This window comes from Bactrocera oleae, chromosome 3, assembly GCF_042242935.1.
Source record: "Bactrocera oleae isolate idBacOlea1 chromosome 3, idBacOlea1, whole genome shotgun sequence".
Lineage (NCBI taxonomy): Eukaryota > Metazoa > Arthropoda > Insecta > Diptera > Tephritidae > Bactrocera > Bactrocera oleae.
The window spans coordinates 89,918,921-90,207,278 of record NC_091537.1 but is presented as its reverse complement, the minus strand read 5'-3'; the positions used below and the strand labels follow the sequence as shown (position 1 = coordinate 90,207,278).

The 288,358-nt window shown below is 36.0% G+C and overlaps 3 protein-coding genes and 2 non-coding genes across 7 annotated transcripts; 1 reads left to right on the top strand and 4 right to left on the bottom strand.

Moving 5' to 3' along the window:
* Positions 1 to 29,112: 29,112 nt before the first annotated feature.
* Positions 29,113 to 29,184, bottom strand: TRNAT-UGU (transfer RNA threonine (anticodon UGU)). The gene has a single exon. It is a non-coding gene; the product is annotated as a tRNA-Thr (tRNA).
* A 4,178-nt stretch (positions 29,185 to 33,362) lies between these two features.
* Positions 33,363 to 33,434, bottom strand: TRNAT-UGU (transfer RNA threonine (anticodon UGU)). The gene has a single exon. It is a non-coding gene; the product is annotated as a tRNA-Thr (tRNA).
* Positions 33,435 to 55,769: 22,335 nt separating this feature from the next.
* Positions 55,770 to 56,842, bottom strand: LOC106614769 (uncharacterized). The gene is made up of 3 exons (XM_014230673.3): positions 56,651 to 56,842; positions 55,999 to 56,578; positions 55,770 to 55,937 (listed from the first exon to the last, which is right to left on the bottom strand). Exons 1-3 carry the CDS (start codon positions 56,826 to 56,828, stop codon positions 55,856 to 55,858), a joined length of 840 nt encoding a protein of 279 aa, XP_014086148.3. The 5' UTR covers positions 56,829 to 56,842; the 3' UTR covers positions 55,770 to 55,855.
* Positions 56,843 to 90,232: 33,390 nt separating this feature from the next.
* LOC106615241 (solute carrier family 25 member 35) lies at positions 90,233 to 91,795 on the bottom strand. The gene is made up of 4 exons (XM_014231382.3): positions 91,574 to 91,795; positions 91,339 to 91,514; positions 91,048 to 91,183; positions 90,233 to 90,815 (listed from the first exon to the last, which is right to left on the bottom strand). The coding sequence occupies exons 1-4, from the start codon at positions 91,643 to 91,645 to the stop codon at positions 90,285 to 90,287; spliced, it is 915 nt and encodes a 304-aa protein (XP_014086857.2). The 5' UTR covers positions 91,646 to 91,795; the 3' UTR covers positions 90,233 to 90,284.
* A 4,646-nt stretch (positions 91,796 to 96,441) lies between these two features.
* On the top strand, positions 96,442 to 286,015 carry wb (wing blister). Of its 3 annotated transcripts, XM_070107196.1 has the most exons (19): positions 96,444 to 97,505; positions 138,674 to 139,008; positions 162,430 to 164,366; positions 164,608 to 164,946; positions 165,015 to 165,382; positions 274,621 to 275,980; positions 276,239 to 276,494; positions 276,559 to 276,955; positions 277,020 to 278,049; positions 278,175 to 278,371; positions 278,432 to 278,892; positions 278,955 to 279,713; positions 279,783 to 280,065; positions 280,133 to 280,283; positions 280,359 to 281,010; positions 284,070 to 284,688; positions 284,814 to 284,947; positions 285,014 to 285,245; positions 285,309 to 286,015. In XM_070107196.1, exons 1-19 carry the CDS (start codon positions 96,623 to 96,625, stop codon positions 285,461 to 285,463), a joined length of 10,548 nt encoding a protein of 3,515 aa, XP_069963297.1. In that variant the 5' UTR covers positions 96,444 to 96,622; the 3' UTR covers positions 285,464 to 286,015. The 3 variants fall into 3 exon arrangements, with proteins under 3 accessions (XP_069963298.1, XP_069963297.1, XP_036215848.2); XM_070107197.1 differs by lacking the exons at positions 284,070 to 284,688; positions 284,814 to 284,947; positions 285,014 to 285,245; positions 285,309 to 286,015 and adding an exon at positions 282,797 to 283,436 and having other exon boundaries at positions 96,442 to 97,505; XM_036359955.2 differs by lacking the exons at positions 96,444 to 97,505; positions 138,674 to 139,008; positions 162,430 to 164,366; positions 164,608 to 164,946; positions 165,015 to 165,382 and adding an exon at positions 230,071 to 231,699 and having other exon boundaries at positions 285,309 to 286,012.
* The last annotated feature ends 2,343 nt before the right edge of the window (positions 286,016 to 288,358 follow it).

The window sequence follows — 288,358 nt, the reverse complement described above, 5'->3', positions numbered from 1 at the left end:
ATTTTTATGCATCACTATCGGTACCAAGCGCTGTTGGGCTATTTCGCGCAGCGTTGTGCCCCAACACTTGGGCTTATGTTACGACATATTCATACAGACATACATACATATACACAGGCTGACATATTTATACATGTCCATATGTTGCACAGTGAATGTGCGCTCCTCTTGTAACTTTAAACGTTTACGCTTGTCATGCGGCAGCAATAACAACAGCAAAAATTAAAACTTCGCGAATTGCACAACGACCTGGTGGAGTGGGACCCACGCCGCTAATGTGCTGGAGCTAATAGCGCTACAGCGTCTGCTGAAAAAGTGCTAAAAGAAAATAGCTAAACTGTCAGTTAATCAGTCAATTGCACTTGGCTGTCCTGCGTGGCGACCAACTGCATAAACAACTCGGCCCTAAATGTAATAATGAAGTGGCAAAGTGAATCTTGTAAATTCACATGTAGAGATTTGCACAAAGTACGGGTATATGCCGAGAAAAATACAAAATTTTTTGACTTGCGAAAGTAAAAAACTGAATTAGCAGTGAGACTTCAGTATTTACCTTCTTTTTCCTGCTTTTTAAATTAGCATTTATTGTTAACATCCAACGATTTTGGTTAAGTCCATTAAGACGAGGCAGCTGTTGTCGCAATTTTACAAGCAATAGTCGATTCTAAACCTGGATTTGATGTCCCTCTCATCTTTATCTCTTCACTGTAGAGGTAGCGCTGCATAAAACTCTTTCGGAGCTGGAAATTCTTGGTACAATCGGACGACATAGCCATCGTAAAGGTAGTGTAACATTACGCTGTTTCAAAGCTGAAGAGCCTAGGTCAGCAAAGGCGATATTTACTAACACCAACAGTCGCTGTTGTGAATCGATTAGCCACGCCCATCGCAGTATAGAGTTCACATAACTATATTTTTCTTGTTTCACAGTAATCAACCTTATAAACGCATCATATTTTACTACCCTTTCTTGAACATCCAGACAGCCACCTTATTTGTTTCTATAATGATGTATCTATCTCCTCACTAATGTGTTACCATTTTCAACAACAGGCGAACTGTCTACATCGTAGCTGAATTTCAGTGCAGAATTATTAACAGACGAAAGTGTATACCACTACGAAGTTCTATCGTTGGAGCTAGACCAAATCGTCAATCTCAGATCGAATATTCTGTTCTTTCACATTCTTCGTAAAGACAAATTTCGGAAAGGAAGCTTTATGTACTCATAAAAGCGTCAACGTTTGACATACTATTACATAAATCTAAATCGACTCACGGCCTTACTTTTATAATGGCTACTCATTCAGAGACCATTATGTTCATAAGAAAAATAGGAGATGATCACAGAACCTTCTTCAACGAAATGCTAAGACTGCTTTTACGTGCTACTCATTCAGAGACCATTATGTTCATAAGAAAAATAGGAGATGGTCACAGAACCTTCTTCAACGAAATACTAAGACTGCTTTTAGGTGCTACTCATTCAGAGACCATTATGTTCATAAGAAAAATAGGAGATGATCACAGAACCTTCTTCAACGAAGTACTAAGACTGTTTTTACGTGCGATCGACCCTTGTACCGCATTTTGAACTACTTGTAGCACTCCGGAGTCTCAAAATCTGTAAGTCTATCCACACAACAAATAAAATGAAAAGTTTGGTCAAGCATCTAACACTGATACCGACGCAGTCAAGCAAAAATGTAGGAATTTTTAAGCCTCCATCTAGTCGAATATTCATTAAGAAAGTGATCTCACCTCAGAATACTGTTGTTGTTATCATTTACGTATACTCTGTCTAGTTGGGTTGTGTTTCTTTGAATATGTGTATATGTCTGAGGCATAATTATTTTCTACTAGAAAAATTCATAATGGATTTGATTGCGGCAAGACTTGGAAATTGCAGTTGCAAAATCAATCTTTGAACTTTGATATGGTCGATGCTTTGAGCTGGAGTCCATTGGCACTTTTCAAGTTTCATGTAGCTATTAGCAAAGATCAGCGGCGCTTTCGGGTAGTGATAATACCTGAATTTAGAGATGAGGGCTCCCCGCGGAAATTTTCAAATCGAATAACAATATATTTATCAAAAAATTAGTATTCCTAGCATGTGAGTATATATAAACATATACAAATACCCACTGTTCAAATTTGAACCGGACTGACATTAATACAATATACACTTTCAAGTAGTTTAATACAAATCTGTACTATAATCTTCCTAATAAGTTCAGAGTAAGCTTGCCTACGCTTACAGATGACCTTCAACGAATTTTGGTTTTGTCGGTTTCGGCTCATTTTGAAGCGCCATTCACTAGATCGTGTGTGTAATTGTGTGTGTGAATGTAGGGTCCTCAGCTACGTTTTCAAGCATCGCTTTTGCGATCTCTACTTGACATCGTTTTTACAAAATATTCAGTTCTTTTAGTACGAAGTATTTTTATATTCACAACATTAACCAAAATGTGTTCTGATTCGCTTTCGAGATCTCTTATTTTCAAACACTGTTTCTTAAACTTTTTCGATGTTATCGTCGTTATTAGCGGACGACTTGTATGACTACACGAACTTCACTGAATACTTTGTACCACTCGAATACTTGGGTTCGTGATAAAGTAGACTCCCCAAAACACTTCTGCTTCAAATGAATCTGGGTCTAGTTTGATCAGATGGTATGCCATGTGCTAGTAATATTTGAGATTGTAGCATGAGAGTCTAGAGAAGTTATGATATTCGAATTTACTTTAATTGTAACTTTACAGTCTTTATGGACTAATCCATCATGTGTATATAAGTACATAGTTAATGCAACTCTGATCACTTTGTGCCTTCAATATTCTTTCATTACACTTTTTAGACAAATAATTTAACTTTCGAATTTCGAAAATACCTACAAAATTCAGACTAGGCCTTGATATTCTGCCAAAAAGTATATTCAAATAAGACGGTATTTACATATAAACAGTTATGTATTTGTTTTCATTGCCGTCGTCGGCGCTTTGTTTCAAAACAACTCCAGCAAACTACTTCCTGCAATCGCCACTACGCTCGTTCACTCGTAGAACATCCCGAACTTTTCAATCCACAGCCTCCTCTGCGCTTCCCTCCACTATAGTTGAGGCTTTTCTTTTATTTTCCGTTTGCCGGATTTTTCTCGTTTCTGTCGCCTGTGAGAACTGCAACTGGCTGCGAGTGTGTGTGCAGCCTGCAGGCCATTTTCGTTATTTTATAAGAAAAGTCGAAAAAATGGCGCTGATGGATTTCTTCCTGTCATTAAGTGTTGTAGTGTTGTTGCATCTTCTGAGTTGGCCGAGTCCACCGCATCCCGTCGCGCGGTCGCCTGCTTGTCTTCTGTTGTTACAAAAAGTTGTGCAAAGTTATCGCTGCTGTTTTTGTTGTTGCTCATTTGCACTGAGGGCGTTGCGTTCCATTGCATTGCCAGCCTGTTTCTTTGGTATTTCATTTTTTTTTTTTTAATATTTTATTTCCGTAGTTTGTATTTTTGTTTTCATTCTTGCACTTGACGCTGTTTGCTGTTTTTTGTTGGCATTTTACTTCTGGATATACATGTGTGTTTACTTGCTGTTCTGCAGCTTACCATTTGCTGTTTGTTGACAACATCTGCACAGCTGTTTTCCTCCAGCTATTTGCCGTAGCCAATAAGTAAATTTCAAATGGTTTAGCGCTTTGCTGCTTGTTAGGAAATTCCCACAAGTGTTCTTCTGACGAAAGTTGTTGTGCCTGCGTCTTTATGCGGATTTAATGTGTATTTCTATGGCACTTACTTAAGTGACTTTGGAAAGGCATGGATTGGCTTGTGAGTGAAGTAGGATTAAACAGCTAATGCCATTGGCTTTACAGACACGTGTGCATGTGTTTGTGTGTGTATTCCTCCTTAAACGAAAATTTCCGTTTTATGATTCTTTCACTAAAAGCTTTTTGGGTCAACTTCTAAATAAACTGTGTAGAAATATCCAAAATATTAGACACTTTCAGGCAAACGTACGTATGTACTCGTATATATAGAGAAAGCTATGGGATTTAGAAACCAATATTGTTTTTATTACTAACTTTGCTTAGGTCGATAATGTCGGAACTAAAGAAGAATGCAATCGGAGCTAACCCGAAATCCTAAAATATTAAAATTTGTTCTATTATATATACTTTTAACCATAAAATATGATGTAGTTCCTCCAGTGATTCCGGCCTTCTCCTTTAAAAGAGTAACCTACTTGAAACAAAATTTTATTTTATTTTTAACCCAAATTTTTAACCCAATTACTTAGAATGACCTATGAGCAATATTTGTGTTGCTTACAGTAACTTAAAATATTCATTTCGACCAAAAAATGGAATTAAATCGCAAACATTTTTGCGTGATTATTTTTACAACAGTGCATCGATGAACTAAATTAAATATTTAGCAATGCAGCTCCATCCTGGTCTAGTACTTATCGATGGCATGGTAAATTCAATCGAGATTGTAGATCGCTGCAGCTCCAAGAAACTATTGATAATATACACAAACTGATATTGAAAGATCGCCATGTAACCTATCGGAAGATTGAGACAACTATAGGCATCTGTGAGCCCAGTAAACATTAAAATAACATAAGAAACAGAAGGTGAATCTCCGAAAGACTTCTCTTTCTTCTCGTACGTAAAAAATAAGCTAAGCGGCCAACGTTTTGGCAACCCGAAGAGCCGGTAAATACGTTCAGAGTGACAAAAATGCTTCAACATTATGTTCAAACCCATGCAGCAGTGTATAAATCTTAATAAAGAATATTTTGAAAAACACTTTAGCGATTTTCGGTAATAATAATATTTGTTTCTGTGTTCTAATCACGAAATATGAAAGGTGACCCTCGTAATCACTCAAGCACATTTGAAAAAGGTAGTTTTGAGAGCATTTCAACATAAACTGATGAAGCTGCTTGAACTGATTGAGCGGCAACTTTAAGAAAGCTGTAACTCCAAAATTATATGAGATATCGATTTAAAATTTCAGTAAGTTATTTTTAAAAGGAAAACCTATCAAAATATGAAATATCGATTTTAATTTTAAAATTTCGCACTAGGCATGCTTTTATACAAGTTGTACACCAAAAAATTACAGCCACAAGTTTAATAAAAAAATATATTCCGAAAGCTGGCAGTCCAACCAAATTTGATCAATAAATTTTTAACAAAAAATTTTAAATTAATATTAAATTTAAATTGATACTAATTTTTTAATTTTTAAACTAATATTTATTTTTTTAAACCAAATAGAATGCAAATAAGAAATAGTACGAATAGAGTTACCAAATTTTAATTAAAAAATATATTATATTATTCGGCAAAAATAATATTTATTATTTTATGTTATTGGTAACCAATCATAATTGGTATATATTATTTTTGGCAATCCTACATCACATTTCGAAAAACTTGAAAAAATTTTTCTTTAAAACACAAACTTTTGTGTTATACTACTCAATTAAAATGTAGAAGAAGCAGTAAGGTATTTCTCTCAGTGCCATATATTGTTCAAAACTAGATATTTTTGTTCAAATTAATTTATTTTCATAATTTTGAAACCGTGTCTCGTTGGCAACCATACCCAAGATATTATATACAACAAGTTCAATAAAAGTTAAAGTAAATAAATTGGTCCTTAAAATATTTTACTTGAAATTTGCATTAAGATACGCTCGACATATGCATATATGGCAACCCTACAATATAAACACTAAGAGTCTTAGTTTTATGGTTGCAGTTAGTAATGCATCTTATTTTATTTTTCATTTCCTTAAAATTCATTTTAGTTATACGTCTCATAAATATAGCTGGCAACCCTAGACATTTTTTAGAAAAAATAAATATATACATTTCAAAAGTTCTACAAATTTACGTCAAATATCTTTCTTAAAAATAAAAGCATCTTTGACAAATTTTTTCACTTAGAACGTTGGCAACTCTAGCAGTTAGATATTTTATTTTATAATTTATTTTTGTGTTTTTCGTTTAACTGTAATTTTGCTACAAATTTATATGCTTATTAGTTTATGAGACTTTTTGACTGGGTTTTTAATATTTTTTAAGTATAGTAACTTTTCCGTAAAAATTAATTTCTTTGTTGAAGTTACAGTAAGCAGATTTGCTATTAGAGAAACTTGAATCCAATTGGAATAAGCCGATTTACATTTTATAAAAAAAATACATTAGTTTTGAGCACATTATCTCACATCCGAGTGAACTCCAAATAAAATTTTTTTTTTATGTTTAATTACTTCCAAACATGCATCTCTAACTGATGCACTGATTTTGATTGCCAACTAATTTCGAGTATGTTGTTAATTGACTTTTTGATTGACTTGGCGGCAGAACTCATACATATTTGTGAAAAAAAACAGTTATTTACACACTTAGACAATAGTGAAAAATGGGAGAACCACATCAACTCCAAAGCTCACATACAGTTAAGCCTCAACGGAGCGTGTGAAGGCGCCCGACCAACCACTCCTTCGCGCCGAGACACTTGGGCTTAGGCCGTCAACCCTGCTTTCGTTCTTTCTTTGAGTTATCAATGCAGTCCATCATCGAGTCATCCATCAATGATTCTACAACTGCCGCAATACGTATTTGTATATGTTTGTGTGTGTGTGTGAAACTTTATACGTGTATCTGAGTTTTAATTACCTAATTTTTTAAGTACGCTATGTATGAAAGTATAGCAAACAGTCCGATAACCCAGTCGTGAATTATTTGGGTGATTAGTACGAGTGTATCAAAGAGATTGAAGATATATCACACGGAGTTACTTAGAATACTGGAGATGAAATAGAGAAAGAGTTTAAGAGGCCTTATATAGGGTCCATACCATTAGATAGGAAAATTTGATAACTGCCTCGATAATTATATTTATATATGTATACTTGTATAAGCAAAGTAATTATCTGCTATAGAATTAAAAGTAGTCATTCTTGATGACGAAACTGATCAGTAAAAAAAATTTGCAACAGTACTCGTATGTTTCGAAAATAGTTCTTTGGGACATACATATGTAGTTGCTATTTTCAAAATCCCACCAAATGCAGAGCATTACCTTAAAGTTATGGATATTCGATACTCTCCCGTTGATTTGGCTGGTTAGCCAGTTTTCACATATGATTTTTGGAATTGTGATGGATCCATTTTTCATCACCAGTTACAATCCGATGTAAAAACGACTTCTTTTTTAAGTGTTCAAGCAGAATTTGTGGCATGCAAAACTGTCTTTCAACGTCTCTTAGTTTCAATTCATATGATACCCAATTCCCTGCTTTCGAAAATATCCGACTGCTAAACGTTTCGAAATGGCTGCTTGACTGACTTCCACAGGTTCTATGAGCTCTTCTTGTGTTTTGTAACACAGAAGAACTCCCCGCAAAAGCACTTTTTCAGGCACAAAGTTCGACATATGTATTTGAGTGAAAAACAAGAAAAAAGGTTAACTTCAACTGCTTCGGAGCTGAAATAACCTTCACGGATGAATTTTTTTATAGCATAGAAAGGTATAAAAATCTGTTAATCTTGATTTTTATCAGTCAGTTTGTATGTCAGTTATACAGTATTGTAATCCGATCTGAATATTTTGTTCGGAGGTTGTAACCCTGTCATGTACAACAATCCATGCAAAATTTCTCGACAATATCTTGTCAAATAAAAAAATTTTCCATACAAAAACTTGAATTTAATAGGACAGTTTGTATGACTGCTACATGCTACAGTTATTCATTATAGGCGGTTCGGATAAATGAGCACCTTTTTTGTGAGAGAAAGACGTGTGCAAAATTTTTGATCGATATCTCAAAAACTGGCTAGTAGTAGTTGCGAATATAGAGACGGACAGACGAACAGACAGGCAGATATGGCTAAATCGACTTAGCTCGTCACTCATATAATATATATATATATGGTATATATTTTAAAGGGTCTCAAATGGTCTCAGAAATCGTTGCAAGCTTACATATACTCTATTCATAGTATAATAAATTATTGTTGTTTACGCTCAAATTAATGACATATGTATACTGAAGCAGACGCCCAATGACAGTGAGTGACTTTCCAAAGCATTTTCAGAATATTGGAACAGTATTTAAGTTACGCAATTTGATGACAAACCACATATATATTATTATATATAATTTGGGGTTGCCACCTGCCATAATTGCTCTTAATTCCATTATTTTCTGATTACTTTCAAATCTCAATCTCCATGCCTGTCTACTGGGTTAAAAATGCATTTGTGTTGTACACCAAAATTCTTGAATCCACTCTCATGCACCCAACGACCTGCAACCTCAACTCAAATGATCAATTAAAATTTTAAGTTTTCTTACGCTTGACCTCCATAAACCTACTTTTATAGCAGTACAAACAAATGTGTAATTAAGTAAATTATTTTCACTATTTTTTCCACCAAAAATCTCATTTCGACTTTTCAGTTTTTATTTATTTGTTATCGCCACTATTGCTTAACATTTATCTACATTTTCCTTGTATGTGTTTTATTTTTATTATTTTCAACTACGTTGTAATTAAAACGGTTTGTAGTGAGCTCATTGCATGACTGACCACTACCACTGATCACCGATCAGCACAATGTCTTTGTCAGTGTCTGTCGCCGATTCTGATTCTGACTCCGATGCTTTTTGTTCTGTCCATCTGCTTACGGCTGAACTTAGGAGTTTGTATGTTTATTTTGAAATTAATTTAATTTATGCGTCCATTCACCGCCGCATTCGTGGAAGTCTGGCACAACAGACTGTTATGGTGATAACTACGTACACACACACATACATACACAAGCACAGAAGTGACATTCGGAAGGCGAGTTTAACGGTCTTCGCGTCATTGAAGACGTTACTGTTGTTGTTGCTGGTTTCGAAGTTTAATTTCTGTGCGAGTTTGGTTAGCCTTAGTCATAAACCCTTCCCTGTTTGCTTTCGTGTATTACCAAATACGTTTAAATACATATTTACACAAGGTGTGTTTGTGTTTTTTTATCAGTGCATGGTTAGTTCAATATTATTAATATACTTTTGTTTTAAGTATTTTCATTTAAATTATGCACGCCCACCCATTACTTAACTTTTTTTTTAGTCACCATTTTCCATTGTCATAGGTTATTGACACGCTGTAGTGACATGTGAACATGCAAAGTCTTGCTTCTGTTTGCATGTGTGTTGTAATCGCAATAACTAACGGGTGCATTGCTGAAGAAAAAATTAATTTTCTAGTGATGTTTATTGTTTCTTTGACACTAAAACCAAGGCTGTCTAAATTAACAAGTACATTTAATTATATTATATTATGAACGCTTTTTCAAAGGTTACTCTCGTAATTTAATCTATATGACACTATACTTTGTGATTAAAAAGTAAGGTGACGTAACTATCATGGTGTGGTGCACCATGAAATTCTTACCAGAGGCCAAACTATCAACAAGTATGGTTATTTGAGTGTTATGCGTCTTTTGCACACATTTGGTTCCTTCATCACTATATTGTACCAAGTCATACTAAATTTGTTTTTCGCGTTGGCAAAAGTCTACCGGTACAACTGGTATTTAGACATATCATAGTGAAACGATCTGTTGCTTTTCTCTTGCCTTAATTTTTCCTTACTCCATGCCTTGAGCTAGAATTATAATAGTGCAAAACTTAAGCTTGCCCATCGCTTTCGTTCGTCATGTTTCAATATAAATTTTGAGAGTTCTTGTTCCCATTCAGTGATTTTGCCGAATATATAATAATTTCGAAAAATTATTGTTATATGCCTTCAAACAAGAATAGACAAATGTTGAAAAAATTTCCATATCTTCTAGGTAGTCATTACGTATAGCACTAACTAGGAACAAAACGAGGGACTTGCTTTTTTCGAATCACTCTCCACTCTAAGACCTCTAAGCAAGAACACAAAAAATAATGAGCTTTGGAAGACATACTGCTGGTGATGTGAGATTGCCGGTATATTATTTGTGCCTGAATTAACTTGAGGTAGTAGAATTCCCGCGATAGGTATAAACACAAAGCGGGAGCTTATTTGGAACTACCGTCCTTTGATCACAAAGTAGTAGTAGAGTTCCTAGAAGTTTGTGCACGATACTGTTATCTCACTCGGAGCTAATCCTGCTGTGCCTACGACAAAAGGCTATCAAATCATGTGGTGGTTAGCATGAATGATTATTGAATAGCATAAAACTAAACGACATGTCTTTAGAGGGATCATAGGCACTCAGGATTTATGAGGCCTTCAGTGCAATCCCAAACTTCTTTGAGAGTCTCCTCCTCTAGACACTAAACGCTTTCGAGACTGCTTATTATTTATTCGCAGCTGAACCTTATATCTTAAGGCATTTGACTATCCGTAACCTGTGATATGTCTACAACTCAACATTCGCAGATTACCCAAAATTCGCGACCGGATTCATAGCTTGCTAAAGGAAAATTTTCCACTATTAATCGAAAAGATCATGCAGCAATTTTGTTTTTAACTTATCCTTAATTTATGGTTTCGTAAGTTTACCGATAAGAATTTCAATCACTGTCTATTACACACTTTCATCATTTACATATTATTTGCCTTTAGGGTTTTGAAATTTCTTTAATTAAAATCAATATTTAGTTTTATTCTGCAATTTTTGAGGTTATGTGGATAGAAATAAGGTTAGATGAGCATTATCGAAGGTCTTATGATTTGAATTTTGTAGAGGGAGTTTACTTGAAATGATATATAACAATATATCATGTGATCTGAAAAATTCTGAATTGAAAGACTTAGATTTGAGAGGCGGTTAATATCAATTCCGGCTATTTGGCCAGGTTCGCCGAAGATATGACTGCCGAGTTGTTCCAACCGCAGTTTTTGCAAAATCTGGACAATGAAGGAAAAAGTGCCTGGATGTTTTCATCTCACCTTACTCCGTACAACTTTGACGGTTTAACAAAATTTTCAGAGGATTTTCTCTCACAGTCGCACAGATGCTAGCTGTTGTCCAGCGCCGCTTAAGCTTAGACGAAATCCAGCGATTCAGTGCTAGGACGTAAGAAGACAACGGAGACCTAACTCGTTCCCAATCCGATTAAATAGCGACAAGCTTTCGACTGACTTTGACAGCGCAATGAGCGAGCTCAGCCAGCCACCTCTGTTTAAAACACACTAGAGTGATTCGGTAGCCCAAAACTATCATTGAGGAAAAGCTTCTTACAGGAAACTCACCCTCCAAACTTCCTTCTGAGTTTCGACTATGAAAAAGCTCACTGTGGCTTTTAAACAGCGGCATCGTTTCATCCACATATCCCTCGTCGGTATGTGAGCAGAGAAAATGCTGAAATTATTTGTATTAAAATTTTGTTCTATTTTCATTCTGCTTCAAATTGAAATACCAATTTGGCTTCAAATTCCAACAAATTCCAAGAAATCTGCGCTGCCAACGTTTTACTAACTTGACTTCTTGTGGCCCCTCTGAAAATTCGCATAACTTCAATTAACATCGATTACAATTATTTTCCCGCAAACAAACATATTAATCAACCGTTATTAAATCTGTTAAATACTATTAACAAAGTGCAAAAATGCAGCTATAATTCATTGAGCGCGCCCACACGCCGCAGTCTGCAAGCCCACACAATTCGCACAGCTCCACAGACATTTATTTTATTTCCATTTTTATTTATTTATTTGCAAACTTTTTTTGCATTTTTTTCTTTCTATGCATTTTTTATTTTTTGTATTTTTTTTTTTTTTAATTTTGAAATAGTCATAAAACGCATTTAACTTCATCTGCTGGCATTTCTTTGCCTTGTGGGCAGTGGAGCACGTCAAATTGTTCGCAAGCGAATGCGAGTTTAAGGATGAGGCACAAAAGGCATGGAAAAGATATGCAACAGAATGCAGATCTACGCTTTGCTAACTATTCTTGCTTCACTCTATCTCGCCCTCTTACCACCGTCGTTGATTCTGCCGCACACCCAGGCTCGAAAGCGCAATCATTGTCTGAGCTTGGGAGTTCAACGCGGTTCAACTAGGGGGAAATCTTATCTGTGGCTGCGAAGCGTCTGCTGAGGCTCGTATAAAGGAGAAATAAAATTTAAAGAAAACAAAATAAAATCAAAATCAAGACTAAACGTTAACTGCGGTTGCACCGAAACTAGAATACCCTTCACAAATAAGAAGTTTTCCATATGCGCTTAGTTTGTATGGCACCTACATATTTTATATACTATAGTGATCCGATCTGAAAAAAATTTGTAGATTGTAGCATTGCCGTCGATAATAATCCATGCCAAATTTCGTGAAGATATCTCGTCAAATAAAAAGTTTTCCATATAAGCACTTGATTTTTATCTAAACAATTTGTTCAGAAATTGTACCGTTGCCTTGGAAAATAATCCACGCCAAATTCCGTGAAGATATCTTGTGAATTATAAAAGTTTTCTATACAAGGGTTTAAGTTTGATTGGTCAGTTTATATGACAGCTATATCCTATAGTGATTTGATCTGAACAATTTGTTCCAAAAAGGCGCCGCTGCGTTGGACAATAATTTGGGCCGAATTTCGCGAAGAAATCTTGTAAAATAAAAAAGTTCTCCCTATAAGGACTCGTTCGGTTGGTATGACAGCTATATAAATATGTGCTATAGTTGACCGATACTTCAGGTATATACAGACAGACAGATGGACATAGGACATAGCTAAATGGATCTAGCTCGGGGCGCTGATCATATATAATATGTATATATTTTATAGAGTTTTCGACTTCTTTTTGTGGATTTTCCAATTTTCGTGGCAAACTGTTAAGGGTATAAAAATAAAAAAGCACTAACAAGAAGATAGTTGTAAGCCTGTGCATGGGTTGCGCTTATATCACATTTATACATACATGCATATACGTACACATATAGGATGATATACATACAAAGACACTGCACTCTAAAGGCCTCTACTTGATCTCTTTTGCTTTGGTAAATATGTGTTTTGAGTTTTTTTTTTTTGCTCACTTCAAAACCAGCTGTTGCAGCTGATTTGTGCTTGCAACACTATCGCCAGCGCCTTTTATGTATTGCGGTATGTAAGTGTCAGCGTTACTGTCACTAGCCAGTAACCAGTTGCAAAATCAGACACACATACGCTTACAAATCCACACATGCACATGTGCTTTAGCTGCTCATGTTTCAAAACTGACTGTTTGTCAGTTGCCGTATTTTAAATATATTGCACTTCTCTGTCACAATTTTTTTTTTCATTTAAACTCTTTCTCTCCTATCTGCTCTTTGTATGTTTCGCTTTTTTTTAATTTTTCACTGTCGCATGTCATTCCACTTTGCACTTTTATGCTACATTTTAATGGCATTTTATAACCGCGTGCCACACACACACATATATATTTACCACACATACATATTCACATATGCAGTCACTCGAACTCTTTTTTCTTTGTTCTTCGACCCCACCCCGCTGGCAGCCCACAATCAACACTGCGCAGTCAACTGACAGTCAGTGAGCCAGTTAACCAAAGCCTTCTTGTCTGGTTTGCCGTCGCTTCACGAGCATGTGCGTACTTGTCTCGGCTCGAATTGCAACAAATTGCCAGCATCAAGTTCATTTTCTTGCCTTATTGACGCTGTCACTTCACTGCGCCGCGTTTCGCCCACCTCTGTGCCATGCTGCTTGATTAGTTTAATTTGCATGTCGTTGTTGCAAGTACGCATGATATGCAGTCATATGCACAACCACACATATATCTCTGCTTTTCTTTAATTTCTTTCTGCATTCAATTGCTTTGCGCCGATTTGTTACGCTTTCGTTTGCTTTCGCATTTCATGCGCCAGTTAACGGCACTTTTATCACTTGTTTGATTTACTTAAATGGAGAAACGAAATTATTGGCTTACCTCTCTTCGTTTTATAGCCACTTAAGCGATTTTGACTGGGTCCATGAAAGGCGACGTCTCTATATATTTTGCAAAAGTCCTTTCATCCTCAGACTTTTCAATTTAGAACACACTTTTAACGTTGCTGTTCTAGGTTATACCATCCAGTTCTATGAGTTTTATGGCGCCTTCTAGATATCTCTAGAGTTTTTCTATGTGAGGAATAAACTTATATATGCATATATATACATATATAAATATATATATATTTGCGCCCATGGCTCTCTGACTTGGAAGTTCAGCATATAAGTGGTGTTAATACGCGTTTCTTTAGGTTTGCCAATGTTAATTCTGAGACTTACTTTCTTGTATGAAAATGTATGCGTCATAAACCATACGTACTTCTCAAAAGTTTCGAAGATTGCAGTTAGGATGACGATTCTAAGAAGGATCACACTTGAACAGATTAAACGCCGGTCCGTTGTAGTACCTAAAACTCCTGGATCAAAAGACCCTTACACGTTGACAAAGCGCTTTGTGCTTATAACAAGCTTGTTGAGACGGAAGATATCCATTTTGGCTAAGTCTTCTGGCCAGCCTAGCAAAAGCTGAACAGTGGAGCAGAAAGAACGAGAATGTTTTCACCTCGGGGTATCTTCTCTTCTCGACCTCGCGGTCACACAGAAGTTAGTCGTCGACCAGCGTCTGCTGAATACGCGCAAGATCCAATGGTCCAGAGCTAGAACGCAAGCCGTTCATGCAGATCCAACTTGATCCCATTCCACTGTGAGCGGGGCAAAGGTGCCACCTCTGGCTAGCTCATCGGCTTTGCAGTTGCCAACGATTACGCTGTGATCAAACGAGCCTGATGTTGGAGTAGCTAGTTTCTAGTGAAGACAGACACTCCTTGACTAGCTTTAAATGTACGGTTCGCGCGCTCAGAGCTAGTATTGCCGCCCTACTGTCGGAGTGGATGCTTACTTCTCTAAGCGAGGCTGCACTACTTAGCAGTACTTCTACCGCCACCTCGATAGCAGCCACCTACTCCTGAAAATTACTACAGTGGTCCGGTAGCCTGAAGCTAAGATGGTCGAAGAGCTTCTTACAGAAAGCCCCCCTTCCGAATTTCCCTCCTAGCTTCGACCCATCCGTGAAAAAGCTCACCGCGCCTCTTGTGGCACTAAATAATAGAATAAATCGATTAACAATTTTTTTCATGTTACAAATAAGCCCAGAGAAATTTTACGACAATAGCTCTTGATTGATTTAAAGCCGACTACAACGCAGAAGATCAACCTCGAAAGACTACTATAACTGTAAAACTTTAAACCTCCGCAATATCTTTTGTGTCTCTTCTATTTGTTAACGAAGCAAGCATTCCGCGTTGATTTTGAGACATAAAGGCTTTATACCTAGATAATATTAAGACTTACTTTAGGGAAGACTTAAGTAGTAGATGCGTAGCCTATTACTTAAGTGTTCGTTGCAACTCTAAGATCTTGTTAAGTGTATTGCTGAATGGAACACGATTTTATTGAGTCACAAATAACCAGAACTTGTCGTTCCGCTCGTTTTTACACCAATCGCTTTGTCAACACCGCCCACTTCCGTCTAAAGCAGCTTATTCTGATATAATCAAACCCTACGTGCATTTGAAGTAGAGAAAATATTTGCATTTCTTTCACATTTCAATCACTTTTACCCTCGTTACGCGCATCATCACGACTCATCGCCGACTCAACTTAGCTTTTGCAACTCATGTCGCCTGTCACGCGAGAACACGCTACAGCTCTGAGCTCTGCACAATTGTTGCACTTCATCACTTAAGTTGTGTGAGCCGAAAAAAAACTGCCAACCTTCTATTGCGGTCGCTACTTGTCTGTCGAGAAGCTGCAAAGTCTTACATCCACCATATCGATGTCATTATTCAATCCTTCGACGCAATGCTGTTGATATTTTTTTATATTTTTATACCATTTTTTATCGCTTTGTTCTACAAGTATTATGGTCATGTTTGTGCTTATGTTGTGGTGTTTTGTTGAGTTTTTCGTTTTTTTATTGGCGTTATTGCGTTGCGCGCCTTGACTTGGCACCCAGTTGTCGTCGGCAGATCTCCTGCGGCGAATGAATTGCGACTTGTTTTTTAAACAGCTTACCTACATTTGTTGTTGCTTCGTTGTTATTTGAATGCTTTTTTTGTTGTTGTTACTATACTTATACATATATTTTCATACTTCTTTTCAGCTGTTTTGCTGACGAACTCGGTGATGTGACAATCTTTCGTAAGCTCAGAGGTTTGCGTAAAACGTCCGAAGGTAAGTTACGACAAATAGCTTACATTATCAGCAGATTACAGTGGCTGGAGTGACGATAGAACTTTATGTAAATTGAAATAAAAATTCGAAGAAGAGGTTATAAGAACTTTGGATACACAAACATACAGCAAAAACTTTCTGAAATGACAGTGAAGTTGACGAGTATTTGGAGGAAAGTGGAACTTTTAGTTTAACCAATATATTATATAACTTATTTTCTTGATGTGCCAAGCCAATGTCGGAGAAGAAGCTGGGATTAAGTAAGGTCAAGCGGGGTAAGGAGAGTTAGAAATCAAGTGAGTTTATGAAAGCTCAAGTTATAGAAAAAAGGAAGTTAACCTGGAGTGCAAGCAAAGAGCCAGTAAGCTAATACACTAAGGTCTGATGCTGCGAATTAAGTAAGATTAAGATATGTCAAGTTAAGGATCAAACTAGGGGTCAAAATTGCTAGGAATCAAGGAATTTCACGGTAGGGGTCAAGTTAGCGGCCAAGTTAACTTCGCGGAGTCGAGCGGAGTCAAGCAAGTAGTCAAGGCAAAGGTCAGCAAGCAAATAACCAGAATGCTTATGTACTGCGAACCTCATATTAGTCATGTGGAACTCGAAAATATATGATATGGTATAGACAGATTGATAGCTGGAAGCGGATATGACTCACGACCATATGTCTATTGTACCCTCTGATTATTTCACATTATTTCGTTGAATCCTAAAGCCCTTAGAAATCTAGGTTGCTTAAGGGATTGATTGATTTAACGCAACTTTGACTAGATGCGTCAGTCTACTTCATAGATGCCACAGCATTGCATTTCAACAATATGAGCACTGGTGTATTGGATTTTAACTCACAGAAGTGCTAAATTTCGTCAGAGCTTATTCCTATTTTGTGCATATGTTTGCGAGTCTGCAGTGTCCTGTAAAAAATCCTGTTAATATTAGGTTTGTAGTCCGGATGTCTGACGACGCACCTGTGCCTTGAGGAGACCCATTGCGAAACTCTGGGAATAAAATTCCCTTACTCTATTATATCCTGTCTGAACCATCCTATGCTCATGATGACGTTCATCAATTTATTCCCAGTATACTGGCATGTCTGCCAAATAAGCAGTCAACTGTTAGCACTCCTACTCGTCATTCCTTCTGATTTTAATAGTAGGCATGTGCGGCCAATATTCCATTCATGCCATGTTTGCCTGCTTGTTGAGTAAGTTAATGATTAACTCCACTGAGACTCAGCTCCACGATCATTTTTATCTATTAAATACCTTTCAGTAGCCAGAGGTATATATATTCCCTCTTTATCGGAGTTTTGTTGTAGGCTGGTGCCTGCTCGGGCTAGTGTATCGGTTTTTCAGTTACCAGGAAAATCAATATATCCTGGAATCCATTGCAGGTTTATCGTGAAGTAGAATGTTAATTAAACTAAGAGAAACTTTAGCAGATTTTGATAGATATCTAGTTTGGACCCAACCGTATGGATACCGATTAGTATTCTTAAGTTATTTTTACTAAATAAAATACTATTTTGAAATATTCTGCTGTTGTAGCTATCTACTAGTTGCTTCGATCATCTTATTTCGTCACTAACGTGACATTGCCTGTCTTTTATTTTCTCATCGGTAAGAAAGGCTGTGGTCCCGTCGGGTTATTGGGTTTTCTCAAATGTTTACACCACCGATGTAATATTTTTAATACCAGAAGTTTTGATATGCCTTTATTGGCTAATATTTAGAAAATATATCATGAGAATTAAACGGTTTTTCTTTTGATTTTTAGTTAACATAATTCTGGAACTACCTTACGTTAGTGTCTGTATGGCTACGATCTAGTTCTCGGCAAGAAAGTGAGGTTAGTTAGTTCTAAAAGATAAGAAATCGAATATGATTGCTTTTTCCAACTGATCTAAATACTTTCTCGAAGATTTGGGGTAGACTTCATAGCTTATACAGCAGGTTTTCAAGGATGAAGAATCACTGAATCTAGTATAAACCCTGAGTAATGCTTGTGGAACGGTTCATTTGGTAAGAGCCAGCCGGTTTTAAAAAGTTTTCGGTTTAACAGGGTTTTAGGCATATTTTCTGCCGCTTGATCTTAACTAATAGTAAAATTTTACTTTCTTCGACTTCTATTCTTTAAAAAGAAATTTAATGTGTGTATATACATAGCTATTTTGTGATATCATAGACACTCATATTCTATAAATAAAATGAGGAACAAGCATGTATGCCTTCTAAACTCCTTCTACGTTGCTTTACCGATGCTTCAATGAGGTAAGCCTATGAGTATGTTCTAAAAATGTGTTGCCGTTGTTGTTGTTCATTGAGGTAAACAAATATGACTGGCGCTTGCACCGGAGAATGCAAATGAAACTGAAATTGCACACAAGCGAGCACCTATAAATTTAGAGAAACATCTGTATATATACATACATATGCAGCGCAAATATTCTTATTGCAAAAACAGAAAAACAAAGAAAACACATCTGAGGCGCAACGCCGGTGTGCCGGAATTTCTAACAGCAAACAAAAATGCAATTAAATTTCCGTAAAAAGTTTGTATATTTATACAATTATGACGCGAGAAACCGTTGCCCCAGCCGCAATGAGCTGGAAGTAATAATTTTGCATTCATTGCAACCAGCTGTGGCAAGTGGGCTCCCACACATGCGTTTGAATGTATGTATGTGAATTAGAGGCGTTGAAATTTACATAAGTGAATTGTAAGCGTTTAGGTTTCTTTTCTAATGAAGCTGCTTGGACGTTTGCTTTAATAGCCATTTGATATGCTTTTGTGTTTACTTCAAAGAAGGGGCATAAACAGACACACTTGCAAATATATACTAATACTCTTATACATACGTAGCGGTATACACATATATGCACGGTTGTGCAAGTGCCTTAAGCGCACATTGTGCGGGTCTACTGAAATTGATTGCCAAACAATGCCGGTTTTCCATTTGCGGCCGATGTGGGTGCACGCTGCATGCGGCTTGCGGCTTGCAGCACTGACATATTCATCATATTCACTGTTATATTTTAATTGAATTTGAGTGATTGCAATGACAAATTATGTTAATAGTTATATTTTTAAGTTTATTGTCCGCATTTCAAATGAGAATTAAATTTTAGCCTCAGCACCCTGTACACCCACCCCTGTTAAAAAAATTGTTATGGTAGAGGAAACGGTATATGTTTATTACCAAACTAGTAGTTAATTTGTGATATGTACAAGAATGCTCCTCAATTGCTAGAGCAATGTTTGCATACTTGAAATTTTCAGTTAGCGAATTCGGGATCCCGAAAAGTTTCGGGATTTCTCGTAATATCAGTAAAATAAGTGATCTTTGTAATTTCAAAATTCACAAATTAAATTAGCAAAATCGGGATCCGGAAGAGTATCACATAGGATAGTCTACAATTTCGGGATTAGTAAATTTACAATATAAAATATTTTATGGATTTTATCTAGCCATCAATTTTATAACTCATATCTGTGGTTTCGGGATTAGCAAATTGTGTGTTGTCAAATTCACGATAACAAAAGTTTTCGGGATTTTTGCGAAACGTCAACCAAAATATCTATTAATTCGAAATTCACTAATTTGTTAAATGATGTCTAAAGCATCGGTATTAGCAAATTGCAAAATACAAAATTCGGGATTCCAAAAATTTTGAGAATTTTTTCGAAACATCAATGGATCAAGTGATGCCAATAATTTTTTAATTTACATATTCGATTTGTTAATAGCGAATTTAGAATCCCGAAAAGTTTCGTTTAATTTCTAGATAAGTAAATTCGTAATTTGGACATTAGTAAATTTGGTATTGACAATGTAACAATGAATAAAAGATATTTAAGATATCGGGATTAGAAAATTTAGTAATAGAAAATTCAGAATCCCGAAAACTTTTTTGATTAAGTGTGACGATCTATACTTTAATTGAATTAGAGCAGTCTGTAATTTCAAAATTTACTTTTAAAATATGGTACTACCAAATTCGGGATTGCAAAAAGTTTGGAATAAGCGATGTTTTTCATTTCGGAATCAGTAAATTGGTAATAAAAGAAAATTTCGAATTTAATTCGAAACATCAATCGAATTACATTGGTAGGTAATTTCGTTATGTGCAAATTCGCTATCGGAAAAATCACAATTACAAAAATTTTTCCGAAACAACAATCCAATATCTGTAATATCGGGATTCACAAATTTGGTTCAATCAAAAAACAAACCATAGAATAAGTGATGTCTCAAACATCGGTATTAGCAATTTTCTTAAAAGAAAATTCGGGATCCGAAAAAAATTTCGAATAAGCGAGGTTTATAGTCACGGGATTAGTAAGTTTGCAATACTAAATTTGTTCGCGATACTTCCGAAATATTGATTGAATAATTGATATTTGGTACTATAAGTTAGCAAACTTGGGATCCCGAAAATGTTCACAAATTTAAACTGGCTCAACAATGTCTAATAAGCAGTGAAAACGTTTTTTAAACACTTTCCTTTCATTTTTATGTGGTATAAATGTTGTACAGAAAGAATCCCGAAAATTTTCGAGATCCCGAATTTGCTAGATAAAATTACCGAAATTGCATACATCACTTACTTGACCAAATATGCTGCCGATTCGGTTGCCTTACGAAGAAAAACGTTTTTACACCTATGCAGTGAAGCTGTCTCTGGCATTTGAATAAAAAATATGCATATCTATATATTTCTTCTCGACATTCTATCAACTGTTTTCAAAGGTAATATGTATATATCATAACTGCATATGAATGAAAAGTGCCTTCGGAAATTTTTTCAATCCCTTTCGCCTGCCAGTGGTCTACCTTTGCAACTATTAAAAAGAATTATAATAATTCTTACCAAAAATCCAATGCAGTAAGTACACCCACGATTCAGCAGTTATAGCTGCCAAATTTTGCATACACACATATGCATGTGAACAAATCATTTTACGCTAATGTTTCAGCCACTCTTTTACATTTTAACTCATCGTCTGTCAAGCTGTGGGCGGCTAAAATAAATGATATATTTTACATACACACAGACACATTTACCTCTTTGAATAGTACACTCGCCCTCTTTGTTGTGGCCAAAAGCTGTCAGCCTCATGAGGGCGCCAAAAGGTATTGTACATATACATACTTATATGCATGTGTAAGTGTAGATATATATGTGTGTGTCTGGCCACACGTGCAATAAGTCGCCAGTCTGCCATCAATGCAACCATGTATGTGCATGTGCACGTAAGCGCCAAGGCACTACCTGAATTTATATTTTTTCTTGCCACATTGGTGCAACAGCCGCAATCATAGCGTTGGCCAAGTCATTGGGCGATGCTTTTAATCCCAAAACACGAATGGGCCTTGAACTTTTTACAAATCGCCATACACATACATAAGCAAGTGTTTGTATGGGTTGCACATTTATACACAGCCACTTGCATAGGAGATGGCCTTGTGGAGCCTGTGTTCTATGCTTTTTTGCGCCGAGCTGCGCTGTGTTGTGTTGTGCAGCTGCCTGCAGGCCTTTTTTCGTTTGTATGTATTTTCATTTTCATTCTTGTCTCGTCAATGGTTGTAGTTGTATACACTCGGCATTCTTGTTGTTGTTGTTGTTGTAATCTTTTTTGCTGTGGCCATTGCATAGCTCATTGTTGCCTCGCTGACTGCTGACTGCTGCTGTTGCCGCTCTAGGTGTTTGATACTGAGTTATATGGCAACTTGCTGCAACATGCAACGTACAACGCCACGTAAAATGCAAATAAAAATATTGTAAATTTTGTTGTTTACTGTCAACTGCCAGCTTTTCGTTCGTTGTTCAACAACATCGGGCTTTGTTATGTTTTGTTTACGGTTGAGTATTCGCTGCACAATTGTTTTGTTGTTGCTTGTTTTCTGCTGATGTTGGTGAAAATGAAATGTAACTGTAAAACATTGCAATGAATTTTAGGTGTTTCAATTTTGGTTTATTTTCTGATTTTCTGTATAAAAAAGGAAAGTAATCAGAAATGTCATTTTCATATATTTTCTATATTTTCCATATTCTTATATATTATATTAACGGAAGCAAACTTAACATACTCTGTTCAAGGTACTAAAAGATAATTTTAGAAATTTGAAATTAGACTTAAAGCTAAATTAACAGTTGGTACCTCAAACTTCTAGGGAAGATACTCTTTCAGGTCAGTTCTGACATAAAATGTCAAAAAAGGGATACATATTCGTGCTATTTGTTCGAATAGGTAATGTCTGATGTTTCGGTAACAAATTTGGGATCCCGAAAATTTTCAGAATGTTGTGCAAGCAACACTACATACATATAAATGGCAGTGGTAAAAAGTTTTTAAGAAACGCTTTCGAAAAAAGTCCGAAGTTTTTTGTGTAGGGAACTTGCTAATCCCGAAATAATAGGCATCACTTATTTGAAAATTTTCGGGATCTCGAATTTTCTACAATTCAATTTGTAAAACTTGATCTTTTTTTGAATACCTGGTATCCTGGACTGGTTCAAGTTAAAGAAACAGTGCTTGAAAATAGTAGTGTCAAAGAGATAACAGAGAATCTCAACATCTCTTATGCATCGGCCCAACCATTTTGGTTAATGTTTTTAGTATGAATCGAATAGAGGTCACAAACGGGATGCTAGTCAACGTAGCGCAGGGCCCCACATACATCAAAGTCATTACTGCTGGTGACGAGATGTGTGCCTATGAATGTGACGGCGAACTGTGCGAATCTGCTTATTCGATTTTTACCTGATGCTTGTTTGTTTCATCACTGTCCAAAGTTTGACCGCTAATCTAGCTTTAGCTTGACAACATCTCCCTCTTTTATTTACACTACATAGACTTATAAAAAAATCGCTATATGCCCTCTGTCAGTCATTTTACGATAAGTTTGCCGATCTGCACTCAAAGCAGCTCCTCTCGCCGATTGTGCGAACTACTTTAGCTTAAGCAGACCTCGTTCAAGGCCTAGAAGAATGGTCACATAAAAACGGAGAAGTTCTAATTAAACACAAACGGTGGATCGCGTATGCTTCCGATAACCAAAAAACAGCACTTTTACTGTTATTTATACTGGGTCTGGCCGTTATTCTTCCAGATGTTTAATTTTATTGAATTTTCTTTTTGTAAAATCTTCCATTTATATATTTACTTGCATACTGACCCGCATTTTCACTTTCCACACAGGTTTGAAAACCATTTCGCTAATAATAAAGTAAACACGCATCAAGACTTCAACAACTTACACAAACAATATCAACACATTTACCCTCCCGCGGGTTCCTACTGTCCGCACTTTCCGCTTTCGCATTTTCTTGCATGAATTCGCTACAGTTTTATTATCTTTAACTCTTTTAACAGTTAATTTGGGTAATTGGCGCTTTAATGTCAGTTTTTATGAATGGAAGAGTGAATGAGCGAGTGCGAAGTACAGCAATTGCATGGAGGTGCAAAGTACTACTTGTGCATATGAACGATAATTACATATATACCCAAATACAGACATACACACACATGATAGATTTGTGTCTGTTTATTTAAGTATCTAACTATCCAAACTCATTCAGGTGGGGTTATGGTACGAATACATGACCCAATAAGAAAATTGATGGTCAAAACATTAAATTGACGATCTTTTTATAATATTATAAATGTTTCAATATTCATATAATGAAACGATATCGATAATATTAAAACGATTTAGAAATTACCTTTGTAATGTATGTAATAGACTGGTAGCGCAAATCGAAGAATTTTATACTTTTGGTTTGTAAAAGTCAATTCAAAACGTGAAGTAGTGGGTTGCGGTCTAAACCGAATATCTCCAATTATTTTCTATTTCTTATTATAGTGCAAAAGCACTGAATAAAATTCCGAAAGTGAAATTTTTCAATCCCGAAAATTCGGGATTCTGATAATTCGGGATTCTGAAAATACTTGCCTTGATTAATTTTGCGTATATTTTATGCTTGTGAGAAAAATTTCCGAAGTGTTCAAAAATATTTCGGTATTCCGAATGTGTTTTTATACAATCCAGACAATTCGGGATTCTTAAAACGCTCTAGACATGCTTGTTTTCTACTATTTTACATACATTTGTGTTTATTAGAGAAGAATACGTAAATGTTAATACTTTAAAGTTTTTGGAATCCCGAAAGTGTTATTATTCATTCATATTATTACAGCTCATTCTTTATCTTTCTACGCGATTTTCACTGAAACCACTTTTTTCAGTAATTAAGAAGCATAATATGAATTTTCACTTTTCAGCTTACAAAGCTTCGTCTTGGTTAGAAGTTCTAGTAGATCGTTTCTGTGTAAAGCTAAGAATCTTAATTTCCAACTACCGAAGTATGCGGTTTGGTTTTCAATACTGTTACTTAAACTTTTTTTAAGTAATAAGATTTTAGTTGCATAACTCACTTCTCGGCCACAGAGAGGTTATTTACGTTAGTCAGTTCGATTTCCTTAGAAGTGAAATTCAATTTGATAATATGGCTCTTGATTCATTACAGTATTGTTTGGCGACCCATATCGCTCTAGATCTTACTATAGACTCCGATTAGCGTGAGGTGTATATTTCGCGGGTATGACTTTAAATGATACAAGCAACGTTCGACATTCACTGTAAAATCCACGTAGTTCTCACATAGCCATTGACTACGCCAATCTTTAGATTAATTAAACCCAAAGAGGAGTCCATTAATACCAAAATTACGATATCGGAAGTGAGCTAAGAGCTATCATCGAAAGGAACTTACTATCTTTAGTTATTCATATTGAAGTGAGCTGTCGATTTGCAGTTATCTCAACCAATATAATTAAGCGCTTTGATATAAGATACTTTGAATATTGACGTTTGAAGGCAATAAATTTTTACTCTCCTAACAAACTCTACACTAACAAATTGGCGTAAAAAATAAAATCATAAAATTCGAACTACAAACTTTGTGTTCCAAAAATTTTCCTACTGGCCATGTTGGTAGTCGAAGGTACATTTTTAAATTCGTCTGACCCAAATTACTTCTGTTAAGTTTTAATTAACGTAACAACGGCAATTTAAGAAGTGAGCATGAAAAAACAATAAAAACGGCAGGAAATAAATAGCCACAAAAAGGTATCTGCAGAGAAGTTTAAACAAAAAATCAGCAACAAAACAATAACAACGATGTACCATATAAGCAGCAAGTTGCCCATGAGCGAGCGCTTTAATTGAACTGCGCTGCTGTTGATTTTTCCTCTTTGTCACTGTTGGGTTTACTTTTTGTTGTAAATTTTCTTTTATTTGCATTTTGTTGTTGTTAATATTTTTCGCATCTTTTACACACTTGCGCGCAGTTCATCAAAAGTTCGCTTAATTTCCAAATTGAATTTGCGGAAAAGAAATATGATTAAGTATTTAACAGTTGTTTTACCCGAAAAGGCGCGGAGTAATGACCAAAACAAAAGCGAAAAAAGCAAAAAAAAAAAAATACCAACGCAATGCAAAAATAAAAAGAAATCTGACACAAAAATTACCTCAAACAATGAAATCTGAATTCCATGACTCAATCCACACACGCGCGTGGGAGCCCAGGTGAATCTCGTGCGTTCACAGCGAGTTCGCGTGTCCGCCAAAAATTTCACTTCACCATTTTCGTGGCTAATAAAAGCACACAAATTTGTCATCATTAAATGTGTATTTAATTTTATAAACAGACATTTACTACAAACATATATACATTAATGAAATAAAATGTACATATTAAGCAACAGACATGACATTAAAAAGCTGACAATTATTGCTGAGAACAAAGCGAAAATTGCAAGCGAAAAAATTAAGTGAAAACTGCTTCTTCGGAAATATTTAAGTTTTCACCGCCGATTTATTCTTTGTTTCCACGACACACGAACGATTCTTGCGAAATTTGAGAGTTTCCCCGCAAGTTTCGTCATAATGCGCGTTGACGTTGACAAATGACAAATGGCTGTGACGGAAATGCGGGTGGAAAATAAATATTGCGCGCTCGAAGGTGCACATTCACCTGCAAATATGTATATGTGTCGCAAGGAGCGATGCAAATTAAAAGCTTATTAATAAATTGAGTAATGGTTTCTGTAGGCGCTTTGTCCGTAGTTGGTGTGAAACATATTTTCGATGAAAGCACCAAGTGATTTATAGCGCTTTAAAGTTCTATGAAAGCTTACAATATGTGCTTTAACAAGTATTTTGCTGTATACTGCTTAAGATTTCTGATGTGAATTGAATTTTCGGTGAAAGCTTCAAGTTACTTATAATATTTTTACATCTACTAGAAGCTTACGATATGTGCTTCAACAAGTATTCTGCTGTATTCTGTAACTAAAGCTTAAGGTTACCTACCTTGTATTTATCTAGTATTGGTACAGCCAAGTTTCCGAAAAACCCATACATTTTCATCAAAAATATTAAACAGAAGAACTTTTTATTGACCAATAATTCTTTGAAACTTTTTTGTACTATCCTTTATTAAAATTTTCAGCAAAGTTGTTTGGTTGATATTAACCATATGCAATTATCATTCATTCAGGATCATAGTATAAGTACAAAAATTTTTATGGCATACGTTTCTATTAGACTGTTTTGAATTTTGACGAGTTCCAATGATATTACTTCTTTGAGATCATTGAAAACATTGAAAACTTTTAGGTAATGTTATACGAGTATATTAGAGAAGTATATTTCAGACACGTTTCGGCTTAGGAAATGCCTCCGAAAAAGAGATCATTCCTAAAAAAATATATTTTATATATTTTCATTTAACTCGTGTTTCTTTTCATCGCATAAAGTGAAATTTATCTTAAGTTAGAGGGCAGGTTAGATAGTGAGTATATTTATCAAGGCGGCGGTCCTGCTCGGATATTTATAGCCCAGTAATTTGTGGAAAAAAAAACTCCTGATTATGGATATAAATCCATATGAATTAGGTAAGCTTCTGCTAAGGCGAATAGTTTTGATTAAATAAAAATTTTTCATGAAGTATTTCGATGTAATAAATAATGGGCTTAGCACTCGTGAACTAGTATCGAGCGCTTTATCAGTATCAGAATGAAAGTTCACCTTTTGGTAAGAGCTGAAATTCAGACCAGGATATCTACTGCTACGTTAATGGCAACGATATCTTCTAAAAGTCTGAAACTAGAGCTCATAGCTTCCAGTTTTTCCAGTAGCAACTTTGTTAGCATAGAGTCTTCCTATCAAGTATGAGTCAGAGGTACTAAAGATTAGGTTAGCTTAAAGTATTTTAGGTACTTTATTTCCATTTCCACGATTTCATCTGGAAGTATAATAGAAATCCGAGATATTTTAGTATTTATTTCGCAAAGACGCGACATTCGAGTAGGAGGTGTTGAGATGATGCTATCTCAACCTCTTCTCAGCAGCTTATGAAGCTGTTATCCGGTCAAATTTTTAATTTCAACGCATGAATGCCGATCAGCTGCTCATATAACTGAAAACTCTAACGATTTACCCTGGGCCAGAAAGACCTTGCGATCGCACAGTTGCTGGTATCTAACCAGCACTTGCTGAGCTCACCTGAGGTCCAACCATACAGTAGTGAACCGCAAGATGCAGTAGAGCTTCTACCCGTTCCCATTTTGTTGCTAGCGAGACAGGAGTACCTGACCTAGCTAGCTCATTAGCTTCGCAGTTTCCTGAAATTACCTCAGCCACCATAATCAGTCTAATCATGAAGTAACCCGATACTAGAGCTAAGAAGTCGAGACATCCCTTTACTAGTCTCGAACTTAAGGCTAGTATCGCCGTTCTACTATTGAAGTGGGAAATACCTTAACAATGATCTAATCTTTCTAAGTTATATATAAATATGTATACACATTAAATTAAAGGTAAGATTCTGACATTTTGCAATTCATATACCTACTAGTATTTTTAGTTACTGTTTACACCTGCCTGCCTACTTTTATATCAGGTTTTTAAATTGTATATAAACGCACTGAAACTCAGTAAATGTTTGCACTGCAAACCATAAATCTATATTTTGCACAGTTTCGCAAATAAAAACGAAATAATTACAAATTTTAATTAGAGATTTCTATCAGCGAACGTGTAGTCATTCTGCGACCGGCAAATAATAAGCCAATTGGTCAATGAACTCACATGCTCACACGAAAGCGTAAATGTGGTATATGGCCAATCATAATGCAAAATAAATCAAAACAAAACGCTCATAGTTTATGAAGTATTAATATAAAAGAAGTAACAATATTTTTATGATTTTTGTTTATAATTTTCAAAGCAAACTTGATTTACTTGTAGTTAACTCAGTGGTATATAATCTGAACTCTAAAAAATATGTAAGCAGTAATGTATCATCATCTGAGAATGTTTTTCTTTTTCATATTTTGACTTTAAAAATATTTTTTGCCAAATATTTGTTTATCGAAGCTCAATAATGCTATAAGAAACACTCCTTTGCACTCCGGACACGTTGGAGTATAGAATACTCTACAAAGCTCAGCTATGAAATCTTTTTATATGTTTCTCCAGCCTCCATATACATATGTACAAGTATGTAACTAAAATAATGATTTTAGAACCTTTGCTGGGCTTTATGCCACAAAACTGTGCTACAATAGGCCTAGACCCCATAGATATTTGAAGGGTTTTGACTCTTTTCCTGGCTTTATATCGCACTTAACAAGAAAAGATAAAATCGTTCCAAATCTTAAAATAGATCTGTAAAATAAATCCCTCTCAAAATAGCTAGGAAACTAATTGTGTAAAAACTCTTCAAAATATCTCAAAAATTATCCAGACATACAGTTTCAAAAAACGGTACCGTGAATATACGAAATGCTGGTTAGTAATATTCAAAAAATTTCACCGTTAGCTGTGCCTTCTGTGAGGATTGAACTCACGACCCCTGGTTTACAAGACCAGTGCTCTACCACTGAGCTAAAGAGGCGCTTAAAAAGTTAACCAGACTTGAAACAAGGGTTGATGATGTGAAAGATAGTAACCTAATTGATGAAATAATAGATAACTGATAAATTGATAAGAGATACACAAGTCAGTGATAAGCATCGGTGTATTTGGAAAGCTGAGAAACGTATATTTCAGAATTCGCATATTTCTTACGATCATATATAATAACGCTTCCATTTATATACCTCATGTTCATAAATATACTCAACAATTTTTTAGAATAATTTTTAAAACAAGATTAGAAAATAGAAATTGCTATTATTTTCAAAAAAATGGTACACAATTTTTTTTTTAATTTTGAAATATCTTTTTTTAATTATCAAATATGATTATATGTTATATAAAATATAATATTTTTAAAACTTTTTTTACATGTACTTTAGTAAAAATTTTATTTGTACCACCTTTTTGATTGCTAATATCCAAGCCTTTATAGCGGCGCTGAAATAAGTTTATTGACTCCGCCATTGATTAACCGAAGCTTTAAACTATTAACATTTTAATAATGAAATTAGAAAATATTTATACTGGTTTACATATCTATACATACGCGCAACTAAATCTTCATTATGCAAATCTCTAAAACAAATAAAACATCAAAATTTCCAAACCAAAACACACACGAGAACCATAACAATCGAAATTATAACGGTCAACACTTGAAATGTATTAACTGAAAATGTTAAAAAAATCAGCAAAAACATTTAAAATTTAAAATGTACTTTTAGCTGTTGATGTGCGGAATACGCTGCAAAATAAATAATTGACAGTGGCACAAATTGTATGATAAGTAGATAAAGATTTAGATAACTCTTTCAAAATGCAAAATAATGGCAAATAATATACGGAGGTTTGTAGAATTTCTGCCAAAATTTTCTCCCAAAACAAATAAGTATTTCAAAAATAAATTAGCTTTATTTTTTTTATCAATTGGTAATATTCTAAAATTCTAAAACCACGTGTATCGAGTTTGTGAATATCATTCAAAAATCATAATTTTGAAAGATGGTCGCGCCTGTGCCTAAAACTTTTATAAAACACTGTTTGGGTCTCAGAATTTAAAATTTCTGTTTTTGCGAATCAAACGAGCTGTCTAAAAATTCCCACACCGATTTGAATATCTTTAAAATCTGCCTGCCAGCATAAAGCTAGTTTTGATTCAACATTCGCAAGACGATTCTATATAAGTTGAAGTTTGGGTAGAAGCTTTCAGTAGAGAATAAGTATTTATAATAGGTGTTATTATGGAAGACAAAGGGAGTATAATGAGTCGAAACCTAATAATTTCGGCTCCTAACAAGTGCTCCACGAATTGTAGACAGCAAAGTAAGCAAATTTTTGGTGGCCAAAGCTGATGTTAGCGCTTTTTTATCCAAATTTGGAAATGCAGCAGCTTTCCTCACTCAATGGAACTCCAAAAAAATATATTTATTCAAAATAGCATGTGATCTTTCCAGTAAAAAAAAGTAATTAGATAATATCGCGTTCAATCTTATTGGCTGGAAAGGTTCATATCAGTGGTTGGAGACTGTAAGAAACTCTAAGAAAAATATTTACAGTAGTTTCCAGCCTAATTATTTGTTTTACAGAAAAGTCTAGTAGGCGAAAGAATTAAACGTGGTAGTAAATGTTTTCTAAAGTTTTTTTCTAAAAGCAGAAAACATTTTAAATAATTGCACGCAAATGCAAAGATTGTAAAATTTAAAAAATTTTTCCACATTTTTACACACTCTTTTGCAAATGTATATTACATAAATTAAATAATATATATATACGTAGGTTGCCTTTCATCTTTCAGGATTTGGTTACTCTAGTGTTGCAATCTGGCAACTCACAACTTTAACGTAAAGTTTGACATTTTTGATGTTATACATACTCAGCACGTTTTGACATACGAGCGCTATTTGCGTTGTTTACAGTAACTTATAATATTCATCTCGGCCAAAGAATTTAATTAAATCGCGAACAAAAAATGTTGCGCGATTATTATTTTACAACTTTCGACGTGGCTTAACTCAGCAAGAGTGCATCGAAGAACTTAATTCAGTGTTTTAAGATAAAGCTTTACCAAATACGAGTGTTTATCGATTGTATGCTGAATTCAATCGAGGTCGTAGATAACTACAAGACTAATTTGGTGAAGGTCGTCCAAAATCTGTTGTTGTTTCGGAGACTAAGTTTTGAAGTGAAAGTTTTTCGACACCTGAAAAGCGGTTAACACGTTCAGAACGCATCTTTGGAGTTATCCCAATCAGAGTGGCAAGAGTAATCTAATCCCAAAGTATAAAAGGCCACCCTCGTATCTTTACATATGCTGAGTAATAGCTAGTCACTGTGGTTTCTAGCAGCAACGCGTACGCGCTGATCATTGACCGTCACGCTTCAAGCGACCAATTCAAATACCTATTTTCCTGAACTTGCTCACGCGTACTCGTACGAAGCAGCGCCGTAGCAGAGCACGCGATTAAAATGAAGCAACAACGAAAACAATTTAAAACAACTAAAAAGTATCAAAAATCATGCTAGCAACATAAACAGCAGCAACAACAACCAACATGTGTGGCTAGCAAGAAAAAACGCAAAGGGAGGTGGGGCTGTCGGCCAAGGCGTATGAGCAACATGGATTTTGTGCGCGTTTTAAAAAAGTGCTTGTACATATGTTTCTATAATTAAATGTATATATGTGTGTATATGTATGTGTATTTATGTGCTTTTAATCATCACAACTCAACGCCAGTTTAGGAATGAGCGCGCAAGGCGCCGATTAGCCCACAACTAGCCGGCTGTCCGTTGCCATTTAATTGCCGCAACTTGCATGCTCACAAGCACACACACACACAGGCGCTATTTAATTCATATAAACTTAGTAGCTACTTTGTAAATTATTTACAAGCAATGCATGTGTTAAAACACAATAGGAATGTTGCCGTGTTAGCATGTGGCATGTGGCAAGCAGCATTGTTGGCGAAATTGTTGCACATACAAATTTATGCTGGCTGCTATAGGCGTAGATATGTATAAAAAATATGTGTTTATACATAGAGACGGAAAACACGCCAAATATGTGACTACACGCCTGTAAATCGTTCAAACGTTTGTGCTTCTGTATTTTTTCATTTTTTTTTTTTTTTTTGCAAATGCGGACATGCTTTCTCGCATGCAACCAAATAATATCAGATGCTTATATGTGTATGTATGTACGCAGGTATATGCTCAGACAGTGCTAATGTTATGCGGTGCCAACTCAAGGTATTTTATGCTATGTCACATAATTGGTGGTCCGTGCAGTGTTTGAACCTTTTTTTCAATTCAGGCGATTTACCATTACCATTTCATTCAGAAACTGCTATATTTAAAATAATTTTACCTTATCAATAGACACACTATTACGCCTCGAATACTCACTTTTTTTTAATTTCATTCAATTTCTTTGTAAAGTGTAAATTTTTTCAGAGAAATAAACTTTTTTTGTGGGAAGCCGCGTTTTGTCAAAAACTAAACTTTTGACTAGTCCCTCCATTACTACTTGCATTTATTTATTGTAATATTAAATTTTTTGGTTTTTGTATTTGAAAGAACTTTAAGCAAAAAAAAATTCTCACCGCCAAAAATTTTTTTCGCTGGTGCTCCTGGAGATCGGCTACGGGAATAAAGAAACACAAAATTTTTCAAAGAGAATAGCTGATACTAAATGCTGCTTAATTCAACACTGATTAAATTATTGTGTACACATTTGAAATGACCGTGAAATGTTTAGTAGTCAGCTGAACTTTTGGAATACCGTATAGCTTTGCTGATTTGCAACATATATGATAACTCGTATAGCATAGTGATATACTGTATATATCTCTTTTCACTACAATTCGCAATTTTTCGTTTTCGAATCAAAGATCTCTTAACTGCAAACTACATTACCGCAGCGCATATTTCGTAACCCAATATCATTAAGCCAGATAGCTCAGAAGTCTTCGTATTTGGTTCACACAGATGGCCAAATGAAATTGTATAAAATCCAAACAAATTTAAACCCATTCTACGAATATAATATAATAACGAAAGCTAGAAGAAGAAACTAGTAGAAGTATATATTGTATATAATTTTATAAATGCATGTAAATCAAATTCCATATTTTTTCAAAAAAATTTGAGCGTTAGCTGTGCCTCCCGTGAGGATTGAACTCACGACCCCCGGTTTACAAGACCAGTGCTCTGTCACTGAGCTAAAGAGGCGTTTGTAGTTATCGAGCTCGCATAAATTTTAGAAAAAAGCATCTTGAAAGCATAAAAACATTATGATAAAACGTAGGAAGTGATAAGAGCGTGAGCAGTTTAATAGTGTTGATAAGATGAACACACGACGCTGATAAAAACTGACTTTGTTCGATTGTTTAGAAATGCTGCATTCTACAAGAAAGAGATGTTGCGGGGTAAGCTTCGAAAATGATTTGGTTTTGGAGTAGAGTGAAAGAAATGTTGGAAAATACTAGACAGAGAGGGGAGATTATTTTTCTTCTTTTTTCACTGAATTTTCTGCACTTAAAATAACAAATTGTTTCAAAAATTCATTTTTAAATGGTTTATCGACTTTAATTCGAAATTTTCTTACCTATAAGTTGATTGAAATACAGTGGGTTCGATCGAATTACTGTAGCCGCAAAAGTACGCGCTTACGTCTGCAGTAAACTCATAGCGCTTCTTCCCTTTAGGTATTTAGCTGCCTGACTTGAGAATTTCTAATATTGAGAGGAGTTATTATATTGACAAGTATTAAGTTCTTATTGTCTACAAGAAAGTTCTAAGGAACAATGAACTTTTGAAACACAAATTTGCAAAAAAAATGTTAACGACTTTTACTACTATAGATTGAAATTTGAGATGCTGTAAAAGAATCATCACTCATTCTCTGACAGCAGCCGTGCTGCATACATAAATACTATTTAGATGCCCTCCATGTCAGAAGAAGCACTTATTTTTTGTAAGTATTCATATTAAATATACTCTCACTATTTAAGCACAACACACATTGTTCATGTTACCATTAAGTGTGGATATTTGAAGTGTATAGACATAACATATTTACGCATTAGCGCAATTATAGTATCAAATTACCAACTAGGATATTTCTTACCGTAACGACTACAACCTTTTTATCAGACAAGCTTCTAAGTCATAATTATTGTCATATCGCTAAATTGACAATTGATGTACGATGAATTTTATGTAAATAGCTGGCGATGAGTCATCAACAGCAATGTGGCAGACAGCAACCGCAGTGACTCTTCCTATGCTTTGTCTACAATTCTATAAATTTCATACAATGAGAGCTTCGTTTAGGATAAGTTAATCGCACATAAAGATTTTCTTAGTAAATATATATATTTTTATGTTTACGCAGCGTTTATCTCCTACATTTATTCGCAACATCCTTCACGCAAGGGCATCAAAGCGGAAGTGATAGTCGAAGGACGTTGACGAATCGCACGTGTGAAAAATGTTGGAGCAAATATTGTTGTTATGTTGAAACGCACACACATATAATAGTGTTTAACAGAACCGTAAAATCTCAAATGGCTACTAAAACAAAATGAACCGTTAACATAAGATGCGTAAACATTTCCGTTAAATTAAGCGTAACAGCTTGGCTATTAGAGCGCTTTAAGGACTGCACACAAACATCACAAGGTTGTCAACATTGATAGAGCGATACAACAACAAGTGCAACTTCGAAATAGCATAGCTCAACACTAAGCTGCGGAAATGACTGAGACACCAGCGAAGGCGGCACGACTGTGACAAATCCTTAATCCAACCGTCAATCTGAATATACACCCACACCGACGAGCTTACATCAATACTGTCCCATCGATTTGTTTTTTTTTTTTACATTCTGTTGCTGATTGTCAGCAGTCTTTCTTTTTGCTTTTTACTTTACTTTTTTTTTGGCTTATTTAATTTTTTTTCTTTTTCACACTTTCCGTTTTCTGTCCATCGTTATAAATTTTTTCTTCCTTTGCCTCTATGCCATGTTGTAGCTACAAATATTGTTGTTGTGCTGGTCAAGGAGTGCAGTAAATGGTTGAGAGCGCGCCAGTCTGTTGTCATGACAACAGCATAAATGCGACCAGAAGTGATTTCATGGTCCCAACCCCGGTAATGGTCAGTAAATCCAGTACATATGTACAGTTTCCATGAATATATGAGTGCGTAGCTTAATGAAGTTGTAAATGAATTTTGAACCCAGTAGGAAAAATATTAAAAAGGGTAAGGGTAAGCTAACAGTTGGGTTATCTATTGGAGACATATTCGTTCTCTGCAAAGGTGACCTCCCTGTTTTCCACATTGACTACGAACATTTAAAGTAAGGAACCGAAGTTTGTCCAATAGATGACCCCAATCAAACTAAATCTATAATCTCAAAATCTTTTAGTAAGAGCAAGAATTTGGATTCTGAATCTATCTCAAAAAGATATTAACCAGCAAAACCTCTTCAAAGCTTGTCAGCGCTCTAATTTGAATGAGCTCGACTTTGACTCACCTACTTTTTACCACACTTAGTTGACTAAGTCTTCCTAAATTTTTTAAATTGTTGTATGGTGAAAAGTGAAGATGAAAAATTATTATAATAAACTTTTTAGGAACCAACTGGATTCGTCTGCAAAAATTATTAACATACTCATATTTTGGACTCACCCACATTTTCGAGCAATAAATGCTACAAAAAAGCCTCGAAACCCATATCCAAATATGTGCGATATTTTCCGATGTGGTCTTTATTTAGGTATTATCATGCTGGGAGCTGAAATAATACGTATATTTTAGTAGAGAGCGGAATATTATGGAGGATACGAGTTAAGCGACAATTCTTAGATGCTTTGGCCTCTCCTAACTGTTCCTCAAGCTCACCTACCTCATCGTAGTTAATCTATATCTCTATCTATCTCTATAACCTCCATCTTTCCTACAATTCCTCGTCGGGTCTGCAGAACTGTTGCTTTCGCTTCCTTATTATTAGACTCCCTTATTGGAGCAACGGGTATGTGTAGACATGTATACGCTAAAAGTAAGTGGTACGCGTTGCTGACCTGTCGACTGTTTGAAAAAGAAGACCAAAATATACCCGAAAAAGCGCAAGGCTAGTGACAATGACAAACTGGGTACTACAACAATGATTATATGGGAGAGAAACATTCATGAAAGGCAGTTAGAGTAGGTAACCTCGGGGAAAGTTGAGTTCAAGGATATTTTTGAGCGGCCTTTCATTGTCAAATACAACAACTAATAGCTATAACGGTGCCTGCTGTACATAAAATCACACAGCATAAATATGTATTAGGTGGGAGAAGGAGAGCGCATAGTATATATTTTTAGAAAATATGGCAATATTGTGTAAGAATACTTTGCACTCATACCATGGACAAAAAAGATAATTATATACATACAACAGAAGCAACAAAGTAAGTCCATAGGTGCGTAGCTGTGCTAAAACGAAGGTACAAGAGAGAAAGAGGGAGAGAGATAAATGCTAGCGTGTATCAAGTGTGAGTGAGCAGCTATTACGAGGTGCCGCTGCAGCATCCTTTATGAGAGCGCCAAAATTTATTATTCTTTGCAGCATGAAATCTATGCTCTCAATCTCTCTCTCATGCATGCACTCTCTGAGCATACAATTTTCTGCAAGAACAGCTCAATTAGCCTCGAGTTGCGCATTAAATTGCTGAGCATCGTAGCTGCACGCTCGCACTCCCGAAAGTATACCACGAATGTTATGTCACTTTATGTTGCTGTCGTCAAATGTTGTATAACTCTATCATAAAATGTTATGTTAATTCCCGTGTTCACTCAAGCATGCGGTTATTTCGATTCAACGCACTCGCTCGCACTTCTGTGACGTCATTTGTGGCATAGCAAGTGCATATCCGAGTGTACTCACCACATGTCACGTGCAGCATTTACACATTTTCAACACAATGACGTCAAAGTGTTGGCCCTGAATGGCTATGAAGTATGAGGGCTCATTTAATAAGCTGATTTATGCAGTTAAATATGACGTCATGGTTGATTTAAAGAAAGCTGGCATGTGAGTAACTCATTTGAGAGCATTGAAGTAGCGTTGATTAAGACATTTATGGCAAATTTAAATGTTTTTCTATACTAAAGACAACTCAGTAATATAGCTTAGACCCCAACCTTGACGGTTGTTTTAGAAGACTTTAACTTGCCTAAAACCTTGGAAACCTCACAAAGTTCAAATAATTAGTCGGTGTATCTTTTCCAAATACCAATTTTTGAAATCCGTTTAAAAAAATACTGAAACTATACACGGATGCCAAAAATAGTGTTGATGATCTTAGCAAGAGGCCAGTTAAAATTGTTCTCTTTGCCGAAATGTTAGTAACACTTCATATTTATATGATTTCGTGTCTTCAAATTGGGAGGGGTTTGTGAAACATTTTTAGAAGGATTACACTACTTCAGAATTTACTCAATTAGGATTTATGTTTCAGTGGAAAGGCGCAAGTTAGTTGTCATCGAAATCACTTAATGAACCGTGCGGTTTCATTGAGTTCGGACCATAGGGAAAGCTGTCGTCTTAGGTGAGTTTGTTTCATGGGACATGCAAAGAGGTGATTTAGAGTCGTGCGAGAACCTATTGCATGCAGAACATATGTTTGGTATATGGGATCGATTCTAGATAAGAAAAAATTTGACCAGCTGCGCGAGAGTTACTTTGGATTCACTCGAGCTTTTTTTATGTAATGGGTGTTGGCTGAACTCCAAAGACACCATTCACTAGAAGGAAGTCAGTAAAGGTGTTAATAGCTCCACTCTGTATGGCGTTCGGTATTTGTGTGAAGCTTTCTTTATGTTTCTCTTTATGTTCCTTAATTGAAAGTATATGGGCCTTGCAGTGTAGGCTTTCGATGAGACACATCAAGAATCAACTTGTTATTGAGCGGAGTTCAGTATTCTAACAAATCTGGATATTCTTCATCTGCATCCTACTGCTTCCAGGTGAACGTACTGCTGTTACATTGTTGATGACCGGCCGGTCGGTAGTGTTGTCAAATATGTTTCTTTGTCTCTTTTCCAAGTGCTGCCAGACAGCGACTTCCGAATTATATTATAGCTCTGTACTTTGGTATAATAGCAGTCTTTTGTGGCGTGAAGTGGTACAGGCTGTCGAGCGTAGCACCTAAAATGTTAGAATTTATTGTCGTGGGCTAAAATGTTAGGGTTCAGTCGAAAGAGTACCGAATCTATTTCGTTCCAGTTCATGAATATGGTCGCTGTATGGTATGGTAAGCGAAAATGTTATGCTCCTTACAGAAAAGAAGCAAGAAAGGTCGTGGATTATATTATACTTATTCGTCTTTTTATTTGTCTCCTCAGACCTCACGTTTTGTAATAGATTCCGGGATATGAACTACCGAAGAGTCGTGTAGTAGTCACACTCAATATTTTGCAACGCGCTACACTCATTTGCAACACGGAAATATTGTAATTTTCACTTTCTACTCGGCGCTGACATAAATTCGCCACAAAATGCGAGTACTCAGTGCCTTCTGCCATATATTAGCGGCTGTTGCGACCGCATTGCCATGTAAGAGCGTCAACACCGCTGAAGGTTTTCAGGTCTGGGTCGGCTGTGCGCGCTGACAGCGAACACAACTTGCAACGGCACGTAGTGACTTGCCAGAGTTTAACGGTAAAATCAGTTTATTTATCAATTTTATGCGTCGTCTGTCTGTGCATGACTATTCCCGGCTATTTATGTGCGCTTATGCGCGTGTCGGTGGCTTTGTATGGTATGTGTGTGTGTGTGTCTTGCGGAGAAATGAAGAAGAGTGAAAGTGTTGATGGCGGAATTGTGCCAGTGCCAGTGAAAATGTATGGTGTATGCTACAAAAATATGTTTACTAGCAAGTGTATCACAGCCACATCAGCAACAACAACAATAACAACCAGCAGCCGCCAGTCAGCAATCAGCCAACAAGAGCCGTCAGCATTTTCTGTGCGTCAACTTGCCATATAGGCGATTTGTTATTGTTTTAGTTGCCTCAAGCATGCGCTTGTGCTTGCTGCTGTTGTTGTTGTTTTTGCTATTTTGCTATTGCACGCATTTACAACAACATACAACTCGTGCATGCGTTCAAGCGCGTGTGCAAGTGAAATTTTCCATACGCCACGGTGTTTATAAACAACAACAAACACAAAACAACAACAATGTTCAACTTGCAACATTTGGGTGGCTGTATATTATGCTGCAACAGCAACAACAACAACAAGTTAATGCGTACATATGTTGGTATAGTTTTCCGCTTTCCTAGCCTATGATGTTTTCAGAGATTAACAACAACAACAACAATAACACAAATAGCTATAAAATCATTTGAAGAGCAGCAACTAAAAGCAAAGCAACACTTTCCATATAAATTATATTTTCTTCTTCCAAGCTTTTTTCCTTCCAAGTATGTGCAAAGTTGTTGTTGTTGCTATGTTGTCATTGCTGCTGTTACACCACATACTAAATCACTGTTTACCGTTGTTTACAATGCAATGCGCTTAACTGTTGCAAGCCACTTGCCACTGCCTGCCTCTTCGTTCACCCGAGGCGCGCTCACCGCTTGACTCTTGGCGCGTCTCGCCGGCTATTTCGGTTTGTTTATGTTGTGTTGCTACCATTTATTTGCCACTACGTTGGCGCATTTTATTCCGGTATATTTGAAAATAAATTTCTTGTTGTTGTAAACAAAACTAACAAGTTTATACCCTAAGCAAAGTATATTGAATTTGTAACGCCCAGAAAGAAAGGTCGAAGACCCTATTAGGCACATATAAACAAACTTATATTGAATATACTTGTACGACATGAAAAGCCTGACGAGATGAGTCGATTATGTCATATTCGTCTCTCTGTATATACGCGCACTAGTCTCTCATTTTTTGAGTTATCATTCTAAAATTTTGCACACGTTTTTTGCTCCTCAAGCAGCTGCTCATCTGTTGGAACCGCCGATATCGGACCACTATAGGTTATAGCTGCCATACAAACCGAACGTTTGGCTTCCAGTCCTTGTATAGGAAAGATTTTTATTTGACGCGATATCTTTACGAAATTTCCTTAAAATAACTCTAACAATTTCTGAAGAAATCTTTGTGATAGAACCACTATAACATGTAGCTGCTATACAAACTGATCGATTAATATCAAGTTTTGGCATGGATTATTATCCAAAGGAGCGCTACAATATCCAAAAATATTATTCAGATCGAACCACTATAGCATATCGCTGTCATACAAACTGACCGCTCAAGATCAAGATAAATTTCTGTAAATGCTATATAAATACCCTTTTATGCTATAAGAAATGCGCTTGTGAAGGGTATTATAGCTACGTTGCCGCCGAAGTTAAAATTTTTTCTTGTTTTTGTTTTTATTAATTTTTCGTAAATATTTCTTGAGTGCGTAAGTACGCATGACAGCGCACAGCCACATGCGGCAGGTTGCGTCTGGACGCTGGCGGGCGGGAAGCGATGCGCGAAATAATGTAATTACCCTCCACTACATATTGCATTACACATTACACGCGTGCGTCTTTTAAGTAATTACATTTTCTTTTTTTCTATTTAAAAGCTTTGTTATGTTATTTTGGTTATGTTATTATTTCCTCGCTGCTGGCCGCGTATGAGGAAAGTGTTGCATTGCGTCTTGCTTCGACGATTGGGTAATTTATAAATTACCTACTCACACACAGGTGTATTTAGAAATACTTACACACACCTAAAACTATATTATTTTTATTATATGCAGTTGCTACTGTTGCTCGCAAGCGCACTACACTCCCAACTCTCGCCAACATTGTTACGCTGGCAAAATGCAAGTACTTGTAAAATGTAATCGCCGCTGAAAATAGTAAGTAATAATCGTAATAGCGAAGAAGTGAAACCGAGCTGCTCAAATGAGGAAGTTTTATGCGCTGAAATTGAAAATCGTTAACGAACGGTAAAGATAAAAAATCAAGCAAATAACTTTTAGGTGAAATTGAGCGAAACGTAGAGATGAGCATGAAGTTTCAGTTGCAAAATTTGAGTATATTTATTTGGAAGTGTGAGAAACGATTTTCAGGGATTCATAAAAAATTGATTGACCTTGATATTAGGCTGAATTTCCTAGTCCATTTGACTTAATATCCACACATCTAAAAGTCTAGTTCAACAGTAAGTCATTCCACTATATCCACAAGAATGATCGTTTAACATCAATTCCAGGTTATTTTAGCGATCATAAAATAATTTTGTAATATTTTTAATCTTACAAGTATTCACTTACATATTTCTTATTCCTAAGCTATATGTGATGCAAATATCTATGTATATATATCAATCTAAATCTTTCTGGGTACACCAATTACTAATATAGCAGAACGAGACTAGTCGTCTTTAGAAGATATCTGCAAAATTACTTTTTTCTTTGTGTTTAGATTTCCTAGAAGTCTTAGCTTGAACCCTTGAACCATCTAATTATACATAGGATGCATTAATATGCTAAACTACGCTGGTGCAAACTCTCTGAAGACCTTTGTAAAACCACTGAAAAGCTGTATGCTATTGAACGCTTCAAGCATTGATTCAAAACCAGTTAGAATAATGTTGTTCCTTTCCTGAGCGAAAGTACAATACAATCAACATTAAAAAAATCATGGGTAGATTAATAGATTACGTCGTGGACAATTGCGGCTGACATGCGTTGAAACCTACGGTAATATAGTTTACTATGTATTTTGGTACCGCCGACTTCATTCTATGTAGACTCCATTTAGAGCCTTCGATGTACGGTATATTTATATGAAAAGATAATATATGGCACGTAGATATACCACGGGTATAGAATATTTCTGTCTATTTTCCTAGAGCCTCTCCAATTACGAATACAAGGTGCTCATTGCTTTCATTATAATCAAGGCTTCAAAATACTTACATTTTCTAACTCATACCACTCGTTTAAACATATGACTCTGTTAATCATTGCTGGCTCTTTTTCTCCAGAACTTAATGTACTAATCACGTGCTGTTTCAGCTTAGGTATCTTCATTTATGTTTGTCTCATATAATTTTGAATAGTTCCGTTTGATTTTCTTTATATTTCTATTTGTTAGTAATTTTTGGTTTCTGTACCCAAGTCAGTTCTCCGGTTAAGTTCAGGTCAGCTTAGGTTAGGTAAATAGGCCGATTTTTCGAGAGGCAACAAATAATACTACTTGGGCAGCTAGAGACGCCTGTCCGTTGTGATGCCCAGAAAGCGCTTAGAACCTGTCACAAATTTATTGAGACGGCTAATATCAAATCTAGCCAATACGCCTTGTTCCTAGAAAGTAGGTCACCGGAATCAATCGATAGGTAAGCAGTTGAGGAGAAAACGTCTAGATATTTCCAACTTATATTCTTATTATCCGCGTGAGTGCCAAGGGGACAATGTACACTTTGTACACTTATCATTGTGGCGATGTGAATCTTGTTAAGAGCTAGCAGTTCAAAGCACCTTTTACATTCCACTCTGGGCCAGAAAGCTTGCGCTTTATATCCGTTTCTCTTCTAATGCCGTTACCAGTCGCTGAATCCCTGTCACTTACTTCTTGTTAGTTCAATAACGATGTTATAGCATGGTGAATTTCAAGTAAGTCATGTTGGCTTATTTATTTCAAGGAATACGACTTAGTTTTATAATATCTGAAAGGTAACCCTGTGGAAAGTCTGTTCGATCTGTACATCTCAGAATATTGCAAACATGTTACTAATCATTTCCTATGAAGACACTTTAGTGAATCCTTATTCCCTTTTATATTTTATGTTTTATTCTTTAATCAAGTTTCATTCTCTGAACATAAAATGCTTAAAAATAAAGAACCCAGTTCATCACTCATTCTTTCGTTGATCGCATATGGGCAGCAGACATTTTCAAGTCATCAGTAAGCCTGCTTCATCAATCTCCCTCTAACAATCAATCTACCAGTTAATTGCCTCTAAACTGAACTATTAAGACGAAATTTTTACTGGTAACTCTTTTCAACAATCATTAACCAGAAAAGAAATTAATTTAGAAGGAAGTGTTGAAAATTTACGACCATCCTCTAGGTAATGAACTTTTAAGGGGGTTCCCACTGCGCACTGGGAGTCAATTATAACACTGATTTGATAATAAATTGGTCGGACAATTGGACAAATGTGACAGACTGAGATTGAAATTTCACAAATGGACGCTTTTAGAGTCGCAGTAACGCTCATTTTGCTTCGTTTAAAATTGTTTAACAAGCACTTTCTCCAATATACATACATATATACATATACTTACATATATATATAATATAATTATTAATGTATTTTCATTGCTAATTGCCAGTTATATGTGCTGACAGTCTGTGCAGTCATAAAATCAGCCGCTCGACATTGATTAGCCATAGTTGGCACCTGTTAACGCTGCTTTATTGCACGTACAATGGGAACTACGGCTGAAACGATTTCAACGAAGAGAGCGAAAAACGCGTTAAATGACGAAATGCAACGAAATGCTTTGTAAAGCGATACAGTGACTATCAATTACCGTGATATGTACGTATATACATATGAAAGCGTGCCGTGAATCATTTTAAAATGCACAAAACATAATTTTCATGGTTACTTGTTAAAAAGTAAATAAATAAAATAAAATTTTGTTGTCACTTTTTATAAAGCTTTTTTTTTTTGAGCTGCTGTGGGAAAACAACAACCAGCTGAATTACAAAAAAAAAAAAAAAAACAAGGAAATTGTTTTGTTGTTTTTGTTAATTTAATTTTTTTTTTAGGTTTATACCCTTAACAAGGTATATTTGCCACCAAATCTGTTGCACTCAGAAGGAAATGTCGGAGATAGTGAGATATCAATCTGAAATTTTGCACACGTCCTTTTCTCTTCAAGAAACTATACACTTGCAGGAGCTGCCGATATTTAACCATTATAGCATATAGTTGTCATACAAATCGATAGATCAAAATCAAGTTTTCGAACAAATTGTTAAGATCCGATACTTCTAGCATATAGCTTCCATACAAATTGACCGCTCAAACTGAAGTTTCTGTATGGCAAACTTTTTTTACTTGACAAGATATCTTCCCGAAATTCGGCATAGATTACTGTCCAAAGCAGCGCTACAATCCTCGTAAAAATTCTGCAGATCGGACCACTATTACATATAGCTGCCATATAAGCTGACCAATCAAAGTCAGGAAAAATATCTTTTAACAGCTATAAAAAATGCACATGTGAAGGGTATTATAGCTTCGGTGCAACAAATGCTTATATATTTTCTTTTTTGTTTTTGCTTTTACTTCAATTTTTTCCTCATCCGTATTTTGTGCTGCTTTAATTAATGCTTGTTCGCAGTGTAATCCTCATGATCGCCTCCCATACACATACATACATACATATATGCAACGCACGCTATATACAAACAAATATGCATGCGAATCTGTATGTATGTACATATGTATGCACTTGTTTTTCGTGCACGCTTGACTAAGCGCTTTTCTTTGTATTTGCGCGCTGTCCGCCTGTTCGCCTCGAGCGGACACTTGCATCGCAGCTACGCACTAATTTGGCTGCAACAGGAAGTCTGCAGTTAATCCAGTGTCAGCCAAGCAGCCAATTGTGCTTGCTGCTTTGTTTTTACACATTTTTTGCTGCTACTTTTTCATGCCACGGACTCCAATCGTCACTGCGCCAACCGTCAATTAAAACATGTAAATTATTTTTATTTCTTTATTTTGTTGTTTTTGCTATTTTTAGTAGCACATTTTTCTTTATTTTCATTTTCATTGCGAATTTCTCAATGTAAACATTGCAAGTATGTGTCGGCTGTGTGTGAAAATGTGCAAGCCTGTGTACAGTTATATACTTAGTTTAGAGCATCTGAAGCGCCATAACTCATCAAAATTATTATACTTAAAGAGGCGAATATTTGTGCGAATATTTGTGCAATGTATTGGTGTATTTCCGTTTGTTGTATAAGGAAATTGTTATTGCACGAGGGATGCTCTTCCGGCCGTTGGCAAACTAAGGCTGCACATGATCACACGCTAACCTTGATTGTTTTAGCATAGCACTGAATTTCCATTTCATATTACAAGGTTTCATCCTTCTGCGTTATATTAAAGAGCTGTGACATTCTCTTGATGCTTAGGCCAATGCATCGGGAACCTTCGACGGGCAGTTTCTTCACACACACCTGCGAGGGATTTATGGGCGGTGCGAAGCCTCTGGAGTTGAGGTGCAGTGAGCTTTTTCACGGCTTTCAGAGAGGCGTGAATATTCTCCGATAACAGAACTGCAATTCTGTTGTTCGAGAGTGTTTGACCTCTTTATCATCAGCATAATGCTACTATGTTATATGTCTTGTTTTAAAGTCGCATAACACCGGAATTAAGGACGCCTTTATCAACTATATATGTATATATATATATCTATGCACCTCCCATGAGTTTGGCAAGCGCTGAATAACAACTGCTGTATGGAAGAAGGCGAGGCCGAATCAACTAGACACTTTCTCAACTGTCCAGCTTTTGCCAGATCGAGATTGAAACATCTCGGTAGTCACACTTTCGGCGAAGCTGGCAAAATCACTGTTATTGTTATTAGCTGCCTTAAAATCTGATGATCCATGTCTATCAATCTATAGCAATATCGGTCATTCATTCGATTCTTTTTTTTTGGAAGGGAAATCGCGCAGTGCATTTAAAGAGCCTTTGGATGATGTATACGGAAACACTAATCACGCCAGAGAGCAAAAAACAATCGAAACAGTGGACTTCATCCGGCGAACCTTCTGCGCAGAAGGCGAATACTGTCCTCTTGGTCGGAAAGGCGATGCCCAAGTGGATAAGCGAGCCGTGATCTACAATCATTACTTCGAGAAAGGCAAAACGATCACAGGGCTCTAATATGCCGAATTATTGAATCGATTCGACACATAACTGCCAAAAATGGCGAAAAAAAAGTACGGCTACAACATGACAAGTCACCCGTTCGCACTTTCACTGTCGACAAAGCCAAATTTTTCGACGATTTTGATTTTAAATTTGAACTTATTTTTCAGACAGTTCAAAGAAGTAGGAGCGTCGTTTTGTCAAGTGTACCTAACTAAATGACTTTTTTAAAAATATTTTTGAGCTGCACTAATCGCTTGGAATTCGTATGTGATATATAATATTTGCTAGGAAACAATTGTGTGGGTGGTACTGCTAAAAATTGCTCATTCAGTACTAAGTACCACCCTAAACCATAAGCATATAAGCCTAATATAACAATCGTGTTATTGAAACAGCCTACTAATAGCGTCAATGTCAAGGCGTTGTATCAAAACCGCGACACGTTCCAGCGCGATGAATGTCAAATAATCAAAAAACTTGAACTTTTAATTCACACCAGCTAATGCTTTATATGGTCATACATATCTACATATTCATAAGCGGCATTTGCACTCTCACTACCAGCGTGATTTCCGCTTTAACGCTTTAACGGTGTTTTCAAGCGCAGCTGTGACGTTGAAATTTGGTAACTGTTACTGTTACTGTTATAGTTGTGTTTTGTTTTGTTTCTGTGCTTTGTTTTGTTTAATTTTCATTTTCTCACTTTACGCTTTTCGTTAGCAATTTGCACGCGATTTTTTTCACTGCCATTTCACTTGCTATCCGTGCGATTTCCGGTGTTTTATTTTCGTCAAAGCGAGCGACGATGTTTGGCTGTCAAAATGTCAGTTGTTGTTTGCTTTAAATTGTTGCATGTTGTTGTTTTGTTAGCTTTGTGTGATTTATTGTTTATTTAACTTATGATTTACACGTTGTGAACAATTTGATTTCATGTAATTTTTTTTTACCCATTTCCTACTTTTTCTGTGATTTTCACACACTGACCTGAATTGTGGGTTTGCAAAATGCAAGAAATTGTGCATAATATTTGTTTTGCTTGCAATAATAATATATTATATACATATAATAATAAATTCAGAAATAATTCTCAGCAGCCAGTTTTAGGTGAGTGCATGAAATGAAAGTTAAATTTAATTGCAATAAAAATTAACACATTAAAAAATTTCCAAAAATCACTTAAACCAAAATTATAAATATTTACGGTATTAAGATGTCGAAGAATAACGGAAATTTTATTGTATGCATGTATAAGTACAGATATTCACCCACAGATCTCAATTTCATCTTCACTGTACTGGCTTTCAATAATAAATATTTGTCTGCAAAAACAGCATCTGTTACCGTTACCTTTTTTGTACAAATTTCCATCGCATTGACATAAATAATTAGCTGTGTGCCATTGAATTATCAAACTTTTTGTTGATAAATATGTATGTAGGCGTGCAAGTGCCAAGGTTGCAATTTCAAGATTACCCATTTTGGGAACAAGGTCGGCTTTGCACATGTTTTTGCCAATGTTACAATACATACATATGGTGAGATTAATCACTTATTGAAATTGTAAATAAATATTAGTACTTTCAATTATTAACAATTGTATAGCAAATATACTTTTTTAAATGCATTATAATGTTTATAAATTTTGACCATAATGAAACTAACGTTAAGAATTATATGGCATTCCTTCGATCTGATCGCACAGAGGGCGCTCGTTAAGCTCTAAATTAATAAACTATAAACAGAACTCTCACAGCAGCCTCTCCATAACATCAAAAGCAGTTGTGATGAAGAAAATAGTTCAACCAACCCTTATTCTAATTTCTCGATAAAAATACCTGACTCATGCCACAATATCGTAATAGTAGTTCTGGTAAAATATTGAATCAGTATAAGTAAGAAACTCAAAAAAATTAAAAAATAACAATATTATGGCTACATGTCTATTTCGGAAAAAATTCTACGCTTGTCTTAGATTTAAACAATAAGATTATAATTTATTAAATTTTCGAGTATATTTCATGCTTACAAAATCTCTATTCAATAATCCATGAGAGGTTTAAAAGCAAAAAAAAAACATATTTACCAAATAAAATCAGAAACTAATGCGCAGTTTCTTAGAAATATTAGAAATTACTACAATATATAATTATATTATATTTTTTCTGACTATAGCGTCTCAATCCTTTTCCTATTTTAAAAATTGAGAAAAGACTTGTCTCAATTAATTTATTTACACCAAAAAGTAGGCCACAATGATTTTCGACCAGTTTTTAGGTCAAAAGCAAATTGTCGCCCACATTTATGGAGCAAAATAAAATTATAGCCAAGTCTCACACCTAAATTTTTTTTTACAAATACTAGGTTTAGTAAAAATAAATCCATTAGTTTTCTAGATTATATTCAAATTTGAGGAATGCACTGCGACCTGTGGTCTATTGCTCCCTCTCCTGTTATTACAGCACTTCGTTTAACCTCACCTCATAGAGGCTTAGTAAAGTTCCTGGGTTACTGGTTCTGATATATTCTCTCACCGAATTTAATTGTCCGATTGTCTGACACCTTCTTCTTGCGATTGTGGGTAAATGCAGGAGTATGTGCTCCGAGGTCTCCGCTTTATGGTCGCAAAAGCATTGATTCGTGAAACATTACTTAAATCTGTTCAGATGACACCGCTGCTTGCAGTGATCTCTAAAAAATCGAACAAGCTACCTTAATTTGTCTCTGGGAAGAGCGTTTAGTTTCTTGAACCGTTCTGTATTATACTCTCCCAGAAACATCATTACCTGTCGAAGTCCAATCACTTGTTGTCAGTGGTCCTATTCGCTCTTTCCTCTTTGCGTAACTCCTCTCTTAATGTGTGGAGTCCCACAGCGAAGAAAGGTTTCGGTTTTATCGGAATGGTTGCCGCACCTTTTTTCGTCATTCTCAATATAGTTATTTTCTAGTATGATTTCAGCGCACCTACTAATGGCGTAAGCGTCAGCTTAAAAAACCTGACAGTTTGCTACGTGGTTTCACTACATCAGCTCAATTCCATCTGCCGTTTTCGAGCCGTCTGTGTACCATTGCATTGTACTACTACGAAGGTACTTCTCAATGATGGAGTCCTCCCATTTACTTTTGCTGCTCAGTGAGACTTTGAAACCAAGGAAAAAAGGAGTATCAATGGTAGACTCTTATTACTTTGTTCTTACCATGCCCTGATGACAGACTTAGTTTTCTAAGGGACGGCTTTAGTAATCTGTATCTTGCGTTGTAAACATAAGATCGGTTTACGCTTAAGGCATTAGAAAGAACAGATTTTGTATTAAAAAAAACTTCTCAGATAATTTTGTGATTGCTTAAACTATGCTTTATTGATCAAAAAGTATCCCATATTTTTATTTTAGCGAGTGCATGTCTGCTTTGCACATCTGGTTTACATGTTACTTATATTCAAGTGCTTTTCAGGTCCAAAACAAAGTATTGCCTACATTTAGGGTGAATTTATAAGATTTCAGTCAAGTTTCATACCCGAATTAATTTCTACAAATATTTCAATAATTTAGGATCGTGAAATCTACCCATTTTTATTAAATTTTATTTATATAAATTACAACAAAACAAAATTTAAATATAATATATTACATTAGTTTGCAATTGAAATAAAAGCGTCATTAACGTTGAGCTTGGTTTTGTACAACAATAACTATGCTTCCTTGTTCTCTATTGTATTATACATATATATCTATCATCTATAAGAGGCCACACATTACAGCCAGACAAAAGTCTATTCATAATTATTGTCACAAAAGACTTGAGCAATCACAACAACATGTATGCTAGTCGTGTGGGTGTGTCCACGGTAGCGCCTTGTAAACTCACGCTTCCACACAAAAGCTGCACACACAAACTCACATACAAACATATCGGTATATAAATAAGTACATATAAATATAAAGCAAAGCGTTTTGCCGCGCCAATCATCGTCAGCGTGTTTATTAGCTTTAGCGACAGCTACTTAACTGACAAGTGTCACGCTCCATACGCCAGCTAGTGTGCGACAGACAGCATGATCTATACGCAAATGTTTATATGTAAATATGTACTTGCTTACACATATGTATATATGTATGTGTGCAGGTGAGTGTGTATTATTTACTGCATACCAACAAAAGACAGTTGTGCGCTTTTTTTCTATCGAATGTAATTGTTTATGACAATGCAACGGAATGCAAGCAAAGAATCTTCGAGTTGCAACACAGTGCACACACTGTTTATAACAAAGAAAGCAGAAAGATATAGAAATGATGAGCAACAATGGAAAATATTATAGATGCATACTTCATACAAAAATACGAGACTGATTCATAAGTTAATAAAGAAAAACAGGACAAGTGGCAAACTGTTAATATAAATAGCGAAATGGAAATATTTTGCTGCTAAGGTGTCTTCAAAAACAGTTCATTGTGAACCAATCTCGATCACATAGTGGTAAATTAATATGAACACCTTCTAACTAAACTAAAAGAGTCGTTCGACATGTTGTTCCAATTAGCTGAAACTTCAATGATTGCCATCCATTCAAATGTAAAAAGACTTTTGATGCGTCCGTTTTACATAAATATAAAAGTGCTCAAAGTATATAAAAGTCCCTCGTAGAATCTAAATAATTTGTTTTGTCAATGGATAAATCTTAAAAATGCCAAAACTAATAAAAAAAAGATCGGATATATCAAATATACTTTTATTACTCATATTTGGAGTTCTTGATGAAATGATTATGTCTTCATCGCCCACAGTTTGAAGTACCACTATCTGATATAGACTATAATTTCTAAGACTGCCAATAATGTCGTCTAAAGTTAGGTTTCGTTAGGTTATACTGGCCGGCTGACACGCCATACATAGAACTAATGGTCCTTAGTAACGGCAGATGAAGGTACAGTTTAATTTTAGCTGAAGTATTCGTCATACAGGACGTCAACGGTTTTTTCGAACCTTAAGAGCGCTTTGCTGTCCGTTCCCATGACAGTTGGGTCTAAGTAACTGGAACGACGCGAATTTTTATACGCCCAACAGCGACGGCATGTACAATTTTGATACTTCATCTAGTCCCTTGAACTGAGAAGATGCTAAAAATCTAAGCTGATTTCTACATAATGTTGGACAGTAGCATAGGTGGTGTTCCTGCATCGATCTCATGCCTACTTTACAGCACTTTCTGCATTTATCATCATTACTTATGTCCATCCAGCACGCATGTGATGTCAATAGGTTGTGAGCTGTCATTAAGCCAACAACCGTCCTGCAGTCTTTTCGAAACCACATGAGTAAAAAGCAAGCGTGTTTTCTTTCGGGGATCTTACACATAGTCTTGGCGATCCTGCATTATCCTTATCCCCTAACCCTGGTCCGTCTGTCAGCCCTTTCGGAAATTTCATTGTATATCGTTTTTAGTTACTTCCGTATTTTCTGTACTGATAGATAGCCAGACGAATGGCACTTTTAAAAATCTCATTAGCTATTTAATTTCCCGGAATTCCTTTGTGGCTTAGAACCCAGTACATATGCAGCAGCTTTCCGGCACCCACTACGTCTATTGCCTCCCTGCTTCTAAAGACATTTTCTTACGTCGAAAGTTAAGCATTAAGAACACTCAGACGAGATATGTTTGCAAATGTAAGCTCCTCTAATTTCTTTAAGAAAATTAAAATCAATACATTGCTTCCCTCCAAAATATGGTATCACAGACACTGGTCCATACAATCCAAATTATCGTACAAGTAAAGAATTTTACAAAATTTCTCTAAGTCTACACAAAGTTCGATGTAGATTAAATGCAATTACTACTTTAGGCTAGGAACATAGTACACATAGAACACAAGGTGACAATATATCAATAATCAATTGAGTAATTCGACAGCATATTCATAAACCCTCGTCTTGTCACAAGTAATCATACGTTCAATGAACAGTCTTCAGCTACATTGTCGAGCATCACTTTTGCGACCTCTACTCGATGTTATTTTTGAAAAAGATTCAGGTATTTTGGTACAAGTCTACCATTGACATTCGCTGCTATCTTTCTGATAGCAACACGAATATTTTTTCGAGGTCGATCGTCATTAACAGAGGTGGGTGGACAACTCACATGTGGCAAGTTTTCGATGACTTCACGACCTTCTCTGAATGCTTTATGCCACTCAAATACATACTTGCATGTTCATGATAAAGTAAACTCGTCAAAATACTTCTGCCAGATTTTTAAGGTTTCCATAGCCGTGATACCATTGAAAACAAAAAGTTTCTTCAAACTTATAGGCATAGTAATAATGAAAGTTTTGCAGGCTTTTTCGTAATCATTTTAAAAGTGTCTAAAGAACTATAAATTACGTGCTATTAGTAATTTTTTTATCTAAAGAAAAAAGTTCCTGATCTACCCAAAAATATAGCTTAAATTGTAATCACAACGAACTTTCGCCAAGTTATTGGTTGCTGGGGTAAGATGGGCGAATTAAACAGTCTCGACCATCATAGAAATAAATCAATTCAGACTTCAACGGCAGTCGGGTAGTCGTTAACTTTTTAGAAGGACCCGAAATTATATTTTGCTCATAAATTTCGTTCCAAAAAAAACAGCAATTTTGAAGAATGTAAACAGTAGTTTCCGGCTCAAAATTTAATTTGTTGAAATGTAACATTACCAGCACACAAAAGATGAGATCCACCCAAAGCAGCTGATGCTTTTACCGCATTCAAGTGCTACTTGCTCCACCGCTTCTCAAATCTAACTTTCATAATTTGTCAATTTAGTTCACCTATCAAACAATTTGTACAACTAAAAATGCCAACACTACACAAACGGCAATAAATTCCTTGTCAATCCAAGTTATACGCATGACAGCTCACTTCAAAACATAATGTCATTATTACAAGCTTACATGTACCAACGTCTGTGTTTGTATGTGTAACTATGGCGGCAGTTGGTTGTCGTACACGTGAGGCTTGTGACTTGAAAGCCAGCGCAGCTTAAAGAAACGTTAAACATTAAAAGTACCGCAACAGCCAACAAAAGATAACAACAATAACAACAACAACTAACTAAAGGTATGCATTTCAAGTGATCGAATTCCTAAACTCAAACGTCAAGTGTGACAGTCGCACACCCCTTTTTTAGAAGCGCGATTGCAATAATATACGCACTATTGCTACATTTAGCACTCACACACACACTCACATACATACACACATTATATATATATACCTGCGGTGCATTGATGTCTTCGCTTTTTGCAATGTTCTTTTGGCGACCCACTAGGCGCGCCGCTTAAGAGCGTTGCCAGACTAAACTCGTAGGTGCTAAGTCTAAAATTAAATTATCTGCAGTTCGGCCACACCCGCTCGTCCTTCTTACCCACCACCCGCTTTGCCAGTCACATTTGCTTGGCTTCTTCATGGCTCATTATTTGTCATTGTTATTATTTTTGCATAGTTGCTGTTGTTGTTGTTGTTGTTTTGCTTGCCTACACTATCGCTATCGTCATCATATCGTTTCGCCACCAATGCAATGCGCTGCTGACGCTTTGTTTATTGGCTTGTTTAGCTGCTCATTTGCCTCAAGTATTGATTTTCACGTCGTCATTGTCAGCACCTTGTGGCAGACAACAACTTCCGCAGCTGTCGGTGCTCGACGCGCACGTTTCCCTATCGCATGTCACGAGCGTGTGTAGACACATACTACTATTTATACTCTTATTGCATTGTCTTCAGTGTTTTCTTTAATGTTTAATTCTGTAAAGAGTGTTTAATTGAATTCCATTGAATTGTGTAGACAAAACGCCAATAAACACCTGCAATCCTAATTGCATGAGATTCATGATTGTGTTTGTTTATTTTCAAGCTTTTAACCTTAACTTTGGCATTTCACTCCAACTGTAAGGAAGATATTTGCGAGCCATATTAGCGCGTAGCATTCGAAGTGAGATTTTTTTTTAGCGATTAATATTTATTTGGCTTTGACCTTGAGAGTGAGCTGCTACTTCCAGTGCTAGTGTATATTCCCAGCAGATTAACTGCCTCCGTGATCACGCAGCACAACTCTCTACTACTTACAGTTCATACAAGTTTCCAGTCTAAAGTACTTAACTAAATAAAAGCATGTAACCGCCAAGAATTTAATTATACTTTTCTTGAAATTTGAAATCCTTCTGATATTGAACTCTCCGATCCGTTCCAGCTCAAAAGTTATCCACTTCGTATATATTCGCCAAGTCTCGAGATTTGTTTGCGCCTTTTTATTCAATTTCACTTTATACAATATATTACAATATATAGTATTATATCTTACCTCGTACAATTAGCTCTCTTTAAATGCCATAAATATTTTATTTAACTTACACCCTACATCTAATTTTAAATTAATCGTCTGAAGGCGTAATATTTACTTGCAAGTCAGTAAAACGCATTACGATATCTTTTTACTAGGCATAGATGCTATCTGAGTTTCATTACCTCACTCAAAATATGGAACCGATATTTTCCATTTCAGACAACACGACATATTATTTCCAGGAAACGACAACATCATTGGCTTTCAATTTATATACCTCAAAGTTAATTATACGAAATTTTAAATTATGTTATATGGTAAATAGGCATGGCTATAGCCCGATTTCGCCCATTTTACAAAAAAAAAAAAAAAAAAATTGTACCATGTTCAGAATTTGATTGAAATTGGTGAGATAGTTTCTGAGATATACGATTTCAGATGGAGAGTGCCACGTTCAATATGACGCCGGCTCCAATGGAGCGCTTTTGTGCTATCTTGTATATAAAATTTTATATCTCTGAAACATTAACTTATTGAATTATCGCACTTTTAGTAGTTTTCAACATAACCGTTATATAGAGAGCGGGCGTGATTACCAACTGAATGAACCGATTTTCACAGTAAAGAAAGAAGTTTTCAAACGATTTTCTTTTAGCAAGTTGACTTGAAATAGTATAAGTAGTTTCTGAGTTGTGCTCTATAAACCATAAACTATAAGCGCAGAACCAAATCCTCTTTTTAAAAATTTTCAACCCACAGATGCACCTTTTATACTACGATACCTTGTACCAAATAACGGTTTTGTATATTATATATATTTTCGTTTAACAGCAATTTGTGGGTGTGGCAAAGTACCGATTCCGACCATGTGCAATACCGAACCCACTGGGGTGCCAAGGAACATGTGTACTAAGTTTCATCAAGATATCTTGATATTTACTCAATTTATTGCTTGTACGGAGTGAGAGAAGGTCAGACGGAGAAACATACAGACAATCGGAATTTCAATCGTTTTGTCAACCTAATCATTTATATATAATATATATACAATAAATATAACTATATATCTATCTCGAAAACTATAATATTTTCTAGCAATATATAAAGCTAAACTACAAAAATGGCATCTCAAATAAACGCTATAAAAGGTGTATCATCGTAAATGCTCCATATTTCGTAAGATGACTCCTTAATACACTACTTTCTGCTAGCAAGCTTCGATCTTATCTTGCAGCTTGTTCGAGTTTTTCCATCGCCACTTTAAGATCTATTTTGAGCTAGCTATTTTTGTAAAGTAGATTTCTAAACTTTTAATATATAATTAAATATTAATAATAAAAATATTTTCACACTTTCTCTCTGCAACTTGGCAAATTGCAATTCACACCTCCATCAATTGAAATGCGCTGCCGAATGGTCGAATGTAGAGTTCCAAAGAGCCACGAAATGATAACGGTAATTTGCTGGAAAAGGAAAACCTCTTATACCATTAAACATATTTATAAATGAGTAACCACAACTCACCAGAACATATTTGCACCACCCCACCAGCCCTGCAATGCCAACATCGGACAACGATCTTCATAGCGTTGCTTCTCCTCAGCATCGCTCACATTAAACTCCACATAAGCTTTATCCAAATAAGCGCTCAACCAATTTTCGGTATTACCCACGAACATGCCCAAATTCTTAATGCGATACGCCTCCGTTACGTTCCCCATTGCGAAATCGTCATATAACGCATAACGCAGATATTGCGCATCAACTTCGTCGCGAAACAGAGCCAATAGCTTGACGCCTTGTAGATTAAGAATAAACTGCAATAACTCCAAGCCAATGAAATATTGTCCGCTACACTCGAAACCTTCTACGTGCTGCTCCCAAGTTTGTGGCTTTGTTTCAGTTGTAGTGCGCAGCAAAAAGACGCGCAGCCAAGGCTGATAGTCGTCAAGACCCTCGAAGACCTCATAATATGGAAAGGTAACAAGCTCAGAGTGTGGATGCTCAATTATGTGTCCAAAAACGTTGTAACTCAAGGCGATGTAGCCGCCAGCGCCTGTCAAGAAATGACGCACCATAATGATGGACTGCTCGTAGGAGGGGGCTGTAGGTTAAAAATTTATAATATTTTGATTTTTTTTTTAAGAATTCTGTGTTATATTTTTGTTGAGTTAACCTTTTTGTATTTTAATCTGCGGTGTTTCAATTTCATTTGAAAGCTCTTCTAAAACAGCTGTTTTCATTGAATTATCAGTATTAAACATAAGTCTCGTTACTACAATCCATACCGTTATTTGCACTGCCACTATGAAAAATAGAAGATATTTTATGAACTTTTCGCACATTTTTTTCATAATAAAATTTTGATTATTTTATTAAAATTAACCAGCAATAATTTTATAAGTATCACGAAGAGACCTTTTTTGAACTACACTTAAGCTGGTACTGTGCATATTGGTGAGATTTGCATTATTTACCATACAAATTAATTTACCATATAAATTAAAATTTCAAGGTATTTAGTTCTGAAAAGAAAAACAACAATTATACAGGGTAGTAAGTTAGATATCATCGAAAATTTAGAAATATTTCGTCAAAACTGGACCGGCTCTAACAAATCATGAACACTCAAGTTTAGCAAAGGAGCTTTAAGCTACTGACCATTAAGGAGATTACCTGACTTTTTTTTTTGCAAATTTCAGAAATCTGCTGGATTTAAATTAAATTTTATAATTACTCTTCCTGCGATCTAAAAAATTCATTTTCCACTGTTGAAATACCAAATATCATTGGAAACATCCGGTATTAATAAATACCATCCAGAAAATTTTTAGTGCCATATTGAAAACCCACTGTGCTTAGGGGTCGGAATGACAACATTTCGTTCTTCTTCTCAGTTGAGGTGCATTTCTGGCTTAATGGCTTCGTAAACAAAAAAAATTGTCGCTATTGCGGTGAGTGAAATCCTCGATTGGTTCAGGAAACGCAATTGCATCCCAAAAAGTATACCGTTTGGTGCGGATTGTGACAACATTCAGCACACTATAGCCGAAATGAGAACCCATTTTTACCAAATTTTCATAAAACAATGAATTAAATTTCATTTTTGTGAAATGTTTTGTGAAAATGTTGTATTTCTTGTCTGTACACATTTATTGTAATATTGCCGGTAGAATAATTTTCTTTCATATTTAATATATGTAATCAAATAACGCGATCGAATCAGAACTGTAAGTCTTCAAAGTCTCAATCGAATTGTTTTCAGATTTATTAAGTGTTAGAAGAATTTACTAAAAAAGCTTTTTAAATGCGCACAGAGTTAATTGATTTTAAATAATTTTTAAATTAATAATTAAATTATTTTAAAATCAAAGTATTTATTTTTACATTTGTTTAAATACTTTACAGAGATTTTGACATGCTAATGTTGGACATTTTATTTCCAGTTACTAAATTAAAAAAAAAAATTTTGGTTTTGAAATTCGTATTTCGAGTGCTTCCGACTATGCTAAATAAGCCAGTGGCTCTCCAATCGCTTATACGTATTTAGGTACGCCACTGCCTAAAAGTATGCAACGACTGATGGCTATTGCGTTTAAGTGATGGGAACAGTTTAGTATATTGCACTGTGTGACTAAGAATGGAAAACATCAACGAAATAGTGAAATTGTCAAAATAAAAAAAACAATAGTATAAAAGCATTTCATAATATTTATAAACAAAAGTATATTTATTTGCAAGTTAACTTGATCTAAAAAACTTTTGTTATAGTTTATTATTATAATTATTTCTGAAAGCAAAAATTTTACTGTTATTTTAGAAAAATTAGGTATTGAAACTGTGCGTAAACAGCATTTATTTCTATATTAAGACAGTTATTAAGGCCTAGGGGTAGGAATTTAATATGTGGATTTTGGAAAAAAAAATGGAAAAACAAATTTTTTTAAATTTTTACATTTACAAGTCATAAAAAACGCCTTTTATCATTTTTAGCATATATATTTTTTTTTTTTTTGAAGAATCATTTTAAAAAATTTAGGATTTCCTCGAAAAAAGATGTATGGTGGTGAACAAGATTTTGCCGCTTTGTACTACAAAACCTAAAATTCAAAAACCAAAAAAATTTATTATCAGTAAAAAAGAATACAGGTAATGATCTAAGAACTAGTCAAAATTTGATTATTGAGAAAATGGCGGCTTCCCAAAGAAAAAGTTTGTTTTTATTTTGTGAAAAGATGTGCATTTCATCGCAAATATTGTCAAAAATCTTATTCTTTTCTTCATTACCTGACAAATATATATATAATATATATGGAGGTCGTATGAAAAGTCGATCGATCCAGCCGTTTATGAGAAATTAGCTTCACCTACTTCCATCAGCACCTAATTTTTATTTTAAAAATAGAATTAAGATACATACGTTTTAACGCTTAAATAGCATCCACAAAAGGTTTTTGGGTTTTTTATTTTATTTTTGGAAGTTTTTTGAAATTTTGTTATTCTTTAAAACCTTTAAAAATTTGTTTTCCAAATTTTGTTATGCGAAAATCTACTTTAAAACACAAAAATTCAAATAAGTATTACTAAAAAAACTTCTAAAGCCTCTTAAATTAAACAAAGTAATCAGCTTAAGGTCATCAGATCAATTGCCACCGTTGTGGGAGCGCAAACATTTAAATGGCGTTTATGAGCTCATATCACTGCAGACACATGCAACTTAGCATTCAACCAAATTGGTCAAAATGTCGCACACACATACATATACCAATGAGTGTGTGCAAAGATACGCCGAAAAATATTCCAGCGATCGGTGGAGCTAGCGAACTCCCAGCAATGCCCAAAAGCATCTTAACGACTTTAACATGCAGTTACTTAAGAGATACTTATCAGTTGTGTAACAACAAAGTTAGTAATATCATTGCCACATACAAGCACACACATCCCCACACTCCAAGTAAAGCAATTTGGGAGCATACCGCTTTCAAGTGATTTCCATAAAATGCCTGTTGAAGGAACACTGTGTGTTAGATCATGTGTTGCAAGGCGCTACTCACATTTTTACCCGCTTTAAGAGGCTCATGAGCATGCGAGTTCACTTGGTATAATTCTGTTGATTCAACCACTTCGGCTGCGGTCTCGTTGAAAGCGTGCAGCATTCAAGTGCTTTCTTCTGCGGTTTTGTTGTGATTTTGTTTCTTCATCAACACTTGTTATCTGCTTGTCATTGATATTTTCGTTATATAGACCAGCTACTAGCGCTACCGATTCGCTAAAGCGTGTGTATGTCAAAGGTAATATGATAGTTTTGGGTTGAGCGGCATTAAAATTAGCTCTTAGTTTTTGGAATTGTTGTTGTATAAGATTTTGGTTAGTGTTGAGTGGTCAGAAGAGAAGATGATTTTGAGGATCGATTTTTTCTGCGAATTTCGTTTGTTGATGAAAATTAGAGATAGAGAAAATAAATAAGCGAAATAATAAATAAGCTTAAAGCTTGAAAGCTCTCCTGTACTAACTTATAGAGAATATAATTGGAGCTTACACTGTCGATCATATATTATTTTCGCCTAAATACTTTGTCCGCATATTGTCATCTTTGAACAAATAGAGATTCTTAAAAGCTGTCAGGCACCGCCGAACGGAAAGTATATTTTGAACAAAATAGCTGAATCTGAATATTTTTTTCGTTTGTTTTAGATTCTTAATTTTTTAAGTAAACGAAACAAAAGATGTCCTTAAAGCTTGAAAGCTCTCTAGTACTAATTAAATACATAACTTTATAAGGAATTTAATTTAACCTTATATTTTGACTAAAACCGTAGGCGACCAGTTTCCCTTATATAATATATAATATTTAGCCCGAATATTTTGAACAAATGCATGTTTCTAAAAGCTTTCAACCACCACTGAGCGGCAAGTATATTTGATATTAATATTTTCTGAAGATTACTTTCGTTTGTTTTGGATAATTTACTCTTTTCTTCTATAAAAAAATCTCAAGAAGAATGATCTAGGCATGAAAACTTCCCTCTTGAATAGAGACCTATATATTTCTTAGAATACAAAATGTCACACGAAAACATCTAATTCCCGTGACCTTCGTCGAATTTAAACAAATTAAACCAATGTATGTAAATTAATTCATCATAGAGACATAATATCATTCAATCAGCTTAATCATACATCACTTACGCCCAAACATTATTTACTTGGCGCCGCCATTTAGTTAAAATACTTTAACCTCAATCTAAGCATTTGTTGTCGACACATCCTACGCGTTCATTTGCACTTCTAATGGGACAATTAAGCGAAAAAAACGAAAAACGTATTTATCTTCGCGTTTAATAGCTGCAGTGGCCAAAAATTGTAGTGTTGGCAGCACACGCTTTGCTACAATGTTCAGTGCGGCAGTTGGGGTATTTAACGGCCCCCTCAAGGCTTTTTATTAACAAAATGACAGTTATCAGCACGCTAGTGCCGCTATGCGCACCTTTTGCCAAATAACTATATGCAAGGATACAAATATATACGTTAATGCACATACATAGTTGGCAACACTTGTTAAAATTTGGCGACAATTTTTTCGAGGTTGCATACAAATATTGGTTAATTTTTACCCACCTATATTCATTCATAGTTTGCGGTGCCGATTACTTTTTGTTGAAGAAGAAAATGTTCAACGAGAGATACATCTATATTGAAGCAACCTTGTCTTTTGAAAAGCCAAGGACTGCACACCTTACTGGAACTCCAAAATTTTTACCTGCCATGCATAAAGTCAAGCTAAAATAGGTGGAGAGTTTAGCCGACCAAATCTAGTAGAGTGGCTAATACCTATGCACTCTCTCAACCGAGTTTTGGTTCATACTCGTGATACCCGGCTGTTATGCAAATACACTACTTTTTATACTCTGAACAGGGTATATTAAGTTTACCACGAAGTTTGTAATACCCAGAAGGAAACGTCAGAGACTCTATAAATTATATACACTACATAAATGATCAACATGATGAGTTGAGTTGATTTAGCCATGTCCGTTTGTCTGTCCGTCTGTCTATATATATACAAACTAGTCCCTTCAGTTTTTAAGCTATCGATCAGAAATTTTGCACCTGTGTTTTTCTCACTAATATGCTCATCACACTCACTAACATGCCCACTATAGCATATAGCTGCCATACAAACTGAACAATTAGAATCAAGTGCTTGTATGGGAAACTTTTTTATTTGACAAAGTATCTTCACGGAATTTGGCATAAATTATTATTTAAGGCAATAATCAAATCTCCGAAGATATTGTATAGATCCTACATATCACAACCTTCAAATTTAAAATTTACTTTCCTATACCGTTCCGGATGTTTCATCTCCGTGGTAGGTATTCTTTCGTCAAAATTCAGAAGTTATTATCGAAGTTTTATTGATTGCTTTATGTGAATTGTTTATGAAACTGGAGGGGGCGTCCCTCTCTCTTGTCACTTTCAACTTTAATGAGTACTTCATAGAATCAGCTAAGAATATTTTTTGAAAGGAGAAAAGGGGGTTATGTTGTTGACTCGTTTCCTGGTATAGAAGTTTCGCCGATGGATAGGTACAATTAAGCGCCTTGTTATGCAGCTTAATTCAGTGCATAGAGTATTTCAAGCCAAAATATCAACTTACGCCATATACCGAATTTCGAAAAGACTTAGCTGGCTCTTGCCGCAGGTCTGTTTTATTGCGAGAAGATTCCTAGCGTTGATCCGATGCGGTTGCGGCTCTCTCGTCTCGTCTGTTGAAAGTCTCAAGCTTAGCGCGTCGCCACTTAAACTTGTATATTCAATTTTAAGCGACTTTTGGTTAAAAAACTGGGTAAGCCAGATTATTAAATCAAAAGCAAACCAATACCTGAGTCTATCTATATCAAGAATATATTACATTTCATAATGCCGGCACAAATTTTGGAATTACAGAAAACCTTTTTTTTTTTTGTTTCAGAATGATGAAGGTCAAAGCTTATCTAGTTGAAGATTTCAAATTCATAAAAGTAACATTCAAAGAATTAGGACCCTCCATTTATAGGGTTATATACAGTAAGAAGGCCGAAAACAAGTAAATTTTTCAGAAGTTTTTCTGAGAAAAATTTTAAATTTATTGATCCAAAAATTTGAACACATATTACGGTATCTTTCAACTATATTTTAAGACTTAGTACTAGTAAAAATACTTCTTTCGCCAAGAGCTACAGCTGATCTCCGGGAGCTGCTCTCAAAAAAGACGTTTTGCGGTTATCTATACTCTGAAGTGGATCAACTTCAATTAAAAAAACCAAACAGATTGAAGTAATTTTAAATCTAGTAATTAATCGAAGGAATAAGCAAACTAAAATTTTTAGACAAAATGGCGGTTTCTCAAAAAAAAATCGATTTCACACCGAAATTTCGGCTTTACATTGTGTATAAAAAAAAAATATTTGTCGGAGAGAAAAAATTAATAATTATAAAATATATTTAAGAAGTTAGCCATGTTAAAATTTGAGACTAACCGGTTTAGCCTTTTTCGAGTAATGTTGGTCACCGACTTTGAAAACACCATTCTGAGAAAAACGCGTCTAACCGAACATTTTAAACTCTTGCAACTTGCAAAGATCAAAGTAGGGAAAATACATTCAGATATAGCAAAACTTTATATTAAACTAGAAAAATGTTTCAGCTGCACCGAAGCACTAACACCCTTCCCAGGGTATCTTTTTGTTTACATTTAACCAATTCTCTAATCTTTGTTTACATTTGGGATGAGGTCAATGACCCCTTTGTTTACATTATGGGGTCAATGATCTTATTGTTTACATTTTCCGAAGTCCACAACCTATTTTAGATTTAGCGAAGTCAACAACCATTTTTTTCATTTAGCGAAGTCAACAACCTTTGTTTACATTTAGGTTCCGTGACCCTTTTGTTTACATTTTATGGGGTCAATGACCCTTTTGTTTACAATTTGAGGTCAATGACCTTATTATTTACGCTTTTTAGGTCAATGACATTTTATGAGGTTAATGAACCTTTTGTTTACATTTAGCCAAGTCCACAACCTATTTTAGATTTAGCGAAGTCAACAACCTTTGTTAACAATTGGGTCCAATTACCCTTTTGTTTACATTTTACGGAGTCAATGACATCTTTGTAAATTGATCAAATCGGACTCTGTTGCATATAGTTGTTAGTTTGTATGGCAGCTATATGCTATAGTGGTCCGATCTGAATAATTTCTTCAGAGATTGCAGCAAAATCAAAATCGAGAATGGATTGCAGTTATGACGATTATTGGCGTTGTGTGGGCATGGCAGTGGTGGGGTTACGCCCATTTACAAAAATGAACTTCTTATGGTTCCAAAAAACAATCGGATTTCAACACGTCTCATCAGCCTGATCCTTTATATATATATATATATATATAACTCTACATCTAACTCGATTAGTATTAGCTGACAGAAACAACCGTTAGATGAACAAAAATATTATACTCTGTAGCAACATGTTGCAAGAGTATAAAAATCGATTTTTTGAAAATTTTTACTGTATGTAACCCCTTATAGCATATCATCTTCAAATAGGAGAAAAGTCTCGACCAACTATTTAAATATCATACATACATATCTGCACTACATATTAAGCGTCAATCTCATAAACCGGTATATTTTCTTTTCTCTCTTTTACTCGCCGAGACCGTTTGTTGGTTGAGCCTAGCCAAATCCATTTTATAATTGAAATTGGCAATGCACGCCACAGCGGCAACACAAAGCCACCGAAAACTTAAAATCATTAATAATACCCACCAACAATAACAACAACAGCAACAACCGCTGAACGATAAAACTCTGAAGTGTGTCCACTTTAATAGTTCTTGTCGTCAACGTTGGCTTTCACACTGTTGTGGCACCTTCGCGCCTTCAGCATACCGCCTCTGCATGCAACAACTCGTAACAATTTAACAGCTACGCTCCGCACAAGCGCCACAGAGGCAGGCATATTTTCCATCGCCATGCCGCATGTTGCCGTTATTGATGCAATTTCATGTTAATATGTTCGATATGCGCATGCGCAACACTTTGCCACAGCTATGCGCATACATATGTTTGCATGCTTGTATATACCTATTTATATCAATGTGTAAAATTTCTTGTTGTTGTCTCACATTGATCTATGCTGGCAGCATAGCGATTGCGCTGTGCTGGGCATTTGCGTGGGTAGTCAATTAACTGTCATTTGCCAGCTGTTTACTATTGATTGTTGTTATTGCCATTAATGGTGTATTGATGTGATTCATGTTGTTGTGTTTGTTGTTGGTGTTGTTGCTTTCGCTGTTTATGGTGTTTAGTTAAATGGTTGTTAATAGTGATAAAACACGCCTTATCAGCCGGTACATGATTACATGAGCAGCACTCAGGAATACCATACGTGTTTGTATGTATGTGTGGTATATAAGTGCATATAAAATAGATTTATATATTACTGTATATACATATACTGCTATATATGGACAAATGTGTTTGCAGACTGCGAAGAAAGTTGGTTAAGCACTTGCGGAAACTCCGATTGACGAATAATGACAAATTTCTGCAACTGATTACTGTAGTATTGATATTGGTAATTGAAAAATGCATTATTTGATTACTCGGTACGAGTTTTACATGCTTTAATCTTTTCTTTGGAATTCTATGATTCGTATAGTTTTGAATTGCTTGACGCAAATATGTAGTTTGACTAAGTTTAACCCGCCAATGACACTGATACACATTGACCAGAAAGTTTTTATACTCGAATATATAAGAAAAATGTCAATCACTATTTAATTTAAAAACAGAATTAAATTATAATTACGCTTATTTCAATAATTTGAAAATTATATAAATTGTGCTTTTTGATCAAATTTGACCCGGACTGGTCCATTTTAACTGCGCACGCAACTAAATCCTTAAAATTGTTTTCCTAACTTAGCACAACCTTTTTTTGTTCGTTTGACATTTCGTCTCCATTTCCCGCTACTATTTCAACGATGCGAAAATATTGCAGACGTGTTTTGGGTAGCCGACTTTATCGCGAACGCAAAGCGATACAAAGCATTCAGTGAAGATCGTGATGTCATCGAAAACTTGCTTCATGCGAGTTGTCCACCCAGCTCTGTTAATAACGATAACATCAAAAAAGTAAAAAAAAAGTGCTAAAAATCGTCGTGTTAGCTTCAGAGAAATATTAGGCTAACTCAACATCTCTTATGGACCGACTCCCGATCGATTTTGGTAAATGTTTTGGGTATGAAAAGTAGAGATGCTTGATATTTTAGCTGCGCACCTTTCATTCATCAAACGTTATATTACTAGTCTAATTTGGGTTTATGACTATGACGTCGAGTGCTCTAAATATACTGCTCTAAAAATTGGGCAAAATCGAAAAAATCAAAGTTACCTGTGAACTCACTGAAGGCTATCCGAGCCAGCTTATAGAGTGTGAATCAAAAATTGAATTGAGTGAAGGCATGCTTGTATTGGCTTAAGGACCTATTTTGAATAATTTAAAAATTGTATTAAAATATTTGAAAATTTAGGATTTTTTGCTCAGTTTTTGTTTGGTGCTACATTCCTAAACTTAACAAAAGCATTTAAAAAAAAAATGGTAGAAGCTTCTACTTCATTAGCGTATCACATATTGAAGTAATTTGCACTTAGTGTACGGTTTCTTGTCTCCACCATCTAGATGATATTTTTTCTATAAACTAAATTCAAATTTATAGATTTCCGTTATTTCAGATTTGATTCAGGCAAAACTGCTGATAAGTTTTCGATTTCCATTCTGTTTCCCTGTTTTCGAACATAAGCAATATTCAAAATACGTTGGAGTCAAACACCTCTTTTAAGGTTGTTCGTTACATTTTATCAAGGTCTAACATTTTATCTAAGGTCAAGCTAAGTGTGCAACACGACTGTCAACTCTAAGAAAACAGACCTTGACGCTCAGCAAAGACTTCTACCTTTTTTTAATTTGAAATAAAAATAGTATCCGATAAACACACCACTTCCTTAATTTTCGTAGTTTGTAGGATAGTAATATTTAGATATACAGAAAAGGTCACAAATAAGCTGGCGTTTGTCATATGTAAAACAGGAAAGTTATGCTTTTTTTTTTGTGAGACTTAACTCCCAATGTATTTATATATTATGTCGTTATAAATGTATTTTCAATAGCAACTTTCCATCATATTTTGTAACTCGATGCATTTAATACGATTGTGTGGCTCATTTACATTCGGGCGAACTCGGCTCGAGGTGAACGGTGTTGGGCTGTTTTGCTACTTCGAATGCAGCAGGTGATTTATAGAATTACCGAGAATTGAATGCAAGGAGAAACGTGTAATGGAAAACAAAAGCATAATTAATACTCTACAGTTTACAAATCTGATTTTAATTAAGTTTTTTTTTTATTTTGTTTCATGGAAATGGTACTACCACTTGCAACAGTAGAAAGAAAGAGAAGTTAGAAAGCAAATATTATGCATATTTATAAATAATGAATGGAGCAAGTAGTTTAGAAAGGTTGTGGAGAAAGGCAAGAAATATAAATTACTTAATTAAAGTTTTCCATTTGCATATAGAGATACAATTATATGGTATATATATGTGAGGATATATGAAGTTTATTAACAACCTAACCATAATAGAATGATTTTCCGAGAACGAAATTTATTATACAAAGTCCAGCGTCGCTCTGTACATTTGTATGTAAATATATTATGTAAATAACTAAACGCATATGTATGCGAAACATAACCTCAAACAAACTGCTCGAACTTCACTTGAATTAACAAAAACAAGAACGTCATAAAATCAATGAAAAATTAAATAAAGGTTAAATAACCCTTAAGCGCTATAAGTGATAGCCAAAAAAAAAAAATGCGTCCCGTGTATTCTACTCTATTAAATTGTTTGCGTCACGCCTTCAATGTCTACAGAACAAAAAAAAAATTATATATATATATACATATTACATAACCTTAATTGTTCACATGCCTCCAGTGTGGGTTCTTCTCCTCCAACGCCTTTTTCCGTCTATTTGCTGTGCATTCTGCATACCAAAGTGTGCCGTCGACGCCGATCGCTATGAATTTCAAGTGGACCACCCTGTGTGCGCTCACGTTTGTTACAAATTATTTACTTATTCTATATAATTATCGTTAAGTTTAGTGTTGAAATCACTGATTTGGAAAATAAATGAAATTAAAGCGCAGGTGAACCCAGAAAGTATGCTTGAGTGTCTGTGCGTGGCTCGATTTGTAAATTACCAAAATTATAGATATATTAACACCGTAATTTTGGGCTAATTTAAAAGATTGTCTGAGGCATTTACACTTAAAACATCCCGCTGTTTAACGATTTCTTCAACACCGGTATATATTTCAGTTAGTCGCAGTTTTGTGATGCTCATGAGCGGTTCATTGTGTTCATATATTTATAAGCATATTTATGAGCGTTGACCTTGGAAATTTATGATTTGTTTCGTTTGTATGTACTTATAATGTGACGAAAAGAGTTCTGAGGTCATGCAGAGCTATATAATATTAGTCAACTCAACTTAGCTTGCACTTTCTCACCATAGAAAGCATAGCGAACTTTGACAAATGTCTGCTGATCTCGGGACTAGTTTTAGAATCCGCAAAGTTCGTCAAATAAGTTTAAGAAAGTCAAACTCAAAAAAGGCCCCATAGTTTTTGTTATTTAAGATATTTCATTGGAAGTATAAACTGCACAATACATAATATATAAGCGATTAGGAAGTCTGGCCGAAACTGTTCAATTCGTTACTGAAATCATCTGAAAATCTTTATCATTTCCAGTCAATTTCTTTTTTATTTTATTTTTTGTCTATTTTGTCCAACACACAGCATCTTTCGATTGGTCTGCGCTCGCGGAATTTCGGCGGTTATCTCAAAGCACCAATAACCATCCATCCCAAAGCCAATATTTATTGTAGTGAAAATAGTGTAGGCCCAGACAAAAGTTAATAAAAACTTTAGGGTGCCTTGGGAAAGGTTTTATCCTTTTCTAAGCATACCTTAATATACATTTAGGAAGGTTATAATAAAAAATGAGAAAATCGACATGTTCTCTTCGACATAGTCTTTTGTTCAAATCCGGTGTTTACAGGGATATTTAGCCCCATTTATTTAGAAATAGCTTTTAGACTTTAATTTTCCATCCACATCAAAAAAGCATTCAAACTCTCAATAAATTACCTTTTATTACTTATGTTAGCTCCCGGGGAGTGATTAGGAGATCCTGATAAGTATAACAAAGGAGTCTAAAACAATAAAATTCCTCTGAAGTGAGACATTAAGAAGCCAAAGATTCCAGTGTGCAGTAAATACAATGGATAACATGATCCGAAACTCCTCTCTTTGCTTTTTGAGAGAGCTCATGATCGCGTGGGTTTCTTTGGCAGCACTGAAAGTTCATGAGCTACTGAACAGATGACAAGAAAAACAACGAACTACAACTAAGAATCCCGCAGAAATAAATTGCGAAATCAATGGGTTATTTGTGAGATCAGATTTTTTAGTGACTTTTGTGTGTGTTTCTAATCTTTATTTATAAATTGTCCACGTATATATATATTTCGCATAGAATTCCCCGCAACGTGATGTGAACTTTGACTTCCGAACATATTATCAAAAGCTATTTATTTATTGAGTGTATAAAAAAGAAATAAGGTTCCTGTTTAGGTTATTTAAAACTTGCGATTGTTTTGAAATATAAAAATATTTTGTTAAATTAATTTTAATTATTTATATTTTTCTGTAAAATGGAAACCGAAAAATCTTTAGAAATACATAAAAAATCTCAAAACTTATTTCTTTCCTTAGTGGCTGGCACCACTGTCAAATGTTATAAAAAATGTTAGCTTTGACATCGCTCTCTCGATTCAAAGAGTTTCGTATCATGTTATCCTTGATAAATACGAAAAACGGGATCGGAGTGTTCGTCTGTAATGGAATAACTCAATAGATTCTATAACAAACTGAAAATGTAAATTTCGTTACTTTGGCTTGATAGTGGCTTCCCAACTCATTCTTAAACTACGTGGTTTTCAAGTCCCGCTTTTTCTTTATAGCCTTGATGAATACAGCTTCATATTCACTGGTTAGAGACAACTTCCTTAAGCAAGTTTCAGAAATTATTACAATTTGAGATGATATACATGTAAAGAGTTTTTTTTAACTTCGCTTATTAACCCGGAACCATCTAAAGGAATGCGTGTCAAATGCTAAAATCAATTCAGTTGTTAAAAAAACCGTTTAAAAAGACGATTTCCCATGCGAGTCAATAAAGAAGGCTTCAACGTCAATTCGTGCAATTAAGCACTCAATGGAGGCTCGAAGAATAGATATGCAAAGCAGTTGCAAGTGAAGAGCAGACGATAACTAAAGGAGAATTGCATGAGATGCGAACAATGCACGCAATTTCAGCCGAAGCAGTAAAAGAAAAGACATAACTACAGATCGCCGGCATGCAATGCGAGCCAACTGCCAGCTACGAGTTGATGAAGATGTTAGAATTCGTGTAATGTGCGAGACGAATGCAGAACAAAGAGACGAAGCAGAGGCAGAGCATGGCTTGTTGATGTTAGATGCTTTGATATTTAAATGCTTTCATGGCTGACTAAATGCTTTGAAGATTTGTGTGAGCGTTGGCGCTTTTGGTGGCATGTTGTTGGCTGGCACGAGCACATAAGGAAACGAGCGAATGAATGGAGGAACGAATGGACGAACGACGAGCTGATAGTTTGGTGGAACGTTGGCTATTGTATGGCTGCATTTGATGAAGTCTATTTTACTGATCGGAAGAAGAGGAAAAACAATTTGCATGAAAACTCATTTATGTGTGCAACAACAATGAAACTGCAAGCAATAAAAACAATTTCTCCCAAAAAAAGACAAATAAATTTCGCGCATAATAAAATTTTGGTCTAAAAACCGCAGAGGTGTGCGGTCCACACACACACACATACATATACATCCACGCCAACAATAATTGCCTTTGAATTGAGACTTTAATTGAGTTATAAAACATTTGCATGCGCTCACACACAAACTCATAAGCAACAACAATAACACAAAAACAATTTCCACTACAGTTCACCGGTTGTTGTTTTTTCAATTCTTATAATAGACAATTTTCACAACTGACCGCCTGACCTGCCACAACCGCAATATACCTACCTACATATATACATGTATATATTTGTATGGATGTGTGGGTTTGTCTAACCGCCCAATTGTGTTGATGTTAGTGCTGATTGCTTGCGATTTATTTGCTTAAATTGTTATTGCTTTTGGCATTCCAGACAATTCAATCTAACATCGAGGAAGCGTTGACCGCTGTTGTTATTTTTGCTGTTGTTGTTGTTGTAGGTACAACGGTTTATGTAATTACCAACAATAGAACAATGCTGGGCGTGCAGGCTTTACGCCCATCAGTTGCACTTATCTACCGTTACTTGTGGATTGCTACTCCTGCTGCGCCTATTTGAGCCCGCGGACCAGTTGCCTCACATTAATTGTTCTTTGATTTATATTCGAAAATATTTGATTAGATCAAGCTTTCGTGGCAAAAGCGTGATCGCTGCTTATGACAAAAACATATTTTATTTATAGAGAATTTTGTAAGAAGTCTTAAAGACAGTTGGTAGCTTGTGCATTATCGCTTTGAAGTCAGTAGGTGCTGAGAAGATCGAGAGGTAAGAGGGGACAACTTGCTAAGTTTTGGAGAAATATCCTTCCAGCTGTACTCTTTATAAACTCCGTGCCTTCTCTAATATCAAGGGAAAGCGAACTTCGGCACAAAATTACGATCCTTGCATATTCAGATCCACTTTAGAGCACATATTTAAAATATAAGACTACTGCTACTAAAAATAAAATTAACTACATATTCTTTTAAGAATACTTGGCTGGAAAAGCATCGGAAAATTCATTTTCAGTCTCAGTAGAGATACTTCGTAGCATTACTTCAAAGTATACGTCAAAAATGGGAGAACGATCGAGGCTATCAGGACTTATAGTCGTCCTCGCAGACACTTTTGGTCAACACTTTGCAAAATTACTGGAAGCATCTTTCTTATTCAATAATTATTGAAAAGATTTTTCCAGATTACAACGACACTAAAGCCCTGCCATCTGATCAAAATTGATCCGGAATGTCCAAAACAAACTATATTTTTAGGTAATATTATAAAAATCTTTACTATCGCATTGAAACGCTTCATATTAAAAAATTAACCAACATGTGTTGAGTCGATCCATAAGAGATGTTGAGATCCACTGTCATCTCAGTGATGCCAATAAGATGATTTCCAAGCACTGTTTCTTTAACGTTTTCGATGTTATCGTCATTAACTGAGTATTTGGACGACGCGCATAAGGCAAGTTACGATATAACTTCACGATCTTCACTGAATACGTTATATAAAGTTAATTCCCAACAACTTTTCTGCAACATGTGCAACGATTTCGTAGCCGTGATTCCAATGGAAATACAAAATTTGGGCTAGGCGGGTAGGCTCGTGAGTCTTACATAGAGCAGTCCGCCTTGGCAATGCCAGATGAAATGCTGTTACGCAGTTCAAGAGAAGTAGTCATCCTTCAGAATGCCTTCTTCACTGATATCGACACTTCTTTTACTGTTTCATACCGTGCGGTCATCTCGATCAGTCAGCCCCGTTCTAAACACGTGTACCGCCACCAAACTGTGACCAGTGAGTATTCTAATTATGTTCCTACAGTTTCTTCTATCAAGCGTCTGCAGGAACTTTGTCTTGATCTACCGCTTTGCACATGGTCTTTGCAGTTTTTCATACTGATACACCCTTGGCAATCTCGTACAACGTCTCCTTGCCATAGATGCCTTTGTGATCTGACACCCAGCAGAAATGAAGTATCTTATTCCTGGCTCTCAACTGCTGTCTTGCCTTCTAAGACACTTCAGGCTGATATGCTATACGAGATTACTCCCTTGATTGCTGCTTGACTGTCTGCGTAGATCGTGACCCTGGAACTTTCCGCTGATACATTAGAAGCTAGCTCCGCGGCTTTCCCAATAGCAAAGACCTCTGCTTGAAATATACTGCAGTGGCAAGGGACAGTTTAAAATGCTGTCTTATGACTAACTCGGAACAGTAAATCCCCACACCAACTCCGAGCAATTAATCTTCTTTCCCAGATAAAAAGCGGGATCATTACCCACGTACAGCCAGTAGTCATCCAGTAGATCAGCTTAGGATGGTCGACGTCGATGAAGGTTTAAAACTGAAATGGTGTTTGCAGCAAACCTTGCTTTGATATGAGAGAACAGTCACACAAGAAGAAGTCATACTTAGTGCTGAACATTGAACTTGTGCAGATAAGCTATGAGACACTTCGGCTCTTTAAGCATCAATTTAGGCCTAAAATAAACTATCCTTATCTTGTGTAGAAAGTGTTGATTAAGCTCTCTGTAATTGGAGTGCGTTTTAATGACACAGATTTCTTCATAGGTTTTGTCTTTAAATGCATATAATTTCAGCTTACTTTGATTTCGCCATTCATGTCTCCATTTTGGAAGTAAATGTTTTGAAGTAAACTAGTTCTTATTGTAATTTTTTTAAGAAACATTAATTTGAAACATAATTTTTTTAAACAATTATCTTTTTTTTCCAGACAAGCAAAAAATTCTTACCTCGCCATGCTTTTTACCAGGGAAACTTGCAAAGCATTCGACAGGTGAGTGAAAGTGCCCTAAATTATAAGAAATGAAATGAAATATTCCACTTCCTTATTTTATCCTCAATTGGAAATGAAATGCCAAGCAACTAATGAAGTACAGCCCAAAAAGGAGAAGGGTTGTCCAATCAAAAATGCATAAAAATCCAAAACGGCAGAGAATAAAAGCAAACAAAACTAAAAATCGCTGAAAAATTACCAATCAGCAAAAATGTAAATTTCAGCACGCTTAACGAGCTGCAAAATATGTGGCAAATTATTGCAAAAACAAAACAAAAGCAACCACGATAATATATAACCAAAAAGTAGCATAAATTCAGAGTAACGATGCCACAAAATACAGTCAGTGCCATTAAAAATCGAAAACAAAGGGAAAATGAGTTCGAGAAATCACTTTCGAAATGTATATCAGCCGATAATTTGTGAAAATAACAGCTGTAGCGTCGCTTGTCGATACAGCTCGTTCACTTTCTGCGCATGCGTGCAAGCATTTTTGTGCTCGTAGGTGTTTTCGCACTGAAGACAGTTCACTAAGCAACAATCAGCAGCCATTGCTACTTGCTTGATTGCTGAAATCGAAACGCAATGCAATGCAAGGTAACTGCCACAAACCACTGCGTTGACAACCAATTAATGTGACAGTTGCATGCTACTTACTGCGCAAGCGCGCACACACTGCCGCCGAACGGGCACTCGTACGCCTTCCCGGCACACTGCCACACGCTCGTTAGCCGTCTGTATGCAACACTATACCGTTGCATGCTAACCATTCCACACATTTTGGAACAAGTAACCACAAGTCAGCAGCAGCCAGCCACAAGCGCGTGCGCAGCTTCACACAGCGCAGCTTCAGCACAGTTTGTGACATCAGCATAGCCTTTGGCGTTCTTGCGCTGGCATTTCCTCTGCGCGCAGCCAATAACCAGTCAACCGTGCTAAGCAGCACCAACTCCCTGTCGTCTTCATTGACTTTCAATGGAAAATCATAACAAAAATGGTAAAGTTGATGAGATTTTGTGTCCATTTTTGGCTGCGCACCACAACTCGGCGTGCTTTACCCGTTCTGGCTTGTTGACTGCACTACTGTGCGGCTAACTTTGACGTTGCTGACATAGCTGAGTTCATATCCGCACACTAACTGTTTGGTACTTGCATTAGTGGGTCCCTTTGGTGCTCCAATGGAATGCTGAGTTCGGCTAATGAGCGCCTTTTAGGAGTTTCGTAAGAAAGAGGAAAGCTTTACGCTACGGAAGAATTGCGTTTGTAGTTAGGCGGTGGAGATTTGTTGTTTAATTTTGTCACAAATTTGAACAGTTTTGGTGCATAATTACTTTTTTCGATTGTAGGTGGTTAATAGAATTGCTCTCAAATCGAAATTTTCTCTTATCGGTCTTGCATTCAAATCCAATATCTTTAGAACTGAAAATTTTAGTCAAACTTAATTGGGGAACGCTTACTGAACTTTAGGATCGCTTCGAAATGAAGAGCTTTTTGGAAGTTCGAAAAGCTCGTTTTTTGACACAAAAAGTGGCCTCTACTGACTTCAAAAATTTCAGACAGAAATAAATTAGTTGCAACTAATCCGCAAAGTTCGTGAATCGGCTAGAAAAACTCTTCTATAATAGATCTGTGAGGATCTTGAGAGTCGACATACTATGACTTATGTTATTTCTATTATAAACCCCATTTTGATTGTCTCCGGCTAACGCATTTTATGTAAGTTTGCACTATCTTGAAAAAATGTTCAATCACGATATGTGTTTTTTTTTTACTAGAAAAGGGAGTATATATGTACAATGGTGGTAATCCTAAGGTTCTTCTTTTCTTAGTAAATTGTGTGGAATTTTTCGGAATTTTCTTCCAATTAACCTAAATTTGTTCACCTAAGTAGAAAATGTAGTAAACCCAGATCGATCCTTTGGTATAGATCAAACCAGACTACTTCCTTACCGATTCCCAGTATTTACGGGGTTATATAGAGAAGTTATTAATGTTAGAAAAAAAATCAATATCTTAGACTGAAAGAACTTTTTTATATAAGAAAGCACTGATCTTCTGAAGATGCGACATTTACCTCAAAATTAATTTTCTGCTGTCGACAAGAAGAGTTGGAGTTCTGCAAAGATTGATAACTTTTTGTAGTGATCTTCTTGAGCAACGCTAATATGACGTCATTTTAGACAAACCTTTCATATTTATAACTTTTTTAATAACACAACAATTTTGATAAGGAAGAATTTAATTAAAACGCTTTGTTTGTACTTAAATTTAATTAAATCGGACTCAAAAACCTATTAACTATTTGAAGCAACGTCAGAGAACAATGGCCGGCTTTTGAAGTTCAACTCTATGCAGCGCCATTAAAAGTGAAGCAGGCGCACATCACTTGCTGACTATGTAACCAGTCGCACCAGTATTTTGTCACGCATTGACATATTTCTTTCAATTTCATTTTTATCAGTTAAAGCGCGCCACCGACGTCTGACATACCCAAACGCGAATCAGATGACTGTTGCTGTCGCTCCCATTTTTACACTTGCCTTGGCACCACACCCCACGACCGCAAAGCAAATAGTCAAACAGCATTAGCTCGCTCTTCCGGCCACTACCAGCTCCACGCAGACACATTCCGCTCATTGGCAGCCGCAAACACATACACACACCTAGCTCTGTGGAGATGGTCGCTGTTGGACCGACTGGGCACTGGAGTTGCTTGCGTTGCCTACGAGTCTTCCGAGTGTATTCGTTCTTTTGCGCGTGCATGCTGCCCATATTTGGTGCCAATTAGCGTTGATGTTGCATGCAACATAACTGCTGCATGCCACGAGCGGCAGAGCGGCATGGCCAACAACAAAGTACTGTAGCACGTGTGTTGGCCGAGGTACGCGGTTTACGCGCTTCTTTTTATTCCCAACGCACTACTGTGTTGGTTAATATAAATTTTTCCAGCTCTTAGCTCGAATGTAACGGTATAGGGTACTACAAAGTATATGGTAGTACTAGTTTAGGTCGAAAATAATATCAAAATTTTGACACTCTTGATTTCATTTCAAAGAAATGTGGCAAAAACTTTAAATAAATCACTATCACTCATCTGCGAGAACTCTCAGCCAATATCTGTTCTACAACAGTAACCCATCGAATGGAACAAATAAAAAGTTAAGTATTCGAAGTGCTTGTGATGTGTGATAATCAGAACGGTTTTGCTGGTTTCAGAAACCTACCGATACTTTGCCGATAACATATCTTAAACAAGTTCCGTTAAACTGTCAAAATTCAAAGAGAGTCACATAAGACTACTCTAGCAGTGCTATCTAATTGGCAGACTATTGGTAGAAGAGAGAAGGCTAGTGGTAGAAGAAGAAGATACTTCTGAACAACGCCTATGCGAATGCAAAGCTTTTTATAGAAAAAGAATCGCAACTATCTGTCGATGGTTTCTTGAGAGTGTCGCCGAGGCCACAAAACTTTTTGTATTGATGAACTTCATCGGGAGCACAGGGTGGTTCAGAGAGTACATAATAGAGTGAGAGGCTTTTAGTTCCGGTGGTTTCGCAATGGACCTCCTAAAGGCCTTGGTGCATCGTCAGACCTCCACTCTACCTACCTATCTATCAACCAAGTTCCGAAATCTCTCCTTATCCACAACCGATGGCTAATCTGAAATCTGTATGCACAATGTAACAACTTGTTATCATTTAAGTCCTGATAAATTCCTAGGTACCTATTATTCGTTTCCGTCAGCACTTAGTACCGCCTTACTGCCTTCTTCCTTTACATTTCTTCACCAGATTTATATCTTTGCTATACTTTTTCTAAATTTTCACTTAAGTACCACAAATCTACAAATCTACGAGCATTTCTTCCTATTTCAACTTCAATATTGTTGTATTGTTGTTGTTTCTTACTTGTTTAGCGCAATATACCCATTACAACGTGAGATGTCAATTGCAATATTCGATTTCTCAGTTTATCAGTTTATTGCTATTTATGCGACATTTATTCGTGTTGTTGTAGGCCTTGTTGTTGTTGTTGTTCTTGTTTGGGTGTCGCTGATCGTCGTTGTCAACCAATTATGGTGGCGCAAATGAAATTGTTTGCCAATTGTAAGGCCACTGATAAATTATTGACAGTTGCTTAATTATGCGTTAATTAGTGAGGTGGAATTGAAATTGAAATTGGAATTGCGTTCGGAATTTGTAGCAGGCAATATTTATGCCAGCACATTAGGCTGGTTCTCGTAGAAATTAAACGAACCATTTTTCTAGCTTCAATTTCCACACGGTTGGCAATATTGGAGGCAACGCAGAAGTTTTGTAGCATGGACGCGATGTCCAAATATTCTTCTACGTTTGATGAATATAGAATCCTCAGCTACGATCTGAAGCATCTCTATTACGAACGCTATTCGATGTGGTTTTTGAAAAACATTCAGATTTTTTGGTACGAGTTTAACATTTATACCCAAAACATTAACCAAAATATGCTGAGTCGTTCTTTAAAAAATGTTGAAATCCACTGCGTTCTCTTTGATGGCAACAGGAATATTTTCCAGCACTGTTTCTTTAACATTCACGATCTGATCGTCATTAACAGAGGTGGTTGGACAACTTGAATGAAGCAAGTTTTCGATGACTTCATGATCTTCAATGAACGCTTTGTGTCTCTCAAATACTTGTTTTCGTGATAAAATAGACTCCTGAAAAAAATTCTGCAACATTTTCAATGATTCCGTAGCCGTGATTTCCTTGAAAACCTAAATTTTCCAGAAAACTCGTTGTTCTATGTATTTTGATGTAAAAAGGTTCATATTTGATCATATGCTAGATAACCAATATTTTCATCCATTATGAAATAGCAACGAAGTAAATGCTGAGGTTTGGGAAACCTGATGTAAAATTTTCTCTCTTTCATATATGTACCACCCTAATATTTATACAACTTTGCCTTCAACCATTTTATATAGGTGTGCCACATATTTAATTGAAATGTGTGCAACGCAAGTTGAAATATATAGTACTTGTAACGAAATTTTACAAATTTTTCTTTAATTAATTTTATGTAAAGCGCGGCATATTTAGTATAATTATGATATCTCCACATTACAATGTCCAACAACATGTTTTCAATTAAGGTTACCACGGACGAGTAGTAATTCACCACTCCCATGAAGGGAGCGGCACAAAAGCAACTAGATACGTAATTGGAATAGAATGGACATAGTCGGAGGTGATAAGGTTTACATATATTTCTTCAAAGACTCTCAACTTGACAGCCTTTCTTTTTCAAACCAGATCCCTAATAAATTCCCAACTCCTGTTGAAGAGTTTGGAATTGAGAATTGAGAAAACATATATAGTATTAATTAATATTCTCAGCAATTTGCTGTCGTTTCCTTGGCTTATTTACTACGACAATTATTGCTATGAAATATCTTTTCTTAACTATCTCCATGTGAAAGTACGCGCTCCCAAATGTTGAAGCCTTGATCTCACAAAGTCGTGACAATCCAGAAGCAAGTGTTGAGACTTGGGCTCTAAATCTGGAGCTGGCCTAGCTCACAAGAAATTCAATTATACAATAGAAAAACACACAAAGAGAGCGGCGCATCGAGTCGTACCTTTTCTAGCCAGCTCGACAGCTTTACAGTTACCTGCGCTTTCGCTGTGGTCCAGCAACCATACTAATCTTATCGCAAAGTGACTCAATGCCATCGATAGTCAGGTTTGGCATACCTTAACTGAAACCTAACTGAACGCACGGTTAGTGAGCATATACTTTATGACTGATATCTTAGGCTCAAGACTGCACTTATTCAGGAGCTACAAGTAAGGTTCATCCCTGGTTGTATCATCGGCCACATAAATTATTAAGGCTCCTAAGCAGATCATGCAAAAATAGTACAGAATACAGGGAGCTCACTTTAATATCTCATTTAGAAAGAATTGAATTGCGCTAGGACGTTATTATTGAAGACAAAAAGGAAACTTTCGACTCCTCAGTAGAATTTACTCTGCAAAAAAGCTGCAGTAGACTTAAAATAAACATATTTAAGCTAAAATTGTTTTACGCGAGAAACTTCTCAATTTTTCGCAGTATTAACAACATAATCACCCAGCAGAGAAGTGACTGCCTGCCCCCTTACTTAATCATCACCAATTTTCCGCATTGAAAATAAGAAAAAAAGAATGGCATGTAGAGCAAAGAGCGTGGAAAAAATTACAGTATGACCACACCCAAAAAATCACATTAAGCTTACAAGCGTAAATAAACAAGACGGCGTTACAATATTGTGACTGAGCGTGCGCAATGCGGCAAAAAGCGCCGCAGACAGACAGAATAACAGAAGAACAACAAACAGACAAATAAAGCCAACAGACGTATCGGTAGACAGCTGGTTGTATACGTACGCAGACGCAAAGCAACGCGGCGAGGCAGTCCGCATGCGGTGCAACGATGTCGATTGTGGAGCTGGGCTGCAGCGCTGGTGGCACTCGGAAATCGGCCGGTGCCGGTGGAGTCACTTAGCCGCAAAATTATTTGGCCATTTAGTAGGTCAAAACATGTAATAACACCAATTGCAAACTGCATACCGCAACAACAACAACAACAAAGCCGTAAGTAAACAGCCGATCACAGTCAAGTGCGTATGAAATGGGATTAGCGCGTTTTATTGCCGAGCAGCAAACAAAAAGGTGCAAAATCAAAATATAAAAGCCAACAGATCTGCAAATGCAAAAACAACAACAACAAAAAACGAAAACATCGAAATAACACGGTTGTTGGTACAGGTTCCGCCGAACGCGTTTATGTGGCAGTAGTGTCATGCCATCGCATGCCACGCCAGTCCACGCAATTACACGAAGCGCACAAGCGCAACTCCTCTGTCCAACGCAAATGATTAAGTATCTGTATTAATATGTTGGCACAACTCTGCGACAGGCATCGATGCGCCGGATTGCAAGCCAGGCTTAATAAGCCGTAGAGCCGCCAACCTGCCGCAAACGTGAAGCAAGTTGCACATGCGCGCATCATTCAACGCTTACAACGATTTACAGCGCGCTTCAACCGGCTTGGGAAGCAGCGACAGCGCGCTACCTATAGCATATGGCCTATCCGGCGGGAGGCTTCCAAAGATCGCCAGCCTCCGATCGCTTGATAATTTATGAGCATTTCGCATGTAACTCGCAAGCGATCGTATCCTTACGCGCATTTCGTGAAGTCTAGTGATAGTTGTCGTTGCTGTTGCTCTTGTGCTGTTTGCTGCTATTTTTGGTTGGTCTCAGTTACCGACGATATCTCAGTTTACGCGCGCGAACCCTGAGGGCTATTTTAAATGTTTTGATTAGCAATCAATTCGTTGTTGCTGCTGTTGCTGGCTGCTGTTTGGTGTTGTTCTCGTTTCAATGGACAACCGATTACTACACTTCGGTCTTGAGCGTGGCTAACAAGGCGTTTTACAAATTTGCCGGGATACGCGATAAATAAAAGCAGTGGAACAGTGTGTCACAAGTGTTAAATAAGTAGTGAAATTTGTGTTTTTGAGGTTCCAAAAAATATACGAATGACTACACTCTCAATGCAGTACGCTTAGAATTGACCTTCATTTATTTTTCCACATTCTTACCACCCTTTTCAAAACCGTTGATTTAACTTCAGAAGGACTGCCGTGCTTTATCCTGGCACCGTTTAAATTGTTGATGTTATTATATGTCATGAACCTTAATTTCATTGAGCTGGTGATGAACCACTAAATCTGAACCAGAATATTAAGAGCTTCAACGTCTCGAATTAATGCTACATATTACGTCATCTGAAGCGAAGTCTGAAACATCTAAGCGGGACTCAAAGTACCGAAAATTATTTCATGATTAAAAAAGAAGATCTTTCGTTTAAAAAATAAACTGATGACTGCAGTGATCACATAAAACCTAACCATGGAATCCAAAATAAGTGAAGTTTCGTCATACAATCTTAACTATCGTTGATCTGTGGTCAATGATTGATTCCTGTTATTTTCTTTTCTCACAGAAATCGGCATATCTATTCGTAAACGTCTTTAATCTCACTGCTATATCTACTACTAGTCGAAATCCGTTCCCGTCCGACCTTAACATAAATCTTTACAAACTTCCTCTAATTAAGTGAAATTTCCGAAAGGGTTGACAGTTGGATCAGGTTGAGATAGAACGCCTTAAGGATATGCAGAATCGCCAAAGTCATGTGCAAGAGCCCCGAAAGAAGAAACCCATGCTTTTTACTCACACACGACGATTAACGACGCCTCATGCAGACGGTACAGGGAAGTAGAGATGAGAGAGACGCTGGAACACCGTTTCTGCTTCTGTCCGTCTTTATCTAAAGCTCGACTGAGATATTCAGGAGCTTCGCAGTTCAAGGGACGAAGTATACGAATTAGATATCAAGTGTCTATTGAACTTCACAAAAAGTACTGACGTCCTGTACGGCATACACATCAGTTCGTATTTAACTGTAGCTTCCTCTAGCATTAAAAAGGACCCATAAGTCTACTAATGGCGTGACAGCCAGCCAGTATAACCTAACCTAACCTAACTTTCTCTAATTACAAGGATGTAACCGGGGAACTTAGTTTGTTTTAGCTTTTCGCAGTTAGCTTTTCAGTCAATATATTTCGCGTAGAGGATCAACGGAATTAGACTCGGTTTTCACAGAATAAATAATCGAAACTAATCTTACCTTTAGCAGAATGGGTGAAAGTTATACATCTTAACTTTTCTTGATCCCTCGAGTACAGTTAGCTGTTCTCTGATGTACTTCCAAAAGTTCGCCATTAGAAGAACGAGAGCTTCGCTTACAATTGCGACGGTAATTATTGATTTAAATACAATTTCTGCAAATTTTATTTTGATTTCCTTATCCTTCCGCACCATTCCAATAATTTTTCAGTTCATTTAGTATTTTTTCTATCGGATTCCGACGATGCCTTGCAAGCTGTTATGCTAATCTAGTCGAGCGAATCAGCTGGCATACCAATTAGCAATTAAAAACGGCCACAAACCTTAAATACTGCGCCAGCAACAACAATGTTAGTACCATTATCAAAACCGAAATAACTACAACAATACCACAACGGTATTCATTACCTCTGCCACTAACTTTAGTCACAGTCCCGCAGATCTGCAGACAATACTAAAGCGCGATGCTAATGGCCGCAGCTCAGCTTGCAGCTCAGAAGCGTTCGTCAGCAAATAAGGAAGTGGCTGGTCGGGCGATTGCTTGTTGAGTTCGCTGGTAGGCGCGCAAATTTTGGCTATCTCGACGAACGTCCCAAAAAGAAAGAGCGAAGTGGACGCCAAACATTAGCGGGGTAAAATTAAAAGGGGTAAAATGTAAACCTTTGCAAAAAGTTTATAAAGAAACCCAGCATTCACTGCATATCTAAACCACAACACGATCAGCTGTCTCCTCATCAACGAACAGTGGCAAAATAATAATAACAACAAAAAAAAAAACTTCATTGAAAAACGCGTTAGAAACCGTCGAAATCGCCGCCTCACGAGCGGTATTTAAATTATGCCCAATTAAGGGGCGCAGGAATATTGCAACTGCGGCACGCCGACAATAACAACACCAACAAAAGCAGCAACAACGATCAACTGAAGCATCAAAGTGGCCAACTAGATGATTGTACTACAGTCATGCATTTGGTATGAGCACTAGGGTGGTGCTTAATTGTAAATTTGTTTTTCACTGAAGAGGGACTGGACGAGTATCCGGAACAGAAATTAACATTCACATTTCTTTTGCGCGACTCTGTGAGTTAGTGGGATTGAAATTTGAAAAAAAAAATACATTCCTCAAAAAGAAATCCAAATTCCCTCCCCTCTTTATTGGTTCTCCTACACCTTTTCCAAACGTGACCAAAATTTATATGTGGCTAATTTGGCACTTGTAATACCCTTTGAGGGGGTTAGACTTAATCTTCAATAATTTTTTTTTAATCTTAGGACTGCATTTCACTTTAAGTACCACCCTAATATATACATAGAAATACAAAAACTGCTAGTTAGACCGACTTGCCCACCAAGTAAATTGATTTAGATCGCCGCCGGCTAGATTTTTATAGCTACTAATACTGCCACGGCAGCCGCCACCGTATATTCTTTAGCTATGCGCTGATCGCTACCGCCAAACAGCGTGCCACCAACGCGCTACGAGTAGACGCCACCTCCGTTTTCTGCAATTGATATATATTTTTGGTGTTTTTGTTTCTTCTTATTATATAAGTCTTTCTCGGTACCACTTTTTTCGCTGGTCACTGTCGACTGAAACATGATTTTGACGGATTACGAGCGCATGCGTTGACAAACTTCCAAAACGGGTTTTGAATATGTTTCGGTTTTTGTTGTAAAAATATTTATTTGATTGGCAGCGGTAAGCGCCAGTGGTCTGGTGACTGTTGTCTGTTACTTGCATTGGCAAGTACCTATTTTTTATGATTTCAATTATTTGCTTTTATATTTTTTTCAATTCCTCAGCTGATTACATTTCCCAGCGGAGTTACGCCGAAATTGCACTGCGCTGCACGGATGTTTATGTAAGAACTGCACGCTAATTGACAATTTTCTGGTTATTTGAGCGCTTCTTAGTGATTTCGCTTCTCGGTTAAATATAAATGTTCGACGATAAATGCCGCCCGAAGGTGCGACGTGATGCGCATACTTTTCATAAACGGTAGTTTGCCATTTTCGGCGTTGTCTGAGTCGCGGAATTTGGCTCCAATTAGTTGAGATGCTTATTTAAACATTATTTGAGGTTAAATTAAGGTTGACCTTCTAGATTTCAATGCTGCGAAAGATTAGCGCGTTAGATATACTTGTACATATTAACTATTTTGTGAACCAAACCATCTAACACAACTCAATTTAATATTTTGTATAGATAAAGTAATAATATAGTGTTAGAACCCTACATTGGTTTAGTAGTTGTCAACTGACATCAATTTGACAGTTGCAATTTGACTTCTGTGTAACATAAGTTTGAAAGCTGTAATTTGACATCCATTTGAGAACTGCCATACCACGTCCTTTTGACATCAGCTTTACAATCACTCCCATCTGACATTAGTCTATCTGATGTATGATTGACGTCAGTTTAACAGCTATCATCTGACACAGGACTGGATATCAGTTTAACATCTGCGATCTGACGTCCGACTGACATCAGTTTGACAGCTGCCATCTGACGTCCGACTGACATCTATTTGTAAGTTGCCATCTGATATCCCATCAATTTAAGGTATGCTACCTAACGTTTGTATGTCATCAGTTTGACAGCCGGGATGTGATGTCCGTAGGACGTAAGTTTGACAATTATTGTTATCATAGTTTGTTAGTATTTAACTAAGGCTTGACAGCTACCATATCACGTCCGACTAACATAAGTTTGACAGCTGCCATCTGACGTTCGACTGACATCAATTAGACAATTGTGATTTGACGTCCGTATAACATAAGTTTGAAGTTGCAATTTGACTTTCGTGTGGCATCAAATTGACAGCCACCATCTGAGGTTCATCTGATATCAGTTAGACAATCATTACCAGCTGATAATAACTGCCATTTGACATCCTTATATCAGTAATCAGTTTGACAGCCGTGATCGGACGTCCATATGACGTCCATTTGATAATTATTGCCATCATAGTTTTTAAGTCTTTGCGATTTGACTTTACTTTGACGGTTATTGTACTATCTCATGTCCGATTGAAATAAGTTGGACAACTGGGATCTGACGTCCATCTGACATTAGTTTGGCAGCCACTGCCGATTAATAGATGCCATTCGACACCCAAGACTTTAAATTTTAAAGAATTTTAAATAAGGGCAGCTTCTTATAGTATCGGAAATCCAAAAGGGTAATTAAGATAATTTAAACTTACATGCGTCTCTTAATAAGGTTTTGTTTAGTAGAATACACTTGTATTTGTTTATCTGTTTTCCGGTAAGTAGATAGGCCGAGATATTTCATTTGCCTTACTAGGTAGACTATATTCAGGTACCTCTTGTTGACTGAAACCCACTTGCGGCTGCGTCTTTCAGTTATCAATCATTTTATTGTAGATATAATGGATTCTTCGAAGTCTGTATATCAAATTTTGCAGACTAAACTCCACGCTCCACTTTGACTAACAAAAATAATTTCTGTTTCCACTAGAAAATCCCTCACGCCTCTCTAGATCGTTAACTATTTTTGTTCAACTTCAATTAAACGTTCGCTTGCCTTTCTAAATAACTTACAAAGGTCTTTTCAAAGGTGTCTTCTTCTCATAACATACTCGCAACAACAAATGGAGCTCTTACACAGCAGACTTTGATTGCACCACACACACAATCCTCGGCCGTTTTCTTTCTAGAACAATTCAGAATATCATTTAAGTCTGTCCAATTATGAATAGCTTCGCTGGAGTAGAACAATTTACGTTAGTGGCACTGCAACCGAAGTGGGAATTATGCAAATGTACGGCAGCTGCTTGATGTGGCAAATTGAAGAAGCGACAGCGCGATACCAGGACTTCGCGCTGCACAGCCTGGCGTGGTGATGGACATGCGTTTATAAATAGGAGTGTGAATGTGTATATGCGTATGTACATATGTAGTGGCATGTGGCAGCCTCTCAAATTACAGCGCAAAGTTATGCTCCGCTTGCAATCAATTCAGCTCCGTTCTAAGAGGAATCGAGTTCGAGGAACGAAGTGATCTGGCAACCACTGAAATTCTGTTACACTGATCGTGCCACACAAATTTGAAGGAAACGCTACACAAAAGCAAACAAATCTAACTACATATACATGTATGTAAAATTTATAGGAAAAGAGAAAAAAAAACAAAGAAAATAATTGTACTCAGTCTTGCAAGTTCTTGTGGAACTGTGTGAAAATTGATGCAAAAGGATTACGCCCAACACAATGCGATTTCTTGTAGGTACTTTAAGGAATTTGAAAAAAAGAGCATGCAAGTGAATAAGCAATGAATGAAGTACTCATATAGCAGAGGTGTAACGTGCCCATTAGTTTCATTCAACAGGTTCGTTAATTGCTGAACTGAGTTACAGCACCGAGCATTGCCAGCGTCCTTAGCAAAGGATTTACTTGTCGTATAGTGCTTTATTTGTTGTGAAATGTTTGTGTGTAATTAAATACGAAATTGCGTAATGTTATAAATGGTTAGGTCGATTTGCTGATGAAATTTCTTTTTATTTGAGCATTTGTGTGTTCCTTAACCATATCCGCGTTGCTTTTACCTGAATAAAGTCTAGTCAAAGATCAGTTCATAGCTTGAACAATTCCAGTCATCTAATAGATTCAACATAATTTGATATTTTTCAAGAATTGTGCACCAAAAATGTGTTGAAGACAAAAGTGGGGGAAATTTTTCATAAAAGCGATACTAATCTCAAAGTGTTATTCTAATTATAGGTAGTTTTGAAACAATATGGAGCGAAAATAAATGTTAGATACTCAACATGCCATCTGATCAAATATGACTCGTACTGTAAAAAAAACTACATTTTCATGTACATCTCTATTATCACCTTCAAAATAGGCTCCTAAGCCAACTCTTAATGCAATTTTCTTCTTCTTATAAGCCTCTGCTGGCAAGGCCTTCTATGAATTTTGGATTACATAAGCCAACGTCTCGTCACCAGTAATGATGCAATTGATGAACTTAGGGTCTTCAGCTACGTTGCCAATCATATCTTTTGTGAACTCTACTCGACGTCGAGTCTAACATTGACACGCTTCATATCTAAAACATTAAACAAAATGAGTTGATGCATGAGAAAAGTTAAGACCCTCTGCTATTTCTCTGATGTCAACATGTAAAGTTTCAAGCACTGTTTCTTTAACATTTTCGATGTTATCGTCATTAAGAGAAATGGATGGACAACTCGCCTGAGTCAAGTTTTCAATGACTTCACAAGCTTCACTGAATGCTTTGTGCCACTCAAACACCTACCTTCGTGATAAAGTAGACTTCAAAACACCCTTCTGCATTATTTTCAATAATGCCGTAGTCGTGATTTCCTTGGAAACACAAAATTTCAACCAATTCCTTGTTCATGTTTTCCATGATAAAAATCGACTGACAAATCTTTCGCGTTATAAGCAAACAGCTGCCAAATAAACACTAACTGACTAGTTTTAGATCTAACTTCACACGAACATCTAGTAAACAAATTTATTGATTTATATGGACCAGTTCGGCTCAATTTTGATCAAATTGTCAAGCTAAACCAAATTATAAACGCGATCGAAAGCTTTGACTAATTACGTCTGAAAATGTTGGATAGTTGGTTATCTTGTCAGTCACAAAGACAGTTTATCATTCACTTTCGCTTCATGCTTCATAACTGTTAGATTGAGGATTCTTGTTTCTTGTTTCAAATAGATTTTAGAATGCACAAACGAGATTCTATAAATATAGGATACTATAGAATTCGCTGAAAAAGAATATTCTGTAATTTTTTTGCACATATAAATTGCTATATATTAATCAGTCCCTAAACTGCTTACCTATAGATGGCGCTATACCCTGTTAACTGAAAACATTCTTCACAAGATACTGCACAAAAAATGTGGTAAATTCTACAGATTACCAGAAAATTTAATAATTTTCAATTTCATGAATTTCTACATTAAAAGAAAACAAAAAATTGCAAAAAAAATCAGTCACACTTTTAAGATCGACGGTAGCGCATGCCCACAATAAGATCGCTTATTTTAATTGAAAGCATTTTAGTTTTGTTTTCTGAATTTATGCTGACAATTCACTTAAATGGTAAACCCACATAAAGAAATGGCTCTTGGTCAATCATGCGCTCGCAAGCACACTCCGCTTTTATTTCTAAACAATGTGTGAATCAACAGTGCCCCGCTTTTATCTGCCGATTACTTAGAATCCTTTTAAAGCCGTTCGCCTTAAAGGATATAACCAATACAAAGATCAACCTTTTTCCCATTAGCGGCTCACGCAATACGCTTGAGACACACAGATACACACATGTGTAAATATATAAGTAGATATATCCGAATTTAGTTGCATATTCTACTTGTTCTCGGTACATCCAATCCGGCACTTGTGTGGTTTGCTTTGTTTCGAGGCAAAAATGACAAGCGTATTGAATCTGAACAATGAACCTCCTGCCGGTAATTCAAGTAGATTCCTCTTAGAAACGTCACAGGCAAGCCAAACAAATTGATGTGGCACAACGAAACAGGATAATCGGCATAAAACGCAACAACAACACATGAAAATGTAAAGAAAAAACAAATTTTGTTAAAAAAAAATTTCATAAAAAAAGTAAGAAAAAGAATGTGGCATGTGTATATTCCTATTGTTACGCTTATTGTTTTTGTAAACTGATTTTGAATGGTAATAAATTTGTAAGTAATAACTGAAAGGAAAATATCGTCGCTTGCCCAATCGAAAAACAAAAAAAAATTTGAAAAAAATTCAGAAAAATGAAAAAAAAGACCAAATAAAATAGACCGTAACTGTGATAACCATGAAATGCACACAGGACGACAAAGTGCGCTCCTCCGCCTTATTTGTAGTTGACCCTATGAGCCTTGTTATTGTCACAAACACACACATTCAAAATAATGCCCTCACACTTCTTGCAACATCTGAGCATGGGAAAACCCAATTGACTGACCATGACTACCCAAGCATGCGCTGCAAGTGTAACTGTATCCACACATGTGTTTGTTGTAGGTGCGCGCTCGTGAAAATGCCACTTATCAATACCTGTCGTTCAGCTAAACCGGCGCAAGCGAGATCAGAAGTAACAGCATTTTTGACTAAATCCATGGGATATCTCGGCGATCTTCAAGCGACAGGTAAAACCGTGCGCGTTCAATGTTGCCAGCGCATGTGCGTATAGCTGTGCGTTAGTGTGAGGGTGCAAGTGAAACTCACCACAGCAGCGTGTTGAGTGGCTGCGCCAAATATGCCAAAGCGGCGTCTACTAAAATGTAAACAAAACAAGTTCATCGGTCCAAAACGCCGGCTGGCAAATATTTGTTGTGGATTTTTTTTTGCATACAACACGTTACAGCACAACATGTTGCAAGTGTGTTCCGAACGAGCAAGCAACTAGCTCCAAGACATGAAAAGAAAAAACCTCAACTTCCGTTGCACTGAAACTATAATACCCTTCACAAATACAAAATATTTCTTACAAGAATTTGATTTTGATCGTTCAGTTTGTATGACAGCTATATGCTATAGTGGTCCGATATCGGCCGTTGCTACAAATGAGCAGCGTCTTAGTGAGAAAATTGCGTAAGCCAAATTTCAGATTGATATCTCAAAACCGGAGAGCCTAGTTCGCATATATACAGACAGATCAACAGACGGGCAGACGGACGGACAGACAGCCGGACATGACGAAATCGACTCAGCGCGATACGCTGATTATTTATATATACACTTTATATGGCCTCTGCCATTTTCTTTGGGGTATTACAAACATCGTGGCAAACTTGATATACCCTGTTTAGTGTATAATGAACTGTTTTAGAAAACTTTCGGGCTTTTTACAGTCTGTTTGCTTTAGCCTTATTTTCTGCTTCTTAATAAGCGAATAATCGGTATTACTTGCCTTAACGGACTACGTTTTCATTTAGATCAAGGATCTTTCAATAACTGACTAACGATTTTCTATTAAAGTGTTTATCGACCTGGACCAGCCGAACTGCTAGAGCGCAAAAACTGCTTTTATTTGCACATTTTCGATATCTCGAGTTATCCATTATATATTTTCACTCCAAGTATCAGTAACTCATATAATTCCTTCCGCAGTTAATTAGACTTTCCTAGATGACTTCGGAGCAAGGCTCCAAAATAAAAAGTTATTGCCTCCAAATCTGGATGATAACTTCTCAGACTTTTGGAATCAGAAAAAATTATCTCATATTACCATACAAAATTTGTTAATGAGATTACTTTATTTGTCCACTTTTTTACATTCTACAAACACACTAAAATGTAATACCTAAACTATTTTTGAGCGTCATAAGTTCATCGAAGAAGAGCAACACCAGTGCCGAGTGCGGCACTAAGCGCACATAATTCGCCCAAAAACCTTTATACAGTCCATAAAGGCCTTCAGCGCGAGCGGTCTTCGTAAAACAATCCAACCAACCCTTATACAAGAGACCCTTACCATACGCATCCAAACCCTGATTGTAGATACGTGTCATCATAACATCAGCCGGCGTCATAGCCACAGTTACAAAACAACCGGCAATGAAACCACCACAGAGCGAATTCAAGGCTGGCTGTACGATCAGATTGTGTTCGCGCAGAAAAGACTTGATCGAACCGAATGTTGCCAATTGAGCACCGGAGCCGAGTGAAGTGCGCGTAATGGAAGCTGTAGAGCCGCGCCATAAACCAGAGATACCGCCCTGTCGATAGATGGTGCGTAGCGCCGAAAACATGCCCGTGTGTTTGTGCTGATAGCCGACAGCGACTTGCTTCGATGCACGCGATTGTAGTTGAGTTTTTATCTGCGGGGTATAACATACAGATATATGGAATGTCATATTAATTTCGCACACTTATTAAATAAATAAATGAGTAACTCGCAGCTTTCCAGTTATCAAACGATTATCTAATCAAAGCTAATATTATGTCTTGTTATCTGTGATTAGTTATCTAGATTTTAAGAGCGTCTGACATTCGGCATATTATGAGGAAGTCTGCGAGTGCTAGCTAAATATTTGTTGTTTTTATACAAACCAAGAAAAATGGACTGGAAAAGTATGCGCCCACCGCACCACCGGCGGCACCCCAGAAGAGGCTCAAGCCGAAAGACTCTTCACCATTTTTATGGCGTGTCCAACCTATATTCGCAGCGCTGGTATAAATGCCCAATCTATAGAAAATATTTATGAAAAATTCAGTATTTTAAACTAAACTCAAACTAACTAGTTTCAAAAAGAAACTAGTATCGAAAAACTAGTATCAAACTAGTTTCAACAAATATAGTATAATTAATTTATTTAAATATAACCAATTTAAATTACCCACCTTATGCCATTTACGATGAACTGGAAGTACATGGTCGGCACCAGCCCCTTTTGCAAACCCGTCCAACCATCGTTACGTACCACCGTGACCATACCGTGCAAAATACCCTTGTACGGCACAATATAGGTACCACGCGCCGCCAGCTCTCCTTGTAACTGGATGCGTGTTTTGATGACCTTCGCAAAAAATTAACAGTTATTTACTATTTATTTTAATTTTTTATTTCGAGTTTTACATCGATTGGATTGGTGAACGTTGTTGCACCCATGGCAGCCAGGCCTCCAATAACATATTCCGAAGCGTTCATTGCGAAAAATGTGAACAGTTTTAAAGAAAATATATTTGAAAAGATAACAAAGATTATGCAAAAAATTCCATTAACAATTTCTGCATCTTTTCTATAAACGCCTCGAACTGCTGTTCCACTCAGCTGCTGCAAAATGACTGATGGCAAATAATATTTAACGAATTGCAACAGTTTTCTTGATATTACTTAGATAAAGCTAATAAATTAATTGCTTATCATCTATCTAATATACGTCATGGATCATATTCTAGTGTGTATTTAAAAATACAACTAAGAGAGTAAGCGATACTAATATAAATGAGTATTACATATGTCAGAAAATTATAATTTTAATGAGGGAGGAAAAAAATAAATAATAATTTTACTTTATCTTTACTACGCTCACAAAGTGCTAATTATTATAACGGTATGATGACATTAGCCTCTTTGCTAAATATTAGGCCTATATTCTTATACAATTTTTATGTGGCCACATTCGACAGCATTTGGTCAAAGCACGAACAAAACAAATTTTATTTGTTATTCTATATTTAATATATTTTAGTTTAGCCTCTAATTACTAAAAAATTAAGGGCTGTCGACATATTTAAGTGAAAAATAATCATTGTTTTTTAGGCTTCAAATAAATGAAATTTATTATACTGAAAGAAAATCTTAAGGGCAATAGATTTCCAACGCATGTTCGGAATATTGGAACACTGGAATAATAATAAAGTTACTCCATCTCTTGGCAAACCGCATACAAGGAATGCGAAATATATTCCCCAACGAAACTGTCTATCTTTCTACAAGAGAAAGTACCTGTTATCTCATTTCTCAAACATTAACAAACACTGACTTTTCGTCGAATATAGTACACAGTCGGATCTTGAATGAAGAGTCCCTAACAGTGGACGATGAAGCTCCAATATGGATATTTATATTTATTATATTTTAAGTGCACCAAAAAACTCAAAAAATACCAATAAAAATGTTTACTTCTCAACTGTTTTGAGCGGGTCTATATGGCATATTATATATCTCTATAGTCCATCCAAAAACAGGAAAATATAATTGGATAGAGTTTTAGCAGCTTTTATGAAGCTTTTCACGGTGTCCTGAGCTACTTATATTTCTAAATGATTGTTTTTTCTATGATTTTTATAGTCAAACTTCATATAATACTGTCCTTAAGATTTTAGAGAAACAATAAAATGAAACAACACTGCTGAAATACTTGTAAATCACTAAAATCCTCTTGAAAAGCTTAGAAATGTTTGAAAACAAAGCCATCAAACATCAAACACACAACCACAACTTCAACTCCGAACATGTGCGCCGTTGCGTTGCACAAAATGTGGTGAGTTACGACACTAATTATCTTTTAGCGCAACGCACTAAGTTCGAACACAAACAAGCATGCCAGCGCATGCAACAGCAGCGCAAGCGAAAAACTCACCAAATTGCAGCATTGACTGGCATTGATAAGTGCGCATTGCCGAAGATCATCAAAGAAACAAACGAAATCGAAGGCGCTGCTGTCGAAGGCTGGTGAATAATGCATCAGTTCTTCGTGGTGACTCAAAGCGAGTGGATGTGAAAACGGAAAACGAACGAAAAGAAGTGCACGCGCGTTTTACTTAAAGCATTTTTTTTATGTTTGTGTTTTGCCATATGGAAATGGCAGTGTGAAAACAAAATTGATAGTAAGAAAGTGCAGAAATTACGCAAAGTAAGTTGGAAGTGATAAGTGCTTAAGTTTTGAGCGCATAGTAGTGATGAATAGAAAAAAGCAATAAAATAACGGAAAAGTAAAGTGTTGGGAAACGGGAAAATTATATATAAATATGTTGTTGTAAATGAAAGGAATTCAAAGCGTTAATTTTAGAAAATGTTAAAGTAATTTTTAAACAATTTTTATGCTAAAAAATTTTACTAAGCATAAAAATAAATGTTCTATGTGGTAAAAAATACATATTTTATAAAAAAAAAATGTAATGCCTATAAATTAAATTGTTGCTACTGGAGCGCCAGCCTATGCGTGCCTCGCGTCAGTGTATGAGGGTTACCGAGAAATCCATGCTTTCTTGGCCCTTTTTCTGAGGATATACGAAAATAGAAATGTGTCGCAGCATGCAACTGCAACGACGTCGCTAGCACCAGTATTCGTCACCGTCATGGCATGGTCGTCTCTATGTTCGTTTTAATTTTCGCCGACGCTGTCGTACGCGTTGATGCATGCGATATTTTTCGCGAAGCTGTGTGCGGCCCCATTATGCTACGGTGACCCCTTTCTCAACACATACAGTCCTTCAAAACAGTGGCAGCGCGTTAAAAACAGATTTTGCTTAAAATTAAAGTGCTTAGGCAAAAAATTGTGACAAAAATAATTTTAAAATAAAAAAATTTTAAGAATAATTGTAAAAACTGTATAAAATATTCCGCACGCGCAAAGCAAACGAACAATTAGGTGGACTTCGGCGTCTTGAGTTTGTGCAGCGCCAACACCAATCGGCTTGGAAAGGTGTAAAAATAGTTGCAAGCACAGGCAGGCCTACCAATAGACTGACATGCGTTTACTTAGCCCTTTCTAGAGTGTGTGCCAGTGCGAAAGCGCGAAGCGAAGTGAAGTGTAAAAGCAAACGTCAGTGCCGTTGCCGTTGTCGCGTTCGACCGGAAGTTGTTAATATTTTTGTATTTGCGCCTCTATGCGCTCATGCTTTTGTATTTGTACAAGTATGTGCAGCGTGTAGAAGTTCCGTTTCTTATTGCGTAGAATTTGTTTGCGTTGCGCGTTCTGCGCCAATTTGCTGCGTTGCCGGATAGTTATGACGCGCGTTGGCAAATTGAATGGCAGCAGTTCCGTTCAAATTCATATGTTCGTTACTAATTTGAAGTTTTTAACATTACTTATTTGCCTGTGGTGCCAATAAAATGTTAAGTGTCAGCAGAGTGCATGCAATATCAGAAAAATAAAAAATACAGTGTTAATTGGAGTTTTGGTCATTACATGAATACTAATGAGCTACAAATACTTATGCACATAAAATAAAAAATATATATTGTAATTAAAAATTATGATTGAGGATGGAAACTTGTGTGCTTGATCATAAAATATGCTATTAAATGAGTGAATTATTAAATTGTTATTTCCACCAAAGTGTGATTTCCTAATTTATGTCATAATATTAACAAATTTTCGACCACAAAAATAACAAAAATAGAAAAAACAAATACGTGTGATTTATTGATAATTGATATACAATTACCGTTAACTATTTTTATGAAATACAAATTTAATAGCATAACACTCTAAAAAGTAACTGCCAGCACAAAAAAATCTTAATAATTTATTACTAAGGATAAAATTCATTACTTATTAACTAAATTACTTAAAGAAAAGTACTATATTCATTCAAATTCGGTAAAAAAAGATAACACTTCTGGTAAAATTCGTAGCTTTTCTTCGAAATCTCAACAAAATAAGCGAATAATAAAGTGAAGAAACCAATACTTATTGCGGTACCTGAAAAAATTCCAAAAAGTTTAACTAACCGTTCTGAATATTATTTGTAATTATGTTATATAACCTACTAATACATGATCTTATTCTATATTTGTTCTTTTTTTTTAATTTAAGAGTTAATTAAAAACTAGAAAAAGCGTAATTTCGGTTGCACTGAAGCTATAATACCCTTCACAAATACAAAGGCTCCATACAAGAACTTGATTCCGATCGTTCAATGTGTATGGCAGCTATAAATATAGTGATCTGATCCGAACATTTTCTGCGGAGATTGCATTATTCTCTTAAATAATAATTCACGCCGAGTTTTCTGAAGATAACTCATTAAATGAAAAAGTTTCCCATACAACGACTTGATTCCGATCGTTCAATTTGTATGGCAGCTATATGCTGTACTGGTCCGATATCGGCCGTTCCGACAAATGAGCAGCTCCTTAGTGAAAAAAAAACAAGTGCAAAATTTCACATCGATAGCTTAATAACTGAGGGAGTAGTTTGTATATATACAGACAGACGGACAGAGAGACGGACATGGCTAAATCAACTCACCACATCATGCTGATCATTTATGTATATATTTGATAGGGTCTCTGACGTTTCCTTCTGGGTGTTACAAACTTCGTGGCAAACTTAATATACCCTGTTCAGGGTATAAAAAATGAAAAAGTATTATTCAAAGTATTACCCATCTGAAGCAAATGACTAGAGTTAGGTTTTTCATCACGCTTTGTGATTTCTTAAATAAAAAAATTGTTGAAGATCTTAAAGTGCATTAGCCAAGACTCAAAAAGTTCGATGAATTTACATAACTTACAAAATTTTACAGCGCAAACTTAAGGAGATTAATGAGAGTAACCAAAAGTAATGATAACAAATACTAATTTTGTAAGCAAAGCCTAATATTTTGCGCTAAGCCAATAATAGGTTTCGCTGCTGGAGGCAATTCAAATAGCTTGTAGTCAATTAGCAACATTTTCCTATTAATATATGTGCAGACCGTTACATAATTGAGTCAAATTAGTGTCTGTCTGAAAGCGCTATTAATTGTTTGAAACAAAAATATTAATTAATATAACAATGTGATTAATAATATAATACATCATTTTATAATAATTTATATTAATTGTAGGCAATTTAGGCTTAGCTGAGACTAGCTCCACCGAAATGTTGCGGTGTATGTCTTAGATAATAATACAATATGTGTCATATAACGCATATTTATAATTTTTATTATATGGCGAGTACATAGAAAAAATTATAAAATTATAATTCATGCGCAGGGTTGCTCAGCCAAATAAAAAACGTAAGAAATATTCGAAAAGTGCTTCAAATTAAATTTAAAAAATTGTTTTCCACAAAAGTTTAGTGAAAAAGAGCATGTTGAAGTGATAAAACACAAAATGCAGTGCAAATATTGAAGTTCCAACGAATACACCCCCAACGAGAGTACCGCTAGGCAGAGTGAATTGAAAATGTCACCGCTAACAACAACAACAAAACTGCTTACAAAAATTAAACCCACAACAAACAAAAACCACTCACACAGAACAGAAAGCAAAACAACGCGTTGGTCGTTCTTGCTATCCTGTCTAATACTCCTCGGCGTATCCTGCAACAGCCACATCACAAGCACACATGCTGCAACAACAAACACCCATAAACAATTCGCGCATCAGCAACTGCACAGCCGCTCACCCGCGCAGCTGCTGCGGGAGTACGCGGAGACGCCACTGCCGATGAACACAAGTCGTGCGACACACGATGAGTCCGGCGTGCAAGCGTTGTTGGCGCGCAGTCATGTTGCGGCAAAGAAGTTGCAACGCCAACAGCAGGAGCAGACGCAGCAACACCGCCAGCAACAACAACAGCAACAGCGCGCACAAAAGCGCAAAAAGCAACACAAGCAACGGCGACAGGAAGAGTTGCAGCCACACAAATCACACAAGCATGAAAAATCGCGTAAACAACGCGCACAGCAACGGCAACAACAACAGCGAGAACAACAGAAACAACATGCGCTACAAGCGACGCAAACACATCAGGCAACACATCGTAAAACCAAAAGTGATCTGCCCATCGAAAGCAACATAAATCGTAATGAATTTGTTGCGGCCAATATTGCGCTGGCAGATGCCACAAATACGGTTGCGGCAACATCGGCATTCGCTGTCAGCACAAACAAACATGCCGCGGCAACGCAACAGCAGAAGAAGAAAAATGGCCGTAACGGCATGGCCAACGGTGGTGTTGCTGGTGGTGGCGTTGGTGGTGGCAACAGCAATAACAACAATGGTGGCGGCGGCCGTAATGGTCATGGCATCAGGGACGTCGGACGTCAGAAATTGCACAGAAACGGTAAGTTACCCTTTTTTACCGGTCCATTTTTAGCAACAAAGTGCAAATATTTCTATGTATTTATATAAATATTTTCAACTAATAACAACTGCATATACATTTTGTATGTACTATCTGCTCGTGAGCAATCGCACATACAACTCTATGTGCACTCATGTCTACTCTATTATGGCTGCTGCCAATTTGTGGCAGCAACAAGTTAGCCGCAAAGTTTTCCCATCACAAACAATGGGAAATACGACAATTGCTCATTCCGGCGGTACAGTGGACACGAACTGATAAAACAGCGTTCAAAATTTGCCTGGTCCTGTCGATCGATCTTTCTAATTTCTTATATATAAGCAGCTTGTTCTTTAGACCGCGGCAGGATCTGCACCTTAGCAGATAATACAGCTGCGCAAAACCTTAACCAGAGTTGGGTTCTCTCAATTTTCATATATTGGTAGCAATGTTTTATTTGGTAAGCCGTGATTCTAGAGCAGTTAAATGCGTATGAAAATAAATGAAAAACTAAATTTCTTGAGCCCATGACCTATTTTAGCCTTCAAAATTCCAAATACATAGACATCAAATTGAAGCTAACCGCACGTATTTTCCTTCGAATTTGGTTTTTCGTGTGACAGAATCCAAGGGTCCCACTTTCTCGTTATCCATCAAATCTGTAACAAGGTCTTTCTAGCTTTATACTCCTTTCGGTTTTTGAAAAAGTAAGTAGACTTCATAAGCAACTCTTTTGTAACTTCTGATGTTTCCGATAAATTGTGTAGCTTGATTGTCATAAACTTCAGTAACGTAAACACAAAAGAACATCTTATGAACGACGACAATTCGTACGTGCTTTATGACGGCTTCTTCACCAGCTTCTCTTGAAATTTCAACAAAAGAAATTTGTTTCTTAGTGGAATCAAGGCTTTTTAACTGCGACTCAAAATCTCGATATCGAAATGAGGTTATATATTTGTCGAAAAAATTTTGACTTATCTGACTCACTTTTTAAAATTAAAAAGACTTTATTGTTTTCTCTTAATAAATGAAAATGTAACAATTTATTATATTGTAACTTTAGATCTTAGCTCTTGAAATTTTTGTTTCTGTAGCTGAGCAGTTTTAGATCTCAACACTTAAAAAACTCTCTTGCCTTTTCTGACTCGGCTAATTCCGCACGTATGCGGATTGCGCCCCTAGCGTCGGTTGGGCGGGAGGAGGGTAATCGTTGGGTTATTATTAAAAATATTATTAATTATCAGCTCGTAAATGCAAAGGGAAATAGCTTGCAAATTCTTGCACAATACCTCTTAGTATAACTGGGATAGCGATTTTCTAACGGATTAATCAAAAAAGCGCAAAAGGCTACGTTATAACTGTGGCTCCAACACCTTTTGAATATTAAATAGATCTGATATTTCCAATAACGAGGTCTAAACTTTAGTTGATGATTTGACTGCGGGTCAGCATCGGATACAAGACTGATCTTCAGATTGATTAGACTCTACCGATGGTTTCTTACCATTTCATGCGTTTCAATCCCACCAAAAATACTGGCCCACTGATCTTGATGTATGAAAAAAGTGCCCAAAGTTGTTGTAGTCATATTACTTCGATTATGTTGTTGTTAATTTAAAGTCGTTCAATTATTTAAGCGCTGCACTGTTGCACAGTTCATCAATATTACTAAAGACAACAACAAAAACAACCAAATATGAAAATATCTCTTAGAATGGCGCATTCACCAACACATTTTTCAAATTCTTGTTTATTAGACTTTTCAATAAAAAGAATTGTATGCGTCTTCCGCAACTGTTACAATTCCTTGTTTATGACGCGCTGCTTTTATACCTTTGTGCTACACTCCAGAATTTGCCGTTGTTGTTGTTGCAGCAGATGTTGTTATTTTATATGAATTTGTTGTTGTTGCCGGTGTTTTATGGCAATGCCATTCCCGCAGTCAAACACGGCAGTCATATTGTTGTTGCAAATGTTGTTGTTGTTGTTGGCAGTTTGCTGCTGCTAAATATGGTGCCCGTTTGCCTGCCAACAACTCTGCGGCACAAACAAAATGATCGATCGCAGTGAGAAGTTTATGTGCAAGCATGAACGGCACGCTATATAAACAAGCAAATATATATATACAAATATACTACTATATATACTCGTACTTGGCACTCACACCACCGCATCGCCACCCAGCCGAAGTGCAAGATGCGCAGTGACGTGCGAGCGCGTCAAATGTGCGATCGATCTGTCAGCGATAGCGCGGCTGGTGTGTGCCGCCAAGCTAACAGTTCTCAGTTCGTTTGCTCCGAACGTTGACCAGCTCCAAATATGGTACGGTTTTCCACATCGCTCGTTGGAGTTGAAAGAACTTTCCATGTGAAAGTCATTACAGCTTCTGGTGCAACAAATTCCAGCAGAGTCCAATACTACACTCAGTAGCTCGGCCATCCATTTGCTAGTTCCAAGTATACACACACACACACACACTCACATACTCATGCAACGGCTGCCTGGACAGGAAGAAATTTCTGAAATTTCCAAACGTGTCCAACGTGCTCGCGCCTGCTCTTGCCGTTTGCCATAGACGAGTGGCATAGCAAATGAGGCGCAGATTGCCGAAGCTGAATTTCATTAGAATGCATAATTTTACGGAAGTGTAGAAGGTTGAGCTTCAAGTAGCGCTGACCGACTTCACCGAACTACAGCTATTGGCCTCTGTAAGGGTTTTGGGAATTTACATTTACGGCGCGATAATTGGTTGGTTCAATATTCAATGGTGCATTACTGCGGCAAGATTTATTCGATAAGTAAGCCAAAAGCTTCAGAAAGAGAAAGGAACTCAGCTCTCAAAGTGTTCTCCGTTTATCTATATGTTAGGTAGAGTGAGTTTTGAGATAAAGAGTTTCAAGTAAATTTTAAATTTTCGGGTTGTCAAGAAAGTTTCACTTATCCCACTAAATCTAAAGAGATCTACTATATTATCTACTTTTTCGGTACTTACAAGTTTGGGATTCAGATTGAGCTTATTAATTACAATGACAGTATATTTCACAACATGGTGTTACCTATAACTTTTATTGCCTGGGAATATAAATTAAAATACATTTCATGGCTAATCTCTCGAAGTCCAGACACTTGTCCATCTTAAGATGGTTCTTTGTGAAAAAATTTTGAAAGGTAAGAGTTTGCATTATCCGTACCAAGTTTACTACATATTTTTTTGCTAAGAAGTTTTTGGAGAACTTTTTTGAAAACACTAATCCTAACCTATTAATAACGAGCTCTTAATAGAACAGATTCCAGTTTATTCGCACTCATAAAATGTTGACCCAAAAAATTTTCAATTAGACCTATTCAATATACTCGTAGAGTACAAATGATACATACAATTGACTTACTTCTTGAATGGATCTTATATTATGTTACATAAACCAACACAACCATTTATGTAGAGAAGTCAGTTTGCTAATCTTCAGCACCATCGGCGTTCGCAAATAAACCGACACTTATCATCCTCACTTTTAACGACCATAAATACGGTGAAGTCAATTGGCAATAAGCTTTTCCGAAGCACACATAAATTTACAGTAAAACTCCTTTGTAAAATCAATTTCTATAAAATTTACTACTCAAGCGCCAAACAGTGGGGCATTTAGTTAAACGTTAGTAAAAAAAGGAAAAACCGTTAATGGTAACCGAAGCTTAAATTTCCCTTTATTTGATATAAATAATCTTCAAGTTGATTTAAGGTTAATTAACAATTAAAAATAATTTTTTATGAAGATTTCTATCGTGAGCAATTTGTTCGGAGATTTTAGCGTTGCTTTGCACAATAATATACACCAAATAACGTGAAGATATCTTGGTAAATAAAAACGCTTTCCATACAAGACTTGATATTGATCGGTCGGTTCGGAGATTGTACATTGCCCTGGTTTGTAATCTACGTTAAATTTGATGATGGAACTTTGTCAAATAAAACAGTTTTCCATACAGGTACTTGAGTTTAACCAAACCGCTTGTATGGCAGATGTGTCTTAAAGGGCTCCGATATCGGCGGTCCCGACAAATTAGTGGCTTCTTTGGGAGAAAAAGACGTCTGTAAAATTTCAGATCGGTATCTCAAAAACTAATGGACATACTGACATGACTAAATCGGCTCAACTCGTTACGCTGCTCATTTATATATTGTATATACACATTGTAGGGTCTCCGAATTTCTTTTAGATATAACAAACTTCATGGTAAACTTTATATACCCTAATTATGGATAAGGTTACAATTGTGTGTTATAGTTATCAGTTAAGAGAAGAATTCAGATTTTAAAAGAAAAAGTGTGCTTTGATTCCCGATCCGCGTCTTTCTCTATACCTACGAAAGACAGGTTTAATAAGAAAGTGTTGCCTACATTTAGGCCTATTTTAGCAAAGTCACACACCTGATTGAAATGCTGATAAAGATTTATGAGTATTTGAAATGTTTATGCTTGCTAATATTAAGCCGTTTCGGCTCAAATAAAACGAGTTTGATATTTCATAGTTTTCGAAACATTCTAATCTCGAAGCAAGTTTGTAGTAGTTTGCTAATCCAAAACCAAAAAAATTTAAACAAAATGCCAAAATTTCATCCACTCACACACCATCGTGCAACGCCTGTCTGCCTGCCACTCCACACCTCTCCATTTAAAAATAAAACTCACACACACACAGACACACATAAATGCACTCTCGCGCAGAACTCCGGCTTGTAAGCAATCGCGTGTACAAGTCCTTATTAGCGCGTGCCCATATTTACGAGCATTACCATAAAATGCGACAATAATAAAAGCAACAACAACTACTTTTCAAATAATAAACGATCACTGCACTAAGAAAAAACAAAAACAACACGAACAGTACTCGCAATACCCATTTCCCCCTTAGAGGATTTGAATGGGCGAACCAGTTGAACACTTTAAGTGTTGCCGCCATTTGTTGCCATTAAAAAAATTGGCCCTCTCGTCTCCATAAGAACTTAACACACATATGGCTTTCCTATTGTTCGTGCAGCAAGTCACATTAGCTTGACTGGGTTTTTGTTGTTGTGTTTTTTTTTCTTTTTTTGCACCACTGTGCTTAGTGGCTTTTAGTGTCCAACGATTACAACGACTTTTGCACTTTCGTACAAAGATCGGTGCCTTTATGAGAAAGTAGAAGTACGGCAGTTTGTAGACGCTGCTTTGTGAGGGGAGTGAGACATTTGAAGTGTCTTTTTATGCGAATTTTGGAAAGTGTACACATACATACCAATAATGAACTGCTTTGATGATCTCCCAGAATGTTTTTGTAAACACATAACGGTATGGGACGCGTTTGTTTAGGGACTTCATTAGAAGTACGGCATTACTGGACGGTTGATTGTGCTCTAGTCACGACTTTTTGATTTAAAAGAGAGCGAACTAATAGTTTCTGATAATTTTCAGTTTATGTACAATATTACAAACTAGGAAATATAGCTTCATATACATATATCAAAACAAAAGTTCAAATTGACTTCTTTATATTTTGAATACTTAGTAGATTGCTCTTGTCATCTTTTACCAAGAGTTGATATCTTAATGTCCTCTGTCAACACTGCATCGGATTGGGTTCGAGTTGTCTCCGTTGTTCTTTTCCGTTCGAACGTTGAACCTCTGCACTTCGCATAAGCTTAGCAGGCACTGATCAACAATAATAAAACAAGTATTTCATTTTATCCATCGATAAAGATTTTTCTATTCGTTTTATTTCTATTTAGTCCAAAGTGCTGGAAAGACCTCACAATGCATTCCAAAATATAATTTTCTCGACGTTAGGTTTGATTACAACACATTGCCTTCAACTTTGAAGTTATGACTATATGTTGAGGCTCTACCTTTAAAAAGTGGTATCAATCTTACTTTGTAGAAAATCTTAAGGTTTAATTGGCATTTCAAAAATCAAGAAAACTTTCAAGCATTATGTTTAGTTTCTTCTTCTAGAAATGTTAGTCAACAGACTGAAACCTTTTCTGCAGCTAAACATGTTGCTAATTTGTTTTAAGACCCGGAGTTTATGCATAAAGGAAGCCAAGTATGCCTACAACTATGCTAAAAAATGTGTTGTCACTTAAGAGATCGAAATTTTAACAATTTTGTATACTTTCTGTGAGTTTAGATGCTCAGATTTCAGTTTTGATCCAAATTAAATTTTCTAAATGAAGATATTTTCAGATTTTCAGGAACTAATTACGGAATGCATAATTGCCAGATCTTACGACAGTATCCTAGAATTAGACATCGTTCCGTCAAGGTATATAAAACGTTACCTACATTTAGGCGTATTGTATAAGCTTATCATAGATGCACATCTTATAAGATTTAGACATTTTAAATATTGATAAGATTCTTAGGTACCTCGCATTAGTCTCACTATTCCCACCAAGTTTATTTTGATTAAGAAAAGAACGCAACAGATATATGTATGTAAATAGATGATCGATAAGCGCGTACAAAATGCCTAATCAAAGCTTATGAATTTCGAACTACGCATAATGATAACACGGTCAGCAGCTAATTAGCTTAAAAAAGGTCAAACGAAATGCGCTCCAGCTGCGAAGCTTACACACATTTAAAGTGTTGTTGTGCCTTTTTCTACTGTGACACCGCATATGCCGCATACTGACCAGTTTAATGGGTCAAATGTGCAACTAGCTTTTGTGTTATAACGAGTTTCGGTTCGTTACTTACAAATACACAGATACATATATATACATGTGTATAGCTATTGGTAACTGTATTGCAATGGCATAACCCAATTTGGAGCGCAACTTTCTTCAGCGCCCTCTACCTAACCCCTGACATGCATGTAACTGCATCATGATTGCCAGCGACGTTTGAGAAATGCTTAGCTGGTCAACTCTTTTGTGTCTGTGTATGAATGTATGTTTGTATGTACCTATGTGTGTGCTTCTTTTCTATTTTGTTTGGATATTGGTGTTGTAGTTTGCAGCAGCGGCTCGATAACAGCTTCATAAATCTAAATATGTTGTAAACAACTTCATTTGCCGTCAAACTAACGTGTGCTTTTGCCGATCGCAGCGCACCTTAGACACACATACATACATTCATACATATGTGTGTGTGTACTATGTTTTACAGCATTTTCCCCATGCAGAGGTATGATTAACACACTGCCTCATAAAAAATCGAAATTCAATTGATTTTTCCCCAACTGCTGACTGCTTTATCGCCACCGCGTTTGTTGTCTCTCTACTCATGCTGATCGCTGGCCATTAACGGCTGCTGCAGTGATCTTTCTTTGCAGTTATACATGTCTACATTGCTCATAAATATTTAGTGCATAAAATAACGACAGATTTGGGCCCCGATTTTCCACTTTATCCCAACGCAACTTTTAATTTAATTAACAAAAATATATAGGGATCTGTCAAACAAGCTCATTTACGGTTATTAACCGATTGTTATTAGAAACAATTATTGTTTTCATTTTCATTTTTATATCTTACACGTCTTTCACTGGGTTTCGCACTTACAAACTCCACTCATTTAGCTGCCATGCAAAGCTGCAACACTATCATTTGCCTCCTGCGCCGGCACATGCCACATTCAGGCTTGTCATTGCTTCACACAACATCACCGATAAATTAATTAATTTATCTGTTAATCAGAGAAAAAGCTTTATTGCTGAATTTTTATTCCAACTCGTCGTTAAAAATCGTAAGCAATGCATTGCAGTTATCATTATTTCCGTTTAATTGAAACTATTGAGATTAGACAAGCGCTAAGCGATGATCTTCTGGAATTCGGCGCTCGGTAGCGAACAACGTTTTGTCAGCGCTTAATTTATCACTCTGTTGCAAATAGCTAATTGATTTGCTGTCGTTTTTAATTTTGCGGTCAGTTGTTGGGAAAATTGATAAATTCAATGAAAATTTATTATTTATAAACTTTAACCTCAAAAAAGTGGTGATGTGGCAAAATAAGGGGAAAAATGTACACCAATATTAGGTAAGATTAGATTAGAAGGTCGATGCAGTTATAAGCGCCGGCAGGGATCTCACATGCCCTATATATTGATTATAAACACCCTAATAAATCGACAACCTATTATCAGCCTATCAATTGAGCCTAAGAGCCTATTAAGAATATCAACTTCGGCTATCTGCTGATTCGGCGAGAGTACGACTGCCGAGATGTTTCATCCTCAGCCTAGCAAAAGCTCTCTACTTATAAGAGTAATATCATATATATGTATGTTTATATACAATGTTTTTCAACATATTTTACTTAATACATAAATATGTACTGAGCAGGGTCCATTAAAACACCCCGTCTAATTGCAGCTCTGGCAAATGCGCTCGAATAAAACAGTTTGCCTAATGTTCAGCTTTCCAATCATTTAGCCACTTAATAATAACAACTTCTTATTATTTAGCCAATAACTTGTCAGCATTACACATGCCACATTCCTATGACGAGCCTTAACTCGCCACCTATGAAGTAGCAATATAACGAAAACTTTAGACCTCCCACCAACGCTTTACGCATGCGCAAAAACTGTACAAACAGTTGTTGTTTACCAAATTCCTTCAGCAACATTGTTGCTATGCTCCCACGTCAAGTTAATTCATTCAACTTCGAAATGCGTCTGTCAAGTAATTTCAATGTGTCATAACTAAATTGCAGGTGTAATGAACCTGACGTCAACTGAGAGAGAGTAAATAAAATTAGAATAACGACTTTAGGCTTTTAGCTACCATAAATTTAACTTCTTCAGCTTCTTGACTAGCTTTATAGTATGTGTCAAAAGAAATTTTGTCTAGTCTGTAATGCTATAGGTCAAGTGGTCTCTTGCATTAAGAAATTGACGGCAATTCGAAATATCAAGTGAAGTGAGGTCTTTCTTCACTTGAGCTTTTCAACGCATATGTGGGTGAGTAACCATTTATATCGGATGTTTCTCAAATGATCAATTTTCCAGTGGTGGACTCTAAGGCTTTTAAATTTCATACACCGAGTTCAGAAGATACTTTCAGCTGATCAATCACTAGCTCTATCGGCTTGGTTGGAGGGTTGAGCTTTCGGCTTTGATCTTTCGTTGTGGTACAAAATTCGATTCTATATATACTATGAAGTAACGGTTCGAATTACGCTTCGGGTCCAGAAAATTTCAATATAACGGAGTTCTTCTTCCTCTTTCTGCTTCGTTTTAGTATACCATCTAATTACAGTGCTGACACAAAAAAAAAACAATTTTTTGCGTATTTTAATATTAATGACTTTTAATGGACTTATGGCAATTTCTCTGAAGCGGATTTTTCAGTTTCAAAAAAAACCAAAAGTCACAGCAAGCCGAGTCTGGCGAATATGGTGGCTAAGCGTTGATTCTCGTTTCGTATTTATCCAAAAAAATCAGTTGAAATCACGCCAGAATGAGATAATGGTGAAAAATCCCTGAGGTTTCTGCCCACAAATCAGGTACCTTAAAACGTATGGGTTTACGTTGACGCCTCAAAACAGCCAATTAGTATTCCCTATTGACCATTTGACTCTGTGAAATGAACTGATGGTGAATCATACCACGGTAATCAAAGCAAAGGATTTTTGACCGACTTTGACGTGATTTTTCGGATTCGACTCATTTTCAGAGAGCCCCTTGCTAGATTATTGGACAGTTTCGACGTCATAATCAAAAATCCACATCTTTAGCTACGTTGCCAATAATTTCTTTTGCGACCTTTACTCGACGTCGTTTTTGCAAAAGATTGAGGTGTTTTAGTGTTTTAGTATGAGACTAGCATTGCCACGCTTCATACACAAGACATTAACCAGAATGTGTTGAGTCCAGCCATAAGAAATGTTGAGAACCTCTGTTATCTGACTTATGCCAATACGATGATTTTCCAGCACTGTTTCTTTAACTTCTACGATGTTATCGTCATTAATAGTTGTGGACGGACAACTCGCACGAGGCGTTTTTTCGATGACTTCAGCACCTTCACTGAATGCTTTGTGCTACTCAAATACTTGTGTTCGATTCGATTTATGCGCGGAATTTTAATGGTTCAGTACGGCTCAAATTAGATTAGATGGTATATTTTATTAAGCGTAGGTAGTGTCTATGTTAAAATACAATTTTTCAGTATCTTATATTATTGTGACGAACATAGCCCCTATGACACATATTTAAATCGGCCGAAAGTTTTGAATTTTCATACGCAAGAGTTTTGGCTTCCAGAAATATTTTTATAAGACATTACAACAACAACAAATTTGATGGTGAATGGTTTGGTATGAAGAGAAGTCATGCTAGGTTTAGCACTCGTCAGAAACTAGAAATGACAATTCATCAACAGAAAATTTGAAATTTTGTATAAGTTTTCTGCACATTCCTTGAACTCACTACTAAAAATATGAATATTCATGCTTATACTTATGTATGAAAATATTCAGCTTTTAGTTTGTATTCTTGGCACCTACTTTTTAGATACACATGCGTAACTCTCCCTGCTAACACTTTTTACTTTTCTCACATATATAGTTATATACAATATCTTCGCTAGTAACTTATATATATTTCGAAGTTTACTTTTCCTGCTGCATGCCGCAACTATAACGACTTTTCACACTAAACAACAACAGCAACATAGCCTACAAGCAAAGCAAAGTTGTGTGTGTCCACTTCAATTTGCGCTTGAACATGTCTACTTGTCGACTGGTTGTTGTTGCTATTGTTGTAATAGCTGTTATTGCTGTGCGGTGAAGCAATTCGTTACGGAATTATAGATTTGTGGGAAAGTAACTTTTCATCTTCGGCAGTTAGAGTTACAAATGGAGCTACTACACATACTATTGTATATACATATGTCTAGATATATATGTGTCTATGTGTCTATTAGAATTTTTCTTTAAACTCCGCCGTCTGCGCTACTTCAGTCGCAGCTTGAACGCCCCTCACAGCATGCCGTTGCTCCACGGAAGGTTCGTTTTGAGTGTGTGTTGTGAAATTAGTATGCATTTCGTAGGCATTTGCATCAAATTCCAATAAACTTTTACTATGTCATCATAAAAGTGCTGCCTTTGTGCACTCTGCACTCTTCTTCAATAAATTTTGTTATTGGTATTTATTTCAACAAAAGTTTTCAAGCTTCTCACCGGTTAATTGCCGCATGCACAAGAACAAAAACGCCAAGCATAATTTGTGGTTTACATGGCAACATTTTGAGAATGTGTTAATTTAATACTCTTAAATGGTGATTTATACTGTTATTACAGTTGCTCGTTTACAAAAGCCAAGCTTTGTTAGTGGAACTTGAATTCGAATTTTTTTTAATGATTTTTTCGAAATATTTTTAGTTTATTTTGATTCAAAACAGTATTGTCGCAATAAAATTCGACTTATGAGTTTCGTTAACTATGTCGCACCTGAAATATTTATTACATATGCATTTACAATTTTGCAGCTAAGTCATAAAACTGCTAATCGGCTTTGGAATCTAACAACATCGGTAACAACAAACACGGTTTCAGCTTGTAATCATTGGTATTTTGTAGAAAAGTTTATGTGGTTTTAATTAAAATTATGTATTTTTATTTAAATTGGATAATTTTTGATTTTAAATTAGAAATTTTTATGAGCCGATGATTTTTATTGGTTTCAAAAAGAAAATTGTTTTTGTTGCAATAACTCTTTCTAAATAGTTTGTTGCTTTATTATATTTCAAAATATAAACTTTTTTTGAATACTAAAAATGTGGATCAGTTGTGGCTAACCGTAACCGAGCAACCTCAAATTCATCGCTTGAAAAGAAAGTCTTTGAAAGGAAGTCTTTTAGGAAAACAATGTTAAAAAACTCAGGAAGTATAGATCTAAATATATTTTCTGCATTACTCAGGCTCTTGGAAGGTTTATGTTTGAACTGTTTTTTCAACTCCGCTTTTACTGCTGTATGCAATAAGATTTCACAAACTCATTCCAGCATTTACTCTAAGTTGGCGAGCAGTTTAAGCCTTATTTTGGATTTCTTCGAAAAACTCTTTAACAAGGTTGTAAACTAGATGAACATTTTAAACATGAAAGTTTTGTTACTCTTCTTTTAACTTCCATTCATACTCATAACCTCTGTCTCTCCTCCTTCTCCATCAATTTAAGCAGCATCGCAAGGATTTTCCTCAAACTTTCTGCAAAACCACTAGCATTCTATCGAAAAAATTAAAAAATAGGACCAGCGACAGTGGTTTCAATACGAAATTGTACTGTACACAATTGTGTGACTAAGTTAACACATCCTAAACCAACAAAAAATAGATCATTCTCATTAATGCTGAGATACATTCTTTGACGCTATAATCGGCGTGGTACCAGAGAAGCACGATCACTCAAGGCGTAATTTTCTTGGCGAAAATAGTTGAATTTATATACTATATTTTATTTTTCCGTAAGATTCAGATTTTTAGGTTATACTTAGTGAGCCGAGAGTACTGGTTTGCATTCTTGAAGAAAGCAGTTAATAAATTTACCGCTTCGGATTTATTGAAGATTAGGTTAGGTTCAAAAGTCTATCCGAAAACGCATCGCACTTGCACAGCAGAGTACGCCGGTCCATTATAATACCTAATTCTCCTAGGTATTGCTCGAAAAGATTCTCAAAAACCGACAAAGCACTTTGAGCTTGCCATATATATTTTAGGTGACTGATATCAACTGCGGCTATCTCGCCAGGTTCATCGAGATTATGACTGCCTAGCTGTTTCAACCTAGATGCTTCCACCTTTTCTTACTCCGTACAACTTTGAAAGTTAATGTCCGACAAAATTTTCACTCTTTCCGGATCTCCTACGATTGCGATAAAATTAACCATACCAGAGATCAATTCGTTTAGTGGATCTCTTACAGCCATTTTAATTTGAAAAATGCTACAGTGATCCGGTTCTTTACAGAAAACTCTCCCACCAACATTCTATCTGGACTTAAGGACACAAAGCTAATATAAACTTCAAGAAGAGAGAAGAATATTTATTATCAAAGTCTATATTCACCGAGAAGAATTTCAATATTATGTTCCTGTCAAAGAATAGAGGCTTCAGGCTATATTATTCAAAACAATTTGATGGATATTTGTCTTGAATCTAAAGTTGAAGCGAAATCTAGATCACCTAATGATCAGCTGAGTTAGGACTATGGATGGATGGTTGAACAAAAACAAATAATTTTTCAGCAAATAACTTCACAGAATGTAAAAAAAGCTTAAGGTGCCTCAGAAATGCCTGAACCTTCCCTCAATCTCTTTTTATATTATTAGTTATTATTAGTGTTTGCTTTACTAGTATCATACGCTTATCTAATCTTAAAAATTAATATCTTATTTCCACCAAAACTGTCAATGAACTTCAGAAAACTTCCGTATTAATGAAAATAATTCAAAATTGTTTTAGCTGACTGATAAGAGACCAAAAAAGAATTATGTTTGGTTTACGCGTAATATACACACACACAGCTCAGGTTACAAGGCGCCCGCTGGTGTCAATAAGATGTACATAGTGAAAATAAGATAAGCCACTCTGACACATTATCCCACTACCCAATTAACTCATGACTAACCGAATGACTATTGTAGCGACTTGCCACCTATAATGATATTTTTATACTTATACGTTATGTATATATAATATTTACTGTTATATTATGGGCGGTGGAGTTAATGAACCGTAAATAATACACTATTTTTTTTCATTATCACCCATTAGACGCGGCCTTACTTCAGTGAGTGAGGGCGCTTTGGAAATATGACGTATGTGATGTTTCTAAGAAATTGGGCTGCTGAAACTAATATCACTTAAGAACGTTCGCGATCGATGGCAATGCAATGGCCAGCGGCCTTCTTCTTACGCCTTCTTTCATATTTTTTTACATCTTTTGGGTTATTGTTGTTTTTGTTCGAAATGCATACAGACATATTTACAAGTAAGCACATTTACACCACTCAATGATCGCAATGAATTCTGAGTAAACAAACAAATGCAAACACACCAAAATTTTTTTAAAACATTAAAAAATAGTTTGTTTGTAAGTGTGTATATCGATGTAATCTTGAATGCAAGCGAGCTGCCTTTGCGGTGCAGTAAAAATCAACGAAACACGCCAACATGTTGTGTAAATATTTGTAAGTTCATGGAATGTAATGTGAACAAAAAATCATTGCAACAACAACAAACACCTTTATTACAAAAACAAAAACATTGGAGAAAATAATTTGTAGCTCCCCCAAGACGAGGTAAAAAGCAATCAATAATCGACTGAGCCGCAAGGCGGACCAATTACTAACACCCGAATACAAAAGTGAAGTTGTATGTGTGTCTAGTTGCCGTACTCATTAGACTTCATCGCCTTAAAATGCTTTCGAAGTCGTATGCGCTGGAAGTAACCAGCCTTTGGGTTATTAACATTTCACTGCTTCACACACACGCAGCCGATAAGTTGCGGAAAAGGAAGTGCATTTGCTTTGAAGAGTGTGAATTTGTTACATTCAACTGAAAATTCTCAGTACCCCATGAATTGTTTGTGCAAACTTAGAGTTCATAATAAAAGTTGTTTGTTTTTTTGTGTCTGGCAGCTGCCGAATTTCGATGGAGCTGCGGTGAAGTGTTTTTTAATAGCAGTTTTTGTTGGTGTATATTCCGGAAAACGCATTTTGGAAATGCAATTTTTACCACAATACCCTTTCCGCCGAGATCAATTCCTTTAAGTCTCCTAGTAACTCCTTCAATCCGTTCCGACAGGCCTTTGCCCATTTCTCTTCCTACCGTATACAAAATTTTCACTTTTAGCTACATGAATATACCGCTTCCGATATATCATACCTTTATTCAATGGAGCAATCAACGAATTAAGATTCGCCGCATCTGGAGTTAGGGTTTTAATATCGCCCTCGGTCTTACCCACACTTACCTTACAATCAGACTGCGATTCCATTTTATTAGTTGATACAAAATTCGCTCGAGATATTTTGTTAAGTAGTAGCAGTAGTAGGAAGTTCTCACCATCGCTTTACTTCTATTTGCCATTTCGTTGGAGGTTACAAAATTGTGTCCGTTTCAGTCCTAATTCCTACGTGAGTATTCTTGGCCGAAAGTTTACCCTTTTTTGTCTTATCGCTATATTTCCAAAACGGTTTCCTTCAATTTTTATGCCTGCTCAACAACATTACCAAACATTGAGTACTTCTTATCTCGAAAGTATTCCTATGGTTCAACTTTTTTACTTTAGACCCGAGATCACCGCACTTTTTCATAAACCTATTGATTAATCGTTGCCCCGAACGGTTGTTTGCCTTGACTACTTCGAATGCTACGAAGTAGGTAAGACCGCCTAAAAGACTCGTTCGTCCGCGAAGCTCATTATTATCACATGCCTACAGAGAAAAGATGCTTATAGGTTTATAAGAATTTCTGATGATTTTACTCACATTACCCATGTATAAAGCCCACTCGTTCTCGTGATGACGTTCTTTTGCAGCTAAGTGTTTTCGACTTAAACAGCCAGTCATCATTGGGAAGTAGTAATTAAGTGGACTGTTTCAAGAGCATCTTTTAAGTATATGTAAATGACTATAATAACATGCAACAAGCTGACAATACTCGCATGATGGAGGAAGAACATCAAATTCTTTCTAACCTAACGAAACAATAGTCGCATAAATACAGTGTCTTCATTTTCACAATATCAGCAATTTGACTGGGACCTGTAAACATTGCGCCAGCAATAAATATCTTAAAATGACAGAAAGTACACAACAAACATTTGTAAATAAACAATCAAGCTGCAACGTTGCCATATCTAACGCTCAGCGCCACCAGCAACGTGCAACAACGATCGATAAGTAATCAAAGAAATGCCACTTCAGCCGTTCAGGCGGTGGAATGAGCCGATGCCGGGCACACACGAATCTTGAATGTCATCAATGGCTGCCCAACTGACTGGCTGTCGACTGCATTCTTATGCAGATTTCACAGTGTCTTCACGCATACCACCAGCCATATACGTGAAAAGGGGGGATCATGCATTATAGAAGAGGAATAAATACTTTACAAAGCAACCAATATTTTTAGCGCAGGGCTCGCATGCCATGTACAGTGGTGTTACATATATGAGCAGAAGTGTTTAACTTGCAGCTATTAAAGAAAATTTAAGTTAGAAAAGTTCAATTTATGAAAACAGGCTGGTGTCGTTAAGAGGCGAGACTATTTTATGGATACATTTGAAATTGAGATTTTCTCTGAATCGACAATCAGATACCAACGAATTGTCTTGATTCTATCCTACTCGTTGAAACTGCCAAGAGGCTCTCTCTCGAACCCTATATTATATAAGTTTAGCTTTCATGTCTTCTACAAACTGAGGCGAACGTTTGAAATCAAGACTCTTTAATTACAGGACTGATAGCGACTCGAAATATCTTCACAGAGGTTAAGTCGAAATTAAAAGAATGGTCCAGACACGCTGGTTTGATAGTGCTTGGCCTCTAGCCTCATGGACATGAGATTTCTTAAAGGTATGTTTTCATGGCCTGCGAAAAGGCAAAGAGGTCTCTATGTATTCAACTCTGAAACCACTCAAGCGAAACGAATCAAAGAAATAACCTTTGCTTTAAAACTTCTGTGAAAACAACGACCAATTGGGAGCTCGGTCATAATTAGTTACTTAAGAAAGCATTTATAAAAAAATTCAAAATCGGTGAGCCTAAAATCACAAAATAGTCTACTATTCAGGATACGTCAGTTTGGATCTAATAGATGATCAAGGCAATCAGATCCGATCGATAGAAAGGCCTCGTGTTGTCTTTATCTCTTCCACAATTTTTCCAACGTTATTAAATAAAACAAAGACTCTAAGCAGAGTGTTGCTTGCCTCTCATGTGGTAACCGTATTTCGCTCGCTTGCTTACTTTCATCATTTCTAATTTTTCGCGCCACTGTAGCAAAGTCAGTGTCAAATAAAAGCTCTCTGCGCGAGGCAGTTACAGCAGCCGCCTAGTAGCAGCAAGGGGCGCTGCCGTGAAGTGTGAGTGATGATGTAGTGACGACGTCTGTCAGTTTTGCGCCTCTGACCAAGCTACACTACTAGGCGCACATACACATACACAAGGCAAAATAAACATCGAACTTTGGTCATTCACTAAAATAAACCTGTTGTTGCACGGTCGCAAAGTCTTTATACTTGTAGTATATGCTGTTAGGCATCTAGTGTGCAGCCATCAGCGCTTAATTTCGCCTCACAAATGTTGTTGCTGCGGTTCTAACGAGTATCGCGGCGCTGCTATGAACGATGCTGTGGATGATGATGAGGCATATCAAGCGGCCAGTTTAGATAAAAATTAGTGAATAAATTTATTGTTAATTGCTAACTCCAATGGCCATCGCAAACGATTGAGATATGCGCCGTGGCCGAAACCTGCCTCACAAAGGTAAACATGCACACACGCACACATACACGTGCGCGTATGAAGTGGTGCAACATTGTGGCACTTGGCTGTAGAATTCACCTGCTCTGCCTGTTGCTGTTGTGTTTTTGCTTTAAAGTTTTGCTTTCTGGCAGCTTCTGCTCTTTAACTCATTTGCTTGCTGTTTATGTGGCAATAAATTAATGGAAAAAAGTGATAAGCAAAAAAACTCATAAAGGCACAAATTTACATAAATTTCATTATAACTGCGTATGTGTGCGTCTGTGTGTGTGTGTGTTTTAGTTATCAACAATTGCATTTTGTATAATAACACAAACAAAAGATTGTGAAAATGAAAAACTCGCAGAATGTTTACCCAATTTTCATAAAAGATCGTTATGTGTGATTTACACTGTGAAAAAAATTTGACTAAAAGTGGAATGGAGACAATTTATTATTGTGCGAAAGAAATTAATTGTTATTGATGGAGGACTGATCATTTACTCGATTTTCGGATATATTTAATGAGAGAAATCTTTAGTTGAGTGATTAAACTGTAATCGTCTGTACTTCTATATCCAATTCTTACCCTTTATAAACGATGAGTGGGGTTTTCACAGCTCAGTGAAACATATATTAGCTTTTAGTGTTTGATTGGGTGGTCTCCTGTTATCTACAAGGATGGTTTATTAGGAAAAAGTGTTAACAGAAGGTAGGGTAGTTCTTCTAATAGAAAGGAATATACCAAATAATAGGGGGTTCTTCTGATTTTAAGCTATAAAGATCAAAGAGAGAGAGAAAACCGGCGAAAACTAAAACTGGAATATCTTAAAGAGGGTCTGACCCATCGTACTACAGCTACCTGGCGCGAAAGAAAATCAATAATCAACTCCTTAATAGTTTATTAGAGAGAATTGCCAGTGTGTAAAGTAGAAAATGGTATAAGGCTTCATTCGTTGATAAGAGTTCTCGGTGTTTTCTATGGTAGAGATGGAAAACTTTCGCACGTCGGAAAATTAATGTTAATTTTTGAGATTGTCTGAGTATGTTGGGTTCCGACTATCGAAGCTGTAAAAGATAAATCGAGAGTTACCTCCAGAGGTCATATTTTTGTCCACAATAGACTAAAAAGCTTATACTAGATGTTATCTGAATGGAAGTCCAAGATTATCTCAAACGCAAAATCTATTCATGAGATTTTCACACCTACCAAGACGTATGTTGAAAGGCTTTTGTGATTCGGAGAAGGGGTCAACATTTTGGTTTCGCTGTGTCAACTTTTTCAATAATCAATAATATACTTTGATCTTTCTTTATCTTTTAGGTTAGTAATTTCTTCCGTTACTTATTTTAAGGCAATTTTTTAGACGCTGAATTTTCGAATTACGGAGTCTTTATCGTTTTCTACTCTTCTGTTGTAATAACTTTAAACACTTTTATCTGAATGCCTTGCTTTTCAGTTAGGGTAATATATAGTAAAACCCGCCTTAATGCCGCATGAGAAAACGTAGCTGTTTGAGGTTCTTAGGGGTCTTGGGTTCTTGAAAGAGCCCACTTAAGCCCTTCGATGCGAGCACTAAACCCAAAAATGATGGTCACTTAAGCGGGTTCGCTACTTAAGTGGAATAAAATTAACATGCTGAGCAATCTAAGTTGGGAGATTTAGATTGCTCCCGCAGCATAAATATTTTAAACCTTTAAGTTAAATATATGTTATATGTTTTCGAAATAAAAACAAATATTCTAAATTAATTATTAAAAAACACTTTTTCCTAGTGTTTCAACATTTTACTATTTCAGTTATAATATTATTTGATTTAGATGCTCTTTGTAACGCTTTATAAGCACTTAATAGTAATTAACATAACAAAACTGAAATGGAAAGTGTTTTAAATATATGCTATAGCTTAGGAAAATATATTAATAATATTAAATTAAATTTGTGTTTCTTTTGTAGTGAAGAGTGATTTAAAATAAAATGAATGTATATCACTTTTGATATGTGAAAAAATTTCTAAACGAATTCATTATGATAACTATATTTGTACAGTTGCTCATAAATTAATATTAATTAGGCATTCTAATGTCGTTTTAACTTTCTTCTCTCGGTAACGAAGAGCATCAGTTTTCCCCCCCATTAACTTTTGGAGCTTGCATTAAGCTTTAATTTATTTATAAGGAGATACTTATATAAAGCAAATACTTTAATATAAAAGTGTTATGCTTTAGCTTAAAAAAGTTTCACTCCAGAATTATGGAAATATAGATTACGAAATATTCTTCAAGTTACTTCTTTGGCGTGCGTCTGCCAAAAAAATTTTGAGTTGTTGACGTCAAGAACGAGAGAAGATGGAGGTTCTGCTGGCTGTGACAGTTTGACAGTTTGTTTCATTTATGACATAACTTGTCCCAATCTTGTACTCTATCATTGTTGAGTTTTATTATATTTGAGTTGTGTCTTATACATTCTGAAAGGCACCAGCACTAACTCGCATATCTTTTTGTTATTTATCATCAATTTAATGTGATTTGTTTCCTTTTTGTTTGATATATGTATCACTACTAAGGATGTAGGAAATCAGTTCCGACTAATTTTATAATATATGTTAACGAACTTATTTGACCTAACTAAGTAACACTCCTAAAATTATAAAAAAAACTCCATATTTCGAAAGATTATACAAATAAAACTCTGAAATTTAAAATCGATATCTGCAATAGTTTTTGAGTTATCGCTTTCTAAAGTGTGGCCGCTCTGTTGGATCAACCTTCCTTGAGTTATCAGTTATTAAACTCTTAAAATATTAGTAAAAATTTACAAAATATTATTTAAGTTGTATTTTAACTGTCACACCCCATACCTATTTACCAACAACAATTCTAACTAACTAACTAACGTGTAAATCGCCGAAGAATACGCGAATACCACAAAGCAATATAGAAGTTATGCAAACTTTAAGTGCTGCTGACATGAGCATGTCGCTGACTCATAAACAAACACACATGCAGACAGCGTGAAACTTTCTTCAGCTGTCGGGGCAACACTGCGTGGCACGTAAGCGCTCACGCAACTACGCATGCACGCATGATTGCATGCCTGCACTCAGCTGTTGTCTGCTGTCATTGACAGCTCGTTTGACATTGACAGTTAGACGCGGCGCAACAGCAGCAGCCAATACAGTGGTTTCCCGGCAGCCGAACGCTACGAGAATAATGCAATAAATAAGAAATTACAGTTGCGCGTCAGGCAAATCGGCAAACCGCACGGCATGCACATACATGTAAACTTATTTACATTGGTGGCTTGAAGTGCAGGTGGAGCTGTGTGTGAGTGAAAGAAAACACTGGCAATGTAAAACGAAAAAAATTAGAATTACTTGACGATTTTTAAACCTTATTCTTTTTACATTTATTCTCTTCTTCGTTGCACTCAACTCATCGCTCGGTTGGAGTTCTGTCGAACGGAAGTTCACTCCCCCTACTCACCGCTTTGCCGCAATCAGAGGTCGATTATTAATGGTGCATGCTGCATGTGATTAAGCCGCTTTACAAATGCCACTGTGTGTGTGTGTGGATTTTTATATTTTCTTTGTGTGCAAGCGGCTTGTTTGACATGCTTCAAAGCCAAATTGACAGTTGACATGCGAATGCAACAAATCAATGCGAGAAATAAACGGCGAATAATGACAAATAGCTTTTCATTAAGTAAGCTCGTTATGCAAGCATGTGTGTGTATGTGTGCGTGCGCATTACTAATTTAAAATGAATTTGCATTTTGCAGCTAATTGGAATTAATTGTCTTAATTGAATGTGTTCTAAGCGGAATGAATTACTTAGCCTTCCGCTGATTTAATTGAGTGGCGCGGATTTCGCTAATTCAGCGTGCGAGTATTGATAAAAAAACGGTTGTCTTCTGTTGTAACTCTGGTAGTTTGCTCAAACTCTAAGTTGATTTCGAATCAGCTTTTCCATGAAGATTAATTTATTCAACCTGCTTACTGCCTCCTTCAAAGGAGTTCGACAAAATTCACCCCTAGTTTAGCTAAGGTTTTGTCTGGGCCTTATGTACCCATATTATTTTTCCGCTCCTCATATCAGACTATACCAAGTGAGGCTTTCTACCCTTGAGTTCTTTCGGAGAATTTATATTCACTGTTATTTACTGCCGGCATCTTCTTTTCGAATGCCATCTTTTGTTGAAAAATAGCTGGAAAGTTTTCTTTAAGTCAAAAGCTCTCTAAAATTAGAAATATCCTAAAAGTTATCACCTCTAGAGTTGACGACATAAGCATTATGAATATTTATTTATTCTTCGCCAAGAAATGAGTATCTTATGATCCGATATCCACAGTATTTGCTGAGACTTCAAGTTTCTCATATACTTTCAGTTGTACTTGATTTTGTTAAATTATTTTGTGAGAAAATTACCAAAAATATTGATTACTTTTACTTTAGGCTAAAAATAAAGGCATTATATTTTAATAACATGGCCAGCATGTATTTACAATCACTAGAATACTTTTAAAATCGTAACTAAAACAGACGTATGCTGACCTAAGTCCAGTCAGTCTTAGTATTTCTCTTGGGTTTTAGGTACACATAAAGAGTTCTTGATCTCATCGATCTGTACCTATCTTATACTACATATATTGTTCGTAACTCTATCGTACGAAGTATACTCTATTTCAATAGTGAAGTTTTTAGTTTCCATATATTTCTCACATTATCCTATATATAATATGTTATAAAACTCTATACATTGTGTATACATCAAAATCTCTCATTTTTGGTTGGCAGAAATCCGTATAAATAATACATTATTTTTGCATTAATATCAAGCTTTTAGTTAGTATAGTTAGCATCCGATTTATGTCAAGTATGTACAGTTTTGCTCGAATGTTTCACCAGCGAAATCGGCAGCGAAATGGCATCAAGTTCGGACTATAAGGTATATGCATAAGAACCTCTCAAAAAAGTTTGCGGAGCTTCCAGCGAGTCAATATAAATGTGTATGGTCACTTCTGGGCGATTGCTTCCTTCAAACAGTGAAATTGTTGACAGTACAGGTTCGAATTAAAATTTTATCCGTAGAGGTACAGCTGCTAGTAGGTGATATAGCAAAACCTTCCTGAATGTCCATCTTGACTTGGCCAGCATTTGCACCTGCTCTCCACGATTGGACCACGACCGTTTTGGTTTGACGTTGTCATAAGTGATCCACTGTACATCACACGTAAAGATCCACTTCAGGAAGTGTTCGTTTTTGTTGCGATTCACAGATGGATATTCGGTCTATGAAGATTTCTTGCGTTAATTCGATAAACTTATTTTTGTATTCATTTTATATAAATGATCCCGAACAGTTTCTTGTGTTGGGCCAGGACTTGCTTCTGGGCAATGGTTAATACGACGGTCCTTTCCATTTCCATTGTTTTATCATTACTTCCGACAATTGGGCTTCCAGAGCGTGGTGCATCTTTGGCATCAAAATTACCGAAACGTAATCAATGAAACCAATATTGCGCGTGATTGACTATTACATTACTTATACCATAAGCCTTATTTACATTTTCAACCGACTGAACTTTATCGAGTTTTATCGAAGAAAAATAGGAAATATAATATGACGCATTTTCTCTTTGCTGGTGTCCATCTTAGCCACATGTTCAAACAATGCTGAGCTAAGCAATCAGAAAACTGTCGAAGAAGTTCGTTTAGTCCGAAATCATATTTCTCTAACGTAATATAGCGTAACCCGATCGCATTACCACTAAAGCCATCTATTGGAGAAGTAATGTATTTCTTTTACAAGACCTTATGTGATTTATTCACACACATTATGTTAAAGGGTAAATAATAATCTCCTTACAATATTTGTGATCTGAACATCCAGTTTTTTAAATATTTTATCCAATTTCTTAACCTAATGTGCGAACAAACGATTTTTTTCTTTTCTTTGCTCTCACTCAATCAGCCATCATTTTATCACTCACACCTTTTGCCATAATTTAATTGGAGCAACCGAAACTCACGGAAGGAATAAAGATTGATAAAAAGCAAAATGAAAATTTTCTCAGAAACGATCAGCAGTTTTCTCAACTTATCGGTGTGCAAAAATCACTTCCCTTGAACTGCCACCGAAAATCAGATGCAGCAGCAGCCAGCGATGTCGCGCTATCAGTAATGAGCGATCAATTTTTTCGGCGGTTGACCAAACTGCATGAGAGCCTGTGTGCATGTGTGACCCTTTGGCAGTGTGTGTGCATGTGTGTGGATGTTGGCGAGCGAAACCGTTGGTAATTGATATGACATTAAGTTGGTTGCCAGCGTTTAGTTATTTTTAATGAGAGTGTCATAAGTGTCAGCTGAAAATGTTTGGAGCCTTTTAAATGCTTATATATCTACATACAGCTGGTTGACTATGTAGCTTGGCTGTTCGTGAGTGTGTGTGTGTGCGTGACTGTTCACGATCACGACTTTTGACTCTGGGGTCGAAGTGGTGGCCAGCTGTAAGAGTTTGCGTTGCAAGCGTTGCCTTTAATGGGCATTTTCATTGGTAATCTGAAAAGCGCGAGATTCATATATTAGCACATACATGCATACATACAAACATACATACATATATAAAAATGATACGTGCATGAAAGCTCAATTTGACTACAAAGCAACAGCCTGTTAAATATGAATAATATTTGGCCAGCGCAATTGTGTGGTATTACGTTTTAAAAGTAAACAGTTCAGAAACAAGTGAATGTGTGGTCAGAGGGCAAGTAATTATTATTATTATTTATAGTTTATACAAACTTTAGTTGTAAATGGCTGCGAACAGCATTTGCATCTATAAAGTAAGACGATTGATTTCACCCGAGAGCGCCCAGATTTAAATGCAGAAATTATAAATTAATAAATTAAGTTATCGTGTAGTTCTTATTATTGGCTCAAGTGCTTATATCCAAATTTGAAAGTCCACGGCACAGAGCATAGGTTATGAGTCACCTAGTGGATAAGGTGTCTACAATAATGTAAAAGCATTGTTGAAGGCTGAAATTTATGGAGCTTGCGAAGAGCTTTTTTCCTCAAAATTAACTTATATGATCTTTAAGGCAAAGTTGTAAGTGATCTAACTGGACACTGTACGATAAGTACACACGCGGTGCGACTAAATATTTTATCGAGCGCTCTTGGCAATGCTGTATGAAGGAACTGTGACTTGTTACTTTCTTCTCCATATCCCGACTTTTGCTAGACTGAAATTGAAATATCTCGTTAGACACACATTTTGAGAACCTAACGAAGTGGCTTGGTTTGATATTAACCGCCTTAGTAAATTTGTGGTGAGCTCAAAAGGCTTCGTCGATATTTGAGGTGATGCACTTTAATGAGTTCTCTTGCTAACACAAACGATAAGTAACTGTCCAAGTGAGAGCCATTGATTTTGGATCAACCCCATGAGCTGAAAAGAGAAGATATTGTAACTTAGACCGAGACGGGTGGTCTCACAATGCAGAATGCTCGAAAAATGTCTGTAAACATATAACAGATCTGTTGTTGATGTTGTTATACATTAAATATATTTTAAACAAGTAAGGAAGGGCTAAGTTCGGATGTAACCGAACATTTTATACTCTCGCAAAGTCAAATGGTATACTCGTTTGAGATTTCTTTGTGGATTGACTGATATTTTCGGTAGAAGGTCAACTATAGGCACTGGGGTCCACATATTTAGTACTTAGGGGTTTGAACAGTTTTGGTTCGATTTAGACAATTTTTGGCCGCAAAGTGGGATACTTTAAACGTATTATTCACGCAAAGTTTTACGCCGATATAATCATTTTTGCTTGATTTGCATAGTGGAAAGTGAAAGAATCAAGTGGTATTTAAAATGGTGTCATATGGAAAATAGGCGTGGTTGTAGTCCGATTTCGCCCATTTTCGCACTATGACATAGAAACATGAAAAGAACGTTACGCACCGAATTTGGTTGAAATCGGTTAAGCAGATCTCAAGATATGGGTTTTCACCTAAAAGTGGGCTGTGCCACGCCCACTGACTAATTTTGAACGCGGTTCCTATAAAGCCAATTTATACCATCTCAGAGATAAAATTTAATGTCTCTGGCGTGTTTAGTGCTTGATTTATCGCGCTTTTAGTAGTTTTTAACAGTACCGTTATATGGGGAGTGGGCGGAGTTGCCACCCGATTTCAACTATTTTCACACCGTCAATAGAAGTAGTAAAAACATTTGATTCTAGTGAATTTTGTTATTATAGCATTAGCGGTTTAGGAGATATGCATATTAAACCTATTAGAGGCGGGACCACGCCCACTTTTTAAAAAAAAGTTTTAACTGCAGATGCCCCTCCCTAATGTGATCCTGTGTACCAAATAACAGTCTTGTATCTTATTATGGCAAGTTATTTGTTTTTGATTAATGGCGTTTTGTGGGCGTGGCAGTGGTCCGATTACGCCCATCTGCAATACCAACCGTCTCACGGTACCATGAAACATGTCTACCAAGTTTCATAAAGATATCTCAATTTTTACTCAAGTTAGAGCTTGCACGGACGGACGGACAGACGGACGGACGGACAGACGGACGGACGGACAGACAGTCACCCGGATTTCAACTCGTCTCTTCATCCTGATCATTTATATATATATAACCCTATATCTAACTCGATTAATTTTAGGTGATACAAACAACCGTTAGGTGAACAAAACTATTATACTCTGTAGCAACAGGTTGCGAGAGTATAAAAACTGAGTTGTTAGCAGTTCTTGGTCGAATAAAAATCCTGCTTTATTTCAATTACCTGGAAGCGAGTGTCATCGAAACGATGTTTTGTTATAGCGCTTTAGCTGGTGTAATGTTCAAGAAATATTCGAGAGACCAGATTTTAGAGTCTTGACATGAACGAAGCCTTGTGAAAAGGGGTTGGATGAAAAAAAGGGGTAATGTATGTATCCTGTATAAATGCAATGCCGTTCAAAGTAAGCATTGAGAAGTAAACACTATATACCACGGTGGTAAATTCGAACCTTGGTAGACAATTTTGAGCTTTGAGATTACACGATTAGATAATGCGAAATCAAAACACAAAACCAAAAATCTGCCTAAGCCATTCCCAGGCTCTTCAATTCGCCGGCTTTTTATTGAAGAGGGTATATATTACGAGTATTAAGTTAGCAAGAAATTTGTAACATTGAAGGGGAAACGTCGGAGACCCAATAAAGTATATACTTAACTATAAATGATCAGCGATGTGCGGAGTCGATTTTTAGCGGACCATGTCCGCCTGTCTGTTCATAGGTTTAAGAGATATTGATATCAAACTCATGCACACATTCTTTGCTCTTCAAAGAGCTGCTTACTTGTTGGAATCGCCGATATCGGAACATTAAAAGATGCATACCAACTGAACCATCAAAATCAAGTTCTTGCATGGCAAACTTTTTTATTTGACCAGATATCGTCACCACGTTCAGCACAGATCGATGTCCTAGACAACGCTATAATTACGGAAAAAATTGTTAAGATCGGACTATATGCTATAGTAGCTGCTATATAAACTCACCAAGCCAAATCAAGATAAAGAAAGGTCTTTTTAGATCCTTTTATGCTTTAAAAAATGCTTCTGTTAAGGGTATTATAGTTACGGTGCAGTCTAAGTAACCGCTTTTTCTTGTTTTTGTTTTTGTTTTGATTTTTGTTTTTTGTAGTTTTTAAATAATCACCAAATTCACATTGCGCCTACTTAACGCTTCATGTTTCAGCTTTGAACATCACACAAATTACAAATATGTAAATATCATTACAGGGATCACTTGTCTAAAGTAATGCAAGTAAAAATATTTTCCATAAATGCGTATTTTTGGTAACAATATTTATTCATAACTTCAAATTATGCGTAAGCGTTAATGTGGCATACCACACATCACAGTTGCAGCTGAGCGCAGCATTGAAAAACATTGCGTCTAACAAATATTTTCTCTACTGCACACATACTCACATGCAAACATACATATCTACACATTTTTGTTTAACTCAAATGTTTTTTTTTCGAAAATTTTATTTATTTATTTGCATTGTTGTTGCTTTTTTCGTTTTCACTGCATTTATACGTTTGTGGCTGCTCAAGAAGCTGTCCAAATATTTGTTAACCATTAAAATTTTGAAAATGCATTCAGGCATGCGGCACATACAAAGGTATGCATGTGAAAAATGTTGGAAAAAATGGGTTTCTATGAAAACAAGCGTTTCGAAGGCAGCATTAAAAGCTTTTGCGTTGCAAGTGATACGGTAATAAGTGGCTACACGCGCTGGCCAGCATTTTTTCAAGTGTGAAAAATATTGGTTTAATATTTGGAGAAGGATTTGGTGGGGACCACCAGTTTGGATAACATTATATTGATTATCAATGAAGTTTAAGACCCACTGTAGATAATTGACTGCTGTTAGTTGTAGCGAAAATTTAACACAAATATTTTTTTGGATACATCGGTACTTATGGTTACTCATATCAGCGTTGACTATGAATTCAATTACACCTAAAAGTTCGGTTATGATGTTGTAACGACTTTCAGTCATATATTATATGACTCTTCATTGTTGATTGTCACAAATGTTTGAAATGTTTGAAAGCTATTAAAATTCATTAAAAATTTGGGACTTTTTTTGTCTTCCAAACCAAAATCATCATTTTTAAAACGTGCAAACTACTTTTGAGACGTTCGCGCTGTTAGAGTATGTTCACCATAAATTTTCATCAAATTACGATGACTTTCGACTGATGTTTTCTTTATATTAAAGTAATGTAGAAGAACTCTCTGCAAAAACAGTTTCTCAATAAAAAAAAAACGTTAACTTCGGTTGCAGCGAAGCTGGAATACACTTCGAAAATTGCGAACTTGATTTTTAACATTTAGTTTACATGACAGCTATATTATATAGTGGTCTGGTCTCAAAAATTTCTTCAGATATTGCAGCATTGTTTTAGAAAGAAATTTATATCAAATTTCGTTCAAATATCTCGTCAAATACCAAAGTTTTCCATACAAAGACTAGATTTTGATCATTCAGTTTGTATGACGGCTATAAGATATAGTGGTCTGGTCTCAAAAATTTCTTCAGATATTGCAGCATTGTTTTAGAAAGAAATTTATACCAAATTTCGTAAAGATATCTCTTCAAATACAAAATTTTTCCATACAAGGTCTTGATTTCGAGTGTTTAGTTTGTATGACAGCTATAGACTCTAGTGGTTTGATAGCGGCTGTTTCAACAAATGCGCAGCTTCTTTGGGAGGAAAAAATGTGTGCAAAATTTCAAAACGATATCTTAAAAACTGAGTGACTAGTTTGTATATAAACAAACAGACAATATATATTTTATAGGGTTTCCAAGCTTTCGTTCAGAGTGTTAAATACTTCGTGGCACGCACAAGGACAGTAGCTTTTCAACTTATGTTCGGAAAAATGAACACGAATGAATATATGAATATGTATGTGAACTTCAGTAAAAATGCTAAAAGAGCAAGCTTTTACCGACACGGATTGCACATTTTCGCCAGAAGAAACATACTCTCAACTTGTTGTTGCATTGCTAACACTTCAGTTTCTTCAAAAAATCTTTTCAAGTCCTGGAGATGCGTTCTCTTTTGTTTCAAAGTTCAATAAGCGCAAGCTATACCTTCGCACCTAACCTCAAACCGTAGTGCCACAAAATGAATAGTGAATTTCTAACAGTACTCAACCGAAATTCCATGTGCAACATTAATTTGTCACAATCTGTCAGCTACTCAATTGTCAAATGTTCATCAAAACATGAAATTATGCAGCGAAACTGAGCAAAGTGTGTGTGTGCGAGCAAATGGCAGCATGACTCACGTGTGTGCAATATGCCAGCCATCGCACACACACACACACACATCGCAACTATTATTAACGCGGCTATTTTTGCCACAATCTTATCTGTTTGCTCTTTCCTGTTTTGATTTCGCCGCATTCGCGTGTTCGTTGCATGTGTGAATGTGCCGTGGCAAAATTCAAATGGACAGACAAATATTTGGCCAGTCGGCCGCCATCGCCAACGACGCGTGTCGCAAATGTCGCGATCCCCCGCAAAAAATGTCTGCGTTGGAAATCATAAAATTTTGCCAGCAAAGAATGAGCGCAAAACAAAAGCAAAATAAAAACGATTAACTGCGAGTTTCACATTCGTAATGCTCTGTGTGTGAGTGTGTTGGAACCATAGCGGATGAGTGCGGTTTGGCTGATTGCCTAAGTGCTGTTGCGTGAGTGCATTGCAGGAGCGCGATATTTCATGCTTAATCCCCAGTGTTTCTGCTACTGCATTAAACGCTTAGTTCCATTTGTTGTTTTTATTGTTGTTGGTGGTGTTTTAATTAAATATGCACAACGCAACAGTCGTTGATGAGGAAAGGAAAAGTGCAGCACAAGAAAAATGCACTCTGCGGAGGGAGTTCAAATGATTGAATAGGGCCTCGGTAGGCGGGGGGAACAGCTGAAGTTACTTTTCATTAGCGAATTGCTTATTATGATCACGCTTGCACACTTGCTTTTAGATATGTATGCAAATAATCTAAAAGAATTTCACTTACTTAGGTACTTTCATCTAGATATGAGCATCATTAAGATGAAAGTGACTTCTGTGGCTAGTCTAGACTGAGTCTAATTGTGTACATATTGTACATTTGTAAAAGTACCATAGTAGTGTCGTTTACTGAAATAATATGAATGAAAATATCGGCTCTTACATTCTATTTGTAGGCGTATACTGTTACCCATATCGAAAGAAAATCACTATATTCCCCTTATATAATATTAAGTTTTCTTTGTCAACTTAGTTGCCATTGAGCGCGATTATAGCCATCTTTCAATTGTTTGATACCATTCTTGTGGCAAAAATTTTCAAAAAAGTACGCAGCCTCAGCGAATACCTCCGCATTTTCACCAAATTTCTTTTATAGCACCTTTCTTTTGAGGTCTGAAAATATTCAATGAAAAACTTTTTCTTAAAAAACAAGTTAAAGCAAAAGCAGGCTAACTTCTTCTTCTATAATGCTACTTAATACTAATGCTTCGGCTAACTGTAATACCCTTCACAGTTGTATTTTTGCTCGCGTAAAAGTGTATAAAAAAGGTCTTAACTTTATTTTGATTGGTCAGTTTGTACGACAGCTATATGCCATAATGGTGCACTCTGCACAATATGGTCGGAGATTATAGTGTTGCCTTGGACAATAATATATGCCAATTTCATGAGGATACCTTGTCTAATAAAAAGTTTTCCATACAAGAACTTGAGTTTAATCGAACAGTTTGTATGGCATATATCTTATAGTGCTCCGATATTAACAATTCTTACAAATATGTAGCCCTTTAGAAAGAAAATGACGTGTGCAAACTTTCAGTTCGATATCTCAAAAACTGAGGGACCAAACGCGTATATACAGGCAAACTTATTACCTATACACTTTACAGGGTATATATTGACTCAACAGGATCTCTTTTTCTTCATTTCGAGGAAGCAGTACATAATTTGTTGCTATTAAATGCATTATCGTGGTAGAGACTGCTGTGAAAGGTGGTATCTCTATCAGAGTACAACATAAAGGATCGCCGAGTGTCTCCTGGATTTAATAAAAATTTTATAACATGAATACACTCGAAGGATTCGGGTGATTGACATGGACAACTGAGGAACCAGCCATTAGTAAATTTGTTTTCGAAAAGTTTGAATGATGGTTGTTTCAGACAATACTTAAACTATTGATCAACTCAGCTCAACCATATAGTTGCCGATGTTTCTTAATTTCCATTTTTCCTCGTGTGTTGAGCTTTCTGAAAAACCTTTTCTTTGAAAAAAGTTTGATGATATATTTGACTTTAGTTCGTGCGCGCGAGTCCTACCTTATTACTAATCTGGGTTCTGCCGATCTAAAGTTTTTTTTTTCAAATGACTTCCGAAGACAAAATGTTAATCCGGAAGCCTGCTGTTATTCGTATTATAAAGTGTCGGTACGTGTATATGAAAATATATCACCAGTACAATTAGAATCGTTCATTCTTTTGAAAAATCGTTCATTGATAGTTTTAAATGCAAGATCTACAGAAGCCATAAGACGGCAAATTCCAATTGATATTAACTAAAATTGTTAATAAAAAATTTTATGAGAAGTTTACTTTGCCAGTAGAGCTTCCAGTTAGACTAATAAGCACCTATTGATCTATACTATTTTTCAAAACATAATCAGAGTTTTCAATACAGCAAGCTTCCTGTACACACAAAAACCAAGTAGACACAAAAATATTTCAATAAAAGAAATGTAAATTTACTCATTGAACCCAATGACCAATCGATGACCACTCATGGCAGCAGCTCGCCAGCGTTTGCTACTAAATAAACATTTGTCATTTGCCTATGATATTAATAAATAATGTGAGGGCATACTACAACAAAAGCTTTTTGGCTTCTTACTCCTGCTGAGCTCATGTCTACCACTTTCCTCCTCCACCCCCGTGCTGCACTTCAATCAGCGTTCTTGCGCAACGTAAGAAGTGCAGCGAATACCTGCTGATGAACAAATAAACAACAACATTAACTAAAACAATAAACAAAGGGCAGAAGACGACGTCTGTCTGCAGCAATAATAACAAACACATCGCTGCATTCTCGAGCCGTTTTGGGCAATGCAACCGTGGTTGAGAGCCCGCCTGTGCGTATGTGTGTGTGCGTATTTTCGAAGTTGCAGACAAAAGGGAACATTAATTTTTCAAGTGTCGATTTGAGCACATTTATTTATTTGTTTGTGTCACGCTGTAACAGCAACAACAACAACAGCGATGGTTGCAGCAGTTAAAAGTGGCAGCGCAGTCGTGGTCATTGGCCTCCACCTGCGGCAAAATGCAGACATTTGCAAGTGTATGACTGGCAAAACAACAACCACATTAACAACAACTATGTTGGCTGCCAAAGTAAACAAAATGTTGAAGTAAAATATTTGTTCAAATTCACATACATACGGCATATGTGGCACGCTGAAGTGTGGCAAGTTAAGATGAGTTAAAGCCAAGAAGTTGTTTCACTGAAAATTCTGATTAAGTTCGATTTGTTACTTTATATGCAGCAATTTAGTTAAGTTATTATACAAGTATTGTACATACACATATAAGAGACCTTACCAGTGTTGTTCTTTTTGATTAAAAAAAATATCTCTTTCTGTGCTCTTAGTCTGTGCAACGACTGAGTTTCATCAAGCTCCTCTCCGGTTTATCTTTAAAAATCCAATTGAGGCACACAACGGATTTATATTTAATGTAACACTCGTTTAGAGTTCTCGCTGGTTTATCCAAGGCACTTTTAAAAATTATTTCTTTCAAATGTTGGCCGCGGCTACGTCTCGGATGGTCCATCCGTAGAGTCCAAGTTTCGATGACTTGTTCGAGCATTTTGACTGGTAACTGGCGAATGACACGCGTGATGTTTTGCTCCTAGGCCTGAATCGAAACGAAACTGTCTGCATATACTTTAGACTTTACATATCCCCACAGCAAAAAGTTTAACGGTGTGATATCACACGATCTTAGTGGCCAATCGAACGGCCCAAAACGTTAAATTATCTCCTCCCCGAAGTGTTCTCGCAATAAATCCATTGATTGATGCGATGTGTGGGTAGTGGCGCCGTCTTGTTAAAACCAAATGTCGACGAGATCACGAGCTTCAATTTCAGGCATCAAATAGTCGGTTATCATGACCGATAACGGTCGCCAATCACGGTTACGTTTTCACCGGCATCATTTTTGAAGAAATATGCAGCGATGATTACACCAAATCGTTTTTTTTTCTGGATGAAATAGCAGCTCTTGAATCTCTTCAGATTTCTCTTCGTTTCAAAGCAAAATTTCTGAACAAAATTTGGCTCGAAAACGTCGGATCTTCTTGAAACTTTTCAAGAGCCCATAGAGAGATAACGAAATTTTTGAAATTAGATATTTACTTCTTGTACACAACCTCAACGCATATATTATGTTTTAAACGGAATAATGATTAGTTTCGAATTTTAAGTTTAGAATGAACCAAACGTTTCTCAGCAATATTTTTGAGATTTGTGACTAATATTTTCATTCTTCTCTTCTTTCTACTCATTATTATATATTATTAATGATTTTCCAATTACCCGAATATTAAAGAAATTTATTTTCATTAATTTCACAAAGCTAATGTGAAGCGATTATCGGTAATTGGTGAAATCTGCGAGAAAAGTGTGAAATTGCAAAACTGGCTACAAAAGCAATAAAATTTAAATATCCATTATTTATTTGCAAGTCTTTATACTCATGTAAGCTCAGCTGTCGGCATAAAATGACAAATGGAAAAATTCGCAAATACTCTTGTACACACACATATAATTTATATATTATACCTATATACATTTCTGGTATGAAAAAAGACAATAACAATAAAAACAAAATTTAATGCCAAACAGCAGCTGTTGAGTGACATGTTTTCACTACAGAAGTCGCTTTATTTATAAAAAATATACAAATGTAAAAAAAATTTATAGCCATGTCGCTCATACATCTCATCAGCCTACCTCTTTACCCCTTTCTACCTTGCGTTTGGCAGCGAAATCGCGGTAAAATTGACGAGCATATTGTACAAAAGAGTCGGCTAAAGTGATTCAATATAGGAATACAGGGCATTTGACGTAAAATAAATATGTACATACATACATATGTATTTATATTGATAGAATGGCCAGTTGGTAATGGTTGGATGGTATGAAAATGTTCTGGCAATAATTTTTTTTTATCAACTTTGCTAAAATTTTAATTTGAGTAGAATCTTTATATATACCTGTGGACAGAGCTGGCAGGTGCAATGGGGAAGGCTACTATATGAGGGGTCCCAGGCAGGGACAATCTGATATCCTGCGCTACTTCGATTGCGTCCTTTATAACTTTGACCACTGTATCGGTGAACCTTTGCCGAGCGGTTCCATACCTGGCAAGGATTTATGGATGGACAAAAGTCTCTGTACAGTGAGTCTTTTCACATATGTATGGATCGAAGTTACGGGAAATAGTTAGAGTGGACTGTTCTGTTGGAAGCTCACCATCAACTCTAGCTTTAGACTAGTCCAGCTTCCCTCAGAGAGGTGTGCATTCACTCTGATAGAATCACTGCAATACTGGCCTGGACTCGCAGACAGTACACTCAAGACTTGCCAGCGCGAGGTTGATAAATTTATCAATAGCATTAAGCTAATTTATTATGCGACTAGGGTCACAGCGGTATCAATGGAAACTGCAAAGCTGATGAGTTTGCTAGGAGTGTACCCTTGCCCCAATTCCTAAGAGTTTTGGGTGAAATAGCAAGTGGTATACAGCGCCAACTTCGGTGCTATGACCTAACCTAACTTAAAATATTTATGTTGTATCAATTGAGCCGTATAAGGGTATACCCACCCTTTCAAAATTAAATTGGTATGTAACCGAAATATGTGAAAAATACAAAAGAATGTTATTTTCAGCTTTGTTCGAAAAATTTAAAAAAAAAAACTTTTTGAATCATCAAAATTTAACAATAACAAAAAAATTTTTTTAACTTTCAATTTTCATGTGAAACATTTGAAAGATAATGAAAAGTATATTCGCTTATTAATATATAACTGTATTCATATCCCAGCCTTAAACAACAGTTTATTTGAGTTCAAATAAATAAAAAAAATTTTCTCTTTTTGTGAATAATGCTTTGCAATGTTACCAGAGTCATATAACAAATGCATAATTTCTGCTGATTATGCGATAATGTTTAAATTAGCTGGTTTTTGAGTTAAGTATTTTAACTTTTTCAATTTTTCTTTCCAGTTTTGTTCTTTTTTTTATTTCTGCTGTTTTCAAAATGGTTAAGTATACTAAAGCATTGGCTTGCCATAAATTTAAAAGGTTTAATTTTTCTTAAATATTTATTGTCATAATGTATTTATGCTCCATTTCTTTATATTATATGGTATATGCTTATCATTATGTATGTATATTTATGCTTTATTTATGCTAAACAAAAAATTAAAATGTGTAGAATGAAATTGCTGAAAAAGCGTGTGAGTTTATTGGATTTAAATACTTTTAAATTAAAAAATTAAACAGCATTTGTATTTAAACCTATCACAGTGATGCTGGGTCATATTAACCCACTCGTTATTTTTATGTTGCATATTTGATTAGGTTTAAATACTTCAACTCATTATAAAAATACGGTTAATAAATAAGCAACATATCAAATAAGAAATTTTTTCTAAATTAGAAAAATAATATCAGCGAAATTTTGTGAAACTAAACTAGAAAATTAATGCTAACATATATTTAAACATTAAAAAAAATTAAAAATATCGAAAACATAATGTCTAGTAAAGTAAAATCCATTATTTTTCCATTAAACTAAAGATTTAACTTTGCTTGGTTCGAATAATCCGCTTTGTGTCAAATAGGAACCGTTTTGTCCGATAACTTGTTGTTGCATAATTTCGTGATTTTATTCTTACAGAAACCCTCATTGTTATTGGAAAAATCTGTGACAGTCGATTTTCACAATCTTCTCTTCATCATAAACAGAAAATGGTTTTAATCAGTGTATCACTAGTATCAAGTGCGGACTATAAGCAGAATGTATAAGGATCTCCCAATCGAACCCACTCAGTTTCTAGCGATTCACTATCGATGTGCGTGGTCTAGCTATGTCCTAATGGAGCACAATTTCTTATGCCAAAACTGAACGCGATTCCATCACGAACGTTTGTTGCTTGCCGCTGTCAAAAATGGCCCACTTTTCATTACCAGTAACCATCCGCTTCAGAAATGAATCGACTGTGTTGCGATTCAGCAATCCTCTGATTTTTTTTCATTAATTCGTGTGCCACATAAATCGTTATTATTTTTATATTCAGCCTTATTTAAAAAGCTTTAAATGATTTTTTGTGCAATTTTTCGCTCTTGGCTAGCGTTTTATCCTTTTTATCCTTTATCGAAACAAATTTTATAATACGGTTTATTCCTTGCTGGTGTTTATCCTTGATGCGTGATTGAACAACATTGTTCCTGAGAATTTTTTTCTTGTACGAAATTTTATCTTTCTAACGCTATATTGCACTTAGTAAAGATTAGATTACTAAAACCATTTATTGGGAAAATAATTAATTTATTTTACTAGACCTTATACAGTTTTAATTTCATTGGTTTAGGTTAAGCCAAAAACAAATCAGCCAAAACAAGTTCTTAGCTAATATTTCTATAAGTAATTTCCAACATCAGCTAGCCTCCTTTAAGGCATTACATGGGTTTCAAGGCTTCAAAAAATTTTTTTACTTATTTAATTCTATAAAATATCTAGAATATTGTCCTAAATTCTGTAGTTGATCCGAATAATAGTTTTGCAGATGCAGTCTTGAAAAGTGGCATGCTCGAGGTCAGCTATATAGTCACTTAAACCTTTAAACGCGTTTTTCTCGAAACTGTATTTTCAAAGTCAATTGTCAAGATTTCTCGCGAACTACTCAACCGACCTTAATGAAATTTTGCACAGTGGTCAATTACAACTATTTTAAAAAACCAAAAAATCGAATTTTTTTTGTAAAAAGTCTACCGAAAATACTATTTGTTTGATTAAAATATTAAGTTTTTTATATGAAAAAAAATATATATATTGAAAATACGCCGTTTTTTGCTTGACTAGACCCATGTTACCCCTTAAATAACTTCCGCATTACTATATAAATCTCGAACTACCTTCAGAAATAGTTTCAAAATATCTTCATGGCTTATCAGTTTAAAGCAAATGTATCAAAATGTCCACTTATAAATATTAGTATTTTTGAGAAAAGCTTGTAATCCTGTCTTTATACAATTTTTAGATTTCAGGCAATGCTTTCTGCTTTCTCATATGTAAATTTTAAACATCAGCAATACAATACTACACCTCGCTAGCTTGCAAAATGATAATAAAATGTTGCCTACATTTAGGATTAGTTACATAACTTTTATTCTAATGAAGACATAACCCCAAGTGTTAGCAAGGACACACACTCGCAATAAACTGGCTATAAATTGATTACATCAAAGATCACTTTTAAATTCTACAATCATGTTTATACGAACCATTCTGCGAAAAGGGGATTTAATACTATATACTCGTATGCTAAACTATGGAAACGATGAATGACAAAAAACGTGTGACGAAGAATAAACAATGCATTTTAGTTTCAACTCTAGATCCACAACTTTATTTTAGGATCCGATTTATATCTAGAAGTCCCCTAGTGTTTAGGGCAAAATATCTACTGCTGTCATCAAAAAAATATACAACACTATACAATCTCCAAATAACACTCAATATGCAATGCAATAAGTATACGAAATGCATAACGCCTGACAGTCGCTGATAAGCCGATGATATAATATTCGAAACGCCCGCATACACCCCCATACCGTCACCGCTCACCGCTTGTATGCGCTTGCTCGTAAATATTCGGCAATTACGTGCGCATAAATGTGACAGCAAAGGCATTTCATGAATTCGTAATGCATTTTGAAATGCCACAAATGGCTTTTTAAATTAAAATACGCTGAAGCAATATCGACAATTTTGCGATAAACTGGCGCCCGCCGCCGCCAAGCGTCTAAATATTACTCAGCCAACTTCGTAAGAGCCAGTTGAAGGTGGCAGCTTGTCATTAGTCGTGCGTTTTTACTGAAATAAAATTTTATTACTTCGTTTTTCACTGTAATAATATGCATTTAACTTGCCAAACATGAAATTTTATGAAAATATAATACATTTTTGTTAACGATCGCTCGTTACAAGCACGCGAGGCGGCAATTTTTTGGTGGACTTCAAGTGTGTGAGCTGAGAAATCATGTGCGTCTGCACGCATGCGCAATTTGTCGTTTCAAAAAGCATTTGTAGTTGTCTAATTAATTTGCACATGCTACAATTCGCCGGAAAATATTACTCTGCTTTACTTTTTTGTGCAAAAAGAAAAATCAATTTATATATTTTTATTAACTCAAAGCATGATTAATCTTTCAGAACAATTTTTTAATTTTTTTTTTTTATACTTTAACGGGGTACATTAAGTTTGACTCAATTTAGCCATGTCCGTCTGTTTGTATATACACGAACTCAATTTTTGCGATATCGATCTGAAATTTTGCACACGTACTTTTCTCCCTAAGATGCTGATCATTCGTCGGAACCGCTGCCATACAAACTGACGGATTCAAATCAATCTCTTATATGGAATATTTTGTATTTACTTCGGTGCAACAGAAATAACTGTTTTCTGGTTTTTGACTAAATTTTGCGATCTTTGTTTACAAATTTTTCAATATTGAGCAATGATGTTGCAGATGTATGGCTAAATTTAATTGATAAAATTATAAAAAAGTCATACAATTAACAAAAACACTTGCTGCATATTCATCACACGTAAATCTTAAGACCAGCAGTCAGCTCGGCTGTTACAAGTGTCTGGTTTTGAAACCACCTGCCGCTGAGCTAAAGCAACGAACCTTGCCAGTAGCAGGCTGAGCAGACTGCCTTGCCCGCGGTCTGCCTAAAAACGATTCGATGCAGACATTTTTTTAACTATTTTATTTATAATTTATTTATTTATTATTATATTTATATTTTGAACCACACATGCCTGAAATTTTCTAACAAGTTTTCCGAGAACTCCTTACAAGTGTTCTATTTCCACATAATTAAAATTATTACCATGCAACACGGTCTCTAGAGACATATGTATGCGGGGCCCAGTACATGCATTTGGCAGCTTCAGCGGCCAGCACGAGCAGCATGTTGCCGAAAATGCATGCCACAATGAACCTCACCTGCGCCACCAACAAGCAACTAAAGTTGCTTATCCGCTAAGACGCCTTTTAAATATAAGAAATTAAGTTGTATTTCGAGGCAATAATCCGCTTGTGTGCATATATGTATAGTTGTGTGTGCACGGCATAAATGCATTATTAATTGCTTTCTTGTATTGCATGCATCTGACAGATTTATTCGTTCGTTATGACAGCTCAAGTTCTAACCAATTTTTTGCCGTATTAAGAAAAAAATTTGTTTGCATTAAATTTGCTTATGAATTCGGGGTCAATCATTTGCGGTATTTATGACTTACCGGTTATTTATCTAAATCACTTTATTTACATTTCGATTTTTATTTATTTCAATTTTAATTTTTTTGCTGCAAAAAATTTTGGGTGGCATGGCGAATTCGAAAAATCGCCGTGATTTAGTGACCAAAAGACAAAATTTGCCAATAAATTATGCAAGTTGTCTAACAGTAAGCCGCATTCCGTAACCAAAAATAAATAAATAAGCTCGTTAATTGATAAAGTGGTTATTCGATAATCGGTATTTGAGTGGATTTAAAAGTTTTAGATTTATGTCGTTACGTTTTTTAATTTTTAGACTATAGTTTCCGAACAACAAGAAAAAAAACCTTTTCTTCTGCTGCATCCAAGCTAAAATACCCATCACAATTACAAAAAGTTTCTTACAAGCGCTTGATTTCGATCGTTCGTTTGGCAACTATATGCTATAGTCGTCCGATATCAGTGGTTTCAACAAATAAGCAGCTTTTTGGAGAGGAAAGAACAGGAGCAGACTTTCAAATCGCTATCTCAAGAACTGAGGGACTAGTTCACGTATATACACACATGGCTAAGTCGACTCATTGGAATCCAGGCGCCTTCAATAAGGTCCAAACAGTTACTCAAGCTGATATAACTGTCAAAGAAGGTAGAAATACTTTTACAAATTCAAACAAAACCTGAACTCAGTTTCTACCAATACAAATGAAATTTCTTGAACCTATGTGCTGTAAATATGCCGGTTTTGCACACTTAGTGTGGTACCCTACATAATATTTAAAACAAGATTATATACTTGTTTATACAAAGTTGGACTTATAGTCGTAAGACTGCCTTTTTCCAAAAAATGTTTAACTCAAGAAACTTTAAAATTTGCTACTACTATAAGACTATGGAGCTCCCTGGAATATACAAACTGACTAGTCTAAACTATAACGACTCCAATCACTACATTTTAACAGCTTCAGTTGAATAAAAAACCAGAAGTATACGTGGAATGATAAATTGAAAGCGAAAACCCACATCACTAGGACTTTCATCTTCCGTTGAGGCGCCAGTTGAAGCTAAATTTAGTCTAAGGTTCATACTTGAGCTATGTCGGTCGTCATCGAATATAGTCTACCTGTCAGCATTGATTTTCGTATTTCAAAAGAGTCGAATAACGATTGGGAGCTTGTATTAATGTATTTCTTGTGTTTTCCTGATATCATTAATCTTCGGTTAGCGTAGATGTAGCAGAGGGACGGAGTAAGGCCAATGGTCTGCAGCTTGCTTGCCAGGATCTAAATGCTTGGGCTATGCATCTATATTAGTCGCTAAATACTACTGATTCAAAAATATTTAGGATACAAAACATAAAACGTGTATACCTTCCAATCATATCTTTAGACCCTCTTTACCAGTTTATTAAAGTTGAATATATTTGCGAACTCTTTAAAAATTTTAAACTCAGAAATACATAATACACTTTCCAATTACTAAAGTACATTAATTTTTATTTTCGTTGCTCACTCTCTCTCTCTTCCTCTCACTTGCAGTATTGCGCATGCTCAACAGTCAATCGGAACCGCAAACCGACGGCGGTCTCTACCCGCCACTCTTCAATGTTGCACCGCGCGCACACATCACCGTCAATGCCACCTGTGGACAGAGTGGGCGCGAAGAGTATTGCAAATTAGTCGACGCGTATCCGCACAAGAAATGGGCCACACAATGTGGCATTTGCAATGTGCAATCATCCGATGTGGCCAAACAGCGACCGATCGAGGCTGTCATCTCCAATACGAATTTCGACGAGCGTTGGTGGCAATCGCCAACGCTGCAATATGGCAGACACTTTGAATACGTCACGATAACATTGGATCTGCGACAGGTAAGTGAAAAGCAGACGGAGAGTTATCAAACTTCACTTTTTTTTGTTATTTATTTGGTTGAGCTACTTTTACTGCAGCGGCATTTCAACAAGACCACAATGTTGCCATAATATTTTGACATTTAAATCAATGTTTGGCCGGCGGAAAGTGATCGATTAGCGCTCCTGTGGCGTTTATGTGGGTTGGCTTAATCGCCGATCGTTTGAATTTCAACTGATTGCCGGCGATCACTAGCGATCGCCGTACGTTTTCGTAACTTATTTTTTGCTTTCGTAATTACTTATTACTCGCTCAGCAGATCCTGTTTTCAACGGCGCGCTCTCTTTTTACATCTCTTTTTCTTCTTCTTCTTCTTTTACTTGTATCGATTGCCTTCGCAACTTTCACGCTGCTATTGGCAATTGATTGATGATGTCAATTAAGCGGTCACGACGGCATCAAGTAGAAATGCGCCACAGTTTAGTACGTAGATAAGGAGATCTTTATTTGTTTGTGAGTGTGTGGTAACATTGATCTTGTCGCTCCTAAACAGGCGTTTACTTAATTCGATTAGTTCGCGTTAGCGTCGCAGATAAAGCCGTCAGAAATGACGGAAGCGAGTTGCAGTTCATCATCACATCAATGATTAATGACTGCAAAATGAGTTGCTGCAGAATGTTTGTAGAACAACTGTCTGGGAGCCAAATGAGTTTACAAATTGAGCAGAAATTATTGTTGTCTGCAGTGCAATTGAAAAGTTGTTGAAAACAAAAACAGTCTCAGTTTTAATAAACCTGAAAAATGTCTATAAAATACCAGACACTCAGCAATGTATACAAAAACCACATAAATCAAAAATGCAGTTCTTGAGTACTTGAGCAATAATGTTCTTTGTTTGCGCAAAAAATTCGCCATAAATATTGCGCCAAGTCCAAACAAAGTCATTTTTTCACTCCCACAAGGCAGCGAAGTGAATTTATGAACATCACATATGCATTAATTATGTCGAGACACTTGCACTTGTTTCTTCTGCTTAAGTACTACTTGTGCCAAGATTCAATTAAAACTAATTGACAAGCGAGCGCGGATCTTGAAGCTATTGAAACATGTTGCTCCTTTGGTAATTTACTAAAAAAGGTCATATATGAGGGCAACATTTGTTTGTATATGTTTTTTCGCAAAAAATAACATTTCCGACCAATAATTTAAATACTTCAATTTAATTATTGAAGTTTGCTCAACACATCCTCTTTCATGCAACGCTTTAGCTCACTTATTTGGAACTGCACATCCGCCAATCCTCACAGCAGAACAGTAGGTGGGAGATGAAAAGTAATTGCCGAAATAATAAAATTTAGACTGCAACCATAACCTGGAAGTTTGGCTTTTGCTTGTAGTCTCTGTATCGCAACGCTCGCGAATTTTTGAATTTCCCAGTCTTTAGAAATCTTTTTAAAACTTGTAGGATTCCTTAGAAAGTTAATAACCTTTGCGTGGCTTCGGTAATATATCAGGTCTAAGGCTCCAACAGCCTCCTGTATCCGAACTTATAAGTCGGATTTGAGACCAATACAAATTTACTTAGGCTTTTAGTTTCTATTTACACCAACTTAGTGGGATATCTGAAAGTGTAGCCCCAAGTATTTAAATTTGAACGTTTATTTAAGGGGTTAGGTGTAGTCAGAGGCACGAAATAATTAGAATTTTCAGTAATTTTTTTTTGCTATTAAATTATGTTATTTTACAAAAGTAGTAATATGGCAGTATTATACAATGCTTTGACTTTAAGTCACGAAAATTTCCAAAAAAAAAATTTATTTAACAAAGTTATAGCTGTCTGTGTTGACCCAGTTCCAAAAAAAGGTCCTTCCGGTGACAATCATAAGGCCTTGGAGATTCATCTAAAATCAATCGCATGGAAAAAATTAGTTTTATAAATAGATAATCCTGGGCCTAATCGTCAAAAAGTAATTATCGCATCTCGGACTTGAAATTTTTAGAGAATAAAAATTTATTTTTTGAAAATTTTGACTACCCCTAACCCCTTAAGAAAAACGTGTAAAAAGTATTATTCAAATTATTGCCTATCTGAAGCTATAACATTTTCCCAGCTTTCTACAATAGTAGTATGTGGATTCCATCTCAAAAGCACTGCTGTGGTTTGGTGACAAAGAATGAACAAGCCAACTACTCTGTTCAACCTTAACAAATGGTGATCAGAACGGGCAAGGTCTGATCTATAAGGTGGGTGAAGCAAATTTTACCATCCGCTGTTTTTCAAATGGTTTTTAACTGGCTCGTCTTTAGTCGCAAATTCCATTTATCATTATAGGCAATCGCTCTCTTCAATTTGATGAATTATTGTCAGTAGCGTTCCCCATTAATAGATTCATCCGACTGAAGAAATTACAAAGCATTACTTTGGCGTCAGGGACATACGGCTTTGCCGTTGATTTAGCGTTGGCCAGTCTGTACACATGATACTTGCATTTATGGTTGTCACAATGGATGAATTTTAATCACCATGAACCTATCACAAATCTACTGAGGTGTTTTTGCCTTAATCTGGCGAAAGCGGAACATTCGAGGGAGAAGTGTTGACTTGATTCTATCTCATTTTCTTCCAAACAGCGAAGATTACATTTAACCTCGATTAACGATTTACCCTGAGCCCGAAAGACCTTGCGACTGCACCCGTGGTCGTCGAGACGGAAATCTCAATTCTCCCATACTTTTCACAAAAATTCTAATCAATTTGGGTTCTTCAAACTGAAAGCCAGCGCTAGGTCACGCATATTCCAGCCTAATTTACGCTTTACATCTAATAAATTGTTATTATCATAACTTTTAACCAGAGACAATTATTTTATGTGATCTTAATCATTTACTAGGGTCTGATTCAATACATTCCAGTATTTTTTAATGCTTTTTACATCTGCCACAAATATTCCCACATATATCACTCTGTTACACTTAGTTTTACAGCTTAATCACTATATTTTCCATCTGGTAGCCCCCAAAAAAAGCAAGATTGTACATTTTCGCAACCAAAAGTTAAATAAAATTATACACGACATATAAAAGAAGTCAGAAATTGTTAGCAAAGTCGCACACCATTGCACGTCATCGGTGATTGATCGATCTGACGCTCACTCGTGCGTGTTGCTGCACACGAACGCTGCAACCAAATTTGTAGCGCGGCACTGGGTGCCAATTAAGATTCCATTTTGAGTAAAACATTTATACAATTTTGTCACCATGTCGGCGCGTATTTGTTTTGCATCAAACTCACCGTTGCCAACTACATACAAAAATTCAATTTCGGTGCCAAATCAAATTCAAATACACGAAACAGAGCGCAGACACCATGCAACTCTGACTTCAATTTCAATTTGAATTCAACGCAAAATCCAAATCTCCATCTAATCCAAATTGAATCGGCATGAAAACTAAATTGTAACTGTGGCAGTTACAAACTAATACATACAGACATTGTAGTAAATATAATTTTCGAAAAACAAACAAAATTGCAAACAGTAAGCCATGTATATTTACATGTTCAGGCTCAGACACCGCCGTTAAAGTGTCGCCGCTGACTTTGGTGGCAATTGTGGAGCAGCGGTCGGTCCCACTAGCTCATTGACTTCTGGCGGCGCAATGTAGTTGTCAAGTTGTGTTTTGGTTTACCATTTTGACATTTGTATAAACATGAGGATGTCGAATCCGCTTGAAAACAAGTTGACAATTTGTTGAAATACGAACTGTGATCGTACGAATTGATATTCGTAGGTGAGCTGAGAGTTGATAATGTCAAGAGATTGTGGAAATGTGCAAAAATGTTTGTATGCAAATTTGATTATCAAAATTTTAGAGACATGCAGTTGTATATGCACATATATATTACAGATTAAATTTTCTTAATATTATATAATGGAATTAATGAGGGGGTGCAACTTTTTGGTAACAAGTGTCATCTCTATGCACTTTCATCAAGTAAAAACTATATAAAATATAAAAATATTTTTTGAAAAACATTGACCTGACCTTATTGTTTTACCAATTTTTATTACTTGTAATAAACTCAGCGTTCCATGATCTTTTACGTTCCACACTGGACCAGAAGGGTTTCGAACCCAGACGAGTGTAATATGGAAGTAGCTTAATATGCTGCAGTTGGTGAGATCATACACTCTTTGACTAGCTTTAAGATCACTGTCAGTGCGCTCAAGGCCTGTATAGCAGCTCTACTTTCAGAGTGGATACATACCTTCCTAAAAGAACTAGCACTTCGTTGAAATACATCTGCTGCTACCTTAATAGCTGCCACTTCTGCTTGCAAGACAATACAGTGGTAAGAGTTGATTGAGAGCACCCGACAGAAGGCTACCCCTCCAACCAACCACTTGGGCTTGGATCCATCCGCGAAAAACTGAGCGGAAAAGATGCTGCTAAGAGTAGGCTCCGCGGCGCAGTCGTCCAAGTTATCAGAGATGCAATCGAAAAGAGAGAGGATTTCGGTATGTCCCTCTTTTGGACCCTTAATGTGTCCGGCTTTCCGGGTTAGGGTTGCTATATGCAGAATGGAATAAAGTGCCATCGTTGTTGATGTATGGTTTAAAATTCTATACATAGGTATATGTATTATATCTGGTAAAAATATGGTTGGCAATCAAAAAAAAAAATTTATTGTATATGTATATGACAGCTAAGCTATTGTTATATTCTCAGCATTGATAGCATTTCGATCGAAGTTTGTTAGAGACTCGCTCGATGCAGTTATATTGTCTTAATATCATATTGTCAGTTCTGACGAACTTACTTTTCGAGGAACACTCTACATAATATCCTATAGAAAAGAACGCTAATGTCTATAACTATTTGCTGTATTATTCGTGATCAAAACAAGCCTCGGTCGCTCTGAATCTGGATCGGTAGCGAGAGTCGTTGGACGAGTACTAATACATGAACGAGTTCAAGGTCTCTCTGAGCCCGGAACGGCCGAAAGAAATCGCAGGTACTTCTGAAATATACCATAGTTATCTGTGTTGTTAGTATTCGCTGATGGCAAGATGTTACGTTAGAAAAATATCACACCAAATCCTTCTGGAACGCATATGAGAACTTGATTATATATGAATAAGTTGGTGCACTCACAAAGTACTTCACTATGTATATGAGTGATCACTTTCTGCTTGTAGGTATTCGACGTCCAGTCAATGTATTTGCGTTCTTTCTCTCAAAAAAAATCAAAAAGGGGTCTCAACCGTTGTTACCTGTGGTGCGAGCGTGGATGGCTAATTCGGCGTCAGGACTTTTTTTGATTACCTGTATAACGCTTCTGCATTTACGTTCTATTTTATCTTTTCATTCCTATCACGACGCTTATAATATTTAATTGGACCCACTTTTAATCCATGAACCCCTTATTGAATATTTAAAAAAAATTATTTTGCTAAATTTGCATGTGTCTAAACGAATCCATGTCCATAAGCGCTATATGGACAATATTTTTGCACAACAACAAATTGTTGACAGCTGCTGTCATTGTCTGCCATCGCCCACAAAAGCAGCACACTTTTAAAATGTTCATGCTTACAGACTTGCATATGTTACATACAAACAGTGTGTGCCAATAAATTGCCTGCATATGCGTGCAAATACGAACAACACATGTACACACATACACACATACATACAATGAACATAAGCATAATGACAGCGGCGTATGCATCAATGCCAGCGTTGCCACCCCAGTCGAAAAGGTAGCGTTATAAAGCGTCACGCTCTCTTTAATTTCAGGCATGTCAACTTCATACAGAAATAAGTGCCCAACGACAGACAGTTAGACATACGAAGCGACAGACTGATATTCGCCTATTTGCGTTTACTCACGCATCTCTATGTGTGTGATACTCCAGTGTGTACTCGTACTCGTTAATTTTTTCGTATTCACTTCAATGACTCACCGTCGCGCATGTTCTCGAATGGGCGTCATTAGAACCTCGCCTGTTCGTCAGTTGTGTCTGTAGTGGAGTTCTTGGTAAACTTCAGTCGGTTCCAAGTGTCACTTCATAATTCAGTAAGTCAGTGGCGGTGGCTACTGCTCCTGTTCATATTTTGTGCATAATTTACCAGTATGTGCATATGTCTGCGAGGGTGTGCATCGTTCCGACATTCCTTCACCTAAAATATGCATAAATATTTTTCAAATATGTTGCAAGTTGATTAATGCTTCCTGTGACAAGAGCAGACAACGTTAGTGCAAATGAGTGAAATATTTTGAAATATTGAAATTCCGGCTTCCTCTCTTATGTCATAAGAAATACGAGAGTTATCTGAAGATTTTTTTTCGGACAGAGAGCAGAGAAAGAGTAGTATATATATCGGTCTTATATTTGCTAGACCTGCCTTCAGATCACAACATAAAAATAACTATTCTTTGGAATAGTTCTACTAAAAACTTCTTTTTGTATATTTGGATAAATATTAATAGGTTTAGTAAATATAAATACAGTATTTTTTCTAAAAATATAAAGTTTTATTTAGCATAGTAAGCATGACCCGAATTAGGTCAAATATTCACGGTTTTATTCAATAACTTGCCATTTTGAAAGTAATTTAATAATGGCATTTTCATAGAAACCCACGTCCGGTTGGCCAAAAACTGAGGCAGTCGATTTTCACAAGTTTCTCTTCAGATGAATTTTTCACTAGCAACGTCATTCGTCATAGACAAGAACAAGGAGTAAACTTTTGATGCCAACTGCGGACTATAAAATGGAGGCATAAGAACTTCCCAACTTACTTCCCGGGGGATTTGACGAATTACTATATGTGGCGTTCTCCTGATGGAACACAATCCCTCTCCTACAAAAAATTGGTGCTTCTGGGGGGTCGTTTCCTTCAGACGCTCGAATTGTTTACAGTACAGGTTCGACTTAAAAGCTTGGCGCTATGAAAGCAGCTCAAAGTAAATGAATCCCAGCCAATCCCACCAAGTATCATATATAGCAAAGCCTTCCTAACCATAATCTTAACTTGACCAACGTTTGTGCTGGCTCACCGGGATTCTAAAGGTTTCTATTGAAACTTATATTATACAAATTTTAAACTTTGCCTCAGTTTGGTCAAGCATTCGACGTTATTTATAAAATCGAGCGCTCCGAAAATTTAAACCGCTTCTGAAACCCCAAAACCAGTAGTTACATCCGATCTAACTACACGCATTGAACTACAGGGAGCCTCAGATCTTTTAACAATAATTAGTATAGAGTAAAATGTCTCTAGATTTTTATAGTGACCACTAGTTTTGGCTTGCTTACATTCTAAACGATCAAAGAAACTTGTTTTTTTTTCCAACCATTGGTTAATTGAAAATGGAGGCGCAGGAGCACTAGACCGCAGGTGGCCATACTTAAGCCCATTATATTTCCAAGTGACAAATGAGTGGATTTGATAAAATACCAGATTTTTCCGCCCCAACTGCCTAGTGTTTTTTAGTTTGGTACATTGAGAGTCGTCTAAGATATCCCGTCTCAACCGACTGGACTCTAAGCATTTGCAAAGGTAATGTTCCGTTGTCTAATCATACTCCGGTCATGCTCTGCATTCCGCGGATTCTATTTTAGCAAATTTCTGAAGGTCGGCTCTTAAAGGCAGGTGCTCTGTGAGGACCCCTACTTAGTTCCTTCTTACCTAAGAGCAAAAAGAAGCGTTTTAATCTGTCCACCATCAACATTGCTAGTGTCCCAAGATCTGCGGTCTAAAGTCAATTATTCCGAGCAACCCTTAAAGGAGCTGAATATTTAGAATTTAATTTCGATATTCAGCCAGATGTAGATTGAGAAATGTAAGAACAAACTTAGCCTGAGTTCATTTAGCTTCGTGGAAAATTTCTTCTCCGACGCTCTCTCATTCAAATTTTATTCGCCTGCTGCGAAACTTAGCTCTCATCACTGCTTCGTTCTTTGGTTCAACATGTGCCTAGCCTAAGACTTGAATTATGTGCTATCAACAATCTATCGAAATAACTTTGTATATGTTGTTCTTAGTCTTTGATTCAGATAAAAATATAAATTAAAATATTTTCAAAACCGGTACTCTTGGCTTTCACATGTCAAATAGAGGGAAATGCAACGCTGTAATTATTTTTTGCTTTAGAACTGGCATATATAAGTCCATAACCAAATAAACTTTACATTAATATATACCATATATTTTTTTACAACAACAAACTGAAAACAAACACATTTCATACCGTTGCCACAACTGTCACTTACCACTTGTCAAAAGGCGCACAGTAGTGACATGCATGCCATGTCAGCACAATTCTTGTCAATTACAACAATAAATCTTCGAGTACAACATTTGTTGCTTTGCTCTTGGCGGAAAATAAGAAAACCGATTTGTAGCGGGAATTAGTAAGAAACGAATATTATATGTCATGAATTGACAAGCGCTATGTCAAAATTACAGAACGATAAATATTATAACGTCAATGGTGACAGCACGAATGACTATGCCAGCTTGCCGGACAGAGAGCAGTAAATTAAAAAAGAATTGAAATAAATAAAGTAGAAAATTAAAAAAAAAAAAAAACTATTTAACGGTTTTGTCCGCCTCCTTTGCGTATTGCGCACTTCCTAACTTTGAACCCACAATTCTCGAGGTATTTAAATTGCTTCATTAATTTTTACCAAATTCGGCAATAAACCGTTAAATGTTTTAGTTGTTTGCGTGGAGAAAAATTGTCCGCACATTGCAACAATACCAAAAAGTAAAATAAAAACGTGCAACAACTGTAAAATTGACCAAGCTTTGACGCCACCAACGCTGCTGCCGCCGCTTGTCTCGTAGCCGGGAATGCTACCACTGTGTTGCAATTTCGTAACTGTTCTTTTTTCCAAAGCGCATGTTGTTTGACAAGTTGCACTCGTCGCTCACAGCCGCCGTAGCAACAACAACAACGCCAAGCAATTGACGACCATCAGGCCAGTAAGTCAAAACAACAATCAGCGACAAAAGCGGAACCGCGTCGACGTCAGTGGTTGTTTGGCTGCTTAGCCGGCTGGCAGTCAGCAACAAGCCGTCAACAACATTTAACAGCCACAACAATTATTTTAATGATCATTTTATTTACTTACTTAGCATTGCGGCTATTTAGCTTTGTTTTTTGTTGTTTTGCCTTTAAAAATTTCAATTGTTTATAGTTTAGTTTAATTCGCTTTTTTGTTTTTGTATTCTATTGCAATGCACATCGCTCGTCGCTGGCTCGCGTGTATGGCTAGAATTAATCCTGGTTGCATGCCCCATGTTGTTGCAAGCACTTTAGTATTCGGCAATCATGCATTTGCATATTGTTTGCAACACAAATCTAAAGGGGCGTGTGCCTGCTGAGGATGCAACACCGTCACTTGTTGACTGCTTATTTGGCTTTAATTAACTGTAAACGGTTGTTAGCCAGTTTTTGAAACATTATTTCGGCGCTTAATTGAAGACAAATGGTTGTCTTGAAATTGATTGCACTTAAACGGTTTTAATTGAATTTGTGTGTTTTTTGTTAGACCGTTAGCGTTATTGGTGATTTCTCTTTAATTTTTGGAATCTTCATCATTTTGGAAAATAATTTGCTTCGTATATAAAGAAATCCAATAAAAAAATTTTATCGATGCCTCGCACAGTACAACATATCTTCAGAACTTTGTCCCTCATAGCAGATCCGTAGCAATAGAGTTGCCAATTGTTCCCAAAAAGTGTCTCACTAGAACAGCTGTCAACGTTGGTTCTTTGTTATACCCAGAAAACTGGATCAACATCCGGTGTATGATTGGTAGTGTGGTGTGGACACACTAACCACCTTGGTAGGGTTCGAGGACTAACTAAAACCTCTAAAAGTGGATCATCAGTACCTTATAGATCGACGTTTCGAGCTTAACAAATATTTGTTAAGACGGTTAGTATCAACCCCTGCTAGTTCGCTGGTTTCGCTGATCCCCCGCTTATCTCCCATACAGTTTTGGCAAAACCCTCCGACAAAATATTTAGCCGCACCGCGTTTGAACAGTTGGACTGTGTCCTGTCAGAAAAAGTAGTTCAGAGCACTTCTTACAGTTCACTCTGGGTTAGAAGGTTCTCGTAGCCGTACAAGTTCTGCTTGTTGACCAGCGCTTACCGAGCTTGCTGGGTGCAACGAAAAGGAAATTTTGCTTCGAGTATTCAGAAGACCTGATTCGCTTCGAATCCAGTAATTATAGGCCTAACTATCACAGATTTTGAATTTTATAAAGTCCATTTCATATTAGGGACAGGCAGACAGGGTGTCGTAATAAAAAAAGAACGGTTTATTATAAACTTCAGCGGTACTTACTTTTATAATTAGCTTCGGATAAAGCCCATTAATTCCTAGGTATGGATGAACCACCGCAGGTTTCTTAATTTCTTGGAAACGCTATAGAATATTGCCAACAATCTCCTTGATGTTACCACATGACAGAAATTTGGACTCTTAGAGTATCAACCACCTTACAAACTCTCAAATCCGATCTTATGTAGAATAAAACTGACGGTGATTGATCTCATTATATTTGCTTAAATATTTTTTCCAAATTAACTGTACAGTTCTCAAGGATATCTATTGCGCTATATGTACAAAGGTTCTCAACAAAAAACGATTATCAAACTAATGATTCAAGAATGAAAAATATTAATTTTGGTTTTTTTTTTTTGCTTTTTGAAATCTATTCACATAGTACATATCGATTAACCCCGCAGACACCATCAAACAGCTTCCCACTAAAATAAATTAATCATACTCAACAGAAGTTCAATGTCATACAAATTTTCACACGCCCACCCTTACAATGCAGTGCGAGAGTGACATATGGGCGACTTCAATTCTGAAGACAACAAACAGCACACCACAAACGTCAACGTTCATGCTTCTCAAACACTATATAAACACTCTAATTGACAAGATCAACACGAAAACGATTTAAAGACTTTCATTCGGCAGCTAAGTAATCGAACGATTAATGAAAATAAGGAAGATTGGAGGGAACAACAAGTTGAGTTTGTTTTAATGGGGTCATATGAACTAAAAAGAAGAAAACTACAAAAACTATTTGGGGATGAAATGTAAACACTTTACGAAGAGGTGGTATATTAAGTGATTCAACTAATTAACTCTTCAAGTTGATAGTATTTCTCATCAGATTGTTGAAAATTTCTACAATACTTCACTTAAATGTATTGGAAACATGTTGTCTTGTTAGTACAAAAATGTGTGTTTTGGGTGAAATCTTAAAACCACATATGTAGAAAAACTAACAAGTGCGACTTTTTTCATTAATTGATGTTATTTGCTTTATTTCACTAATAAGTTCTCATGGAATGGAGTAAAGTAACCTAATAGTATACCATGTCAAGAGATTTTGAGATTTTCAAAATAAAATTTACTTACTTTATGATTTTATTGATCGCTTCAAAAGAAATATAACATACAAACAAATTTTCAGGACTGTTTAAATTTTGTAAAACCGACAATCGCGGGCACCAAATGTCTTCGGGTTCACAACAAGTGATTAAATAAATTATAATTTTGTTAATCTCAAATACCAAATTTCCTGAAGCATATACCTTAGTATTACTACTCACTTTAACCTACTCAGTTTAAAAACGAAGTGGTTTAATAATAATTTAAATACATTTCGATAGCCTGAGGTAATTGGTTTTGATATTGGTATTGGTATTTATAAAGTATTGTTATTGTTACTGGTATTTGTAATATCATTGGTATTGTTACTAGTATATATACTGGTATTGGTATTGCAATTGGAATGGGTACTGATATCTACATACTTGTATATTGATTTTGGTATTGGCATTGGATACTGGTACTGTTCTTGTAACTAGTATTGGAATTCTCATTGATATTGGTTTCACTTGTAGTAATGGTATTAGTATTAGTATATATATTGAGATTGGTACTGGTATTGGTATTGTTATTGATATGATGATTAATATTAATATATGTTTGGTATTGGTATTTCAATTGGAATGTATACTGATATCTATATTAACTTTGGTATTGGCATTGGATACTGGTATTGGTATTCTTATTGGTACTGCTTTTAGGTAAGGTGTTTGTATGGGTATATGCAGGTTTTTGGATTGGTATTGGTATTGGCCTACGTATAGGTATAGGTATTGGTATTGGTATTGATATTGGTATTGGTATTGGTATTGGTATTGTTAATGTTATAGGTACTTGTATTGGTATTGCTATCGGAATATGTACTACTATTTATATTGGATTTTTGCATTGCCATTGCATTTGGTACAGATACTGGTATAGGCATGAGTACTTGCACTGGTTTGGTGTATATCTTCTATTTTTAACAACATGATTAAGTACATATATATGTACACAGCAAAGCTAACCTTGATTGGCAGCAAATACTGCACTGCAATCAGACCATAAAAAATTCAATACTCCAAATAAAAACAGCATGATTATAACAACAACAACAACAATCAGTGCGTTGTGTGAAAACAAGCTACGAATGCGATAAGAGCCCCCGACTACCAACGCAAACGGGCGATGGCAGGCGGCAAGCTGGCAGCAACAAGTATGCGCGCAGCTGAGACACAACAAAAGCAACAAATACATTAAAAACAAAAGTTAAGCAAAGAAAAATTCCAATATGTGTAACGATAGACACCAAAGAGCAACAACAAACAATAGTTGTTGGTGTAATTTGTTGCTGCTGCAAGTGTCGGTGGCAACATTAGCAAACATGTAGCAAACAGATTTGCTAAAATAAAAAAAACAGCAATAACAACAAAAAGCGTGTATGAAAACAACATGCACTAGATTGCGATTGCGATCGGTGAATATCAGCACTTTGGTGTCTGCAATATGCCAGTATACAAACAACAATGTTCATAAGTATGTATGACAGTTGCAAGAATGGCCAACAACAATAACAAATGCTTAATTTTATCAGCTGTTTGCATGCCGTTACGCTACTGTTCTTGTTATTATTGTTGCTATCACCGCTGTTGTCGTTTTTGTGGTTGCTGCTGGTTTAATAACGGTTGTGTGTTACCTCTGTTGCACTTACAACAAATGCGTGAATGTGTATGAAGAAATGGTGCATCGTTGTCTTCTAGCAAATTTATGCTTTTTCTAGCAAACGTGTTCGTTGTTGTTGTTGATTGCCAGCAACAGTGTTGCTTGTACTTTTTTCGGCAGCAACAATCCATACATCAGCAGCTTAAATATCATATACGAAAAATTACTAACCGCATTTGATGGCAAGACAACTGAGGATGCTCTGCTGTGCTGTGTAGCAGCAACATGTTGCCATCGCTCGCGCGGTTGCAGAACATTTTAAAAGCGATAATGTTTGATTTGAATCGGTGATGAGCTACTCACTTGCTTAGACGACAGGTTGCGCGGATTCGCGGCAACAAAAACATGCATACACATACACTCGTGTAAGTATATGTGCTGGCGATTTTCACCATATCTTCGTGAGCATGCACTTGCCTCGAAGACACGAAGAAAAATTATGAAATTGCTAGCTATGAAATTTAGCATCGCTTTATCTATTTGTGTAATCAAGCTGAAAATTGAATTTTTTTCGTAATCATCGGTTGCCACCGATTACGTGTACTTGTAAAGCATTACTTTTGGTTGAGTGGTTTTACTACCGTGTTCGTGTTGGAGGTGTAGTTCCGCATTGGTATTTAGTACTTGTAGTGTTATATTTAGTTGTGATATTTATATGTGTATTGGTATTGGTATTTAGTACTTGTAGTGTTATATTTAGTTGTGATATTTATATGTGTAAGTATTTGTAAAGGTAATGATTAAGTTATAAGTATTTGGTTTAGCGATAATAGATTTATTATTGATGCTAGTATTTATATTGGTAATGCTTGTAATGGTAATGGTATTGATTGCGGTAATTATATTGATATGTACTGGTATATTGTATAGTGAAATTATTAGTATTAATATTATATTGTATATTACGGTATTGGGATTGTAATGATATATATTTTTTGTAGTAGTATTTGTTTTAACATTAATATTAAATTTATTATTGATGCTGGTTATCATATTGGTAATGGTAATTATATTCGTAATAGTTATGATAAATATTGCGTAAATGATATTGATATGCACTGGTATATTGTATAGTAAAATTTTGATTTAATATTATATATTTTGATATTGGTATTTGTGGTGGTAATGATTACATTGTTTATGTTTATGTTTTAGCATTGAAAATATATTTATTTTTGACGCTGATATTCTAACTGGTAATGACAATATTGCTTGTAATGGTAATGATTGCATTAATGGTATATTCTGTAGTGAAATAATTATATTAATACCATATACTATGGTATTAGAAATTGTAATGGTTATGGTTGCGGTATTATCAATTCTTTGAGCTTTGGTATCCGATTTTTCATTAATGATAGTATTATTATTAGTATTGCCATTTGGCATAGTAATGATAATGGTAATGCAGTATTGGTATTTGGTATTGGTATTGATATTGGCGAGTTTTAGATAATGATAATGATAGTTATATTAGAATAGTATTTGATATGGTAATATATTATATTAGTCAACGGATTCAAACTGAAATTGATGCTGAGACGTAATTTGGTATAAGTAATGGGTAGCGGTTGGTAATCATAAAATCTTAACAATTACAATTGAATTCCATCAGAAATTTATATTTCTCACTCACAGTTCATTGCAAAATTTAAAAGTAATTTGTCTTTAATTGATCCTAACTCATTGTTAATACAGTATTTGTATTTATAATCCAATTACTCTCTTAAATTCGTACATTTATTTTTAGTACTCAAATTCTCAACGGCTGACATTTAAATTTTTTTTATTTATTTTGAACTAGTTTCCATTAAAGATCACAATCATCCAAGTTATAAGATTTTAATTGAGATTCTCAAGACTTTAGTGATGATATGTGTGTTTGTCATGTATGGCAACTCTCAAATGTCAAATTAGCGCACGTTGTACACAACCGAAAATGGCTCAATTGTAAAAAGAAATGCTTAGTGACAGCTGACAATTGAGTTGAAAGCTTTTAGGCGCCAGAGCTGCACTGCTAACTGCTTACATACTAACTTCGTAGCATTTCCCAGGCTAACTGTTAAACTAAAATACATATATACATACATACAAAGGTACAACTGTCAGTGAATAATAGCAAGCGACAAGAAACAGGTTTTATGCGAATTTCTAAGCCAGCAAAGACGACTTGGAGAATAAGTTGTATAGCGGTGTAGTAGTGTAAGAAAACAGAAAAACTTGTACGCCGCTGATAAACCATAATGAGCGCGCTGTTGCAGACGAGACGGAGTCTAATAAAAAGTGGGATAATAATGCAGACGTTAACCCTCAAGAGTCAATTAAATAATAAAAAAATATTTCACACCAAAAATAGGGATATGAAAGGAAGAGAAAGAGTAGTTGGCAGAATATAGAATGCCCTTATAAAACTCAACCAAAGCCAGGGTCCTACTGCTTTATCGCAAAATCTAAAACCGCCTTCCAATCTCTACTTTTTGCGCGTTTTAGTTTTCGACGCGCCAAAATTTCAAAAACTCGTGCGCTCATTTTTGCTTGCTTTTCAAGTTTTGCACTCTAAAATATTCGGAGTTGTTTTATGCCTCGAATTGCGAAATAGCAATAAAACGAGACACCGTGCAAAGTAAGCAACAAAATCGCCGCTAAACAAATTGTTTGCACAACAAATTTTTGGGGGCATATAAAAATAAAATGCAAGAAAGTGCCAAGTGTGAAAGATTTAGCACATTAGATAATGGCCGCGCTCGCGTGAGCGAAGACAGACAAGTGACTGACAGTAACAACGCGGCGACTTGCGGTTCGCCAAACCGAAATGGCAGCGGCCGCAAAACAAATCTAAAAAAAAAATCATAAAAGAAAAAAAAATATTTTGCGCCAATAAAAAGCAGATGAATGCACAGCAACAACAAAAACAACGCACTAAAATTTAGAAAACGCCAGGCAAAACAAACATTTCCTATAAATTGAAAAGTTTAAACTCGCACACCGAAAAAACGCGGCCACAACGTACGCCTGTGAATGACGGCACATGCAATCCGTTTAGACTGACACTCAGACAGCGTTGCATCAGACAAGCTGACGCGTCAGTGGTTTTCCAAAAAAAATTTTTTTTTTTTAAATTTGCACTAAGCAATGAAAGTGAGAAATTTTATCAGTATTTATAGTTTTTCTGCTTAATTAACAGTTAATTTGGCTATTAAGGAACACAGTACTCGTGGCTAGCTGCAGTAAAATATTGTTGCATCTTTGCTTTATGAAAAGACTGAAAGAATGTGAGATCAGAGAATATTGCCCAAAGAATTTGTAGCTTCAGTGTGCCGTTATATTGAGAGTGAATATTGGTTTGTGAGATTCTCTTCTTGTTAGTGGTGTAAGTGCCGCTGTTGTTCGAAACTTTTCAGCTTTTAGAGGGTCGTAGACCTTTTCGGGCCTATTTTTAACAATGGATTGCAAAAAGCCTTTACGTGCTTATTTTTTATTTCACTTATTAATTATTAAACTTGAATATAGAAAAAAGCAATAATTTTTTTTTCAAAATTCTGCCCTTGATATGTCCTCGAATGCACCACTGCCAGTACAACGTAGTCGACTCCTTGGCAATAGGTTTCCGCTTCAGAATCTTGAAACCAAAAAAACAAACAAATTTTACAATATTATTACTTATAACCACAGTTATATCTAGACGCAAGATTTTTTGAAGATGTGAAAATGTGACAAAGTAGCAACGATTTAAAAAAAAGTATCTGATTTCGTAATCCAGTCACAGTTAATCTGATAAAAAATAATATACATCCCTTGAGAAAAATCTCAACCTAGTTACCTTATATCTATGGACATTGCAGATGCTCAAAGAACACCGTTCCAACATGGTCTCTTGCGAGTAACTGCCGGTTTTTCAACCTGTAGCTTTAAACTCCGAACCATCTGCTTCTGAATTGTCCAGCAATCTGCAGACGCAAGAATGAGGCCCTTGGATCTATATATCCAAATAGGGCCGTTGGCTCAAAAACGCCCAGCATGACAGTAGAATGCATCAGAGTGCTGTAGTTTTATGAGTCCGTGGGAGAAAGAAGAGGACATAATAGATCTCAGGTTGCAGTGCAAACCTCAATTTATTATATTTCTATATGTATGGTTGCGTGGAAATATTAGAAAGTTTCAGTCTTAACAGTACTATCTTCGAGGGAGGCATGGGAGGGAAGGATTGGCTGGGGGAGAGGGGTGGATGAATCAAAGCTGGAGGGTTGGTGAAGGAAAAGCGTCTTAAAAGCGGAAGTAACTACCATAAAGATAGCAGTAGATCTACTGCTCCGGATCGCAACCTCCTTCAAAGTGCTGACTATCCATTCCGATAGTAGGACCACGAGATTAGCCTTGAGTTTGCTAACTGTGCGCTCAAAACTACTGAAGGGATGTCTAGACTTATTATCTCTAGCATCGAGCTACTCTATGATTAGACTGGTTTGATTGTCTGGCCACAGCGATATTGCAGGAAATTGTAAGGTTGATAAGCTTGCTAGGGCAGCTACTTTAGTCACAATAACTGTGGAATTCTGAATTCTTGTGGTTTGGACTATTTGGACCTCAGACCAGCTAAAAAAGCGTTGGTCAACTACCAGCTGCTGTGCACTCGCAAGGTCCTTCTGATCCGAAATAAATCGAAAGAAGTCTAGGTCCCCATTTCAATGGTAGTAGGAGTTCTAACTGGACACTATTCCACCGACATTCATGCAGTAAGATTGAAGATCTTACCGAATGCCAGCTAAATCAGCTGTTTGGAAGAAGGTGATATAGAAACACCTCAACACATCCTCCTCGAATACTCCGTTTTTGCCAGATCAAGTAAGAAACACCTCGGCTCTCATACATTTAGAGATCCAGGTAAAATAGCGAAAATATAATTAAAACCCCTTAGCAGATTTGTGATAGGTTAAGGCCGCCTTATCCATAGCTAATATCCAACTACAGGAGTTTTTTGGTCTGGCTTCACAAAGGACAGAACATAGCAGACTAAGTGTGATTCCTTCGCCATGCCTAGGCTTATCTAACCTAACCTAACCTACTACTTCACTTGATAAGAGCAAAAACCATGGAAATCTCTCTCTCTGTAGTCGTGATACAGAAGAATTGCTCTGAAATTTTTGACAAAATAAGTTTAAAGCATTTTATGGAAGAGATCTTTAGCTTTTGTAATATTTTTCATACCAGTTTTTGGGAACAAAAACCCAACCAATTGTTTTAGAATTATACAATAAATATTTATAATACGCAGTAAACTTTTTTCGACAAGATATCTCGAGCGGCGCTAAAAAAACGGTCCTCCACTTATATGGTGATTCCTGCCTTCTCTGTAAAGGAAACCTGAAACATTCTTCTCTAGAAGATATTGCCTGTACTTTGACCTACGGTATAAACCAAAATCAAAAATTGCAAAATCGAGGAGTTTAAAAAAAACGGTGATTTATACAAAATGTGCGTCATTTTTGGCAAATATCCTTTTAGATCATGAAGAAAATAAGGAAGAAATTTGATGGTGATCGGATCGTTTGTCTCCAAGCAAACTGATTGAACTGAGCGGCTACGTTTGAGAGAGATGTATCGATTTATTTAAAATTTTCGTATGTTATTTTTAAAGGTTTAGCTTAGGTGTGCCCTTAGAAAAATCTCAAGATAAAGGTTATCATTGATAGGGTACATTTCATAGCACAGCAACCAACCGTGCTCGTTTTATCGAAAAAACCTTTATCTTCAGTAATATTTTCGGTAGCTTTATGTGGAACAATTTTTCTTTTAGATTTACAAGTAGATTTAGACTTTTTTTCTTGAAGATTGTTTCAGAACACAATAGTATAGTTTTTTCTTATTCTAAAACTGAATTAGGTATATCTATAGTTCCAATCTGTGTCTTTTAAAATCAAATGTTGGGTATAATCTAAAATCGAAATACACTCAACTCCACTGCTACCGCAGATCGCAATTCTCTAGCCCCTTCCAACATAAGCGCTTAAATTACTTTGAGTTGATTACATATTAGCATAATTAATTTCTTTCGCAGACAATCACGCCGCTGAATAACTCAAATATTTCTAATTCATTTATCAAATATTCCGATTTCATTTACCCACCAAAAACAGCTGGTCTTGCGCCAGTGCGGCCTTGAATGCTGACTATGAATAATAAATAACATTCTTACACAATAAAAGCGCAAAAAGGTATGACAAGAGTGACATACAAAATAATTACGACCACAATGAGTAAATATGTATAACAAAGCCCCCAGCGGGTTCTATCGTAATGCTCGCACACCGGTTTGTTTTTCTTTTTTTGTTGGTAATCTTATCGTCGCGTCACATTTGGTGCTGGTGTCGCCTCAGCCCGGTCACTGCCACGCCGGTGTTGCGAGTTGGCCAATTTTGGCGCATTGCGCACACTTGTTGAACTTTTGCTTGCGTGTTGCCATATCGATGCAGGAATAAAGATAACATTTTCGCGGCATTAGAAGTGTTTAGCCAGCGCTTGGGTGTTGCGGCTTCAGTTGCTTCTAGCGAGTGAGGGTAGCCCGAAGTAGTTATTGGTGTAAAGGACGCAGGGGTAGCTAACAAGTTGCGCCAAATCATTAATGCGCTTTAACTAACTGACAGTTAATTGGTCAGTTATGTACGTGTATTTGCATTTGCGTGTTTAGATAATCTCATCGCCGCCGCCAAGTACTGTTTTCAACGGATAATCTTGGCTCATAAATATAACTCATGATAAACTGACAAAGATAGCCATTGATTGAGTCGCAACTAAGCGATAACTAATGTATTTTTGGCATATATTTATAATTACTATAATACAAATACGCCAGTTTTTGAGAGGTGAGTTGCGTTGACCTGAAATTTTGACATGATTTTCAAAATTACTTGCGATATTTTTCAACATAATTGTGGGAACTTCGTTGAACTAAGTTTAAAGTTGTCAAATAGTATTTATGACAAAGTAGAAAATTTCAATTTGTGGAATTAAAATAATTATAATTTCAATAATACCATTTGATCACATTTGACTCGGACTGATTGAGCAACGCGCTTGCTTGAAATTTTGTGGCGGAACCGTTGAAAATGTGGCAGTAGTGGTTTTGAGAGTCAACTGAATTATGCACTCGTCGAGTATTCGTTTCAAAAGTGATGCTTGACAAGGTAGCTAAGGACCCTACATTTATCAAACACATCATTACTGGTAATGAGACGCTTTATCAAGAATGATGACAAATAAAGGCTGCGTGCTTGCCAGCCGGCAAAGATAATGAGATCGTTTATATTATATGCGGTTCCCGATCTATATAGGATGGGCGTTAGATATTACGGCGTATGCTAGACAAATAAACGCAGTGCATAAGTGCTGCTGGCAATAAGGGTAATAAGTGATTTCCGAACAATATCCAGTTCCGCACTTTCGATGCTTCTCCTACTTGAAAAGAAAAAAGTGATGAGACGTTTTTTTATGTATATGATGTCAGAACTAACAATCTAGCGAATGGCGCTCCAAAACTGAGCCGAACCCGAAAAACCCACATCAATTTCGGTCAAAAACGAAAATAATTTTTATTACCTTGGCGTGGTTCCCCATTAATCCGTGTCACAGTTCAAATGGACAATAAGGAAAATGACTTGGTTGCTTTGAGGCCACTGCGTGAAGCAATTTGTCGTAAACGACCGGATTTGTGGATAGAAAACTCGTGGATTTCTCACCACGATAATGCGTCGTCATATTCTAGCATGATTGTGACTTACTTTTTGGTCAAACACGAACGATCATGTGCGTTTCGCAGGGTAAAGCGGTCAATAAAAAATACTACTTAGTCGTTTTTAAGAGTGTACGTGAAGCAATTCGTCGTAAAGGACCGAATTCGTGGACAAAAGATTCATGGATTTTTCATCTCGATAATACGCCATGACATTCTTGTATGATTGACTTTTCATCCAAACACGAAACGATACCTTGCGATACCCAGAACGTCAAAAAATGTATCATCATAACCTCATAGATCGACGAAGCGTGTTGAGATAGCCACTGATTTTTTAAGGCGAATAATATAGCTCCAGGCAATTTCCTAGGTGCACCGAAGATGTGTCTGCCGAGATATTGCAATCTAAGTCTGATTAAAAGAGACAGTAGAAGAGAAAGTGCCTAGATCATTCCACCTAGCCTGTCTCCATAGAGCTTTGGCGAAAAGCATTCGACAACATATTTAGCGGCACCGTGTGTGAGTGGTTGAATAGCATCCAGTCAGAAGGCCTAAAATGCGAGATGGACTTTGCTAAGAGCAAATAGTACAGAGCAGCTCTTACGTTCCACTCTGAGCCATGAGGATCTCGCAGCCGCGTAAGTTTTGGTTGCTGACCAGCGCTTACCCAGCTCATGGGAGGTCCAGAGATCTGACTATCGACTCATTCTCAATCTGATGAAATTAACAAATAAAAGTTTTTATAATAATTTATTTATGTTATCAAATAACATACGAATTTCTTACAGTCTTACGACAAAACCAAAAACCATTCCGCCTATATGTATGCACCATAAATAAACTACCCAAAATTCCGCTCTTCACCTCGCGTTTGAGTAAATTTACTCGCACTGTCTGCGCACATGTGAGGAAAACGCTTACTTTTATCTTAGAACGCCTTTTCTCGCGCCGAAAATAGTCTCTAAATGGTAAATAAATACAACGACAACAAACAATGCAATCAAAATAATCAAGAAAATCGTGTAGATAATTTTCCGCCGTCAAGGTGCAGCTACACAAAATGACATTTATGACCGCAAACATTTCGGCGTTGTTGAACGAATGTGCATTTTGTGTTGTTCTCATTGTTGTTGCTTGGAATTTTATTTACTTTTGAACGACAAAATTATTTATATGCATGCACATTTAAAGATTTTATGAAGCTTTTTTGTATTTGGTATAAGCATACAACAACCTAGCCCAATGCGCCGGCGTGTGGTGTCGATTGTCACAGTCATAAATTTTATTTGAATTTTCCAATTCTTTGAAAATCGACCTTCGAGTTTCCTTATTTAGATAAATAATATACAAAATTTTCTTATTGGTTCTTTTTCCGAGTATGTTTGCCATACGATAATCAGTTGGTGTGGTATTTACATTTAATTGTTTGACGACATGTTCACGCTTTTGAAAATGTGGCGCTTGCGCGTGCCGAACCCCTGACGTATGTAGGTATGAGTGCGGCTGTTGTTTGTCTTCTTTGATGTTTGTTCTAAGAGCGGGGCTGAACAAAACGCGGTTCTGTGAATTTTTTTCTAAAAATAACAGAGTGATTACAGTGGAGCTCAGTATTCTCCAGTCAGTAGAGTCAAAATAGAAATTATACCGTCTTTCTTACCCTGACTTCTTTGAAACTCTCTAAGGTTCTGTGAATTTTTTTCTAAAAATAACAGAGTGATTACAGTGGAGCTCAGTATTCTCCAGTCAGTAGAGTCAAAATAGAAATTATACCGTCTTTCTTACCCTGACTTCTTTGAAACTCTCTAAGCTTAAAATCGGTATTGTTGGACAGTTCCAAACATTTATATTTTCAAATGCTTTTCTTAGAGGTTTTCATTTCGTCGTTTATGTTTTAGAACTCAGTTTCAGAACTATATATGTATAAAGGAAGTTTGGTTACATAATATTCTCATCTCCTAAGAGTTTTTGCTATCATCCAAAGACGTTTCGATTCGATTCGAAGCATAACTGTTGAGATGAAATACTTCATTGTCGATAGAACTATAGGATTACAGGTATTTGTGAGACTAATCAAAAGCCGCTTCCCGGTTAATCGCTCAACCTAACTAAAAAGTTTAATCTGAATGAATTCGCAGTTAAGGGATTTCTTATAGCTTTCATAAAAAATCGTGGGTTCTTGTCGACAAATCGGTCAAACAACCAATTGATCTTACTTTGAAGAATCTGAATCCTAAACTTACTATTAATCCACAAATGTTTAAGTACGTTAAAATTTCATTGGAGACAATATAACACCTTTTTTCGGGGACAATTATGTAGGTCGGGACCTAAGTGTAACTAATCTGAGACTTGAGTGGTCGTCTTAGGTTAAACCCTTATCTAACCTTATAAACCCTTACTAAACCTAAGGAAATTCGGGGCAAGCGAATAACATAACCTTATTACGAAGATTAGTATACCTTTCGAGGCTAAATAAACATTCCTAATAAACGAGATCTAAATAAACGTTTTAGTATAATTTTGAATTTTCATCGTTCCGCATAAATTTTTACCATTTTCCCCACATTCATATACTTCCAGATATACCAGGTCTTTTTTGTCATGCTTAAGTCGGCAAACTCACCAAGACCCGCCTCTTGGGTACTGGAAAAGTCGCTGGATGGTTTCACTTACGAACCATGGCAGTATTTTGGACTCAGCGACGCGGATTGTCAGCGACGTTACGGCTTGGCTGGACAAAACGGCAAATATGTTTTCGAAAATGATACCGAAGTCATTTGTACGACGCAGTTTTCAAAAGCGCTACCACTCGAAAACGGTGAATTACACGTTTCGCTATTGAAAAACCGCCCTGGTGCTATGGAACAAAGTGCAGAGCTTATGAATTTCATAACAGCGCGTTACATACGCATACGCTTGCAGGGCATGCACACAACTGCGAACTTGGATAACAGCGTCGATTGGCTACTGGATGCGCAATCGCTTGAGAAGCGCTCTTTCTACTCACTTAAACAGATACGCGTAAGTGCACGCCTTGATTGCCATGGTCATGCTGATAAGACTGTTGAGTTGGCGGAGAAGCGCGCCGATGAGTTGGAGTACGCGCAGCTTGCATCCACGCTGCAATGTGTCTGTCAGCATAATACCTGCGGCGCCGATTGTGGCGAATGCTGTGCGCTCTATCAGGACAAGCCATTTCGCAACGGTACAGCGCGTGAGCCAAATGAGTGCGCGCTGTGTCAGTGTAACGGACATGCGGAGTCTTGCATCTATGATGCGTTTCTGGATCGCGGCATCTGTCAGCAGTGTCAAAACAACACCGCCGGCAATGAGTGTGAGTTTTGTGTGAGCGGCCACTATCGCGCCATAAATGAAACGCTGATGACGCCCTGCCAGCGCTGCGAATGTGATGGACGCGGCGCAGCTGGCACCTGTGATCCCGTGAGTGGTCAATGCCATTGCCGTGAGGGTTTTCAGGGTGTGCGTTGTAATGAATGCGCTGGTGGTTACTACGGTGATGAGTGTCGTCTCTGTGAGTGTGATGTGCGCGGCACTATACCGAACACAGAATGCGCTGGGGTGTGTAAATGTAAGGCGCATGTGACCGGCGATAGCTGTAGTGAGTGTTTACCGGGCTATTATGATCTAAGCGCTGAGCACCCAGATGGCTGTGCGCCCTGCTGGTGTTCGGGTGTGGGCTTGTCATGTAGTAGCGCTGTGCTGCAGACGCTCGCTTTCGAAACGCTGAATGATTGGAAGGTAACGGATATGACGCGCTCGCAAGTAGTCGCTGCGACTGTGGATTCCGAGACAAATTATCTAGTTTATGGCATGTACGATCTGAATGATGTGGAAGCTATTTACTGGCAAGCGCCACAAGGTTATCTGGGTAATCGGCTCACCAGCTATGGCTCGCGTCTCACCATACAAGTTAGCTGGGTCACCATACGCGGCGACACTTCTGGCAAACCTACCGCTGGACCCGATGTGATACTATTCGGTCGCAACGGTCTAAAAATCGCCCATGGAGACACAACATATACGCATGGCTCAGCAGCCACCATCAACATTACGCTCGAAGAATCGGGTTGGTATCATGTGCCGCCAGCTGTGCGTGATATTAAGACGCGCCTGAGACGCACTGAATATCACGGATCGGCGGTGACGCACGCTCAAATGCTCTCGGTTTTATCAGCGCTGGATGCGTTACTTGTACGCGGCACGTTTCACACAGATCAAGTGGAGACCTCGTTAGAGCGCGTAATTATATACTCGGGCGGCACAGAGTTGGGCGCCGCAAAGGCAAGCACGCGCGTTGAACAGTGCGTTTGTCCCACCGGCTACTCAGGTCTTTCTTGTGAGAATTGTGATTTTGGCTTCATACGCATCTGGGAGAACGCGACCGATCATCAGCTGGTAGCCAAGTGTATACCTTGTCCTTGTAATGGTCACTCGAACTCGTGCGACTTGCAGAGCGGCGGCTGTGGTAACTGCATGCACAACACGTATGGCGAACGGTGAGTAAAATATTGGAATTTTTTTTGACTATATTAAAATATTTTTAGTATCTTAGATCATTGTTTTAATATTTGTAATTGTACTTTCATCTAGTAGCAAATTATTTGTTATTTTTCACATCATATCACCTGGTAACCTAAAACTATACAAGCCACCACTTAGTTGTTGTCTGTACTACATGCATTTCACCATACTCACCATAAATGCATTAACACTCACTCTTTTCTCTCATTCGACCAGTTGTGAGCGTTGTAAAGTGGGGTACTACGGCAATCCGCTGCAAGGCACCGAACACGACTGCAAACGCTGCGCTTGCCCTCTACTGGCGGATAGTAACAACTTTTCGCCCAGTTGCCAGTTGAAGACTTATAGCATCATGGACCTGAACCCCATATACGGTGTGGTGGAGAATTCCGAATATATTTGCACACAGTGTCCGCCTGGCTACACTGGCGACCACTGCGAGATGTGCGACGACGGCTACTACGGCAATTCAACGGAGTTGGGCTCACAGTGCCGGCCATGCGATTGCAATGGTGGGCCTTGTGATGTTTTCACGGGACAGTGCATCATATGCGAGTGAGTAGAAATTGGCAAAATTTTAGTATTTCATTGATATAAATTTCTCTTTCACCCCCAACCCTTAGCGGCAACACCGAAGGCTGGCGTTGTGAGCGCTGCAAGCTCGGCTACTGGGGCGATCCCTCGGCAGGCTGCGAGCCATGCGATTGCTATATTGATGGCTCGGATAGTGATTATTGTGACAGCACGAATGGTCAGTGTTTGTGTAAACCGCGTTTCGCCGGTCAAAAGTGTGACGAATGTGACGCGGGTTTCGCGAATGTCGATTTGAAGTGTTTACCGTGTAATTGTAATCCTTTCGGCGCGGAGGATATAGACTTTTGTGATCCCGATAGTGGTCAGTGTCAGTGTAAGCCCGGTGTAACGGGTCTCAAATGTGATGAATGTGCCGAAGGACATTTTGGACTGAAGGAGGAATCTGATGGTTGTGAGGGTAAGTCATCAGTTATACACATATTTATTTATTTTGTTATACACATATAATTTAAATTTTATTTTACATAAACGGGGTTAACAGATTTAAATCACATGTGAATGAAAACAAATATGAAAAGTCTAAAAATCCACAGAATATTTAATATCGATCGAAATCCAAATAATATCTAGCTTTATTTGGACTAAAAAATTGTATTTGTTTTATATTGGAAGGTATATTAGTGGTATTGATTAAACCCAAATTGGCTTCCAAGCTATTCAGTGAATTCTGTTAAATGTTTTTTTTTTATAGTACTGCACTTTTAGATCCAAACTTGAAAACTATCCCAGCCCCTAAGAGCCCATATTAATTTCGAGTGTAGTCATGAAGCTCTGTTGACACCAAGTAGTGACTGAGGACCTCCTCAAAATCTCGCTAGCTGTCGCTGGAAAGCATTGTCAAAACACAAATTCTATTGTCTGTCTTATCTATCATGTCATATCTTTCGACTTTCATTCGAACTTCCAGTCGAATAATCTAGTTTTCCTCTCAAACATCCAAAATGACTGCAAGAAATTTTTAAGTCAAATAGGGTGGTCTGGTCGATGTTTTGCTAGACTACAGCTTTTTTGTGAGACAAATCCTTCGCGGAGTTCGTTATCTTGGAACCAAATCACAACGGGTCGGATATAAATAGAAGTATGTTTCTATTAAGTAAGGTCGAATGCCATTGGAATGAGCTCGCATATACTACTCTTTATTGGACCAAACTAATTTATAGGCTTCTGATTTGGTATTACTAAACTTTGTTTCTTTGATATTATTTCTGCACGAAATATTTCGTTTATGTTGAAGGAATTTAGTAACTAAGATAGAATTTGGTTAACCGGTTTTCTTTTTGATTGACAGAAAATTGAGACAAGAAGTTTCAGCAACGAGTTTTGATGGACCCTCATTTCTGTGACATATAATCAGTTCGTCAAGAGATGAGTCCTTATTGAACATACTTCGAAATTCAGTAACGTGAAACCGGAAAGAGTTTCCTTCAAAGTTCAGCTCTGCATGACAATTTTCGGAACTTAAAACTTAATTCTGTGTTGTAATTGTCTGGAAACCTGAAGTCAGAGCTCAGAACTCCAGATTTCTCATCGCACTTTCTTAAACCGCTAACTCTAATGCATACATTTCGCACCTACATAACCTAAAAGCACTTGTGATTCTTGCCAGGCGTTTATCATTGCCAATCTATCAACTTTTCATTTCGTATAAGACACAGTGATCACTTAAAACTCTCATATCTTTATTAAAAGCTCTTTAATAAAACATTTATTATACGCGCACGCATACACACACATATGTACATACAAACATATTATAGTTTAAATAATATACTTTAAAGTATCAACCTACTCACCTCTTCAAAATGCAACTTCATGAGTATTGCACATGCCACAATTTAAAGTACTCGCAACAACAACAAGTTGCATACATATATGCAATTGCGTTGCACGAGTGAAATATAACATGCACTGCTTGATGGAACATTTTGTGGCACGTCTGCTGCTACACTCGTGCCGCGCGCACTATAACAACAACAACAATAGCCATAAGAAGAACTCTCACCGCTGGATGCGTGAGCGAACGCGTGATTGCTTGCATTCAATGCATGCAATTAAGCTTAAGTGTTTTTCGAAAATGCAATGATGCATGAGCACTTGCATACGGAATATACCTATGCTTGTGCAAGTATAGGTGAAGAGCTGTAAAGCCACTAACTTGTCTTGTATAATATAATATTTATACCCTGAACAGGGTATATGAAGTTGAGATATCGATCTGAAATTTTCCATACGTTCTTTTCTCCACAAGAAGCTGCACATTTGTCGGAATTGCCGATATCGGACCACTATAACATATAGCTATCATACAAACTGATCGATCCAAATCGAGTTCTTGTATAGAAATTTCGAAAAGATTATTGTCTAAAGTAACGCCATAATCTCCAAGTATATTGTTCAGAGCGGACGACTATAGCATAAAGCTGTCATACAAACTGACCGGTCAAAATCAAGATAAAGATCTTTTTATACCCTTTTATGCTATACAAAATGCAGCTGTGAAGGGTATTATAGCTTTAATGTAACGTTTTTTCTCGTCTTATTTCAATTTTTCTTCTTATTTAACTGTTTGATGCACACACTTACATGTTATACAAGTTGTTGTTAGTGTTTTCACCCACTGCGTATTTCATTTCATACGAGTATGTCTGTTGCACGGTGAGATGAAAAGCAGATGATCACTCCATTGGCAGCAGCATTGAAAGCATCAATGTCGACCTTATGAAATAAAGCGAGCGATAAAGCAAAGCCTTGCGGTACAAAAACAAGTGCATGCAACTATATATATGTACACATGTATATATGCATATATCTATACGTTTGTGCCCCAAAAAACGCTAACACTTTGCTACATAAATTGCAGTACCTTCAAACATTCATAAAAATTCTTACCTCTCCTACAACCATAAGCACACATGCTTGATATGTTGTTTTTGTTGTAATTATAGCCAAATGCTGCTACGTGTTCCAATTGACCTGTTGCACCAGACGCATACTCATATTTGGTAGAGCAAGTGGCTATAAACATTTTTGTTTTCCTTTCTTTATAATTTTCTATGCTTCTTCCTACACTTCGAAACAAAAGAAAAAGTTCTACCGAATGAGCAGGCAGAAGTATGAGGGTAGCTTGATAAGTGCGCTTGTGAATATGCTACACATACATAAGTTAGTAACTGGAAACTTAATTCCCGAAAATCTATCATGTAGTATTTACGAGATATACCTTTACTTGCACATTTTCGTGATTTCCGTTGCCATTATAGTGAATCTATAGCTGGGCAACTATTTTTGAACTGTGCAAAACTCGAAAGATATTTGTGTTTGGTTCCCAGGTTCCGATTGTGAAATATCTTGAGAAGTCGTTTCTGGAGGATTATAGTTTGATAGGGCTTAAGTTATGTTAGGTTGTACTGACTGTCTGCCAAACCATGCATTGGCCTACTGGTTCTTTATAATGCCAGATGGATGTCCACTTTAATTCGTAAAGTTTAAGAGAAACTTGATATCTTATTTTGATACTTCATGCAGTCCTTTGAACTGCGAAGCTCCTAGATGTGTAAAACAAGTTCTAGATAAAGCCGGACAGAAGCAGAGGAGGTGATCCAGCGTCTCTCTCATGCCTACTTCCCTGTCCTGTCATCGTTATTGATGCCCATCTTCTCATATGTTTTACTGGGTCGTATGTGATGCCAGTAAATTTTGCTAGGCCAACATCCATCCTGCAGTCTTTTCTAGACAGATCTTGACAAACCCGCATGTACTTAATGCATTCCATCTCACCTTGATCCGTTGGTCAACCCTTTCAGAAATTTCATTGTGTCTCGTTTTTAGCGACATGCATATTGCCCGTACTGGTTTGTTAGTTAAGCGGAGGTCACTTTAGGCAATCTTATCAGCTATTTCATTTCCCGTATTGTCCTTATTGCCTGGTGCTTTCCTGCAGCCACCACACCGACTGGCTCCCTGCTTTTAATAGATTTTATCGGCATTTATTGACCAGACAAAATGTTTGGCGACGACTGGTTCAATAACAATAAATAATAATGCAGTAGGTCAACTCTTAGTCAACATTTGCTTGCTTTCTTGCTGATATCAAATTGATTGCAGTGCGGTTCCATAAGGCATTGACTTATCAGACAATCCTCGTTAGTTTATGTATTCGAGAAAATGTTTGGATAATTTCATATTATCTATAAACCAGAGATTCTATAGTTTAATAATTGATATGACTGTGCATATCTCAAAATAAAGGGTGTTAACTTAGGCGTGTTTATATACATATATATTTCAAATGTTAGAAACTAATAAACCAGTAATCCAAATTACTGTTTATGTCTGAATATATGTGATAATTAATAAAGCTAAACAAAATTTGGAATTTTATAGCTTGATCTATATATTATATTACGTATTTCGTACTCATATTTTATTCACAAGCGTTCCGTAGCTTCTGTACTTCTCAAAGGGTTAACAAACACTGCTAGTTGTTCAATAAAATACAAGAACATAAAGGGAGCTTATATTGTCCTCATCCTTTATACATATTTTCACAGTACTTTTTGAAGTAAGAATACCCTTTATACTGTCTTCTTTTTATACGTCCACCTGTCTGTTATGCATTTTGTTTGAGTACCGTCAGAATGTAGCAACTTGACTGCTTAGCTGTCTGTTGCAACTTTCACTGTTGCATTAATTATTTTTCTTTTCCTTTTTGATTAACGCACTGTCGAGGCCAGCGCTACTCTTGAATTATTAATTTCATGATTGTAATTCTTTTTTTTTCGTTTATTTACTTTTCACATTTCATATTCTTTCACTTGAATTTGAAAGCTTTTGAAGTATCTTTAATGGAATTATTATGAAATTAATCAGGTTTATTAGAGCCAGCAAATTTAAATGGGAAACAATTTCAACTTATTTTATTTGCTCAAACACTTAAAAGGTTAAAACAAAGCACTCCAGGCCATCAGTGCGTATTCGTTTGGCAAATATTCAAAGAAAAATATAAAATATTTAAAAAAGTATTGAAAATAGTTTCCATATATTGAATTGCTACTTAAGAAAAGTACAAGTAGTTATACTTTGTCTACTTAAAATATTTCATTGAGTCGATCTAATATTTTTCTCTGCTCTCCTTATGCTTTAAGTGGCAATGAAATGCTTTAAAAGACTATTCTATAATATAAAATTATCAGTACTGCTAGTAACCAAAAAACAACAATAAAACATGGATGTGCTTACGAGTTTGCAATATTAATTTCTTTAAGATTGCCAATGTCTCCCAGAGAAAAAAAGCGGCTTTCGCTTGCAACAACAACTTCTTTAATCAATATCCATCACAGTATATATTTTTACATGTCCGGTTAGCAAAATTATTTCATCCATAGATTCGATAGTGTGTAAAAATTACAAAATAAAATCAGTATAAAACGACGTTCTAATCGGGTATAAAAGGGTAGAGCTTAAGACTTTGTGAAGCTAATTGTATACGATTACGAAAGACGACTATGAAAAGTGTGCTTTAATCGAAGGTACTCTTCAACTCTTGCGTTCGAAAAGAGTACTAGTTTTTGCCTCCTTTTTTTAAGGGATCTAACTGATATATCAGAATTGGTGACAGGATCACGCTTCATTCCTTTGGCGGGTTTTACGATATCAGTGTTGAAAAATTTAACAGATAAAAAATTCGAAAGTTTTCGACAGTGCTCCTGTGTCAGTTTTGTTGCTAAATCTACTAGTTAAATTCGATACATTTGTGGATAGATCGTGTCAGGGATAAATAAGGTTAGTCGGTTTTCCAACCCTAATTCACTTATCCGTACGCTTGTTATAAGCCTCAGGCAATATGGCCTTCAGTGCCTTTAGCGAATTTCGGTTTTCTAAGTTGCGGCTCATTTTTGGAGCGCCATTCGTTAGATTGTTGGACAGTTTCGACGACGTATTCTTAAAGCATCATTTTTTCATTAATAATAATGCGGTTAATGAATGTAAAGTCTCCTCAGTTATGTATTCAAGCATATCTCATGCAACCTGTACTCGACTACATGAGTCTAGTATCGACACGCTGCATACCCAAAACATTAACCAAAATGTGTTGAGCCGATTCATAAGAGAAGGCCTCTGCTATCGCTCTGATCACGACGATATTTAAGCACTGTGTCTTGAATTTTTCCCATATTGTCGTCATGAACAGAGGTGGGAGGACGACTTGCATGCGGAAAGTTTTCGATAATTTCAGGACCGCCACTGAATACTTTGTGCCGCACAAATACTCCTGTTCGTAATAAAGTAGACTCCATAACACCCTTCTGCAACATTTTCAACGATTCCGTAGTCGTAATTCCATAAAAATACAAAATTTCAGCACAATCTTTGTAACATTTTTTTTCATGTTAAAAATGCCCAGAAAAACTTTTTGCGTCGTTAACAAACATCCGTCAAATAAACACTAATTTACCTACCTCAAAAATCGCAAGATTAATAATCATCAGTCCGGGTCAAATTTGATCAGATGTTATAAATATTCTACTAAATGAACATTTCTCATGGAATTCTTCTCCACCATTGTCACGTCAGCCAACAGCTGATACTGTTAAAAATTTTTAGTTAGTATGACATAGTTCACTCTGTGCTATATCCCTAACTTTTGTAAGAAGATTTCAGTTCAAGCCTCTGCACTCTTTGACCAAATATACGAACTTTTCGTTTAAGAAGGTGTCAACTCTTCTAGAGTACTGATCATTTACTCCGAACTACTTAAATATTTACATTGAATTCTTTTATTCCGTGTGGTGTCTGCAACAAACCCATAACATTTGGAAAGCAACATTTGAAAATTGTAAACTAATTTGCCATAAAAGTGCACAGAAACTATTAGCTTTCGTGACACTTAAAAGCATAAATCCGCACACTAACACATACACACACACACATCAGAGCATAAAAAAGTCACTTGACATGATCGTAAGCAAATTTTCTGCGAATATGAACAACTGTGCGCCAACAAAGCCCAGCCATATGCCGAGTTAACAGCTAACATGTTGTTGCTGCCACTGTTGTTGCCTCTTGTGGCACCTTGGCTATGCGCCATTGTTATTTTATTATTACTATTGTTATTATGTACTAAAGCATAATGCCACCTTAAATACACACTTGGTTTATATATGCATAGGTGACATTGTTACTCGACCACTTGACTAACACACACACACAGACCCACAAGCACCTAATTTTATTGCTACAGGCGCCCGCTCACTGCCATTTTGCTTGCAATAGTTATTTCTATGTAAAACGTTTTGGTCAGTAGCACTTTTCAACTTGGCTCCCTGATAGAGCAGCATTAATAGGCTAAGCAAAGGCAGTCAAATTGCTATTTGGTAGCTTTGGCTTTTGTGGATTTGTAAAGGCTTTTTATTGAGGTTATGGTCGGTTGAAACCGTTAAAAGTCACTTAAAACGTTTGGTATTTGTAGGAGAGTTGTAAATGCTTTTCTTGGGAATTTTGAGAAATCTTTTAAGCATGTAATTAGCTTGGCAGGAGTGGATATTTCTCAGAACCTATTTTAGAAAGTTAATGACGGAAGTTTTTACAAATTGATCTGCATTAAGTAGTAGTGCCGAACAAATTACTATAAGGCATTTCCTTTGCAGAGATTGCGGTTTACAGTATGTTTATGTTGCGCCATAAACTCGAGTTTAGGGTTTAGTATTCTAATTAGGGTATTTAGAAAACTCAAAAGCTATAATACCCTTCACTGGTGCGTTTCCTAAAGCATATTCGAGTATAAAAAGATCTTTACCTTAATTTTTTTCTATCAGTTTGTATGGCAGCTATACGCTATAGTGGTCCGATCTGAACAATATCTTTGAAGATTATGGCGCTGCCTTGGAAAATAATCTATGACAAATTTCGTAAAGATATCTTGTCAAATTAAAAAGTTTTTCATACAAGGACTTGGTTTTGATCGGTCAGTTTGTATGACAGCTGTATCTTTTAGTGATCCGATATCATCAGTTCCGTCAAATAAGTAAGTTCTTAGGAAAGAAATGACGTATAAAAAATTTCAAATCGATATCTCAAAAACTGAGGACTAGTATTCGTAGACGGACATGGCTAAACTGACTCAGATCTTTTAGATGTTCCAAACTTCATGGCAAACGTAATATACCCTGTTCATGGTATAAATATAAAGTTTCAGAAACACAAAAAAGACAAGATGATTGTTAGATAAATTCTAGAACTATTTAATTTTAAATTAAATAAATTATCCTTCAACAAAAACAAGATAGAAAATCGCGAAACCACAATTTATTCCAAAGGTCTCTCAAATTATTATTTCAAGAAGTAATTGCTAACCTCAATTCCCGGGGTTTTCTTATGCTGATAAAACCCACTTCAAATTGTTTAATTCAGCAACATAGCTTAGCAACATTGTTGCACAACATGCCCACATTTAACACTTTTACAGCAATTCAACATTCATTACAAAATCAAATACATTTAAGCAACACTTAAAGTCCGCAACATTGTTGCTAAACATGCACAAAACAAAGTGGTATCGTTCAACCATGCAGTCTTCAGCTCAAAGTGCCAACAACTTGGTCACTCGCCTCGAATTACCCACCTAGAATAGTTCGTTGTGATAAAACAAAAAAATCTTTCAAAAGAGGCAACAATGAATTGTGGCTTCCAACACATAGAACGTACAGACAGATAGGCAACAGACAGACAGTCACACTGGTGTAGGAAGATTTCTGTGAGCATATAGAGTGACTTGTTGCTACACATTCTCTGCATTGCTTTGTCCATAATGGCATTGCCAGCATTTTTTGCCGTTTTGTCACAACGACAATGTCCTCTGTGTGCAACCAAAGAACTAAAGTGACTTTCTATTCTATTGTCTATCAAATGAAAAGATCTACTATCAACAGTCAAAGAGTTGCAGTAGGGTGGTCAGGAAGACAAATAGGATGTGGAATTTTTTTTTTTATACGATTTTGTAAAATTGTTACGAAAAGATATAAAATATTTAAAAATTTAAGGAATGAATTAAAAATCAGAAAAATAAATAAAATTAAATCAATTCGCCGTTAAATATAATAACCAAAAAAAAAAAAATAATAATAATAAAAAAAGGTTATGTTTTCTGTATTAGCCGCTAAAATAGTTAATAAAAAATAGATACAAAAAAATTTATTTAAATGTTAAAAAACTTAAATTTGATTTAAAAAACTTAAAATTTAAAAAATATTTCTCTTAATCTATGAAAAAAAATTTACTTTTTTTCGTTGTATTTCTCTTAATCTTTGAAAAGAAAATTTAATTTTTTTCGTTGTATTTTCCGTAAAAAATTATTAGATTAAAAAACGATTTTCTACATACTCAAAATTTAAGAAAAAATAACATAAAAAGATTTAAAAGAAAATATTTTAAAATATGTTTGAAAATTTCAAAATGTTTAAAAATTATCTTTAAAAATAAAAGGATAAATTTCAAGTTTTTTCTAAAACAAAGAGTAATTATTGATATTAATCACAAATGAGCGTAGTATTTGTTGAAATAAAAAAAATGTATAAGCTTAAATGTGCTTTAAAAAAAATTAAATTTAATTCAAAATATGAAACTGAAATAGTTGCTCAGATTATTTAACATTTCTAATTTTTTATTTAAAAAAAAATTCCAAATCAAACACCATTTTTCAACATTTTATAACTATTATCCTCCCATCTCTCTCTTTATTTTTTTTTTCTATATTTTCTACTTAGATTATTGATTATTTTCTGCTTATTTCTTTCCGTTTTATTCTATTTTTTTTTTAATTTTTTTCTTTGCTGTTTTGCTCTTCTTTGTTTTTGCTGCGGCATGCATTGTGTGGGTGTTGATTATTATTGTTATTGCCGTGGCTTAGTAGCTACCGTTCGTTGTAGCAACCAGCAGCTTGCTGCCACCGTGGTTCAACCGAATGGCCAACCTACAACTATCGGCGCCGCAATACGGTAGCTCTTCGGGTTGTCATTCTCATTGTCACGGTTGCATTGCTTTTTTAACAGATAAGATATCTACTGGGGTAGCAACTGGTGTGGTTGCAAGAAAAATTTTGCTATTTTTTCAATATAACTGTGAATTCGAAAGCGGTGTGAAAAAAAGTACAGAGTGTTACGCTTTTCTGAAAATTTTAGTTCGCTGTTTGTTGCCGTATGTATGTATTTGGTGTATTTGGTGTAAGGAGGATAGAATTCACTGTTATGCTGATATTTACAACTAATATTTCCAACGCATTTTCAATAACACGTAGCTCCTAAGTATCCTGAAACCTTCAAAACAAGTCATGGCGTTATTCTTGCTGATTAATTACTCAATAATTACTATCCTCTCAATGCAGTTGTACTCCAAAAAAGGTGATGTGAGTTTACAACGTAATTAAATTCAGACTAATGTTGAAATCGAGCAGTATGTACATATGTACTCCATGTGAGAACTAGTTATATTTGATCAGTGGATATTCCTACCGTTATTCTCTTTAAGTAAACTACAAAAGTTTTTGACTTCTGTGAGCCAAACGCTTTTGTTAATGCCATCTTTGGCAAAGCTTTTAGTAATCGAATGTAGTAGCCATCTTTTACCGAAGATCGTTGGCTGTTAGAAAAGTTTTTGCTATAATTTTATCTTTTACTGTATGTGAGAACCGAATACTCGGAAAAACTCTCCATACTATTTGTATTATTGTCTCCAAAAATTTAGACAATAAAGATGCCAAGTCACTGTCTTAACAAAAAACATTCAATTCTTTATTACCCAGTGCTTGTCTGTTTGAACTAGAATATCGGTTATTTCATACTTGAAATTATAGAAGTTTTTCAACAATTCACTGCCTATTATTTCCGCTTGGAAGTTTGAACCTTTGGCACGGAAACTCTCCTGAGTGCTTCGCATCTGTCTGCGAAGATACAAGCAATGGACTTCTGGTTCAAATCACCTCTTCTACCGTATATTTCAAACTTTCAGCTGATAACTGTGTGAATGCTCTCTATTAGTCGGCTGTAATAGCGGCATTTTAAGACACTTAGTAAGTTCCCGTTTCTACCCAATACCGCGGATTTTCAAAATCCTAGAGAATTGAACTTAAATTCGGTCTTTAATATTGCCTTCTTTTCCAGAGAAGAGTGGGAAAGGGGTGAGGTGAACAGGTACGCAGATAATCGAATGGAATTTGGTGTCTTTTCAGCTGCTTAGGGTTTCATCAAAGATAATGAAAGAATGCCTTGATATATTAGTGGATCTAGCATCCTATTTCACTATAAACCGACAATGGATTTCAGGACATTGTAATATACTATGAAGCAGATGAACTAGCCAAAGCAGTCATCACACTAGAATTAGACGCTGGAAAAAAGGGAGCTTATATGCCTTTGCCTGTTTGTCGATATTTAAAATTCGCGTTTGAAAAAACAAACTATCATCATTTAGTGACTTTATTACGAGTAGTTAAAATAACTTTAACTTTTCATATCTGAGACGCGTGTGTGTTGTAAATCATAAATATTTTCAGTCAAAGCTGACAGTTGGCCCAATTAAAACGCGCCAGCAAACAACTAGTGCAACATTGTTACAAAATCTTCATGACAAGCAATAACCGAGCACGTTGACAGCAAATGTAAAGTTTATAAATAGGTGTGCAGTTGAAAAGATATGTTTGATATGTTTTCACACACATATATATATGGTATATACGCATATGTTTTTATGTAGAAACACTAGTATCTTAGTCTTCATACATACCTTCAGTAACCGAAATGGCAAGAAAATGCGCAAAAATAGTAAAACAAATCCATCCCAGCCCACTTGAAAAGCATGAAGAAGCTGCAACTGCAGCAGTGGTGCTGGATTTCAACATGCCACTTACATAGAAACAGTGCGAAGAATCACCGAAAAGTATCGCATTACTAATAAATTTTACGCAAAGTTGCATTTGAGCAGCGGCGGCGCACGAAATAGAGAAAAATACACAGAAGAAGATGTGGAGAATGCGCGCCGCATGCAAGAATCAACAATTTGAATGTCAAACGGCAAGCGCGAGAGCTGTGCGCATGCGTGTCAAGAGGCGGCAACACTCGGCGATTGGTGAGAAACAAACACGACTATTTATGTATGTATGTATCATCTGCATACACATATGTACTTATACACTCGAAAATGCAGTGGCGGTTGTAAACACCAGCAAATGTGCCCGCAGCATCTAGCTAAGCATGTCAACATGTTGCCGGTTTATGTTTTGTTGCTTTGTGTTGCCAGCGTTAACGCTGCTCATTACAGCTGTTGCACAAACGCATGCACACATTTGTAGCGCGAAAAGCATTGCTGCAACAACAATAATCATATTGTTTTTGTTGTTGTTGTTGGCGCACAGCTGCGTGATCTACGATGACATTTTGCGGCATCACGCAGACGCAATAAATTCGCGCTGTTGTCGCTTGCTTGCTTATTTGTTTGTTGGCATTTGTGTTGTTGTTGTTTTTCCAAATAAAAATTTTTCCGCTGACTTTTCAAATGTTTTTTTGTACTTTGTTTTTTTTTTTTGTTTTTGTGCGCACTATCACACATTTTTTCGCTGTCACGCTGTCTGTCTGTTTATCTGCCGCTGTGAGCACAACTTGTTGGCAGCCACTTCCTTTTACGTTTAAGGTGACAAATTTTTACATGGCACACCGTGTTGCGCTGCGCTTTTATTTTTTAAGCTGCGCATGCGTCACGCGTCCGCCTGTCTAGCGCAGCTGTAGGCTACAACAACAACAGCGCTAACAGTAATGCAGTTGACATAATTTCAAATGTGTCGAGTGCCAGGCTGCGCGCATTGTCAGCAACAAAATATAAGTTTTTATAAAAATATTTTTATTTTTTTATAGCAAATATTTTTGTCACTCTGCAACTCAGCGCTTCGTCATGCGGTTGCGACCTGAGCGATACGCTGACATTTATGACAGCGTTTGACAACAAATTGCACATATAGTGTCAACGGCAGTTGGCGCCACTGCTGCTGTTGTTGCATTTATCTTCTTTCAGGCGCGCGCGCTATATATGACACTAAAACGTTATTTGCGCGCATTGCTGACGTGGCTGACGCGCGTCATTGCAGTCAAACTCTGTACGCGCCACGTACGCGGCACCTTAACGTCGCGCTTGTGCTTGCGCGCTATCGGCGCGGCGGCGCAGTGCAATTTCCATCAATAAAATCTAATTTTATGCCAATAATTTATCGGCTTGCAATAAATTTGTAGCAAGCGAGCGCCTATCAGTGACTTTCAAAACTTTCAATTTAACGCGCAGACGCACTGGTTCGTTCAAACGGCGGATGGGGCGTATGCAACACGTTGTAGCAATGACACTTTCGATTAGAAATCAAGTAATTATCCGCGCGCTTTTCCACTTGATTTTGTATTTATGCGCGCTTATGCATATTTGCTTGATTTGCATTTTTCCGTACTTCGCATGTCTAGCGCAAACCGCGCAGCGCGGCGTGCCCATATATTGACGACTCATGCGTAATTTATGGCTTAAATAGCAGCGCAGAGAAAAGCAACTTGGTTGTACGAGAAGTTTTGGCTTGTCATGTGATGGTCGCGTTCTCGGAAAATCTTCAACGTAAGCATATGTGTGTATGTGTCCGTGTCAAGTGCTTGTAGACGCCTCGCTTTCATATTAATTGCAACAAAATATTTTACACTCGAGTGCAAAGCGCGATTTGCTGCTCTTGCAACATGTTATTGGAAGTTGTTTTTGTCTCTCATAGCTTTTATTTGCTTGCGTTAAAATTTTTAGTGTTTGTAATTTAAACGCGCAGCTGCGAAATTTATTGTGTTGCCAATAATTGCTTTCGATGTTTTAGGTGTTAGTAGAAAGGTGCTAAAAAAAATGCGAAAACTTCTCGAGCCATTTATAATGACTCCAATCGCAATTCCTGAAACCTGCATTTTCGTTAGTATCACAAAAACTGTTGTCGCTGCATATTCGTGTTGTTATTTACAAAAAAAAATTGCTTCGTTTCTTTCACTTTCATAAAGAGCACCTCATTTTATCTTACACATACACATAAATTATTTAATTATCATAACTAAGTAAAAAATCTTACAAATACTTTTTAACAACTGTTTTCATCTTGCTATCCGACAATTTGAAATCATTAGCCCACTATTGTTTGTCTAAATAATACAATGCAATCGTATCGAATATTTACAAGCTAATCGGTGCAATGCAATTCATCGATGAAAGAACGACAAAAGTGAAAACGCGCAGCAGCAACCGACAAAGAAACTGTTATACGCAATCACAGCATTGTTTTCGTGGTGGCAATTAAAATTTGTAACACCGTAAAAATTCGTCCACGACGGCGCTACGCACGCCCACTTACAAAATTAACATAAATACACGAGATAAATCGGCTGTTCGCAGCAGACAAACGAGCTTGTTTATATGCAGAGTTACTAAATTGTTTTGCTGTTGTTGTTGCTTTTTTATTGAAAAATGCAGACATGAAATGAAAAGTAGTGCGTTGGATTCATTCATCCAATTCGTTTCGGTTAATTTATTTCAGTCAGGCTGTTACCGTAATCTTCAAAGATTGGAATATTTCTGTATTTTTGATTTCATAGTTAAATGTGTGTAAATTAATTATTTTTTTCATGCATGAGAGTTAATGGTGATGCATTTATTGAATATGTATAAATGAAATGATATCACACACTATACTCTTAAGCTCCAAAAGTGTTGATAAACTGTATGAGCACGTATAACAAATATATAGATTTAAATGAACTACTCGTAATATACTCATATCAAATCATAGCAGCACAAAATGATTCCGAGCTTAGTTTTGGGTCATATATCTATATAGTATATGCACTCTACCTCACAAAATACTTTTTATTAATAATTTCTTCTTGTGATTATTTTCTGTTCTTGCTCTTCCACCATGACCATATTGCCTTTTGCTTGCCAATAATGCCAAAAATCAAGCCTAAAAATCTATGTTTCTCTTCTGTCTCAAAATTTCTGAAGAAATCCAGACTGATCATTCATTATGTTAATACTCTCTTTCTTATTATTGATCTCTTTCTTTTTACTGTAGTCAATCCCTTTTGAGCCTGTTTCAGACAAGCTAAAAATCACATAAATCGATTTGATTATAGTACCAATATCGGATCAAAAATTGATTACGACATTAACCGAAAATAACGTTCTTTTATAAGCGCTCGGCCGTTGTGAGATCATTTCAAACCTGCCTAATGTGTAACATTTATAACTTTTGAAATCTTCTATAAACTTGTGAAAACGTTCATTTGTAATATTACACCAAGAATTAGATAAAAAGGATGCAAAGTTAGGTTCGATTAGGTCACAGGGCTGATACTCACACCAAAGGTAACATGGGATTCCACTTGTGAACGCTGGGCCTGTTTGATTCCCAGACTTCTAGATATAGTTCGCCAACCTCTATAAAGACAAAGCGTTCTGAGTCTACGACAAGTTTCTTAAGGCGGCTGATATCAATCCCGGCAACTTCGATAGGTTCGCTGAAGTTTTGTCTACCGAAATGTATTAACCTCAGTCTAGCAAAATTTGAACAGTTGATCCCACGACTTTGGATTATCTCAGCAACAATGCATTGACGAACCTAATTCAAGTTGTGGCGATGAAGCTCCTTCAAGGCCCAATGTGTATCTGTGGTATGGTAAATTCAATCAAGGTCGTAGATCACTGCATGATGAATTGCGTGAAGGTCGTTCAAAATCAATTGCTTTTCCAGAAACTATTGATGCTGTGAGCATACTGATATTGCAAGATAGTCATGTGACCTATCGTGAGATTGACGTGACGTTGGATTCCACACAATTTGTCAATCACTTGAAAAAAGGCTCGTGTTAACTGGTCGAGAGAAATTAAAAAAAAAATACGAGAGCAGTGCTTCGAACACGTCTATGACATCGCGACAGATGATGAATCGGTGAATGACTTCTTTTTATTCTCGTACGTAAAAAATAAACTTAAAGGCCAGCACATTTCTTCAACTGAAGAGGTTGTTGATGCGTTCAAAACGCATCTTTTAAAGGCTCTTCAATCAGAGTTGCAAAAGTGCTTCGACAATTGGTTGAAATGCATGCAAAAGTGTATACATGGATGGATGGAGAATATTTTGAAGTTTTCGATACCAATAATATTTGTTTTTTTTCTCTACTCCTGAAACACAAAAGGCAACACTAGTAAGAGCAGTGAATTAGTTTTGGTCTGCTTATGTTTTCGAAATCTGAGTTCTTATTATTGAAAAAAAATATAAGAAATATTTCAGATCACTTACAACTGTTAAATATGGTTCTTATATAATTTTTGTGAATGCGGAAGTAAATATTGCTGTACTTTAAATATTTTTTACTAAAATCATCGACAAAATTTATAATTTGTCAATCACTAAATTGTATCTGAACACGTTGACGACTACATCGACTCGCACAATTAAATGCTAAATAAATAACTTTGACAAATTAATAGCAATAAAATTTACATACACACATACATTGACATATATAGCTGCATATGAACGCACTTTGCGGCGAGCAGACACTTGGTCACCATTTGCCAATTGTTGCACAAAAATATTAACCACAACATGCATATTTTTCAACGAGTATGAATCCATGACATGCTGTTCAATCAACGCATAGACAAGCGCTGAGCAGCGACAGACAAATCGACACGGAGACAGACAGTTAGACGCTTAGACCAAGACTGATTGCAACATCACGCAATTGTCAAATGTTGTTGCTGCAACAGTCGCAGAACGGCAGCGGCAACGAATGCGACACTCCTGAAATCAGTAGCAAATTGCGGCACCCAACAACTGTCAACTTTGTCAGCAGGGGGTTGAGCAATTAAAAATGACATGCCAGTTTATGCAAATTCGTGGAATAACACAAAGAAACCATAAGATATGCAACAACTAACGCTAAAGACTGTATATACATATATATATATATATACGCGTATGCCTGTGTGCGATGTGATAATAAAATCCTCATATTGGCTAATAAGCATGAAATTCTGCAGCTGAATCGGGCTTCAGCTACAAATACCGTTATAAAAGCAAATCGGCGTGTGAATTTTGTAATCGAAAACCGCACAAAATAAATGAAAAAATGCATAAAAATATGTTTACAGTTGAACGCTGCTATGCAACATGCTTATATATATGTGTGTGTGTGTGTGGCAGTCCCTGGTGGCCCCCAGCTCCCTCCAGTGAGAATCTTTTGACGCAAATTGCAGACTTTTTGCTACATGGAAGTTGTCACCATTAACCAGCCAAATCTTGTGGCGTTAATTAACTGTGCGTCGTAAATGCGTATACTCACATATACACACATGCATACATATGTACATGTGTATTTAATTGCCTACATAGATAGTGTTGGCATTAATTAAGCATACGCGCAGAAATATCGCAGTTTCTTATTGACGTTTTTAATTGATTAACAGCATGTGGTGGGATTTGCGAATTTCTGTGAGTTAGACAGTCTGTGGACTTCTGTGGATCTTGTTTTGAGCATATAACTGTATATTTATGCATTCAAACTCAATTTTCTAGAAAAGAAGTTTTGCTGTACGATGCTAAAACGATTTTTTTCTAAAAGATTCGTTTACGACCCTAACCATATAAGCATATTGGACCACAAACTCGAGTTTATTGCAATTTTCGCACTTAGCATTTCTTCCTACTTTGGAAAAGTTGTCTCAAACAATACATTTTTGTTTTTTGAAGTGGTAAAAAATTGCATATTAAACTCGAGTTTACTGACAGTTTTGGTATTTAGTATTAAAACTAAATACTACTTTTTTGTTTCTCCAAAAAGGTAAAATATTTCATATTAAACTGTAGAGTTTCTGAAACACCAAATTACAACGTTAAGCGTCGATGCTGAGAGCATTTTTCTTAACATTTTTTGACACAAACTCAATCTTACAAACACATTGTGCCATAAACTCGTGTTTATATAAAATTTTGGCGTTTAACATTAAACTCTAATTAAAAACTTGTCTCAAACGCCACTTTTATTGGTTTTAAAAACGGTAAAAAATTACGCGTTAAACTTTAGAGTTTCTGAAACACCAAATCTAATCAATATATATTAGAGTTTGTTCCTGCCTTTGTTTTACATTTATTGGGTTGAGGTCAACACAAAGTTCACTTACAAATGCCTTTTGTCATAAACTCAAGTTTATTGAAAATTTTGGCGTTTGACTGTTTAATGCTAAAACATTACTCAGAAATATTTGTCTTGAATACTGTTTTTTGTTGTTTTTTAAAAGAATAAAGTATTTCATATTAAACTCTAGAGTTTCTTAAACACCAAAGCACAACATTAAACTCGAGTTTATTGTACAATGTGAGGTGAACTGCGATGTTATACATAAGAGCAATATATTGAGCTGAATTTCTAAAATTATTTTCGTAAGAAAGTTTATACGTCTAGAGCTCTATAGTTTTAGTCATTAATCATGAGTAACCAGCTGACTAGTGTGACAGCACACCTACAGATCGAAAATTTTTGTTTTGGTTAAAAGAACTTCTTATTAACTCACTCATTATCACCTCAAATGAGTGATAGAAATCAATCCTGCTATTATTAGATTTTGAGGTTCAGAGCATTTCTGGAAAAAAACTGTTGTGACTTTATGATCGAGTGGTTGCTTCTTTTAGATTTTGTCCTTCTAAAAGTAAAGTCGAAGTACGTTCACAGTATACACTGAAATTGGAATACTTTATTATTTTCATGTTTAGTTTTAAACTCTAGGCAGTAACACAGAGTTTGTCATACAAACCTTCTCCCTTAAGGAATATTTCACGCATTTGCAAACTTTTATCACTATCTGACAAATATATCTAATAAGATCGTACGAATATTTCAAGTTGATCGGTCTAGCTTTTCCCCCACGCACTCTCAAAACAGTGTTTCGACGAGCCGGTTTAATTTCAAAATTTCGGCGAACATTCTCACTCATATACTGTATACAATCGAAATATAAATAAAAATTGATTTTTGAAATTCCCAATTGGATATAATTCCTTAACTCTGCTCAGACTCAACTTTTCTGGTATTTTTGGAAAAAGCAACACAGTTATGTAACAGAATTTGAACGATTGTCTGAATAATTTTCCCTTATTTGGCGCGTTCTTGTGGGTTATGACAGAAAAGACTATTATAAGAAGATCGGAGCTTGCTCAATGCCTCAATGAAAATTTTAATTTTTTTTTTGTTTTTTTAAACACAAATCTTGAAGCTAGAGCTTATTGTACTTATTTTCACGTCTTTTCATTTCATTTCTATTTAACTCATTACTATAGCGCAACGAGTTGCTTCACTCAAATACTTTGATTTTATCAATTAACTCGTTTTCGTGGGACCAACAGCAGATCGCTGCATCCAACCCTTTTCTGCATTCTTTGCTTACATATACCTATGCCGCGCTCCGTGGCAAGCGCAGACTGTTTGGAGCCACAGTTGTCGCCGCCACGCATGCGTCGAGCTCCGCTGTCGTTTGCACACACAAAGACGCAATGCCAGCACAATCGATGCATTCCTACGCAAAAGTGGGCTCTAGACTCCGGCTGTTGTGCTGCAACATTTTGTTGCTGCGTTGCTGCGCCCAAACATTCGCTGAATTTCTCGCAATGATTGCGACAAGAATTGGTTTTCAACTTGTTGTTGTTGCTATCTCGATGTTGCTGTTGTTGTTGTGTTTTTGTTTTTGCTTTCATTTTCATTTTATTGCAATAGTTGTTGCTGTTTTACGAGCTCGTTGACATTTTTATGGCGATTGGAGCGTTGTTGCCACAGCCCAAATGCCGATGCAGCAAAGTTCTACGCTGTACTTGTAGTTGCTGTTGTTGTTTGTTTGTTGCGCTTAGAATTTGCAGTTGTGCTGCTACTTGGTATTTTGTTGCATTGTTGTTGTTGTTGTTTTAGCTAACTTGCTTGCGTTTTCCGTAACTGCAGCTTAAACGCGACATAGTTGTACACACAATGTTACTGCTGTTGTTCTTGTTGTTGTTAGTATTGAGGTTAGTGCGTCCTAGGTGAGCGCTCAGCAAACAAATGCCATACAACAACAAAGCAAATATTTGTAACCACACCATTGACACTTGCCGTCAATATATAATGCGCGTATGCAACGGTAGTAGCAAATAACAACAAAAACTAAACAATAACAACAACAAATGTATAGTATTTGTACAACTGCTGCGCCATCAGCGCTTTTTGCCACTAACGGTTCACATAGCTGTGGTAAATTGAATTTACTCATTTTTATTGCCGCGATTTTTCGTCGCTTTTTGCCTCGTGAATTTTCAATATTTTTCTTGATTTTCTGCCGTTTGATTGACAGCTGAGTGGTTGGGACTTTTTGCTCGGCAGTTGTTAACATATCCTCTTGGCGGCTTGCTGTTGTTGCAGCTGCCAATCTTATGCATGCTTTTTGTGCTGTTGTTGTTGGTGGTTGTTGCTCCTAAGCCCCAACATTACTCGGTTCGCCGCTTCATTAGTTCAGTAATTTGAAAAATGTGTGTTAAATACTTTCAATTAATTCGAATGCGAAAGAATTGCGAAAAAAAATTTGATATTTTGAGCAACTTGTTTGATGGGTATCTTATAACGCAACTTTGTGGCAAATATACAATAATATGGGAAGAATATGGTGAATATATATGTATATACTATATTAAAATTTTAGACTATTTAGATGCGTGGCTTTTAAAGTGAAAGTCCCTTACAGCAATATGGATGGGACCAGACGAGTTCTTCAAAAACCAAAACACCTAAACCTGGAACTAATAGAGATAGTTATAGAGTTATGTATATGGGAAAATTTACATACAAAAAATTTGTTCATGCAAAACGCTTTTTTTTGTGTATTCTTTGCGGCAAAGTATTAAACACGTATTTTTTTATTTTGACTCAATATGAAAAATTTTGAAGTTATAAATTTTCAAAATTTTAACCCTCGAAAAAAGTACATTTGAACGATTGCGTATGCGTAGAAACGTATTTCATTATAAAAATAACTATAAGGCCTATTGTATCCGATTTTTTTCTCAGCTTTGCATTAAGATATAAGTTGAATTTTTTCGACTTTTTTTTATAAGCAAAAGTCACATTTTTATAAACAAATAATTAATTTTTTTTCAATTTCGAACTATATTTATTAAATTTTTTTTAATGAAAAATTAAAATTAGGCTCTTCAGTCTCGACTGTATACATTTGAGAATGGATCATTAAGAACTTCGTCTACAATAAATTTTTAATCTTACACATTCGCGCTCCGAGCTTGTGATTGTTCGTACTTGATCGTTCCGAAGCGTGTTTAATACCGCATGTCGCGAATTCTCGCGCTGCCTACGTAGAAAAAAAGATCGCCAGCCGCAAAAGTGAGAGAGATAGTTTCAAAAATTTGTCGAAATTGCAATTTTATAAGGTCTACTCCGGAATTTAAAAATTAGTAACTAAAGAGCCTAGTGGACATTTTTCATTAAAAAAAACTTAAATTTCAACTGATTCTTTCATTTTACAGTATACAAATCGAATACCAATGAAGTTATCGAAATACAGCTTTGAGCAAATAGTGCCCTCAAGGTATGACATCTCACGTCTAAAAATTATCGATATCGGATTATAACTTATCAAACCTTCAGATACCGAATATGTGAACTTGGGTGCATATAGCTCACTTTTTTCCGAAAATAGCGGTAAATCTATGAGATAGAACAATGAAACTTAAGCATCGTCCTTTTCTGGTAATAATGTGTTCTGGTGCTAAAAAGGTAAAATCAGGTCAAAGTTTCCATAGCTCCGAAATAAAGTCTGTTCAAAAAATAAGGTGAATTTTCAAATTGCGCGGATTACGCAATTTCGATTATCGATTTTGTTAAATTGGTATACTCTTCTCGAACATATGTTCACAGTATCAGCCATTTAGCATATTTATTTTGTTTGTGGGAGGCATAAAAGTTAGGCGTGTTTTTGGCGATTTCCTGCTGTCGAAAAAATGGAAAATAAGAATTTTCATTAAATTTGAATTAATTGCTTCAAAACAAGCATTTGAAATGTTGACAGTGGCATACGGTGAGTATACTCTGAGTCAAAAAAATGTTTACAAGCGGTACAAGCTTTTCAAAGAAGGTCGAGACGATGTAAATGACGATTCGGCAGCATATCAACTACCGATACAAATGTTGCAAATTGTTATGAAGAATTGTCGAATCATCGCATGAGCATCGCTCAGCAATTGTTGAATGACGTCAGCGGTGATCCAGATTGGTTTAAAGAGAGAGAGAGAGCCAAGGCCAAAAAAAAGAAGGACTGTGAGAGCTCAAGAGTATACTATAAAAGGCATACCAGAACTGCTTCAAGGATTAAAAAAAAAACACTCGCAGAAGTGTGTTATATTCGACGGGGACTGCTTTGAAGGGACCAAAAAGGAAATTAATATATGTTTTTTTTTTGAGAAAAATTAAAATTCACCTTATTTTTTGAACGGACCTCGTACTTAGTACACGAATTTTCAAACTTCGGGCTAACTTTATAACTTAAATATCGATTAGTCAGTGAGGTTTCCTAACGAAACCTATAGATCATATTTTTCTGGTAACAATATGTTGTAATGGCAATAAAGGATATATTGGAGGCAATATTACCTGTTGACCTTATATGCGTTTTAAACATACATATTTTTATATAGAGTTGCCATATAACCTCATACAAATTCTTTGAATTTTATTTTTATATAGAGTTGCCATATAACCTCATACAAATTCTTTGACATCAAATAGGTAATATGCATCGTAATTTTTTTACCATGCAATAAAACAAAAATTTTGATATAACTTACATTTTTAAAAAAAGTTATTTTGAAGAATTTTTTTTTATAAAATAACATTTAAATACAATTTTAAAGATCCAATAGACTAGTTTCCGATTTAAGAGAACTACCGTAGAAATGAACAACACTAATACTTTTGCTTTTTGAATCATCAACATCTATTAACCCTTATGTTAGTAACCGGGTACCTGGGTACCCACCGCGGTGTATTTGTGTGAATAACTTAAAAAAAGCTGTCAAATCGTCGTTTTTGAACTTCAAAGAGAGCTATTTGTGAGTTTATTTTTTTTTTTTTATTCTACGTTGTTATTATCATTATTTTTTTCTTTAAATCGTCACTGACTATTAATATTTGAAGAAAACATTTTTTTAGAAAAATTCAGTACATATTACCACACGATATCTAGAGTGACTCAGGTAAACCGCAAAGTTGTTTGTAGTTTCCTTTAACAAGCACACAAACAAAGTACGCGGAAAAATATATTTACATCTTTTCAAAGCAAAATCTTTTTCAAAGTCACATTTAAATGCATCTAATAGCAGACTCAAACTCAACAACACAAACAATACAATACTTCGCCCTTCAGGCGGAAATTCTTGTGACCACACTGAGACTAGAGTATGCTCTAAAAGTGGTAGTGTGAAGAGCAGTAGAATATGAAGCTTATATTTTTTAGAAAATTTTTTTTTAACCAAATGACATAAGGGTTAAAGGGAAATTAATTTCATAAAATAGTGAAATTAATTTAATAAAATTTATTCTATAATAATTTATTACATAAAAAAATAGTAATTATCTTAACGAAAACATATAGAGAACAGAATTTATAGTATGTAAGCTTTATCAAAACAATATTACTGAGCTTGAATAATTTCGAGCTAAAATAATTTTTGCCTAAGAAAAATTTTAATATTAATTTGAATAATAATTTCTAGCAAATCAAAAATTATTTGAGAACATAAATTATGACACTCATACAAATTAACGTACGAATATATATGACGTAACGTACGTATGTTAATGCATTATTCTCACTTTAACTCACTCTAATGTTATCGCAACCAATCAAATCGCCATTAAATGCTAAATTCCATTATAAACACCACCATTATTGCCATAGCCTTTGAAATACTATTTGCCTACAGCAGCTATTGTTGCACATCACTTCATATACACCAGCCATATTCTTGCAACACACTGCATTTACATAGACGTACACACACACAAACACAACTGACGTTCCATTCACAAACTTCTTTAATCTAACAGCGGTGCTCAAGTCAGCGCGGTAATAGACACATTAAAGAAACATCTCAGCAAGACTTCTCACATTTCATTGCACAACACAAATACGCACAGCGTCATAATCCCCGACAAGTCATAAATCATTTGTGTTGACCTTATCAGTCAGGCGATAGTGTTGCCACTTTGACACAGCGCTCATCGCTCAAATGTGTGGCCATAAAGTTGGCTGGCAAGCGCAAAATTTGTGCAATGAAAATTTAGCTGCCCGAAGAGATTTTCCGCCATCACATTAAACTTGTGGCTTTGTTGTTGCTGCATAGTGTTTTGCATGTGGAAATTGGCCAGTGTGTAATGCAATTAAAGAGCTTGTATTTAGTTGTAAAAATATGCATTTAATGTATTTATGTACAAGTATGGCAGTGTGTACCATACGGGTCTATGTAATTGTCTGCATCAGCAGGTGATCAGAATGCACTAAAAAAGTTATAAAATTAGTTTATTGCACTAATGAAAATTCTGCAACATGTAACATGTGTCATAAACTGGTGTAGCGTAGCTCATAAAATTCAATATCGAGACTTTACCCTTCATGTGGACTAAGTGAATGTCAGCAAAATCAATTAGCACAGAATGACATGAATTTCGACAAAATTATGACACAAATCCGCTAAAATTAAACAAGTTGATCTAAGAAAAAGAAATAACACTTCCGGTCGTAGACGAGTGCGTAGGGGTGGTTCACTATAATACCATTGGGTCAAGTGTGTGTTAAATATTCCGTCTGCGGCGAAATCTAAATTATGCATTAAAAGTACTTTCTTCGTATTGAAATAATTTATTAAGAGATCTGTCAACATCATGTCAAAGGCAGTTTTATTACTTGGGGATGCTTTATTTAAACTGCTGCTAACCCGATTTTCTATGTATTTATCTCTTGTATCCTCCCCTCTTTCAGACGAACTCACAAAGGTCTAGCAGTCTGATAAGCTCCAGAATCCTGCTGGACGCTATTGAGGCGCTTCCTATTCAGATATATAGAGCTAAGTGCTTTTGGCCTTCGTCTTTAGATTGTTGTGCGGTTCATAATCAGGCACTCTGGTATTTCCGGCTCCATGTGGCTAAACGGTAGTACTATACTCATGCTAAAATACCACAAGCAGACGGAATTTGTCTCTAGGGAGGTTTATTATACTTTTTAACCTCGTAACCAATCATTAGCAACATTGCCTGCCGCATGCCTGTAGGTTAGTGTCCATATCTCTCCCTGCCCACTCTCTCCTAATTACGGACCTTTATGGTATGATGATCCATCGCAAAGCAAGGCTCCACTTCTAACATCCTAGAAACAGCTACAGAGCGGACAAGTCCGTCAGCTAGTTTGCTCCCGCGTACCCTTTAAGGACCCTTCATCTAGATTAGGTGCACTCGGTTGTAGACTGATAAGCTGTTCATCCGTTCTATATACTCCTGTGTCAATAGTGATTTAATCTCGTAAGCTGAGATGATTTGAGTTTCGGCTGAGTATAGCTATACGTGCATTGCGATAGTTGCGTTGGAGATTTATTCCTACACACCGTCGACTAGCAAAAACTGTTCGAAAAACTACCTATAGGTATGAAAATTTTAGTGCGCGGTCCAACGATGCCTGTACTAATACCTTCCGACGGTTTCAAGCCGTCAGTATACCATGTGCATGAATAGTTCTTTCCCTCCGTAGCATGCCAAGCGTATAATTACTCCAATCGGACTTACTGCCGAGATGAACTTTAAACTTCTTTGTGAATTTTAAATTTTTGGTAATGCCGTCCTTTGGGCGAAGGGTCAATGGTGTCTCTTTATCTGAGGACTGCATTTGTTGAGACAAGATCACCTTGCCTCTTTCATACTTTTCAGCTGTCATGTGTAAGGTCTGATTTGCTGAATCAAAATAACAACTTCCTGATGCCTTTAGTACAATGAGATCATCTGTTCCATAGTCTAATTGTTCCGTTTACTTCGTCGAAGGCAACATTTTCCATTTTACTCCAGCCCTAAGTCCACCAACTTACCATGTGGTCCTAATTTCAGTGTCTCTCTTCTTATTAAATTTTTTATAATTTCAACCATCAATTCATTCGAAAACGAAATGCCTTAACCACAGTTATACCATAGACTGGAAAGTTTCGATGGCATAACGGACTGTGATTGTCTAAGGAGCTGAAAATACAATTTCGGCAAAACTAGACAGGAGAAAATCAAATATCACATAATTATGAAATTATTACTAATTTCCAAACCCACAACTACCGCAACCCGTTGGAAGGTAGTTAAAGAATGCATGCCACTGTTGAAGCAACAAGCAGATCGTTATACCATAATTCAACACGGAATTCTCTGTTTTGTAAACAAAACTGGCATATAAAATACTGCAAAGGGCACAATTTTCGCCTTCCTCATACAATAAAATGTAAAGCAGACAGTTTTCAGTGACGGCGGCAACTTGTTATAGGTACAACGTACAGCTCTGGGCTAAGAAATCGCAATGCTGCACGTTTGTTTTGGAATAGTGCATTGATAGTCTAGCGACACACACTAGGAGACTGTCTGGGCGGCAGCCGACACGTAGTTCGGCCAGTGTGAGTATGTTAGTAGATATGAACATTTATAAACATAGATACTTGTTGTGGACTTTAGTGGTTTACGACGCTGTTTGTGACTGACTTTGAATTCGGTTTGCGCTAGCACAACATTAGGCAGCTGATTGATTGTCAAACGTGAGCGGAAAACAGAAGGCAAAATAACTAAAACTAATAAAAAATAATTACGGGAAATTATAGTCATTTGAAGAAATATAAAGTTTTTGCATTTAAGTATAGCTACAATATATTCGTTGATGAACTAAGCAATACATACCTATATTTTTTTCCCAGGCCTTATTTGAAATAATAAAATTCGACAGATTTGACTAATAAGTTTTGACTTACTTAATTTCATGTGGGTATTGCAATAAAAGGCGAGATTTTTAAACAATATTAAGTATTTAGGGATTTTAATTAATATGTAGATTCCCCAGGATTCTCCATATTACCAAGACCATCAAACATTTTTTAATCAAAACTTTCCACAACTCAATATTCAAACTTGGAGTTTTTGTAACATCACTATCTTCTCCAACTTCGTTAGTTACCTCTATCCTTTGCGAGGTCACGCTGTTTCTACATCCCAAGTGCAGCTAGGTTCCTATGCACTTGGTCCTTCCATCGAGTGCATTGTCCATTTTCCAAAATTGGAACTTTGAATAAATCTGAACCAGTAATTGAGACTTTCGATTTACTCTAACTAACATATTTTTATTTCTGAATAAATAATATTGAATTGAATGAATTTATAATAATTTAGTAAATATAACTTACTTTTTTAACTAGAAATTTCTTTTCTAGATCTGTAGACCTCTATTATATTTTAATTAACGTAATTTCATACACATGGCCTCTATTTTATACTTCTGACCCAGTTTGTCATACTTGGAAAAATGAAAAAAAAATTCAGTTAATGATATCCAAGCTCGAATCTAGAGTTTAGATTTGTTTTGTTACTTCAAAACCAACAAATAAATTTTTCTCTTTCATTTATAAGACACGTAAATTCATTCGCACGAACCATACTTTATAGTTCTCATCCAGTTTACGAACTAACAAATCATTCATGTGTCGAAGCTGGAAATGGAATTTTAATTAAAATGCGTTCAAAACTACAGCAAGGCTTAAAATAGATACAAATAATATTAAAGATGCACTCATTGATGCAATCTTTACAATTATTGCTGTAATTTTTTAATTAAATGCATACTCGTATAGTACATTGCGACTATTGCTTCATACCTTAGTCCTAACTACATAGATTAGTGTCGACAAATCACGAAGTATTCCATTCCTGCGCTATTCCAGTCACACGTTTGAAATTGACCCTTCAGTGGCGACTTCCTGTTGCTCACGATAGCGCCTAGTTGCCAGGTTCGTCGAACGACTTCACAATTATTTTAATGTTGTTTTTTACCACGATGAGTAAGCGCTAATGCCTACCTTTGATTTTTGCATATAACTCATAATTTTGCCAGCAGCAACTGATGAGCTGCAAAAATCGCACAGACATGTGGTGGCAACAGGCATTTCGTGCCTTACAATGTGGCACGTTGCTAATGATCTTGTTACTCGTTGCATTTCTGCTGTGATACTAACGAGCAACTAGCGCTAATTTTTTTGTTGCCGTTACAAGGTTGCCATAAACATATATACTGTTTGGCTACTGTAATTTACCTTTACCTCTATTTGTTTTTCTTTTTATTATTTTTTTTTTGGTTGGTGTGATATTCGAGAGAGTTCGGCAGAATTGGTGATTGTAGACAATTGTGAATAGTGCTTAAAGCAGCCCGTTTCTGTATTTGTAAAAAATTATATTTGTTTTTTTTTCGAATTGTAGAATGTACTTTTCAAGCCCTTGTAGATTAAAATTTATTATCGATTGGATTGTGTTGAGAATTATTTTTTAGACGAAAAAAATATTCACGAGACTAAATTTTTATTTCCGTGGGCTGCCAAATATTATTGAGAAGAAGTCGCCATATTAAGAAAACTGCATTGACTCTGGCTACCTCTTTGAAAAATTTCCTATCTCTATGTTTCTCTTTTTTTCTGCAGGCCGATACTTTTTCGATCATTTGCTTCAACTGTTCATAAAAAAATATTTTTATTGTTGTTGTTACTATCACTTACTTGCTATGCACTGTCCAAAAGTTGACATTTAACATTAAACTATTTGACAAATGACAGCAGTTGTCAACTGTCAAAATTGCAATTTCGAATACGCTACTTTTTTACCATATTTTCTTTTTTATAAAAAAAAATGTTTCTTTCAATAATTTTTGTTTAGTTTTTTTTTTCTAAATTTTTGTAGAGCTTTTGGTTGCACTTTTCATTTGATTATACTTTTATTGCCACTTTAATCGCTCGCTCACGTTTCTTGGGTGGTCAACACAAACACACATATTAGCCGCTCTCTTTTGAAAATGTTAAAAAATTAGTTAATACCAAACTTTAAATGCGTCACTAATGACAATCGTAAAATGAAAAATACTTGTATTAAAATTTAATACACCAACGAAATAAATTACAGCAAAAACAAGCATTTTATTAGTGTCACGTTTGTTTCATTCAAATGTCACAACCTTTTCAAAACACTAAAATTGTTTGTAAAATGGACAAATCAACGCATTTTTGTGCATACAGGGTGTGTCGTTATGGACTTTTATATAGAATATTACGCTGAAAGGTTGTTGTTGTTTTTGTTGTAGCGGCAAAAAAGTCATAAATAATTTTGGGGAATGCTTCCAAGTTGACAGTGTTTGGACCGAAAGAAATCCGAGTCCCTTCAAGTCACACGGTCCTGATCGACGTATAGAGATATCTACTGTCTGTTTTTGATATAATTTGACATAATTTTTCTACTAGATAAGAAATTTGGAACTAAATTTCCATAACATATAGCTTGGACCTCTAAAAGTTATCTTTTTAATCTACTTTGGGTCCATATATATTATTCTTTTTATATATTTCAATAGATTAAGGAACCTACTGGCATATATGTCTGATATTCTAGTTATGTAAAATCTTTAAAAAAAATTCCATTACCATACTCAACGCGATCTCTGTTTATACTTATGTGACCACCCGACTATATCAAATGGGATCTATTTACAAGCGTACAAGCCAAATTTAAGACTCTGGGGCCCGGAGTTCTCAGAAAGGCCCGACAACAATTCACTACAATCCTCCCCTGGCCTAGGTTTTCTCTCTTCGGCCTTCAAGAAATCTATATACCCCCCTCAAAAGTCCTTAAACTCACACCCCTTATACTCGCTGTGCAAGCTTTTTAAGCTTTTCTTCGTGCATTACATTTTATGACAAATTATTTACGAAAAAACTATGCGCACGATTGTCATAAAACTGTTGCAACTCGTTGTCATTAACTGCGTTTTTATGGCATATTAGGTAAAAACGGCCAAAGCTATGCTTTACCGGCTATAAAAAGTTTAACAATTCTCTTTCGTTTTTGTTCTTCGATTTTTCCTAATGAACCATTTCTTCAAAGTGGCGTTAGTAAAGATAAGCCACAACGTTTGCGGCACTAAAAAGTGGAAGTCGATAAAAGTTTTAAACTTTAATGTAAAGGCGTGTGCTTATACGTTAAATTCCGAGTCATAAGCGTAGATAACACTAAGATGTCGTAAAAACATGAATAGTTTTCAAAAATTGAATGGATTGATGTTGCAAAATCGATATATTGATTTTTTTAAACTCTACAGCACATAAGCTTTTTATAGATTAGTCTGATGAACAGCTTCAATCTATGGATTTAATGCATAACGATTTGCGTTGATATTTTGTTAGATCACAAAAAATAATACGACGAAGTTGAAGTAAGTAAAGTGATTAGTTCGTGAATAGACAAAAAACTCGGTTAAGGCTAAACAAAAAGTATGAGAAAATGAAGAGACTCAGTTGTATTTTTAGATATCGAAATCAAAATGTTACAAACTAATATACCATCTGGTCAAAATTGACACGCACATTTTCACATATTGTAATACATACATCGTCTTCCAAATAGGTTCCTGAGCTAATACAAGCATGCCAACGCTTAATCAAAATTTTCGTACACTTATTATAGCCTCGGTTGGCATGGTCTTAAGAGCCTTGAGCGAATGACTTTTAATAACTTCAATGGACTTCATTGAATCGGATGGATCAGCCAGCAATGTTCAATGTTCAATTTGAAAAATTCATCTGCCCATGGTGAAACACAGCAAAAAATAGTATTAGAAAAAAAACGATAAGCATTGCCTTGTATTTTGACCGACTTGACGTGATTTTTCAATTTCGACTCATTTTTGTAGCACCATTTGCTTGATTGTTTGACAGTTTCGAGTTCATATTCATAAAACCACCCCTCAAATATATAGTGATAACAATGATAAATGTAGGGTTCTCAGCTACGTTGTCAAGCTACTTTTTTGCGACCTCTACTAGCTTTTGCAAACGTTTCAGGTCTTTTGTTATGCGTCTAGTATTGACAAGCTCCATACTTAAAACACTAATCCAAATGTGGATAGAAAAAACATACAAACTCAAAACATTAATTCAATTATGTTGCGTCGATTCATAAGAGAAGTTGACATCCTCTGCTACCTGTTTGATGCCAACACGCCGATTTTCAAGCACAGTTTTTTCAACCTTGTCATTGCTTACGTCATTAACAGAGTCGTATAGACGACTCGTTTGATGCAAGTTTTCGATGATTTCATGACCTTCACTGAATGCTTTATGCCACTCAAATACTCGGAACAGTCCGGGTCAAATTTGATCAGATGGTATAATTGTGTTTCAAAGGACAAGGCGTTTTTTGAGATGGTTCCTTAATTTTAAGTCTAGCTAAGGCTGTAATCTTTTTATTCAAGAAAGAATTAGATCTATCAGAATTTGTTTTACCAAAGAAATGATCGACGTGTAGACCTCGCGTACTTTATTCCCAAAAACGTGATGGATATAATTCGTATGATTTTCACAAAAGGTCGACAGAATATTCCAAAAAGTTTTGTGTTATGAAGAGCAATATCAATGATGTCTCTCACAAAAATTCTTGGGTCTTCCTTCTCCTGACATAGCTTAATAAAATATTGATCTGAAACGGTTTAGCCTAGGTCGACAATTCGTCGGTTTATTGTTGCACGTATATGAAAAATATACAAATTTATTCACTATACTATATTGTGTATAATCCTATGCAAATTCGCTGCCAAACCCAGCTACAATCTCAAAATCAAGTGCATCCTCTCAGTTAATCGCTAATCGGCGATGCGTAAACGTCAACGCTCTTTACAGCTCCCTCTACGCGGTCCACATCGAAAATTGCAATTTCACTGCGATTATGAAAATTGTTAGTGTTGTTGTTGAGACTCTACTGCCACATCCTATGCACTCGTTTATGCGGCGCATTCAATATAATTGCCGCAACGAAGACCACACTTGCTGGCGCGCCCGCTGCAACGAGAAATAAGAAAATTTATCGCAAAAACATCAAGAAGACCAACAACAATAACAACAATAAGGAAATCCTTTTCTTCACGATATCTGCCGAAGCATTCAACGCATCGTTGACCTATTGAACCACAATAAACGTGTGTGCGACATTATCGGTGCAACAGCATCAATGTGTAGCAATAGGCAGCAATGCGCGGGGGAGTGAGCTGTGTGCACAAGCTCAACCGCGAGCGAGGGAGCGCATAATATGACATGCGGAGGATGTTTGGTAAATGCGCTAGAACCTGTTTCTGGCTGACAGCTGGCGGCTTTCTGCTAACTGCAGACTGCTGCTTCAGCATCTTGAATGAAAGCGTGGAAAATGATATATGTATGTGTGAGTGTGTGTTTGTGTGTAGGGGAAATGTTGTCTTAGACTACATAAATATTGATGACTTTGGAAAGCCGGTGATTTTTAAGAGCAAATATAACACAATTTCATAAGCTTTTTTGTTGTTCAGCTTGCGCCGAAAATTAGACAGTTGGACTCAAATGTATATAATTTTGGATGCAATAATATTTTTCTGTATTAAAATGGTTTATTTTTTGTTTTTTGTTTTTGCTGAAAATGCTGTCTGGCTATTATTTTGGGGAACTTTGTCTTGCGGCTTCTATTTGCCTGTATTTTGACATGTATGAATTATAGAGAACGATTTGATTGAGGTCTCCAGTATTATAGTATATATAAATAGCAATATAGTGTTTTGCTTTGTTTTTGCAAAAGGTAAAAGGTGATTAAAAGTGGTTAGATTACAAACCTGGAAGAGTTTCATCAAATCTAACCTTAAAAGATTTTCTTTCTGTTTCTCCGTTACCAGCGTTTCCCAAACAGTACCCTAGTAAATTTAAAAACATATATATAGAGTCTTTACCGCAGACATAAAATAGAAAGTGGTGAAACAAATACGTTTCTGCTCTCTTTAAGCAGTCTCTTACCGAAAACATCATTGTTTAACTTTACTTTAAAGGTTTTCAAATAACCTAGATTTTGTTTATGTTTCCGAGCTATAATTTTTTTTATTCATATTACGCCAACTAGCCACAAAAAATTCTATTAGTTCAAAAACTATTTTAGTTTTATAATGAAAAGATCTACAGATCTGATTGAAATCTCAACCATCTGTCAGGGAATACGACAATCTAGCAATTATTTGGCTCTAGCTCTTTTTACATTTCTTCACCCCACTCTCATATCTATATGGTTACCTTAATTGCCGCTGCTATCTACTGAAAGGTGAAGGGAATTGTTGGTAAAAGCTGAAGGCCACCTGCTGCCACAATTTTGGCCTAAAATACCATATAATATTGACCATTTCGTTTGAAGCTACTTTTTACGGTATGGATTGCTACAGAAGACAGAAAAAGCCCGCTCCTGTTCCTATTTCACCCTTTGATTGAATATATTGGAACCGGCGATCACAGAACTATAGGTTCATTCTTCTATACTATGGAGTGAAAACATTGTAAATTATGGTTGGATCTCCATTTCTAGGATTTGCAAATTAAGCCGAGTTCAATACCTAAGTCGAGTATAACACCATACCCGCAGTGGCACAAGGCATATCTCCAATGTTCTCAAATTTTTAGCCGGCTGGAGTAAGCATTGCATTATACTTCACTTGAATATATATTGGCCGAATATCGAGAATAACCTATAGAGCCTTTGTTAAGTTGGTTTTCATTGTTCACGTAATATTCAGCAAGTAGACCCGCTGTATCTGTTCCAAAGTTCATCCACTATACCAACACACCGTATACTACTTGTAGTATGGAGCGAATGACACTTGTGTAGTCTCAATAAACCAGATCTGACTTCGGGAAATGGTTCTTCTACAGTTGATAAAATCCGAAGCTCTTTGGACGACCTGTATTCAATGCGTCTTCTCCCCGTAGACATTAAAAAATATATATATGATTGATCAGCTTGAGCTGAGTTGTTTTAGCGATGTCCGTTTCTCCGTCCTTCTGTATATACGTGATCTAGCTTCTCAGTTTTTAAGATATCGATCTGAAATCTTACACACATCCGTTCCTCCTCAAGAAGCTGCTCATTTGTCTGAACCGCTACTATCCCATTACTATAGCTGCCATACAAACTGAACGATCCGAAAAAAGTGCTTGTATCGAAAACTTTTTCTTTTGACGAGATATTTTCATGAAATTTGGCATAAGTCATTGCTTAAGGCAAAAGTACAATCTCCGAAGAAATTTTTCAGATCAAGTCACTATAGCATATAGCTGCCATACAAACTGACGGATCAAAATCAAGTTCTTGTAAAGAATTTTTTGTATTCGTGATGGGTACTATAGCTTCGGTGCAACCGAAGTTAACATTTTTTCTTGTTATTAATGTATAGTTGCCATATTTACTCCATAAATCTCCTATTTTGGTCAGCAATTTTTTATGAGTTTTCTGCAACTGATTCTAATTCATAGCTGCAACCAACCCAAACAGCAACAATAACAATAACAACCATTTATAATGCAAACACAAAACATTTGTCCAGCGGCGCCACAATAGTTGCCACTTATTTCCTCACAGACGCAACCCACACACACTTGCCAAATTTATATTATTATAATATTTTTATTAAGCCAAAACACTTGGCAGTTAACAGCAACTGTCTAAAAAGAGTACGCATTACAGTTATAAACACACACCTGCTTGCATACATATTCGCGCGCAACAGCAACAGCAACAGCATGCATGAGTGTGAGTGTGTGCGCTTATGTGCAAGTGCATTTTCCGCGCTGCGCTTGTGAAGCGTGCGAAAAGTTGGGCGTTTCTAAACTTACTGACCTTTTGCGTTTCGCCGCCAACCCATCCGTTTAACTTCCTCTGCAATCAACTGCAGCAGCTCACTCACTCACAGGCACTTCACTGCCAACTGCAGCGCCAATCAGAAATATACTTGTATGTGTTTGTGTGTGTGTGTGTGTGCGCGTTGTTTTGGCCGACCGGCAATTGCGTGTTTGCAGCAAATGTTTTAAATTTGACGTTTCACCGTTTCTTAGCCGCTGCAGTCAGCTTGCATTTAATTGATTTTTCTCTTTTCTCGCACACATACTCACACACACATATATATATATATGTGGTTAGTAGTGAATTAGGTGCTTGAAAACGTCTAAATATTGCATTTTCTGGCTTTCAAGCTTAGGTGAGCGTGTTTTTTAAAATTTATTTTGTGTTTTTTCGCCTTTGGAAATGAGAAATATTTGCCACAGTTGCCATGTTTTGCAACTCTACAATTTAATTACAATATATGGTTGTGTAGAGATCATAAAATTAGACAAATACATATGTGTCTTTTCGTACGTAACGCCAATATTTGGTTTTTTTGGTTGTTAGTCGAAAGCTGAGTTGTTGGTTTTGTTGTTGTTATGATCTCAATCTAACTTTACAAGACTTTTTATTAACATTAACATTTATTTTCCCGCTGTCAAGGTATCTTATACAAGAAGGTGCATTAATAAAATCACTGCTCTCAAAATGCAACTCTGCATTTCCAAAATATCTCCAACTTCTCCTCACACTCTTTTAACTCATTACTCTTAACTTTCAGCTTTTACTTTAACATTTTTTAATAACTTCCGCCAATCAAATCGTGCAACGTCCAAAGTGTGAAGTTACAATTAAAATAAAAAATTAATTACAACACCAAAAACGCACTAATTGCATTCTGAAGTAATGTCTGGTGCTTATTTATGTACATACGCTATGTTCAACACTCACAGCAAAGCCTTTTAGGTATGTAGTTTGTACGTGTCTGACCTATTTCTAGCAATTTAGTGAACCCGACTTCCTTCATTTTACTGCCTTCCACTGCTTTGACCTAAAGTAATTATTTAATTTCTTTTGATGGTTTTCAAGTTGTTAGATATTTTGTTAAACAACGGTAATAGCTGTAATTTTTAAACTTACATGACCTCTAATAGTGATTTCGAAGAAATTATCAACTTAAGTGCAGTCTGTTTGGTGCGCATGCGCAGTGGTAGACTCTAATAGAGCATCAAAGCAGCATAATGCTGTTAAGAAAAAGTGAAGTAAGAGAGATAATATTTTATAACGGTAGATTAAAATTTAATTTTATTAAATTAGTGGATAGTTAATAAAAAAATAATGGCTGCTGGTAATTTTTTTTCTAAATTTGTTATTTTATTGTATGTTATGTTATGTTATGTTATATTATGTTAAGTTATTATATTATGTTAAGTTATATTATGTTATGTGATGTTAAATTATTATTTTTTATTCATCGTAATATTTTTCTGTAATACTTCACAAAATTCTATCGTAGATTCATTAATACACCCTGAAGTTTTCTTCACTAAATTGCCCTATACCAACTGATGTAATTTGATCCGGACTGACAAAAATACTACATTTACGAATGTATTTTACTACAAGTCTTTATTATCGCCTTCAAAATAGTCTTCTAAGCCAATACAAATATGCCAGCAATTAATTAAATTTTCCATATACTTTTTATAAGCTCGGCTAGGCTGGCATCCAGTGCCTTCCGCGCCTTTTTAGTGGCTTCAGTGGACTCATGACGCGTTCGTGAAAACCGATTTTCAGTTTCAAAAACAGTCACAGCAAGCCAATCTGGTTAATACGGTGGCTGGGCGTTGACTTTAATTCCGTGTTTGGCCAAAAAGTCAGTCACAATTATGCTAGAAAGTCACGGCACATTATTGTGGTGTAAAATCCATGAATTTTCTGTCCGTAAATGCAGCCATTTACGATAAGTTGTTTCACGTAGATGCCTCAAAATAACCATGTAGTATTGACCGTTTGACCCTGTGGTACGAATGCATAATGAACCACACAGCGCAAATCAAAAAAATCCATGTGCAGCACCTTGATTTTTAAGCGACTTTGAAGAGTTTTTTTTTTTTTTTGGTTTTGGCTCATCTTTGGAGCTCTATTCGCTAGATTCTATAATAATTTCGATATCGTATTCATAAACACACATCTCGTCATCAGTAATGATGTGTTTGATGAGGTAGGGCTCCTCAGCTATGTTGTTAAGTATATCTTTTGCGACCGTACTACACGTGGTTTTTGCAAGAGATTCAAGTCTTTCGATACGAGTCTAACATTAACACGTTTCATACCTCATACCTCAAACATTAATCAAAATGTGAAGAGTTGATCCAGAAGAGAGGTCGTGATGCATTTCAAGCACTATTTCTTTAACTTTTTCGATGTCATTGACATGAACTGAGTATAACTCGCATAATTTCTGTATTCAAGATAAATATAAATAGCTCATGCGACAAAAGTTTTCAAAGTAAAGTCTACACTTTACCGATTGTCCAATGACTTTATTTTCATGCACTATAGCGGCAACGCAATTTATTAACTAGATATGTCATGTGTCACCAAAGTTGTTATATATCCGCATCAAAATAATGCAAATATGAAAGGCTTCAAGCTTACTGGCTGGGGTGCTTGATATGACAGGTTCGTCGTGCTGCAGAAAAACATGACAATACAATAGTTTTGTACACGTCACATTTGTCGTCTACTGGGGTTGTCACAGTGTCATGTAAATGTCAGTATGTGAAGAAGGGTTCAGTCCGGACAAGAGCTGTCATTGTTTCCTTCTCAGTTTAGTCGCTTTCATATTGACTATAATTTTTCACTCATATTGCGTGGGAAAATGGGCGACTGAGATGGTAAAATGAGCTTCCGTGACGCAAAATTTAAACTTTTCTCAAGGTGGCTAGAACCAATGATTATGTGTAGCACGTAGTTTAGATATCTATATTTGTAATAATTGGATCATTGCAGTGGTATCAATTAAGGCAGAGTAGGATTGTTCTCCGTTTCCCTTTATCAAAGCCTTCATAAATCACTGAGATTATTCATAAAAATATTATACTTTCTTAATGCCAAATTTTAACTTAGCGATCATAAAGAAATATATATTTCTTCATAATGTTCATTTTTTTGTGTGACTCTACGGCGTTTCTTTGATACTAAGTTAACTCGATCAAGATCCAAAGAACCTCCTGATAGTTAAAAGTTTTTAAGCTATCGATCTGAAATTTTGAAAACGTCCTTTTTTCTCAAAGATGCTGCTCATTTGTCGGAACTGCCAATAGCGGACCACTATAGCGTATAGCTGTCATACAAACTGAACAATCGAAATCCAGTGCTTGTATGGAAAATTTTTTTATTTGACGAAATATCTTCACGAAATTTGGCATGAGTTATTTCCTAAAGCAACAATGTAATCTCCGAAGAAACTGTTCGGATCAGATTACTATAGCATACTGCTTCCATATAAACTTAACGATCGGAATCAAGTGCTTGTATGGAAAACTCTTTCATTTGACGAGGTATCTTCACGAAATTAGGCATGGACTATTATTTGAGGCAATAATGCAGTTTCCGAAGAAATTGTATAGATCACATCACTATCACATATAGCTGCCATACAAATTGAACGATCGGAATCAAGTTCTTGTAAGCAACCTTTGTATTTTTGAAGGGTATTATAGCTTCGGTGCTTCGGTTTTTTCTGTTTTTTTTTCGAAGATCTTATCTTGATCTCTTATAGCATCTGTAAGTAGGTACTGCTCATATTTTTATTTTGTTTAGAACATACTTACTGTAATTAGTCATGATTTTTTCTATAAGCTTAATTTCGAAATTCGAATTCAAATATTTCGAGTTTAGGGGCTAACTTCGAAAAAGGGGGAAATCATATTTTTACTTAAGATTTAATTTATCGCAACAAATTGGTTTGGTTCAACAGCCAGTCGCTGTATTTCATGAGATAGCTCCAAATACAACCATAATAACAACATAATCCAAATTACACTGCCAGCAACATGTTGCTCTAAATTATGTATATAAACAAAATGCCTCACAACATCGAACACAAATCACGAGTCGCCGAAGAATGCGCACACAACACAACAAGTTCGTTGGAAAAATTGCAGCAAAACAAAACAAAATTGTCGATGCAAAAGATAACAAGAGCCGGATGGCTGCAGCAGCAGCAGCGACAGCGTAACAGCCAGCCGGCAAGCGAACGAATTCTACCAGTGCTTTAAACGCGGTATGCTGCGCGTCGCATAGCACAACGAGCGCACATCAGCGCGGTATAGAACAAGTTCTGCAACCAGAAAGCCGACGAAGTCGCGAGTAAAAATAAACTTTGAAAACAAGCAGAGCGCAAAAAAATCGGCGGTGCGTGGCAAAGCGCAGAGCAAGGGCGCGCTGTGCTCCAAAAAGAGAGCGCCAGCATAGAGGGGCGGCAAAAGCACAGTTACTTGGTTAGCTCCAAGTGCCCGACAGGCAGCGCTGAGAGCGGCAACATTCGCACATGTCGATGCGAGCAATTGCTGTTGCCTGTCGCTGCCGGTTGTTGGACGTTGGTCGGGTCAGTAGTAGAGCGACGGCGCGTTTGTGTGGATTAAATTAGCGGATTGACGGAAAAACGCGCGCGTACGATGCGGGAAGTTTTCATTTACTTCTTGTTCGCAGTTTTGTTATTGTTTGTGTGATTTTCTATATTGTTTTTTTTTTTGCGATTTTTCGTTCGTGAAAATGGTGAAAGAAGCGGGTTTTCTTTTCGATTGTTACGATGATTAAAAGTGATTTTCGATTGTTGTTGGTATTTTACTCAACCAAATGGCCATTTTTACAGCGCCAGTTTGTGTGTGTATGTGCGTGGCCAGTGAATGGTGACAGTGTCGCAGGCTCGTTTATTTGTACAAAAAAGGAAATATAAATAAATTATACGAAACAATATTAATTAAATGCTCTGCGTTTGCGAAAGAGCGAAATCAAAGTGATTCAGTAAAAAATTAATATCCAATAAAAGCAGACCACCACAACAACAAAGTGTCTAACGAAATACACAGAAAGTGTTTATTATGCTTGCCAGCATTAAAAACAACAGCAACAAGTAGGCTTTCTTTCACTCTGCGGTAATTATTGACCCAAGCGTTCGTACGTGCCGCGCGCCTGCGCGACTGCAACAACAAAACCAATCACTCGCATATTGACTGATCCTTCTTCGACGCAGTCACACGCTCATTTATGCATACATAGCTACATAGCTTGGGTGCAAGTTCTTCTGCATTCTTCAGCGCGATTGATTGCTTGGCAGCGATTTATGAGTTTAGAATGTCTTGTTCACGCGTGCGTGTGTGTGTGCGTGCGCGACTATAGCATAATAAATATAGGCTTTGCGCACGTTTGTAGACGCGCCTCAATTAGTAGGATCGCGCGCATGCGCAACCCCGCGCGCTTTATTAATTTCAGTGCATTTGCTGTGGTGCAAATTAAATCGAATTTAAGTGCACGGCTCGGCGCGTGTGTTTATGTGCATGAATATTTATTTTCTTCCACTTTATTGTGCGTAATTATTATGCTGATGACACTGCGCCTATCGCTTGGCTGCTAATAAAAAAGCGTTCAAAAATGCATCGCAGGCAATTAAGTGCTTGGTGAAATGTAAATAAATTAATTTGAATAAATAAGTAACAAACGCAAAGTGGGTGTAGTTGGCGCGTAACAAAGTTTACTGCCAGTAAATGCCACAATTGTGTAGTAACCTACCCGCAAACTAATTAAATTCCATAAATGTGTTGGTTCAAAGCGACGACTCGAAGCTGAAATTAAGTGTAAATTTAATGAAATAATTTATGTATGTAGTTTAATGTATTTATTGATATTATTTTGACAGCTGCAGTTGTTTGTTAAAAAATTCTTTATGAACATTGGAGCAATATTAATTAAAATTCGGCGCAAATAGCTAGAGGCACGATGTCAAAAATTTCATTTACGGAAAATCAATAAAATTGTCAATGAAAAATATAGTAGAGGGTTTGTGAGCATCTACACAAAATCTCTACTAATAACCTCGGCTATTTGTAGTCGATATTTGCTGTTTTATAGCGTAGCCACCGAGCTCTTAATTTCTTAACTTCATAATGTAGAAGACTAAGTAAATATATACGTTTTTAAAAAAGGCCTGTGAAAAGTGAAAAAAATCATAATAGAAAAAGAAATATTTATTCTTTCTGTTTCAAAGTGAGCGGAAAAATAATTAGTAAAAATTATCTAAATTTTTGTTAAAGATAAAAATAAAAAATTAAAAATAAATTTGCCATTTTCTACAAGGCTCGTTGCCTTGCCGGAAGTCGAGATACGCCGTGTTCAATCCATAAAAATTCAACCATCCCCTTTTCTTCCCAACCTCAGATCGTCTGTAATTTTTTTAAATTTCGTTTTTGTTATTTTTTCTTTTTATTATATATTTTTTGATTTTAAAAATGGTTTAACATTTAAATGAAATTAAAATAAGTTTTTACGCATCTTGGTACGCTTTAGACTCTCGTACAACCGTAATGACCTTCTTGGAGTTAAAAAGTTCTTAACATAACATTTTTATTATTTTTGTTTAATTGACATCAAAAATGCCTTATTTATCATCGCAGAAACCATCACGTCACATACTAAGATATTCTCCCAAATTCGAACTTTTAACCACATTGACCAATTTCGTAGAATTCCACATTGTAATTGTGTCTGCGCAAAGCTTTTAACATTTTTATAGCCCCATTTTAAATAGTAGCCTTTAGTTTTTATAGTAAATTTTATTGTGTTCAATATACTCTTGGTTTATTCCTCGAGTCGCATATTTGAGCTTTAGTTTGTTTCTCTTTTGTGTTTTGTGTTTTTCTCTCGATATTATTTTTGCTTAACATTTACATATTATATTTTATTAAAAATCGAGAGGTGAGGAACTTTGTACTCATAATATCAATTAAAATGATCTGGTATGATCTTTATGAAAAGTTATGAGGCTCTGATATATCAATAAACCTAATACAATATACTTCGAGGTTCGAACACAATTTTTTCGATGTTATGCTTATTAAAATGAAGTCCCATCTCAATAAAGAAGTCACGGTAATTTCATTGGTAGCTAAAATACTTCAAGCCAGTCATATTATTTTCAAATCGCTAGTCAGAAGATTAGTAGGCTAACAAATTAAGTTTGCAGAAGCATGATTTTTATAAGAGAACTCTATAGATACTATTAAATAATCCATGAGGCTTTCCTCCTCCTGAGGTCAGAATTTCAAACTTCCAGACTACTAAACGTCTTTCAGTAAACGGTACCTTGAGCCTTAGGTCAACCGTTTGACAATTACTATACTGAACTTGATTGTATATAATATGTAGTTCGTCAGTCTGAAAGGCCAATTTGTATGCATTTTCCCTCTGGGTTTATCCTTAAAATTTACGAACCAAGGTATTGCTGGTGGGAATGAAGTTTAAATTCTGGGAAATATGACAAAATACGTAGACATCAGCATAAGCTAAATAAGTTCGGATATTTTGGTTTGCAGTAATCCATATCCACTAAGGGTTCCATATTCGGAGGAATCTAATCAGATGTCGACAATTTTTGGATGAAGAATGAATAATTTAAGTGATATCTTCTTTGTTGTTTGATTCAACCATAGTAAAGGTAGATAATCTACAAAATTTAAAATTATTCATATGGATGTCAGCATTAGCTTGTGCTTGGACTTAAGTTTCACTTCGCTTGACCCTTAGCCTGAGCTCATTCGACCCCCAATTTAAACTCCTTAAAGATGTTTAACCTCATTAAGGCGTTTGACCTCGCTAAGGGTTATTGACTTCACTAAAGGTAATTGACCTCACTAACGATCAATGGTGAGCTCCAACTTGATGCGTTCAAATGGCCCAGGCTGAACGCGAATTTCTGTCGAAAGTTTTCAACTTGCTCCACTTATGACTTGTTTACTTATTTTTCTAATAAAAAGTTGAAATAAATTGAAAAATCAAAATTTTGGATGTGTTTCAAATAGATTTTAACACATCTAACTAACTATTATTCATAAAAATAATGTATTTTCCCATTTCCACGTACAATTTGAATTCATGCTTCTTCGACAGGTGACCTTCAGTTGCAGTGACCCAAATTCCTTAACAAAAAAAATAAATCAAACAACGCAATGTTGTTGTTGCTTATTTCTACATATTTACAGACGAAAACTAATGTGTAACAATTACATCCACTGTGTCTTATCACCAGCAAAATCACGTCACTTAAATAGCCCACAACGGGCCGCGGTTTTATTATTTACAGTGCACACACAGACACAGAGAAACATATTGCAACACGTTGTTGCATGCCAATCTTATCGGCTTTATAAAAATTAAGCAAATTTGTTAAAACTCCTTTTTTTCTGTTTTCAAACAAGCCAGATTGTAAGACTTTATCTTGGATATCTGCTATTTGCATTTCGTTGAATTTTCGGGCATTTCACAGCATCCCACAGCCGGTGCACCGGTCCACTAGCCAGCCACCAGACAGTCTGCCAGGCAAGCTGCCAACCACTCGGGCGCTTATCTCCGCAAACATTTCACCTTACACCTTCCGTGTTGCTCTGCTCATTTGTGTCGCTTAGCTGTATGTGTGTGTGTGTGTATGTATCAGTATATGTTGACAGCGTGTCTGTGTGCGTTGGCGTAAGATAACATAATTCGTGTATTTGGACACATTTGTTTATACTAAAAATACCGAATATAAAAAACAAAAACTTAACTTTACATGCAATTGTCTGGAATTGTCTTGAGCGGTTAAAGGTTTGTGTGCTGGTGTTTGCCAGTGAAACGTGGGAAGACACGGAGTTGCTTGTACTACTGTCTGCAACCTCGTTCACCGTGTGCAAGTGGTCGGTTGCGCATGTAAATATGGGGGCGGAGGTTTCTGGTGAACTATGCAATAAGCAAATGTAATTAAAACAGAATTAAATAGTTGGCTTAATTAGGCAAACAAATGACAACAGACATTATTTTCGGGGTGTAAGAAATGTCTTAGGTGCAGGCTTTATAAAAATAATTACATAGTTGCATACGCAAACAAGAATTTAGGGTATTTACACATTGTACGGAGATTATCTCGACACCTGCTGTTAAATCGGTAGACATATTCCTAAAAGAAACACAGAAAAAAAAGTTGTTTTTTTCTTTGACACGTAAAGCAGAATTTCTCGATCAAAAAAGCATCGCAACACAATTTCACATGCGACAGACGACATGTTAGCGCAGTGTTGCTGCAAGGTTGTTTGAACGTCTGGTATAATTTATTATATTTGATTCGCCACTCTCCAACGAAGACAGCTAATATTTGTATGGAGAATTTTAATTTCTGCATATAAGAAGATCTACTTTTTGGAAGTTAACATAGCTCTTCTTATTATCGTACAAATAATCACACGCTGCAGTATGTCCACTTCATTCGACCTAGTATTACTATTTGCTTGACTCCTCTTGAGTATAGGGCCTCAAAATAGACCATCACACACGTTTATTGCCGTATTTATTTAAGTCAGCCCAATATAAACGTTTTCAAAGCGGTCTTTGGTCCACCGCTGTTCATATGCATAACAGAGTCCAATCAAGCATCAACCTCCTGAAGCTGTCTGGATTCTTAGTCTATATATAAAAATGTTGGATCGAAATGGGCTGTAAATAATTTAGGCATTTCTTGATGCAGACTAAAAGTCTCTAAACAGAGTTGGCTTCATGCATGCAAAGAAAAATCATGGAGATTTGTGAGCATATAGATCGAGCTAGCTGAACCTCCACGAACTAATTCTCGTGCTTGTCAACTTTTATATATTTATTGACTCATACAAGATCTATTTTTGTGATGTTTCTAACCGACATTTTGTATTAGCTCAACGAAATTATGGTTTCTCAAAAAATAGAGTCCGTTGAGACTATTTTCTCGGAACTGTATGAAGGATTATAAAAAGGTATCGATGTCTATATATTTGTTTTCAGACAAATATTTCTTTACCGACTATATTGTCTCTATACAGCGTAAGGCATTTACAGTACATCTTCCTGAGCAATATTCAAGCTATATCCTTTCAAAGCTAACGCTTAGGCTGATTCGATTACTTAAAAACAGTTGTGGTTATTGTTATAGATTGTTTTTGGTGCGCCATCTATATCTAAGTTTTATAGAAATATATGTTATACGTTGCACAAGAAACAATGGAAGTTCAGTGGAAGCAAGAGAGAAGACCGATAACGATGTGACCAAAATTTTGATTTCAACTTGCATGAAGAATACATAACAGCTAAACTTGTTGTTGAGATGGTTACACTTTACTGTCTTAATCCGATAGATATAATTGCCAAATAATTTACAGCTGGTTGACCCAAACATTTGCCAGTCAAGGGTCTAGAGCCTTACTACTTGAGTATGGGTTTCTTACATCGGTCTAAAAAATTAAAAACAGAGGAACATCAGCCTAGAACTCATTTCTACTAAAAATTAACTTTAACTCCTCAACTTACTCCGAGTCCTTTCATAGGACTGCAGGTCTTGGTGAAATTAGTTCAACATTAACTTCTGTATGTAAACTGAACTTTTTCTCAAAGCTTTTGAATCTCTTACAAGCATTTAAAAGTGATCACAAAAAATTTGTTTAAAGTTTACACTGTTGAGCACTCGAAATGTGGCGCTTCCCTGTTTGTTATAAAGCGCATAAACAAAAAACTAATTATTTTCTTGTGTGCACCACAAGCTCATCAGACTAAATCGACAAAGTGCTAAAAAAAAAATTTACGATGCCACTTCGTAATTTAAGCGATTCTAAGAACGATTTTTAGATATTATATTTTCGGCTTTTTATGATCTGCTGCTACTTTTTCTTACACGCTTCTGTGCTTTGTTCTCACCGTCATGCCCTAGACTTCCGTTGCTTTGTGTGCCAAGCTCCAACATAAAATCCATCAAAGGCAGTTCATTAACAACAAATTAATTTGGCATTTGAATGGACAAACCCCATTAATGACTCTTTCAAGAAGCGGCGTGTAAGCAACAAGTGTAAGTTCAAGGGGCATGCACCGATAACATAAAATATATCTAAGTATACTTGTATATATGAAAAACGCATAAAACAAAAACAGCTTGACGCGCTCGAAAATTAAAAGGCGGTAATCCAATTAAATACGAAATTCTGACTGACCCAATTAAAGCGTCGGTCAAACCCGAAGCGACGGCTGGAAAAGATGCAACAACAGCGAGCGCGGTATAAAAGATAGCAACAAATAATGTCAGCGGCGGCTGGCGCCTATCATATTGTTAGCAACGAAAGCCAGACGAGACAAGCGAACAAGCCAAAAACCAAAAAGAAATGCTGGCGTCTGAATTTGGCCTAAGTTTTTGTAGCATTTTTGATTATTTTTTTGTAGCTTTTTTTGTTGTTTTTTTTTTTTAGTTTTGTATTCTTGCTGTTGTCGATTTGAAAGATCAAAGATCACTGATCTGTTTGTTGCGCTTTCCGCTTTGTGCGCCGTTCGTTGTTCGTTGAGCTGATGAACTAGGAAACCGCAAAGCGAAAATATTTGTTTTGGCCACAAACCAAACCAAAAAATAACAAAAAAAAAGTCTGGTAGAAGCGTAAAAAAGATCGCGCTAAACAAGTAGTAACAACAAAAATCCGCCAAACAACAAACAAATAGAGTAACAATGCAAAAACACGACTTTTGAAACGTAAACATACACACACACACAGACAAAAGAAATAAGTCTTAGTCGGTTCATTTTGATTTTAGTAGAGTAGCCGGAAAAAAGGATTTACGGCGTACAACGCGCCAAGATCAAAGGCGGCAACAAGCGCAAATATTTATTTAGTTTGTACGCGTTGCGGTTTTTGTTATGCCAAAAGCGGTACACAATGCTTGGAAGTGTAGCGTTTAAGGAAATACACTACTAAACAAGCGCACATTAGAAAATAAATTTAATTTCAACTGATGCTCGTGCTGATCGTGGTCAAAGGAGTGTGGCGCTTCTGCTGACTCGTTTTTAAAAGTGGCTTCCCAACAGCGTGTTGCCGCAACTGTCTTTTAACATACTGTCAGTATGCAATGACCGAGTGCCGATTGAAACAAAAAGTTATAGTTATAAATATTCTTGATATCTTTAGTGATCTTATCTAGTTAAAAGCTAAAGTAACTACTAAGCAGGCCTGCATAAGCGCAGCGCCTGAGTTTAACATACTCATCCTAAGACCATACTCATACTTGGCTTGAGTTGCCACACTTACTCTTTCGCCAGCAAATTTTAATTTGTGTACATGATCTGCACGCGTATCTTTGAGCGATCAGTTGCAGATCACTTAAGGTTATTTACATTTTCTGTCCGCTGATCACTAGTATGCCGGTAATAGCGACCACAACAGCAAGAGCAACAACGTGGACCGTGATTTATACGCTGATCTTGATTTAGTCATGGCAATGTGGCAGTTACATGTTGCTATCGTAGCGTATATCGTGGCAATACTTGTGCGATCAAGTGTATAATAAAGTAAATGAAGTTGAATTGCTTGTGCTGGAAAACTGTTGTGCTGCGCCAAGAATGCTGTTCACCAAATGCATACACAAATGCAAAACAAAACGAAACAATAATAAATAAATTGATCTTTTGGTATCTGAATAGTGATCTTGGCGTTGCAACTGATTGCAATGACTTTGAGTAAATAAACAAACGACTCTTTGAGAGACAAGAAATGAGTATATGATACAAAAGCGGCGCACAAACCGCGCCGGCAATAAAACAGGTGTATGCTGAAAATCATCGTTTATATGTAACCTGATCGTCAGCATGATCACTATTACTACTAATAAGCGATCTACGCACACGATCAATCAAACGCGACATTTATGCCAATGGAAAAAATGCAGCGTTGACTTTATCGTGGAAAAAAATTTACATTTAAACAATCGCATTCATTAATCTTATGCAGAAAAAGAGAAATCAAGCGGAAAAAAGATACATTTGATAGAGGAAAATTAATAAATGCCACTAAGCAAGCTTGAAAGACACAATCAGCACAATCAGTTATATTTAGATGCGCGCGAACGATTGTCTAAGCATTCAGAATGCAAATAACAAATTGAAAAGTCGAGTTAAGTGAAGTCTGACCGTGAAATTAATGACTTAAAGATCAATAAATAAATAAATAAAATTACAGTAGATATGAACAAGTCCATTGATTCTGCGCTGATCACAGACCGATCGTGATGTGATCGTGAAAATGTCCACAAGTGAGCGATAACACTGTTGTGCCACGATTTTTGAAAATTCCAAATATATTGTATTTTCACTCGAGCAGTAAGCAAGAAAAGCCAGAAGGGTTTGAACTAAAACAAAAAATCAAATAAGGAATATTTTGTAGAAAAAAATAAAATGCAATATGCCACAAGCTGTAGCATAAAAAGCTTGTTAGTTAAAGCAAATCACAAAAAAAAATTAAGGCAAAGACGCTACGAAAATAGAAATATATTTGTAAATAAATTGATCTACAGCGGGAAATCAGAGCGCGCACAAGTATTTGCATCATGGAAAAGCGCTGTAATTATGCAATTTCTCAAAGGCTTTGCCGGTGGTCCTACTACTCAATACTACAACCCAGTAACCACTGCCACATAACCCACTGCAGTGGTAAGTAAAAGAAAAACTCTAGGCGCACTTTTTAACGAACAAAAAGTGGGTTTAAAAATAGCTCAGCCGCAGTTCAAAAGTAAAGTTCGTTTGTAGAAGCTTGTGGCAACTGCACGCGGGCATAAAAACTGATTGATCTGTAAACGTATAATCTTTTGTGGTATGCAATGAACCTACGATCATGCGGCGGTAACCGATCGTCAAGCAATGCAAATAAAATTATAGTTGAAAAGCAGTTGCTCGATTAAGAGACTACTTGCCGCAGCTGAAGTGGAGCGCTGAAAAATACGGCTTGAGGAGCTAATAAAGTAAACAAAACGTGGCAAGGTTGTTATGTGTGTAATTTTAAATTGGCTGGCTAGGCGCCTGGGTAGGAGTCCTTCAATTTACAGTATGTAATGTAAATATATATGTTTGAGCATATGCAAATAAACTGAATGACGAATATGTTGATGTTTATATGATGATATTAACTTTGATGATCAGTGAAATCAATGTACAATCACTTTTTTATGTATAAAATAATAATATTAAATTTTTACTAGTCGGAGCTATAATATCTTATTAAATTTTTATCAGCAGTCTAATGTAATAATTTTTAATATGTGTTTTTAGGTGAGGCCATTATATAAATTATACTAACTATATTTCTTTCAATTATCTTCAAGCTTATCTATAATTTCTCATTGTATTCTGTTAAAAAGCACAAAATCGTTAAGGAAAAGCTGGAACATTATGTTTGAATTTCTATATTAAAAATACATAATTGTCTGATTCTCTTCAATAAGCTAATAAATTGCCAAATTATAATGGGTTAGGTTGGCTTAGATGGCTGATCCCTCAAAATGCCGGAGATTATAGTTACAATGCTATATACAGTTCTTCTTTTAGTCAATTAAAAATGTATGTAGTTGGATATCAACTGTCAACAAAGCGTCTTGAATTTATCAAAAATCTGCAAGGTGATTTATTTATATTTCCGCTATTTCACCTCGATTTCTAAAAGTATGAGGTCCTAGGTGTTTCAAACTTGATGTGACAAAGGCGGGACATTCAAGAAGGAAGTGTTGAGTTGATTCTATCTCATCTTCTTCTAAGCAGCTTACGCAGCTGGCAACCGGTAAAATGTTCACATTTACCGCATAAATCTCGAACGGACAGTTTCAGTCTACAACCATTGAAGAGTGGACTATGCTGAGAGCAAAGAGCGCACTTGATCTCTTAAAACAGCACAGTTGCTGATAGTTGTCCAACGCTTGCTGATCTGGACTGAGGAACAACAATCCAGTAGTGAAGCGCGACGTTTCCCATTCTACAGGTAGTGAGACAAAAGGACCGTACCTAGTAAGCTCATTAGCTTTGCATAGTTTCCTGTAATACCCCTGTGGTCAGGCACCAAATCCAGTCTAATCCCATTGTAATTCGATGCCAGAGATAAGGAGTCTAGACATCCCTTAATTAGTCCTGAACCTATTTTCGGCGAGCTCAAGGGCGCTCTTGCTGTCCTACACTCTGAAGAAGGCTCCGCTCTGGAAGAGTAGATATACTGCTACTTTTATTTTATGGCAGTCGCTTTCGCTTGGAAGACGCTGCAGTGGTCAGTGACCCTAAAACTGGAGTTGATGGACAGTTGTCGACAGTGTACTTCTCCACCGATCCTATCCGCAAGCTTTGATCCATCCGTAAAAAGCTCACCGCCCCTCTCTTCTAGCGAGTCCTTCCTGCCTATATCTCTCTCGACGGTATGTGAACAGAGGAAAGTCATCCAAACGAATTAAAGTGTGTAAGGATTCCAGAGTGCCCAGGCTCGCAGTCAGCTAAGTTCCCAGCTGCTAAGAGTCTGCGAGTAACTTTTCCAGCCATACACCTTTCGGCTATGTTCACCGGTGCTATACGCAGTAAAGTATTAAGCGCCATAGGTAGTGTGGTTCGTAGTGCATATAGTGATGTGACCCGCCCAATGAACACTAGCCAATTTCTTCGTGAGCGTCGTATTTTTCAGCGCCTTACATCATAAAAACATATTCTTAACGGTCTTAGTAACAAAATGATCAATGATCTTACCACATGCCTAAATGATCGCTATCATATCATCTCAACTATCACTTTTATCCGAAACTTAACTTAGCAAGTAAACCGTGATAAATATCCGTTCATTTACATGGATGATCTGTTGATCGTGTCACATGCCGTCACCAGCCACACCGCCTCTGCGTGTTAGCTCGCCATTCACATAAAAACCAAAACAAATTACAGACTGTTTGTTTAAAAGCGTCTCACAAAGCAATTTATTAGTGTTGCATGCAACATGCTACAATTGTGGCAATTGCACAAAACAGCTGCTAACTACTGACGATCAGCGCAAAGCAAATAATTTCTACTTCAGTAGCAGCAATAAAATGCGATCACTGGCGCATCCTCGTCAGCTGTGCGCATCCGCATTTGTCTGCTCGCAATAACAGACTGACAATCGCTTTTTCCACCACCAGTTAGCATAAAAATAAATGCTTACAAAAAACACGGCTGGTTAGATATCTACAAATTTATGCCGAGCTCGTTGTTGCGCATAAATGTTATTTAAAATTTTTATTGGCAGTCAAACTGTCTGCCAAAGTAATCATTCACTCACGTCAATTGTGACCGGCCCAGACGACTTAGTTATGCATACAGACTTTTTTCTTTCGCATATCCTGTGGCTCGAAGCGGTAAATTAAACAAGAAATATGTGTATGTGTGAGTATGCAAATGTTCAAGCACTGCTAATTTTGTGCTTCACCTGGAAATGAACGCATCTTGTGCTCTCCACTTCACCTCGATCGCCACGATTGCTGAATTCGTCTGTGTAGCTCATTCAAAAGTTAGTCATTGCGTCGTTCGTAAGTCGTTCAGTTTGTTTATTTGCTCACTCGCTGCGGTTAACAAGACAAGAGCTTAAATAAATTTTGCTTGTTACTCGACTTTCCTGGCCTTTCTCTTGTGCTGCAACATTTTTATTGACGAATTTCCCAACGTAGTTTAAAGCATGATTACTACAATGCTGAGTGCGTGTATTTCTTTAGGAGTTTTAAGAAGAATTAAGGGAATTAAATTTAAATACGATTTGTAGAGCGGTGCTTGAAAGCTTTTTTTTATTATCTGTGCCTTATAGTTACTTGGCCATTAGGTCGCTAATTAGCAATAAGTGAAAGTATTTTTTGCTTTGAAGTAAGTGTGTATGTTACAATTCGACCACGAACAGATTCCACGGAACAAACAAAAGCAAAAGATATATTGCCTACAGTAGAGTAAAGTTTACAAAAACTATATATAAAAAAAACTTTTAGATTATTTTTCATAATCTTGTCATAGTTTTGTCATTATGGCCATCATTATTAATGAACCTAATATTCGATAGATTATCAAGGTTTCTCTACATTTTGGAACAGTACAAATTACTGTATATTTTAACTACATTTAGTCACTCCCCAAACACCTGTGATCAGATCAAAGTTAGAATTTTCGCCCTTTAGTACAGTGCTTGCTTAAATATGGTTTTCATATATTCTGTAAAGCAATTTATGAGAATACTTTTGGAGTCTAAACAATGAATATAGACACCTGAATGCAGTTTAAATTTTTTCTCATAACAGTGGGAAGACCTGTTGTACTATTGCCAATTTAACGTCATTGAATTTGACATCATGTCATTAGCATGACAAATTTATTTCAGTCAGAAAAACGTGTGCCTGATAATTTCAAAATTTGTAAAGTACATATTTTTTCTGGTAAAAATTGAACTTCTATGTTATACAAGTTGTTTGAAAATTGCACGAAAACCGCTTTGACAAGGATATTTTGTAAAACCAAAAACAAGTTAATAATTTTTCTATCTTAGGTATCTTTTGTATTTTTGTATCTTTTATATCAGTATAAAAATTGAACGATTTTTAACCGAATATTTTCATATCAGAAATCAGGCAATCGCCTCAAACTGACGTCAAAACTGCAATTAGGCGCTGGCTCGATCACAGATACTCTTACATACACATATATACATACAGCAGCATTAAACATAGCGAGTAATCAAGCGATGTGCTGTTAACCAAACTACTTTGTACCAAACCTACATACATACATTTGTACATACGTGTCTGCCAGAAAAAGTGGGTTATGAAGCCGCCGCAACAACTCAATTGAGTTTACGAACCGCGAGCTACTTTTTCGAAAACATATGCATTCATTTTCTTATTATTTGTTCTTTAATTTAACGCTTTGTTGTTATTGTACAGTTTGAGGCCTGCAGCTTCTTCAGACAGCAGCTACTGTTGCAGTCTCTGGAGGTGCAGCAGCGACTACAAATGGCGCTATATAGTCAGTGGCTGCCTTTGAGAATATCTATATATGTATGTGTGTATGTATTTGTGTGTGTGTATATGTGTGTATGTGTATCAATGCAAGTACATATTTCTAATGCAGTTGTTGCATTTTCATGCCTCATTTAATTAAAAGTGACAATTCCTGTTGATGAGCCGGCAATATGTTCAGTTTCTAACACGGCGATTGTCGGACAGTGGACATTTTCGCTAAACATAAAGTAAATATTTCAATAATGATGCCAAAATGCCACAGTTACTCCAATATCATATTAATTATAAATAAATGAAATTAAATTGCCACTCACATTTTCGCATTAGAATTTAAAACAGTCCATATCAAATTACCGCTACTGTTGCACCAGCCAGCGCTGCACAACATTCTACTACTTTTTTTGCCATTTGCTAATTATTTTTATTTTCTGTCACAAAACAAACGTATTTTCTTGGCAATTTGTTAGCGCTTTTTGCTGTTGTTTATTTCTTAGTTTTTTTTTGCGTTTTGCTTTTCAACAACATTTTCATAATTAATGTTTGTTGACAGATTTTTTTCTCGTTTCGCGTTCGCTCATTCATTCATTTGATATTTTTCCACAATTTGTGTTGCCACCACTTCACTTTCCAGCAAAATTGTGTCTCTTTAGTCCGACCATTAAACGCTTCGTTGGCCATGCGTAACGATGGCCTCTGTCTTCGCTGCTGGCACTACGACTCGGCCTGCTGGCATTGAAATCGATACTTTTTTGTTGTCGCTGCGGGTTTACAATTTACCAAAAATGGAAATAATTTGTCGTTGTCTTATTGAGTTAAGATTTATTGTATATTGTCTAATAGTTGTTTGATCGCGCCGGTTTAATAAAAATCTGCTACTAGTTATAAATAGTGGGATTTGAGAGATTTGTTGATGTTGCGTGGCACTCAAAAGATTAATTTGAACATAACATTTTATTATAATAAATAAATTAAAGAAGTTGAAGAGGCAGGTTCTTATGTTAGCACAGATTTTATTACACTTTTGTTTTCAGCTAAGCTGTGATTATTACTTTTTTTTACGCATTACTATATATATACTCGGCCTTAGGTATTTTATTCACTTATTTCCTTATTTTGTTATAGCTGAAGTCTACTCACTCCCTTTCTTAAATTTACTACAAGTTTTAAGCACCTTATGGTCCTATAAGGTATATAGTAGATCCCATTAATATAAGTCGTTTTAGTAATGGCTTCCAGGCCGTTCGATCAATTTTATCGATATATTGTATAAGAAAGAATAAAAAACATGAAGTTCGACCGCACCAAAGCTATAATACCCTATACGTGCATTTTTTATAACAAAACACGGTATAAAAGGATCTTTAAAGCAATCCTCTCAATTAACGTCAGAATTTAGCAAGCTTATCGCAATGTATAATCTTAGTCTATAACTCAAAGATCTCGACGATACCCTAGAATTGACAATTTTTTATTACATCGAGATCTTTCCTGCTTGAAGATGTTTGAACCATAATCGTCCGTGTGTAAGTTCTTGGACTAACAGAATAAATCCGTAAGTAGATTTAGAGAGGAGAGATCTATGATCTATACTCTTATGTCAAGATATGAATCACCTGGGAGTATATTTTGAAGAATTATCAGGCGGAACTTCTTCTTGAGAATTGCTAAAGTTAGATACATTTGTGCTGTTCAAATTGGTGATCATGTGGTAAAAGTATTCCAAAAATCTAAACTGTAGACTAACAAACCAAAAGCATCTTAAAAGTAGATACTATAGCAGCAGCAGAGGTTGTTGTTTCGTATTATATTATTCAAGATCGGATACCGCATGATAACTCTCATGTGGATCACAAAAAGCAACGATCACTAAAAGCCGTTACCTATCGGTTGATTTAAATGAGATTAGAGCAGAAAACTGGAGCCTGAAGTGCCGTTAATTGACTTCTTCTCGACAGTATTAGAGTAATGCAAAGTTTACTCACTCAATCCCCATAAATTTCCATTTACGCGCAATTTCAACACATTGTAGTTCAACTTGCAACATGGCATTTGCCATATACCATATGCAGTTCGTTCAATTAAGTCATAAATAAGCTATATGTTCATATATATTTTTTAATTGCTGGCATGCGTTGCAATTAATGTAGCCAATAGCGCCTCATGCCACATGCCACATGCCAACAGATGTCGCACAAGCACAGCAACACCCTTTAACACCCGAAAAGACGCCACCACATGCACGCACGCTTAATCGCATGCAATCAAACCAATCAAGCACGATCGACCAACTTATTCTCCCAAATGATCGTCGACGCTTAGCGCTTAACGGTACAATTTTTTGCTGGCCTCAGCTGTTTAATTAATGAAACAACAACACTGCATTGTTAGCCGAGCAATGCGTCGCATAAATGTTGCTGCATCATGGCGAATCATTGCACGCAACTTTTCGATTAAAAAATCATCTCTTTCTAAGTACTCGTCGGCGTGGCCCCAACTCGCTTTTTACGCGCACAAGTTCCCTACAGTGTTTCGATTAAAAACATATGCGTGTGTTTGAAAAACACTTTCAATTAATCGATTGTTTCACATGAATGTCGATTTATTGTTATTGCGTGTGCTTTTAATTTCGGAAACATAAATATTTGTATTTGTTTTTAAGCCTTGGTGATCATTAAACAGCTCAGTTAATGGCGGCAAGATCACAGTCATTAAGCGTTCGCCTTAATTTGATTTCTTGGTGGTGATTTCGCAAGTATTCAGCGCATAGAATCATTGTCTGTGGGGTTATGTTGAAATGTATGCTGATAGGAGGAAAAAAATAAAACATTTCTGCCGCGTTCGTACAGATCATTTTATGAGCTAGAAAACTATCAGCAAGTCAATTCTTCTGCAATAGAGAGCATTCTTATTTGAAGATTAGTTGCAAACAGCATTTAATATCAATCTTACGTAAGATGTTAAATATGTATTCCTTATTTTATTGATTTCATTAGATTAAAACATCTAAATAGGCGGCAACGCTTTCCAAAAAGTAATTGACTAAAAAAATGTAAAGAAATTGATAAATAATAATTAAATCCACTGAAAAATTTTTGTCATCGAAACTTTTTTGAGACGCCTCTTAACGCTGACTTTTTTGAAATATAGTTTTTAATAGGTGTCAACTTCTCACAAAAATATCTGCTATCGAAGTATTTCAGTTTGTTAGCAGAATTACCATAGTTATTTTTTGTAAATTAAATTAAAAACTGTGAACAGGTAACAATCTTAAAGTAATAAATCTGAAAATAAATCGCAAACTTTAAGTGGGTTGCAACCCTACAGTAAAGTTTTAAATAGATGGTAACTACTCTCAAAGAATTTTTATTTTATCATTATAGTAAGATTTAATTTTTTTCAAAATTAATTATAAATTTTAAACATGTGGCAACCTTATCTAAAAATATATTTCACTAAAATTATCTGTAGCAACATTACTTAAAAATATATTTGACTTTTAGTCATGGAAAATTTTAGTTTGACATATTGCCATAAGGTAACATTTCATTCATTTTAGTTGAAGAGAAATTTAAACAGCTGGCAAACAGGTGGCAACCCTTCTCACAAAGAATTTAATTTAATGTGTAAACTTTCCTAACGCTGTTTATTTTATTATTAACGAAACATTTATTTTTTTAAATTAAATCTTAAATTTTAAACATGTGGCAACCTTATGAAAAGTTTATTTAACTTTAAGTCATGCAGAGGCTTAGTTTCACACATTGTAATCACTTAAATGCCCGTATTGTAACATTTTATTCACTTTACGTTACTACAAAAATTTAAACAGGTGGCAAGCTTTCACAAAAATTCCAATCAATATTTTAAATTTTAAGATTTGAAAAGGATTATTTCCATACCACCATTTCGAATTTTATCGAATTTTGCATTGCCATCAAGTTAAAAGTTTGTAAGCAGGTGGCAACACTTCTCAAAAATAAATTTCAACCATAAACTTTTCTAAAGCTTTTTATTTTGTCGAATTTGTTTATTTAAAATTCTCGGCATAGTTTTCTGTATGCTGCCTGCGTGACGCCATTTTGTTGCGTAACACAATTTCGTTGCAATTGAATGATATTACTACCGCGGCAAAAATATTTGCACTTCAAAAATATATTAGTTGTTACAAATTAATTCAAATTCGAAACTATTAACAGAAAATGTCAAATAAAGAAGTGCCAAACGCCGTCAATTTTCACTCGTTCCACTTTTAAAATTCTTCTTCATACGCAACCAATTAGTAACGAGTAATGCACAAACTTAGCAACAAATTATTTATAGTCATTGTTTAAGCTATTTTCACACAAAAAGCATTTGCTTAGAATTCTGACGAAAAACAGAAGCCGCCACAAGAAATTTAGGTCAGTAGAGTTTTTTCAATTATTTATTTATTTTTGGCATTTTTTAATTGCCAATCGAAAAGGAAATCAGCTTTTTTGCAAAATCTTTCCGAAATTAACTTTTAGGCAATTAAAATGTTGCTAAGCCTAAAATATTGTAAATCTTTCAGCGGGTGGTTTATTGTTGTGCTCTGGCAAGCCAATAAGTAATTAGCAAATACATTAACTAAACTATAGACTAATATTTATTTCCGTGAGTTGAGTTTATTTAGTGATTTTTGTTTTATCTATTATATTTTATGTGTGTTTTTACATGACGCAATACTGCCACATGTGTGCAGTTATACACAAGCACTTTACATACACAAAGCAATTAAGCTGAAAATAAAATTTGTTCAAGTTGAAATATTTTTGTATGCCGCATAAGCAACGCTGTTTATATTCATTTAGGAATTTTGTTGGAAAAAATATTGAAAACCCGTTAAGCGGCTGTTCAGCAATTTATATTTGAGATTAGTGCACAAAATATGAAAATTTACACATGAAAAAATAATTTTCAATATTTATGCGTATTCGGTTATAAGTAATCCGCAGTTTTGTTTACGTTTGCTTGTGCTTTGCTCATTGGTTTCGTAGTTTTTTGTTATTTTTTATTTTAACGGTAAAGTAACTTATGTGTTGCTGCCAACTGCTGATAATCCTTTTACTTGTTGCAAGTTAAATAAACATGTCCATATGGTTTTTATGCACTAACTGACATATATACTAACTCACCTATGTATGTCATACACATCTACATACATACATGCATATGTAGATATATATCTAGAAATGCAAATGTGAGCAACACTACAGCATGTGTTAATTGGTTAACATGGAATTTTATTGGAAAATTATGCAAATTTTGAATTATCGTTAAACCGTAAACAACAAGTAGATTACTAGATCTCGTTTTCAGGTAGTTAAAAAAAATTGATTTAGATAAGAAAAACAAAATCTATATTTTTTAATTTTAGACTCAGCTTTTTTTATAAGGTATTCATAATGATATTTATTACTTTAAAAATTGTATAGCCTCATTTAAGGAAATATAAACTTGCAAGTAAAAAAACCGTTTTTTTTGTTGTTATTATGTTTTTGTTATGAATACTCATTTTATTTAATAAGTTATTTAAAATAATTTGCATTTACAAAATTTAATGTAATTTAATATTCAGATTTACATTTTGAAAAATTTTGGATTCCATTGGTCCCTTAGTCGATCCGTAGGAGGGTCTTCGAAAAGAGGTATATAGCGGTAAAGAAGATTTTTCTGTTAAAAATTATCTGAAAACCTTAAACCTTAGATGAGTACAGCTAATAATCGCTGCATAGTGAAAATTTTGATTTTTGACAAAATGACAGCTTTAAAAAAAAAGTAGTTTTTTGTGAAAAAATTTACATTTCAGAGTGACTTAAAAAAATCAAAATTCTTAACAAAAATCTTATTTCTTCGATTATTAGCTGACAGTGATATCCTAGAAGGCGAAAATTGATTTTGAAATTAATCCACCAAAAGTAATATGTAGAAGTCAAATCTAAAACACTGGATTATAATTGTCATTTCTTTTTGACTTCAAAATTTTATTTTTAGGCCCTGTGCTTCTCCTAGCCACTATGGAAAAGTATATATAAATATATATATGTATCACTGTCTAATGATTTATATTGTATTGTGTGTCTAAGGGTAGTTTATTCCATTTATTTTGACTAACCCAGCTGAAGAATGTAGATTATATTTACAAAATCGTTAAATGCCGTTTTTCTTTTTAAGACATTAATTTTTTATATGCTTGAAGGAAAAAAAAGTAAACCAGTGATCTTTCCGAAATCAGGACGCTGGTGGAAGTGATCTTTTAAACCGTAATGTCAAATTTGTTGGGTTCCAATATCAGATATATACATACATATATCACAACATATTCTGTCAATTCAAAGTTTCACCAAAAAGCAAACATGAAACTTAATTAGATTATAATTAAAAGAAACGATGTCTTCCGAAAAGTTCATTTACACCACATCTATGTAACAACCCGAACTCATACTTCAAATTTGAATTGCATAAATCTTCGGACAAAAAATCTCTTTAAACATATTTCTCAGAAAGCCTATCTTATGTACACACCCTAACCAAGAAATATTATTTGAAATTTTTTTTATTTTATGCATATTTAAATTATCTCTCCGAATTTGTCTAGGCAAGTTTTGTAATAAAGGGCAGGGCAACGTCTTTCTACATGCCGCTCCAAATAAATAATTAAAAAAATAAAAACAACAACTACCAACAAAGTTCACACCTCGCCGCACTCGCTGATAGGCGTAACTAACTAGTAAAGCCTTTTTCGGCGAGCTTTTTTCCATCAAAAATCTTACACGCGCGCGCATAAATGTCTCATGCTAGAAATGTGAATATTTACACACATATTTACTTATATACTTTGCATACATACATATGTATATAGTATATATATGTATGTATATCTGTATGTACATTTGTGCTTGTCATTTGCCACAGCTGTTGGCAATTAAATCCGAGTTAACTGCCACACTCGCTGCACATGAAAATAAACCGTAAAATCGACGGCTTTGAAAGTGTGAAAAAACAGAAAAGCCTAAGCAAAATAGTGAAAAATTAAAAAAGGAAGACAAGTTGAACGAGCTATAAAATCAATTAATTCGCAGACATCACAAGCAGGCGAGCAGTGTAGAGCAGAAATGGGTTTCAATTGGAGGGGTGATTTTAAAGCTAAAGACTGTTGATAGAAAAAAGAATTTAAATGCCAACATAATTCATTAAAATTGGTTGTATTTATTTATAATTTTTGATATTTATATGTACATTAGTAGATATACATCTACACTACATATTTTCTTTAATCTCAAATTTTTTAGCATAATTTGTAGACGCGCTAAACGTCTATTATGTAATTGCGCGCAAAGTCAAAAAGAAGAATTGCGAGAATGCCTTTTATCGAAGCCGCTATATAATTTTTTTCGCCTTCAGTGGCCTAAAGAGGCCTTTGCGTGTTGACTTCTATTAACTTTTTTACCATTGTTGTTCATTTTTTTTTTTTTTGTTTTACAATATATTAAATATAAAAGCGTAAACGTTGCTTTGTCTCGTGAATACATTCATTATTTGAACAAACAAAAAACAATAAATAAAAATGCAATTAAATTTGATTCTTTATCGGAATGTGCGGAATTTACTTATAAGCTTAAAATTTATCATGGCAAAAATATACATGCATATAAGCAAAAGGGCTAAGACTCTTTCAACCATGAAGGTACAATACTTAAATTTTGAAAACGATAAAATTTAAACTTTTACAATCATTTATCTTGCTTATATCATGCAAAATTTTTTTTTCTTATAATTTTAATTTATTTTGTAACTTCTTAACTGATTTAACTTATTGTTTAAAAACAAAAAATATGAAATCACAAAATCTACGGCTTCTACTTCTATGTGTAAAGTTCGGCAACTAACCTCACACCTCCGTCATTTTATTACGAAAAAATCAAGCTTTTAAAAATCGACAAATTATTTCTAAATTTTCTGGTTATTGGGGAGACCAAATATATATTAAATAAGACTTGTAAGCAAACTACAAAATGTCTCACATACTGACTAAAAAATATAATAATACCATTATAAATCAAGGATTGTACAAAGAATTACCCGAAATCACAAACAATCACTGAACTGAAATCCTACTATACCAATATTCTGCTCAAATTTTACTCGGGATGTCAAAAAAAAATACATTTACAAATATTTTAATACAAATCTTTATTATTGCTTTTAAAATAGGCTTCTGATTCACTACTTGTTATTAGCCTCGGCTGGGATAGTTTTCAGCGCCTTCCAGCGAATTTTGATTTTTTCATCTCTTTTACGAACTCTAGCGACGTCTCTTTGCAAAAGATTCAGACACTTTGGTACGAGTCTAGCATTGACACTCTTCATACAAAAAACATTAACCAAAACGTGCTGACTCGATCCATAAGAGATTTTGAGATTCTCTGCTATCTCTCTGATGCCAACACGATGATTTTCAACTACTTTTTCTTAAACTTTTTAGATGTGAACGTAACAGAAGTGGATGAACGACTCACATGAGGCACGTTTTCGTTGACTGCACGTGCTTTACTAAATGCTTTTTGCCAGTTAAATTCCTGTATTTGTGGTAAAGTAGACTCCCCATATGTCAGGATCTGTGTGTCACGTTTTTGAAATCAAACTACTCCTAACTACTTGTATAAGTATGCTTTACTGGCGTACAAATTAACTAACTAGTCAGAAGATACGAGTATTTTGAAAAAAGCTTCAATGAAGTAAGGTTTAAAGGTAAGCTTATGCTTCCAAATGAGACTAAACCCCTTTTTCGTTATAAGAGATGGTGATACCAATTACAAAACTCATTATGTTTTTGTGAAAAGAGGGTGTGACTTCAACTACAAAACTGTCATATCCGAATTTTTTCGCGAAATGATTTCAACATACATTCTTTTCTAAAATCTGCTGCATTCTTATTTCGTCTTCTCTTTCACCAAGAATTGAGTTTAGCTATAGAATTCCCTTGTCTGAGTCACACAAGCGTGCGCTGAACTTCAATCGAGCTTCTAACGAATTCTCCATCTCAGCTACTTAGTCCGTTTTGTTTAGCATTTTTTCATTTTATTTATGCTATTTTTTTTTTGCTATTTTTTGGTACAAAATTTATTACGTCACGATTTTTGCGTTATGCTTTGTTATTTCCCGCGCTTTTGCGTTTTATTTTTTGTTAAACCCGCATTCTAGTTTCTATTTAGTACACGAGACGCCACTTTTTATGGAGGCCTGTGTTCTTTAAAAAAAACTTAAATTTTTGTGTTTTTATGCTTTTGTTGTTGTCTTATTACATTTCTGTATTTGTTGTTGGCTGTTGCTGTTAAACTTGCTACCTTTTGTTGACCTAAGCGCTTTTCGTTTATAACTTTTGTTATTCATTTGCTTGTATGTATGTATTTGCTGTGTTTTGACTTTTTCAGTTTTTTCTTCAATTGTTTTGCTTTTATACCCGCCACTTCCACTATTCCGTGTACCTCATACATTTTTTATAAAACTATTCTCGCTGATGTTCCAAATTCATTCAAAAGCAGCTGGGCTTCCTGGAAAATAATTTCGCTTACCGCACAGCTGTCCGAAAAGGCATTTAATTTCTGTTTTTATTCATGAAAGCCTCCGTCCAAGCATGTAGCACTTTATAATTTTTGTGTTATTTACTCGTGCTGCGTGTAATAAGTGCCAAATATGTATGTATGTGTGTGTAAACATGTGTTTATAATTATTGGATATTTATGACGTCTTACGCGCTCGCGCTCTCATTATCTTCCACTTAGATTTACCTTTTTAATCTATTTGGTAAATCTGTGTGGTTTTGGCGGACTTGATTTGTTTGAGTTCCTCTCCGATCTTGTGGAAGTCGTTAATTTTATTATTTATTATATACCGAAAAGCTTCTTTATTTTACAGGCTAGTCGCTTTGAATAGTGTTTTACCGCCACTTCAGAACAACTCTCCAATGGAAACAAAATTTTTTACTCATATAACCTCGTCACTGTATTACATAGAAATTAAGATCTTATCTGAAGAGAATGTAAATTCAAATTGACTACCATAGTTGAGGGTATTCTTCGGCGGTAATTACTTATTTTACTTTTACATAGTAAAAAACTTAACCTAACCTAATAAATAATTTTGTAGATTGAGTTTACTTACTCCTCTTAAGAAAGTCACTGATAATCTCCAAAATAGAGCTAAAAATATTTCTTGAGTTTAAACCAAAGAGTATTTTCGTTTGAAATCAGTCGTAAAATAAATCTACTCAGGCAGCCGCACTTAAGTCATCGTTAGATGCTTTGTGGTCCCATCTTTTTCGATACTAATCTCACGCGAACCGTTCCAAAGACCTTGCGGAAAACAGTTCTCTCAAAAACTCCAGAAATGTTCGTTATTGTCCATATTTCTGCGCCGTATAATAGGACGGGAGTGATAAGAGACTTATAGAGCATAATTTTTGTTCGTCGAGAGAGGAATCTGCTTCTCAATTGTCTACCGATCCCAAAGTAGCTTCTGTTGGCAAGAGTAATATCAATTTATTTTTTCTCCAGTTATTTCGAAATATGCTCAATATATTTTAAGTTGAAACATTAGGAGGCGAGGAATTTATCCCGTCTGAAGGCTGGGAACTCACATAGGTAATGTTCTAGCGTCTTTTGGTCTCACAATAACGATAAAAGCCAGACGAGTTCTGTTAGAACAGATTACTAAACTGATTATGCTGAAATAAGCTGATTTATTTTGAATAACAAATATTCTTTTCTTCACTTCTCTGTATTTTCCATTTCCTTCTATCTATCTTTTTCTCTCTTTATATACCTTATAGTATTTAATGAATTTCTAAATATTCAACTTGGCAAAACGAGATAATGACAACTTCTAAATATGAGATGATCCGCGGGCGTGATAATCCCACCTGATCTGAGTCGATTTAGCCAGGTCCGTCTGTCTGTCCGTCTTTGTGTACGCAATCTACTCCGTCAGTTTTTGAGATATTGTTCTCAACTTTTGCATGCGTCTTTTGCTCTTCAAGAAGCTTCTCATTTTTCGGAACCGCGAATGTCGGACCACTATAGCATATAGCTGTCATACAAACTGACGGATCAAAATCAAGATCTTGTAAAGAAACTTTTTCATTTATAAAGCGTATTATAGCTTCGGGGTCACCGAAGTCATCGCTTTTTCTTGTTCTTTTAATAAGTTACTTTAGCTAACAACTGTCTTCAACGACTTTTCCGCACAAACCACATATTGAACTACCGCAACAAATCTAGAGAGCAATCTTGACTCTATATACCAATTCTATGTAATAAATATAATATTTTCCCAGCACCTGCTTATGTACTATGTGGCACTACATTTAGAAAATAAACAACAAAAGTTTGTAGTCATATTTAATATTTTTGGTAACAAAATAGCACGCGCTGAGAATACCCGCCGTGCATCGCTGTACGAATGCCAATTGAGCAATAAAATTTCGCCGAATATAATTAACTGATTGCGCGTAATGCACCGCATGTGGTTAAAGCGCGAGCTGCTACACGCCACAAGGCGTCGCAACGGGCAGCAACGGGTGGGAAAAGTGGAGCCACATATGTATGTATGCTAGTGTCTATGCGCAGTGGGGCAACGCTGGCTGGCGATTTTCTGCTTTGCAGCAGCCAGAGTAAGCCGACCGCTGGAGTTTTAGGCTGAAAGTGGGTTAAATGCTGAGGGAAGACAAATTGCAAATTAACGGCAATTAATTGAGTTGTACGCGTGGCAACAGGTCGCCGAGGATATTTCTTTTAGTAACACAGTGAAAAATTCAAATTTATCTAAATAGAAATACAAAACTGCAGCTGTCAAAAGCAAATGTCAAAATTTATTATTTTTCTAAGTTCGTGCAGCTATTTATGTAAGCGTGTTTTCTTTTTTCGTGCCACATCAATAATAAATAGCAAATGTGAAGTGTCAACGGTTCAAAATATGTTTCGCCATCAACAAAAACAACAAATGCTTTCAATTAAATATAGAATAACGTAAACAGTGCAAGAATTAAAAATGACAGCGCTTGTCAAGCGAACTGTCAGCGTGACATTTATCGCTGCTGATAGCACACAACACTTATGTAACACGCGAACGCGCGCAACTACCGCCGAGCAACAACAAAAACAAAAACAACGCGATAAACGAAAATCTACGAAATGTCACCACCACACCAACCGACAAATGGCGTATGTAGTGCGACCTTTGCTGCTACTCTTCTTCCTGCTATATGTCGCGCAACATATGCGTTGCGTCCACATGTTGACAGATGACAGCGCATCCAGTGCAAATCAGCTGCTCTCCTTCGTAGAGAGTACAGTGAAACCTGTAAATAGTAGTGTTAGTTTAAATAGCGTAAGTCCTAGCCGAAGTGGCTTAAGTGTTGACAATGAGAGTGTACAAAATGATGTTGCTGCAACAGTGTTGCCCGCAACATCGCCGCCATCCAAACGAAAGCTGCGACGCAAATATCCCACAAAAATGCAAAATCAAACAGAAAGAGCATTGGGGTCAACGGTGGGGCAGCGTTATAAAGGCAAACGACGAAAAGTGTTGTTGCCGCGGGTGCAATTGAATGCAACAGCGCAAGCAACACGCAACATGTCCGCTGGTGCGATACAACAGCAGGCGCAACAGATAAACGCTGAAAATATACCAAAGAATGTGCGAAAGCCACAAACGCTGCAGGAGCGGCAAAGGCAACGGCAGTTGCAGCAACAAAAACAACAGCAAAAACAGCAAAGGCAACAAAAACCACAGTCAGCGCAACAGCAGCGACAACTGCAGCGACCTGACGAGTTGAAGCGAACTAAAGAAGCAGTGCAGCAGCAGCAACAAAAACAACAACAACAAAAATTAATTCAACAACAAAAACAACAACCGCAAAGATTGCTACTCACACAGCAGCAACAGCAGTTCTCATATAATCCACGCGAAGGCCACTATTACCAACAGCAACAAAGGCAACAACAAACACAACAACAGCAGCAACAACAAGTTCGCTTGCAACCAGCGGAGCATCGTCAGCGTCCGACACAAGTGGACAACTTACAAAAACAGTACCATTTCATACCACAACCAGACACACCGGCCACCACCTTACGCATCAGCACGTCCATCGATCATCATCATCATCAGCAAATCACAACGAATACAACAACCACAATAAGACAACATGTCCAGCAGCAAGAACCACCAAGTCCTACAAACGAACATCATTATCAACATCGACAGCAGCAGCAGCAACAGCAACAGCCACAACAACAACAACATATTGTTAGCAATTCAAGCAGCACAACGTCCAGACATCAACACACCCATCAGCAGCAACCGCAAAGCCAGCAACACACCGTCTACGATACCACAACGATACAGAATCGTCAAGATCACGTCGTCGTCCAGGGCAACACGGACATAGTGGTGTATCGCAATATTGGCACGTTGCCATGCCCACCGAGCGTGCGTTTGGTGCCGCATCGCTTCATACCAGTGCACCCGCAACAGCGTACAAGGCCAAGGGGTAAGTGAAAGGCATCTCATTGTCTTGAAATGCAGTAATGGAAGTTGGAGCAATATTTTTACTTGGTATATAGGTAAGAGGTACAAAGAATAAAGGCTCTAGAAGTGAAAAGGGTTTTGACAGTTTGACGAGAATCCAATACTATTACCAGTCTATTATACTCCAAAAATGACAATAGTCGGTCTAAATCCTGAAATCATTCCTTATTGATATATATAACTTATTTTTGACATGGCTGTTCGTGCTGAAATTCTGAGGAATCGCATGATTTTTTCTACTTATTATTTTTTGAAAAAGAAGTATAGAGATCAAAGACTGCAGAAGTGAAAATGATTTTGAAAGTCCTTTAGTTCAACGAAAAATATCGACTTTGAAGGGGATCCTGGACTATTGCAAATCTATTATGTTTTAGACATAACACACTTTGATATTATTCCCTATTCCAATACACAAATTCACAGATGTTCATCTGATATGTTGAATCCTTATCAGAGCTTAATCTTTATCTTTCTCCTTATTCTTCTTTTAAAAATTCTTCCGAAGAGGAAAGCATTGAACATTACATGCATATTACCGCTGTAATAAACAACTTTGTCTGTTAGAAATTCTTCGACTGCAGGCCGATTGTTGGTCTAACAACAGGTGCCAACCTACTGACATCACATACATGGAAGAAACACTGAAATACCTCCTATGCTTCTGCCCAGCTTTATCTAGAGGTCGTTTTAGAAATCTAGGACTGGATTAAGGGCATTCAAGGGACTAGATGAAGTATCAAAACTATATATCAAGTACCTCTGATATATTGATAGATAATATAGGGAGTAGCTCCACTATATAAAGTATGTGCTATTGAAATAATTTAAGATCTCTTTTGAGTCGTTAAAATTTATTAAATTATTTTTGTTTCTAAATCTCTCTTTTGAGCATGACGTCAAACTAGCGACGCTCTGGGAGATAATGTTGTATGGAGAGTTAAATAAACTAAATTTGAGATTGTAGACTTAAAAGAGTTTATAGAAGAAAGACCGCTTTTAAATAGAGAAACGACAGTGCTGTATATCGAAGCATCAGAATGAGGTAGTATAGTAGAGAGGCAGAACTGTTTTACATAGCATAATCCAAGTCAATAAGGTTCTGTCTTCACCAGGTGTTTGAAATAGGTGTCAACCGCAGCACTAACTATCAAAGCTAAAGAATATCTTCCAGAAGCTTGTTATTTTGGTCTTACAATTATCGATCTTTATAAGCACACATAGCAATAAAGCTAAAAAAAAATATTTTTATAACAATTTATAACAATGACTCTATCCAAAGACCTGATTTTACGGGTCAAAAGCAGAAACCATCAATTTTCTATTTAATTGCATCAACACATTAAGACACTTAATAAAAAATTTAATACCCCGACTGTGCTGCTAATGAGGGCTTTGCGTAGATAAGAAGTTACTAGAGCCAAAGCCGACAAGCTGTCGTTTTTTAAGAAATATGAGCGCAGATTTTAGTTGATGTTGTTGTAATATTGAACTCTCAGCTTACAATCGAAAATAAAGCGCGGCTACAATTACGAAATCATTACATATTTTCATACGTGTATATATGAAACTGTGAATATGTATACAAATGAGATTATAAGCACATAAATATAAAATAGTCAAATGTCACATGGACAGACACATTTATACACATTTTTGAGCATATTTCAGTAAGTATATATGCTTGCTGGTATGTTTTATACAAATCTACAAATATGTTATAGTCATATGTTCCAAATATTTACAACCAATTTTCTTAATTTGTGCTTCTCAAACTATTAATAATTTTCACTCAGCAAGTTGACAAATGACAGCCCTCCCAAACAGAATAGCGCGCTGTTTGCCTATATCTATGTAGTCTATGCGGCATTGAGTTTCAAACAAATGCCAAATGTAGTAAGAGACGAATACTACCATATGTTTGTGGCAAGTTTGGGTCATTCGCTATTAATAAATGAAATGCAGACAGTCATACATAACCTCAATAAACTATTAAGCGCATGACATACGCACAATAAATGAAAATACATTTGAAAAGTAAACAAAAACAAGAAAAAACGTTAAATTCGCCTGCTAAGGTTATAATACCCTTCACAGATGTATTTTGGATAGCATAAAAAGCTATTAAAAAAGTTGTATTGTGATTTGGATCGGTCAGTTTAAATGGCAGCTATATGCTTTAGTTGTCTGATCTGAATAATATATTCGGAGATTATAGCGATGCCTAAGGTCATAAGCTCTGCCAAATTTCTTGAAGATATCTTGACAAATAAAAAAGTTTTCCATACAAGTGCTTGAGTTGGATCGATTATTTGTGATCCTATATATCCTAAAGTGATCTGGTTTCAGTGATTCCGACAAATGAACAGTTCTTCTGAATAAAAGGACATATGCAAAATTTCAGTTTGATATCGCAAAAACTATCTGACTAGATCGCGTATACACAGAGTTACAGACGTACAGAAGAACATGTATAAGTCGACTCAGCTCCTCACGCTGATCATTTGTTTATAGCACGTTTCTTTCTGGGTATAACAAACTTTGTGGCAAACTTAAAATATCCTATTCTGGGTATAAAAAACATAGCATTTGAAGTTTTTTGTTCAAATAAAATAACTTTGAGCGAACTAAAAATTGGACTCATCAATTTGCTGGCCTACTAATTAATTATATTTGTTGGGCACTAAGTAATATGCCCGCATTTTTCAGATATTTGTATTAAACATATGGCTCTTTACTTAAATAATAATTTTTATTTTTTGAAATTACTTTTTTTAAGTTAAATCTATACCAACACCCAATATCATACTGCCCTTTTCCCAACGATAGCTTTATCTCCTAAGCTGTCTTATTTTCCGTCACAAACCTAACCGCAACAACATTATGTCAATACATATGTATATGTGTACACACGTACATACATACTGGCATACACATATAAATAATGTAATCTTCATTCAGCTCTATTAGATCCAACTTAAGTCTTCTGCCATATGTTAGCTGCTGACGCCACAAAATTCGGTTTTGATTTCATTGGCTGCGACGCGTGGCAAGCGATGGAAAATTGCAGTCAAATTTCACTCTTCAATAAAAAGTGACACGTGATCTAAAAACTATAACTTTTTCTAATGACTTTCTTTTACTGGTGACTTACACTGGATCTGTAAGCTAACCACAATCAATGTGGCATACAAACGCGAAAGATTTAATTAAATTGCGGTAAGCGTGCGGATTCTGTCATGGAAAACTTAATAAGATTTCATTTCAAGAAAGTGTTATTAATGCAGCAGACTATATGTCGCTATAAGCTACCGTGTTGACACTTAGTTGTAAAGTAATAAAGTTTAATTCAAAGAGACTTATATATCTGTAAATATCTACGAATTTATTAAGAATCTAGTACTCCGGATGTGCAGAATTTAATTAATTGTACTCTTCCTCTAGAAAAATAAAGTATTTCGTTATCATGAGCAGTACATGCTCTATTTCTCACACTTGCACTCTCTCTTTTCGCTTCTCTATGCCTATATGCTCCTCCTCTGCCATTTCTCTCTAATAGCGTCCGTTTACCGCTATCTTTATTTCTATACCAATTTATCTCCCTCATTCACTTTACCTCTACAAGAACAACAAATTTGAAACAACTGCTTTGGTGTCACTATTTAATCTCAAGATTATCAGTCCAGAACTAAATTTTGCTAGCTGTAAGTCCTTCTGGTTTACGAGCATAATGCCGAGGAAACCTTTAGTACACGCTCGAGGGGAATAATCTTATTGATTTATTTATTTGTAAGTACTTTTACCCGTTCACTATTCAATTCCAATATTATCAGCATACATAAAAATTGATAGGTCCGAATCCTCTGGTTTACATACATAATACCGGAAAAACTTTAGTGCAAGCTTGAAGGAAAAATCCAACTGCTTTCCCTATTGATATACATATTATGTAATGAATTCATTCATGTTTTTTCAAGCGCTACAAAAGAAGTTGTGGAGAGAAAGGACGGTGGTGGAAGAAAATAGTCTTGCCTTTAAGTTGAACAATAGCGTGTTCTTTCAAAGGTTCATATGCCGAAGTCTCAAAGTTTAAAATAAAGGGCGCACCACATTTTTTAAATAAATAAAAAAGAAACTTTATCGATTGTTTTAAAACTTAAAGGTATATTTACAAAAACTGTAAGTATACACACACACATGTTGAAAAAACAATAAAATATTTTTAGAGTCCGACGACGCTAAAAACAGATCCTCCACTATCGCAGTGACTCCAGCCTTTTCCGTGGATGAAACTTACAAATAAAAATAAAACCATTCTTCATCCGATCAAAAAACTGGTAGCTCATTGTAGGGAGAACTGAAATGATTTTTTTTTAATACCACACTATTCGTGCCGCTTGATAATCGTGTCTAATCATTTATTTGCCCAAGTTTTTGCCACTATTTATGTTATTAATGAAAAATTTCAAATTTATGACTTTTGAATTTCGGTCGACCACTTGCATAAGATGCATTATCGAATACATTTTGCAACCGTGCAACATTTTTCGTGCCACTTTTCAACACCTGTTTATCACTTTTTCGAAAACTTCAAAACAATTTGCCAAAGTCATAAATTAAAATTATGAGCAAAACGTGGTAAAAATATTGCCAAAATTATGATATCGTGAGTCAGCTGTAACTAAAAAAGTGCATTAATAAATTAGGCGCTAAAATCAAAATCGAACAGTAGACTGCCAAAGTTGCCAAGATCGGGAAAGCGCTAAATTATGATTTCAAAACAATTTTTTATTTATTTATTTACACAAAAAGGAAATTTATGATGGCATAACAGACATGCAGCATATGTAATATATATGTATACCAAAAGGTGTCTATATGTCTGCATTAAAATGGTGATTTAAGGCAGCGCATGAGGTGATTTCCAAAAGGCGTAACAAAGAAAACAAGTTAGGCATTAAGAAAAACAGAGTTTTTTCTAGAATTATGTATGAAAACTTTTATTTTTTATTTTTATACATAACGGCATATGTAAAATTGGCTGCAGTTAGAGCGCTTGCAACATGTGCCTGTCACGCGTAAAACGGGTTCTACACCTTTGACGGCATTTTTATGCTACAAAAAATGGAACGAAATTCAATTGCAAACTCACAAAAAAAAAATTGAAATAAAAATAATTTTTTTTTTTTTGGAAAAATCAAACAATTTTTTTTAATATTTTTTTTTGTAGAAAACTACTTTAACAAAACCACAAAATGTGTGAAAATATTATCAAAATGCAAAATTTTATGCCAAGTGTGTAAGTTGCAACTACAACATATGCATATGTATATTTGTGTTCGCGTTTCGCGCCTCACAGTTGTGTTAAGTAGGTGACTTTGGTAGAAAACGAAAACTGTGGCAGCATTGTGGGCGACAAGCGCGCACGAAATATCCGCTTTTTACGCCTTGCGAAAATGTTTGTAAATAAACAACAAAAAACTGTAAAGGCGAAAATGAAAACTTACTCGGGCGCGAAACGTTCAATCAACTCGCTTGACACAACCCACTTGCTTGTCACTTGACGATTTTTTTAGGTTATGTGTCGCGCGGGTGTGATACCCGTTTGCTAAATTCATTTGTCACTAGAGTATTATAAAATTGTATTCAGTGAGAAAATTAATTGAATATTTACGGTAAATATAACGAAAGCTTTTGAGAGCCGTTTTCTATTAAAGGAAACTAGAATAATTTGTTTGATACGTAAATCTTAGTGCTAAGCAGACTTTTGTTTGTCCCATAAGCATCTCACAATATGGAACGCTGATATATGTTATTCCCCTTATTTGAGATCTATTTTTATTAGTAATTAATTATTCAATCTTAGATCGTGAAGTTGTTAAAATCTGCGCTTTTTGATATTTCTGCAGTTGCAGAGTGGTTTTTGGAAAAAAAATCGTCGAAATCTTCCGAAATACTGAAAGAAAATTCAATAAATCATGCCTACATCGGACCACTATAGCATATAGCTGCTGAACAATCGGAATTAAGTGCTCACATAAAGAGATATCTTCAACGAATTTGGCATGAAACTACCCGATCAAGTTCTTGTAAGGAATGCATTTGTAAAGGGTATAATGGTATCGGTGCAACCGAAGTTAAAGTTTTTTCTTATATTTTATTATTTATTTAAATTCTCATTCAACCTACTTGAAAATGATACAATAATTTTTTTGAAAAAACAAATATTTTTCTCGCAAACTCAAATCTCACTGCCACACCCATAAGTTCGAAACTATGAAGAGTAAATTTCGGGATACCGAAATTTTATTTTCTTAGCATTTTTATATACCATTTCGACACATTTATAGAATTTATATAATAATATCTACATATGTCAATATTTAAAAAAATAAACGTTTTTGTTATATTTATAAGCCTCTTAATTAAAATTCTCACCTAGAAAAAGTTATGACCTCAAATAATTTTAAATATTAATTTTTTTTTTTTCTTTACAGGTAAGTGCCATACACTTATGATTAAAAGAAAACATTTCACAGTGTAAATTAGCCAACTTTGGTCATCACCATCATCATCGCGTGAGTACTTTTATTCAATCAGTTGGCGTTTTACATTACCAAATGTTTTGGTTATGGCCATAAACTCCAATCTACTTGCTCTAGAGCGCAGCCAAACTGGTACTTAGAAAACAGCACCTTTCCCCCAGTTTACAGACGTTACCATTAAAGCTCGTTAGTATGTGCATAAGCTCGCGTGTTTGTATGGATGTAGGTGTGCGCGTATTGTATTTCGTGCCGCCGTTTGTTTTGTCGCTTGATTGAAAAACAATATCGCCAGCATTTTATCTTTATTAACGACATGTTTTTAATTTAAACTGCGGCTATAAAATATTTAAACCAGCCTTTTCGATTGCGGACATTTTTCTCCGCCGCCGCAGGCGCCGCTTCTCAACATACTTGCCGGTACTTCAGTGCTGTTGGGGGTGATTATTCGTTTTTTGTTAAGCGATCCGCGTAAAAGTGAATGTTCACTTAACTCACCTCACTTGTGGCCGCGGCGGCTGGGCGCTCGGTAGCTGTGTAAATTATTTGTTGTGATTGTTTTGAGGTGGCTACACAGTAATTTTGTGGTTTATTTTCTTGTTGTAATAGTTGTTTTTGGCCAGCTGTTGGCTGAGTTAATTGAAATTGAACTCATATTTGACAGGCGCAAAGTGCAAAATACTGATAAGGCCACTCATTTACGGTGCAGATCTGAGATTTGTGAAGCTTTCAAAGTCTTTAGACATTTATGTATCAACATATCAGCTTAATGGAGTAGTGGAATGGAGCTGGTGTAGTAAACTTGTTGCGCAAATTTTAATTTATTATAACTTGGAATAAATATAAAGTATTTATGTATGTCTTATCGGTTTGGCAATATCGCTTAGAATGTTGGAATTACTCGAGCTTTCATGCTGAAGCCTAACGCAGACGTGGTTTCATTGCGGCATCGCTGATAGAGTTGATCATTAGGATCTTCTAGTTGCTATGTCAGGATGAATTAGAGCATAAAGTTGTCTTCTCTGTTATCGTCTAAGCATGCGACCTCGAAAGCCATCTGGTTGTTCCGACGTAACCAAACCAGCAAAGCAAGATATATTTTAATTCGCCTTAATCTAGCGAATATTGCCGTTTGAAGATCATTACTAAGAATGTTTCACTAAACAACTTAAGAAACCAAATCCATGGGATGTTATGATGATTCTTTATAATATTTATGAAGTTTCTATGTTTTTATATCCTGTTTAAGACTGTAGCCTTAGCAGCAAGATCCAAACTGTCTTACAAATGGATAATATTTTAAGCTCTCTCTTGCGATATATAATAAAAATATAATAATCTACCACTCTGCTATTATTTTCTAGTTGCAAGTAAGATTATTTTTTCTACATCTTGCAACTTACGACAGTCGATCGCGTTATGCGAGCCAAGACGCGATTGTACAAGTATTGATGACTTGTTTTCGAACCAAAGGTTATTTTGTCGACACCAGACTAATTTGCAAAACTTTTTGATACAATCTAGAGAAGCTAAACAACATTAAATTATAATTAGTTATATGGTTAGCAGGGAGAACTATCAGCATACAGACTCAAAGTTATCTTCGAAGTATGTACTTAGTCCTGCCATAAGTTCTATTACAAGTTCAGTGCATTATTAAAATGAAACTATAATACATTTTTTAATAAAGTTAATTTTATTTAATAATGTATATAACAAATGAGCGATGTAGAAAATTTTATTCGAAATGTTGACACAAGCCCTCAAGCAGCACGCAGAGCTCCAATTGCTATTGACGATGATGCTCGAAGATTTTTTGAGACTGTCTAAATATAATTGGGATATTCGACAGACCATACTCTCCAACTCTGACCACAAATTGTAGTCCAATGTATTCAAATCTGGAAATCCAGACGGCCAATCATTTACTGCTATAAAACCGAAAATATTGCTTTTAAGCCAATACTGGTGCAAAATGTTGCTGGAAGATTCAATGCTCTCCATCGTAGAGAGTATTGCTTAACTGTTTTAACACGCCTTCTACAACATCCTGCTGGTGTACTTTTGCCTCAGTTTTAGCCCCTTTTTCAAAGAACTGAAGAGATGTAACGCCTTTACGGGAGACTCCCCACCATACGATTACAGCAACTGGATGGTGACCACATGGAACCCTTGGAATAACATTTTTTGCGTCTTTGAAAGTTTTTGCATAGAGATTGTCATTTTGCATATTAAAAACGTATTCAACAGTGAAGATTTTTTCATCTATAAGAAGGATATTTTCATGGCTGTTGATCGCGTGCCCCTAAAGAAGCCGCTTACATCTATTGAGCGTAAATTGCTTCAACCGCGTTGTCAGAAGATGCCCAGTTAGGTGACGGTAGGTAGGAGATCATTTCGAATACGTCTTGACATTGATCTGGTCGATATATTCATTTTCCTTAATATAATTTTGGGTTTTCTAAGAGGATTTCTGTGAATACGTTCGCCAACAGTTTTTATAGCTGGATTTATTTGGACCACTTGTATAAGCAGAAGCTTCAGAAGCTCCACCTCACATATTGCTTTCTTTCATTTCATATCTGATATGTAATATAGTATTAGTCATTCGGAAAGGATCACCTAGAACCCACTCGATAAATTGCCTTTAACTTAAGCTGATTCTAATTGTCTTCGAACATACAATTCTCAAACTAGTATTTATGACAGATATGTGAGCTTAAAGCAATACTTGCAATGTAGATCGTCGCTAAGTACAATCGGCTTTGATGTGACTGAAATTAATTAGCTACACAATTTTCTCAAGGTTATTCGACACTAATTAGCTGAGCATTTACACATTTTTTCGGGGCAAATAAACAAAATTACATATAAACTGATTTGTTTTCGTTTCCGTAAGCTTACAACAAAAAAACAACAAAATAGGTTACAAAATCCAGTTCAATAATCCGTCAATAATGTCAACAATGACATTTGAGAAATGTCACTCGCGTCCGTTACATGTTGTTGTAGCAGTTTCGTGCACACCCACGACAAAAATCGATTACCAAACACATTTTGAATATGTGAAACGAAAAGCATTTGGCATTCTATGCAGGCAGCAAACAGACAGAGCTATGTTGTAACTGCAACAGGCTTGAGCTGCGACATGTGGCACTACAGAAATACTAACAGTAGTTGCTAATTGCCGTGGGTATGTGTAAATGACCAAAGAGTGGCGAGAATGTAAATAAATTAGCGGTAAAATACAGTTGTCACATTTCAACACAGCAAAAACATTATGTTACTAACAAAGGTTAGCCACAACACAAATTAACCAACAACAAAATTAATTAATATGAAAAAAATTATAAATTGACAAGCGAAAAATTACTAATTGGGATTAAGCGCTGCAGAGCCGACATTTGAATTTATGGAAGATGTATGTATGTAGGAGTATAGTTACTAAAATTGTTAGTACTAAGTTTTAAAATCCGTTTTATCACGTAAACCTTATTGAATTCTGTTCTTCCGCGAAGGTAGACGATACTTTTAATTAATAATCAGTATCCAAAACATTTTGCTTTGTGGCGTAAACAAATGCCAATTTGTATCGTTTCAAAAGATAATATTCTCAAAATAAACAATTTTGAAAAAATCTTGAACACAAAACTTTTTTGAAAATATTCGATCGCTGTATATCCCTGTCGACCTTTACTCGACATCGCTTTTGCAAAAGATGCAGGTCTTTTAGTGCGAGTTTAGCACGCTTCTACCCAAAACATTAACCAAAAGGTGGATCTTTAAGAGATGTTGAGGGCATCAGATCTTAAGTATAAAATCCCTAAAACACTTCTGAAACATTTTTAAAGACTCCATAACAGTGCTTCCATTGGAAACACACTATAAAATTTCAAGCAAACTTTGCTAACGTGGTTGTTCAATTTTTTTCTATGGTAAAAATCACCAGACAAACTTTTCGCGTAACAAATACTAATTGATCTATGGAGAATCAAACTTCACACAAACATAAAATAAGATTGTACCAATCCAGTAAAAATATTTGTGGATTCCGTTAGAACATGCAGTTTAAGTAGACCTATCCAGGTCAAAGATCAGATGGTATTAACTTTAGAAGCGATGAAATTTTGAGTATTTGTCATATTTCTGCACTGGGCTGTTGCTACATTTTCGACCTGCAAGTCTACAATGACTAGTAGAGAAGGCTGAAATTATAGAGCTATTAACAACTCTTCATAGCATTTCAAATTTGAAATTGATCATGTGAAACTTGTAAAATATTGTATTCCCTTTTGCTAGGAGAACGCTATAAGACTCACTTCTTGGGAATTTTTGGAGAATTGATCAAATTTAAAATTTTTATATTTCTGATTATTGAATTAATAATATTAAATCACTTAGTAATATAAAATTAGTTGAATGAGGACTAGTTTTTCCGGCTGGATATTCATAAGAGTAAACACAGCGGTGAGGGTGTTTCAAGCACGCTTTTTAAGCGCAATGACACCAAAATGTCAACTGTGCAATGCTGCTGTGCTATCGCGTATTTTTTGATGAAGTGCCGGCAAATCTAGTTTGCAAGAAAATGAAACTATGATATACAAATTAAATTTATTTAACAATTCATTTGTCAAATCAGTTATGCTGCATATCATAAATACTAAAATGAAAATCAAAAACGCATAAAAAAATTACGCTATTTGCAAATATTTTCACATTTTATAAAATATTTAACATTCACATTCGAATATTTCACTTCACCGCAACATTCGCGCGGCATTTAGAAATTCCGTAACTGCCTTGCAGCGCTTTGAGTGGAACACACCTCAAATTAACGCAAAGTGTGCATTTTTGTTCGAAAAAAAATTTTGCATTTTGGTTTTTTGAATCACTTGCATTTTTTTCGGTTTTACTTTGCCAAGTGAAGCGATTGATTTGTTTGCTTGCGCGCCCGCTTGAAAGCTTGATTGGCTCTACGCTTGTTTGCGTTCGCTTCACGAACTGACTGCCTGGATGACGAACTGACTGACTGAGTGTCTGCTGTCGTTTAATGCATGCCCGTGTGTAATTTTTCGGTATTTCCACTTCGCATTTACGGTTTTTTGCTGTTTGTTATGTGTGTTATTTTAACGCTTCTGGGTGATGGTAGCCTAGCTTGTGGCACGTTTAAAGTATGCGGTTTTTTCATGTCTTTCAATTCATATGTATGTGCAACACACAAAACGGTTTTGATATGCTAATTGTCGCTACATAGAAGTTTGTATGCAACAAAGTGCTTATTAAGGTATGATTTTGTAGTTTTGAGTAAATGCATACAGTGACAGCGAAAAATATGAGTACGAGTATATTATAGTTTTGGAAAGTTCATATATATGAAATTAGAGCTATTTAGATTTATAGAAGCTACCTCACGACTCTTTTTCTTCATCTTATATTACTCTACAAGTTCTGATTGATTTCGGTTTAACGCATACAATTTATCACTGTCAGTCCGATGTGTTCAAGCCCATATAGTTATAGAGTCTATTGATTTCCCGGATCCATATTATTCACAAACGCCTTCTCGATTTCAAAATTCATATCATCATTGGGTTCACACATTGAAATTATATTTTTTGACATTCTTTCTTAATCTTAATTCGTATCGAAACACATTTGACTATTTGAACAAGCGCGAATCGAGAGTCAACGTTCAGCCACCGTGTTCGCCAGATTTGGCTCCCTCTGACTTTTTTCTATTTTCGAAACTGAAAAATCTGCTTCGAAAGGAACGCGCAGTGACTTCATTGAAGCTATTAAAAATCATTCGCTGAAGCTACTAAAGGCCATCTTATTGGCTTTAAAGTAGTCCATTTTGAACGTAAAAATAAAGTTTTGCGTTAAACTCCGTGAACATGTATTTTTTTATAGGTACTGCTCAAGTTTTATAATTGCTCGGTCGTCATCGGGGTGTGCTTAAACATACTGGATTACTTAAGAACCCACCATTTGTAAATCAATGTATTTTCTATTTTTGATTTATAACAAGCCTTCAGACTATGTGGTATTATCAGTTGAGAACTTGGCTGTTAGACAAGATCTGCAATATCGTCAGGCAATATCGGAAAGAAGTTCATCTGAAATTTACACTTCAAAATTGTCCCTCCTTCTCACTCCATTTACTCTTTACCGTATCCGTGCTATACTTTTCTCTGCGACTGTGTCATTCATAAAATTAAATATCCGCGTTATGCTTGCGCCTTCACTGCACTTGGCGATAATGGTCGCTTAGATATTTATAGTATTTATACCCCATTCCTCGACCACCACTAGACCGTCAATCTAAATACTCTTTCTTTCATAGACATTTGTTGAGAAACATGTTCGCATTCATGGAAAAAAATAAAACTTTACAAAACCATAATTTAACGGTGGTAATTCGATTTGTTATGCTGTGCAAAGTAGTGAAATTAGCTAAACCATGATTGATTGAAAATTTCAATTACTTACATTACATACTTTGCTGAATTACCGTAAACCGTTAGCTAACGTTATAAGCTATTTGCTATATTGCGGGTGCCAGAGTGTAATTGTGAAGTAATGGCAAATCGTTTGGTTTTGTATTAAGTGCATGAGACATGCCAAAGGTAGGGCACTAATGTTATTGTGACCTTTTTGAATCGATTAACTAGTTTCTTGCTTAGAAGTAATTTAAATGCATGTAAGTAGTTACGATAACTTTAATCGCTTAAAGCCCGCAGTAATCATGGCGCAAAATATTTTATTAAATTCTAATATGCCCTTCAACGATGGCAAAAATGGATAAATAAACCGAGCGGACGATAGTTAGACATCACATTAAAAATACTCCGGCTTGACTTAATATCCCGTAAAGATAAAAAGCTTAAATTTAAACTTCACTGTATTACTAGCTGCTTAGAATTGCTTGAAGTATTTTGAGAAACCACTCAAAATGAAATCACAACACTTTTTTGAGATCCAAAGGTTTGGGCCTGAAGATCAGCAAAGAAGAAATTTTATATTTACATATTACATACCCAAGCCAGAATTGACGGCCAGTTGACGGTTTTGCTGTGTGTTTGGTTGGATTGGCAGGGAATTATCTACTATGAGCTGCTCCCATACGGCAAAACTCTTAACTCTGAACTGTACTGTCAACAATTGGACCGTCAGAAGGAAGCAATCGCCCAGAAGCGGCCAGCTTTGGCCAATAGGAGAGGAATTGTGTTCCATTAGGACAAAGTCAGGCCACACACATCGATAGTGACTCGCCAGAAGCTCCGGGAGCTTGGTTGGGAGTTTTTTATGCATCTACCTTACTGTCCGGACCTGGCAGCAAGTGATTACCATTTGTTCCTGTTCATTTCGAACAATTTTGCTGGTGAAGAATACGCTTCAAGAGAGGCTTGTGAAAATCGACTGTCTTAATTTTTCGCCAATAGAAACGAAGGCTTCAATGAGAGAATAATGAAATTACCTTTAAAATGGCAACACATTATCGAACAAAACGACGCATACTTGATCCAAATCGAATTATTCTAACTCTAGTAATTAAAACCTTCAATTTCATGCAAAAAAGAAGACAAATTTAACTGAAAAGGAATTTAAAACTTTTCGTTCTAGTATGCCTTGATGTAACTGTGATGGGTTTCCCATCTCAAAAAATGTAGGATTCGTTAACTCAACCGTCGAATTTTGGAACATGCATATATTTTTTCAGTCTTCACATATAAAACTTCAATTAAATATTGCAAATCAATGCATTTATCCGCCGACAAAGTCTCTACATAAATAATATTCATTTGACCACAACTCAACTTTCCGATACATGTGTCAAAACATTTCAAAGTGTCAACACACACGCAAATTTCGCCACAAACGCCAGACAAATTTGTAAAATTGGAAAAAAGAACTCCGAGAAAATGAGTGCGGGAAAACTTCAAATTACATGCAACACAAATAGATCTATACTTATATGTGTGCATGTGTATGTATGCGTGTAATGTAAGTCTATTAAAAATTACGATTTATGTTTATTGTAAAAAAGAAAAGTTGTCACAAATCCAAATTGCTGCTCATACAACAATTCCGAGGAAAGTGTTAGCAGATATGCACTGCTGCTGAACATTTTGGCCAGACAGTTTTTCCTTATACACGCACACACACAATTGCATATGGATATATGACAGCTGACACTTTGGCGTTGACAGTTTTAGGTGCGTGGTAAAGATAAGACTTGTAAATGGCTTTAATTACAAACATTTAATGCATTTTAAAGTAAGATTGTGGCTACACAAAAGTGCACACGCACACACACACAAATGCAAAAAACACATAAATCAATATTCAGTTAGTATGAGCACGCTGAGGAATTATTATGGAAAAATATTTAAAATTTTTTTTAAATTCTGTTTTTCTGTTTGTACCAGATACAAATAATGGTATATATGCATACTTATTGTAACGGTATATACATATGTACATTTAAATTTTTTTAAATATTTGTGTAAATTAGAGCACAAGCAGAAGCTGACGTATGTATATGGCTTGATGATAGCGCGGAAAACAGCTGTTATATTTGCAACACTTAACCGTTAATTTTGTAAATTTATAAATTTATAAAAACAAGAAAAAATATTAATTTCGGGAAGCATAATACCCTTCACAAATAAAAAAGTTTTCTATACAAAGACTTGACTTTGATCGGTTAGTTTTTATGACAGCTATATGCTATAGTGGTCCGATCTGAAAAATTTGTTCGGTGATTTTATCGTTGTTTTAGATAATAATATATGCGAAATTTCATGAAGATACTTTGTCAAATAAGAAAGTTTTCCTTACAAGGACTTGAGTTTTATCGATCAGTTTGCATGACAGCTATATGCTATAGTTCGCCGATCTAAACAATTTCTTTGGAGATTGTAGCGCTGCTTTGGAAAATAATGTGTGCCAAATTTTGGAAAGATATCTCTTCAAATAAAAAAGTTTTCCATGCCAGCACTTGATTCCGATCGTTCAGTTTGTATGGCAGCTATATTCCATAGTGGTTCAATATCGCCGATTCCAACAAATGAGCAGCTACTTGGCGTGAAAAGGATATGGGAAAATTTTTAGAACGATATCTCAAAAACTGTGGGACTAGTTCGCCTATATACATACACACACAGACGAACAGGGCTCAAAATTAAAGTACCCCGTTCAGGGTATAGAAAGAATTTGTATGCAATATTTATTTTAAAATTGCTAGCTTTAAAGCTCAAAGCCAAAATCGCTCGTTTTCTGCATGATCACATCTCCAACAAAGCTTTGTGGCATGCCTTTTCCTCGCCTTTCATTAGGCAACTCTACATAGATTACAAATGCAAACATTTGTTTGTGCGACCGCCATTTTTGGCAACAAATGACGCATCGCCATTTACCTTCTATTGTCAATTTTATTTCAGTTGCTTTCATCCGTTTCATTCTTCCTTTTTTGATTTTGTAAATAAACTTTGAAATTGTTCTCGAGTGCCAGGCGTTTATGCCACATTACTCGACTTCATTGCTAAGCATCAAAGACTTGAAATGCCGCCATTCACACCATTTGACTTTGAGTTCCACTACAACAACAGATGGATGAACTCATTTTTTTGTTTTTTTTTTTTGTTGTTACGCTTGCTTCTGTTTTTGCACTCGATTTCTGCAAAGGAAAAATGAGGCGCATGACAATTTAGTTGTGCCGCGAAAATTTAAGTCGCTGGCAAATGAGCTGTTTGTTTTTATTGGCGCATTTGGCGATTTACTAACGCATTTGTAATGGAAGTGTGACGTTTCTTCTAGCAAACTTATATACTTGCATACATACAGAAGAAGCAATCGTTTGATCTAATTGTGAATAGTTCGGTTTAAAAATAGAGCGCTCATCACAGCGTGAGGACTTTTGCTTGAAAGTAGTTGTAGTGTTTCTTCGCCTTGTGATTTTGTCGATGATAAGATTGTAAAAGAGGCAGGAGATTTGGTTTCGAATACTTTTTGAATCGCACAAAAACTTCGCCCTAATACTTTGAGTTAATACGAAATTAGGATCTTCAACCATAGCGAAACTCTTTACTTTAAAAGCCTCTCATTTTTATTGTTGTTTTATATTATATTATATATTATTATATTATTTTTGTAAATGCTGTGAGTGGACATTTCTTGGCCAGATAAAAGTCACGGATTTCGCTTTATAGACAAAATTTTCATGTGAGTCTTCACAGGCTTATTTAGAAACGCATCAGTTCACCATTCTTTGCTTTCTAATGTTATTTAACTAGTCCATTAAATGTATTGGAGTTCGTGAATCCCAATTATAGTCACCAAAAACGTTTGACTAGAGAGCATCTAAGTATATGGATATTTATGCAAAGTCAAAATCGGAAATTCGTTTCATTAGGCGGATGCGAGAAAACAGCCTCTTTCAAAATGGTGACTATACATTCTGATAGTAGGACTGCGATATAAGCCTTGCGTTCGCTGACCATATGCTTGAAACTAAGAAAGGGATATCTCGACTAGTTATCTCTCGCATCGAGTTACATCATGATTAGACTGGTTTGGGTGCCTAACCTCAACGGCATTGCAAGAGACTGAAAGGCTTTGAAGCTTGCTCGGTCATGTATTTCCGTCTCCCTATTCACTGCAGGATTATTGGCCCTCAGGCGAGCTTGGCAAACGCTGGTCAGATACTAGCAAGTATTCAAACGCAAGGTTCTTCTGGCCTAGGGTAAATTGTAAGAGTAAGGGCGAGGACCTCAACAAAGTTTATCTTCCAATAGTTATATGTTAAGGAGTTCTAATTGGACCACCGAATTTCCAACCGCGAATCGCTGCTGAATCGCAATAAAATCGAACCATTTCTGAAGCGAATGGTTACTGGAAAGTGGATCTTTTACGACAACGTCAAGTGAAAACGGTCGTGGTCAAATTGTATTGAGCTGATGCAACCAGGATTGACTGTCGGAAAAGTTTGGCTATGTGTTTTAAGGGATTGGTAGGGAATCATCTGCTATGAGCCGCTTCCTTACGGCCAAAACTCATAATTCAGACCTATACTGTCAAAACTGTTGAACCGTCTGAAGGAAGCCATCGCCCAGAAGCGACCAGCTGAGGACAATAGGATAGAAATTGTATTTCAATCTGGACAACGGCAGCGCACACAACGAGAGTGACTCAGCAGAAGCACCGTCAGTTTGGTTGAGAGGTCTTTATAGTCCGGACTTGTCACCAAGTCATTCCTGTTTATGCGCTATTGCCTATTTAAAGCGAATATTCAAGCTTTTCCAAAAATTCCAGGGTTTTGCCTTCAAATTACTCTAAAATAGTTTTAAAAAATTTCGGGTTTCCCGTTGTGACTAACTCACCTCATGACAAATACAAACTCAGGCTTCGCCTCTCTCAGCACGACGATAATTTCGGTCTACTGTGACGAAAAATTACAATAATTACGAACACACTCCAAGCAAATACAAATTATACCAAATTCGTGGAAGGCAACACCCAACTCTAACGAGTTAGTACTGCGTGAAATTGCGCACAAACAAATGCAACAACATACGAGTACCATAAACACGTATCGAACTGAACGTCAAAACGATTTACATTACGATACCTGACAACTGTATAACAAATAACCTCACGGCTGCTGTTGCACGTTGCATTCGTTGACGCTAAGTCGATCTACTTAATTATAATGCCGGGTAGTTGGGCGTTATGGCAGCAACAACAACAATAATGTCAAGAAAATAATAACAATAAATAAATTTTAGTAAAAACAAAACGTTTGCTATAAAAGCATAATGCCGTTAAATCGCTTCAAAATTATAACTACCGTGTGTGTGGGGCGACGAGTGCGACGGCGCGGGGCAAAGTGGATTAGAATATATGAAAAATGTGGTTGTATGCACACAAATATTGCCACAGCAGCATAATAATTGTATTGTTAAGTGTCAAAATGCCCAACTCAAACAATTTATGACACCTTCATCGGCATAGAGCACAACAACTGACACACTGACAACTGGCGATTGGCGCGGCGCTTGCTCATACTCGCCATTATTTAGAGTATGTATGTACATACCTGTTAGACGCTTTGCTTGTGCCCCTAATTTGCTCTGTTGCTTGTTTTTTTTTAGTTTTTATGCTGAGTAATTTTTAACAATTATGTGTTTGTTATTGTTACTATTTCGTTTGTTTTGCATTCGCTCTAAAAAGCCGCAATTAGTCATAAACAAATGGCGGCGTTGTTGTGGCTGTCGCTGGCGGTGCGCTGACGCAGTTACCTAAATTACAGTCACCCTTTTGAGCTGCGAAATTTTTTTCATACATTTTTTTTAAATTTTTTGTGTACAAGTAATGTATATAGTATATACAAGTATGGTTTTTTTTCTTATATTTCCTATTTGTTACTAATTTCATTTTATTTATTGTAAAATTTTGTTTTGTTCAATCTTCAAAAATTTATTTTTTGCCCTTTTTTATACGTTGAACAGTGTGCATAAAGTTTGAACGAAATTTGTATTAAATAATAGAATATAAAAAAATATATTAATTATCAGAGTTACGAACTAAGTCGATTTAGCCATGTCCGTCTGTCTGTCTGCATATACGTGAACTAGTCCCTCAGTTTTTGAGTTATCGATCTGAAATTTTGCACTTGTCCTTTTCTCCACATGACGCTGCTAAGTTTTTGGAATCGCAGATATGGGACCACTATAGCATATAGCTGCCATACATACTGAACGCGCAAAATCTAGTCCTTGTATGGAAAACTTATTTGGCAAGACATCTTCATCAAATTTAGCACAGATTATCAACTGAGCCAACAGTACAATCTGCTAAAAAATTTTCAGATCATACCGCCATAACATATAGCTGTCATTCAAACTGAACTATCAAAATCCAGTTCTTATATTGAAACTTTTTTTTACTTGTAAAGGGTATTATAGCTTCGTTGTAAACGAAGTTAACGTCTTTTCTTGTTTTTTTTTTGTTACTATTTTTTTTTTTTTTTAATTTTTTTGTTAAATTTTTGAAAATTTATTTAATTTTGCAGTTGCATTATTTAGCATGTTATTTTGCTTTATGTTCCTTTGTGATTTTTTCCCTCTAACAAAGCTTAAAATATTTTTCAAATTGTGCCTTTGTACAGCACCTTAAATATTTGCTTAGCACTTGGGGCCACACATTAAAGTTTCGCTCATTTTGTGGCTATATTTTCCAGTTTTATTTTCAGCTTGTTTTATTGTTGTAAATAGCATGTGCGTGGTGTTGCAAGCGTTGTCAGTCTAACAAATGTTGCAAAAGTCTGCGAAATGCCAAACACACGCATCTACATACCATGCATATACATATGAAATTATGATATACATATATATGTATATGTAGGTATGTATGCATATATGTGTCTGTGAACTTACAATCTCCAGCACAGCTTAAAAATAATAAATATTGCTTGCTCACCGCACGCCTATTTGTTCTTGTTTTTGTTCTATTGTTTAGCTATTATTTTTTTATACATTTTTCCAATCGGCGTCTCACCTATTTCTCCTAATTGTTTGTGCACTCAAAATGGTGTTAATGCCGCTAATAAAAATGTTAAACTCACATTTTCCACTTCAAAACGTTTTGCTATTTTTTACTATTGATGTGTGGCGTTCAGGTGTTTGCTTTTCGCATTCACAAAGCGACGCTGTTGCTGTGATGATATTGAATAGCCGCTTGTTTGCGCTAAATGTTCGGTGCGGCGGGGCGTATGAGTGAAATATGAGACGTTATAATTGTGAGCGACCTAATGATTTAACTACGAATATAATTTAAAAATTTTATTGGCAATCGGGTATTGGTTGTGAATAAGCAATTTTATTTTATATGAATTCGATGAAGATTGTGCGGATTCAAAAATGTAAAAAAGCGCCCATTTCTCCAGACGTAAATTACATATTTGATATAAAGCGAAGATTCAAGTTGATAGCTGAGAAATAGTTTATGTAATAGCTTAAGAGTATCTTTCATTGACCGACCAATGAAATTTCATATTCATTATTAATCATTTTCGCTATATTTGCCTAAGATATTTTCTATAAATCCTCTTTAGTTGTGTTCAATTCCCAGTACCTAGCGAGCCTAAGTATTCCTCTATTTAATTCCGTTTGAGGAAAACTGTACTTTTTCAGCTCTAGGGCTCATAAAAAACACAACTGATTATGACATTATAAGTAAAATCCAACTTTTTAAAAACAAAAATAATGCTTGACCAGAAAAATATCATATTTTGTTAAAAAAAAATGTTTGGATAGACATGTCTTTCATATCATAGCTATACGTGCGTGGTCTTTTCACCAAAAACTGCAATCATCAATATGTTTCAGTTGCAGCATTTGACCACACCAACTCAAGCTTCCAAGCATTATTTCAATTATATCATCAAATTATAAGATCAAATTTGACCCGGACTGGTATCAATAAAATTCTTTTCCAAGTATTTTAATAAAAATTTTTACTACAAGTATCTTCCTCAAAATAAGCTCCAACGCCAATTCTATTCAATTTCTATAAATTTTGTATAAGCCTCGGCTGAGATGGCTTTGAGAGTTTTCAGCGAATTTCGATTTTTTCAGTTTCAGCTTTTTTTGGAGAAGCATTTGCTAGATTTTTAAATACTTTTGAAGTCACGTCTCGTTATCAGTTTAATCGTATCAGAGTTTAATGAATCTTGGGTCTTCAGCTACTTTGTCAAGCTCTCGTTTGCGACCTCTACTCATCATCGCTTTTTTCCAAGAAGTTTAAATTCTTTTGATATGAGTCCAGCATTGATACGCTTCATAGCCAAAACATTACCCAAAATGTGTGGAGTCGATCCATAAGAGATGTTGGGACCTCTGTTATTTCTTTGGTGCCAACACGACGATTTTCAAGCATTGTTTTTTTGTTTTAACTTTCTTGGTGTTATCCTTTCCGGATTTTGCCGGGAAAAATATTGTCACTTAAGTTAAGAGTGTAAAGATAACGGCATGAACATAGTGAGATTTAAATTCAGAAACCTCAAAAAATACATAATCTAGCTCTTTCATGAAACATAACATTTAAATGAAAAAAACAATTGGCGTCTTTCTCAGTTTTCGTTTAACTAAATGAAAATGCGCGTGGCTTTAATTTATAATAAAATTTTGAAAAAAAAAATGCAATTTATTTTATAAAAATTCCACTTAAAATTAATTTGTGGGTTCATTTGTTAAATTAAATAACAAACTTTAATGGCTCCAATTTGTTTTTACTTTTATTTATTGAAGTCAATTTTATACAAAAAGTTCAATTACTTACTGGAAATGTCTTCTTAGCTGTCAAACTACCCGCATTTTTGGATTCACTAATCAATATTAAACTCCTAAAGCATATATATATTTACATTAAGTATACAGAAATACTCTCCAACACACTTACAAACTCACATAGTTTTAACAAAAATAATAAATAAATAAACCCGTATGTAAAGTAGCTATATAAATGACTATTAATGTCTCAACCGCCAGCCAATTTAAAGGCGATCAACGCTTGACTCACAGATCGAATATCAAAACAGCGAAATCTTTGTAATACAAATTGTTTCACACAATTCAACATGAATTCCAGCATTTAATTAAGCTGTCAATCTTCGTAAAGCATTCTATCAAGCCAAACAAATGTCTAATTGTGGCTTTGATTACAAACAGTAGCGGCCACAAAAAAATACCGACTGTGGATGAATAAAAATAAAAATTACGAATAAAGCGAATAAACTACTTTCGATTATATAAATTTTATTATATTTCGATATATGTTACATTTATATATATACTGGAGCATTAAGACAACAAATTTTCATATTTATGCTTATGTGTATATTTGTACGTATTATATGCGTACATATTCTCTAATATTTTGTATATATATTTACCCTCAGGTATATAAATAAATATCTGCCGTTATTTTACATAAAATCCCAAATCGCCAACTCGTACTTCTTACTGTCAAATCAAATCGCTTTGACCAATTTAAGTCACGTCCATAGCCAAATTGTTATAAATAATAAATGTCCGTTCACAAGTGGCGCGCATGCGTGCGTGCGTGCGTGCTTTTGGTGCGTGTGTGTGGTCCATTTAGGCATATTTTTTGCGCTTTTGTGTTTAACACGCAAATGTCATAATAGCATCAATTTGTTGTTGTTGTTGTTGAATTTGCTGTCATGGTGCGAAACGTAAGTTATTAAAACTGCATGAGACTCCTTCCTAAAAAGTGAATGTGCCCATAAGTATGTATGTGTTATGAGCGTGTGACAAATTGCAAATAAAAAATTACAACAACAAATATAATAATTATTCGCATATTGTTTTTCAGCTGTACTACATATATATAAGCGCATGTTTGGAGACTGACGCTTACAGCTTTGGCTTATATGTATATATGTATACTAGGGTGGAGCGAGAAAAATATATTTTTTTTTTGCTTAGCCCGAGGGTGAAATTTGTAGATTATAAAAAAAGAAAATTTTTGGAAAAAAAAACTTTTAACATCTAGGGCGGCCTACTCACTTTTAAAGTAAATTTCAAGTTAAAATTTTTATTTCGTAAAAAAATATTTGATAAGTGTTCTAGAGGCTGTGGAGAGTCCTCTTTTATCAAAAAAAAAAGCCAATCAAAAGTTATCAACTTAAAAAAAATTTTTTGTTCATAATTGGAGTTTTAAAAAAAGTCTTAAAGGACAACATGCTTTCCTTAAGCGTTAAAATAAATTTTTAGTCAAAAACCGTCAAATTCAGTAATTTTTATATAAATGTGAAGAGTTTAAACCAAAAAAAATTTATTTTGTCCAAAAAAAGTTTTAACTCGAAATTTGCTTTAAAAGTGCCGCCTCTAATGTTAAAAATTTTTTTTCCAAAAATTTTCTTTTTTTATAATTTACAATTTTACCCTCCGGCTAAACAAAAAAAAATTATTTTTTCGCTCCACCCTAGTATCCATATATGGAGTATAAGATGTAAGTTGTGCTGTTTAACTACAAACGAAGAATCATATACGTTGTAAGTCAACTTCGAACAGCTAATGAATTTTGAGATGATTTTACTGACACAAAGGCTTTCATTGGCTAATATGCCAAAAACGATTTCAAAATTTGCTTATTGAATTCCATCCTACTACTCCTAATAATGGTCAGGCGCTCAACCTAATCGAATGATGATAATCAGTACTCGTTCTTACCAAAGGCTCTTGAGTAGTAAACTTACATGAATTCTTTCAAAAACCCATCAATGGAAATCAATCCTAAATGGTGACTACTTTTATGAATGATACTAAGTTCTTATTCTGCAACATTTTTGAATCAGCAAAGTATATTTTAATAAAGTTGAGTTGAAAAAAAATTTTAACTTAAATCATTATACTACAGTAATAAGTAGAGATATTTTACACTATTCGGAGATAATCCCAGGAATACGTTTACATGCATAAGTTACAAATAAGTGCTGAAACTGGGATGGGTTGCCTCGTAATTTCATTTCAGAAACATCAACTAACTCGTAGCGCTGTGAATATTTTAAAACACACAATTTAAAATGACCACAGAATCACCCTTTATATATTATCAAATATTATATAATAAAGATTAAAACCATTAAATCGTTTAAGAAAATGTTTTATTGAGATTCGGAAAACCGCACGAGCCAACTGGAACTCTTTGACAGCAACAGCTTGTCCGCGATCTACGTTACCCGTGACCCTTTTGTAATTTAATTGGTTTATCGCTTATATCTTACATAGTTTTACGAAAATTACTGTACAAACTTATGCATCGTTTTGTTCGATTCTTGCCTACTGGCCGCTTCTGGGCGATTGCTTCCTTCAAAAGATCCAATCGTTGACAGTATAGGTGCGAGGGGAACTTCTCTCAGTATATAATTTCCTACCACTCTCACCAAACACTTCTCCTTTTTGTATTTAGGATTTTTATAAATGGTTCCAAAGCGATTTATGTGCAATTTTTAGCTTATGGAGCATCGAAACAGTACTTATGTGATTGTCGGACTAGACGATTTGCATTATTTTATCGATATTTTGTACATCAAAATTACTGGCCAAGAATCACCGAACCAAAAATTCCGCCATATTGTCTGTATCAGGACCATACACCCTATTCACATTTTCAGCCGTCTGGCTGGCGTTTTCACCTTTATAAAAAAAGTAATTGTAAAATATTGAGTATTTTCTCGTTGCTGGTGTTCATTTTTTATGCGCGCACAAACAATACTGAGTCAAACAATCTCAAAAGTGTCCGAATGTTTTTTAGTAGAGAATCTCGTCTTTCTAACTTTAAATAACGTTACCCGATTGTAAGATTACTAAAGCTATATCTCGGAAAAATTATGAATCTCTTTTACTAGATTTTTTATTTAAAATAGGGTTTGGTCATTAAATTGTCAACGCTATCTATTGTGCATAAAATATAAACTCAGAAACGAAGCTGTTTTTGCGAAAATTTGCATACGTATAAACGAGTGTGTATTACACGCTGTATAATATATAAATATACAGAGCAATAAATATGTACGAATACTTAAGTGTCATAAATATCAATTGATATAAATTTACACGACTTTTTCGGCGCTATAAAACACATAAGTGTTTTAGTTAAATATATATGTATATTAATTTGTTGTGCACCTTTCGGTCATACACTCACACACACTGAATTACTTAACTTCAATTCGAAAAGAAAAAACAAAACCATGTGCATTAGAGCGGGTTAATTACAGGGAGCCAAAAAAATGGAAAAATCGCGTACGCAGGAAATGTTCTATGGACCATTCTGAACAACTTGAACTGAGAGAATATGGGTCTAAAACCGATTTTGAGTCAACGAGTTTTTAGTTGAAGTTAAATTTTACGGGATTATAAAAATGTATTCGTCAATTTTGAGATATGTATCAAATTTCATTTGGATATCTAAAAAGCTGACGAAAATTTTATTATAAACCAAAAAATTTAACTTCACCTAAAAATCGCTGATTCGAAAACGGTTTTGGACCCATATTCACTTAGTGCAAGTTGTTCGGAATGATTCCTGGAACATTTCCCGCGTATGCGATATTTTAGAAATAAAATGTGCCTGCTCTAATGTGCATGCATACATATGCCAACTAGATCGCTTGGTCGATATATACTATTTTTATGCCTTCTGATTTTTTTTTGTCGAAATCACCTCAATTCAAAGTGCAATTTGTTGCAAGCTGTTGCCGAAGTATTCGCAATTTATGTTTTCCGTTTGACATTTTTGAACTGCACGCACTCGATCGCAGAAAAATATGAAAAATTAAAAAAAACCAAATATAAAATAGGTAGAAATATGCATACATATTTACATATACATATATTATATAAATATATATAATTTTGGAGTTCAACCGCTGTAAGTTACTGGCATTTAACAAATTAGTTAACATTTTTCATTTTTAATACTACTGTCCATGGACATTCATGTGTGTGTGTATGTAGGCATATTCGTTTTATTAAAAATTGTCTGCGAATGGGTTTTTAAAATCGCATTTAAATGCAAATTAATGTGTCACTTATTAACACCGTTTAAATCAATCACTGACTAAAATCGCCACGTTTCCTCGGTGTACCATATGCAACAGATCTGGTGTTGCACACACACACACATGCGTAGTAGTATTTCCAAGTAAAGCGAAAAAGCAATAATTTTGCCTGTCCAAATATGACTTTAACAAATCTTCATGGTGAATTCATTATTGGTTTGTTGGTTTAGGTCGTAAAATAATATTAAAATACGGCCTTGACTCAAGGTCCTTGCATCCATATTTGTGGATAGGAATGACATCACGTGAATAGCGTCTAGCAAGCTCCTGGAACTCATCAGAGTGATTGGTCTTGGTGAATATATGTAGTGATAAAGGAGAGAGCACAATAGACCTAAGGTCGAATAAAGCAACTGATAAATTTTTGGTTGTTGTACGAGTCGCCAATGGATAGCAAAGCTCGTTTACTCGAGTTATGCGCATGACAAAACCTTCGTCGAAAATTAGCAACTTTAGATTAGTAAATGATCGCTACTTAGAATCTCAAGAAAGTCAAAAAAGGTTAGGGTCAAACACAGTTATATGAACAATCGAAAAGTGGCTCACCTTTCGAGATTCTGAAAACGGTATACCCAGAAACGGAGGTAACTCCACCTCGACGCCATATGACACATACAATCCAAAACACTCCGACACTGTCCTTTAGCTTAGCGGTGATGACATTCTCGCTGCTGAAATTTGGTAAAAGAAACACATTAAGTTCCCTTCGGGTCAACAAACAAGCTCTGGTTCTACCTGTATCCCCAAGATCCTACCCCTGCGGGCAGGGGATAGAATATGCCCGCGGCAAGGCATGCCTGTCGTAAAAGGCGACTAAAAGCCAATATGCACTATGACTGTTATTATATACCTTGCTCAGTAATATCAGCATAGTATGTTGAGGAATAGTGCTATAATACTCAGCTTGAACTGATATTATAAACACTTTAAATGAAAAAGCGAATAAAAAGACATTTGAAGTTCAAGCGACAAATGTCACCAGTCATTTGAGTAATGGGTAGCTCAACTGGCAGTAGTTTAGGCTACGCAGTCTGACCGGAGACTTTCCGGTACCACGGGGAGCAGAAAGCCCTTGGACTTCTGTTCAATCTTCTCATTGGGTTCGGCCCTTTGGGGAGTATCGTGGTGGCTGTGGTTTAAATCTAAATGCTGGAAGAACTGAATTTTCAGTTCGAAAAAAGAAGTTGCACAAGTAACTGGGTGTCGTACCCGAAAACGGAAGAGGTTTTAAGTCGGCCTCGAATCATACCAAGATGGTAGTGTGGACCCAGACACACTGCCACTGGTATCCAAATAAATACTTGCAAAAAGCTCGTATTGTTTGGGGCGCTTATCAACGCATTGTATTGATACGTTGTGTTTTTGAACACCGTGAGGTAAGGCCGTCGCCGGCAGGTACTCACGTAAATCTACAACGAAAGTTATACCCCCAAGGGCCTGTGGCTTCTTATCTAATAAGTTTAGGATCAAGCACAGTGCTGTAGAAGAATGAAATATTTTTAGAGACTCCCTATCTATCTGAAGGCCGCTTACGAACAACTACAGCTTTCGGGTCGATTTTTGAAAAATATGCCTTTTCGTTTTTGTTTTTTGCTTGGAATTCGTTTTTTAAAAAAATCTATTTCTGTGAATAAAATACGGACTTGGTCCGCTATTTGCACCCAAATCGAATCGAAAAAAATACTATTGGAAGATGTTGACTTCAAGAGAAAATAACTTTAAAGCATATCTTAAACTACTTTGAAAATGTTTCCAATTCTACACCATCAACTTGGAAGCATTAAGATCAACCATCTCCAATTTATGCCCATTTACTTTTTAGATTATGATTCATACGTCGTTACTCATATAGATTATTTTTTTTACTATTGACAATAAAAAACTCAGGGTGAAACTATCAATCTTCATAGACATTAATAAAACAAATAGGTGAACAGAGCTCTGAGATGTACTGTACGCCTAAAGTTCCCCTGAACAACTCACTTTCATACAAAGTATAAGCCTAAATATCATTAAATAACTTCGCACTCATTACAATTTAACCTTCAATGACTTTAACTTTTTACTTCATAAAAATTCATTTCGAATTCACAATTTATTCTCTAATTTAAGTGAACTGCAAAGCAAGTGTCCGAAGTATAGATTACATAACTGAAAAACACTTACCCAGTTCACAAATTGACTTTGTCATGTGCCAATAAAACATAAATCAAGATTAACCGATATTTTTGACTATGCGTTGAGTACTCTAAATTAGAAATCAATTAAGACACAATTGCAAACCAAAAACTAACAACAACACCGCGACTTTTAATGGATCGAGCTCACAATGTCTAAGTTAGAAGTAAAAACCAACAAAAGAAAAGAAAAATGCCAATAAATTTGAAAAATTAACAAAGGAAAATCCAATCAGTTGCACTCATTGCAATAAGTGCATTAAAATGCAAGGCGCGCTAAGGAAACGGTCATTACTACAAACGAAAACAATAAAGCAAGCACTGAATGCAATCGAACAAGCCAAAAGCGCACAGAAAAACAGCCGATTAGCTCGAGACAAACTAAACTTTTGACAAATCAGGCTGGCTACTAGCAAAAGCTTGCGCTAGAAAAAGGCACGTTGTGGATTGCATGGGTATTTACTAAATATGGGGCTTAACGTATTCAAAGCGTGGTTCTTACGAAGTTTCTTTGAATTATTGAAAATTTTGAATTTCATTTTTACTTGTTTATTTACATATTTGTTTAAATCTTCTATAGAAAATAGTACGTGAGACACTTTCTTGACTTACTTGATTTTTGCTAGTGAAGCACTGACTTAGAGATTGATGATTTTAAGACGTAGGTGATCTTAGAAAATAAAAATATTATTCTCTTCAGTCCATAAAATCTGAAAAGCAATCGGTCTAAAATTTGTAACAGTCATACAGTGCAGGCACCTCCGAGTTGATGCATCCTGGGTTATATTAAATAACCTGCGGCCTTCAAGACATTCTTTACCTCCTAGACCCGACCTTAGCTTTTGCATAATATTATGAGTAGAATTAGCTCTTTTAGCATTTTGGTGAAACCCTGCATTGATGGTTGTGGCATTGTGCTACCGGAAAATGATGGAGTGACACCCATCGCAGCTGAGCCTCACCAGGTATCAGAGTACGTTCCCCTTCGTTATCACTAAGTTGGCGTGATAAGTATATATTGAGAGAACTTTTCCTTTGCGCTGGAGGGTTTTGAAAGCGCAGCCGCATAAGGGAACGCTCCAACCCTCGCCTTGGTCTCTTTATTGAGACAACTTGTGAACCATTAAATGTGAATAACTTTTCGGAGGACGGCAAGCGGCTCTGAGTAGGGACCCAATCAGCATGAACTAGCAAAATAAAAACAACAATGAAATAAGCGACCACAGAAAGGAGACAATAGAAAGTGAAGGCAAATCGAAACCGATACCTAGATATGACCCGGGTGGGAGTACTGCTGCTAGGACGACGAAACCATCACCAACTTAAAGTAAAAAGCCCTTCGTGGAACAATAGGTTTGCGGAAAAACGGCAGAAATCCGTCGGCAAGCGACGTAAGGAGAACCTTTATATGCGGCGCTAGCACTAGCAACGAAACCTTTGCTTTGTCACGAGAAGCTCTACAAGGAGCAGAAGCATAGCAAAATCGGCTAGGAAGCAAAAGGAGTACCGCCGGTTGGCAGCCAAAATCGTAAAGCGTTACGTTGCCCGTCCACAGCAATAGTCAAAAAGCTGCAGTTTTAAAATAATAATTTCTAACGTACATTTTTAAGAGTTTTTTAATATTATGAAATGTGTATTTCCTAAAAGTACATACGAACCACCCTGTACCTAGATAGGCACAACGAAATTCGCTACTCGACTGCCTAACAATCAATTATCATAAATTTCAAATTAACCAATGACTTGAAACGGTCTACTTCCATAACAGTCTGCATATATACACACACACATACATAATGGATGGACCACTCGTTGACGGACAGACGGAAACACTGACATTTCGAGTAGTTCAAAAAACAAATAATAAACCAAAGATTGCATACAAAAAACATTACGCTTTTGGCCAAACTACTTAGTTGCCTTGCGGCGCAGGTAATCAACAGGCAATTAAGCGCGCTTGAGCCGTTGACTTAAAGTTGACATTTGAAATGTCAAATTGATGAATACAAATGAACACCAAACACAACGCATGCAAGCAATGAAGAGAATTCAGGCAAATATTTGTGGGAAAACAAAATTAAAGAAAAATGTAAGAGTTTCAACTTCGTATTTTATAACTTCTGCCAGGCATTAATCACACTAAGGCAGTAACCTCAAAGTTACTTGTCATATTTGACAGTTGTGCACAGAGATTAATAGAGCGTAGTGTATGAAGTGCTCTCGATTGGCTCAACAAATTGAAATCTGTGGACATAACTTTCAAGAAGGAAGGGCACAGCATAGCTGCTTGCTTAGAAGAAATTCTGAATGAATGTTTCTGGCATGCACACATACGTGCACATACATATATTTTTTATGTATATATATATATATATATATATATATGTATTTAAATCTATATTTTGCATAAATCATTGCTTCTACTACCTTCTGATACCCTCTACAGTCTCTTTTTTTACCCACCTATGGCCAGCACTCAAACCGCTGTGCATGCCACACACCTACATACATCGCACATATATATATGGAGGCGCAAACACACACACAGACACATATGCACTCTTATGTAGACATTCCGCCCACTGCTGACCCATTTATCTCGTCCAATGCGTCGCCTCATTTGCATTTTTATATGTCTTCATTGCGAGTGAGCACACCACATGCAGAAAAAAAATCTGGTGCGATGCAAGTTGCAGATAAACCAGTACATGCAACAAATACATTTACGTACATGTTTCTTAGTTGTAACTACATGTAAATCATATTTATGCTTCTATTTACATTGATTGCCCACAAAATAACGCGAATAGCACAGAGACCACCATGAAGGAGAAGTCCAAGCAAGTCCATTAGAGGTTTCTCGAACATACTAATAGATGTACACATGTATGTTGCTATGTTTGAAAGGATGCACGTGGTCACGGTGTATAAATATTGGGTACGCACGTCGCACTACTGGGCTTTTGTGCTCTAATTCTTTTTGGTCATTAGAAAATTCCAAGCCGCCTCAAGTATTTTTTTTATATTTATTACTGTGAACCTGTTTCGAGTTAGGTTGACAGTATGAAGGAGGCATGTATAGATTTTGTTATCAGCTCTGTGTCAATGAGTCAGTATAATAAATACATTAAGCTTTAGGCTATTGGTCATATTATAAATGCATTAGAAAATACCTGTCTGAGTAATTTTTAGGTTAGGTATGAATGATGACATGTTCTCAGACTCACTGACAGCTGATAAAATATAAATAAGCATAGGAAATATCCTTTGCATCTCTTACTATTTGTCTAATACCAAATTTATATAAGGTCTAGTAAGAAAATATTCATTAAATTTGTATTAAATTAAAGAATTTATTGAGCCTACTTAGAACAATCCGTGTAAGGTTAAATTTGCGCCGTTTTATTTAATAACATGTTGTCATTTTGTAAGTAATTTCATAATACCACTCTCACAGAAACCCTCGTCGCTACTGACAAAAAAATGGTACGAATTTCATAAGCTTCTCTTGAGTCGAATTTTTCGCCAGCAAAACCATTCGCCGTAGATAGGAACAAGTAAAAATCACTTTGTGGCAAATACGGTGAATGCGTAAGAACATCCCAACCAAGCTAACTTAGCTTCTGGCGAGTCACTATCTATATTTTTATTTATGAAAGTTTCTTCTAGGAGCTCAAGCTAAGACTTATCCAATTGCGTCGACTTGATTTAATTCATCCTGGATAGTTCACATTTGTCTTCAACTTTCTGTAGTGAAACTTATGTAAAACATAAGTAGTATGTTCACTTCCCGCACAAGAACACAATTATTACAAAATGTTTCTTAAATAGACGATTTTTTCACAATAGCGTCAATCAATTCAGGTTCAGGTGCACCCAAACTCTGACCAGTAAACCACTTTAAAAAACCATATAGAAAAACCCTTTTCAAAGCCGCATATATATGGGGCCATCGTAATGCTTTATATATGATGAGATTAAATTGTTTTGGCTAGTCGGCCAAGTTTCACATATGAATTTTTGGCATTTAGGATAGTCGTAAGGAACTATTTTTCTTTACCTATCACAATTCGTTGCAAAAAATACTTATTTTTGTAGCCTTCAAGCAGCATTTCTATCATTTCTTTCTAAATCCAGGTTAAATCATTACTGAAAAACGCTAACGACAACAATTCAACAAATTGAAGCGAGTGATTACCGAAAAACACCCCGAATTTGCGACAAGACACGAGGTAATAATTTTTCATCATGACAACGATCGGCTTCATGTTGCGAAACCGGTTAATAGCACAGACCTTTTCTCATCTGACTACCACTTGTTTCGGTCGAGGCAGTACGCTCTCACTGGAATACGGTTCACATCAGAACAGGGTAAATTGGCTTGATTCACGCTTTTCTGTCAAGCCGGTGTTATTCTTTTGAGATGGAATCCACATACTACTAGAAAGATAGGAAAATGTTATAGCTTCAGTTGGTTTCTTTACTAATCGTTCAATTTTGAAAAAAAAAACACAAACCGGACGAATTTAGTTATAGACCCAATAAGAACAGTAATATTAGACTTAACTAGGTAAAACTTCAGGCTTAATTTTACATTGCCATAATTATACAAGTAGTAATATAGTTTCTAAAAATCTGTGAAGACTTTGAAATTCTGCACAAAACTATTTAATATTACCGACTGTTGCCATCTTCCATACTACTAAACCCTGAGGGGATGATAGAGGTGTATTTAAGAGCGGCGTTTGTTAAAGAATGTTTTTTTTTTATTATTTATTAGAAGTGAGTTTTCCTGACATTTCTTAAGCTGCAAGTACACTACCTATATGCCTTAGAATTTTTTAGATATAATATGACTTCATCTCACTTTTGAAGCTACCATTTACTCTCCGTAGTCCCTTCGGATATAGGTACCACTACCACTTAGAGAACTATACTCTGTTAGTTATATTTATGTCGGATTGTAATTAATAATCTAGCACTACGCATAAATTATCTAAAACTTATTTCTCTTAGTGTGTTCTTAACCACCACACCATTGGATGGCGACGTCACCTGCGCACACTAACTCCAATCCAATAATAGTACATACTGTAAAAGCATGGTATTTATAAGTTGACTCAGTTACTTTTTTACGGCCGCACACTTGGTTGAAATTTCTTCACGTCGCCTCATCCACAGAAGATTAAACCACCAGTAGCCGATCTCATTGATCACCTCCATATTAAAGCGAATGCCATCGAGCCGGTTGCCACCTCGACGACAGGCAATAGCGGCTACTTAGAGCATAAGGCTAGAACCATCGGCGGTGGTCGCAGCCACAAAAACAACAAACAACGAGCAGCCAGCTAGTTAGCCACCCAGCAATGTTACGCTTCAGCACGTCAGTGGAAATCTGGGCGGTTGCTTGCACAGCTGCTCTGATGCGTCTGTATTTTAGGAAGTGTGTTGATGGCGCGCCCACCAACCGCCAGCCAGTCATCCATGGCTTTGACTTAATACCTGACTACTTGGCGTTATACGCGTACGCGACTTCTGCCTGCCTTTATTTATATACATTTTGATCGAAGTGTACAACATGGTTCATAACATTTTCTTTTAAGCCATTAAAGGCAGCAGGCGCGACGCGCATTTATATGTGTCGGAGACGCTAAAAGTCTTCTAGTCTAATTTTATATATTACTTTATTAATTGTGCGGCAATCGTCTCATGCGCGGCACACAACTTTTCTCGAATACGCAGTGGCTTTCTAGGCAACCACGATGAACGTCCCGGCGTCTGAAATGGTGTGAATGGGCATCGAGGGCAATAGCAAAACTCTTGTCTTTGATTACCAATTTACTTGGTTTTTCTCGATCATCTGTGGAATGCAGTATTTCTTATCAAAAGAAATATTTGAGGTTATATTGATTTCTATAAGTGTTATTGACTTTACAGAATTTGCTCCAACAAGTGGTTTATCGGATCTTCAACTCCTTTTTTTCTCTTGCAAATTGGTTTTTCTACAATAACAGGCTACTTTTATATACGTTTTCAATTAGTTTCATCGGTCGACGTTAGCCTCGTTTAAAGTATTAGTTTCCAAGTAACCAGGAGGGAAAAGTTTCAAGCATTGACTTGCCAGATGTTTCTTATGATGGATCTTGCTGAAATTTTTCGGTTTTTCGAACTTTGCTGCCATTTCCGTTGGTTGAACGTGACCTTAAGATCAAAGTTCCAGAAGTCCAAGCATTTAGAAATTTTTTATACCGTTTATATACCGATAGAGGTAAAGATGGCGTCGACTAATTTTACCGAGCTTTGGACGACAGCATTGCAGTGAGATGATTCTTACGCCACTTTGGTCAGCTGGCTTTAAAAAATACGAAAATTCGAAAGTAAACGAAACACCTAATACACATTCGTAGTACATTTTTGAAGCTTAAAGAAATTTCATATCGATATCAATTTTGTTTTTTTTTTTTGTTTTGTACGTGTTGAGGTTCTAGTTATAAGTAAAACTAGTACTAAACTAGTAATAATTTTCTAAAAAAATGCAAAACTATTAAAAGTGGCTATAAAATGTTTATTTTGAAGACTAGCATACCGTTTGTCTACATATGCCATTAGAAAAATCTAGCGTACAGCAAGATTTAATTTTGCTAACCTCAAACTACTCATTTGCAATTACAACGTTGCAATATCAGTCACGCCCCTGTCGCCTGTCGCATGTCGCCACAAATCATTCGATTTATTGGCGCGCACTGAATGGCCTATGACGCCTATACACATATACATACTTGTATGTTATTACGACAAATACAAAAACACAAACAAATATACGCGCTTAATAAGGCCAGAGCCAATCACGACTAACAACCTGGAAGTAACAAAATAATAACTCAATTACATTATGCAATTTTCCAAAGCAATCAAGTCTTGTATCTTAATTAAAATATAAAATTGAAATGCCATTGAAGACTGCCAATTTGACTCAACGATTGACAGGCGGCGGTTTGAGCGGCTAAGCGCCACTAAAATGATGAGAAATATTGTATGTAGATGAATGCGTGCAATGTGGCAAGAAGCTTTTGAATTTGAAAACAATAACAACTACAAAAGTTTTTTTATTAGAATTTACTTTTGAAATTCGTGGTTAACAAACAGCTTATCATTGCCAAAATAACAGTAAAAAACAAAAACTCAAACACGAATTTTTATTCTTCTCGTTTGGCGCTTTGCACGCCTAAACAATTTTGTGCCGCGCTTAACACAACTACGCCTACATTTGTATTGGATTCGATAATTGTATTTAGATGAAATATTTACAGAACCCACGGTTAAGTTAATTAAACAAGTTTGCTAGTTTTTGGATTCATAGCTAAAAATATTGCTGTCTAAATTTGGCTTTTTGTTAAATTGCTGACGCTATTTCCGTTAATTTGTTGATACAGTTAGAACATACGCCAAGTTGTTTTGAGGAACGTTTTTGGGACAATCTTTGGCCGGCTATAGCTAATTGCTCTACACATCTGATTTAAAAAGAGGATGTGCTGTCAAACTGAAAAAAATATAAAAAATAACAGCATTAAATTATCAGCATTATGAGCTGAGTTGATTTAGCCATGTCCGTCTGTCCAGCTGTCTGTCTATATATACCCGAACTAGTCTCTCAGTTTTTCAGATATCGATCTTAAATTTAGGATATGACCGTTTCTCAACTAGAAGCTGCTCATTTGTCGGAATGGCCGATATCGGCCCACTATAGCATATAGCTGCCATACAAACTGAACAATCGGAATCAAGTTTATCTAAGGACCCTTTTGTTTTGTTAAGGGTATTATAGCTTCGGTGCAACTAATGTTAACGTTTTTTCTTGTTAGATCTTTTTTTAGGGTATCCAGTCTTTCGCTTAGGGGGTTGTATCGACTTGTGAATTTCGAAAAATCGATATTTTCATAGATAGGAACGTATTTGTATGAATTTTCTAACTTAGTATATTCGGCTCCCAAAACTTTAAACGCGTTTTAATTGAAACGCTGTTCTCAGCGTCGCTGAAGAAAATTTCCCCGCAACCTTTCGATTTGAAATTTCAGACTACCTTCTTAGATATACTTGTATTTGTCAGGTAATGATCCAAAAAATACGATTTTTGGAAAGAAATTTTAACCACTCTAAAGTATAAATTTTTTTACAAGAACCTACTTTTTTAACTTCCGCAACCAGATGAAGTTTGCACTTTTTCAGGTATCTGCGTTGCTTAGAGATTTTTTAAAGCTCCAAATAGCAAAAGTCTGCAGTTTTGGTTATGTCTCCTGTGGCAAACGTACAGTGTAAGTTTTACACATAATTTACGGAGTCAACATCTTTCCGCAGAGTTTCATCAGTTCGATACTGTGGCTTAGCTACGTAAATTTAAGGCGTACTACCCTATTAAAACCCAAAAGAGTTTCTGCGATTAGTAGCGTGATACAAAAAAATCATAGAAAAATTAAAAGTATATGGTTGCATTAACAATATTCTTACAAATTATGCTCTGAAATGAATTTTAATGCCAGCTAAAGTAATTTGACTAAATAAATCTAAAAGCCTTGATAAATTAAGCAATCAATGTAGCACCGCTATCAATTACTCATTACCCAAAGTAATTGGTTATTCATATATACACAAATGTGAAACTGCATATAACTGTATTTCGAAATGACTCGCTAATGTGGTTTTGAAAATAAAAATGTCCAATCATCGGTGGACCAACTTTTATTTTAGGAAGGCAAGGCAGCAGCAAGCGATTCAGTAGCCGCCTCCGGTGCTTATACGCCCACATTATTTAATTCGCAATTTTTTACTCACAGAGCTTATACATACAGAGGTATATATATATATATATTATATATATGTCCATATGTATTTATATTATATTATACATATCAATACTTTTTTAATTTGCTAAGCGAAACGTGTTCAATTTAAAAACAAGCCGAAACTAATGGCAACTCCGGCCAGGCTAGTAAACTAAGCGCTGACAAAAATAGCAAAAACTGTTGTTAGTAAAAAAAGCAGTAAAAAATGTCAATAAACAAACCCACGCTTCCTTAAAATAAAGCCAATTACAAGCGAACGCATGTACAACCTGACGTGTGAGTGTGTGTGAGCGTGAATATGCAACAAGGAAACATTGCAAATTTATGCATACATATTTACATACCTGATATTATATTGTATGTATATATGTGTGTGAATTAAAAAATCACATTATAAATGACAACACATCTGTGGAAAATTAAAAAGTCAACGATTTGAAGACATAGCGCCGATGAATAGCGAAAACAGCAAACAACTCTGAGACGACAAACAACTTTGCGACAACAAATTGCATATTGAAATTGCTCAACAAGCAATAGGCCAAGTATAGCGGAAAATATGACAAACACAAACAAAATGAAGCGAATCAAAGAATATCGCAGCGAGTTGATTGAACTCGACTTTGTGCGCAGGCGTAGCGCAGTTCCGCTGCTACCGAAAGCAATTGCGACGCTCTAGAGCTGTTATTGCGCATTATAGCATACATATATATATATATTAAATATATTTGAATATTCAGTATTGCTTAATAATAAATAAATAAATCACGATAAACCAAAACCAAATGCTTCGAGGAATAAGCAATAAAAGTCCATCCAACGAAGAACAAATCCGACGTTTTAAAAAATGCGGTTCTATGATCGGCAGTTACTGCTGATCGAGTGCCAGTTTCAAGAAGAAATACAACTCAATAGATTAAAAAGACACTTACGTCTCCTTACACTGCTAACAAGTCACTGTCTTATCGGCAGACCTGCCTGGAGACTGGGACGACTATTGTAGAAATAAAATGGACTAAGGAACATCCTTTATGCAAATGCAAGCCTCGGTATAGGAAAGGAATCGCAACTATCGATCGAGGGTTTCTAAACGATGCCTCGGAATTTGCATATATAAATTTTTGTTGTATTGATGGGCTTCTTCAGAATCGCAGGGTGGTTCAGAGAGGACATAATAGTGTGAAGGATATGTTGGTCCCGGGGGTTTCACAATAGGCATCCTAGATTCTTAGGTGAATCGTCAGACATCCACCTACCTATCTACGTCTCCTAAAACCCCTGCCTACTATGATATCAGAAATAATTAAAAGTATGTAAAGTACGCCGTAAGATACTCTCAATAAGTTTACATAAGCTGTGCATTTCAGGATCCTACTACAGTAGGCATATAGGCTAAAACATCCTACTTATGCTAGCACAGGACTCATTTGGCAATACAAACAAAAAATTCTTAAATTTCGTTTTATTTAAAAATTCATATGAAATATGTTTATACACATGGAAAATAATAAGAATTTCTATAAAACTTAGCACTATCTTTATTTGTCACTACATATATCTATTAAATCTAACCAATTCTTCTTTAAAGCTAACCAATTATTACTAAGAAGCTTTTTCACCGTCCACAAAGAGGAGAGAGATTCTCTCTAAGAGGTTCCGAAATAATTTAACTGAAATATTAGAAGCAGAAATTAAAAATTGAAACATAGCAAAGCTCTACGGAAGAGTTTTACAATGTAAGACCTCAGAAGATATTGATCCCTTCTCCACTTTCTCTATTTTCGGTTAACAGACGATGTAATATTTTTGACAGTCGTGAACAGCTCACTCTCTCCACCGTTTCATATAGAACCTAGCAAAAGTAGGTTATAACTCACCAATAAGTCCGTCCTGGCTTGAATACCATCTGATCAAATTTGACCCGGACTGGCAGAAAAATACATTTTCACTTACAAACCGTAATTATCGCCTTCAAGATAGGCTGCTGAGCCAATACAAGCATGCCCATGCTTAAGCCAATTTTTCATACACTTGCTATAAGCCTCGGTTGGGATAGTCTTCAGTGCCGTCATCGAATTTGAGAAATCGATTTCGGCTCTTTTTTGGAGCCTACGTCTCGTCCCCAGTTATTATAAGTTTAATGTATATTGCGTACTACATTGTCAAAGCTCTATGGTTTCTTCTCCACCTAAAAACTCTTTCTTACACAACTTTCTAATGCTTTGCTATTTAATCTATGTACTCATCTTGCATTTAATCTGCTGAGCCACTTATTTTGCGTTGAGCATCCGTCTTAATTATCCAGTCTGATAAATATTGCTGCTAGTAGTCAACACATACTCGAATCTGACATTCACTGTCTGCACAAATACGCCACTAGCAAATCATTCATAAAAATATTAAAATAACAGCAAAAAATGTATTACTGCGATAATAATGCGGAGCCACTTAAGTGAATGCAATTGAATAGACTTACCATATATAAACACACAAGTATATAAAAGCAATGAACGATTGAATGACAACTATAAAAATGCCTGAGGTTATTCGGCGGCACAGCGAGGACACGTGTGGAGGCAAAGACAAAAATAGTAAATATAATAAAGAATATAAAAATGTAAATTGAAGTGATTACAGGCAATGCGCATGCGTGTCTTACAAGCAGTTATATGCACATATACAATATATATGTATCTACTGGAGCCGACAGTCAGTCATTCAACGTAGAATCACTCAATGAAACCCACATGAAAAATTGCTTGCAACATAAAACTGGCAAAACACATACATATGTATGCCACTCTTGTCCCTCCTGCCTACCTACGCGCCGATAAAGACAAACCATTAATGGCTAAAAGAACTATTATACGTTTGCGATACTCAAGAGTCAAACTCCTTTTGGCCATTACGGGTTGCTGCCGCCCAAACACGTGATTTTCATGAATGAAATCTTCAAAATCTCCTACACACACTTAAATCTGCATACGCGCAAATACAGCCACACATCCTCAAACAGACATAAACATATAAACATGCATATACAAGCCGCCCAACCAACAAACCATTCACAATTTGCAATTGTCAGTTTCCTTGGTGGCTGCTTACAGGGGCGTCCGGAAAAAGAGCCAGTCTCAGCTGAGTTAGCGCATGTGTTGTTGCAATTTCCATATGTACGCACATATGTGTGCTACGGTATGCGCCCCGTCGCCAGCGTGTGAATGTGGGCGTAGGCCAACCAACGCCAACTTGCGACCCACATTATTCAAGCTGAAAACCATTACACTTTTTGATTACTGCTCGCTGAAATTTTTATGCTAATCTATATACATACATATGTATATGGTTATATCTTGAAATACATACAAACAAATGTGAATTGTATGAATTAAAAATACATTTATTTTGTTGTTTATGTTTGTTTACTTGTCCATCTCGTTTTTAAGCCGTCACACATGCGCAGTAAAGAGTCGCCTTAACTGACCTGCTCAGAGTTGCTTAACATTTTAATTTCCGATGTTCATTTACATGAAATTGAGTAATTAATATGTATGGACATAAATATATCGTACATAAATTCATATATTACATAACATAATATATATATATATATTACATATTACTAACTATCAAAAATTATATATAAGAAAGTATTAAAAAAAAATCCAAAATACATACAATATTATTTAAAAGATTTTTGGGGTAACTCCAGAGTTTCATATTATCATCTGATCCGGACTGACAAAAAAACTGCATTTTCACGTATTTTAATATAAGTCTTTATTAGCACCCTCAAAATAGACTTCTAAGCTCAGCTCTCATATGCTTTTAGCGAATGATAGCTTTTGCGGTTTGGGCTCTTTTTATGCTTATGATGAATATGACCAGCCAATCATAGCCCGTTTAATTTAATTTCTGTTACAATATCAAGGTGCTTAAACAAAGTCAGTGTCTAGCGTGTTTTCTTCAGCTTTGCACAGAACCAATCAGTGTGCGGTAGTTTAAAATTTTCACAGATTTATCGAGGATGCGACGCTTTAGCTTTTGGCTTAGCGCGAAGTAGCATTTGTTAGCGGCCATTATACTTTGGTTTATGTATTTCCGCGGATATAGTGTTCATATTTTTTATATTTTATAAATGTAAAAAAATCCAATTTAATAATAACCTCAACCTTCGTTTTTTAGAATTTTTGCAGCTTTTTTATTTGTATAAATGCAGTTTTTAAACCGTCTATAGATGTCGTAACGATTTGAAAAGTATTGTGCCTTTGGTTTATACTAAAGACTTCCTTATCACCTTTTCAAGCGCAAGATGACATAGTATGCATGAAAGCCCATTCACTTGTCGTAGGCCTAGGGCTTTAGAAACTCCCAAACCCTATTAGCTTTCAAAACTTGTTTCTATAAACCTGTAGAGAATTACAGGTCAGCATTCAACGCAGTAAACTGAAAGTTTTTAATCGCAAATACTTCATTTTCGCAGAAATTGTCATGCGTGTCTAAATTTTGTAATTAGCCTCTCACTTAATTGTCAGTCTATGGCCTCGAGTAGTTTTGACAGCATCTTCGCTTAAATCCAAATTGCAAATGCGAGTACATATACACTTATACTTTTATTTCTTTTTGTATGTCATTTAGCTCATGTAGAGCCTTCGGCCATGTCGCGAACATGACCAAAGCTCAAAACATTTTGTCAACTCTAAAAAAATCTTAAAAATCGACGTACCACTTGTTTTATTGCTTTTGGCGTCTGGCAGAAATTGACGTTTAATTTTTTATATCATTGCCAAGAAGACTTCACGCATACATATGTACCTACATACATGCATATGTACTGCATGTTACCTGCTGCGTAGAATTATGTGAATGTCTCAGCGGCTCAACGCCGCCGTTGTGTCCGCTGACGCCGCAATCCAGTCGCTCGTCTGTCTGTCCTGTTTGTATGTCTGGCTTTCAATTTGTCGCTATTCTTATTGAAGGCTAAGCGTTGTCTTCACTTTGTAATGAGACATACATATGTATTTACAAAGATAAAGTATGCAAATAAACCGACCAGTTTTTGGAGCAGAGCGCCACATGCCGCCACTTCAGCTGGAGCTTCTTTCCCTTGTCTTATTGGCATTGTGCTGATTGTGTATTTGCAACCTCGTTACTTGAGAACTTGTAACGGCTGTTGATTGTAAGCGAAATAGTAATCTTGACAGCGGCACTAGTTGCAGGCTTTGCTAATACCATTTTTTGCCTCTTTTTGGCTTGTAATGAACTTTGCCGTGCCCACTTGTTTGGTGAGTTTTTAAGAATGAGTTGATTTTTATCAGCGTAGAAACAAATTTAAAACGTGATTGCGAACATCGTGATACTTCCTCAGGGCTACACCGTCATATTTTCTTAATATTCTTTAAGCGAACTTTTTTGAAACTGGTCATAAAAGCGCAGCACAGTGCGTCATCAATCTCTTAATCTATAATATTTAAATTGTACATATTTGCGCTTTGATGCATCGAAGTAATTTCCGCATTTTTACCGTCATAAATCTTCCAATAACTTAAAATTGTTGCCCCCTCTTTGAGCGCTACTATTTGTCTCACTTCCATGCAGTTCATTCATCTCCAGGCCAAGCCGGAGCATTCATTAATACTCACTTAAATCTTTCATATATTTTTCTTTCTGTTTATATCTTTGCAGAGTGTCAGTGTAGCCCGATCGGCGCCATCGCCGCCTCATGTGACAAACGTACCGGTCAATGTGCCTGTCTGGCCAACGTTACCGGCCGGCGTTGCGACAAATGCAAATCAGGTCATTGGAACCTCACGCAAGGCGTCGGCTGCCATGACTGTCGTTGCGATCCGGCCGGTTCGCGCAGCCACGAATGCAATCCGTGGACGGGGCAATGTGATTGTAAGATCGGTGTAGGCGGTCAACATTGCAATGAATGTACGGACGGTTTTTACGGCTTCTCCACCGATGGTTGTCAACGTTGTACGCAGTGCGCGGGCGAAGGACAAGTTTGTGATCCGTTGAATGGTCGTTGCATCTGTCCGCCAAACAGTCGTGGGTTGGGTTGTGCACAATGTGTGGCCGGTACTTGGGGTTGGCAGCCGCGTCTCGGTTGTCGCAATTGTGACTGCGATCGTATCGGCTCAATCGGCCAGCTGTGTGAATCGTTGAACGGCCAGTGCCAGTGTCGTGAGGGTTATGCAGGCCGGCAGTGTGACACGTGTGCGATTGGTTACTTTGGTTATCCGGAGTGCAGGCGTTGTAATTGCAATGTGGATGGTTCGTTTGTGCACGCAGATGGCTCGATCACTTGCGATGCGAATGGCCAGTGTCCGTGTAAAGCGCTAGTTGTCGGTCTCAAATGTGACACGTGCATGAAGTCAACCTTTGGTCTGTCGGCGCTCAACCCGGAAGGTTGTACGCGTTGCTTCTGCTTTGGTCGTTCGAGTGAGTGTGTGCAAAGTGAATGGTCGTGGGGACACATACGCATGGCGGAGGCACGCAATTTGAGCGTGCAATACATACGACCGCAATACGTTACGAATACAGAGTATGAGTATATTGTTGTTGTGCAGATGGCGGGCGCAAAGAGCTATCGCGAAGATGCCGAAATACACCTGCTCAACGATCTGAATTTGATACCACGCTCCACGGGCAATGTGTCAATCGGCGCATACACGAATTTCTTTCATCCACTCTACTTCCAATTGCCACCACAATTCTATGGTGATCGCACCAGCAGTTATGGTGGTCACTTGTACTTTACACTTCTGATCGAAGGCGCGAATCGTCCACTGGAACGCAATGTGCTCTCACGTTTCCCGCTAGTGCAGATACATGCGCACAAGAAGTTGGTGCTCGACTATTACGAATATGAGAACTACGAGTATGCGCTCAATGTGACCTACAGAGTGACTCTTCACGAATCGGAGTGGAAGTTTCATCACAACAGTCAAACGGTGGATCGTGCTACTTTGATGGCAGCGTTGCAGAATGTGCGACATATCTTTGTGCGCGCCTCGGCTTTCGCGGACTTCACTGAAGTAGTGTGAGTATGATAGTAAAAAAATCGTTTTGTAGGTAGCTAGCTTTATATTTCTGAAAACCAACCCCAACTAAGGAATTTTTTGATCAAAACTTTTGTTCTGAAGTGAAAGATTTCTTGACATCCAATATTTTGAAGTCAATATTTCGTTGAAAATATCTTTAGTTCTCTAGCATTACATTGATAGTATTTAGTTAAAACGTAGTACCTATAATGGAACCGTTTACGCCCTTAATTACTTACCCTCGCATTTATTTACAGATTGAGCAACGTTCACATGGACTCAGCCATTTATGTATACGGTTCCACGAATATGATAGCCAAAGGCGTCGAGCACTGCAAGTGCCCGAAGCGTTATGATGGGCTCTCATGCCAAGATCCCGGTAAAGGTTTTTACCGTTATCACAATGTCACTGAAATCGAAACCGTCTTCATAGAGGATCTCATCGGACGCGTTGTGCCTTGTCATTGTAACGGACGCAGCCATGAATGTGAACGCGAGACGGGCATTTGTTTAGTAAGTGCAAGCCTTAGCAGTATTTGGAGACTGAAAACTAATTTATTTTCTCTTAACTACTTAGAATTGCCGCGACAACACGGGCGGTGGCCACTGTGAACAATGTGCTGATGGCTATTATGGCGATCCGAATTCGCCATACGGCTGTCAGTCATGTCCCTGCCCGGAGACTAGCCGTAATTTCGCTAAAGGCTGTAATGTCTGGCAGGGTGAAGTTAGTTGCGTTTGTAAACCGGGTTACACTGGCAAGCTGTGTAATCAGTGTCGCACTGGCTATTTCGGCAATCCACTGGCTTATCCGAATAGCACCTGTCAGCCGTGTAGCTGTAATCTGGATGGGTCTACAAACGATGACTGCGACAGTCAAACCGGACAGTGTCAGTGTCGGCCCGGTGTGACTGGTCTGAAGTGCGACAGATGTATTGCGGAACGTAGTCATCTTGAAGATCGCGGCTGTCGAAGTAAGTGATTTGTTATAGTAAAAATCGCTTGAATTTCGTATACTTATGTGTTACAAAATTTCAGTTTGCGACAATTGCACACTGTTGCTGCTGGACTACATTGAGCTGATTGGCAATAAGTTGCGCCGTGGTCTGCACAATATGGATATGACTGGCATACCGGCACCTTATCTGAAAGTAGAGGACTACGAGCGCGACTACAACACGCTACAAATTCACTACGAAGACTACACGAATGCACGCAAACTTTTGGGAAACTATGATGCCAACGAATTGTTGAAGATCGACTCACATGCCGAGAATAATAAATTTCAGTCACGCAAAGCGCTGGCCACTGCGAGTAAACGTAAAGAAGCTACTGGGCAGCTACGCAACGATGTTACCGCCCTTTACGTGGATATGGGTGCGCTTCGTTCCGACATCTTGCAATATATTTTCACGCTCAACAATTACGGCAAGAGTGAGCAGCATATGAGCCTACCAATGGCGTTGGATCAAGCGCGGTTCTATCTGGACTCCATACGACAACATGAGGAAACCGTGAAAAACATACGCAACTCCACGCAATGTGCTTGGCATTTCTACTATCACTTCGGCAACGCTTCGGATGCGGCATTCGATCAGAAAGCGCGTGTCGAAATGTTTTGGCGCGATCTGAATCAAAGCAATTTTCGCATATCCGATATGCGTCTACACGCCGATCGTACGGTGGAAATGCAAAACGAGATCGAAGACACTTTGGAGCATGTGTTGAATTTGCGCAATCATGTTGCGGAAAATTATTATAAAATCAATGAGCTGGGCACTGATGTCACGGATTATTTGAATCAGAGCCTAATACCGCGCACAAATCTATTGATCGAGCAAAATTGGGCACAACAAGAGCAACTAACAGGTGTGACCGATTCGATTGATAGACTCTATGAACAATTGAATATTTCCATGGATGATAGTGAGAGCATACAGCAAGAGGTGCGCAAGCATTGGCTGCCGAAAGCACAAAAACATGCCGATAGATTAATGGAGCGTTCGAATGAGTATACCAGACAGTTTCAACCCACCAGAAATGGTGCGAAAATCGCGTTATTAGCAAGGTAAGTTAGTTGAGTATGGAATAATCTGAACTTGTATTCAACAATTTCATAGAAGTTTTGAGAATCAGTAATCTAATTTTGGCTATTACTCTATAAAAAAAATCAATTTTTCATTCTCAAAACAGTTCCGCACATAAAAACATTTCCGACGCCATAGATGCCGCACGGCGAGCCTCGATTGAAGCCAAAGAACGTGTTTGGGAAGCGCAAAGACGACTCTATCCCGACGATGGCAGCTCTGTGATTGAACATGCCGAGGTATCACTAAACAAATCCAGGGCACTACAAAAGGAAGCGCTTGACGAAATGGAACGCACCAATGGTGAGTATAAAAGTCAAAATATTTTAGTTTCACGCACTTAAGAACTCTAACACTTGGTAGCGCTCAAGCAAAAACTCAAAATACACGAAGACAAAGTTGATAGCATAAAAACAACGATCTATGACGCGGGCACACGCACTAACAATGTCTCAGCGCACTTACATGCCGCGGCTAACAACTCAGCGCGTAGGTTGGCTTTGGAGAGCATAGACATGGCGAAGAATATAAGCAATGAAATGCGACACGAACTGCAGAAAGCCAGACGGATGCACGAGGAAATACTAAAACTACGCGAAAAGTTTGCCATCTTAGAACCGGATTGGGAAATAAAGCTGGGACGTGCCGAGGAGAATATATCGCTCACAAAGACCAATATACGTCTGGCCAATATATCGCTGTCGTATGTGGAAGAACAAGCACAGAAGGAGAAGGCGAAATTCGATGAATGGAATAATACGATGTCCAGCCAAGTGCAGGAACTTCGCGACAAAATCGCCAAGGCACGACATGCAGCAGAGGGCGTAAGTTTTGTTGCCAATGCGCTAACGCAACACATACTAACTCAACTCGATTTACTTTACAGATCAAAATCTCACTGGAATCGCTGAATCCGAAGTGCTCGCGCACATATCTACCCACTTTATATGGGCTCTCCACTTCGAACACTATAAAAATTTCATTTGCGCTGCCCAATCGTAACGGCAATTCACCGCTGTTGCACATACAAGGCAGCGATGGGCGTTACATCGCACTCGAACTCTACAAGCGACATGTGCGTCTAGTTTGGAATCTTGGCGGCACCACTACCATCATTACACATCCATTGGAAGTGCAAACGCGTGATCCCAAGTATGACGATGCCTGGTATCATGTGGAAGCGAATCGCACGCTGAATATTGGTAGTCTCTTGGTACGGCGCATGAATAACTATGGCGCACTGGTGCCCGGTCAAGCCGTAACTGGTAATACCGACGCTGGCTATACACGTTTCTTTCAAACGCCCAACGAACGCATACACCTCGGCGGTTATCCGAGCGATATGTCACAGAAGGAGATGCAACAAAGTGCGGGTCTCAATATTGTCATACACAATGTGGAGGTGGACAATCGACCCTTGGGCATATGGAACTTTATCACCAGTGAGGGACGTTGTGGTGGCGCAATTATTGGCGCACAGGAATCCACATCAACCTCGATAGCGAGGCACTTCAATGGCGTGGGTTATGCGAAGGTGAAGAAGTCACGTTTAAGATCGTATCGCGCGAATTTGTTTGCGCTACAATTGACCTTCAAAACACTGGATGAGAATGCGCTGCTATTCTTGGCGGTTGATGATAAGAATGTAAGTGTATTGAGGCTCAGGGTCGAATTAAAAAAAAAAAAAAAAATTTTAATTTTTTTTACTTCCCAGAACCGCTCCGTGTCAGTGACGCTCAGTCGTGGACGCATTATGTTCCGCATTGATTACGGCGATGAGGCGAAGTTGGAAATAAACACCACCAACAAATACAACACGGGTAAATGGGTTAAGATTGAGGCAGCGCGCGAGTTCGTGCCGAAACGCGGCACTGAGAATGGCATATTACGCGTGAACAACGAACGTGCCATCACTGGTTCGCCCACAGTGCCTATTAAAAGTCACATGTTGCCTGATTTATCAAAACCGGTATACTACTTAGGTGGTGTGCCGCCAGGTGAGCATAGAACTCTCCAAAATTGATTTATTTATGTTAGAATTTATGTGTTAACTCTCTAAACTAGGTTTCAAATCGGGTACATCCAAGGCGCCTGGTGCGGACAATCCCTTCTTGGGTTGTATGAAGGACGTGCAAGTCAACAGAGAAACTTACGATCCACTGGAGAGCTCAACACACTTTGGCGTCGAGCCGTCATGCAAGGAAATTATAACAAAGTCTGTGGAATAGGAGCACATCTTTTAAATAATGAAACTATTAATATAAAACAAACTCACTTATTCTTTCCACAGAGCCGGCTTTACAGGACAAGGTTACATCGAACTACCCTCCCAGTCGCTACGCAAGCGCGCCAACACCGGTTTCGTCTTCCGCACCTTACAACCAGATTGTCTACTACTCCTCTCCGCCTATCCACCCGAAGTTGCTGAGGACTACGACGACAAAGACATCAAGGGCAACTACTCGATCAGCTTAATCGATGGTCAACTGCAAGTTTGGATCAACTCCGGACGCAGTCTGTTGAAAATCATTTCGAACAACACGCTTAACGATGGCGAATTCCATGTGGTGAATTTAATTAAAACTGGTCGCAAATTCGAACTGATGGTTGATGATGAGTTGCAAGATACAAAGAGTTTAACTGGCGCGCCCACACTTGTCAGCATGCCACGTGACGCTGGTGGCCTATATATAGGCGGTGCGCCGCCTTATGAGGAGTTCACACCACTAGCGCCTACATTTATCAAACTAGAGGGCGCCATACGCGATGTGGTCTTCAATAATCATACGGTCAACTTGAATCAGGCGGTGGCCTTCTCCAACGTGCAAATCGGCCGAAACGGCCCTCCAATGGGCACCTTCAATGGACTGCTCGATGCACTGCTTAAGACTGAGCCGATGATTGGCAAGAGCTTTACCGCATCGCCTGAGGGATGCTTAAGGGTAAGTGCTGTTTATTATTTGTTTCTGTAGTGTGTAGAAAATCGTCTTAAGACTGTAGATGAGGAAAATATGTACCTTTCCTGTATATATTGGGTATTTTGTACATAATATGGTACTTTACACAGACCGCGTTTGAGAATTTTGATTTTTATTGGTGTTAATTTTAAGCTATTATAAACATATTCTTTATTTCCAAAGCGAAGTATGATATCACATCTCCTATAGTTTTGCCATAAACTATGGTCTCCATTAACTAATAATCTCAAGCTCTCAACCCAATTTTCAATGCCACCCATCATTACTTTCTAATGCGTCGGTTTCGGTAAAAAATAAAAGCTGAAGCCTAAACAAGTCAGTTCTTTCTTCACCTATCCTTGTAGTCAAATCATGACTGCCATAAATCTTAACAGAATTTGAACTATAGAACTTTTAAAGTTGAAATTCTCTCTTCTTAGAAAAACTGTGCCATTTACCGTTTTGATTTCTCAATTATCATTGCCTCGCCCAGCCTAAATTACAGCCAGGAACTTTCTCAGTAAAAATATCACTTCAGCTAGTAATTTTTACCGAAGCAAAAGCTTACATCGGAGCTTCTCGGCATAGCTCTCAATGTGTAATCATTGAATTGAAATAACCAACACTTCTATCAGCATCGATCTATTCAATTTATATTTCTGACTATATATAACATGTGTCGGGTAAGAGCTCATTTATTTAAGGAAAGTGTGACCACCGAGCGCACTTCCTCTTTCACGCCTGTTCCCCAAGTGAGATGTGTGGAGTTATAATTCGAAGCTCTGCTGCTCTTAGCTTAGCTCTAGGTCTATAAAATATATTTGTATATACTGAACCTTATTTTTTAAATTTTCCACGAAGTCTATAACTCCACGAAAGAAAAGTTGCAGATCCGATCTGTCTGTATATACGAGAACTAGTCCTTCAGCTCTCGAGGTATCTATCTGAAATTTTGCACACGTTCTTTTCTCGCAAAGAAGCTGCTCATTTTCGGATGATATCGGACACCGGTTCAACTATATGAACGATCAAATGCATGCCCTTGCATAGAAAACTTTTTTCTTTGACGAGATATCTTTATAAAATTTGGCAAAGATTATTGTTCGTGGCAACGATGCAATCTCCGAACATATTGTTCAGATCGGACCACTGTAGCAGATAGCTGCCATACTAACTGATTGATCAAAATCAATTTCTCGTATGCAACTTTTTTATTTGACTAGATATTTTTACGAAATTTTACATCGATTTTTAACTAAGGAGACGGTACATTATAGAGCTAACATACAAATTGAGCGTTTTTTTCTTGTTTTTTACCTTTTTGGGTTAAGTTAAGCTTTTTCTTATCAAAAAAAAGTTGGTTTAAATCATTTTGAGTTTTGCCGGCGAGAAATCCTTAAAGAATGTATCATTTAACACATAAATTCATATATGTATACATTTTTGTATAAATAACATAATAAAATGATATCAAACTATCTTTTTTTAAATTGGTTCAAAATTATAAGGCTGCGCACATATTGGAGTGAGGTGCAATAAAGTGTTATTATTTTACAGCTTTTAAGCTAAAAATATAATGTGATCTTTTATTGGAAAACACATATACACCGTATATGTGCTATATATTTTTCAAATTTTTGCTTTTACACCATCATTTGCTTACTCTATACTTCACTATGATCTCAGCCTTATATTTCATCGCTATAAAGCTACTTGCATGCCTCATATCATCGAAAACGCATTATCATTGAATTTTCTTTTTATTTTATAGGACTTTAGTTGTTGAGTCTAGAGATATCCAAACTCAGTACCCTAATCACAACGATCATTTATTATTTCTAATAACTGAGCTAAGAACACTAATTAAATTGTTCTATTATATGAAATCAGCGGCCATATTATAATATTTCCATGCTATAGATATGTGTGTAAAAAATTATTAGACTTGTTGAGGCACTTAAAAAACAACTTTTTGGTTGCGGTACTACGTCTAAAAAAATATTTTTGTAAATACCTATACATTTTTCATTACTCACAAATGTTTACTATTAAATTTTTTATGGTATTTTATCACGTGTCTCGAGCCAACTTAAAATTGAAAAGAGCAAACATTTTTTTTATATGTATTTATGTATATTCTAATTATCATTATTAATAACTTCATTTAGTATTTAAGTGAAATTTTCACGAAATTTATGCGAAACTCATCTTAATTTCACCAATAATCGATTACAAACGAAGTGTTGATCATGATGTCACAAACTAAATGCGCATAAAATATTTGTAAAATATTTCACCTTCAACACATTGCCTTTTTGTGTTTGTTTAAGCTTTTGTATTTTATTTTATATTTTAAAATTTATTTTTATATAAAACAAAATCATTTTCACTTCATTTTGCCAATATTAACTATGCACTTAAATAAATGAATTGTATTAAATTTGTTATTGTAATGAAAAAAAAAAATATTTTAAAATAATTTTCATTTACATATTTTTAATAAAACATTATTTTTTAACAAAAAACAATCATGAAAAAGGTTTTTTTATTTCTTGGAAACTAACCAACATTCACAATTTTCGGCTTCACTAAATGTTTCTCTCTAACAACTAACCATTTGAAAACATAACGCTTTCACGGCAATCAAAAGCTCAAACTAACAAAAAAAGCGCGATGCGTAAAGGTGCGATTAAATGTATAAAAATTAGTGTTTGAAGATTGTTAATAATGGGTAACTGGCTTAACTTATAACCGACACTAATCTGGACACTTAGAAAACTGTATATAACTGTCATTCATTGCTAAATCAAAAATCACACTTTCGACTAAAACTTTTATGACAGCTCCGCTAGCAATTGCAGCTTAAAGTTTCATGTGGCATATTTAAAGAAAATTCATGAAATATAATTAATTTTTGTAAAATGATGAAGAAAGTGCTGACTTCAAACACTTCCCTTCCAACACGCGCCTAAAGAACGCATACTCAAATACATATGTATTTTTCCCCCTTCTCTCTCTCTCGCACGCGCTTACGCCAACCATAGGTCGGCAGCTATTCGTACGAGCCGAGCGCCTTTAAATTCGGCGATATAACGCACAGTTACGCCCAACTTCAAGTGCCACAACGCAATTTCTGGCAACGTAATTTTCACATCTCTTTCGGTTTTCGCTCCTTCTATCCGAACGGTTTAATCTTCTTAGCACCGGGCAGCAAGGAGAAGCATAAACACTATGTAGCACTGTTGCTCAAGAATGGTCAACTGCTGTTGATTGTACGCGGTCGTCGACGTGAAGAATTGAAATTAACAGCAAAATTAGATGACGGCGAGTGGCATCACGTGACGATATTGTGTCAAGAACGCAAAGTAACCATGTCGGTGGAGATTGGTCAAACCGATCAGAAGACATCGGCGCAGATGAAGGTGCCGAAGAAGATTGCCGCCACAAATGTGCTCTATGTTGGCGGTTTGCCCGAGAAATTGCCCAAGTTGCCAAGCGAGTTGCTGCAACGTGTGGAAGCCTTCAAAGGTTGTCTACGGCGCATGAGCATAAATAATAACACGCAAGATCTGGCGCGTCCTGGCAAACATCTGCATGTTGGACAGTGTTTTCCAAAAGTGGAGAAGGGCGCATATTTCCCTGGCGATGCCTACGCGATATATAGTGAGTATAGCATTTTTGCAGCAGTATAAATTTCTTAGTCTTCTTTGATGATATTTCTAAGCTTAATAATTTATTTAGACCAACACTTCTTGCTAATATTTCTAACTAATTCTTTACTTTTACAGAACGCAACTTTCATGTTGGCAAATACTTGGAGTTCGAGCTCGACTTTCGCACGTCTGAACTTTTCGGTGTACTGTTGACCGTTTCAGAGCCATCAGGCTTTCCAGCGCTGTCGCTCGAACTCAACAATGGCAATGTAAGTGTTTGATCCAAATATTTTTAATAAATATATTTATAACAATTTGAGAACGCTTTCATGCAGATAATCTTCTCAACCGACCTTGGCGATGGCATGCCATTCCGCGTACAATCGGTACTACCCAGCAAATACGCTTTATGCGACAATAAATGGCATAACATTTCGGCGCTCTACGATTACGAACACATCACATTACGCATCGATCAGATGGCAACGACCAAAGCGAGATCGACACAACAACGCAACAACAGTAAAGTGCAAACAAAGTCCGGGCTCTATATAGGCGGTCTACCAGGTAAATATTTTTGAGGACAAGCGAGTTAAAGTATTTAAAAAAATATAATTTTTTTTTTAACAGAAATCGCACCCAGCGGTACGTTGCTCGCACGCGAAAACTTCAAAGGCTGCATACGCAATGTGTCTATACGTCAGGAGCGACGCGATTGGATCGACATGGACGAGCTCCATAACGTTTTACTAAGCGAATGTCTGGTCACAGGCGTAGACAACTGATTGTGATTGTGTGCGAATAACATAAGTGTGATTAAAGAGTATGTGCTCAGTAGTTAAGGTGAGAGTGGTCACAGTATACTATTTAGTATGTAGACAACGCTGGAATATGTATGTAGCAGCTATCTTCGTTTATGTTTAAGTAGACCGGTGATGCCATTTGGTAGACCAGTAGCATACTAAAAAAGACTAGTTATGGCATAAACTTGAGACCTTTGCATATACTGCCGGGTTATTATTGCATATATGTACATATGTGTGTGAGTTGCAATGTATCATTGCGATGAGCGTTTATTTTGAAAATAATAACCATAAACGTATGGAAAGTATCAAAGCGTTAAAATTTAGCAATAAAAAAGAATTCATATACACGCGCCTCCGGATTTTGCTCAAAGAAAGTAAATTTTATTTGTCTAAAAGTTTTAAATTTTTCTTTAAAATATTATACATAAAAAAAAATTCGAGAAAATATATAATTCTAAAAAATAAAAAGTGAAAAAAATCTATTTAAAAAAAATAACAAATTTCTTCATAAAAATTAGCGAGTAAAAATTGAATTTTTCAAAAAAAAATTATTTATTTTTTCTAAAACGTTTTCAATTCTTCAAAAAACATTTAAGAAAAAGTTTATTTGTCTAAAAGTTTTCAATTTTGCTTAAAGATTAATAAAAAAAAATTCGAGAAAATATTTATTTCTAAGAAATAAAAGATAAAAAAGTCTCAGAAATATTTTTAAATAAAAAAAAGTATATAACAAAATTTCTTTAAAAAATTAGCGAGCAAAAATTGAGTTTTACAAAAAAAATTAATTTTTTTTAACAAGTTTTCAACTCTTCTTAGAACATAATAAAAACTCTTAAAAATCATTTTAAGAAAATAACTATATACAAAAAAAAATTAATAATATGTCTCAAAAAAAATTTTTTTTATAAAAAAGTTTTCAATTCTTTTGAAAAAATAGTGAAAGATCTTTAAAAATTTATCGAGCAAAAATTGAAATAAAAAAATAATAAAATTCCTCACAACAATTTTTTTCCGAAAAATCATAACACATTAAAGCTTCTTTAAAAAAAAAAATGTTCAAGTAAATAAAAGTATCTGCTAAGGTATGCAAATGATATGTTGCAGCGATGCTTTCAGCCTTTTAATTTTCCTATTGTAATTAGTTTTTCTAACTTAAAAAGTCAATTGGACTAAACCATTTAACGGAAATTTTTCATAAAATAAATATAGTACATAACTCTTTTTGTAACTCTTTTTCTTTTCACTAGAATTGATTTGATATTTCCCTTCGACTTTTTATCAAACTTCATGTACTTTTCAGAGCCGTTAAAATTACGAACGACATTGCCATAGTGCATTTACGCTTACGAACACGCTATAGCAATTTGAAAATTATTGCAAATATGTAATTAGAAATAGCGAACAAATAATTGTATAAAAAAATATGAAAGTACAAATCACTTGCAAAGGAGCATGAAAACTTAAGTGGAGCTTTTTAAGATTTTAATCAAGTGATACACACATCACTTGCTACGAAGTGTTAAAGCTTCGAATTCGTAAATCACTTATAAATAAGTGTAAAAGCTTCAGTAGAGCTTTTTACGCTTTTGTACTAGTGATATGCAAATCACTTGCAAAGAAATGTGAAAGCTTCAGTAGAACTTTTTTAAGCTTTTATACAGGTGATATGCAAATCACTTGCAAAGAAATATGAAAGTTTCAGTAGTTTCAGCTTTTATAGAAGTGATTGGCAGCGTAAAATATTTCAACGATAACGACTTATATGTGTGTGACTATATATGAATTATATATAAGTATATCGAATTTATTGCATATATGTATGTATAAACAATTAAATATATAAGCACCTGCATATTTACAGTTTAGAACTTCAAAATATATTAAATGCTACATTTTAAATCATTGCCAATACTTAGAATTTCCACTAAAACAATCTACATACATATATCTTGTATTCAATGCATTAAATTAAGTAAAAATCATTTAAAACATTTGCATATATAAATGTGTGTGCTATGTGCGTACGAACGAACCAGTGAGTGCATTTTATGAATACAACTATGGTAATTACGCCTAGTATAAAATTGTTTACTCTTAGCGATAAGCATACTTTTAGGCACCCGTATAGTTTACTGTAATTTACTACATATATTACATTGTATATAGGTAAATTGTTAAGTGAGCAGATACATATGTTTGTGTATATATTATATCAATGATATTTTTCAATAATTCATAATTATTTATTATTATTTATTTTGTTATAATTTTTTATATTTTTTTTTATATATATTTTTCTTAATTTCCATTTAATTCGAAGAAGAGGCTTTAGTTAATTTTTTATTTTATAATTATTTTTATTAAATTTAAGTATGCGTGTTGCACTTGTGTTCGTTTATTTAGATCTTTAATTTTATTTATTCATATATATTTAATTTTTAAGCTCACTAAATATTTCTGAAAATGATTTTTTGTCACCAAAACTTATAATAGCTAAGAACCGTTATGTTACGTACAAAATTTACTTATTTAAGCATGTACACAATTATACCTAACCAATACATACTTACATATACATATGTATGTACCTATACGAGTATATATTATATTTTCTACTTTTTCCTTACACATTGTACAGCTCATTAAGGTATATAAGTAAACCGTTGTAAATACAAATTAGTGAATTAATTACAATACAATTACTTTAATTAAATTTATGTATAGTTAAAATATAATTAGAATTTAAATGGCTTGCTAAAAATATTTTTGATATATTTAAGCTAACCATAGTTGTTCATGTAATCACAGCCAATAGCAAAAGAAATACTTTTTTTTAAGATAATACATACATACATATATATAGATAGTATTTAT

Bases quoted from the DNA above. Each gene is read 5' to 3' on its own strand.
- LOC106614769 (XM_014230673.3), bottom strand. From the start codon at position 56,828: ATGAAAAAAATGTGCGAAAAGTTCATAAAATATCTTCTATTTTTCATA. The intron at 56,579-56,650 runs GTTAACTCAACA...TTTAACCTACAG, and splicing joins GCAGATTAAAATACAAAAAG to CCCCCTCCTACGAGCAGTCC. The intron at 55,938-55,998 runs GTGAGTTGTGGT...TTCCTTTTCCAG, and splicing joins GGTGGTGCAAATATGTTCTG to CAAATTACCGTTATCATTTC.
- LOC106615241 (XM_014231382.3), bottom strand. From the start codon at position 91,645: ATGAACGCTTCGGAATATGTTATTGGAGGCCTGGCTGCCATGGGTGCA. The intron at 91,515-91,573 runs GTAAAACTCGAA...TTTTTTGCGAAG, and splicing joins CGTTCACCAATCCAATCGAT to GTCATCAAAACACGCATCCA. The intron at 90,816-91,047 runs GTTTGTATAAAA...TATACCCCGCAG, and splicing joins TTTCCAGTCCATTTTTCTTG to ATAAAAACTCAACTACAATC.
- wb (XM_070107196.1), top strand. From the start codon at position 96,623: ATGTCACCGCTAACAACAACAACAAAACTGCTTACAAAAATTAAACCC. The intron at 278,893-278,954 runs GTAAGTTTTGTT...TTTACTTTACAG, and splicing joins CACGACATGCAGCAGAGGGC to ATCAAAATCTCACTGGAATC. The intron at 285,246-285,308 runs GTAAATATTTTT...TTTTTTTAACAG, and splicing joins CTATATAGGCGGTCTACCAG to AAATCGCACCCAGCGGTACG.